The sequence below is a fragment of the Ailuropoda melanoleuca genome, chromosome 4 (genome assembly GCF_002007445.2).
Source record: "Ailuropoda melanoleuca isolate Jingjing chromosome 4, ASM200744v2, whole genome shotgun sequence".
Taxonomy (NCBI): domain Eukaryota; kingdom Metazoa; phylum Chordata; class Mammalia; order Carnivora; family Ursidae; genus Ailuropoda; species Ailuropoda melanoleuca.
Window position 1 is genome coordinate 52,782,772 of NC_048221.1, and position 252,061 is coordinate 53,034,832.

General features: G+C 44.6%; 5 protein-coding genes, 1 long non-coding RNA gene and 1 pseudogene across 11 annotated transcripts in view; 4 read left to right on the forward strand and 3 right to left on the reverse strand.

Moving 5' to 3' along the window:
- Positions 1-3,749, reverse strand: part of TMCC1 (transmembrane and coiled-coil domain family 1) — a 239,531-nt gene extending 235,782 nt beyond the window's left edge. Inside the window, exon 1 of one of the 3 annotated variants that reach the window (XM_034658806.1) lies at positions 3,625-3,749. The gene's annotated coding sequence lies outside the window, so the exon portion shown is untranslated. The remainder of the gene's footprint in view (positions 1-3,624) is intronic. The other 2 variants (XM_034658807.1, XM_034658808.1) reach the window with 2 other exon arrangements.
- A 59,451-nt stretch (positions 3,750-63,200) lies between these two features.
- On the forward strand, positions 63,201-66,523 carry TRH (thyrotropin releasing hormone). Its single transcript, XM_002921247.4, has 3 exons — positions 63,201-63,459; positions 64,478-64,699; positions 65,368-66,523. The coding sequence occupies exons 2-3, from the start codon at positions 64,486-64,488 to the stop codon at positions 65,880-65,882; spliced, it is 729 nt and encodes a 242-aa protein (XP_002921293.1). The 5' UTR covers positions 63,201-63,459; positions 64,478-64,485; the 3' UTR covers positions 65,883-66,523.
- A 29,291-nt stretch (positions 66,524-95,814) lies between these two features.
- Positions 95,815-123,636, forward strand: RBSN (rabenosyn, RAB effector). The gene is made up of 12 exons (XM_002921246.4): positions 95,815-95,979; positions 98,133-98,453; positions 102,575-102,715; positions 106,936-107,036; positions 107,982-108,027; positions 108,142-108,303; positions 110,163-110,404; positions 112,319-112,389; positions 116,636-116,722; positions 117,817-117,919; positions 118,953-119,057; positions 119,733-123,636. The coding sequence occupies exons 2-12, from the start codon at positions 98,306-98,308 to the stop codon at positions 120,876-120,878; spliced, it is 2,352 nt and encodes a 783-aa protein (XP_002921292.1). The 5' UTR covers positions 95,815-95,979; positions 98,133-98,305; the 3' UTR covers positions 120,879-123,636.
- On the reverse strand, positions 123,299-128,527 carry LOC117801933. The gene is made up of 2 exons (XR_004624779.1): positions 128,342-128,527; positions 123,299-123,590 (listed from the first exon to the last, which is right to left on the reverse strand). It is a non-coding gene; the product is annotated as an uncharacterized LOC117801933 (long non-coding RNA).
- Positions 128,528-128,633: 106 nt separating this feature from the next.
- On the forward strand, positions 128,634-139,756 carry MRPS25 (mitochondrial ribosomal protein S25). Its single transcript, XM_002921245.4, has 4 exons — positions 128,634-128,899; positions 132,204-132,310; positions 138,584-138,671; positions 139,404-139,756. The coding sequence occupies exons 1-4, from the start codon at positions 128,766-128,768 to the stop codon at positions 139,594-139,596; spliced, it is 522 nt and encodes a 173-aa protein (XP_002921291.1). The 5' UTR covers positions 128,634-128,765; the 3' UTR covers positions 139,597-139,756.
- A 2,054-nt stretch (positions 139,757-141,810) lies between these two features.
- NR2C2 (nuclear receptor subfamily 2 group C member 2) lies at positions 141,811-237,956 on the reverse strand. 4 transcript variants are annotated; one of them, XM_034658814.1, is made up of 14 exons: positions 237,465-237,956; positions 187,869-188,021; positions 168,698-168,898; positions 166,880-166,982; positions 164,249-164,428; positions 163,174-163,321; positions 162,352-162,445; positions 158,869-159,002; positions 157,698-157,875; positions 156,380-156,501; positions 155,419-155,558; positions 152,430-152,567; positions 151,186-151,291; positions 141,811-148,291 (listed from the first exon to the last, which is right to left on the reverse strand). In XM_034658814.1, the coding sequence occupies exons 1-14, from the start codon at positions 237,522-237,524 to the stop codon at positions 148,117-148,119; spliced, it is 1,932 nt and encodes a 643-aa protein (XP_034514705.1). In that variant the 5' UTR covers positions 237,525-237,956; the 3' UTR covers positions 141,811-148,116. The 4 variants fall into 4 exon arrangements, 2 of the variants coding, with proteins under 2 accessions (XP_034514705.1, XP_034514706.1); XM_034658815.1 differs by having other exon boundaries at positions 187,911-188,021; positions 237,465-237,548; XR_004624778.1 differs by having other exon boundaries at positions 148,158-148,291; positions 152,468-152,567; positions 187,911-188,021; positions 237,465-237,548.
- Positions 220,894-221,089, forward strand: LOC100477908 (annotated as a pseudogene).
- Positions 237,957-252,061: the final 14,105 nt, after the last annotated feature.

Sequence of the window (252,061 nt, forward strand, 5' to 3'; positions counted from 1 at the left end):
TAAAGCCACAACAGGAAATGCCAATTTGGAAAGACAGGAAGCAGGTGGCCAAGTTCTTCTCTGCAACTTTTCAAAGGACAGTATGCATATGAGCCCACTAAAGCAAAAATTTAAATCTAAATCTTGCAAACATTTATTGACCACTTACCATGTGCTTTCATACATATTATCTCATTTAATATCACAACACATTTATAAATGTTTATCATTGTAACAAAGGCTTAAAGTAAAAATACAATAAAATTAGCCCTGCCAGGAAGCAAAAACACATTAAAATTCTCCACCATCCACCACTCTCTGATAGGGATTTGACAGCTGTTTTAAAGAGCACAATTGTTTAAGGCCTACATACCTACATAGTAATTTATTTCCTCCTGCTCCTTCCTTTAGTAATGCTCAGTGGCTCTCAGTTTGCAAAGTGCATAAGAATTATTCATCATTATATATACAAAAACACGCACACATACTTTTTAAGCATTTTAAGGGATTTTTTTTTTTTTTTAAGTAGGCTCCACAACCAGCGTGGAGCCCAACACCAGCCAGGCTTAAACTCACAAGCCTGAGATCAAGACCTGAGCTGAGTTCAAGAGTCAGATGCTTAACGAAGCCAGCCAGGCGCCCACAATTTAAAGGATTTTCTTCATTTTATATGATTTTTGTTTCAAGTGCTGACTTTAGTTAGAACTGAATCCTGGGAATGAGGTGCAACTCCACTGCAGCATCAGGGAAAAAAGGAAGAAAGGGTGAATCCTATTACAACATGAAGTTCTAACAAATAGAGCTAACTAAAATTGGCATAGGCCACCTCAAAGTAATGAATTTACTGTCATCAAAGGTTTCAAACAGAAGCTAAAAAATCACTGAGCACATTTTACAAGAAAGAAATTGGGTAGGAAGTTAAGATCCCTTCCAAGTCTTAGATTCTATTATGGGTAGACTTTTAAAACCTGACAGGAAGAGGGTAACCTACTTAAGAACAAAATGAAAAAAAGACAAAGCCAAGAATGACATGGTATGTAAAGTTCAATGCTGCGGAACATAGGAGCAGCTCATTTTCACCTGCAGACCTTTGTACTTGCTGTTTCATTTGCCAGCAAAGTTCTTCCATCTTTTAGATCACAACTCAAATATCTCCTCCTTAGTGAGGCCTCTCCACGACCCCCACCAGTCACTCACTGGTTACATCATCTTATTTTCCTCATAGCTGATATCAAGAATCAGCAAACTTTTTCTATAAAGGGCCAGATTACAGCCTACAGGCCAAATTCAGCTTGTCCCATGCTTTAGTATGTCCAAAAAAAAAAATCAAGAATAATAATATTTTGTGACATGGGAAATGATATGAAATTCAAAAGTTTAATTAGAACATAGAAACACTTGTCTATGTACTACGTGTGGCTACTTTACACTAAACAACAGAGTAGCTGCAATAGAAACTGTATAGCCCATAAACCCTAAAATATTTACTTTTTGGTCTTCTACAAAAAAAAGTTTGCTAATTGCTGATTTACAGCATTACCTGGAATTTCATGTTTGCTTGCTATCCTCATTCTCATACACACAGAAAAAAGCTCAATAACAAGGACCTTGTCTATTTTGTTCCCCGCCATGGGGAAAATTTCAGAAAAATTCCTGGAACAAAATTAAGGACTCAATAAATATTTGATGAATAAATAAATGAGTGATCCGTAAATGTCATTCTGAGGAATTTAAACTTAAGCCCTCAGCCATTATAGGTTTTGTACACATATGACAGGCAGAAAAACTCTTGCACAAAAGGGGAAATATTCTAGTAGAAAGAAGTAGCAAACAGCTTAAAGAAATGGTGGTCACCAACTAGTCCAGGTCACTCGGTTTCTTCATCAAATCGTACAAGTTTTTTTGTGCTCATAAAAGATTCTCTCAACCACTGGAAGGTGTAACAACATTCTGTCAGCTGACTGCACTTCTATTTATCTTAAGATGCAAATACTCTGAGAAACCTAATTTCCTATACATAGTACACAGCACCTACACCATGCCAAATCCTAATGCTCATAATTATAACAGATCTGATCACGTGCTAATGAAATTTTAGTATCTAAATTTTTCCTATGCTGATCAGCAATCTATTCTGTAAGCAACTGAAAACTCTTTAGAAATTAAAAGGTTACCGCCCACAGACCAGAAGCAGCTTTTTAATCCTCCCATACTAGCCAGAGAGTGGGTGTGTGATTTCAAAAAAAAAAAAAAAATACAAGCCAACTCTGTTGGTAGAGGACGAGATATAGGTAAAATCCCACCTATAAGCATGGTTTGTTACAGGACACTAGTAAAACTACCACCTCCTCACAATTCCAGTCTCAGTGTTCTAATCTACAAATGGAGGAAAAAAACGTATCTAGCCCCTGGAAGAAATCTTGTCATTAACAGTTCCATAAGGTTCTTTCCTCCAGGCTTTGCAATAATTTCTACACACAGGTACTTCAAAGACAAGGATTTGGTTTAACCAATCACTCCCAAAATTTAACATACTGGTCAGAACACATGAATGTATCAAAGTTTTATTCTAAAGCAGCTACCTGCTTTTTAAGCCCTGAATTTTTTTTTTAAAGAATTAGCTAATTTAGGAATGCAGACCTTTCCTAGAGATGCTTATGAGTATGTAAGACTTACAGCAACCATTTTGGATTAGAGTGTGTGTTTTCATCTTCCTTTCCTCTGTGACAAGTCAGGATGAAAAGGCAGCCCGTAAAAGCTCTGACTAGAATCTACCAACACTCATATGCATGGTGTCACCAAAGAAAAGGGGGGAAAATAGCCAACAGCTCAAGTGGGCTGCTTCAAGAAACTCTGCTGCAGATTCACCTATCAATGTTGTTAAGGGATGAGCCAAACCAACAACTGGACCAACACTACACACACCTTTGCTTAGAATGAAAAAAAGCAGGGGGTTGCAAGCTATAAACGGATCTCTGACCCTTTAGAGAAGGGGCAACTGAGCCCCCTCTTCCCTTCCTAAAAGGATTAATAAAAGGCACTCTTAGACCAAGCCCAGCCAGCCTAGACTCACAACCCACCTTGCGGCACCTATTTTCCCCCGTTCCCAGTACAACGGGCTCCTTCCTCCCCTCAAACGACAAGTTCAAAATAAAAACAAAAGGTGAAAAACTGGTTTCAGGTGGCAATGGCTGAGCCCTGGTGGCCAACTTCTGGGGACGCCAGGACGAGCGAGGGCTCGTTGGACCCCAGACCTCCACTACAGTCTACTCCCAAACAGTCCCTCAGGCCCCGGCCCAACTCCTCACACGCCCCTCCCTTCCCTCGGCCTTGAAGATGGGCGCGCTGTAAAGGGGGCGAAGAGTGGGGGTGGGGAGAGAAGCCCCAGGGTCGAAATGACAGCGGAACAAGCTGGGAAGGAAAAAGGCCCGGCGGGATGCTGCAGGACGAGTCCTAGGCCCGGAGCTCCAGCCCCGAACGGGGGCGACCGAGGGTCCGAACCGCGCCAGGCCGCGAGCGGGAGGCCGGGCCAGCGTCGGCGGCGCCGCCTGGCCACGTTCCCCTCACGACTCTCCCCACCCGAGGAGGAGAGGCCGTGAGGGGCCGCGGCCGCCGCCAGCATCCGGGGCGGGGGCACTCACTCACCGGCGGGGAGGGGAGGAGCAGCCGGCGTCTCCGCCAGCGCCGTGGCTCGAGCTCAAGCGCCGGCTCCTGCCGCTGCGGCCGCCGCGCTCGGTCCATCCCCCCCAACCACCCCCCTCCCGGCCCTCNCACGCGTGAGGCGGCGGCGGGCGCGCGCACGCTTCAGGGGGCGGGAACGGCGCCTGAAGGCGTGGCCCCGCCCACCCACGCGGTGCCTGAGCTGCTGATACGGACAGCTGCAGGTGATGCTATGCTGCTCCGGTTGGGCTCCTCTTGGCGCTACCGCCGGAAACCAAGGCCTCCAGTCTGGCCCCTTTTTCTGGGGAGCGAGGCCCGGGAGCGGCGCAGGTTTGAGCGCACTTCTGGCCGTTGTGCGGGGTCACACACCTGTTTTCCCTACCTTGCTCGAAAGACCTGCCTTCTCCGATCTAGCAGGTTTTCTTCCGCTGCTGCGAGAACAACCGAGAGTGTTACTATTTACCGCCCAGTATTACCACTGAGGGGTCCACAAGCAGCCATCGGCCTATCTCTTTATTATCCCATTTTTCTAATTCAGTTATTCGTTCCTCGCTTACATATTGAGGCTTCTTGCGTGTGATAGGCCCTGTTCCACTTGCTGGGAGTACGTTATGGAAATAAAGACATCCCTAGCCTCATGAAGTTAAATCTGGTGGAGAAGGACAACGTTAAAGGGAGAAACACACAACATTAAAACCTATTATTAGTAAGATCTCTTCAGGGAGGTACATGGCTAAGAGAACTTGGGAGGGTGGGGTGGAGGTCTAGTCAAGGATATACCTGCTGGAATCCAAAGGACGACTTGAAAGGAGTTCACAAGGTCCAACAGATGAGTGTTTGGCGTGGCCAGGATGGCCCGCTGAAAGACCACTGAATGTGGGGTTGAGTGTGGGTAAAGGTAGGCAATAACTGAGGTAAGGATTTGAGATTATAATTTGAGAATCTGGGGAAGCCAGTGAGGATTTTTCATTACTTCTATTTTTAAACCATCATTTCGATAGCAGTAGGAAGAGTGATCTGGAGGGGGTTCAGAGTTGGTACAGAGGGGCCAGTAAGGAGGCAAGGTAAACTGGTGGTGGTAAAGAAGAGCACTTAGGGACAGGACTTGATAGACTGGATGAAGAGTGAAGTCTTGGGAGGTGGCAAGTTTGACTTTTAGATTTGAGGTTGATGGGTTTCATTAGTAGACCTTAGGAGCACTAGAGAAGGCCCCTGGGGAAACTAAAAATGGGTTATAAACATGAAAGCTAAAACTATAAATTTGGGGGTGCCTGGGTGGTTCAGTCAGTTGAGCATCTAACTCTTAAATTCAGCGCAAGTCTTGATCCTGGGGTCATGAGTTCAAGCCCCGGGGTTGGACTCCACACCGGGCACGGAGCCTACTTAAATAAATAAATAGATAGATAAACTAAAGTAAATTTCTAGAAGAAAACATGGAAAAAATCTTTAGTGATCTCGAGATAGGCAAGGATTTCTTAGGGCACAAAAAGAAATAGTTCATAAGTTGAACTTCATCAAAATTTAAAAATATTTATTCTTTGAAAGACACCATTAGGAAAATGAAAAGGCAAGCCACAGATGGGAGGGAGAATTCGCAATACAATATATCTGACAAAAGACTTGTATCCAGAATATATAAAGAACTTGAGTAATGAAAAGACAATAAACAAGCCAATAAAACAATGAGCACAGGTTTTAGTAAACATTTCACCAAAGAAAATAAAAATGGCCAATAAACAACAAAAAGATGCTCAACATCTTTAGTTGTCTAGGGATTTGCTAATTAAAACTACCATGATCTACCACTACACTCTCATTAGAATAGCTAGAATTTAAAAGTCTGATGACCCAGTAATCCCACTCCTATACTTAAATGTACTTAAGCTCCAAATAAAGACAATAACAAAGTCATACTTCCCCCTGATGTGATACAACTAACCTGCATACAACCAAAAACATATAACTTTCCCCAAAAGAGGATGCAAAGTCCTTAGGTGATGTTCCCTTTTTTGCTTTTGACATCCTGTCTTAATACTGCAATATAAAGTTAGCTATTATTAAGACGTCTCCATTGTGTAGTAGCAGTTAAATTTCTCCCTTGATAATCAGAATCAGCCACATGGCCAATACCGGAACTCCCTTCTTACATTAGTTTCAGGTGTAAAACACAGTGATTCGACAAGTCTATATTCTATGCTATGCTCACAAGTGTAGCTGTTATCTGTCACCATACAACACTATTTCAATTCCATTGACTATATTCCCTATGTGGTACCTTTCATCTCTGTGATTTATTCATTTCATAATGGGAAGCCTGTATCTTCCACTCCCCTTCACTCACTTTGCCCATCCCCCTGACACCCTTCCCTAAGGCAACCCAATTTATAGGTCTGTTCCTGCTGTTGTTTGTTAGTTTTTATTTTTTTTAGGTGCCACAGGAAAGTGAAATATATTTGTCTTTCTCTGTCTGACTTATTTCACTTAGCATAATAAGGAACTCCATTCTTTGCCTCTTGATTCAGAGGCAGGAGATACCCAAAGTGACCAGGTGACAGTCTCAACTAACAGTTCAAAAAAATTGTTATTGTGTCTTCTGGTGGAAGCATTCTTCCCTTTGGAACCAGGACCTCCAAACCAGAAAAGTTCTGGCCGTTTCTTTTTCCAGACAAAATGAGCAACCAGGTGCAGTGCTTGAAGTGCTGACAACTGGGAGGCTTTTCCTTGGCTATTGTTCTTCAAGACTCTCCCAGAAAGGAGCTGTAGTACAGCAGTCCATTCTCACCCAGTGCCTGCATATGGTGCAGAACCTTTGTACACAAGGCTGTAAACCAAAACTAAGTTTTCTCTTCCCCAGTCAACTGGTCTTCGGGAATGCCCCCAATGGATTGTACCTGTGCGCTGGAAGAGAAAAGATAATGTAGTAAGAGCAGGGGCCATGGACATTTGGGCCCCTTTAGTGCCTATCCAAGCCCAGGCTCATATATATAACACTTCATTGATAATGGAGTGTTGCCCTTTATGGACAACTTTATACCTGGTGGGTCAGATAACACCTAGTTCATGATAGGCAGCTCAGGTCACATGGAAACTTGATGGCCCATGATCAAGAATTCAGTCTCCACTAGGGCTCCGTAGCAAGCTAAAAGCTGTTTCTCAAAAGGAGGGCAGTTATCTGTAAGTGATGGCAGGGCTTTGCTTCAAAATCCTAAGGTTCTGCACTGTGATTCAGGGGACCTGCCACAGACTCTAAGCAGTGTCTCTATTGACCACTTGCAAAATAAGGCTCTGAGTTTGGTTTTCAGAAATCTTGGCCCTAAGGGTTTATTTCAAGGCAGATATGGAAGCTTTCAAGTCATCTCTGCATAAGCTGGGCTGGGGATTGAAGGCCTGAGCTCATCGTTTTCTTTCCCCATTTTCTTCAGTGCAGTTAGGAGCAACCAGCCAATGCCATTATATTCCTTAGTATGACTAAAATATTCTAAGGTAGAAAATATATAGTCACTCAGGACCTCCCTTTCTATAGGTATTTAACTAGGCATATCCAATGCCTCGTCATGCTATGGACTACCAGTACCCCCTTTACTGCAGAAAATAGTCATTAGTGCCTTTCGATTTAAACTAGGTTAGAGAACCAATTCAGAAAACTCATTCTTGAGATTCTGTTCCTCTAGAACAACCTCTAGGACCAAAATACGTATCAGTCAGGGTTCAGAGAAGCAGAATGAGTAGAAGATTAGAAATAAGGGATTTATTTGGAGAAACTGATTTATGCAATTAGAGGTGGGGAAAAGGGCTGGTTAAGCAAATTTGAAATTCATAGGGCAGGCTGTCAGGAAGGAACTCTCAGGCAAGGGCTGAAACTGCGGTCCCAAGGCAATATTTCTTCAGGAAAACTTAACTCTGTTTTTAAGGACTTTCCATGAATTGAATCAGGCCAAACCAGATTATCTAAGATACTCTCCCTTTCCTAAAGTCAACTGATTAAGGACTTTAGTCATATCTACAAAAATGCCTTCATAGCAACACTTTGATTACTGTCAAATAGTGTAAAATAACTGGAGACTATAGTACAACTAAGTGGACACCTAAAAAATATAAGTATTTACACAAGAAAAATGAAAACACATGTATGAGAATGTATTTATAGCAGCTCTACTCAGTGTATCAAAACACTGGAAACAACTCAAATACCCACCAACAGGTGAATGGATGCACAAATTATGGTAAATCTATACTACTCAGGCATTAAAAGGACTGAACTAGAGGTGCCTGGGTGGCTCTGCCTTCGGCTCAGGTCATGATCCCAGGGTCCTGGGATCAAGTCCCGCATCGGGCTCCCTGCTCAGCAAGAAGCCTGCTTCTCCCTCCCCCTCTGCCCCTCGTCCTTCCCCACTGCTCATTTTTTTTTCTCTCTCTCTCAATTAAATAAATCTTAAAAAAAATAAGGAATGAACTACCAAAACACTCAACTATGAGGATGAATCTCAAAATCATTATACTGAGCAACAGAAGCTAAAAACAAAAGAATACATATTATAGAGTTCCATATAAAATTCTAGAAAATGCAAACTAATCTACACTGACAGCATATCAGTGATTGCCTGGGACAGATATGGAAAGAGAGGTGAGAAGTAAAAGCACAAAGAAACTTTTGGAAGTGATGAGAACGATCTGAATCTTGATTACGGCAGTGGTTTCATGGGTACATACATATGTCAAAGTTCATCAAATTGTGCAGTTTATAAATAGGTGCAGTTTATTGTATGTATAATATGCCTTAATAAAATTGTTATTAAAAAGAATTCATGGGGCACCTAGGTGGTGCAGTCGGGTCAGTGTCTAACTCTTGGTTTTAGCTCAGGTCATGATCTGAGGATCCTGAGATCGAGCCCAGGATCCAGCTCTGCACTCAGCATGGAGTCTACTTAGGACTCTTTCCCTCTATCTCTCTCTTTCTCTCTCCCTTTTTCTCTCAAATAAATCTTTAAAAAAAAAAAAAAAAGGCTTCATTTAGGGGCACCTGGCTGGCTCAGTCAGTAGAGCACACAGCTCTTGATCTCAGGGTTGTAAATTCAAGCCCCATGTTGGGTGTAGAGATTACTTTAAAAATAAAAAATCTTAAAAAAAAAAAAAGAATTCGTTTGATGTAATTCATAGCAGAATAGAAACAGCAGAACAGAAGATTAGTGAACTGAAAGATAGACAACAGAAAGTATCCAGATTAAAGCACAGGAAGAGAAAAGAAGGGAAAACACTGAAAATAACATTGGAGATATATGGGACACGGTGAAAGGCAGTGCTCCAAAATAGGGACTGTATAAAATGGGAAAAGATATTGGTGTATTCCTGTTGAAAACATTATATACATGATTCTGCTCTTGGTGAGATAATATCTAGCACTCAGACACCCCGTTACTTTTAAGAGTGTGGAAATTGGACTATTATTCATTTGGCAACATTTGGTAACATTGTGAAAGAACATTTATGCAAAATCAAATAACACCAAAAAACTATTGCGTATTACTCGGGATAAATATAAAACCCACTTATTAAAATGTTAGCAGGTATTATAAAAGATATATTTTGGGGGGTGCCTGGGTGGCTCAGTCAGTTAAGCATCTGACTCATGGTTTCAGCTTGAGTCATGATCTCAGGGTCATGGGATTGAGCCCCACATTGGGCTCTGCACTCACTGGGAAGTCTGCTTAAGATTCTCTCTCTCCCTCTCCCTCTGCCCCTCCCCCCAAAATAAATAAATAAAATTCTTTTTTAAAAAAAGATTTATTTTGGAATAAGGCTTACCTTCTTAACATGCTAGACGTTAGTCATTATTTTAGATTCAATACCTAATATATGTATGTAGCACAGATAATAATTATGATTCAACTTGTAGATTTCTAAACTCAAATACTTTTTTTTTAAAGTAGGCTCCAGGGGGCACCTGGGTGGCTCAGCCATTAAGCATCTCCCTTTGGCTCAGGGAATGATCCCAGGGTCCTGGGATCAAACCCCGCATCGGGCTCCCTGCTTGGCGGGAAGCCTGCTTCTCCCTCTCCCACTCCCCTTGCTTGTGTTCCGCCTCTCGCTGTCTCTGTCAAATAAATAAATAAATAAAATCTTTAAAAAATAAAATAAAAGATTTATTTATTTATTAGTTTAGAGTGTGGGGGGGGGAGAAGCAGAGGGAGAGGGAGAGAGATAAACTCAAGCAGACTCCCAGCTGAGGGCAGAGCCCATTGCAGGGTTCAATCTCACAACCCTGAGATCAAGACCTGAGCTGAGATCAAGAGTTGGACACTGAACCAACTGAGCCACCCAGGTGCCCCTAAACTCAAATACTTGTATATGTGAACATTTTGGGGACTTTTTGTCACACTAAGGAAGGTTATTTAAATTTTTAAAAAATATTTATCTATTTCTTTATTTTAGAGAGAGCGAGGCAGCAGTGGGACAGGGACAGAGGGAGAGAGAGAGAAACTCAAGCAGACTCCCCACTGAGCATGGAACCTGACATGTGGCTTAATCCCACAACCCTAAAATCATGACCCCAGTGGAAACCAAAAGTCAGGGGCGCCTGAGTGGCTCAGTCGGTTAAGCATCTGCCTTCAACTCAGATCATGACCTCAGGGTCCTGGGATTGAGCCCTGCATCTGGCTCTCTACTCAGCGGGGAGTCTGTTTCTTCTTCTCACTCTCCCTCTGTATTCTCCCTCTCTCTCTCAAATAAATAAATAAAATCTTAAAAAAGAAGGAAAGAAAAAAAGAAAGAAAGAGAGAGGGGGAGGGAGAAACCAAGAGTCAGACCCTCAACTAACTGAGTCACCCAGGCACCCCAGTTATTTAAAATTTTTAATAAAATGCAGATGCTGAACTTGACAAAAATAATTTGAGAAGCCAGAAATATGACAATGGTACAACTATATGGGGGAAATGTAACATCGTAATAGAAGTTCTTTGAAAAAATTATACACCATTTTATAAATTTTTTAAGCATTCTTTAAACTTCATAGTGAACAATGCAGTCAAAATCTCCTTTAACATTACTGAATTTAAAAAATATCTTCCAAGAACTATATGACTGCTTTTCAGCTTCAGTTAAACATTTGGGTATATTGAAAAACATTGAATATGAATTTGAAACCACTGCTAAATATGTAATGGGAAAATTGAGTTGATACTATCACACCAATAAAACTCAATTACAAACAGTGTGCAATGATCTCTTTTATGATGATATTAATAATAAACACAGGTTCTAAAATACCAGCCAAAGCTCTACTTTCAAACATACCCAGGTTTAAATTTATTAGCTGAGTACTGACTTGGCAGATGCTTTCATAAAATGAATGGCTTAAATGAATGATACAGAAAATTCAATGTACAAAAAAAAGGGTTTTGTTTGTTTGTTTGTTTGTTTGTTTGTTTTTTGATGTACGTAGGCTCTCAAAAAACTCAAAGGGATTAAGAAGTTCTTGGAAGAAGGCCACTGGGTGTCTCACTCTATCGAGTGTCCGACTCTTGATTTTAGCTCAGGTCATATCTCAGGGTCATGAGATGGAGCCTGGTGTGGGACTCCACACTCAGCACGGAGTCTGCTTTAGATTTCTTCCAGTCCCTCTCCCTCTTCCTCTGCCCCTCCCCCTGCTTACACGGGCATGGCTCTCTCGCTCTCTCTCAAATAAATACATAAATAAAATCTTTTTTAAAAAATGCAGACAGAACGTCAGGGGTGCCTGGGTGGCTCAGTCGTTAAGCATCTGCCTTCGGCTCAGGTCATGATCCCAGGGTCCTAGGATCAGCTCCGCATAGGGCTCCCACCTCAGTGGGAAGCCTGCTTCTCCCTCCCCCACTCCCCCTGCTTGTGTTCCCTCTGTCGCTGTCTCTCTCTCTGTCAAATAAATAAATAAAGTCTTTTAAAAAAAAATGCAGAACCTCAGCCCTACTCCAGATCAACTTAGTCAAAGTCTTTATTTTAACAGGACCCCCAGGCAATCTCTATATCTATTACAGTTTGGAAAACACTGGTCTAAGTAACGTATGTAATTTGAAGAATGGCAGTGAACTTGAACTACAGCAACCGTTTAACAATTACAGTTAAAATTGACTTAGGAATATTAGTGATAGTATTGATGGGAAATGAATGCAGAGGCACTGAAAATCTTACATTGTTTGGTAAAATTTCACATAACTTCCATTGAAGTATTGCAATATCTTTGTAGCAATAATATCACATTTCCAAATATGTCTCTCAGGATGTGCTTAACTGTGCTACTAATATGGGTAAAGAATGTATCTTCACAAAATTAAAACTTAGTAAAAATCAGTTAAGGTCTAGAGTGGTCAAAAACAACGGTCACATCTAGTGGCCATGGTATATTAGAGCAAGTAAGGATTGAAACTCTCATAAGGAATTTTATTTCCATGAAAGCAAGCAAAGTTAACTGTTGTAATGACAAATTATCATATGCTAGTGACTCTGAATTTCTAATTCTTGTGCTAGTTTCTCTCTCTTACCTCAGGACCTTTGCTTGTGCTGTTTCCTGTACCTGGTACACCTTCTCTCAGACTCTGCTGACCTTTTAGGTCGCAGCTAAAATGTCATTTCCTTAGAGAGGACTTCCCTGACCCCACAGACAAGGTCAGCTTCTCCAAATACGCACCTAAACATCCTGAATTTCCTCCTTTAGAGCCCAACGTACACATAATTTCCCCTTAAACATCTGCTTTCCTTTCTGGAACTGAGCTCCATGAGGCAGAAACTTTGTCTCTATTGCTCTGAACCCACTGACCTTCCATGTCTATCTTTAAGTGCTCAATAAATGTTTATTGAATTAATAAATGAATGAATGGTGACTGTATTCATACTAAATTAAACATGGCCCTGCCTTATATTTGTACAACATATTCTTTTTAGCACATTTCTTTCTCTTTTTTTTTTTCAAGATTTTATTTATTTATTTGACAGAAAGAGAGATGAGATAGAGAGAAAGAGCACAAGCAGGGGGAACAGCAGAGGGAGAGGGAGAAGCAGGCTCTCTGCCAAGCAGGGAGCCCGATGTAGGGTTATGACCTGAGCCGAAGGTAGATGTTTACCCAACTGAGCCACCCAGGAGCCCCAGCACATTTATTTCTGTTACCCTAACTTGAGCCTCTAAAGACCCAGATCTACCTAGTTAGCCTCTCAGACCTAAAAATGTGTAGATTTCCTACCTCTTAGATATGAGCTTGGACTAGAGATGGAGTATCTGTCTTCCCGTTGCAACTCTGACGCATCAGACCCGTGTCTTGGGCAAGCTATCTCGCCTCTCTGTGCCCCAGTGGGCTTAACTGTACTTAACCCAGAGGTGTACTGTGAGCAGAAAATGAATATACCATAATATAGTTACCGAATTCAGTAATTTTAACAGTGATACAATACTTGCTAAACAACAGTCCATAATCCAGTGTTGCCAATTGCCTCAGTGTCCCTATAGCTTCTTTTCCACCCTTCAATATTGAGTCCAGTCTGGGATCAGCAATTACATTCAGTTATCATGTCTCTTCAGCCTCCTTTAGTCTGAATGATATCTTAGCCTTTCCTGATCTTCCATTATATTGTCGTTATAGAAGAATGCAGATCAATGTTTTATAAAAAGTCTCTCAATATGGGTTTTTTCTGGTGTTTCCTCATGACTGAGGTCAGGTAATGCATCCCTGACCAGTATATTCTATCAGGGCCATCGTGTCCTTCTGAGGGCATCACATATGGAGGCATGGAATATCTAAGTCTTACCAGTGATGTTTGTATTGATCACCCAGTCAATGCTGCGTCTGCTTTCTCCATTGATTGGTTTCTGTTTTTCCCTTTGCTTTAGCCAAGCTGTGGGAGACACTTTAAAAGCATATAAATGTCCCATTCCTCCTGGTTTTTCTTCCCGCAATGCAACACCAGGTGAGGATATTTACCCAATCAGCCTTCACAATGACTGCTGTAAAATGGTTATTTTCCAATTCCACCTCTTTCTCCACATTTATCAGTTGACTTTTTTTTTTAAGATTTTATTTTTAAGTAATTTCCACACCCAACATGGACTTGAACTCGCAACCCTGAGATCAAGAATCACATGCTTCACCAACTGAGCCAGCCAGGCACTCCTATCAGTTGACATTCTAATGTATTCCCCCCTATTTACTTATTTTCCGTTTGTTGTCAGTATGAACTCATTGATTCTGATTTCATGCAATGGGTTATAATCCATTACTGTCTATTTTTTATGTGGTAAAATACATATAACATAAAATTTACCATCTCAATATTTTTTTTAAAGATTTTATTTAGCTCTTTGAGGAAGACACGGTTGCAGCTACAGCGGAGCCTTGGATGCCCCACTCCTGCCCCTGACTCATCGCAGTTCCCTCAGGCGGAGGAATAAGTAGGTCAGGAATCCGCATGGCAGTCAAGGCTTTTAAAGACACTGGGAGGGGCGCCTGGGTGGCACAGCGGTTAAGCGTCTGCCTTCGGCTCAGGGCGTGGTCCCGGCGTTATGGGATTGAGCCCCAACATCAGGCTCTTCCTCTATGAGCCTGCTTCTTCCTCTCCCACTCCCCCTGCTTGTGTTCCCTCTCTCGCTGGCTGTCTCTCTCTCTGTCAAATAAATAAATAAAATCTTAAAAAAAAAACAACTGCCTTCCTTTTCAAAGCTGAATAACATTCCATTGTATGTATAGACCACACTTTGTTTATCCATTCATCTGTCTATGGTGACTTAGATTACTTCCATGTTTAAGGTCTTGTGAATAATGTTGCTATGAACATAGGTGCGCAAATATCTCTTTGAGATCCTGCTTTCGATTCTTTGGGGTATATACCCAGAAGTAGTGTTGCTGGATATGTGGTAATTCTGTGCTTTGTTTTTGAGGAACTGCCATACTGTTTTCCACAACAGCTGCACCATGTGACATTCCCACCAGCAATGAAACAAGGGTTTCAATTTCTCCACATCATCACCAACACTTGTTATTTTCTTTTTTCTTGTACTAGCTCTTCTAATGGATGTGAAGGTGCATTTCTCTAGTGACTAATAACGTTAAGAATTTTCTCATGTGTTTGTTGATCATCTGCGTATCTTCTTAGCCATGTGTCTATTCAATCCTTTGCCCATTTTTTAACTGGGTTGTTTTGTTGTTGTTTGTTGAGTTGTAGGTGGTCTTTCTATATTCTGGATATTAATCCCCTATTAGATATATGATTTGCAAATATGTTCTCCCATTCTATGACTTACCTTTTCACTTTTTGATAGTGTCTTTCGATGTATAAACATTTTAAGTTTTGATGAAGTCCAATTTACCTGTTTTTTGTTTGGTTGTGCTTTTGGTGTCATATCTGAGATATCATTACCAAACCCAATCCTGTACCCTTTTGACAAATCTCTATTATTTTTTCATTTTTCAGCCCCTTTTTTTAGTTAATGACACAACAGAATGAGTACCAGGTTTATCTTGTATCTACCTTGATCCAACTCTGGAATCTGCCGTTTCTCCAAAGACCCCAGTTTCTGTTTAGTGGGCAATGAAATACAGAAACCAAGATCCAGGTGTTAGATGTGTCCATTGCTGTGAAAATGTTATTGCTTGTAGGCCCTTTTAACAGATAAAGCTGGGAAATAGATAGATATAGATTAGAGGTATGTGTATGTGTGTGTGTGTACATGTATGCATGGGTGTGTAAATACATATACAATACAATCCCATGGGGTCCTTCCTTGACTTCACTCTTGGGGGAATATCTGAACCTCAATTTCCTCAGTTTTCCTGAAAAATGGTGATAATAATAGTATCTATCCTACAGAGTCATTGTAAGGCTTAAACTTATAAAGATAAGCCATTTTAAAAATATATTAGCCCAACTTGATCTACAGATACAATGCAATCCCAATCAAAATCCCAGCATATTTTGTGAATATCAACAAATTAATTCTGGTGTTTATATGGAGAGACAAAAGACCCAGAATAGTCAACACAATACTTAAGGAGAAGAATAAAGTTGGGGGACTGACACTACCTAAATTCAAGACTCACTATAAAGCTACAAGAAGCAAGACAACACGGTATTGGCAAAAGAATGGACAAACAGATCAATGGGATAGAATAGAAACCCTAGAAATAGGCCCACAAAATATAATTAACTTATCTTTGACAAAAGAGTAAAGGCAATGAAATGGAGAAAAAGATAGTCTTTTCAAGAAATGGTACTGGGGTCCACATATACAATGGAATATTACTCAGCCATCAGAAAGAAGGATTACCCAACATTTGCAGCAACATGGACGGGACTGGAGGTGATTATGCTAAGTGAAATAACTCAAGCAGAGAAAGACAATTATCATATGCTTTCACTCATTTATGGAACATAAGAAATAGCAGGGAGATCGGTAGGAGAAGGAAGGGAAGAATGAAGGGGGGGTAAACAGAAGGGGGAATGAACCATGAGAGACTGTGGACTCTGGGAAACAAACTGAGGGCTTCAGAGGGGAGGGGGGTGGGGGATTGGGAAAGGCCAGTGATGGGTATTAAGGAGGGCACATATTGCATGGAGCACTGGGTGTTATACGCACAATGAATCATGGAACACTACATCAAAAACTAAGGATGTACTGTATGGTGACTAACATAACATAATAAAAAAATATTATTAAAAAAAGGGAAGAAATGGCACTGGCACATTCACATGCGAAGAAGGAGAAGAAGAAGAAGGGGGAGGGGGAGGGGAAGGGGAAGAAGAAGAAAAGAGAAAAAAAGAAAGAAAAATAATCTAGATATGGACTTTATATCCTTCACAGAAATTAACTCAAAATGGATCATAGGCTTAAGTCTAAAACACAAAACTATAAAATTTTTAAAAGACAATACAGGAGAGGGGCATCTAACTGGCTCAGTCAGTATAGCATGTGACTCTTGATCTCAGGGTCTTGAGTTTGAGCCCCATGCTGGGCATAGTGATTACTTAAAAATAAAATCTTTAAAAAAAGAAAAAGATAACACAGGAGAAAATCCAGACAGCCTTGGGTATGGTGATGACTTTTGAGATACAATGCCAAAAGCATAACCCATGTATCTTAGTCTATTTGGGCTGCTATAGCAAAATACCACAAAGCAAGCAGCTTATTAACAACAGACATTTATTTCTCATAGTTCCAGAAGTTGAAGTCCAAGATTATGGCATCAGCATAGAAGGGCAAGGACCCTTTTCCAGGTTGCAGACTTCTTACCCTCACATGGCAGAAGGGACTAGGGAGTCTCTCTGGAGCCTCTTTTGTAAGACGCTAATTCCATTCGTGAGGACTCTACCCTCATGACTTAAGTACCTCCCAAAGTCCCCACCTCCTCACACCATCATCCTTGGGGATTAGGATCTCAACATTTTAATTGGGGCGGGCACATAAACATTCAAACCATAATACCATGAAAGAAATAACAGATAAGCTGGACTTAATTAAAATTAAAAACTTCCAATCTATGAAAGACTCTGTCAAGAGAATGAGAAAAGAAGCCACAGGCTAGTTGAAAATATTTGCAAAACACGTAACAGAAATATATGGAGAACCCTTGAAACTCAACAATAGGAAAACTAACAACCTGATTAAAAAATGAGCAAAGGATCTGGCTACCTCACCATACATGATACACAGATGGCAAATAGGTGTATGAAAAGATATTCCACAACATATGTCATTCGTGAAGTGCAAATTAAAGCAATAAGATACCACTATACACCTACTAGAATGGTCAAAATCCAGAACACTGACAACACCAAATACTGGTGAGAATATGGAGCTACAGGAACTCTCATCTATTGCTAGAGGGAATGCAAAATGGTAGAGCCACTTTGGAAGACAGTTTGGTAGTTGGTGGTTTCCTACAAAACTAAACATACTCTTACCATACAATCCAGCAATCACGCTCCTTGGTATTTACCCAAAGGAGTTGAAAACTTATGTCCACAAAAAAACCTACGCACAGATGTTAATAGCAGCCTTATTCACAATTGCCCAAACTTGGAAGCAGCCAAGATGTTCTTCTGTAAGTGAATGGATAAATAAACTGTGGTCCATCTAGACAATGGGATATTATTTAGCACTAAAAAGAAGTGAGCTATCAAGCCATGAGAAAATATGGAGGAACTTTGATTGCAAAAGTATAAGAAGCCAGTCTGGAAAGGCTATATTTTGTATGATTCCAACTATATTGCATTCTGGAAACAGTACAACTACAGAGACAGTAAAAGGATCAGTGCTTGTTGAGGGTTAGGGGTAGAGAGTGATGAACAGGCAGAGAGCACAGAGAATTTTTAGGGCAGTGAAAATACTTTGTATGATACTGTAATGGCGGATGTATATCATTATACATTTATCAAAACTCAGAGAATGTGCAACACCGAGAGTGAGCCCTAATGTAACTGTGGACTCTGGGTGACAATGATATGTCAACGTAGGTTTATCGGTTGCAACAAACATAGTACTCTGGAGGGGGTGCTGATTGCTGGGGAGGCTGTGCATGTGTGGGAGCAGGGGAAATACGGAAACTCTGTAACTTCCACTCAGTTTTGCTGTGAATGGAAAGTGCTTTAAAAAATAAAATCAGGGATGCCTGCCTGGGTGGCTCAGCTGGTTAAGTGTTTGCCTTTGGCTCAGGTCATGATCTCAGGGTCCTGGGACTGAGTCCCACATTGAGGGGAGAGAGGGGGAGAGTCCCTGCTCAGCAGGGAGTCTGCTTCTCCCTCTACCCCTTACCCCCACTCATGCTCTGTCTCTCTGCTCTCTCTTTTAAATAAATAAAATCTTTATTTAAAAAATCAATTTAAAAAAATAGATTAGCACGGTGACACGTAATAAGTATTCAGTAAGTGCTAGTTACTGTTATTTTAATTACTTAACATGTCCTATCCAGCTCTGACATGTAATGATCCTATGATAGTAAATGGGAGAGCATGATAAGAAAAAAACTCTAAAAATATGCCCCATTCCTATTCTAAATCACCAGGTTTAAATCCCCAAGCGCAGACTGACAGAGAAGGGGACACTCAGAAACAGATAATAAACATTTGTTAAATACTTACTATGTGCCAAGCAACTTTCCCTGTATTTACTCATAGTGCCCACACCACACCCACCAAGAGAGGGGCAATACAATCTCTCTGCAGTTGGACTGTGTGGTTTGAATACTGGCCTCACCACTTAGAAGATGTGTGTCCTTGGGCAAATTATTTAACCTCTCTGTGCTTCAGTTTCCTCATTTGTAAAAAAAAAAAAAAAGGTTTTTGTACAATCTCATAGGGATGTTGTGTGGATTAGATGAGTTGAGCACAACAGACAAGGGCTGGCACATAGCAGGTATTTTGTGTTTGCTGCTATTATTTTAGAGATGTGGAAACTGAAGCACAGAGAGATTAGGTCATTTGCTCAGGGTCACACAGTAGGATGTGGATTTTAAAATCAGGTCTTCTTGGATGACAGACAGGCAAGTGTACAGGCAATTACAAAGGTACTAACTGCTGTGATAAGAATTAGCTTGGGGGCGCCTGGGTGGCACAGCGGTTAAGCGTCTGCCTTCGGCTCAGGGCGTGATCCCGGCGTTATGGGATTGGAGCCCCACATCGGGCTCCTCTGTTATGAGCCTGCTTCTTCCTCTCCCACTCCCCCTGCTTGTGTTCCCTCTCTCGCTGGCTCTCTCTCTCTCTGTCGAATAAATAAATAAAATCTTTAAAAAAAAAAAAAAGAATTAGCTTGGAGACTATGGCAGCCCTGGGGAGGCCATTAGGCAGGTCTGGAGCAGGTCTGGAAGACTTGCAGGAGACTTGAACTGTGGCTTAAAGTTTGCCAGGAGGGCAGGTGAAGGAGGTGGGAGAGCAGGGATCACGCCCAGGAACCTAGGTGAGACAGACTGGGCAAAGGCTAGCAGTTCAGGGTGGATGGGTCACAGAGCGTTAGGTGGCCTGGGACAGCCCTTGAAGCTTATCACGGCTTATCATGGGAACCAGAAGGAACCTTCACACCCTCAAGAGCCCTCTGTTTTAGTAGGACTTGTTTTCAGACAAAACCTTATAATGCTTCCTAGAACAGAAAACAGGTGAAAGCAGAGGAGTGGGGTGACTGGGGATTGTTCCCTCACAGACTCCATCTCCCCCCAGCTTACCTGCTACCCTCCCCCCACATCTTTGCAGAACACCACAGGGCCACATCCCCCGATTGTACAGATGAAGGAACTGAGGCCAAGAGCCAAGGGAATGGCTGACCAGTCCTGGGCGACAAGAGCCAGAACTTTGGACTCCCAGCCCAGGGCCTTTCTCCTTCAGATCATTTGAAGCTTCTCGACCAGATAAGAACAGTTGAAGCTGGTTGGGAAGAAGGAGGGAGGGGAGCAGTGGAACTCAGAAAACCACATGGCTTCCCCTTCTAGGACTCAGCATTCCCATCTGCACAAAGGGGAGAGCTGGGAGAGACCACCCATCCCTGGATCCTGAGGCCATCGACCCCTCTTATGGGACCCCTATCCCTGAGCCCCAGATCTTAGTCTCTGTCCTTCCAGATCCCACCCCCAGTGTTGGTGGGGGAGTGATGGGGATACCCAAGAACCTCCAGTGAGTAAAGTGCAAGGGCGGAGTGCTGAGCAGAGGGACAGGCAGCCTGGCTGGCAGAGGCTGAAGTGATCCAACCCGGTGGCTCCCGGTATTTTTAGGCCTCTGTTCTCCTGCCTCTGGGCTGGAAGCAGATTAGAGAAAACCAAAAATGAAATGACCTCTGCTTGGCCTGACAACTCTACCAAAGGGAAGGAAAGACTTTGAGAAAAAGCTAAACAGCCTTTGATTTATATCTGTCCCCTCTTCTCTCAGCAGGTGGGAGCAAGGCCAGGGCTTGAAGGGGTTTGAGGGGCATTGGGAGGCCCCTTCACTCCTGCAAATATTTCATCTGGGACCAGGCATTTTTTCCCGTCTGCCCTCACCACCTTAGGCATCTGCTTATGTCAGTGTCCCTTTGCTCAGGGCCTTGGATGCCTCTTCAGTTTGACTTATGAAGGCCTCCGTAACCTGGCCACATGGCCCAAACTTACCCTAACTCATCGCCACGGACCGGACCAACTCAACGAACATTTACATTCCAGCTGTACTCCCAGCATGTTCCAATACCAGCTTGTTTAGTCCTCCAACAGCCTCACTTCCACAGAGGAGCAAAGCGAGGTCACAGAGAGAGGGATTGACCTGCCTGTGTCCATAAGAAGCAGAGTTGAGACTCAAACCCAGGTGGCCTGGCTCCAGAGAACCAACTCTTGACCTCTGCGCTACGCCACTTCTCCAAAGCCTGGCACCCTTCAGGCTGCAGGACACCAGGTTCCTGCCCTCTAAAGTATCCCTGAAAGCCCCTGCTCCCAGCCCCCCGTGACCACTAAGGTCACTAACGTACAGTAGAAGCCTGTTGACCCCCAGTAATTATTAATAGAGGAATCACTTGTCCACCACACTCCTCAGCTGCCTCTGACCTGCTGCTCCCAGCTGCTCTGTGGCAGCTCTGGAACCTTCTCACAGAGCTCCTCCCAAATTCCTCTGAGAAACCAGAGTTCAGGCTGAAATTCTCAGACAATTTTGCCGCAAGGCTGAAGGAGTGGAAGGAAAACCGAAACCCAGTCAGCAGATATCTCTGTACCAGCCACGTCTTTGCCCTGGAGAACCCTGCCCTGAGGGGCCCCTCTGGCTTCTTCTCTCCTTAGCCCTTTGCCTTGTACTTCAGGAGGAGGCCCTGCCCTCAGAATCCCTTATTGTCTTCCCAGAGTCTAGGAATCCTCACTTCCCTAGGCCGTGTCCCAGCTCGAACAAGCAAACCCAAGGAAGAGCTCTGCAATCTTTTCAAAGATGCCTCCTCCCTGCTCCCCCAGAACACGGCAATTAACATGTAGTTCCTTTGGGGCCAAGGGTTCTTCCTTCCAGAAGATGGCTGTCACTTTATCTTAGATAAGTGCTTTCCCAAATAGAGAAGCAATCTTTGTCCACAGGGTAACTCTAGTGATGGTCTTCTATTGTTAACAGCCTTTAAATGGGCATTCCCCGCAGTCCCTGCTGGAAACAGAGGTGAGCGCTGTAACGACCGAGCAATATACTCATGGGGCATAGTCACAAACGTTTATTTTGTCTCCCATTACCTCTGTAAAATGGATTAAGTGGAGGAAGCCTTCCCCATCCCTGGGTGCTGGGGACACTTCGATGGCTTTTCTGACTATTCCCACGTGTGTAGTTCACTGCCCAGATATTTGCTCAAACACTACTCTGGGTGTTTCTGTGAGGGTGTTTGGGGATGAGAGTAACATTTAAATCTGTGACTTTGAGTAAAGCAGATTGCCCTCCATAACATGGTAGGACTCACCCAGTCAACGGAAGGCCTGAATAGGACAAAAAGACCAACCACCCCCAGCAAGAAAAAGTTCTCCAGTGGACGGCCTGTGCCTTTGGACGCCGTCTGGAACATCATCAGCTCTTTCTGGTTCTGGTGGCCGGCTTTTGGACTGGAACTGGAACACAGGCTCTCCTGGGTCTCCCGCCCGCCAGCCCAGCTTGCAGACACACATAGGGACCGCCTGTTGCTTCTGGTCCTCTGGAGAACGCTGACAAATACCCCGAGTGAAGACACACCAACACTCTATAGTCATTGTAGGATCTTGAATACAGTCTCAGTTCAGAAGTTAGAATGTCGCGCCCGGGGAACAGCCAAAGCTTCCAACTTTTTGAAAAATTACGGATGGCCCCTTCCTTCATTAGAAGGTGGGTAAATCCTTGTTTCTCTTTTTCCCACCTTAAAGCCCCCTCATCCGTCTTGCTCAGGTGGTTTCTAACCCATGGCGGAGTGGGGGGAGTAGGGGGATGGTGGTGGGGATACTGGGGAGCAGGAAAGTCTTTCCTTGGCTGATCCTGCTATGGGATGGGTTTGTGCTGACCTGCGCATAAAGTTGAGCCCTCAACTTTCATAGATTCTAGGGACCCTTGAGAACATTCCATTTTACATTTTTGATGTGAGCAACACATCTACCTCCTGCTGGCAACTCTCCTCAGCTTCTGTTTCTATTCTCTCCGCACAACCTGGGGCACAAACCACACCGGATCTCTGTTGATGTGACATCACTCCCCCAGGTGCCCTCTGGGGCAGGATCAGTCCAGCTCTCCTGAGGGGCCCTCTTCTGATCCGTGGAGAATCCTCGTGTTTGCTCATTCCTCTAATAGCGTCTGGCGGTAAGGCTTCCCGCTGGGCCATCTCTCTGAGGCTCCTTCCTCTAGTCCTTTAGATTGCGGAGGTGAGAGTCAGAGACCAGGTCCAGTGTCCTCCATCCTACAAGGAGCCCCTGCTTAGCTTCCAAATAGTCCCCCTGTGACCCATCCCCTGGCTTCAGGTAAAGCACCTCAGTGCTCCCCCTGGGCGGGGCAGGGATGAGGGTGGAGCGAGTCAAGGTCCCAATCTCTCCAAAGAAGTGCTCACAAGTATCTTTAATCTCCAGTAACTGAGAGTTAGATCGTCAATGCAGGTAGACCTTTTAGGGTCTTATAAGGGGTTTCTGTTTATTTCCTTTAAACATTTTCATCTTGATCTAGAATGTCTTATTTATTTTATCTCAGCAACTCAGTGGAAAATTGCAATTTAATAGCCTGTTACACACACCAGTGTGCGCGCGCGCACACACACACAGACAACTACACAGGTAGAGAGATGAAGAACAGTTTATACACCTGAATTTTTGGTGGGAAGAGGTCTGCGTGTACCTAGACAGGGAGCAGACTGGAGAGCCGGCTTGGGGGTAGAAGTTGAGGGCTCTGGACTCATTCTGGTACCTTCCCCCCTTCCCACTCCACTTTTTCACAACTTCCCTTCCTCAGCACCCCGCCCCCCCCAACCACCCAGCTCCTAGGTCTGGTTAGAAAAGGCAAGACAGCTGCTCTGCATAATAGAGAATTTGAAGGTCAATGGTGGAGGCAGAAGAACAGAAACAAAGGAGAAAGTGCACTAAAACTGTTTCGCTATCCCCAAAGCCTGACAAAATTCTTCTAGAACTTCCAAGCAGGGTTCAGCCCTACCCCTGTGAGCAGATGCTGAGCCACTCCATCCCATCCCATCTGTGGGGCTGGGAGCTATCCAAAGACAGCGATGGCTGGGTCTGTCCTGCCCACTGCTGGATCCCTCAAAGTGGGTAATACGGTTTGATGATTGAATAGGGAGCCATGGCCATGCTCAGGCTCTGGGTGGGCTGGACTCCCAAGACTCCTATATGGTTTTGTTCCCTCCCCTTCTTTGTCCTACTATTGTCCAAATTACATCTTTATACATTATAAGCCTGTTATAAGGCCGATTTATCTCTCCCAGCCGCTAGCTCAGGAAACCAGTGGGTGAGCCCTGGCACGCTGCTGCGGGCAACTGGCTCTGCCCTGGGGAATCCCAAGGGGGAAAAATCGAAAGCATAGCTCCTGGCTGGGTTTGCCAATACTGTGGCCGAACAAACTCAGATAAACTTGTAGTAAGAGAAGCCAAGAACTCAAGAGACAGGAGTTTGGAAAAGAGAAAGGAAGAAACTTATTTTGAGAGCCAGCAGCTGAGGGAGGCGGCAGGCTCAAGCCTTAACAACTGACTTCCTACCAGCAAGATGGACAGAGGGAGATGTTGAGGGTGGGGTGCCTGGGTGGCTCAATCAGTTAAGCGTCTGCCTTCGGCTCAGGTGATGATCCCAGGGTCCTGGGATCAAGCCCCACTTCAGGCTTCCTGCTCAGTGGGGAATCCTCGCCCGTCTCCCTGCTTGTGCTCTCTCCCTCTCTCTCTCAAATAAATAAAATCTTAAAAAAAAAAAAAAAGGAGAAGTTGGGGTGGGTATGACGTGGGAAACAAAGGGAGAAGGAAATGTAGATAAAATTAAAAATTAAATGTCCTTATAACCTGCAGCCCATTGACAAATACTTGTGATAGGCAGAGCAGAACATTCCTCCGGAAAACTCCCAACTGCCTTAATGTTAATGCCTTGCTTGGCAATAGCCAGGCCTCCAGTCTCCTGAGACTTGTCTTCAGCATATGAAGGTACTAGACGCCTCCCTTTGTCCTTACTTCACCCAACTCCTAAGTATATAATCAGCCATTCCTCACCACCCGGGTGTAGCAGCTCTTTCTGCCCACGGTCCCGTCCCTGTGCTTGAATAAAAACACCTTTTTGCACCACAAATGTCTTAAGAATTCTTTCTTGGCCGTCGTCTCTGGACTCCAACAACACACTACTCCAAAACCACATCAGATATGTGCAAGAGAGCAGACAAAAGTGTGTGATCACAGGTTGGGAGTCAGTAAGTGTTTAGCCCGCGGTCATGGGCAGGGAAGCAGACTGTGGGGTGTGGTCTTCTAGACATTCTGTTGCTATCAGGACTTTTCTGGCCTGGCTGTTGGAATGTTCCGGTCTTTGTAAAACATCTTTGTCAATGCCTCAAGAAAGTGTGATAAGAAATAAGCACAATGGGTTTTAGTTAGAGCACGAGTTAAGCAGTCTGGGGTATTTCTGGTTTTAATTGTTGGGATCTATAATTGAACAAGAGGGCTGGCTGACAAGCCCATCAAATAACCTTATGATTGTTTTATGCAACTGTCTCTTAAATTAGGTAGAAGTAAAAAGTCACAAACAAAAACATTTGTGCTATCTTTTCTTTTTGTTTATGTAGTTACCTTTACTAGTGGATTTGAGTTACTCTCTAGTCCTTTCATTATAGCCTGAAGGGCCATTTGATGTAAACATTAAGTAAAAGCTCCCTACTGTACCCTCCTCCCAGCATCTGGTAACCCCTAAACTACTCTGTCTCAATAAATTCCACTACTCTAGGCACCTTATAAGTGGAATCATACAGGGTTTCTCCTTTTGTATCTGGCTTATTTCACTCAGCCTAATGTTACAAGGTTCATCAGTGTAGTAGCATGTATCCGAATGCCATTCCTTTTTATGGCTGAACAATATTCCATTGTACTTGGCGTAGTTTTGGAATGTTGGTGAGATCCAGAGCTGACAACCAAGAAAGAATTCTTGAGACCTCTTTGGTGCAAGAAGATGATTTAATTAAAGTGAGGGGACAGGACTGTGGGCAGAAAGAGAAACTACACTGGGTGGTGAGGAATGGCTGATTATATACTATGGGGTTGGGGGAGGTAAGGATTAAGGGAAGTGTCCAAATTTTTAAAAAAAGATTTTATTTATTTATTTGACACAGAGAGAGAGAGAGAGCACAAGCAGGCAGAGCAGCCAGAGGGTGGGCAGAGGGAGAGGAAGAAACAGGCTCCCAGTTGAGCAGAGAGCCCTGGGATCATGATCTGAGCCCAAGGCAGCCGCTTCACCAATTGAGCCACCCTGGTGCCCTGCAAAGGACTTTCATATGCTAAAGAAGACCCTCAGGATACTGGAGGCTGTGCTATTACCAAGTTAAGGTTGTTTTTCCCTCTATCAGGGCATTAACATTAAGATAGTTGGACGTTTCCTGGAGGAATGTCATACATCCCACCCAGAAGTGGGCGGTGGGGGTGGGGGGAGATTGCAGGGTGTCAGCTTGTGCTTTGTCCTCAGCTTGCCTTCTGCTCCCTCATCACGTGTATACCACATTTTATTTATCCATTCATCTGTTGATGGACATTTGGATCATTTTCACCCTTTGACTATTGCGAATAGTGCTGCAATGAATATTAGCATATGAGTGTCTGCTTGATGTACTTCACTTCTGAAGGATAGTTTTGCTAGATATAGAATTCTTGGTCTTTTTCTTTCAGCACTTTGAGGACATCACCCCACTGCCTTCTGGATTCCATGGTTTCTGATGCAAAATCATCTGTATGTGTTGGGGCATGCTTTTGATGTTACATCAGGCAGTTTACAACACTACCTTAACCTTCAATTTCTGCTTAAGCAGAACCTCAAGTCAACCCGAGGTGAGAGATTAGGGGCTTTCTCAGGTAGTTCCTGGGCAAGTGCCCGGCCTTGCACATGTGCATGGCCAATTTCTCTATGGGCATCTCATTCCCCAGCTTTTCTTGGAAATTTTTGGTTGGCTTCTTGTTTGTCCCATCTGTTATGACCGCCTCAGGCAGCTTCAATGTTAAACTATTGTTGCTGATTGTTTTTGACAAATGCCTCCAGAGAAAAAGCTGTTCACACTGATTGGTGAACAGGTCAGGTCAAATAAAGACAAACTCTGGTAGTGGGGATTCCTAAGGAATTTCCAGACAGGTCAAATAATGACAACTCTCTAGAGATAGGGCTTTTTAGCTAGCCCCAAACCCTTCTTCCCTTTTCAGTGACTGATAAGTAACTGGTTTTTATGGCAATCATGATTGTAAAGCTGTTGGTTTTCAAGTCTACTGCAGGACTGGGAAGAGGGGAATGGGACAGGATAAGTTAAAATGTCACAAAGCTCACTGTTTTGAGATTTTTTTTTAAATAACTGTTCCTTAGATTGCTGTAAGCCTTCAGTTAATTTCCAGGGCACTGGAAAAATTAATTGGTACTGTTTTTGCCAGTGTTCTTATTGTTCTTATGGAAGACTAGATTCTCAGAAGTCTTTACTCCACTCTTTTCCAAGTACTTTCTCTTTCCCCCAAAGACTTTGAAATTCAAAAATTTGAAATGCATAGCCCAAACGAAAGAGTCTATAGATTGGGATGGTCTGTGGGTCATCAGATTTGTGGTCTCTGGCCCCAAAAATAAGCCCTCTAAAAATATTAATTATTTGTACAAAGTTGTAACACTTGAGGGGGGATAAACAATGATTTCATAGAGTATGGTCTCAAGATTTTCTGTGATATTCTGTTTGTGATTTTCTCTCTTCCTACCTATCAGACCACATGACTGGCCCTTGGCTAAGATTCATGACCATCGCGGCCATTTCCAGTGGCCTGACATCTGCTCCAACCTCTAAACCCAGGGTTTTTCTCAAGGGTCCCTGAGATGAGCCATGAGGGGGTTCTCCCTAAGGAAAACACTGTTCCAGGGGAGATGCAGCCAGTACAGAGCCTGGCAGAATCCAAAACTCTTTCTTGGGTAGTTTCTCATCATTTTTTTTTAAAGATTTTATTTATTTATTCGACAGAGATAGAGACAGCCAGCGAGAGAGGGAACACAAGCAGGGGGAGTGGGAGAGGAAGAAGCAGGCTCATAGCGGAGGAGCCTGATGTGGGGCTTGATCCCACAACGCCGGGATCACGCCCTGAGCCGAAGGCAGAAACCCAACCACTGTGCCACCCAGGTGCCCCAGTTTCTCATCATTTGATCAGCACAGTAGCCCCATGACACAGGTGGCACAGAATGAACACAGAGGAGATGTTACTGATTGGTTAGGCAACTAGAGCCTTCTCCCTGACTTATAGTGAACATGTGACTGTATAAATGTTTGAGTGTGTGAACATGAATGTTTGTGTATAGAAACATATGAATGTGTTAATGTGAGTTTGAGTAAGTAAATGAGTGAGCATAAGTTTGTGAGTATGTGTAAGTATGTGAGTTTGAGTATGAGCCTGTGTGAGTATATATATGAACATTTGTGTGCATGTATGACTGTGTGAAATATATGTATGTAAGAGAATACACTATGGGTGTGTGAATGTGTGTGTAAGTATGAGTGTGAATGTGTCTGAGGTGTGTGAATATTTGAGTGTATGTGTAAGTGTATGAGTGTGTTAATTAAATGTATGAGTCAGTGTGCACAAATACATCAGCATGTGTGAATGTCTGAGTTTGTGTAAGTATCTGTGGATGAATATGGGGATACAAGAGTGGGAATGTGTAAATGCTTGTATATGTGTGTGAGCAGATATAAGCATGTCTGAGTGTGTGGCTGCATTTATAGGTATGAGTGTATATAACTATGTATGTGGATGAATGAATGACTTTAAGTGTCCGAGAATGGATGTAAATGAGTGTGTAAGGTATGAGCATGTATATGTGTGTCCGTGCATGAGTCTTGAGTGTACATGTATGAGCGTGTATGTGTGGAGGAAATCTGTAAGTCTCGAGAGGCAAATGAGTGGTCTATCATAGATGGAGAGAAAATTCTAGCTTTCCTGTGGGATGTGGAGGGCAGGTGTCCCCATGCAGGCAATATTAGGTCACATACACCCGAAGTTCACCAGCCCAGTGCCAGCACCTATATCGGGCCCAAAGGACCCTTGGCCTCCGGTTCCCTCGTCACTCACGCTCCTGAGGGGCAGGGCAAGGTTCGCAGGCAGTGGTCTCCTAGCTGTGGCCTCGTCTTCCCCTCAGAGTCAAGAAGGCTGGAGTTTACAGCTCACCTTTGCCCCCGTTTGCTATCTTAGTAATGGGAGCACATCTTATCGACACCAATGAACTTTCCCCATTTGCCTCATTGCAAAGCCCATGAGGCAGGAAGGGCAGGTGTTTCTGAAGGTTGCTTTTCAAACCCTGCTTCTTAGCGCCTTGCTGAGTCACTGTGCTGTACACCTGAAACTAGCGTAACACTGTGGGTCAGCTCTCCTTCAATTAGAATAAAAGAAACCAACAAAACCAGCTCCTGGTGGAGGAATCACAGACCTTTGCAAATCTTACTTACAGTCTTCCCCACAGCCATTTACGAGATTTAGACAGACCTGACTAACAGTGGTCCTGGGAGTGGTTAGCTGTGTGACCGCGGACACCGGGAGAGGGGGCCCCTCTCAATCCTGGCTACTCTTCTGGAAAGGGCTGCCGCGTTCCTCCTCTTCCAGGTCTTTACCCAAACCTCATCTCCTCACTTCATTCTCTCCCTCAGTTAAATGAATCTCTCCATCACATAATCCCGTTTCTTTCCTTGACAACATAATCTGTAACTATCGAATTCCCTTATTTGTTTGTTGATTTTTCTCCCACCCAACTGCTCTGAGGCAGGAGCTCAGTCAGTTCTCGTCGACCCAGCAAGCAACGCAGCTCGTGGCTCCTGACACCTCAGCAGTTGCTCCATGAATAACTGCTAACAAACTATGAATGAACTCATGTATATGCCACAGAGGTAAACAACTCTTGGAACCAGCTACCCACTGGGCCCTCCCCTTCCAAAGCTCAGGTGTGGCCTTTTCTGTCTTGAATTTTCCAATCCGTTGGTGGTAAGATTCTAGAACTGTACTTTTACAAAATTCAATTATTTGAAAACTCCCAATTCTTGGTCTTTTGGTCCACAGTCCAAGGAACCGGCGGGTTCTGGCTATTTCTGGCCCTATAGTGTCACCTACTGGTGACAGATGGATCTGCAGCCTTAGGAAGGGCCCCCTCCACGCTCAGGTCCCGAACCAGGAACCGGACTGGGGGACAGGGGATGCTACTTGATCAGGAATTGATAAAGTGAAGCTGTGACCAAAGAGGATTTTAAAAAATCAGCTTGGTGGCAAAATATAGAAAACCTCTTTTTTTCTCCTTCTACCCATTTTTTTTGAAGCATTAAAGGGGCTTCAATGCTCAGGTCCCAGGGTTGTCAGAATTCAGCCAAACTCTTCTCCCTCCCTAAGCCTGCTTCCCCTGAAGCCTTCCTCATCTCAGCAGTTGCTCACACGAAACACACAGGCGTCATTTGGAGAAGCCCTTGACTTTCCTTTCTTCCATGTAGCATGTCTAGTCCATCAGCAAACCCTGTCTGGTCCATTTTCCAAAGACATCTAAAATCTGACCACTTCACACTACATTTCCTGTCTTAACTTGGTCTGAGCCAACATCATCTTTCAACTGGAAAAGTCTCCTCCCTAGACATTTCTCCAAAAAAGATATACAAATGGCCAAGAAAAGATACTCAACATCATTAGTCACTAGGGACATCCACATCGAAACCACAATGAGATACCACTTTGCAGCCACTAGTGTGGCTATTATCAAACATCAACTAACAATAACAACAGAACACCAGTTGGGGAGGACGTGGAGAAATTGGAACCCTCATACGCTGCTGGTGGGAATGTGAAAATGTGCAGCCACTGCAGAAGACATTTTGGTGGTTCCTCAGAATATTAAATAAAGAACTATCATATGATCCAACAATTCCACTTCTGGGTATACACATGAAAGAACTGAAAACAGGGGGTTAAGCAGGTATTTACATCAGTCTTCATAGCAGCACTATTCACAATAGTTGAAAGATTAAAACAACCCAAACATCTATCAACAGATGCATGGATAGAATATGGAATACTACTCGGCCATAAAAAGGAATAAAGTGCTGATACACGCTATAGCATGGATGAACCTTGAAAACGTTACACTGAGTGAAATAAGGCAGATACAAAAGGACAAATATTGTATGATTGCACTGATATGAAATAATTAGAATAGGCAAATTCATAGAGACGGAACGCAAATCAGGAGAATTAGAGGTTACCAAGGACTAGGGGCAGGAGTTGTTGCTTCATGGGTACGGAGTTTTTGTTTGGGATGATGAAAGTTATGGAAATAGTGGTGATGGCTACACTACATGGTGAATACTTAATGCCATTTAGAAGTGGTTAAGATGGTAAATTTTATTTAAGATTTTATTTATTTATTTGAGAGAGAGAGCGAGCACAAGTGGGGGGGAGGAGCAGAGGGTGAGGGAGAAGCAGACTCCCTGCTGAGCAGGAAGCCAGACGCGGGGCTCCATCCCAAGACTTCCAGATCAACCTGAGCCCAAGGCAGACGTTTAACCAACTGAGCCACCCAGGCACCCTGGTAAAATTTATGTTATGTGTATTTTACCACAATTAAAAAGCAGTGGGGACAAAGGAGAAAAATAAGATTCTTCTTCAGTGTCCCAGTTTCTGCTCTCCCTTCGCTCCCTCCCCATAGAATCTACTCTCCAGGGGTGCCTGGGTGGCTCAGTTGATTAAGTGACTGCCTTCTGCTCAGGTCTTGATCTCGGAGTCCCAGGATCGAGTCCCATGTGGGGCTCCCTGCTCAGCACGGAGCCTGCTTTTCCTTCTGACCCTCCCCTCTCTCATGCTCTCCCTCTCACTCACTCTCTCTCTTAAATAAATAAAGTCTTAAAAAAAAAAAAAGAAGAATCTGCTCTCCGTGTAGTAGCAGGTATCCCTGTGAAACCATAAGTCAGGTCACCTCGGGCCTATGCTCAGAACTTCCCGTGTCCCCTCCCTCCCCAGAGTCAAAGCCAAAGCCCCTGTTACAGTCCTGAAACCCCCATGGGCCTGGCCCACAGTCATCTCCTCACTCCTTCTCCTGCCTCATTCCCCTCTCCACGCTGGCCTCCTCACTGCTTCTCTAACTTGTGAGGCATGCTCTCACCCAGGGCCTTTGCACGGCTGTTCCCTCTGCCAGGACCTTTCTTCTCCCCATACCCACACCGTTTGCTTGCTCGGCTCTTCGGCTCTTCGTTGCTCAATGCCCCCCCTTCAACGGGGCTGTCTCTGACCACCTCTGAACCAATGAGTTCGTCTCCACCCTGGCAACCCCAATCCCCTTCTGCTTTGTTTTTCTCTCACCGCCATCTACTATATGGCATCTTTCACTTACGCGCTTGTATCGTCTCCTCCCACATAATCTGAGCTTTATGACTTGGGGATCATCACCCTTGTCCGTTTAGTTTGCTGGCACTTAGGAGACAGTAAGTATTTGTTGAATACATGAATGCACAAATGTGTGCCTACAGATTGACGTGGGCGGGCTGTGGGGCTACAGAGAGTGCGGGGGGCGGGGTACGGGGGTCCCTGGAAAGCTCCAGTCCTTGTTAGCCATCTCCACTGGATTTTTGTTAACAGGAAAGCATCCCAGCATTGCCTGATTGTCTGATTATTCAAGGGAAGCTAGAAAATTGGATTTTTAACATTATATTCCCACTTTTTTTTAATCTTTAATTTTTGGGGGATTTGCTCTGGAGAAAATGGAAGCAAAAGCAGCTCACACGTGCAGTGCGAAGGCTCAAGCACTGGGTTAGGATCGCAGACACCTGGTGTCCAGCCCTAAAGTGCCACTTACCAGCCTGTGACCAAGCACCATATTTCTCTCTCTGGGTCAATTTCTTTTCTTTTCTTTTCTTTTCTTTTCTTTTCTTTTCTTTTCTTTTCTTTTTTTTAAGATTTTATTCATTCATTTGACAGAGAGAGAGACAGCCAGCGAGAGAGGGAACACAAGCAGGGGGAGTGGGAGAGGAAGAAGCAGGCTCACAGTGGAGGAGCCTGATGTGGGGCTCGATCCCAGAACGCTGGGATCACACCCTGAGCCCGAAGGCAGACGCTTAACGACTGTGCCACCCAGGCGCCCCTGGGCCTCAATTTCTTTGTCTACAAAACAGGAGAGGTAGCCCTAGAGGTCAGAAACTAGCTGCTGCTTTCCCGGGGAATCCGGCCTTCAGATGTGTTTTACTTGAGCTGCATCGTGATATATGAACTTTGAATTAGATGCCAACCTGTAGAATTCAGGAAATTTCATTTAAAACCAGATTTTTAGCCTCTTGAGAAGTGAGTCCCTTTTCTTTCATGGCTGTGGTTGACTGGGCACAGTTGTTGCCACCCCCTTTAGAGGTCTCCTGTCCTCACTGGGGCTCAGCCTATGTTGTTGCAAAGGCCTGTCTTAAAAATCTAAGCCTCTTTTTTTTTTAAAAGATTTTATTTATTTATTGACTGAGAGAAAGGGCACAAGTAGGGAGCGGCAGGCAGAGGGAGAGGGAGAAGCAGGCTCCCCACTGAGCAGAGAGCCAGGTTGCATCCCAGAACCCTGGGATGATGACCTGAGCCAAAGGCAGACGCTTAACCAACAAAGCCACCCAGCCTCCCCAAAATCTAAGCTTCTATTAAAGGGATCCCAGGAGGTGGGGTTAGGGTTGTCAGATTTAGCAAATAAAAGCACAGGAGGCTGGGTGTGTCAATCCCAGGTGAGACTGGGCATTTGCTCCACTGACTTTAAGAAGGGCGGCACGTTTAAGTGCAATCCCGATTGTCACCACCAGGGAGAAGCAGAGCTACAAAGTTGAACTGAGTTTTCCGGGCCTAGGGGTGCTTGGGGCTGGGAAGGGGCAGGAAGAGAGAGGAGGTGGAGGAGGGGCAGGGGACTGTGCCTGACCTAGAAGGGGACAGGTGGTAGTGTGTGTGATCAGAGAAGTCATCTGGAAAAGGAGACTCTTGCGCCAGGCCTTAAAGACAGGAAGTAAAGAAGGGACCTCTAAGAGGGAGGCATGACTAGAGCAAAGGCGCGGAGGGAAGAATTAGTTTGTACAGGGGTGTGGCCTAACTTGAGGCAGTATGATCATAACAGAAATTCTGAAATACCTCAAGCTATTGTTTTAGTCATGATTTATGAACATAAGTTACAAAAACCCACCTCAGATTGACTTGAGAAAAAAAAATTCTCTCACGTAACTAAAAAGTCCAGTAAAAGAAAACCTTCAGGCATGGCTGCCTCTAGGAACTCAAATGGCGTCATTGTGCTTCTGCCTATCTCTCTCTCTTGGCTCTGCCTCTCTCTGTGGAATTTCTGTTCTCAGGTAAGCTCCCTTCTTGTGGTGGCAAGATGGCTACCAGCTACTCAGGGCAGACCCTCTACAACATCCTAACTGCTGCCAGGCAAGGAGAGAACTCCATTTGCAGCAATTCCACCAGATGCCCTGGGGATGATTGTGATTGGCCTGGACTGTGTCATATGCCCATCCAGAGACTAGTTGCTGCAACTCTATTGACATGGTCTGAGTCACAGGCTGCCTCTGGTATGAGGGGTGGATCTGTCCATCCAACCCCCCTGGACTGATATTGGGGGAGGGTGTGGTCTCAGAAGATGGGACAATGAGTGCCAGGGAGACAAAAAGAAGAAGGCTCTCTGTACCAGGTTCCCACCTGAGGATGATACATCCGAAATTGTGGGGCAGAGAGGGGCATGAGGCTTTTCTTTTTTTTAATATTGTATTTATTTATTAGAGAGAGAGGGAGAGCACAAGCAGGGGAGGGGCAGAGGGAGAGGGAAAGCAGGCTCCACGCCAAGCAGAGAGACCAACGTGGGGCTCAATCCCAGGACCCTGGGATCATGACTTGAGCCAAAGGCAGACTCTTAACTGAGCCACCCAGGTGCCCCCATGAGGCTTCCTTTTGCTATTTCTTTGCTTTACTTACTAAATGTGAATGTATGAATGCTTGCTTTAAAGCCATGACTACAGCTAGCATCTTGGCCCAGACCTGCAGCGTGCCTTACCTAGCTAGCTGCAGCCTGACCTCATTCATTCAGTTCCCCGTTGGTGGCATCTGCATGTATCAGGTGCTATGCCAGAAGCTGAGGGCATAGCAATGAACAAAACCAATAAAGTCCATGACTTCCTGGAGTTTATAATCTGGTGGGAGACATGGATAAAAGTAAAGAGACAACTAAATATATAATGAGTCCAGAGGTGATTAAATGCCATGAAGAAAATTAAGCAGAGTAAAGGAAGTGTGATTGTGTGTGTGTGTGTGTGTGTGTGTGTGTGTGTGTAGAGACCTGAAGGTGGTGAGGAGTGAGCCAAGCAGATATCTGGGGATGAGCATTCCAGGCAGAGAGAACAGCAAGTGCAAAGGCCCTGAGGCAGAAACAAGGTGGTTGTTTTTAAGGAACAACAAAAGTCCTAATGGCTCTCAGTGAAGGAGAGTGTGATATGAGGAAAGGTCAGAGTAGTAGTGGAGACAGAGGCAGGTAGTGCAGGGCCTTATGAGCCACTGTAAAGACTTTGGCCATTACCCTCACGTGTGATCTGACTTTAGTTTTAAAAGAACTATCTGGGGGCGCCTGGGTGGCACAGCGGTTAAGCGTCTGCCTTCGGCTCAGGGCGTGATCCCGGCGTTATGGGATCGAGCCCCACATCAGGCTCCTCTGCTGGGAGCCTGCTTCTTCCTCTCCCACTCCCCCTGCTTGTGTTCCCTCTCTCGCTGGCTGTCTCTATCTCTGTCAAATAAATAAATAAAATCTTTAAAATAAATAAATAAAAGAACTATCTGGCAGTCAGGTAGGAAATAGATCACTGGGGGCAAGGGTGGAAACAGGGAGAGCAGCGGGCAGGCTGTTGCAGTTGACCGGGTTAGAGGCAGTGGTGGCTGGACCAGGGTGCTGGTGGGAAAAGGATAGGATTCTAAATATATTTTGAAGGATAAGCCAGTAGGATTTGCTGATGGGCTGGTCACTGGGTGTGAGAAAGTAAGGAGCCGAGAATGACCCCAAAGTTTTTTGCCTAACTGTTAGGATAGAGTTGCCTGCTCAGAGACAGAAAGACTACAAGAGGAGTGATCAGCAACTCTTTGAGAACCTACTATGTGCTAGGGGTTCTGTCTGTGCCTAAGCCAACCTTATCCTGAAGCTTGCCAAGACAGGCAGACAGTAACCGCCAAACAAGTGAGTCAACAAGAAGATACTAGCTGAAAGGAAGGGCCACATAGCACATTAGAGCAGGCTGGTGCGAGTCTGCATGTCACTCTAGGAGCAACCAGAAACCACTGGAAGGTCTTCAGCAGAGTGACAGGAGCTGCTTTACTCTATTGCACCACTCTGGGGCCATACAGAGAACAGACTGTTGGGGGCAGAGGAGAGAGGAGTCCTGCCAGGAGGCTAAAGGCGGCTGAGGAAGAAGGCCTCGAGGTGCGAGATGGTGGTGTTCATGTGGGAGAGCTCTGACACAGCAGTGGGGACTCGAACCCAACCTTTACTCCCTGTGACAGACTATTTTGGAGCTTGATGGCTTCACCGTCTCTTTCCAGGGGCTTGGACAGGCCCACCTGTGCCCAGGGGCTCTCCATCCCCTGCCACCATTTCGTGGGTGACTGTCACTTTCCCGAAGATCCCTGCATCACCCTTTCATTTGCCTACAATCAGCTCCATCTCCGGGTTTTTTCATTTCCTCCGGAGCCATCCTCACTCTTGCTCATATCCTGTTGATCCAGAGCTGTCACCTGCCAGTGCTGCCTGCCCCTCTGGTTATGACTTTCTGAAGCTTCTCCTGGGTTCTCAAGGAGGGGCTCCCACCCTCACCACACCTTGCAGCCTCATGTCTGGTTTTTGCCTCTCCATCCTCAAAAAACTCCTGGCCATCTCAATCCTTTTCCCTAGATCTTAGAGTCAAATCACACCCAATGTGTGCACAGTGCTTTACAGTTGGCACCATCCATCCTGCCCTTTCACAGTCCAGGAATGCAGCTCCTTCAGGTGAAGGTCCATCAGGGCAGAAACCTGGCTTCCCCACTTCCTAACTCTGTGACTCTGGGCAAGGCCTGTCACTATTCGGCACCTCAGTTTTCACAGCTGTGAAATGGGCATCACTATCACTGTGGCACATGTGAAGGGCCCAGCACAGTCCCTGGCACATAGAAGTTGTTAGGAGCTGAGAATTCCCTTTCCCACAGTGAGCAACCTGGGCGGGTTGATTATATCACTAGCCATTAGTAGGGTCCAGTATCTAGGTATTCAATGCATGCTTATTCTTCAGGATGAAGAAAGCAGTCAAGCTAGAACCAAGGAGTCCTGTTCATGGCCATAAACAATGCCAGCAATGAGAGATCCTTGTGATGAAAAACAAAGCTGGGTAAAGGTATAGCGAGTGATGGGGCTGCTATTTTAACTTGGATGGCCAAGGAAGGCCTCTCTGAGGTGGTGACATCTGACCCAAGGCTGGAGTAAACACAAGGAGCGAGCCATGAAGCTCTCCAGGGACCATCTGGCTGGAGAGAGAGCAGGTGCAGTGGTGCCGAGATGGGAGCGGGAGGCGGTGTGCTGGAGAAAAACCGGCGAGGAGCAAGAGGAGCCGCGACAGAGTCCCAGGGCTAGATTGTGTGGGCTCCTGTGAGCCTGCTAGAGACTTTGCCTTTTACTCTGGGGAAAATGGGGAGCCACTGAAGGAAGGCAGAGGAACCTACTGCTCAGAACCTGCTTTCTTACAGTAGCACGGAAGCCACCCACGCGCACCTCCAGGTTTGCTCCTGTCCACTGCAGAACTTCAGAGAGAGAAAAGGAAGTGGTTCCCGACAGTTTAATGGGTAGTCCTGAGGTTAAAGCTCATTGGATGGACTTGGGCCACGTGCTCATCCTTAAGCCAATCACTATGTGTGTGTGGGAGGGGGAGGTGTGGAGCGTTCCGATTGGCTAGGCCTGAGCCGTGTGCCCACCCTACTGCGAGGAAGTGCAGTCAGGCCTCCGGAAGTATAAGAGCTCACTAGCGGGAGGGGTCCCCCCACGGAGAACCAGAGTCCTTTTCTAGGGGCTGGGAGGTGCCAGGCACGGAGAGCAGTGGGCTCCCAGCAATGCCACCAGCCATTTTATCCTCTTTTCAGAGGCAGAGCATTGTGGTTCTCAAAAGCTTTGGCTCTCCAGCGGGACTGCTTGGGTTCAAATCCCAAATCTGCCGTTTGCCATTTAGGTGACCATGAGTCGTGTCAAGATTCCCAGAAGCAGAGCCTGAGTGGGGGATTCTTGAGCACATGACTTATTGAGAATGAGCTCTCTGGAGGAGTCTGCAAGGAATTGAGGGAAACAGGCTGGGGCAGTGGAAGAAGAGGGCAAAGCTGTGGGTATGATAGCAGTTTAGCTTAGTCTGGTCCTAGGGTAGGGGTGGGAGACACTCTGAAGCATGACCAACACCATGCAGTTGTCCCACCTTTTGACGAGGGTGTCCCAAAGGTGTTCCTTCCTTAGGACAGCCATAACAAAATGCCACAAACGGGTGGCTTAAGCAACAGAGGTTTATTGTCTCACAGTTGTGGAAGGCCAGAAGTCCTGGAGCAAGGTGTCAGCAGAGCCATGCTCCCTCCGAAACTTGGGTGTGTAGGGGGGAGGGGGGAGGGGATCCTTCCTCACCTCTTCTGGCTTCTGTTGGTGGCCGGCAGTCCTTAGCATTCCTTGCCTTGTAGACGCATCATTCCATTGTCACATGGCCATCTCCCTGTGTGTTTTCGTCTCTGGGTCTCTTTTCCTTTTTATAACGACACCAGTCATGTTGGATGAAGGGTGCACCCTATTCCACTATGGTTTCCTTTTAACTGATTACATCTGCAATGACCCTATTTCCAAATAAGGTCACATTCAGAGATACTGGGGCTTAGGACTTGAACATAATTTTTTAGGGGACACAGTTCAACACATAATAGGTTCCTTGTGGCAATGGGCCAGGCTTTTGTACCTATACTTCAGACAATCACTGCCCAAGGGTTGTCCCCTCTGGGGAGGACTTTTGGGGTGGTGGGACTCCCACTGGCCAAGGACAATGATCTGGAGAACTGGTAGCTGCGTTCTTTAGCAGTGAACACTCACAGCAGCTGGGGGATGGGTCCGTCAGCCAGTAAGGGGGAGCCGGGTGGGGCACCCACAGCATCTATACAGGCAAGTTGTTTGACCTCTCTATGCCTCAAATGAATTTCCTCACTTGGAAATTAGGAGTTGAGGGGGCCTACATCAGGGAGAGGTGAGGCTTAAAATAATTCATATTCCTAGAACAGTGCCTGACACATGGTGAGTGCTTCAGAAATGTTAGCTGTGGGCACTCGGGTGGTGCAGTTGGTTAAGCGTCTGCCTTCGGCTCAGGTCATGATCCCAGGGTCCTGGGATCGAGTCCTGCATCAGGCTCCCTGCTCAGCAGGGATCCTGCTTGTCCTTCTCCCTCTGCTGCTCCCCCTGCTTGTGCACTCTCTCTCTTTCTCTCTGTCAAATAAATAAATAAACAATCTTAAAAAAGAAAGAAACGCCAGCTTGTTATAAATGACTACTTGGGCCATGGTGGGTGTGATACTCTCTGAGGAGTAGCGAGGTTCATTCTCGGCTTGCAGATTGGCCCCTAATCATCCTTCTCAGCTGACTCCAAAAGCCCCCAGAAGAGTTAATTTACCACAAACAAAAATGCAGAATGAGCCCTTCAAGGCCATCCAACCCAGTCCCCATGATCATTTTGCAGATAGGGAAATTGAGGCCCAACAAAAAACTTACCCGACTAATAAATGGGAGGCAATATGGTGGCAGTGAAGAGAAAGATTTTGGAATCAGACAGACTTAGGCTTGAATTCAGCTGAGCGATCCTGGGTCAGCACCTCTGACTCTCTGGGTCTTAGTTTCCTTGTCTATAAAACAGGTCATCATTATAAGGATGGTTGAACAGTAAATGACACCCTCTAAAGGCTTATTAAAAGTCAGCTGCTGTGTTGTCCCAGCATTATCATGAAACGTGGCACTTGTGTGGCCATTCGGGAGGGAGGGGGACTTAGCCCAGTCCCCCGGGAAAACACTGGCTTGGGAGTTTTCAACCCCAGCTCCCTCCCCCTGGCTCTGGCCCTGCAGGCTGTCTTCCATCTCAGCAGAGGCCCCCCTGCCTGGCCTGGGCTGTGGTCCCACCAGGAAATCGATACCGGGTGCCTGTCATCCACTGCCTTAATTGTATGGATGCTGGTGCTGCCGCCAAGGCCTCGTTCGTCAGAGCAGTGTGGTTACAGCCGTGCTTGGCTGAGAGGTACATTCATTATGGAGACAGCTTTTATCAGGACTTCCAGAGGGACCGGGGATGAGGAGCAAAGCAAGCAGGCACGCTTCATCCCCGGGGTGCCGCAGGCTTCCAGTCCAAGCTGCTGCTGCTCACAGCCAACATTCGCTCAGGGCTCACTCTGTGCCAGGCACTGTCCTAAGAGCTTTACAAATATCAGCTCACAACAGCCTGATGAGGCAGCTATTGTAGGTATCAACCTCCTTTCCATTTTACAGGCGAGGCAACCGAGGTGCAGTATGGTGGGGGCTTGTCCAAGTTCACTCAGATAGAACATGAGCCCGTGATGCCAGGGCCTGGGTGTTTAGTCCCTGCCACGTGCGGCCTCTTGGTGATAACGATGTTGGTAAGTATGACGTCAGTGATAACAATAGCAGCTTCCGTGTATTGCAGCCTAGCAGGAGCCAGGTGCGGGGCTATGCACCCGTCTGCACCTCCTTTGTCTCACTCTCTCTGCCATAGCAATGAATAGCCCCATTTTATGAATAGGCCAATTGGGCGGTAGGGGGTAAAGGCACTTGTCCAAGGCCACACAGCTGATCAAGGAAACAGCTGTTTTTTTGAGTTTTTTTTGGGGGGGGGTTTGCTTGTTTTTGTTTTTGTTTTTTTTTAACAAGGACTCCTCTGGCTCCAAGCCAAGGCTCTTAACCAGCCCCACTCTGGTGTTTCTCACTTGTTTGCTGTGTGGCTTTGGGGAGGTCATTGCCTCTCTCTGGGCCTCAGTGCACTTTTAAAACATCAAGGAGTCTTTTCTGAGCTCCCACAACCTAGATTGAGGGTGGGGGCTGGGGCAGGTACAAAAGAGGGAGGGGATGCCTTTAGGGGGTCAGATACCTGCTTTTGGCCCCAAGGCAATGTTCTCCAGTAGTTCTGGTGGCTGGGGAGCTGGTTAGCAAGGCTGGGGCCAGCCCCAGAAATTCTGGTTCAGGAGGCCTAGGGTGGGGTCCATGAACCGCATTTAAAGAAACTCCCAGGGGATTCCAGGCATCTGCAGGCCGCATGGAATTAGGTTTTTGCACTCTGATCTTAATTCAAAAGTCTTATGAAGAGAATGTGTTCTTTTTTGTTTCTTTAAGATTTACTTGTTTATTTTAGAGAGAGATAGAGCATGAGAAGGAAGGGCAGAGGGAGAGGGAGAGAGAATCCCAAGCACACTCCACCCTGAACATGGAGCCCAACTCGGGGCTCGATCTCATGACCCTGAGATCAGGACCTGAGCCCAAACCAAGAGTCGGATGTTCAACTGCACGTGTCACCCAGGTGCCCCGAGAACATGTTCTTTATCCAAAGCCTCAAGGATGTTTTAGTCATTTAACAACAACAACAACAACAAAAATTAAACAAGTTTTTAAAATTGTAAAACCAATATGCGTTCACGTTCAAACATTCAAACAGTATGGGAGGGTGAGGTACTAATTTTCAGCTTCTCTCCCTCCCTCTCATTCTCCAAAGAAAACTATTCTTCAGATGCCTATTGATCACCCATTTGGAGCTGAACGCTGTGTTACAGGGCGCTAGGGACAGCAGGGGAGCACACAGCCACCATTCCTGTGGGGCCAACGGCAATGACCTTGGCTTTATTGAGTGTTTAAGGTGGCCAGGCCTGATCCAGATCCTTATAATGGTACTGTGGGGTGGTACTATGATTATTCCCCTTTATAAAAGGGGAATGGAGTTTATTGTCCAAATCATGATTTCCCAAAGTTTGTCTGAATTCAGCCTGTATTGGAAGCACCAGGACAAGCCATCGGAAATGCAGATTCCTGAGCTTCCAACCCTAGCTTCCCGGAGCAGGACCAGGAGCCTGCATTTTGACACACACACTCAGGTGCCTCTGACCCCTGCTAAATTTGAGAACAAACTGCTCCAGCTGTCCTGGGAGATGGAGGGATGAAGAGACAGTGGAGGTGGTGGGAATTTGAAGAGGAAGGGGAGCAGCCCTCCAAGGGAACAGCCAGGGCAAATGTGCAGAAGTGGGTGGATTCACCCTGCTGGGGTCCTCCCAGGTGGTGCTGCTGAGCCCTGGTCCACATCTAACCCCCCACCCCCACCCCAAGGTTGCTAGCCCCTAAAGGCTCACCTCCTCCTTCCCAAGATGGGCAATTATCCCAGCCCCCAGCCTCTGGGTGGTCCCAGCTGCTTCTGTTATAGCTTATTAGTAAAATGGAACATTAATTAAATGTGAGGATAATAGGCCCAGAGATGAAAAAAAAATTGTAAAGCCCAAAGAAGAAAAGACCCTTCCCAGGGCTCCGCTGGAAACCTTAATTGTGTGACAATAAGGAAGGCTGTCATCCTGATGCCTGCTAGGTGATACAGGCAGCAGGCCTTCAGATGTGTGTATGTGTTTGGGGGGGGAGGGGGTCATAGAGATGGTGAACGCAGGGAGCCAGGACCAACCAGGGTCACCGGGCCACCATGGGGTCGGTGAAGCAGGGGCGTGAGGCAGGCCATCACACCGAGATAAACCAGACCCTGTGGGAAAAGAAAGTCCAGACTGCCTCCCTCCACCTCCTCCTCACCCTCTGCCAACTTTGCCTGGCAAACTCCTATTCAGTCCTCAAGGCCCAGCCCCAAACCCTCCACCTCTGGGAAGCAGAGTTAATCCTTGCATTCCTCAGGCTGTGACAGCACTGTGACAGTGTTTAAGGAGTCTGTGTTTAAGGTGACAGTGTGTCGGAGTCTGCAAGTTCCTACTACCATGTCTGTTCCAAGCCACCCACAACCAGACCAGCACAGACCAGAGTCGCTTTGCCCACCTCAGGGTCCTCAGAATAAGGCGCAGTCCTGAGCAGGCGTTGATGAACGTTCATCTGAGGAACAAATGAGTTTTGCCAAATCAAACGCTGGGGCTGGTCAGCTCTGGCTTCAAACTCCTCCTTTCAAATTAAATCTTGCCCCCACTTCCAGCCAGTATAAAACAAGTAGACAAGAGCTGTTTGAACTTCTTTAAGTGGCACTCAAGGTCTTTTGTGACCTCACCCTAACCTACCTCTTCAGCAGGGTTTTTTTGAGTATATTCCTGGGAAACGTGCATCAGAATCACCTGGGGCCCATGCCAACCCACTGAGTCAGAATTTTGGGGAGTCTGAGGAGCCCCAGCCTGTAGACAGTGTGGAGGAGTGGGGGGAGGTAGTGATGGGTGGGCGGGGGGTGCACTGAGCCCAGAGGATGGGACTCTGATGGAACTCTAAATAGCCACACGTCTCACCAAGCCTCAGGCCTACAGTTTCCACCTTCGGTTATCTAACTTAAACACAGTGCTCCTAATGAAACAATGAGAGTTATTACACGCTCTACTACCTCCTGGCAAAGCCTCTAATTAACTCAGCTATCCTGGGAAGGCACTGAGCACATCCTATGTGGCCTACCCCCACCCTGCCAGGAGGGAAGGGGCTTCGAAGCTGGAAGATAGGTTGAAGCTGGAAGAGAGGCTGACTGCTTCATTTCACCAAGGTTCTAGAGCTGGGACTGCTGGGAGGTGGTCAGAGTGGACCTGTGCACAGAACGCGTTCTCCAGCCTGCCTTTCTACCGGCTTTGTGCTCACACATGCCACAATGGCTTGGCAGGTGGGGCCTTCCCAACTAGGCGTAGGCTGCAGGTGTGGGCCCCGCTCTGGCCCAGTTTCACAGCCCGCATGCTCTATCGACTCTCCCACCCCGACACCTTCTGCACTTTTAGTCGTCTGTCCCTAGATTGGCCCTCCTCTCATTTCCCCGGCTGGTAAAACCCAGCCTATGTCACCTCCTCCGTAAGACTTGCCCTACCTATAACTTACGATAATCATATGAACAGAAGCTAACATTCACTAAGCACTTCTATGTGCTGAGCCTTCTGTTTCCTGTCTGGATGCTCACTGCTCCAGGGCCCATGTCCCATTCTGTCCAGCCTGGTGCGGGAGTGGAAAAAATGGGGGGGGGTGGCTTTCTGAGGTGGCCTCGTGTGGTCCCTGGGTGCTCTGGGTTAGTGTGAGAAGCAGCAAAATGGTCCCTGTCTTCCAAGAGACATGAATGTGACCGAAGAGGCCCAGGCAAGGGGATCTTGCAGCGAGGGCCCAGGCGTCTCAGTGTAGACCAATGACTTCAGAGCAGGCAGGGGCCATATCAGCGCAGGGGAGAGATGGTGTGGCCGATTGTATTCTCAAGATGGCCACAAGCCTTCCCATCCCACAGCTCACGCTACAAGGAGATGCTGACACGCCTTTCACGGAGACGTGGGGCTTAGGTTCTACCCCCTTGAATGTGCCGTGTAGCTGTAGCACAAGTGTGCTCTGTAACTCCCGAGGCTGGCCTAAAAGGTGACACAACTTCCGCCTGATTTGCTTAGTCACTTGCTCTTGGAACCCAGCCGTGATGCTGTGAGCGGGGCCCAGGTGCCTTGGACAGTCCCCGTGTAGGTGTTCCAGGCCACAGCCAGCTTTAGCTGCTGACCGAGGGAGACTTTGATTACCTCCAGCCTCAGCCACTGCCTGAGGGCAAAGCACAGGAGACCCTGGGCAAGAACGACCTAGCTGGAGGCGCTTGGCTGGCTCAGTTGGTCAAGCGTCTTCCTTCTGCTCAGGTCATGATCTGAGTCCTGGCATCGAGCCGTGCATCGGACTCCCTGCTCAGCGGGGAGTCTATGCACTCGCTCTCCCTCAAATAAATAAAATCTTAAAAAAAAAAAAAGAAAGAGAGAGAGAACCAGCTAGCTGAGCAACTCCTTCAGAACAATCCAAGAGAAAAACAGATTGGTATTATTGTAAGTCATTGAATTCTGGGGTGATTCCTTATGCAACAATAGAAAACCAACCCAGATGGGGACCCCTGGGATTGAGTAGTAGGGGCAGGGAGACTCTGAAATGACCAAGATGAAGTTTCCACTTCTCGGCAGAAAGGGAGTTTGAGATAGAAATGAAGTTCTAATCTAGAAAGTCACAGTCTTTGTATATTTGCGTTTTAGACTAGAAGCCCTACCCTTTTTCCAGCTGTGTGAACTCGGGCAAGTCACCTGTGAGCTTCCATCTGGACAAGGGTGAGAATCCTCCAAAGTGGGATGGTCCTAAGGATTCAGGGAGAGGCGGAATGCCTGGAACTTGCCTGGTGTTCCTTGCGTGCTAACCCTGCCCTTCCTCACACTCAACACAGACGGTGGGAGCTCCTGGCCCTCTCCCTCGCTACCTCTCCATTTCCACTCCAGGGTCATGCTGACATCTGGACACTTGTATACAGCTCCTGGGGACACGTGTGCTCCCCGCCCCTCCTCCCTTGCTGCAGGAGGGAGCCGGGAGCCAAGAGCCAGATGATCAGTGGCCAGCCATGCCTGGATGAGCTCTCCGCTCATTAGGAGTGCCCGCCGTTTCCATCCCCCTCCTCTCTAAGGACAGCTCAGCAGGTACCTAATTCAGAAAAGGTCTGAAACAACCAGAGATCTGCTGCTCATCCCCACCCCCAATCTTCCCCGAGCCAGGGACCTGGCTGCTCATACTGCCTCCTTTGACAGGGCAGGGCATGGAGGAAGATCTAGACCTTCTCCCCATGGAGGTTTTGAGGCTTCTGGCCAGTCATCCCTGCTGCTGGTCAGTTAGCCTAAATAGTTACTGTTAGTCCAGATAACAATGACCCATTTATTGAGCGCTGGGGTGATGACGAGGCATTTGACAGGTCTATCTCAATCAATCCCCACCCAATCCCCATGGTAGGCACTGCAGTAAGGTCAGTTTGATAGACAAGAAACTGAGGAACAGATGAATCACTTTTCCTGGGTCCTAGTTCGGCTAGAATCCCAGGCTCCCTACATTCAGGGGCAATCAAAATAGCCTCCAAATTCAAGCACCATGTTGTCCAGTGTTTGACAGAAGAAATGCGTGGTTCTGATGAAGAGATAGGGGAACAGACTTAACTCATTCACTGAGCACCCATGACGTACCTGGCTCTGCTTCAGGTAAAGGGCTGGAGCAATATGCAAAAGGAAGTCCCTGCCCTCACAGAGTTTATCATCTAGTGGCCCAGGGAGGTGATGTCACTTGCTGTGGTCACACAGCCAATAAGTAGCCATATCTGTGGGCCAACCAGAAGCAGAGGGGGGTGGTCATGGGGGAGGTTCCATCTGATAACCCAGGCTCAGACCAGCCAAGGCCGGGAGAGCAGGGACTACTTTGGCAACAGACTGGCCAGCATTCCAATCCCACCACTACCATCTGTCACCTTGCAGCCCTAGGCAAGTAACTTTGCCCTGGGCAAAGCCTCTGCTACCTTCAGGGTGAATGGGGATGGTGAGGCCCGTGGTGAGCTATTTGGGAGGCTAAAGGAGATCTGGCAAGTGCTAGGTATTGGCTCTTCGTCTCCCCCTTCCAGTGAGGGTTTCGGGGTTTCTTCCACTTCCTCCGCATGGGCCACCTAGGCCAGGGTCAACCCTAATGAACTGGGAAGACTTTGGGCATACCTTAGCCAGATCAGTCACTTCTGCGTTCTGTACTCTCATCAGTTCATTCCCGAGTCTCCAGGAGAGGAGCAGCAAGGCTTTGGTGGAGGTAGGCAGATTGATGGTAAAAGGTTACAGCACACACAGAACGAATTACAAAAGAAAAGATTAAAAGGCTAACTCTGGCAGTGGGTGGAGCGATCAGAGGTGTGTCTCTCTGTCGTGTCAGCCGCAATAATGCAGCATAACACCCCCCCAAACTCAGTAGCTTAAAATGATGGTCATTTATTCTTATAGGTCTGCGGCTGGGGTGGCTCTGCTGCCCTTGCTTCTCATCCTTCCTCTACCAGCAGTGTGAGAGTGGAGGCACGTTCTCACGGCAGTGGCCGAGGCAGAGGCCTAGAGAACAAGTCTCAGGCTTGAACTGGCCCACTTCTGCTCTCTTCCGTTGGCCAAAGCAAGCCAATGGCCCAGACCGAAGTTAAAGACCAGGGAAATCCATTCTGTGCGTGATGAGGCTTGGCAAATATATGGCTGCAGGAAGGGGTGAGAATTGGGACCAATTGTCAATATACCACGAGAGGAAGTGGGGAGGCCTCTGTAGCCTTCCAGGTGAGCAATAATGATGGCATGGACAAAAGTGGTAGCAGCGAAAGGGATGAGAAATATCTATTGGGTGTCTGAACGCTCATACAAGCTGCTATGGATGTTTTTGTCTGCCGCCCCCCCCCCTCAAATTCGTATGTTGGAACCCTAATGCCCAAGGTAATAGTATTAGAAGGTAGAGCCTTTGGGAGGTGATTGGGTCATGAAGGTGGAGCCCTCATGAATGGGATTCCTGCTCTTATAAAAGAGACCCCACAGAGCAACCTGTTCCCTTCCACAATGCGAGGACATGGAGAAGTCTGCAGTCTGGAAGAGGGCCCTCTCCTGACCAGGCCGGCACCCTGATCTCAGGCTTCCAGCCTCAGCAACTGTGAGAAATAAATTTCTGTTGTTTAAAAACCACCCAGTCTGTGGTGTTTTGTTTTAGCAGCCCGACCAGACTAGGACACATTTGACCATTAATTTCACTCCTGAGAAGTCACGCTGAATACATAACCTAAAACGTACAAATGTACATTGCAGTATTCCTTATACTAATGAAGGGCTGGAAACGACTTCAATGTGCATGAAATATAACCCCTGATCTCTAGGGCCTAAGGGAGCGTAGCAAAAAGAGACTAGGGCTTTGGATTTCAATAGGACTGAGTTCAAATCCCTCTACCGCTTGTGAGATATGTGACCCTGGGCAAGTCACTTCACCTCTCTGAGTCTCAGCTGTGAATGAAGGAAAGGAAAAGTCATAATTTTATGGAGCAGGGCACAGGTCACTGGTGTCAGGAACGGCTTCCTAGTTAAGTAAGACTCAAGCAGGGGAAGGAGGGAAATGATTTGCAGATGCAGAGGGAGAAATTAGACCCCCTCGATGGAAGGGATGGCATGGCTCAAGGCTTGGAGGCAGGAGAAACATGGCCCGTCGGGGCAAGTGGGGAAACTGTAGGGTTGGGGCCGGAATATTGGGAAGAGTGGTGGAGATGAGGAAGGGTAGGGTTGGGAGCTGGACCACAAAGCCTCTGAATTCTGGTCGTGGAGTCAGAGTAGTGGGGGTGGGGTCAGGAGTTGTAAGTGTGGCTCTCCTTTGGGCTTGACCATTGCTTTATGGGCCACAATCCAACAAGTGCTTGCCCTAGGATAGTCCTTTTTGGGCCAGCAGACTTTTCGTTGTTGTTGTTTAAAATATAGTCCATTTTCCAACGGATTTTCCTTCCTTTTTGGTTTTAGGGAACCAGCATACATTTGGTGCCCTGCTATTAAACGCCTTACTTGGCTCTTGGCGTCATTGTCCCGTTCAGTCCTCACAGCAGCGGTGTGGTAGGGGTTATGACTCCCATTTTCTAGATGGGGTCACTGCAGCTCAGAGAGATTAACGAAGAGTCTTGTCTGAGGTTACACAGCTCCTACCCCTTCCAGCAGGGGCTCTCTGCCTTCTCTGAGAGCCCCTCCAGACGGGTGTGTGTGTGTGTGTGTGTGTGTGTGTGTGTGTGTGTGTGTGTGTTACGCCTGTGTCCGTGACGCTGTTATTCTGTATATTGGGGCATATCTGGGGTTTTTATGTGCCCCTCTGTGTGTCTTTGGGGTTTTTATGTGCCCCTCTGTGTGTCTTTGTGTATAAGTAACTCAGTGTGTGTCCCTATTGTGTGTTACTGTGGGTCTGTGTGTATTTGTATCTTCATATAAGTCCCTGTGAGTGTCTGGGTCCCCGTGTGTGTCTCTGAATGTATTTATCTCTGTATCTAGGACTCTGTGTGTCCCTGTATCCTTGTCGTGTGTTCCTATTGTCTGTCTTATATCTCTGTATGTCCCCATGTGTTCTCTGTGTGTCTTTGGTGTCCTTCTATGTATCCCCGTGTGTATTTGTCTGGTTCTCTGACGAATGTGATAACTCTGTGTGTCTGTGTGTGTTCCTGTTGAATGCCCCCGTGTATCTTTCTTTATGTCTCTGTGTGTCCTTCAGTGTGTCTGAGTCCCTTTGCTAGCCTCCGTGTGTGTCTGTCCGTGTGTGCTGAGTGCGTGACATCTTCTCCATCCCCTTCCCCGCACTCCCCTTCCTTGCTCATTCCATCCCATCTGAGGAGAGGCCGACCCTGGCCTCTGTGCCCAGCGTGGATTAGCCTGGTTGCTGCGACCTGGCCAAGGCAGCTAAGCACTCAGCCCTCCATCCCCAGCCCAGAGCAGAAGTGTCAGGGGTGGGTAAACAGTACTGGACACCCGAGCCCCCATCATCCTGACAGCTGCAGTGAATCCATTCGTGACTTCTCTGCCTACGAACTGAAAAATGACTGTCAGTAATAGCATGGGGAAGGTTTCTCTCTCTGCAGGATGCCAGCCAGAATTTATTAAACTTTCTTTTTTTAATTTCTTTTAATTTCCCCACTCGTTGGACTTGAGTGGCTCATCAATCACGGGTCGCCTCCGGCGTGAAGCCCATCGTTAGTGCTGCCGCGCGACATCCGGCCAGGCCATGCCCCTCCCCTCAGAGCAATCAGTGCTCCAATGTCCTGTACCCACCCTCAGGCTGCGTCCCGGAAAGGGCCAAGCCTATCCTTCATCAGAACGTTGTCATGCTGCGTTCCTCTCTGCACTACGGGACGCTGGCTGTCATTGCAAATGGCTATGCCTAGATTGTGGAAGAGGGGAGCTTACGAACATGTTTATGAGGGGGTCTCCAAGTTTATTGTCAACAGGATGCTTAGAAACCCTTGTGCCGGATCTCTCTATTCGATCCTCCAGATCCACTCTGCAACCTTCCCACCCTGCTCAAGGCCTGGGAGGCCAGCCTTTACCAATGGCTCCCTGGGCCCCTGGTCTCCTTAGGTTTGGCCGATGGTAAGTCCCAGAGATCGGAAGGTGGGAGAAGAAAGAGGTTGCGGTATTTAACCCCTGGCTCCCCCTCTTGTGGGGTCCCTCAACTGAAGGTAATAGCTCCTGTCAAGACCCTCTCTATCCAGTCCCCCTTTCTCTGGACTCTGGCAACTGCTGCCTGCTCTTGCCCCTTTAAGCTTAAAAGTGCTAGTGGGTCTTCTCTCACCTTCCATGGGGACTGCACTATCCCTTGTGCGCTCTGCCCATATAAATAAATAGTCCTTTCATTAAATTATCCTCAAACTAGCCAATGTGAGAATGCTACCTATTTCCTAACCAACACAGCCTGTCTTCCCAGACCATAAGCAGACACACTTTTGTTATTTTAAATTAAAAACAAATGAACTACAATGGTTTCTTTTTTAAAATTTATTTATTTATTTATTTATTTATTTGAGAGAGAGCAAGGGCAGGGGGAGGGGGAGGAGGAGGGGCAGGGGCAGAGGGGAAGGGAGAGGGAGAAGCCAACTCCCTGTTGAGTGCAGAGCCTGAGGGGCTCCATCCCAAGTCAGATGCTCAATGCTCAACCAACTAAGCCAGCCAGCTGGGTGCCCCACTGTCTTTGTTTCTGATGGCAAAAGTGTCTGTGGCTGTTTGGGGGGGGGGTGGCGGTTCAGTCAGTTGAGTAGCTGCCCCCTGCTCAGCAGGGAATGTGCTTTTCCCTCTGCCTCTGCCCCTCCCCCTGCTTGTGCTCTCTCTCTCTCTCTCTCAAATAAATAAAATCTTTAAAAAAAGCTATTGGGGAAAAAATAAAAAATAAAGAACTGTCATTTACCAAGTTACCTGCTCTGTTTCAGGCAAGCATGATGCCAGGCACATTCCATGTTTCCTCAAAACATCCCGGGGAAGTACATTTTACTAGCCTTGCTGGATACAGATAGGGAACCACCGGGGCTTAGAGCAGTGAAATTACTTGCGCACCGCCACATAGCAAGGGAGGGTCAGCTTAGGAGTGACAACCAGGTCTATGAGATTCCAGAGGCCTTTCTGTGGCCCTGCCCCCTCCTCAGAAGCCCTTGCTTATCTGAGCATCCTTTGAGACTGTCCTGAATTGCTCTCTAACCCCAAAATCAATACAAGAAAATTAATTTGCTACAGCCGGCTGGGCCCTCAGAGTAGCCCTGGAGATGTACCTGGTCTCAGCCTTTGGCATGACCAGACCCAGGATGCTTGTGATGGATGGCATTGGCCTACCTCCCACTGTAGCTGTGGGCTAGAGTTCGGAGCTGCCCTTCCTTGTGATTTTTCCCCTTAGAATCTGTGTCCTAGATCTATGCCCACCAAGTGACTCCTGGCTAAATGCGGATAAATGCATCAGAAACGGTGAGGGCTAGGGCCTGGTGGGTCTGCGGGAAGGGAGCAAGTTTCTTGCACTTGGCCGGCTCCACTCCTCCCCTTGTACAAGGGGGCCCTACCTACTGAATGCCTGCCCCCTCTTCTCCAGCTTTTCTCATATAGCCCCAATCAACCCCACTTCACAGTTCAAATTTGGTTAGGCATCTCCAGGCCGTAGAGACATGTTCCCACATGGCACATCATTGATGCTGTGTGTCTTGGCACGTAATTGTTCTCTAGTTGTTTTTACTGTTTCTGTCTTGTCACTCAGCTACCCTGGGAGCACCTCATTCCCTCCCTGGGAGCTACNTGTCTTGGCACGTAATTGTTCTCTAGTTGTTTTTACTGTTTCTGTCTTGTCACTCAGCTACCCTGGGAGCACTCATTCCCTCCCTGGGAGCTACCCTCACTCCCTTACTCATTCACAGATTTACCGACTTACTTATCCACTCCTTGATTGATTGACTCATTCATTCACTCAATCACCTAAACCACTATTACCCTTAAAAGTTTTCTGGCCTCCCTTTGGCCACATATGGATGAGACCAGGGGAAATGACCCATGTTTTGGAAGCTCAGGTCAGATGTCCACAGGGCCAGTCTCCATCCCATGACCCTGACCCTGTGAATGGCCTTGACCTTGCTTTGCCTTTTCAGAGACTCGCGAGACTTTGGGTGATTTCCCTAAAGAAACACCACTCAAGTAGAATTGGAGCCCCCTATGAGGTGCAGACTAGGCCAGAAAGTGTCTGGGTGCTTGGTGAACCAGCAGGCAGGACAAAGCTCCCTGCACCCTGTCGTCCCCTGCTGGCCAGCTACATTTTCAGCACCTGAGAGGTTGTGCAAGGGTTTGAGTCAAAGACTTGGTCTTCCACTTGGTGACCTTGAGCAAGTTCCCTAACCATTTGGGTCTCACTTTCTCATCTATAAAATGGGAATAACAATAATGATTACATTATTCACCTTTTATGAGGATTTAATGTAATAATGCTGGAAAGCACTTTGCACAAAGACTAGCATGTAGTAACCAATTAGTTGGCTGAACATTTTAGATTATTATTACCTTCACTGTATAGAAGAGAAAACTGAGTCCTCGAGATGTTAAGTGACACACCTAAGGCCCCCCTCTGAATTAGTAGCAGAATTGACACTTGCACACAGGCCTTCAGAGTTTGGGGCAGAGGCTAAGGCCAGGGAAATTGCTTTGGTGCCCTGGCCCTTCTCCCCTGCCCTAGCATGGGACAAACCATAGCCCAGCCGTGGGATACCTTTGCTTCTTTGAGTTTTATCTATTAATCAATTAGGTTGCAAGTGACAGAAAGGGCAGCCCAAACTGACTTAAACAAAAGAAGAATTTGGCCTGTCATGAACAACCAGTGACTTTTTTACTTTCTGGTTCAACTAGCTTTATGGTGGCATCATTCACAAGTAGAATCTTCCTGCAAAGTGGCAAAAATGGACCCCAGCAGTGGTGGGCTTACATCCCACAACCCCAGCACAAAAAGAACACTTCTTTGCAAAATAATTTCAGTGAAAGTCTCAAGTTTGAATCTCATTGGCCTGGCTTGACCATACTGCTGTCCTTTCACCAATCCCTATGACTGGGTAGGCTCATGCCTTGATTGGCCAGTCCTTGGTCATGTGGGTCCCAGGGTGGTGTCAGCCCTACACAAACCAATAAGCGCCAGGGCAGAGGAGAGTGGTTCTCCTTTGTAAACCTGGGGTCCTATCCTAAGAAGAAAGGGCACTGGAGGCTGACCAGACAAAAATAATAGCTGCCTACACAAATGGGAATAAGGAGACTTTCTTTCAAGTTTTTTGGTGAAAATTATTCATGATCACATAGAGGATATTTCTGGCACACCTTTGGGCCTCTGTGTGGGATTCCTTTTTTTCTTATTGTCCTTGATATCCATTTGACCCGACTGTATCCCCTTACCCTTCCCAGTTGTCAGCATTCCTCTTCCAACCCCTTCTCTCCCTCCACCTCTCCTTCCTGAAATCACAGCCAGGATTTGGATCTATGACTCTAGATTCTAGTGAGATCCCAGTACAGAGGAGGAGGCCTTATCAGTCAGGATTGCCAAGAATAGAGCCCAACTTTAGTTAAATTAGCTGTAAAGGGAGATTTATTACTCAACGGGAAGACCAAAGCGTCAGGCTTGAGGCTAAAAGGGGTTCCTGCAAGGGTTCAGGCAGCAGAGACTTTTCCACCATCTTATTCTAGTACCGTTGCGGCAGCTGGCATGTCTCTCCCCAACCCCCCCGCCCCAACAACTCTGGTATCTCTCTACCCACGAGTCTGAGTCTCAGGAGAGAGTTTCCATAGGCTGAGAGCCCTGGCCCTGGGAATGGGGCAGTGTGGCTGGTATCCCATCAAGGCTGCATTGGATGGGGATCAGGCAATTCCCCAGAAAGAAAGGGGTCCTTTTGCTAACTGGAGGTCAAAGGATGGATACAGGTGGCCAAAGCACCCTGGAATCCACTCTAGACTCACAAGTGGGTCCACGGAACAATGAAAAGGAATACTCGGACTTTCAGGAGGGACAGTGGCATCTTGTTGGGCCAAACTGAAAGTCTCAGTCAGGACCCTCTAGGCCTCTCCTCCTCCGCCTGTTGCCACCCTGACTCATGGCCACCGTTAATAGCTGGTTAATACCCACTCCTCCACTTGCAAAACTTGGAATGAAAACTCCATGTATTCCGAGGACAAACTCTAATTAGCCCGCAACACCAAGATAGAGCCTGCCGAGGCTGACAGCAAGATAAATATACCTAAATGGTCCAGGTGATTTGGAGTTGGTTTTCATTTTTCTCTTATAATAAGAGAAGCGATGGCAGAAGTGGGGGCTTGTTATCTCTGGCGGGCCTGATGGATGACAAGGTGTCTGATCCTCCAGCGACTGTGGCTCTCGGGCAGCAGGCCATCTATCACCCGTCCCCACCCTGACCCACCCAAAGCACTTCCCTCCTCCTCAGAATTAGCATATATCCTCTTGAGATGATTTAAAGATAAGCTCAATATTACTTCAAAAGTCAGAGTCTCACTCTTTCTCTGTTATGGGCTTTGAGACATCAGATTCTGAATTGAAGGATGACTTTAGGTATTTCTTCCTTTAAAATACTTTCTATTAAAAATAAAATGTCCTTTAACTTAGTGAGAAGATGTAATCAAAACATTAAAGACAATGTAGCAAAAGGAAAAAAATCTTCGTATTCATCCCCATCCTAACACATTAGCTATTTTCATCTGGGTATATTCCCTCCCAGTGGGGTAGAGTGGAAAAAGCTTTGGTATAACTCAGACCTGAGTTCAAATTCAAGCTCCTGGCTGTGTGACTCTGAACAAATCACTTCACTTTTCAGAGCCTTGGTTTCTTTTTTCTTTTTCTTTCTTTCTTTCTTTCTTTCTTTCTTTCTTTCTTTCTTCTTTTCTTTCTTTTTTCTTTCTTTCTNCTTTCTTTCTTTCTTTCTTTCTTTCTTTCTTTCTTTCAAGATTTTACTCATTTGTCTCAGAGAGAGATTGAGAACACAAGTAGGGGGAGCTGCAGGCAGAGGGAGAACCAGGTTCCCCACTGAGCAAGGAGCCCAATGCAGGATTTGATCCCAGGACTCTGGGATCACGACCTGAGCCGAAGGCAGATGCTAAATAGACTAAGCCACCCAGGCATCCCTGAGCCTTGGTTTCTTTGAACAGGCAGAGTAATTCTGATCTCATAGAGTTGTATGAATTGTGTGAATTAAACAAGAAAATGTATTCAGGGTACCCAGGAGTTGGTACCCATCCTCTCAATTCTTATCTGTCATCCTTCTGTGGCATTTACCTTTTCCTCAGCACCCAGCCTACACCAAGCACATGGGAAATGATCACAGACTCTGTCCTCAAGGAGATTCTGTTCTATTGACTCATGGTAATTTACCAGACTGGCTAGCAGAGAACAGAGAATGGAGGAGTAAACAGACAAGTTTTGAAGAGGATTGTGAGAATGTCCTATTCACGGGTAGAACATTTGATCTAGGGCCATGTTCTCTTAGCAGATGGGGTCACTGGTGACCAACCGGGCCCTAGGATGACCACTAGGCCCTGCCCCAAACTGAGCCACAGATACATGTGCCACACGTGTACACATTGACCTGTACTCCCGGGCACAAGCACAGATGCCCACGTGCACACCATACAGACACGGACCCACACAATTGTGTACGTACATGTGCACATGTACCCCCCCACACAAGGCAAAGGTGTACACCGTACACAGAACACTCATGCGTCTACACATACACAGAAGGCAAAAGTGTCTACGAATGTGTGCATACCATATAGACATGGGCCACATATATATATGTGCCCATGTGCTCACAGAGACATGTGTAGCAGATGCAAAGACATGTGCACAAGCAGAGGCACCCACACATAGGTGCGCATGCTCTGTGTCAGCTAAGTGCATCAGACAACACTCCCCCGAAATCACACCTCTGTATCGAGCTCCATGCCAGCCCTGAGCATTAGCGGTGTTCCTGCAGCCCCTGGTGCCCTCCCTGTGCACAGGCTCCACTCAGCAAACTCCAGCTGGGCAGAAAATGGCTCTTTGGAAACAATCTGGACCACACAGACCTGCAGCTGGCCTCTCAGCATGGCTATAAGACCTCATAGGGGGGCACAGGGCCCTGGATTGGTGAGGCCTCATGGCTTCAGCTTGTCAGTCTAGACTGTAAGTGTGGAAGCCTGGCCTGGCCCTGGGCCCAGACAGGGTAGACTCTGCCCAGTGTGTCAGAGCGAGTGGTCAGCCTCAACAATCCCTGGACAGTATCCACCTCTGGACCATGCTGCTCTGGGGGAGGGGAGACGGGGATGAAGAGTCTGTGCTCAAGAAGGGGAGAGGAAGCAGGTCCACAAAGAACTCGTGCTCATCTGCTTCCGATTCTGCTTGTCCTGACTCTCCCTATCCTTCAGGGCCTGGCTTTTGTCCCTCTACCTCCAGGAAGCTTTCTCTGATTGCTCTGGCCTTTGGGTCTCTCCTTGTGCACTTCCAAGCCTGCTCCCCTGTTGTCTGCTCTTTCTTCTGATAAACATGCTGACTACGTCTTGTGTGGTGATGGAGGGAGGCTGCCCTTTTGCCCTCTCAGCCACAAAGACACGGCCAGGGAGCTTGTGCTCATTCACTCTGGGATGAATGCATCCATTCTTGTAGTCATTCATGAAAACATGCTTTACTGAGTGCCAGCTATGTGCCAGGAACTTGAAAAATAGCAGGGAACAAGAAGCTGTCCTCGTGAACCAAGGTTCTGGTGTGGAAGTCGAATAATAAACAAGGAATAAGGAAAGAAATACCAATTGAACCCAATGATAAAACCTGGGAAGGAAGAGAGAGTGTGAAGGGCACCTTTCAGCCAGGGTGATCAGAGAAAGCCTCCTGGCATGTCCTTACATCCGATGTAACTCCAAGACTTGTCCAACAAGCCATCCCTGCCCCCACAGGCTGATTCTGTCCCCCCTCCTGGGCTTTTGAGCACATGGTACGCTGTAATGCCACTTATGAGGGACATGTTCTCCCCTCCCAGACTGCTAACATCTTCAGAACAATGTTCCCATCTTGACCTTCTCAGTGACCCTAACACTCAACACATGACCTGCTCAGGGTCATGTTTATGTTCATTTAAGTTGATTAAATTAACAAAAGAACAGATGAATGAATGAATGAATGAATGGGCATTTGCAATAGGCTCTAAAGAATGAGTAAGTGGCTCACAGTGGCAGGTGGCAAGGAGAGGAGCAAAAACATGAAGGTGTGAGATGAGACAACAGGTTTGTAAAATGGGTTGATGTTGGGGGGGACTGGACATGGAGTAAGGGGAGAGCTGGCAGGAGAGGCACCTAGATGGTGCCCACATCATAAAGGGTCTTGAATGCCAGGCTAGGGATTTGATCCTATGAGCAACGGGGAACCATGCAAGGTTTACCCTCCTCTGTATTCCTTGGCACCTATCATATTGCCCAGATGGAGTTGGCACTCCATAAATGTGCATGGAACAGAAGGGTACTGGAGGGAATGGACTGAGCTAGCACTTCTTTGCCAACAGCTGGGCAGTGACCAAGGGTGGCTAAACGGAATCAGAGTAGTCAGCTGCTGGGAGTCCTCTTGGCACCCAAATTGCACTCTTCCCATCGGGGTTGGAGACCCCTGCATTAGAGAGTCATTTATTAGGGGCTTGATGTTATTTAGAGGTAAGCCTCCCTAGACTTTCCAGAAAAGACAGTACTCTCCTGATGGCAATTTACTGCCCAACAAGACTAGAACAAGGTCCTGGGGTGGGGATGGGGCATGGAGTGTAAGGCAGAGCCCAGCGTGCCAGCCAGAGTTTGGCCACTTCCAGTTTCTCTAGAGAAAACCCTGGCCCCGGCAGTGTGAAGGACAGACGGGGGTGGGGCAGTGGTCTTGAGGTTGTTGATGATTCAGTGAGGGACTCAAGCAACCCTTTCCCCTCTCTGAGTCTTGGTTTCCTCATCTGTGCAATGGGGATGTAGGGGACCTGTGTTGTTTTACCTGCTCATGATTCAGCTCCCCCTCTTTAGTAGGTGAACCCCAATATGCCTTTGGAAGATCCCCTCAGTCCATGCTGTCAGATGGGGCTGACCCCATTCCCTAGCCCCAAGGTTGGCCAATCTGAATCATAGTGATCTCTTCAGGAATGCAGATGTGACCCAGCCTGGGCCAATGAGAACTGACCCTTGGACTTTGGGGAATGAGAAGGGCTTTTTTGCTTTTACGGCAACTCAGCTGGGACAACGTGATCCCAGGGATGCCTATGACTACTTCTTCACCTTTGAGGACAGACAGCCTGAGAATGAAGCCATCTAGAAGAAAGTGGAGATAACAAATGGAAAAAAGGGACAGATTCCCAGCGACCTCATTTGAGCCTCTGGAATCTGCCATACCTGAAGCTCGTTCTAAGTCTTTGTGTTCTTGGTTACATCCACCCGTACTTTCCCTTTTATTTTGCCTGAGCCAGTTGGGCTGTGTTGTCTCTTGCTTGCAGCAGCTAGTAAGGAGGACCACCCAGGAGAGGATCACCCTGGGAGGGGCTCCTTCTTCCTGATGCCCACATCATTTCCTGTGGACAAGCTGATTTGGGAGGTGCCAGCACGTGGCCAGGTGAAGCGAAGGAGATGAGGAAGACCAGGGATAGGATGGTGCATGGGGTAAGAGCACACACACCCGGGGCCCAATGGAGCACACTCATTCCAGAGGCAAGCAGAGCAGAAGGAGAGCCGGAAAGGAGGAGTGAACAAATAGGATGAGAGAGGCAAAGAGTTTCATGAAGGTTCCTCCCTGACTTGGCTGCTGCCCCCTCGCCCCCTCTGTAGGCTCATAATTCACCAAGCAGCCAGACTGATGGTTAGAGAATAAATCAGGTCACATCTCTCCCCTGCTTTAAACCCTCTATTTCCCCACTGCCTTGAGAATACATTCCAATCTTCTTACTCTCCACAGCCAACAGAGCCCCAGGAGATCTTACTGCTTCCCACCTTTCTCTTATCTCGTACATCCTCCATCCCCATCTGCACCCATCGTGTGCTCTGGGGCCTAGAACCATGCTTAACACCTGTGCACATACTGGGACTATTTGTTGAGTAAAGAAATAAATCAGTGATTGAAATGAGAACTGAAAAGTTTCCAGGGGATTCATCATTAAGGAATTGTTGCTCAACTGGATCAAAAATCTCCAATGGAAAGGGTAAGGGGAAATCCGGATTAGAAAGATTTCTGGGGGGGGCGCCTGGGTGGCACAGCAGTTAAGCGTCTGCCTTCAGCTCAGGGCGTGATCCCAGTATTATGGGATCGAGCCCCACATCAGGCTCCTCCACTATGAGCCTGCTTCTTCCTCTCCCACTCCCCCTGCTTGTGTTCCCTCTCTCACTGGCTGTCTCTATCTCTGTCAAATAAATAAATAAAATCTTAAAAAAAAAAAAAAGATTTCTGGGGNAAAAAAGATTTCTGGGAAGCACCTGGGTAGCACAGTCGTTAAGCGTCTGCCTTCAGCTCAGGGCGTGATCCTCTGCTGGGAGCCTGCTTCTTCCTCTCCCACTCGCCCTGCTTGTGTTCCCTCTCTCACTGGCTGTCTGTCAAATAAATAAGTAAAATCTTANGTTCCCTCTCTCACTGGCTGTCTCTATCTCTGTCAAATAAATAAATAAAATCTTTAAAAAAAAAAAAGATTTCTGGGAAGCACCTGGGTAGCACAGTCGTTAAGCGTCTGCCTTCAGCTCAGGGCGTGATCCTCTGCTGGGAGCCTGCTTCTTCCTCTCCCACTCCCCCTGCTTGTGTTCCCTCTCTCACTGGCTGTCTGTCAAATAAATAAGTAAAATCTTAAAAAAAAATAGAAAGGTTTCTGGAATGAGTTTCTATGGAGAAAAAGCAGATACGAAATGGATTTTTCTTCCTGGAATTTTTATCATCTTGAGGAAAAGAAGTCCTTCATTATTTTGACAGCAGAGACAGAATATAAAGGAAAGAACTGAGTATATAAAGGTACCATTTTCTGTAATTAAAAAGCCACCATATCCTAGATTCTCAAACCTACATGTGTGATAAAACTGCATAGAACTGTGTGCACACAGACACAACGCCGACAAGTAAAACCAGGGAACTCTGACTAAGACCAGCGGATCGTAGCAGAGTCGGTACCCTGGCTGGGGTCTTGTACTATAGTTTACAACACGTAACCATTAAGAGACGCTGCGTCAGGGTACCCGCATCCTCTTTGTATTATTTCTTAGAACTGCATGTGACTCTACAATTATCTTCAAATAAAAAGTTTAATTTAAAAAACCACCATGAGAAAAATTGAAATGTAATTTGAGTGGGGCTACTTCAAGCCCTTCTGCAGCTCAGGGTTGAAAAAGACCCTAAAACATCCTGGAGACATCTCTGAACAGGGAGCAGAGAGATTTTGAGAAAGAAGACAGGGGAAATCAGGGAAGGCAGAGACTGGAAAATTAGGATCCACTCTGAGACCTCCGGCAGGAAGGGGTGTGTGCGTGTGTGGGGGGGGATGGGCAGGCACCGGGAATTAGAAATTAGTGTACAAACTCACCGTTAAATTATCCCATTATTCATTTTCAAAAGCACAGCTTTATTAAATTGATAAGCAACGACAGTATTGAGAATCAAGCACATTTGTATCATCAGAGGAAAATACATGCGACATAATGACTTGACTCTCCGCTCCATGAGAGACCAGAGCAGGATCCTGACTTGTTCTGCTGGATCCCTGGTTTAAAACCTACATTTTGAATAATTTCAGTGGCTCTGGGGCTTAGGGACTGTCCCTAGCTGTCTGGTACCTGGCTTTGGGTGATGAGGGCTGGGAGGAGACAGTAGCCCAGAGTGTTGTGGGGAAGTGGGCTCTGGATTGGTTAGGTGGCATATGAAAGGTGAGTCCTTTATGACCTCTAAGAATTGGCTAACCCTGGGAGAGGCAGTGTCTCCAGAGTCAGCCAGATCCCCAGAGATCAAAGCATCAGAAATACAGGGCAATACAGTGCCCAAGGTCTAGAACAGGTCCTGGTACTTTCTAGGGGCTCAGTGAATATTTGCTGAGGGAAGGAAGGTAGAGAGGGAAGGTGGGAGAGAGAGAGCCTCAGATGCCTGTCCCATCCCCTCTGGGCCCTTGGGCAATGGGAGAACTCTCCTTTCCCCTCCCCAGCCCTCCAGGAATTGTCCTCCAAACCGGCAACTCAAATCCCTGATTATAGAAACTCATCCAATGGTCTCACCAGGGGGCGATGTTCCAGCCATCTCACCCCACCAGGCAGCTTTTCTCGCCGTCCAGGCTCCTCACTCCTCTTCTGCCTCGGGCTCCGATGAGATTTCATTGTTACTTTGTTTTGTTGGTGCTGCTTGTTGGTTTGTAGCCAGGTAATGCTGCAAAGAGGGAACAATCAGAGGGCACTAAGGGCTGAGAGTGAACAGCAAGCCCCCCACCACTGGCCTCCCCTTCCCCAGCTGCCCAGCTCTCTCTCTGCACTGGACTCCTGCATCCCTCTGGGGAAGTCTCTGCTGAAGAGTATAACCCAGCTCTCGTGCATACACACAGTGTACACATTATTCTGCGCTCGGCTTCTTTCACATAACAATATATCCTGAAGCTTTACTCCACATCCATACACGGGGAAACTCCTCATGCTTCAAAGTCAGAACAGTACCCATAGTTTTGGATGGGACCTCTTTGATTTAAGCAGATCCCTCATGCCAGAGAGACATCCAGGCTGTTTCCAATTCTGGCTTCTACAAACCACGCGGCACCCCGATACCCTGTGTGTACATCCTGGAGCACAGAGGCAGCTATCTGCAGGAGGTCTTGCGGAAGGTATGCATGTGTTGAATTTTCAGCTTGCCACCCACAGAGATTCTATCAATTTACAACTTTTCCTGGTATATGAAAGAAAACAGGTCTGACCGTCTGTCCGATTTAATGCCCAGTTAGGATGGCAATTCTTGAAATCCTGGAGTCCGACTGGGAGATCAAGCCTGGGGCTTCAGGTCTGCAACCTACCCCAGCCAACTTTCTGACCCCGGGGGGTGCCTGGGACTCAGGAAGCAGGTCAGGTCATCTCTACCGGCCTTAGCTTCCTCATCTAAAAATGAGGAGAGGACTCTAGCTGGTGATCTGAAAGTTCTCTTCCATCTCCAACTTTCAAAGTCCTTCTGCTTCCCCAAGCCTCTGTGTCTCTATTTATGAAGTGGGACTAATAGTCTCTACCTTGTTTATTTTGCCAGGTGACGTGAAGATGCAGTGCTATGGTAGAAAGGAGTGACAATTAAACACTTTTGGAATCCCTTGCTAGACCACTGCATGGCCTGGGGCATTCAAAAGGTGCTCTGCTAAAACGGGAGGTTGAAGATGTACCGAAAGGGGAGACAGACTACTGTTGAGACTGTCCTCAGGTAGGAGATGCCTTCCCGGATGTCCTTCCCTCCACCTAAAATGTGGCTCCCTAAGTGGGCCTGGCTAACTTCTGTGTCTCTAGGACTGACCAAGGAGCCTGGCACACTGTGGGTGCCCCTTAAACATTTCAGGGTGGAGGCCGTGCTCAAGACTGGATGTGGCCAAGTTCTCTTCCAATGTGATTTTTGGGGACTGATTGAGGGACAAGCTCCTTATCTATGCTTTTCTCCTCCCTGCATCTCCTCTCCTCTGCCTGGATGGGGTAGGTCCCAACAGACTTCTGGTCCAAGGGCCACAAAATCCAATGACCCGCCTTGGTGCCTGGGGCAACCACACTCAGCTCCAGCTGGCTGTTGTAGGGAGGAAATGCAGATCCACTCTTTTTCATCAGATATTCAAGAGAAGCCATAAATCCAAATTTTTCCTGAGTTCCCCTGATGTTTAAATGTTAAGTTATTCAATTTTTTTTTTTTTCAAATCACCATGGGACTCAAACAGAACCATCTGTGACTTAGTGGTGGCCCCAGGCTACCAGTTTTGGAATTCTGAAAATTGTCCCTGTCTCCCACTGTACAGACGAGAAAATTGAGGCCCAGGGAGCGGGAGGCATTTGCTGGAGGTGACATGGTCAGGATCAGAGGTCAGGTCCCATTTGTCCCCTACTTTTCTCCTCTGTCCTCTCCCCCTCCTCTTTCTCCTTCTCTCTCTGTCTCTCCTCTATCTCTGGGTACCTCTTTCAGTCTTTGTCTCTATCTCCTATTCTTTCCTGTGTGTCTCTTTTAACTGTGTAGTTCTCTCAGTATCTCTCTGCTTCTCTCTGTCCCCTCCAGGAACGTTCTCAGACAACAAACCTTCCAAGCTGGGTGCAGAGGCGACCTGGCGTCAGCACTCGCCCCCACCCTCCCAGCCTCGGGCTCGCGCCCCGCCGCCCCCGCCACCCCCGCCCCAGATTTCCGGCGGAGCTGGCAGGCTGCGGATGGGGTACCCACGGGGCTGGCTGCCGTCAGCTCCCCTTCCCGGCGGCCGCGACCCCTCCCCGCTGACCTCACCGGTGCCGCCGCCCCGCGCAGATATAAGCAGCGGCCCCGCGGAGAAGCGGACAGCCGACGCCCGGGTCCTGGGAGCGCTCCCGGCCTCCTGACCCGCAGACTCTGGACTCCCAAACTCCGAACTCGGAACCCCAGCATCCCGGACCCGTCCCGCGGAGCTCTCGCCGGGCAGGTAACCACCTCCGTCCCCTCTCCCCACGCAGGGGGCGTCCTGGAGTCCTGGGAAGGGGACCCTCCCCGCCCGCTACCGGCTGAGCCCCCTGGAGAAGCCGCGGCTTTTGTCCCCCGAGCGTCTCCCGGAGCGTGGCGTCCGCGCACAGGCGGGGCGCTGCGCTCGTCCCCCCGGGTCTTCCGCGGCGCGGGCCGGGGACTTGACCGGGCAACTGGTGGCGCGGGCACATGGTGGCGTTCGCCCCTGTGCGCTCAAGTCCCGGCGTCTGGAGCTGCTCGGCGCCGAACGTCGGTAGGATGGAGCCCTGCCTGGACGGCCGCTGTAGGTCCGCGCCGGGACGCTGGGGCAGAACTGGGCGGTGAGGGCGTCCGGCCTTAGAGCCTGAGAGTTAGAATCCAAATCCAGATGTTAGAAACGGATTTTCGCGTTGGACTTGAATCTTAGCCTTAGAGTTTCAGGCTCACCTTAGAAACCATTTTACCGTTGAAATTGGGGGTTTTAAAGGTGGAACTGGCTTCCTAGTTGGCCATAGAATCTTAGCATTAGAAATGGAATCTTAGCTTTGGAATCGGAACATTGACATTAGAATTAGAACGTTGGAAAGGAGCGTTGGACCGAGAATGTGGCGCAGGGAAGAGTCGCAGCCTGAGACGGGGCAGTTAGCATTGTGGCCCTCGGGCCGGGCGCTCTGGGTGATTACACCCCTGGCGAGCCAGCCCTGCGCTCAGTGACACTGAGGAGTAGCGGTGACGATGGGGTTCCCACGGCTTCCAGGCTGGCTCGGCAGAACTGGGCCGGCGGCTAGTCACTCCAAGCATCTCAATGGGTGAGGACAATCAAAGCCCGAGGCTGCCGCCACCCCACCCTAAGGTGGCAGGTGGTCCTGCCTACGGGAGGATGTTTGAATGGTTTGTTACCCAGCTTGGGGACCCGCTGGGACAGGAAAGGGGGGAAGGTGGTGCGGGCTGGGAGAGGGGTGCGGCGCGCTTATGCTCTCTCTCTGTCCTCCCAATTCCAGACGCCGAGATGCCCGGCCCTTGGCTGCAGCTCGCCATGGCCTTGACCTTGACCGTGGCTGGTATTCCAGGAGGTCGCGCACAGCCCGAGGTGGCCCAGCAGGAGGCAGCGATGGCCCCCGAGCGCGCAGGTCTGGACGACCTCCTGCGCCAGGCCCAGCGCCTCCTATTTCTCCGCGAAGACCTCCAGCGGCTGCGAGGGAACCAGGGCGATCTGGAATCAGGTGAGGGGCGGGTGTGCCCCTCCCATCAGAGGCCCTGAAGAGGGCTGGGGGAAACCTAGACGCAGAAGTGGAGAGCGAGTTGGTCATCCAAACGCTTGCCTTCCAGAAGCTTAGAAATTCTTGACTCCACCTTAGCAGGATCATGAGTTGACCCTTTCCTGAGACCAGATCTCTCTCTCCATTCCCAGGTCTTGGGAATGTTTCACGGAGAGCAGACTTTCAGTGGGGAAGATTCTGTGCAAGGGAGAGAGAAAAAGTCTCTGCATGTGACAGTTTTAATTACTACTTACTGGGTGCATATATGCAGGGCACTGTTCTAAGCACATCAAACACCTTATCACACTATTTGATCTTCCTAACAAGCTCTTAGATCCATACTGTTATTACCCCTCATTTTGCACAGAAGAAAACTGAGGCTCAGAGAAATTAAGTGAGTTGCTTATGGTCACACAGCTAGGGAGTGGCAGAGCTGGGACTGGAACCAGAGGTCATGCTTTTGACCATCTGTGCATGTGTACGTGTGTGTGGCTGCAATTTCTGAGAGGCTGTGATTTCTGCAAGACTGTGACTCTGGATGAGTGCTGCAGGGAATGTACCTTAACTAGGAGCAAGGCTGGAGGGGATGCTCAGGGGCAGAGGGTCCCTCACTGGTCTCTTTCCTTCCTCAGAGGCTCAGATCCTTCAACCCGACTGGCTCTCCAAGCGTCAACATCCAGGCAAAAGGGAGGGGGAGGCAGAAGAAGGGGTTGAAGAGGAGGAGGAAGAAGGTGGGGCTGTGGGCCCCCACAAACGGCAGCATCCTGGCCGGCAGGAGGATGTGGCTGCATGGTCCGATGTAACCCTGCAGAAGCGGCAGCATCCTGGCAGGCGTGCCCCCTTGCTGGGGTACGCTTTCACCAAGAGGCAGCACCCAGGTAGACGGCTGGTGGATTCCAAGGCCCAGAGGAGCTGGGAGGCAGAAGAGGAGGACGGGGAGGAGGAGGGGGGGGAGCCCATGCCTGAGAAACGCCAGCATCCCGGCAAGAGGGCCCTGGGAAGCCCATGTGGGCCTGGGGCAGCTTGTGGTCAAGCCAGCCTCCTGCTGGGGCTCCTGGATGACCTGAGCAGGGGTCAGGGGGCTGAGGAGAAGCGGCAGCATCCTGGGCGGCGGGCAGCCTGGGCCAGGGAGCCACTGGAGGAGTGAACCCATTTTCCTATGAGGTTTAGGGTCTAAGAATGTCTTAAGACCTTGTGGGCCCCATTCCTTTGTGAACCCCCTCTTCCCTTCCTCCTTCGATCCCTGACCATACACCTGAGCCCCACCCCTTATATACAACACCCAACTCCCTGGCCTTGTCTCCCCTCCCCCTTCAGGGACATGAGAAAGCGAGCCTTTGAGTTAAAACCCCATATTACCCCACTTTCCACTGTTGGCAAGGGGGAGATCCCAGAGTCACCCCCTCAGGCTGATCCCCTTCCTTAGCTCTGGCTAAAATGACCCTTCTGTGTCCTCTGAGGGATCCCTGGAGAGAAGCAGGGTAACTCCGGGTCCAGCAGCCAGTGAGGTCAGGGTGGGATTGAAGATGTGATATCCAAATCCAATTTCGATCCTTCCCTTCTCGGGCATCCTTTTGTGGGTGGGCAGAGCCCTGTCCCATGGCTGTGCTCTGCTTGGGCGAAGCATTGCAGGGAGGGGCATCCTGTGCTGTGCTGTGTGGTGGCCGTGGGAATAAATATGTACAGGCATATGGAAACAGCCTTGAAAGCTGAACTTGTATATAAAGCTCTAGAGTCTTCCCCTGTCCGTGATAACCATCCGAATGATAATAAAACATTCATCTGCATAATCTTGGAGCTCTGTGGTTGCAGTTTTCTCTCAGCTGGTGTGGGGTTTCTCTTTTTAACATTGAGTGGGACAGGATTAGAGCTCCCCAATTCTATTGAGAAAGGGCATCAGGGACTCTGGGTTTGTAATCCTCATGGTTCGATGGCAGGAATCAGCAGCCTATGTTATCCAGCAGCCACAATGAGAACAAAGGACCAGGCTGTAGCTGGGGACTCAAACCAGGGGCCTTCTAGGCCTGGGCAGGGAGGCAAGATGGGTGCAGGACAAGAGGGGGTGGTGGGGACTGGGGCAAAATGAAGAGGCCAGCTAAGTGAAGACACTTAAATCCAAAAACTTTAACATTGTGTGAATCAAATAATAATAACAGCAATACATACACAATACTTATTATGTGTCAGGCACTGTCCTGAGCACTTTACATATCACCTTTTTATTTTTTTTTTAAGATTTTATTTTTTTAAGTAATCTCTACACCCAACATGGGGCTCAAACTCACAACCCCAAGACCAAGAGTCACAAGCTCCGTGGACAGCCAGCTGGGTGTCCCTATATTAATTCTTTTAATCCTCACAACAGTCCTTCTAGGTATTACTATTATTATGCCCATTTTCCTGATAAGGAAACCAACAGAATGGTCAAGTTAACTTGCCTGAGGCTGAATTTGGCCTACTCATTGCCAGTTTGCAACCTCTGATTAGCCTGAACTTCCAAATTCCTAGGCCTTACCCTGAATTAGACCACCATTTGTTTGGTGGATGGAGGAGCTATTCGGTTTTTCTGCAGACAGCTTGTGGTCACCTTCTTGGGCAGTGGAAGGAGGGGCTGGAAGGGTGTCTGAACCCTCGCTCCTCTCCTTGGGGAGCTCGCGGTTCAGGTGTGGTCAGGACAAAGGAAGGCTTGGGCTTTGTAAGATGCATTTACACCCATATTTTCAATATATTCCCCCAAGCCCTCTGAAATATTAAGCAGTTGATGGATTTGCTGGTTTTTCTCACTTTCAGATGAGAGAACCAACACAGAGACTAGGGCCTTGCCCCAGGGTGCATGAAGCATGTAGGGCTGGCCTTCTACACCTGACTTTCCACCCCACTTGGCTGCCTTGAAACACCCATTGTTGCCATCAGGGCAAGTGCGGCCCTAATAACATTCCCTCTACTCACAGTTCCCCTCGGAAGGTGAGTGAGTGTCACTCCCCAGGTGAGGCAGTTAGAGCCATGTCTCCCTTACCCCTTTCTTCCTGCCTTGGAAGCCTGGGAGGCCACATGTTGAGATGGCAGAACGCATGATGGAGGGAATCTGGACCCCAGAGTCACCAGATGGATGTTAGACACTGTGCACCCACATCAGACTTCTCATGTGTATTAAGTCACTTGTATTGAGTGTATTAATACAAGTAAACTTGTATTAAGTCACTGAGATTTCGGGGTTTATTTGTTACCACAGCAAACTTAGCCAATTCTGACTAATACAGATGCCTTCTCCCTGGGTCTCTCTCCACTGAAATCCTTCCCATCTTTCCCTTCTCATATGTATCTGCCTTCATCAAAGCTGCTTAGATCAGAGCCCAGCATGAAGTAGGTGTTCAATGAGTATTAACTGAGTAGCTGTGGAAAGCTTTAGGTCACTTCTATTTGAGTTCCCCAACCTGACTTCCTGGGGGTCCTTGCCCTTAAGGGGCTCCCTGTCCAGTGGGGAGACAGACAAGCAAACAGAGGATGGTCAGTTAGTATGAGAAGTGTTGATTTTGGTGAGCAAGGCATGCAAGGAGAGTGCAGACGAGGGGTCCTTGGGTGAAGCAGCCTTCCCAGAGGGGAAGCATCCAAGCGGAGTCAAAGGATTAATCAAAGGAAAGACATTTCAGGCAGAAGAGAAGAGCATTAACAAAGGTCTAGTGGGAAGAAAATGTTCTTGGAGTTGCTAACCTTTAAAATCCGAGGTATTTGGGGCCCTCCTTTTCCTCCCTCACCCTACCCTCTAGCCCTGAAGGGGATGTACCTGGGCCTTGTGCCTTATCCAGTCCTCCCTCTCTCCCTGCCCTGGTTCAGTCCAGTCCCCACACGGGGACTCAGACTGCCATGGCTTAGATGTGTGAGATAGCAGGGTGGTTTGGGGTGGAATCGGGGAAGCCTTCATGGGGGAAGGGGCACTTAAGCAGAGCTTTGAAGGATGAAAGAAAAAAAATTTTCCTGAGCACTTCCTCTGGGGCCAGACATCAGGAAAAGCACTTTTATATCTACTGTTGGACACACAATAGGTGATCTGTAAATATCTGTTGAATGAATGAATTACCCATCGTAGTCATACCCCGGTTTAGAGAAAAGGAAACCAAGAGAGAAGTAAGGTGACTTCTCTAAGTTCATGAGTCTGAAACTTGGGGGCTGTCTTTATGCTTCCCCTCACCCATCACCCACATAAAATTTTTTACCATGTTCTGTAGATTTTATCTCCTAGACGAGTCTCAAATCCACTACTTCCTTCTAGCTCCTGGGCCATGGCCAGGCATGACCAGGCATACTCCGACACTGGCCACCATCATCCTTGGCCATCATCATCTGGAGACTTCAGTGGCCTCCTCACTAGTCTTTGGCTTCCACTCTTGTCCCCCAAACCTACTCTCCCCACACAGCCAGAAGGACCTTCTCGAAGTGCAAATCTGATCTCGGCAACCACCTTGCTTAAGACCTATCAGTGGCTTCCATTTCACCTAGGATAAAATCCAAGTTCCTTACCACAGCCACGATGGCCTGCCCAGTTGTCCTCTATTGTGTTACCTGCACACAACTCAGGGCCTTTGTTCATGGTATTCCCTCTGTGTAGAGCCCTCTTTTCTCCTACTCTTGAGATTACCTGTGTTCCCTTCTGTGTGTCTTCCTGCATTGTGGAGGTTGGAAAGCAAAGACTACATTTCCCAGACTCCTTTGCAGCTAGAGTCTCGGATGTGTAGTAAGTTCTCCACATGGATGCTCTCATGTGAGATTCGGAAGGCTGCTTTAACCATTCTTGCTGAAAAGCAGGGCTATAGCGAGGTGTGATATTCCTGCAAAAGCTTTCTGGTGTCCAGACTCCAGCTTTTGGAAGTATCTAGAGTCAGTGGTTGGTAGCCGCTTTCAGGCCAGCTGTTCTTTTCTTTTTAAACAATTTTATTAGGTGTATATTTTATGTATCATAGAATTTAACCATTGCAGGCAAACAGTTCAATGATTTTTAGTAAATTTTGACCATTTTCGGACCCCCATGATAGTACTGTTTACAATGACTCTCTCTATACTGTCAGCTCCAGGCAACCATGTAATCTACTTTTTCTCCATCAATCTGCCTTTTCTAGGCACTTTATACATATAGAATCATACAATATGTGGTTTCTTGTGCCTGGCTTCTACCCATTAGCACCTTTTTGAAGTTCATCCACGATGCAGCATGTTTTAGTAGTTTGTTCCTTTTTATTGCTGACTGGTGCTCCGAGTAATGAATTCTCGAACGCCGTAATCCCAGTGGTGGCCTCCGCATTTCCCACCTTCCTGACTGGAAACAGAGGAAACAGCTTCCCTGGCAGGTTGCTTCTGTGGTATCGCTCTGCAAGCCTGCTCCTCCCGCCCTTGACAATTTCATAAACACCTAACTCCAAGAGTGAGCCTCAAAATATTCAGTAACTACAGGGGCGCCTGGGTGACTCAGTCAGCTGAGCATCTGCCTTGGACTCAGGTCATGATCCCAGGTCCTGGGATCGAGCCCCACATCGGGCTTCCTGCTCCACGGGGAGCCTGCTTCTCCCCTCCCTCTGCCTTCCGCTCCCCCTGCTTGTGCTCATGTGCTCCTTTGCGCTTTCTCTCTCTCTGTCAAATGGATAAATAAAATCTTTTAAAAAAATATTCAACAACTGGTCCAAGACAGGCATCAGCCAATCAGGACACAGGTCCAATTGCAGTGGATGGATTCAGATACACCTGTGAGGCCACAGCAGCGCCAGGAGCTCAATGCCAGCCCTGCTGTGTTCACTCTTTCCGCTTAGCATTTCCAGAATGGTTTCTGTTTGTTCGGCTGAATCCTGATGATTCACACTAGGTAACCGCTTCTCCTCCTTAACTGTCACTTCTGACAACACTTTGTCAGGATGTGACACTGCATCCCTCCTGCCCCCCTCTTACAGTATCACAGTTTGTAATTATATCTGTCTTTGGCTGGGTGCCCCCAGCACCAGACCCCTAGACAAGGACTTGAGTCCAAGTGGTTTCCTTGGAGGATGATCCCAGGAAGTGGTCTGGGAGTTGGGGAGTGGCTGGGAAAAGGGAGGGAAGTGCGTGTGGAATGCATTGGTGAGCCGGTTTTCCTTGGGAAACTGCAGAACAGGCCTCAGAGTTGTCCCACTGGATGGGGTGAGGAAGGTGGAGATTTCCCGATGATTCCCTTTGATCAGGGGCTGAGGGCTGCTCCTGGGGATGTTAACTCCCTAGTGCTTCTAGCTTGCCCTATGTGCCGGCCCCAAGAAGGAGGCCATTGTGTAAAGACTCTCAGGATGCCATTATGTGTCCAGCAAAGGTGAGAGCTGAGGGGACGAGGTGAGGTTCCAGGAGCATCTGCTACAGCCTTCTTCTTTTTTTTTTTTTAATTTATTTTATTTTATTTATTTATTTTTTATTTTTTTTGATTTATTTTTTTTAATTTTATTTTTTTAATTTTATTTTATTATATTATGTTAATCACCATACAGTACATCCCCAGATTCCGATGTAAAGTTTGATGCTTCATTAGTTGCGTATAACACCCAGTGCACCATGCAATACGTGCCCTCCTTACTACCCATCACCAGTCTATCCCATTCCCCCACCCCCTCCCCTCTGAAGTCTTCAGTTTGTTTCTCATAGTCCATAGTCTCTCATGTTTCATTCCCCCTTCTGATTACCCCCCTTTTCTTTATCCCTTTCTTCCCCTACCGATCATCCTAGTTCTTATGTTCCATAGATGAGAGAAATCATATGATAATTGTCTTTCTCTGCTTGACTTATTTCACTTAGCATTATCTCCTCCAGTGCCGTCCATGTTGCAGCAAATGTTGAGAATTCGTTCTTTCTGATAGCTGAGTAATATTCCATTGTATATATGGACCACAGCTTCTTAATCCAGTCATCTGTTGAAGGGCATCTCGGCTCCTTCCATGATTTGGCTATTGTGGACAATGCAGCTATGAACATTGGGGTGCATATGGCCCTTCTCTTTACTACGTCTGTATCTTTGGGGTAAACACCCAGTAGTGCAATGGCTGGGTCATAGGGTAGTTCAATTTTTAACTTTTTAAGGGACCTCCACACTGTTTTCCAGAGTGGCTGTACCAACTTGCATTCCCACCAACAATGTAGGAGGGATCCCCTTTCTCCACATCCTCTCCAACAATTGTTGTTTCTTGCCTTGTCTATCTTTGCCATTCTAACTGGCGTAAGGTGGTATCTCAGTGTGGTTTTGATTTGAATTTCCCTGATGGCTAATGATTTTGAACTTTTTCATGTGTCTGTTAGCCATTTGTATGTCTTCATTGGAAAAGTGTCTGTTCATATCTTCTGCCCATTTTATGCTACAGTCTTCTTGATGATTTTTTTCGTAAGAGGCTCCTCCTTCCCCAAACTCTGTGCTCCGTGAAGCAGGGACCACGGCAGCACCCCCAGCACCTAGGACAGTGCCTGGTGCACAGCGAGCTCTCAGCAAACATTTGCTGGATATGAACGAAGGCCACATGTGCAAAGGTGGATCTGGGGTTTGAGACAGGTCTGCCTGATTCCCCAGCCCAAGAACAAGGTGGGGAGGCAAACCCAAATGTTGTAGGATGCTGTGCAGTCACTACAAACCCACGAACCCGGTCCCTAGGGGGGCCATGGAGCTGAGAGCCTATGTTGCAACCTGGTGTGACATCTACCCAATTACTCTACCTTTTAAAGATTTTATTTATTTATTTGACAGAGACAGCCAGTGAGAGAGGGAACACAAGCAGGGGGAGTGGGAGAGGAAGAAGCAGGCTCCCAGCAGAGGAGCCCGATGTGGGACTCGACCCCGGAACGCTGGGATTAGGCCCTGAGCCGAAGGCAGACGCTTAACGACTGTGCCACCCAGGTGCCCCAATTACTCTACCTTTTAAACCACTTTGGAGAACACAAAAGGGTCCTCCGTGCTGTGCCACCAAGATCCTACTATGTGCAGGGCCCTGTGGAAGGCACATTCCACCCACCGTTTCTGCCCCCACTTTATGGATAAGAAACACCTGGCTCAGGGGGCAGCGACTTGCCCAGGCCACACATCTTACGTGGATGGGACCGGGCTCACCCCCGTTCTGTAAGACTGCAAGTCCAGCAGTCCTTCCTCTCCCCCTGCTGTTGCTAGCTCAGGCAGCTTTGAAAAGCTGGGGACTGTTTCTTCAAGGAGCTGCCTCATGAATTCAGCGAAGCTGCCTGTCCTGCTTTGCTGGGAAACATCTTAATATCATGACTTCCTCTAGTATGTTCTTAAATTAATTCTTTCTTCGAACCTTATTTTGATTAATTAAATGCAATCAGAGGACTGGTTTGCCAAGAGACTCAGTTCCTGCTCGGGCCTCTTGGGTGGCAAGAGGACATGTGGAGCTTCTTACCTGAAGGATGTTGGCAATTAGAGCCCATTTTGATTGCCCGAGTGCGAGCCGACTGCCTCGGAGAACATCAATTAGCTCAGTGGCTAAATTGTGCTGAGTTACAGGTTACCAAGGGGACCCATGGTCAATGCCAGGATTTAAGTGGCTCTAGTCTTTGGGGATCATCTTTCCTGAATTGCAGCCATGTTCTGGGCCTGGTAATTATCAGCAGGCTGATTAGGTCTTGTCCATTATGGAGAGTGACTTCCTAATTGCCAGCTGCTGGGGAGGAGAGCCTCCCGGCACCAACACGGGTACAACCAGTCCAACGTGCCAGAGGCTGGCAGGCACACGTGGGGGAGGCTGCTTTGAGCCTGTGGCCAAAGAGATGGCAAAGGCACGTGCTGGGCTTGGCGGGATCTCCCGGGGGAGGGGCACAGCGTCTCAGAGTAGTCCTGGAGAACATGGAAGTCCAGGCCATTCTTGAGAGGTTGAACATGATCTTGGAGGGGATACCCAGCCAGGGCAAAAAGGGGAGCCCCTAGTAGTGCCAGGCTCTGAGCTAGAAATAACAGTTAGTGATTACTACGTGCCAAGCACTGCTCAAACCACTCCACAGGAAACAAGTTATTTAACCCTCTCTAGGAAGAAACTGAGTCACAGAGGTCGGGTGATTTGCCCACTTATCTGAGATTGACATGCAGACAGACCGCTTCCAAGTTGAACAGCTATAGAGATTGACTCTCATGCATCATATACAGAAGCTCTGAAGTCCCCTAGGGCCCTGAGACCCTTTCAGGGGATGTACGAGGCTGTCACTTTCCTAACTACATATCTGCGTGGGGCCAGATTATCTTCTTATACTTCAACCAAAATTTAATCTGTTGATTAAATGCAGGAGCAGATAAGAGAATCTGGATGTTGTCTATTAAGTCAGACATTTAAAAATTTTATGTGTTTACATGGTTTACATAAAAATGTAAACCAATGCCACTCTTCTCAGTAAATTGTTCTTTATTTGAAAACTGTATTTTCCATAAACGTGTTATTTATGTTAACACATAATGGATTTTTAGGTATTTTTAAATGAGCAAATACACATTTAAAAATTCTTAATTTAATTTCTAATATGAGAAATATCAGTAGATATAAACCACATAATCAAAAGTTCTTTGGGGGTCCTCAATACTTTTTTTTTCTTTTTTAGAGGGAGAGAGAGAGAGCAAGCATGAGCCTTCCTTTCTCCCACCCTACCTCCTGCCAACTACTTCCCTGGGTCACTGCCCAGGTTAGAGAGGAATGTTGGGGACAGCTCCAATTCCCATCTTGTATAGTTTCTCTATCACCCCTCCTTTCAAAATCATAACCGTTCTTGTCAACATTCCCGACCAACATTTCTTAAGGCCCAGTAGGGCCCTATTCTACCCTTGGCTGTCGCTTGGTGAACTCCAGGTACCAACTCCCTTGTCCTTTGTGTTATCACCTGTTTGCACTCCCTACCCCTTCTCTGCCCCGGCCGGTCCAGCCGGCTGATCTCTGCAGACTGCTGCACAGGGGTTCCCTCTCCCTCCAGATTCTGGTGTGGTTCAGGAAGTCCGAAGGAGGGACAGGGGGAGGTTGGGGTACTTCTGCTCCTCTCCTTCCCGCTGAAGTTTTGCCTTCATTCCTACTGTGGCCACAGCTTCCGTGGGCAGCCCGCCCCGACTGCTCCTGCTCTCCAGGGGTTCTGGCCACACCGTCCTCCGCTTGCTGCTGCAGGCCGCAGGGTGGTAACGACGCCCCACTGTCGCTCACCTTGGGGTGCTGCACTATCTTGTGTGTTTCACCCTGCCCTCCCCGTGATAAACAGTCCCCTCATTTATCTCTCTCTCACCGTGGGCGGCTGTTCCCTGCCAGGGCCCTGATGGATGCAGCCTTACTAGTAGTCACAGTGTTAGTACCACGGTGGGACAGAAGCCAGCCTGGCTTACAGAATCATGGGCTATCACATGGAATCCCCACAATGATTTTATCAGGTAAATTCTGCTATTATTCTCATTTTACAGGTGAGGAAACTGAGATTCAGAGAAGAGAAGACCCTTGCCAAGGATCACATAGCTAGTGAGTTGCTAAGCCAAGATGAAAAGTTCTGTATGACCTCAAAACTCAGGCTTTTCACTGCCATGCTATAGATTGTGTTGACAAGAGTCCAGAATCGAATTTCCATTTGAGATTTACATTCTACCTCCATCTTGCCCTCCCAGCAGCCTTCTCTGCCCTCACTAGGCATTGAGTCGCAGCACAGCCTTCCCCCCAACCGCTCCGGCTCCTGCACTGTGTGAGCCTCTCAAACCCAAGCCCAGAGCAACCTCTGGCAGGAGACAGGTCTCCTCCTCATGGCCCTTCCCTTCCTCTTGCAGCCACAGCTGAAAGTGGGAGCCAGACAGAGGGCCTGACTTGCCTTCTCAATGAGAGGTGGCGCTTAAATTAACCACGATAATAGAAGTAGCTTACGTTTATCGATCACTTGTAATGCCAAGTGCCACACTAAACACCTCACATGTATTGCCTCATTTCATCCTAACAAACAGCTTTGCAATACAGGTAGTACAGTTACCCCATTTTACAGATGGGGAAACTGAGGCTCAGGGGCATTAAGTAACTTGCCCAAGGTCAGGTAAGCAGCCATGGATGGCCTATGACTCCTGTCTTCTTAACACCATGTGCTTAACTTCTAGGAGATTCTATCACTGTGGAGACACAGTTTCTTAATGAGTCACACCTGAGGGAGAAAGTTCCTAGAAGTATAGTCAGCAAGAATGGGCTGTCTCTCTTTATGTGGCTCATGAGGTCTTGTGGTGTGTTTGAAGTCCTATCTAAAGGGCTTTGTGGAGAAGGTCAGGCACCAGGCTAAAATCAGTATTAACTCTCAAGCTCATTTTGAAAGATAGCGTGGATGCTTCTCTGTTCAGAGCTTAGGTATCTGCTTCCTTCTGACACAGTAATTCCTGTTGATTCTATATTTTAAATATCTCAGGAGATTTCTGGTTGAAGACAGGTGATTGGGTACACATGGTTAGCTCCTCTCCTTCCTGAATGATCCAGGATGATCTAAATACTTCAGGAGAACTTGCAACCTACCCAAGAGACCAAGATAAACAAAACAAACAAAACAAAACAGAAAAAATGACCCCAGAGAAAACAGAGATAATTCTTACAACAGAAAACGATGTTAAAAAGAGAGAGAGAAAAAGAAAAGAACCTTCTAATTGGTATCCTCAGGGAGATAAGATAAAATACATCATCCATAAAACAGGTATAAGATGATATAGAAAATGGAACAGTCAGGGAACAAGGAAAAACTTGGAAATTAAAAATACGATTGCCAAACATCTTAGAAATGCATCTTCTCCTCAATCTAGGGCAGCTTTTCTCCTCTTTTACTTGGTCTGTTGCTGTTGCTATTTCCTCATTGCTTCTCCTGACTTCTGAACATCCATCTTTTTGGCCGCCAGGGTGATCTTTTAAAAACAAGAACTTCATTATATCTCCCAGCTTAAAACCCCTGATGACTCTTCATTTCCTTCACAATAAAGGCTTTTTATGTCCAGAATCTGTGGCAGACACTGTTAGTTGCCTTTCCAACAGACATTTCTTCTATTTCTTCCTGGTTGTATTCAGGTATCATGCAGCCACACGTCTCCCAAGAGGCGAATCTTTTTTTTTTTTTTTTTTAAAGATTTTATTTTTATTTATTCGACAGAGATAGAGACAGCCAGCGAGAGAGGGAACACAAGCAGGGGGAGTGGGAGAGGAAGAAGCAGGCTCATAGCAGAGGAGCCTGATGTGGGGCTCGATCCCGTAACGCCGGGATCACGCCCTGAGCCGAAGGCAGACGCTTAACCGCTGTGCCACCCAGGTGCCCCCCAAGAGGCGAATCTTGATGGATCTAAGCTAGTAGTGGACATTACCTTCTCTTGCCAGTGATCTGTTTAGGGATGTCTGTGTCACTCAGTGAAATATGGAATGTCAAGGGGGAAAGGTGAGGGCCTTGAGGAAAGGTTTCCTTGCTGATAAACGGAGACACTGTGGGAAAAAAAAATCCTTCTTTTTCTACTTAATGTCATGACAGTCTCAAGTGATACCTGGAACTCTGGTAGCCATTTTGTGACCATGAGGGCACAAGCCTGAGATGGAAGCCTACCCACAGGAGATGGCAGAGCTGAAAGAGAGATCTGAGTCCTTGACAATGTCGAGCCATGCAGAATTAACCAACCCTGGAGCCACCCCACCTCTGGACATCTTACTATGTGGGGTAATAAAATTGACTCATTGTTTAAGCCACTTTTGGTTGGGGTTTCCATTACTTGTGGCCAAAGCACCAAAGCTGCAGGATGTAACATTTCAGCCTCATCATCGGCCATCTCCTAACTCTCATGCTCCCCGACCCCCCCGCTTTGCAGTCACTTCCCTTAAGTGCTCACTGTCCCCAAACATGCCACATTATTCCCTGCCTCTACATCTTTGCACCCACTATTCTGTCTGCCAAGAAAGCCCTTACCCACTTATCATTTAATACTCTGTGGCTTAACAACATGACTGCCTTTGGGATGTCCTTCCTAACACCCCTGGTTGTGTCAACTGACCTTCCTCTATGCTTCCAGCTCCCCCTTCCTACCTCTGATCACTAGGGAGCATGTCTATCCCCCACTAAACTGTGAGATCATTGGGGTGAGTGGAATTTTGTCCCTAGCACTCAGGAAGGATGCTTCTCAGGATCTTTGTGGCCTTATCATGTCCTGAAATTGCCTCCGGTTATGCTAGTATATATGTATGGTAGAATGAGCTGGTTAAAAGCCAAGCTTTGGAGTCAGACAGACCTGGGTCTGAGTCTGAATTCAACCACTAACTTAGCTGTGTGGCCTCCAACACCTGACATCCTCTCTGTATCTTAATTCCCCCACCCACTAAGTGGAGATGGCAAAACCTCGGCTATCACGAAGGTTAAACAAGAGAGAACGCATGTAAACCATTTAACTCAGTGCCTGGCACACAGTGAGTTACTCGTAAATGCCAGCTCTTGGGATGATCACTTCATTCGTTTGCATTTAATTTTTGTTAGGGGAAGAGTTTCGAGCTTTCGTCAAATTCTCAAAGGGGGCTGTGATCCAGGAGGGTCAAGAACCAGTGTTTGGGAGTAAAAGGAGCTGGGGCGGGGAAATCATGGTAATGCACACATCTCGCCTTCATAAGGCCCGCTGGGGGGAGTACTGTGTAATTGCTTCTTCCGGGGGGTCAGGGTGGCTGCTACCTGATCTTGCCAGGTTGAGTTCCCCCTTTATCATCTCTCCCCCAAGGCCCTGGGTCTCTGTGACCTCTGGGCTCTCCAGACACCTCTTTAGCGTCTGCTGAGAGCAGAGCCAGCAAGTGGGGCCTGTGCAGTGTCACCTGTGCGGAGAATGCTTTTCATTCCAGCAGAGCTGAGGGAAGTGGCAGTTGGGGGGGTGGGGGGCGTGGCACAGGGCTACTGCTCCTTTGTGTCTGAGCCTGATGACTCAGGGAGCATCGCACTTCTGAGGATGTCATTGTCAGGACAAAGCAGCGATTTCGGCCATGTGGGCTGACACCAACCCTCCCACCCACCCTCATGATTCCCTAGCCCAGACTCCAGCCCTTTTCTTTAGCTGCCATTGTACCACCATTAAAGCTGTATTTACAATAAACTTGGTTTTTACCCATTGTTCCTCCCAGCTACTGAGAGAAGGCGGATTCGAACATGAGGTCCCAGTGAGCTGGGGGTGGAACCGGGATCAGTGCCCCCCCCCACCCGCCCGCTCTCCCTGGTCCAAACCCATGCTGGGTGGTAGGCAGAAGAGCCCATTTGGTGTCAGGCAAACCTCTAGCTTTGGAGCCAGGTGTCAGGCAAATCATTTTTACTCTCTGCACCCAGGTTCCTCATGATAAGAAGGAGGTAAATAATCATAGCTGACCCACCACTCCCCTACCTTGCAGAGAAATCATTTCAAAACTCAGCTTTGGGGGCGCCTGGGTGGCACAGCGGTTAAGCGTCTGCCTTCAGCTCAGGGAGTGATCCCGGCGTTATGGGATCGAGCCCCACATCAGGCTCCTCCGCTATGAGCCTGCTTCTTCCTCTCCCACTCCCCCTGCTTGTGTTCCCTCTCTCGCTGGCTGTCTCTATCTCTGTTGAATAAATAAATGAAATCTTTAAAAAAAAACAAAAACTCAGCTTTGGTCACATCATTCTCTTGCTCACATCCGTTAGCAATTTTCCCTGGCCTGTTGCGATCCGGAAGTGGCCCAGTGCTCCTGTCTTGGCTCCTTTCTCCTGCCCCCATCTAGTCACAATGTATGGACTTTTCTTTTCTTAGTCTGCACAATACTATTTTGCCTGGAATTCTTCCTGCCTGTCCTTTTGACTTCGAAAATCTCAGCATCAAACTCAACTCAACTCAGTACTTGTTCCTCCAGGAAGACTTCTGTGATTTCCTTCCACACTGCATCAGGCAGCTCCTCTGAGCTCACACCCACCAGAGCTGGATGGTCCTGGTCCCAGAATCCCGGGGTTCTGTAGAGCAATGCGTCTCAAAGTGTGGTCCAGCATCATCTGGAAACTTGTGAGAAACGTAGATTCTCGGACCCTACCTCCAAACCTACAAAATCAAAAACTCTGGGAGGGGGGCCCAGCACTTGCGTTACAGAAAGCCCTCCAGGGAATGCTGACGCTCCCGTTTGAAAACCCCTAGTCTGACCCAGTCGTCTGACACCGTGCAAGGTTTCTGCGCTTGAAGCACCTTGTTACATTATTAACTGCCACATGGCCCCAACTCCAGCACGTGCTGCAGAGGGGAGAGGCATGGGCCGAGTGGCTGTCTCCCCAGGGTGCCTCCAGCTAATGGAGTTGTTACAGATGAGAATTTTCCCCATCACATCCCCTTCTCCCCCTTCCCGGAGACACTTGCCCAATTTCAAATTTCTTTTATTGGCAAAGAAGAAATCTCGGCGCTTGTCTCATTTACTTCTCATCAGCCTCTCTTCCATCCAGTCCTGCCAGCCTGGGGCCTGCTGAGCTGGGGGATCACACTACTGGTCATCTGCTTCCTCAGGAATATAATGTAAATTGCATGTGGCTTCTTGCAGACACACGAAATGTTGCCTGGAAAAATACTTCTTTTTTCTCTTCTCTTGGCCAACACCCCACCAGGCTCAGAAAGCCGTGTAGGTCTTAGGAGTCCAAATGTTTTCTGAATTAGTTTCTCCTCCTGCTAGAAAAGTGGTTTCCCTCAATCCTCCTCCCTCTACTTCTAGAATCCAGTCATCATTCATTCCGGGAAGTTCTTCTTGGTGTCTAACCCAACTCTTTCTTGCTGTCACTGGCTCCAAACCAGCCTGTGACATATAAAGGACAGGTATTTTTACCTCTATTTTACAGCTCTGGAAACTAGCGCAGGGTCAGGCACACAGTAGGCACTCAATAAATGTTAGTTTAGAAAATGAATGAATGGGGGGATTAGTAATGACAAAATCTGATGACTGAAAAAGAACATTTTTTGAGGATTATGTTAAGGGTCTCAGATATATTCAAACAGCAGACAACTTTCTGAGACGGATACTACTTTATTCCCATTTTAAATATAAGGAAACTGAGGCTCAAGGAGATTTAGCAATTTGCCCAAGATCACACAGCAATTCCGTGATAGAACCAGTAGGTGCACCCAGGATTTGAACGAATTGTATGACTGGGGGCTCGCTTCCTGGATAGTCCCTTGCGTGCTGCTTTTCTGAGCAGGCAGCTAGCTGTCCGAGAAGCATCTAGCCCCTGGAGATTCTGACCGAGTGGGGGCAGGGCAGGGGCAGAGACAAAGGAGCCCCGTACTTGTCCTTCCATGAAAGGCTCCTGAAGACTGCTGGGGAGGAGGAGGAGGAGGAAGGCGTTGGGAGTTGAGTGCACTGGAAGAGGCGCTGGAATCAAAGACGAGTGCCCACACGTCTGTGAGTAAGAGGCCCCTTCCCCGCCACCGCCACCGCCACCAGGCTGCGGCTTCTCTTAGAGCAAAGCTTCAAATCTCATGACAAGACAGCAAAAGACAGCACTTGCCTCCCCCTGCTGCCAACACACACAGTTGCTGACTTAACATGCCTCTTTTCCCCCACAAGCCTATCATTTTTAATATTTTATTTTTTAAAGTTCTTTGAAGATTTCATTTATTTTTGCGAGAGAGAGAGAGAGACAGCGAGCGAGATGCACAAGTGGGGGGGGCAGAGGGAGAAGCAGACACCCCGCTGAGCAGGGAGTCCCACGCGGGACTCGATTCCAGGACCCTGGGATCATGACCTGAGCCAAGTCAGACAGGCCTCACCGACGGAGCCACCCAGGCGCCCCATTTTTAATATTTGAGATTTACTGAAGTAATACATTAATATGTCATTTAAGAAATCATGCAATATACAGATAAATAGAGCAAAAATCGGAGTCTCCTTTTATAACTCCGTACCCCTCAGCACCCCTCTGGGGAGGTGCCACGGTTCACAGTTTGTAGGTGGATGGCCCAGGGCATTGCCAGCAAGGATGAGGAAAGATGCAGGGGAGCTAATGAGAAGGTGTGTTGATGGCAGTGTGGCCACGGCTTCATGAAAATCCTTGCGGGCTGCTCGTGGGGTACGTCCATTCCACACAGAAGCTCTCAGGATGGACCGCACCCGAGGAGGAAGCTGGACTTCCAGTTTCCCACACCCCATACATGAGAGGTGCTGTTTCCATACGGAAGTGAGGGAATGCTTTAAAATGTAGATTGTAAGGGTGCCTGGGTGGCTCAGTCGTTACTGCCTTTGGCTTGGGTCATGATCTCAGGGTCCTGGGATCGAGCCCCACATCAGGCTCCCTGCTCAGTGGAGAGCCTGCTTCTCTCTCTCTCTGCTCCTTCTCCTGTTTGTGTGCGCTCACTCGCTCTCTCTGTGTCAAATAAATAAATCTTTTTTAAAAAAATTAAAAAAGTAAAAAAGTAAAATGTAGATTCAGGTATGGCGAAGCCAACAGAGAGAGAGAGGACTGCCATTGAAAAGATGGTTTGCGGGGCACCCGGGGGGCTCAGTTGGTTAAGCGTCTGGCTCTTGATCTCAGGTCTTGATCTCAGGGTAGTGAGTTCGAGCCCTGTGTTGGGCTCCACTGGGTGTGGCACCTACTTAAAAGAGAGAAAAAGATAGCGTGTTACTCACAGCTCTCCCAAGAGGAAGGGGCTCGCAAAGCCTCACAGGGCTGTGTGGTAACCACCTGAGTCTATCAGGAGGCAAGGAGCAGGAGAACGTGGGCAGGAGACTTTATGCGGTTTCCGTGGAAAGGAACTGGAGAAGGCAGGGTAAGCCCGTTTAGGATTGGCTGGTTTGAATAATTCCAGCAGGCTCTGGGAACGTAGGGGCTGTCTCCAGTTGGGTGGTACCTGCCCTGGGGGGATTAGGGCAGAGGGCTAGTGGCCAAGCGTATAAGAGCCCAGAGACAAAGGAGGTGGTAGTGATGTGGGAAACAAAGGCAAAAGAAAGAATTACATTTCCTTGAAACAGGCAGAGTGACCTTCCTCTAGGAACTCAGCTGCCTCCACGTTAATACTTTACTAAGGGCAAAAGGCAGTCTTAGCTTAACATTGTCCTGACCTCCAGGATCCTGTGAGTCTTCTCTAACATATAAAAATTCCTTTGGCAGGGCGCTCTGGGTGGCTCAGTCGGTTAAGTGTTGGACTCTTGATTTTGGCTCAGGTCATGACCTCAGGGTTGTGAGACTGAGCCCTGCATCGGGCTCTGTGCTCCATGTGGAGTCAACTTCAGATTCTTTCTGTTTTCTCCCTCCCCCTCTGCCCCTCCCTGCTCTCTGTCTCTCTCTCTCTAAAATAAATACATGAAATCTGTAAAAAAAAATTCTTTGGAAACTTCCTTTATCTCTATCCCACCAAGATATATGTTGACAATCACCCCCCAAGCATATGGAGCACTGATATACATCTGAAGGGTCTCATGGCTAAGGTTTTACTAGACAATCATAAGTGACCTTAACAACAGCGAGCAAGGGTCAGACCTGCGTCATGGTCTGGTGACTCAGTTGTGGGCCGGTGAGGCACTGGATGCCCAGTTACATTTACACCATCTGGCAAACGATGAATACTCTTTAAATCTAAGTATGCATCACATATATTGCATATGAAATACTTATTCTAGAAAAGTGTTCTTTGTGTATCTGACTTTCGAATTAGAATGAACTAGATGTCCTGTATTTTTGTCTATTAAATCTGGTGATCTTATTCTGGTTCCTTCCCTGTTTTCCTTCACAGGTATTTCCCCCCCAAAATCTCTTTCATGCTTAATGTCACATGGGTGCCTCTTTCTCAAAGAACCCCGCTAATACATGGTGAGAATTAAATGAGAGAAAAAACGGAAAGATCACAGAACAGTGCCTGGTCCCCAGGAAGTAAACATTTGCTCTTAGCAGACAGGCACAGTCAAATACTACCAGCTGACTCGTGGACTCAGGCCCAACTCCCCTGTCTGTGCTCCCCCACCTCACAGCCCCCACCCCTACACTTAGTTGGTGCTCAAACACGTTTCATGAGAGATGTGTGCATTTGTTTGCATGTTTTTGACTAGTCATAGAGGACGCCAGGATTGGTGGCTGCTCCAGAGAGCAAGTATGAAAGGGAGATTCACTTTTCACTGTATGACCTTGCCTATTATTTTAAACCTATCAAAAAAACTAAAAAATTCAAAAAATTATTTCGAATTGAACTAAATTCACTGCAGTTTTATATCTTGGAGGCCAAACTGGGCGGGAAGCCTGAGCTGGAGGCCACTGTCCCGCCTGAGGCCCCACATTGCTCTGAGAGGCACTAGCTTGGAGGTTGCTAGGGCTCTCACCATCTCCTCTGTTCCTGAAGGTACTCTTCCATGGCCCAACTTCTTAGGTCAGTGCCAAACAATGACCTTTGCTCCTGGAAGACCCTGAGGAACTCCCCAGTCATCCTATCACAGTGCTCCAACCTTCTCTTACATTTTGCCTGCCAGAGAAAGAGAAGGCAGGGCTCATGTGAGGGTGATGGAATCCTGGAAGCTCAGCATTCAAAGAGCCTTAAAGATCAGAGAAGGTAGGAAAATTCTCCCCAACCTCCCTGACACATGTTTCTTCAGTCCATGCTTGCATACCTCCAGTGATGGGAACCTCACTTCCTCAAGAGCAACTTCCCTAACCAGCACAACTCTGCTGGGAAGAAGCGTTTGCTCTCTTCACTGAGACCTGGTACTATGTGACTGCTCCCTGAAGTCTCTGTGGGTCCTTGCTCTGTCCTCTGGGCCCCCAGCCCCTGTGAGCTTCTGCAGGGGACCCCTCAGGGTGCTTCCTCCAGATCACTGAGTCTGGTGCCTTCTCGGCCTGCTACTTGCCCTGGGCACACTCAGCCTGGCTCTCTTGTACGGTCCGGCACCTAGGAATGGGATGGAGAGCCAACATGTCTTCAGAGAGCACCTGCTGAGTCAAAACTCAGAAAAAACTTGTTTTTTGGGCCCACCTTGGATGAAGCCTGAGAAAACCGAAGTGTCTTACACAGAGGGCAGCAGGTCTCCAGGGACCAGAATACCAGGGGCCACTTCCCCAACTCTGTGCCTCTCCTGCCTGGACAGCACTGGACATTCTCAGCCAAAGTTAGAGTCTGGTGCTGGCATCTCTATCTGGGACACTTCCTTCTGTTAACCCATTCTTTCTCTTTAAAAAAAAAAATGTGGGCTCCTGGGTGGCTCAGTCAGTTGAGCTTCTGCCTTGGGCTTGGGTTGTGATCCCAGGGTTCTGAGATAGAGTCCTGCATCGGGCTCCCTGCTTGGTGGGGAGTCTGTTTCTCCCTCCCCCTCTGCCCCTCCCCCACTGCTTGTGCTCTCTCTCACTCTCAAATAAATAAATAAAATATTTTTAAAAGATAAAATAAAAAATAAATAAAATGATTTCTTTTTTAAAGTTAAAAAAAAAAAGTCCAGAAGAACCAGAGGTAACTACTTTTACTAGTTTCTCATAGGTTCCCCTGGAGATATTCTAAGCATCTTCGGCATACTTGTGCCGTCCTTGACTTGGGAGTTATCCCCTCGCCTTCCCTGATGGGCAGCCCTGGAAGGCGCCTCTATTCCCTGATCCCACATACGCTTGGGTGGCCCCTCCCTGCTCCCTCCCAGCCCTGGCTCTGCACAAAATGATTTTGTGTGGCATATGGGTTTAAGTTTTAACAGTTTGACTCCTTATTTAAGTGTGTGTTAAAGAGACTAGTACATCCAATCCATTACTTTACATCTTCTTAGAATGGGGTTAAAATTTAAAAGCAAGTAGTATCCAAAGTAATTCACAGGCACTTTGTAGACAGGGCAAAATTGCATAGAAGGGAACTGCTACTCAGAAGCCTGGAAATGTTGCTGTCGCTTATAAAAAGGGGGTGGGGTTCAGGAAAGTGAGACCCCTGCTTAATGCCGGGAAAGAGCCCACCCAGTGGTTGGCAGAGGAAGGCAGAGGCTCTGGGGCTATGGTCCTCAATCTTGCTGACCATCAGAATCACACGGAGAGTGTTAAAGATCCTGATGTCCAGGCTGCGTTCCAGATCAATCGGAGGATGCGAGACAAGCATTTGAATTCTTTAAGTGCCACCAGGGACAGGTGAGTGGTTCCCAGAGCTCCCCTGAGCCTCTGCCACCTCTCTCCCAAGAAGAACAATGTTTCAGGACCCCGTTGGCGGGAGAAGCCCACGTGCTTCTGCTCTGGCAAGATTTGCAGATTCAGGGGCTCAGCTATGTTGGGGGGAGATGTTGGTCAGCTTACATAAGCTCTGCTCCAGCCTTTATATTAACAGTTAGCAAGGGGAAGCTATTTAAAGCAGGCGGCTGGGAGGCATGTGGGAGGCCACTGGGTCTGGCACATGGGCTCAGGACGCACGCAGAAGACGATGCCCCAAATTCTGATCCTCAAAGTGCCACCCAGGCTATACAAAAATAGGAGTGGAAAACAGTGGCCAGACAGCACGGGGGTGTGGAGGAGGCTCTAATTAAAATGCTTAAGGCTCTTGGTGATATTCTATTTCTCTCTCATCCCTACGCACTCGCTTCTGCTCGTGAAGTTGAAGGTCATTCATAATTCATTAATTCAGCAAATAACTCCTGGGCAGGTCCTAGTCAGGGCACTGGGGGATAATAACACAAATAATAATAGCTCACATTTACTGAATACCGACTTTGCGCCAGATTCTCTTCTATGTGCTCGGCGTAGAGGAACTCACTGGGTCCTCACACAATTTACAGGTGAACACACTCGTGCACAGAGGGGTTAAAGAACTCGCTCAAGTTCTCACAAGTAGAGTGTGGCTGGTACATGAGTAAGACAGCTCTCCTTCCTTTGAGAAGCTCACAGTCCAGTGGAGCGGCAGGCTTGGGAACCGTGATTGGGGACTACAAGGGATGAAGTGTCACCTCTGTCGGGGGAGGGAGGGGGCAGAGCCTTGAAATGGGTTCTTTTTTTCTTTTTTAAAATTTTACTTGGGACGCCTGGGTGGTTCAGTAGGTTAAGCATCTGCCTTCAGCTCAGGTCATGATCCCAGGGTCCTGGGATGGAGCCCCGCATGGGTCTCCCTGCTCAGCGGGGAGTCTGCTTCTCCCTGTCCCTCGATCCCTCCCTACTGCTCGTGCTTGCTCTATACCAAATAAATAAATAAATAAATAGTCTTAATAATATTTTACTTTTCTATTTGACAGAGAGAGAGACAGAGAGAGAGAGAGAGCAAGAGCTGGGGTGGGGGGAGGAAGGGCAGAGGGAGAGGGTGAAGGAGGGAGCAGGGAGCCTGACACCAGGACTTAGAGATCATGACCTGAGCTGAAGGCAGACGTTTAACTGACTGAGCCACCCAGGCTCCCTGAAATGGGTTCTAAAGATTGACTAGGAGTTAGCCAGGCTTAGAAGGGGTAGGAGAAAAGGGAAGGGCACTTCAGGCAAGGGAATGGCATGTGCAAAGGTGACAAGACGAGAAAACAGCACAGCTTTTGCCATTAGTAAAAAGCAGTCTGATAGCAACGTGGGAAAGATACTATTCACTGCTTTAAACCTATGTCTAGAACACACCAGGAATGGCACCCCACAGGAGGCTGGGAAGTGTGCCTGCTTGAGGTGTGTGTGACAGTCCTGAGCTTCAGGAGACCCAGCTTACTTCTGCTCATTAGCTTTCTGGGAACAGCCTGGCCTGGCCTGCTGGAAGCTGGGAGACCCCATGGAGCAGAACTCATTTCTCCCGGTCACAGCTGTTATAGATCAGTCGATCCCCAAACACGTGACAGAGGCCTGCTAAGATCAGCAGGCCTGCAGACCTGGGGCAGTGGCTGGTCCCAGACGTATGAGAGGGCCCAAGCAAGACCAGAAGCTCTGGCCGGCTGATAGGCAGGCTGATAACAAAAATAAGTGCTCATGTCACTGAGTGTAGTGGTGGCTTTAAGCCACTGAGTTCAGGAGTGTTTGTTACACAGCAATAGCTGACTGGCAGAGCTTCTATCACAAGGGAGTTCCCTCTGCAAACCAGCCTCTCAGCTCTCAGTCCGTGTGGGCCAGTGCCTGGCCAGAGGCAGCCTGTCTTTTTACAGAAGATCCTTGTGCACCACTGGTTTTGAGGGGCTTCCCAGATGTCGACACAGGGCCTTTAGGGAAGGAAGACTCAGCTGAGGCGAGAGGCCAGTGGGAGTGTGAGAGGCTGGTCCGGGCGGGGGGTGGGGGAGGCTGGATTTTAAGGCTCACATGAAAATCCTGGATTCATAGACTGAGGCAGGGGAGGGTGGTTCCCCCAAGGAATGGAGATGTTACCAGCAGGAAGGGGGTGTATGCCAGCCAGGAAAGCGCAGCGGGTGTCCGCTCCGCAGTGATAATGATGATGATGTCGAGAGGAGACAAAGGTGAGGACTGGGGAGATTTGGCTATGCACAGAGTCAGGGGGAGTCAGGGGGAAAAGAGCCCTGAACGTGTAGGGGAAGCCTTGGCCTGTCCCAGACTCTTTTCTATTTTTTTCCCCAATATTTTTGGGGTCTTCTGCTCCTCACAAGTTCACTGTGATTGGCCATGCTGGGTTGTGCGATCTGCTGGACGGAAGAGAGCCAGCCAGAAGACAGCTGGGACAAGCTGTGTCCTCATGATTCAGAGAGAGAGAGAGAGAGAGAGAGCCTGAGGCCATGAGATTTCCACTGCTATCTTTTCCAATCCAGGGAATCACTGCCCTGGCCTGGGGTGCACACAGTTGATACCTGGAGTGGTCTCTCACACCAGCCCAGCAAAGCTGGTGACTTGATAGCCTGGCAGAGGCTCAAGCCTGAGGCTTTCAGGGAGTGTAGACCTGGTCTGAGAAACTCTGAGGCAGAAAGGGCGAGCTGTCCACCAGAGATGGGTGCCTTTCTACCATGGTGGGCAGCTGCTGGCATGTAGCTGCTCGGCCCAGCCCACAGTTCCCAGCCCTCCATGCAGCTGGGAGGGGCTCTGTGACTGGTCCTTGCTGACCTTTATTGACCGCCCACTGTACGTCAGAAACCACATGACGAGCGGATGAGCGTTGGGTGCGCAATCTCAGTCCTCACCACAGCTGGGGGGTGGGGTTGGGCTCCTATCATCTCCGTTTTACAGACACGCAAAGGGCGGCCGAGAGGGACTTAGCAGCCTGCCCAAGATACACATTTGTTCACTGAGTCCTTCAACAAACATTTACCAGGGACCTGTTACGGGCCAGCAGGGTTTGAGGCTGGGGATACAGCAGTAAATGAGACAAAATTCCTACCCTCCTAGGGGGCATCCCAGGAGGAGGAAGGCAATCAGTCCGCTCTGGCACATATTCTTAAGTGAGAAAGAAAACAAATGCAGAGTAGGGACACAGAGAGTAAAGGATAAGAACGCTGGTGAAGAGGCAGGAACGGGGGAGGCGAGTAAGTTTCCCAGAGTACAAAAAGGCACGGTCCTGGGAGCGAGGGCCCCTTAAATTCTGCATCCTGGGTGCTTTGCCTCTCCTGCTCCCAGCTCTGGCCTGGGATGTGCTGTTTTGATAGCGTGGTCAGGGAAGAAGTGACATGTGTGTGGGGGTGAGGGAGAAAGGCATTTAAGAATCTGGGAGAGGCACCTGGGTGGCTCAGTCTGTTAGGCATGACTCTTGGTTTCAGCTCACGTCGTGATCTCAGAGTCATGGGATCGAGCCCCAAGTCGGTCTCTGAACTGAGAGTGGTGTCTGCTTCAGATTTTCTCTCCCTCTCTCCCTCTCCCTCCCCCTCTGTTCCTCCCCCTGCTCACTGGTGCGTGCGCTCTTAAATAAATAAATAAAATCTTAAAAAAAAGAAAATCTTGTTAAAGGATGTGGGAGAGGAGTGTTTCAGGCACAGGACCAGCAAGAGCAGATGCCAAGAGGTGGGGCGGCCTCTGTCTGGGAGCAGCAGCGCGAGGCGGTCCCAGGAAACGCACACCGCGGGCGGGGAGGGCGGCCAGCGAGGAGTCTGAGGGGCCCTGGGGCCCAGGTCGTGTAGGGCCCTGTGGACCACTGTGAGGACTTCGGTGGGTGCCCCGGGAGGGTGCTGAGCAGAGGAGGGACGTGACTTTGGTCCAGTAGGACCCCCCCGCCCCGCCGCCGTCTGCATGGGGAGCAGAGGCTGCAGGGTAGGGCGGGGTGAGAGCAGGGGCGGGGCGTCGGGGAGGAGGCTTCTGCGGTCATCCAGGTGAGAGATGCTTGGGTGGTGGCAAAGTGGGCAGAGGGGGCATATGTTAGATACATTTCAGAGCAGAAGCTGACAGGATTTGCTGATGGATTAGAAGTGAGACAGAGAGGGGTCAGTGATGACCTCAAGGTTTTTGACCGGAGCACCTGGCTGAACGCAGGCACCGTTTACTGTAATGAAAAGGTTGTGGAAAGAGCAGGTTTGGGCTGGGGTTCCCCAAGAGAAAAGAACCCATGAGCTCTGTGGAAGGCCCAAGGCCAGTCCAGAACACGGCTTTGTGCAGTGCCATCTGAGCTCCACGCTGTCGTCAGCTGCTTAGTCGTGCCCCTGCAAGAAAAAAGGGGCCTCGAATTCCGCAGTGCAGGAGCTTGACGGGGAAACTGACTCTACCACCCCACAGTGCCAGGCAGGAGCGAGACGCTGGAAAGCCTTGGGCGGAAACCAGAGGAACGACCTTGGCGGTGAAAACCTGGACCGTCCGCGGCTCTCACGCGGTCCTGTGGCGCCCCCTGGTGGCTGGCTCGTCTCCTCACAGCCCTCCGCCCCCGCCTACTGCAGAGCCCTCCACTTCCAGCTCGCCTTCCCAGAGGCAACTACTGCTGGAATTTGTGCTTCCTTTCCGAGACTTGGTATGAACGCTTGCAGCTGATACTTGTCAAGAGTTCAATATGTGCCAAGCACACTTGGCATTTTGCCGTCTGCTTCTCTTCTCAGTACGGAAGCCAGAGGTCGGATCCTGTCCCTCCCCTACTCCAAACCTTGCCTTGGCCCCCACCCCACTCAGAGTAAAGGCCCTGAGATAGCTATGACCTGCCCTCTCCTCTTGAGCTCTCGGAACTAATTCCTCTAAGTCTCTGTTCCAGCCCCCTCTGTTCCAGCCGTGTTGGCCTCATTAATTTTTTTAAATTGTGGTAAAATACACATAATATTTATCATTTTTAACTATTCATAAGTGTATAGTTAAGTGGCATTAAATACATTCACAGTGTAGTGTAACTAGCAGCACTATCTATACCCAAAACCTTTCCATCATCCCCAGTAAGAGCTCCATACCCATGAATCAGCAACCCCCCGCCCCCCAGCCCCTGGTAACCTCTGTCCAACTTTCCGTCTCTACAAATTTGCTTATTCTAAGGATCTCATATAAATGGAACCACACAGTATTTGTCCTTCTGCATCTGGCTCGTTTCACTAAGCATAACAGAAAATGTCCCTATGGCTGGTGGTGGCCCTACTTTGTCAAAGGAGATGCCAGCACGCAACCTATGGATTGGGTGGCCTCGCAGCTCACGTGCCCTCAAGCCAAGAGATCCACATGGATCCTACTTTTCAGGTCTGTGAGGGTGCCGCTGCGACCCTCCACTTCCCTTCTTGGATCGGTGAAAGTAGTTATTACTTGATTCTCTTCTGCGTTCCCATCTGGCAGGGCCATGACTCTCAGAGATGTTTCCATGACGCCAGACGGGCTCCTCATGCCTCCTATGACACTGCCTGACTGGGCGTGACACAACTGCCAAGGCATTTGAATGACAGCTCCCCTCCTTTTTCTTTATTTAACAAACATTTACATGGTCCTGCCTATGTGCCAGGCACTGTTCTAGCACTTTCCAAATAGTAACCGATTTAATCCTCCAACCTAGGAAGGAGGCACTATTATCCCAGTTCATCGATGAGGAAACTAAAGCTCAGAGAATTTAAGTGGCTTGCCTGGGATCACATCGCTACAGGACTGGGATTAAAACATGGGGGCTGTGCTTATACCCACCATGCTTTGCTACCTCTGGCTTTTTTCTTGTCCCTCTCTTTCCCTACTTGCTTCCCTCTCTTCCTTCCTCTTCCTTCCCTCGTTCCCTCTTTTTGTTCCTCTGTTCTCTGCTTCCTCCCTTACTGACCCTAAGCAGGAGCTGCCTATTCCCCTTGGACGCTGCCCAACGTGGCACACCCTGCGCCAATTCTGCAGGCCAGGCCCTGCCTCCCATGGCCCTGCCAGTTCTTGCCTCATTACCCTCGTCTCCCTGTGCCGGCGGACGGGGCGTGCCAGCCTGCCCCCTTCCACACGCCTGCTCACCACCACAGTGCCAGCTGGCAGAGGCCAGCAGAACTGGGGCCTGGGCCAGGCTGGAGAGAAGATCTGGGGAGCTGCGTGACGTGCTGCACACGTTCCCCTGACGTATGCTTACAGCATCGTGAGTTCCTTTTCCTGCTCAGGGGTTTCAATGTGGTGCCAAGACGCCTGGTGCTGTTTGGGGTAGACTTCGACGATAAGGGGCCAGAAAGAGAGAGGTGGAGAGAGAGCTAGAGAGAGAGAGCCATAAGGTGGAAGGCAAAGGTGAAGAGTTCCAGATTTCTCCCTCAGAAGCATCTCCCTATGGTGTTGGGAACCACGCTCTAAGCATGAATGAACTTTTCTAAGTTGCTCAAAGGACACATGTTCTTCCCCATGTGATCATGCCTTTGCATACGCTGTTCCCCTAGCCTGGAAGGCTCTTCATGGCCATCTTTCCCTGGGGGCTTTGCTCGCGTGTTGCTGCCTCTGGGAACGTGCCCTGAATTCCCATGGGGGATTTCATCAGCCTCCCCTTTGATGCCACATGTGCACACTCCTCTCTCTCTCTCCATATATATTTGAAACTAACTGCTGTGTGTTTGTATTCTCTGCCAGCTACGGCCTCCTCCAAGACTGAGAGACCATCCTGCCTTATACTCCTCACATCCTTTATCTCTATGCCTGGTATGTGGTTGGTGCCTGGAAGATGCTGAGAGACGCAGGAAGGCTCAGAGACCAGGCCTTCACAGAGGAAGAAAAAGTGGAGGTTGTCACCTAATCTCTCTGTGCCTCAGATTCCTCACTTTATTTTATTTTTAAAAAAGATTTTATTTCTTTATTTGTCAGAGAGATAGAGACAGAGACAGAGAGAGCATGAGCAGGGGAAGCGGCAGGCAGAGGGAGAGGGAGAAGCAGACTCCCTGCTGAGCAGGGAACCCCATGTGGGGCTCGATCCCAGGACCCTGAGATCATGACTGAGCTGAAGGCAGACGTTTAACTGACTGAGCCACCCAGGCATGCCAGATTCCTCACTTTAAAAATGGGAATGATATTAGTTGGTACCACATAGAATTGTATGAGAATTAAACAAATCCCCGCACGTAAAGTGCACGGAGCAATGACTGGCACCTGTGAATCACTCAGTAAATATTAGCCACTGTTATTATTGAAATGGGATAAAGAGAGAGCACAGGCAGGGGGAGCAGCAGGCAGAGGGAGAAGCAGGTTGAGCAGGGAGCCCAATGTGGGGCTCAACCCCAGGACCCTGGGATCATGACCTGAGCCGAAGGCAGACGCTTAACCGACTGAGCCACGCAGGCGCCCCTACTCAAAGGATATAAATAATGAAAATGGTTTTGATCAACTGTAAAGCATACAAGAAGTTCTTTACCATCATCACCCTTAAAAATAGCAACAGAACAGCAGTGGCTGATCCATCATGATTTCCAGAATTAATTCACAAGCTGCAGGCCACATTGCCACTGCTTTTTTGAGCAAGTGAAATGGTGAATGTAACACTGCCTTTTGTACATGGTAGAATGACAGGCAAAATCATAATAGTTTAATAAAAGGTGCATCACCTGACCCCAAACATAGTCTTGCCTATAAGAGTGGCCTGTTCTGAGACTTATCTGGTCCCAGACTCTTAATCGGGTATTTTCACTCCCCAAGACAAAAGCTAGCAATAGAGAGGCAGAGCTTGGTCTCCTGTTTTACTTCTGAGAGGTTGGCAAGTTCTCTTCCTTGTCTGTGCCAATGCCCAAAAGGAAACCACTGTCCATTCCTGCCAACCCTGTAAAGTTCAAAAAATTGGTCATTAGGTTGATAAAAGTAGAAGAGCTTGCAAGTCTTTGGAATTCATTTTATCTATACAGGTGAAAAAACTGAGACCAAGAGAGGGGAAGGGAACTGTTCAAAGTCATAAAGTAAGGTGTGGCCAGGGCTAGAACCCAGGCCTCTGGACCCCTAGCTCCCTGCCTGTTCACTGGGCACTGCCTTCTACTCAATGCTCTCCCTACTGGGAGCCCTGTGTCCTTAAATGGAAAGTGTTGGAGGCCCAGTGCTAATTGCAGAAGCAGTGCTCTTGTCCAGAGCCAGAGCTAGTGTTAAAGGCGTACACACACACACACACACACACACACACACACACACACACACTCACTGCCACATACACATACCTCACTCAATATTCATAGCCCCATGAAGTGGAAACTATGATTTTCATCCCACTTTACAGATGGTGCTACCAGGAGGCAAAGGAGGCAAGTAACACTTCTGAAACATGAACTGAGGTCACCTCCTGACCCCAAAGCTCAGAATCTTCCCATCATGCTCTGCAGCTCTTCTTCTGGAGCCCAGGACATTGCTGGATGCCAGCTCCTGTGCAGGGTACAAAGCAAATAGCTTCCCAGGACGGGGATGAAGTTTTGTGCCTATATACCCCATGTTAACCAGCACAATACAGGGCACAGAGTCAGTGCTGAGTGATCATCCTGTACTTTTTAAAAAATTGAGGTATAATTGACATATATGTCATTATATATACATTATGTATATATTATATACATTTCATGCACAACAAAATGATTTGAGTTTGCATATATTGTAAAATGATCATCACAATAAGTCTATTTAACAAATGTCACCATATATAGTTATAACATTTTTTCTTGTGACGAGAACTGTTAAGATCTACTCTTTTCAGCAATTTCAAATATGCAATATAATATTATAAACTATAGACACCATGCTGTACATTATATCCCCATGATTCATTTTATAACTAGAAGTTCGTACCTTCTGACTCCCTTCACCCATTTCACCCCCCTCACACACACACACACACACACACACACACACACACACACACACACACACTTCTGGCAACCACCGATCTCTTCTCTTTATCTATGAGCTTGGTTTTGGTTTTTGTGTTTTTAGATTCTATATATAAGTGAGGTCATACGGTATTTGTCTTTCTCTGACTTATTTCACTTAGCATAATGCCTTCAAGGTCTATCCATGCTGTTGCAAATGGCAAGCTTTTATTCTTTCTTATGGGTGAATAATATTCCATATATCCTTTATTCATCCATCGATGGACACTTAGGTTGTTTCTGTATCTTGGCTATTGTAAATAATGCTGCAAAAAACATGGTGGAAACAGTGATGGTGGTGCATATACCTTTTCAAGTTAGTGTTTTCACTTGGCTAAACACCCAGAAGTGGACTTGCTGGATGGGGGTAGTTCTATTTTTAATTTTTCAAGGACCCTCCATACTCTTTTCCATAGTGCCTGCATCAATTTACTTTCCTACCCACAGTGCACAAGCGCTCACTTTTCTCTATATCCTCACCCACACGTCATTTCTTGTGTTTTCAATAAGAGCTATTCTAACAGGTGTCAGGTAATAGCTCATTGCGGTTTTGATTTGCATTTGAAAATGCCAGAGGTTTCCCACAGATTTGCCCATGCTATATACCCTCCAGATGGATACTCCACTTCGTTCCATGTCCCCAGTCTTATGTGATGCTATTCTGGCTCTTTCCACATCCTCCAAGTCTCCTGAATATTCCTGTTATCCCTAGCTCTCAGGAACTTTAATTGACCCAAATTAATTCAGAACCGTAGTTGGGAGTCGGCGAGGAAGTGTTAAAAATCCCCCCCACCCCCGCCCCCTCACCCATCGCACACGTTGGCTAAAAGCTAAAGGATCTCAGGCTTTGGTTTTCCCACCGCTACAACGAGCTGGAGAGCAAGGGACTGACTTTTTGCTCGTAAGCACCCGGGGCAGGATAACCTTGCAAAATTACCGAGACCCACCCCGTTGGTTCTTACAGCGCCTGCGCAGAAGCCACTGGCCGCCTTGCACTGTTGGAACCCACCTCGGCCCCTTCGCGCCCTCGGAGATTCGGCGCTCGACAGGCGTCTGTCAGCCTGCTTTCCGGTTTCGGTGCCGCGCAGGCGCGCCTGCCGAGCGTCGAGCAGCCGATGGAGATGGCCGTCGCTGCTGAGTGAGGGACCGCAAAGGCCCAGAGCCCGGGCCGGAGGACCCGACAGGCCTGCGTACTAGTGGGAGCGCAGCCGGGTACAGAGGGCCGGGCAGGGCCTGAGGGTTCGGAGCGCGGCTCCCGTGAGGAGCGGAGACGGGCGGGCCATGCGGGTGTGGGATGTGTGTGGTTGTGGTGGGTGTGACGTGCTTGGTGGGAGAAGTGGCTTTCGGGCCGCGAGTTTCGCCTGTGTGTGCTTGCGACGATTGGGCTCCGTTTGGTTGTGTGGTTAGGCGGGGCGTGCATAATTGTGTTTCGTTATGGGGCTGAGTCTGGGTGGGCGGTTGTCTCCTGAGTGTTAGTGTTTGGTTCCCTGATTGTGTGAGGTTGAGGCGTTTGGGTTCCCAGTTTGTGTGGAGTTGTCTGTAGCGTTTGGTGTGGCGTCTGTGCGATGTGAAGTGGTCATGTCTGCTCTGTGGGGTCGAGTCTTTCATGTTGTGTGTTTTTATGCGACGTGTGCATCATCCTATTGAATTATGTGGCGGGTGTTGTGTGCGGTCGAGACGGTGATGAGTGCGACTGTGGGCTGTGTAGTGTATGCGGCATGTAGCCGGGTAGCATTCATGCTGGGTGTGTAATTTCAGGATATGTAGGTTTTATGTTTATTTTTTACGTGGTGTAGGATGTGAGGGGCTTGCATGTGTTATAGTTGTGGGGTCTCGCTTGGTGGTCTGTAGTAGATTTCTTTGGTTTGTGTTGTGTTTGGTTATGTGGTTTTAGAGTTTGTTCATGCATTCATTCATTCTTGAGGCTTTATTGCGTTTCTTCGTGGTAGGTGCCAGGGACTGTGCTAGACCCTAGGGATAAGGTGGTGGGAAAAACGCACATAGTCTCTGCCCTTACAGAGCTTAGAGTCTTACGTTCTTAGTTATTTTATGTACTTGTGATTATAAATTGATTTAAGTGCCTTCCTGAAGGAAGTGCAGGAGCTGTCCCGTGGTAGAATGCTTCAAGTAAGAGGCATTTTCTTGAGGAAGTAAGGTTGGGTTGAGATGTGAAGGGTGTGTGTGTGTGTGTGTGTGTGTGTGTGTGTGTGTGTGTGTTTGTTAGGGTGAATGCATCGGAAGGAAGGGGGCTTTCAGAGTCAGGGCATCTGATGAACCAATGGCTGGGGTGGGAACTGGAGCTATTTCAGTGACTGTCTGAAAGAGGGACTGAGATCTGTGTTCTTAAAGGAAAAGAAAACAGGGTCCCGGTGTTTCATTTGTTTATTTTCTGGGTTGCAGCTACCCTTCAGCTTTGAGGAGCAGGCAGTCCCTCACAGGCCTGCTAAGCAGCTCCATCCAAAGCTGAGGGTCATGTATTTCCTCTTACTCTCTCCTGTGGTTTGTGACCTCAGGATCTTGGGGAGAAATTTCTCTGCTTTTTTGGAATGGTTTTGTCGGATTCTCCCTATGATTGGGAGTTTTTCTGTGGCGACACTGGAAGTGACTTTGCGATGGCCCAATAAAAGTGAAGATGTAACTTACTAAGACCTGAATTGTTTAAGCACCGAATCCTTTTATTTTTGAAGCAGTGAGAACATTAGGCTTGCTGTTCAACTGTCATTTATTGGCTTATAAAATCCAGTAAACTCATTTTAGAGAAAGTAGTCTACAAATATACAACACAAAGTAGATTTTTATTTTTACCACTGGGTTTCTAATGCTCTTCCTTAGACTAAGGTTGGGATTTTTGTTTGGTTTGGTTTTAGTTTTACTTTTGTTTGTTTTTCAGGGCAGACACTATCTCTTTTTCTGTTTGCATTTTTGACATAGGTGTAAGAGCTCAGTATGTGTGGTTGAATAAATGACCAAGGTAAAGAGTCAAAAATTTCTGTAGGTTGGTAAGTACTTGAGACATTTCCCCAATGGCTAAAATGGCATACAGATTATGAAGTTGGACCGGTTGGAGTAAAGAGAACTGCCTTGCTATTATTTGCTTTTGAGGTTGAATTTTCTTATCTTCAGGAATCTGTGCTCCCTACTTCACTGAGTTGCCATTGTCCACTGATGTTCTCAAATCTTTAAAGGTTTTGTGTTTTGCTGTAAGGATTTGAGAAAGCAGTTTTGTGTTTTCAAGCCTGTACTGAACAAACATTAAGTAATCTTGTTGAACTGTGAAAAGAACAAAGAAAATTCTCAATTGCTGCTAATTGCCTGAATTGGCTATTTTTTTTTTCTCCCCCCACCCTTCTTCTTTCCTGTTTCAGAGCTTCTCCTACTCCAAAGAGGAAACCTCATCCAGGGCCATGATACCACTTCCCCATCATCTGTGTGCTGCTTGGTTAAGCTAATGCTGTGAGAGCCCTGGTCCCTTGTGGAGGAATCAAGCTGACTCTTGGCATGAGGCCTCTGCCTTGCAGGGGCTGAGAGGGACACTGCTATGGCTTCCCTGGATGACCCTGGGGAAGTGAGGGAGGGCTTCCTTTGCCCTTTGTGCCTGAAGAACCTGCAGTCTTTCTATCAGCTTCAGTCACATTATGAGGAAGAGCACTCTGGGGAAGACCGGGATGTCAAAGGGCAAATTAAAAGTAAGAGGCGAGAATTTTTTGCTTATCCTATTCCGTCAGTGGGAGCATTAACTCATGGGATGGTTTCATTAACTTCCATGATGCCGCCAGAACACGATAAACAATAGAAAATAATAATAGCAGTGACCATTTATCTTATGCTTACCTTGTGCCAGGCATTGTTCAAAGTCTTCCCATGAATGAACTTCATTTAATTCTCGCAATAACTATTGGACTGTGAGACCCATTTTACTCATGAGGGTACTAGTCATGGAGAAATTAGATAAGTTGCCTGAAGTCACATAGTGAGGCAGGGCCTGGCTTTGAACCTAGTAATTGTAATTCTTATGCTGTGCTGTCTCATGCTACACTGAATTATCTAATCGCCAGCCTGTGAGGAATTTGGAGTGGAACTCCTTTCCTTTGCTCTGAAAGTGGAGGCACATTGTACACCCATTTCCCTGTCACAAATTCAAGCGTGCCTGCCATTCTTCCTTCTTCACTTATACCTTTTTCTCTGCAGCCCAGAAAAAGGAAGGTCATAGTTGAAGAGCAAGGAGAAAAAACCCAAAAGGTTAAACTTGTTTTTGGGCTTCCCAGTCCTCAGGTCGTAGAGAGTTGCAGAAAGAATTTTTTCAAAGCAATTTTAACTATACATAGTGTTCATTTCCAGAACTTCAGATTCTAACTCCTAAATAGGATGCCACTGCTCCGGAACTCACTGTCAGCTGCTTCTTCCAGCTGGCAGCATTTCCGAAGGCAGTGAGATTAAAAAGGTCTGGATGTATATTCACAATTCTGTGTTGGGTGAGAGAGAAGGGGAGGATCATGTATTTCTAAGTGGTATTTGGCCTCCACACACGTGAGTCACATGCCCCCTGTAATCAAATAGTCCCATTCCATGTTTCACTTTTCAGAAAAAATTGTTGAAATCATTAACATTTTATAACCTCTGTCCAAAAACACAACAAAGTCAGATATTTTCAAAATCCTGAGGGCTGTGATAAATAAGATGGCTTCTGTCTGTAGAGGCTCGAGGAGAGCCATAACTATTAGAAGGCCCCCCAAAAGTGTTTTGCATTTTATAGTTTCCAGAGTTCTTTCATAAACATTATTTCTTTTGATTCTCATAGCAACTCTGCAAGAAGGTGGTTGGTTTCATTCTGCAGAGAAAAAGTGAAGCTCAGAGATGTTGAGTGATTTATCCAAGGCCACATAGGAATTGGCAGAGCTAGGCCTTGACCCCAGGTCTTCTGAGTCTACTGCTGCTCTTTCCACTTGGCATCACTGATGATACCAGATTCTGTGTTCCAATCACAGCTTGTCCTGCAGCTAGAATGCAAACAAACTGATCATCTAGGTTTCCTTGGACAGCTGAAGGGCCTCCGTGATTTTTAATTAGCATCCAGCCTGAGTATCAGCTGACCTGAGTCCTATACTGTGATGTCATGACGACTTAGATGCTAGTGGGTACAGAGGTTAGACAATGTCTTCAGCTTCCCGTGGTGACCTATTTATTAGAGGAAAAATGTTTAAGGTTACTTAGGGAATAACAGATGTGGGAATCCACTTAAAGAATAATAGAGTAGGAATTTTATGAGTTGTGAAAAAAAATTTGATAGAATTCTCTTGTGTTTTTCCCTCGGTTTCCCCACCTGTACCTCAGAAGAACTAAGAAATTGAGTTAAGCATTCCTTTAGTCTAATGATCATTTGTTTAGTCAGGAAGGGAATCTTGCTTGTGTGGGAGTTTTCTGTGTTTCAGAATCAGGAAAGTTTTAAAGATTGACATCAAAGATTTTTGAAAAGTCCTTTAAAGAGCAGGTCATGTCTTCATGTGGTCTTTTGCTTCTCACAAATTTTATGACATTGCTGATTTTGTCAAGTGAAATGTTAAAGCCAAAAGAGCAAACCTTGGTATCAGGTTTTGGAGGCAGTTTAAGAAAGAAAATATAAATTTGTCATTACTAGAAGGTGGTCAGTGAGTTTGGGCTCCAGCCCTGATTCAGCTTCGGTTTAGCACTCGTACAGTAAATATAAGAAAGGGTGGTTGAAAATTAACTGACTTTTGCTTTATGTTTTTTTTTTGTTGTTGTTACTTTTTTTTTTCCTGCTTTGTGTTTTTAAAAACATATGGGCTTGTTCTTAATTGGCCCCCTCTTGAAGTACTACACCTAGGAAGGCTGCCAAAGGGTTCTTCTGTCCTCGTAAAGTGGATAAATGGCATGGACTGCCTGTTTAATAACCCAACGCAGTTTAGTCTTGTTTGCAGAAATAAATTAGTGAATGCTAACTCCAGTTTCCTGTTTGCTAACCCTTTGTTTAGATCAGACAGTTTTCTCTCCCATGTTGTTAGGAGAGATTACTTGAATGCATTTTAGATGGTGTCCTTTAGTTCTGGTGGACCTTATTTTTTCCAGTGGGAGAAAACCATCTCAGAGTAGCCAATAGCTTGACTGTCTCGCAAAGACATATCTATAAGCTTAACAGTTTCCCCCTCTGCCTGTCAGCCCCTCCATGTCTGCATTTCCCTAGGTTTTTGAAAAGCTGTGGTAGTGTTTTTAATGTTACTCAGGTGACAGAGCACTTCAAAATTGTGGGAACCCCATGAAGTATTGATCTATTAAATCTAAAAGAATTGTATTTTGTATTAAATCTCATATTTTAGGGGTGCCTGGGTGGCTCAGTTGGTTAAGCATCTGCCATTGGGTCAGGTCATGATCCCAGGGTCCTGCAAGCGGGGAGCCTGCTTCTCCCTCTCCCTCTGCTGCTCCCCCTGCTTGTGCTCTCTTTCTGTCAAATAAATAAATAAAATCTTTTAAAAAGTAAATAAAAATAAATCTATTATTTTCTACTAGATTTTAGGGATAGAAAGGGATAATTACCCCAAATTTAAGAACCTTAATAGAATCAAGAATTTTTTCCCCACAAGTTGACTGCTGTTCCTTTTTAACAAGCAGCAGGTCCTCTCACTTAGCAGAGGTGGCAAAAGCCCTGTTCTGCAGAGGCATAGTTTTTGAATCACACTCGCTGGGGAGAGCTGGGGTTCTCATTTCAAACAGATGAGGTTTCCACTTGCAGCTTTGCTGCCTTATAAGCTCTGTGATCTGGGGTGCAGCAAGTGTTCCCCCACTTTATGTCACATCCTCATTTATAAGGAGGGATACCACCTGCCTCATAATGTTGTGAGCATGCATTGGCCTGATTTTTAGAAAGCACTTTGTTTTGTGCCTGGTACATGCAAAGAATCAATCCAGGAAGCGTTCGTTAGTCTGGTTCACTTTGTGTTACGTTAGAGGTGTTACGCCTGTTTCTTGAAGCTTTTTGTCAACATCCTCACGCATGCATTCAGACGTGAGTGGGGGAAGAAGAACTCTGTGTAGAGCTAAGCATTATGGGGAACACTAGCCCAGAAATGTTGGTTTGGTAAAATCCCATCCTGGAAGTAAACAAAAAGTGTTTACTCATGACTTCATAGAGTAAATAATAACATAGAATTTAATTTTTTTTCAAGATTTTATTTATTTATTTGACACAGAGAGAGAGCCAGAGAGTACAAGCGGAGGGAATAGCAGAGGCAGAGGGAGAAGCAGGCTCCCCACTGAGGAGGGAGCCCGATGTAGGGCTCAATCCCAGGACCCATCATGACCTGAGCCGAAGGTGCCCCCGTAGAATTTAATTTTTAAAAAGTTTAAAAAACTTTATTTTAATTAAGATATAGTTTATTTTAATTAAGATATAGTTTACACATAAGTTTTTAGGTGTACAATTCAGTGAGTTTTGAAAAATGTATATATCCGTATAACCACCTCCCCAGTTAAGATCTAGAAAAAAAAATTTCCATTGCCTTGATCCCCTCATTGAATTTGATTTTAATACTTTAACTGGGCTCTTAAATTTGCCTGTGAGTAGTAATTTAGCTGTATATTGGCTACGTAAACCAACTTACTGCTAATACTAACTAGTGAATGAATGCTCTGTGGTATTTGTAATACAGTGGTTGTGGGCTTATTATTCCAATTTATTTGGGATCCAAAATTTTTTAAAGTATAGTCATTTCATCAGTCTTGTGTTTTGAGATATCCCTTGACTTTTTACTAGATGTTTATGGATTCATTTATGGTGTTTGTTTCATTTTTCAAGGTCTTGTCCAGAAGGCTAAGAAAGCCAAGAACAGGCTGTTGAAACGAGAAGGAGATGACCGAGCAGAATCAGGGACACAAGGATATGAGTCTTTCAGTTATGGAGGGGTCGACCCTTACATGTGGGAACCCCAGGAACTAGGTAAGAAATTTTGTTCATTCATTCAGCAAATGTTTGGACACCTATATCTTCTAGGTGCTGTTTTAAGAGTTAGCTGAGAAAAAAAAGGTGGGCGGGGGGGGAACCTGGATGGTTTAGTCAGTTACTTGTCCGACTCTTGGGTTTCGGCTCAGGTCATGATCTCACACAGGTCGTGAGATTGAGCCCTGTGTCTGGGCTCCGCGCTCAGTGGGAGTTTGCTTGAAGATCCTCTCTCTCTGCCTTTCCCCCCACTCGCATGCTCGCTTTGTTTCTCTAAATAAATAAATCTTTAAAAAAGAAAAAGTCAGCCAAGGAGGCATCAGTAAACCAGAATGGTCTAAGCTCATGGACCTTATGTCCCAGAGGGGGGCAAAAATGGATCAAAATGAGCTGAACACCTGCTTTGTGTTAGGCACTGCATTAAATGCTTTACGTGTATACTCATTTAATCCTCACTGTACTGGGTGGGGACCTGCCCAGAGTCAAACAGCTAAGAAACTACAGAACTGAGGTAGGAATTCAGGTGTTTGACATCAGCCCAGGCAGAGACTCCATTGACTGGGCTGTCTCTTCTCACGTAGGATGTACCTGCCTAGCAAGAGGCACTCACTGATTTATTTGTGCAACTGAATTTTCTGAAACACATAATTATGGTACCATCTACTGACTTTCAAAGTAGTCACCCTAGGGTGCCTGGGTGGCTCAGTCAGTTAAGCATGTGCCCTTGGCTCAGGTCATGATCTCAGGGTCCTGGGATTGAGCCCCACGTTGGGCTCTCTGCTCAGCAGGGAGTCTGCTTCTTCGTCTCACTCTCCTTCTGTGCTTTCCCTCTCTCTCTCTCAAATAAATAAATAAAATCTTTAAAAAAAAATCATCTTTTTTGGGTGGTGAAAATGTTCTAAAATTTATTTTGGTGATGTTTGTATGACTCTGAATATGCTAAAAGCCATGGAATTTGTATGCTTAGATGGTGGGTTGTGTGAATAATATCTCAACGGAGCTGTTACCAAAAATGTGTATGAAGTTGAACTAGCTAATTTTACATGTCCTTTAACTGTTGTATGATAACAAAACAATATATTTTCTATCCATGCAATGTATAATGATTTCCTTCTAAGGCTTTATTATACTTTCATATTCACTGTCTTTTGCATCTTTCACAAAAGCTTCATGAGGTAGAATGGCTCATGATGCTCATTCCCATTTATAGATGAGGAAACAGACTCTAAGGAGGGAATTGATATTTACCCAGAGTCATCTACCATATTCTTCTTATGGGGCCACAGTGGAATGTGTCTTTTTGGATGAGGAAAATCTTAGAACTGCACTGTCTGATAGGATAACCACTAACTATATATGGCTATTTAAGTTTAAATAAATTAAAATTAAATAAAATTTAAAGTAATTTCCTCAGTCATACACTAGACAAATTTCAAGTGCTCAGTCTACACTAGTGGCTACCATATTGGAGAGTGGAAACATTTTCATCATGGCAGAAGAAAATGGCTTTAAAAATAACACTATGGGGGGCACCTGGGTGGTTCAGTCGTTAAGTGTCTGCCTTCGGCTCAGGGTGTGATCCTAGGGTCCTGGGATCGAGCCCCGCATGGGGCTCCCTGCTCCCCTGGGAGCCTGCTTTTTCCTCTCCCACTCCCCCTGCTTGTGTTCCCTCTCTCGATGGCCGTCTCTCTCTCTGTCAAATCAATAAATAAAATCTTTAAAAATAATAATAATAGTAACACTATAGAGATGCCTGGGTGGCTCAGTTGGTTAAGCATCTGCCTTTGGCTCAGGTCATGATCTCGGGGTCCTGGGATTGAGCCTTGCATCAGGCTCTCTGCTCAGTGGGGAGTCTGCTTCTCCCTGTCACTCTCCTTCTGTGCTCCCCCCCCAGATAAATAAAGAAAATCTTTTTTTAAAAACTCATCCTTTTGGGGTGGTGAAATGTTCTAAAATTTATTTTGGTGATAGTTGTACAACTCTGAATATGCTAAAAACCATGGAATTTGTATGCTTTAAATGGTGAATTGTGTGAATAATATCTCAAATATTATAAATCTTAAAAAATAATAAAAAATAAAAATAACACTATATAATGTAACATTGTTAATTACACTTTAGTAAAAAAATAAAAAAATAAAATCTAAGAAATATTCAAATCAGGGGCTCCTGGCTAGCTCAGTCGAAAGAGTGTGTGACTCATGACCTCAGGATTGTGAGTTTGAACCTTGTGATGGGTAGAGAGATTACTTAAAATTTAAAAAAAAGAATTAAAAAATTTTTTTTCAAATCAATATGTTGTACACCTGAAACTAATAAAACGTGATAGTATACCTATAATAATGAGTTACATATGAAAGTCAATTTGAAACATGAAGGAGAAATTTCAGGCATGTGGATTCTTACTAGCTTTTTGATAGCCTGTTTCATGATGGCCAATGTTAAGTTATCAGAGCAATTTTCTGATTAACTTGCTGGTTTCAACAACTGGAGGAAGTCACAATTGTGGAAGGTCAAGTGAATGCCAAATTCTAAAAGTTAAGATCTGTGGTCATGCCGGGGCACCTGGGTAGCTCAGTCAGTTAAGCATCTGCCTTCAGCTCAGGTCATGATCTGGCGTCCTGGGATTGAGCCCCATGTCGGGCTCTCTGCTCAGCAGGGAGTCTGCTTCTCCCTCTGCCTGCCTCTCCGCCTGTTTGTGCGCTCTCACGCTCTGTCTCTGCCAAATAAATAAGTAAAATCTTAAAAGATTTCTGATCACAGCTAAGAATTTGAAACTAAAATTTAATTCGATGTTAGAGAGTATGGTTAGGGGAGAAGAGAGCAAGGATGGTGCAGAGTATAGTATGTGAGAAGCTCCAGGTGGGGCACAACTTACAAGTGAATAGGCCGTGGTTGGGAAGAGGAAGTGGACTGGGTGCTGGGGTGGGGGCAGCTGGGGTGAGTTGGTGTTTTGGAAGAGAAGATATTTCAGATATGCTATAACAACAAACTACTTGGTTCCATTTGTGTGAGAAGGTTTTCCTGGATCTTTGCCGCTGGACTGATCAAGGTATCAGTTTAACTAGCTCTTCCAGTGACATCTGTTAGCATTTACATTTTGGGGACTATTTTGAGAGGGACTGTTTTTATTCTGATGAAAACCCATAGTGTACCAACTTTGGAAAGCACAGAAAAGTATGAGGGATTTTTAAAAATCGCCTATGATGTTACTGTCCTTTTTACTTAACAAAAATTCATGTGCCAGACAGTGTTCTAAGGACTTAATAAATTTTAACTTTTAATCCTAACAACCTTGCAGAGTAAGTCCTACTGTTATCCCCATTTTATAGATGAGTACTCCCAAGTTACACAGACATCAAGGGACTTGTTGGAGGTCACTTTGTGCAGCTGGGGTGAGTTGGTGTTTTGGAAGAGAAGATATTTCAGATATGCTAAAACAACAAACTACTTGGTTCCATTTGTGTGAGAAATTGTTTGAAATTGAAATTTGAGCGCAGGCAGGCTCCAGTCTCCCCCACCATACTCTGAGGTCTCTTATATTGTGCTTTGTGGCCTCCAAGGTAACTAGTTAACAGTTTAGCAAATTTGTTCCCATTTGCTTGTCTTTGAATTTTTAGTAAGACTCTAAACTCCTTGAATTTCTGCTTGTGTTTAAAATTCATTGAAGGGGTGCCTAACTGGCTCAGTCAGTTGGGCGTCTGCCTTCAGCTCAGGTTGTGATCTCAGGGTCCTGGGATCAAGCCCCATGTCAGGCTCCCTGCTTGGCGGAGAGCCTGCTTCTCCCTCTCCTCCCCACTTGTGCTCTCTCTCGCTAATTCTGTCTCTCTCTCTCAAATAAATGAAATCTTAAAAAAAAATGAAATAAAATTCATTGAGGATAGGGGCACCTGGGTGCCTCAGCTGGTTAAGCATCTGACTCTTATTTTCAGCTCAGGTCATGATCTCAGGGTCCTGGGATTGAGCTCCGTGTTGGGCTCTGTGCTCAGCACAAAGTCGGCTTGGGATTCTGTCTCCCTCTCCCTCTGCTCCTCCCCACACTCGTGCTCTCTGTCTCTTTCTCAAATAAATAAATAAATAAATAAATAAATAAATAAATAAATAAATACAGTCTTAAACAATACAAAGTCATCTTTAAAAAAATAAAATAAAATTCATTGAGGATAAGCAGCTCTCTCAGAGAAGTGACATGTTATTTATCTCCCTATTTCCTGTCCTAGGTGCTGTGAGAAGCCATCTTTCTGACTTCAAAAAACACCGAGCTGCCAGAATTGACCACTATGTTGTTGAAGTTAATAAATTAATAATCAGGTTAGAGAAGGTAAATTTTATTGTTTTAAAACATTTTTTTCCGCAAGTATAAGTTTTCTGGGAGGAAAAAAATTATATTTCTGCAGTGTGTATCATGTATGTTGTATATATTTGATGCTGGCAGAGAAATGCCCCACCTCGAACCCACCTAGAGGGGCACAGAGGACATGGTAGACAGTTCTAGCCTGGGCTGGTTTTACTGTAGGAGATGGCCCAGGTTGACAGACTTGCACGTATCCAGCTTTCCTTTTCCTTCCTCTGAAACCCACTTGGCTGCTCGAAAACCTTTCTACCTTCTAATTATTTCCTCTTCTGGGTGTCCAAAGTACAATCATGCAGTGGGACATAGTATGTGATACTCGATAACAGACAGAAGATGGTGACAAGGTCTGTGAGGAGTACTCAGCTAGGGCCAGCATTCAGTGTGGGAACATCGGGACTGGGCCTTCTCGTCCTACGGTACCAGAGTGTGTCTTCAGCACCCACAGTCACTCTGTTCTACTTTGACCCTAGAAATGCTTGTTGTGTAAACCTGGATTATATGGTGGGCATGGTAGCAACCGCAGGTATAGTTCTTGATGTGTACATTGTAGGGCAGAAATGTGTGTACTTTGTAGGCCAGTTTCATTGTCCAGGAGGACCGTGGAGAATCAGGAGTTCCCCATTGCTTTCAGTAGCCACACCGACCATATCCTTGCCTACCCCTGGTTATTGCTTAAACAGAGAACTGACAATAAAGAGATTGGAATCTGGTCACGGGGAAGAGAGCTGTCTTCTAGATGCAAAGCTAATACTCTGTCCAATGTGAAGTTGCTTTTGTGACTTTGTGGGGTTGGGGTTGACAGATGAGACTTGAGAAATGAAGATGTGTGAATTCCTGCTTAATGCCTCTTGCCTGTGGAAAGTATGTACATCACCTGTTTAATTCCATTTGGCACTGTTTTCTTCTTGTCAGCTCACTGCGTTTGACAGAACGAATACTGAGTCCGCTAAGATACGAGGTAACTCTAGAATTTTGCTCACATTCATTCTGTTTATCTTTCTCGCTGACCAAACCTCTTTTTAAAATGGCTAGCTTTTCTGTTTTTTTGATTTTTGTTTTGTTCTTCCCAAAGCAATAGAAAAGTCCGTGGTGCCTTGGGTCAACGACCAGGATGTCCCTTTCTGTCCAGACTGTGGGAATAAGTTCAGCATTCGTAACCGCCGCCACCACTGCCGCCTCTGCGGGTCTATTATGTGCAAGAAGTGTATGGAGCTCATCAGCCTCTCTTTTGCAAGTAGGTAACTTGGAGGCGGGGCCCTGGACCCTGATCTTCTTGTGACTAGTTTGTTTGCTGATCACTAGTGGGTGATTTTTTGAACGTTTTTGTTTAAGTGAATGTCCCATGGGGTCTTCATCCGTTCATTTATTGATTCCATGAAGCCTGCTATAGGCTGGGCACAATGCTAGGGTCCAGGGATACAGTGGTGAATAACAAGGGCTGGCAGACTTTTTCTGTAAAAGATCAGAGAGTAAATATTTTAAGCTTTGTGGGCTACAGATGGTCTCTGTGACATTTCTTCTTCTTTTTTTAAACAACCTTTTAAAAATGTTTTTTAAAAAACCTTTTTAAAACACCTTTTAAAAAAGGTTTTAAACAACCTTTTAAAAAACCTTATTTAGCTCAAGGGCCATACAAAAGCAGGCTGGACTTGGTTTACAGGTCATGTTTGCCCACCTGTGGTTTGTAAGGCATTGTCCCTTCCCACAAAGGGTCTAGCATTTAGCAGAGGCTATAGACTTACAAATAATTGCTTTATAAAGTGATAAGTACTATGAGGGAAGTTGCATCAGACACCAGGAGAGCTGACCACATCATCGTCAGCTCTGCTTGGAAGTGGCAGCTGAGGCTTTGAGAGGAGACTGTAAGAGAGGGTCTTTAAAAATGAGCAGCAGGCTAGTCCTTTCCTTTGAGATAAAAGTCACAGTTTATTGTCATAGAACAGACTGTAACATCATAATATGAGAGACACTGAGTGCTGGAGGGATCAAGAGCATGGATGCCCAGGGTTGGGAGGTGATGTTTGAGAAGAGCTTAAAAGACAGCCAGGATTGCACAGAGATAGGGCACAAGGGATCCTGGTAGAGTGCAGAGCAGGAGCAAAGCTGTGGAAGGGCCCCGGGGGAAGGTTAGGAGATGAACAAATAGAATAGTTGGGGGAGTGTAGAGGACGTGTTTGAGAATTATGGGGATGGTGGCTGCAAGGTTAGGTGGAACCAGAGGGTCTAGAACTTTGAGTCTCGGCTGGTTAAAAGTTGCTAAAGATGATCTCCTGGGCTTTGGGCCAATTCTGGAACATTTGGTGTGGTTTTGCAACCCTGGGGTGTTCCGCTAACTCTGCATGTGCTGTTGGCTATGGAGCATCTGGACAACGTGGAACAGAAGCAGATGCTTCCTCTGTCCAGTTCTGACATCCAGCAGGCACACATTACCTTGATACCTTCCCTTTCTCCCTGAGACTGACTTTTCATAAGCTATGCTTTTGAGGCACTATTTACCTTTCTTGTCTTGTGCTAATTAACATTTACTGGGCAGCTGCTGTGGGGTATCCTTGTTGGATATATTGGGGTACAGGTATGAATAAGACAGTTCCTGCCCTCCCAGAGTCACAGATTCATAGAGCAGCTCTGGGTATACATAGAACTGTCATACAGGGAGAAAAGTGGAAAGCCCTCCAAGCGGGGTGACATGGTAGGACCTAATAGGAAGGGCATGTTGTTTTTTCCTCAAGGGATAGAGTAGGGCTTCCGAAAGGATGTACCACGTGAGCCGAGCTTTGGAAGCGGTAGGAGTGAGATGTTTGGGAGTGGGGAAGTCTGTCAGGACAGTCTGGGGAGAATGTGGATTGTGTTGGGTCAGGTTAAGAATGGGCCTCAGACCCTCAAAGAGAGACCTTCCCAGGCTGGCTGGCTGTTTCCTGGCTGACAGTGGGAGTCGCTCCGCCACAGAGCCTGACCCCAGGAGGGCAAAGGTGTGGTGCTTCTTGCCCATAGACAGAGCCTGCATCAGCACCTGTGGCCTCCTCTCTGTTGTGAGCAGTGGGGTGATTGGAGGCTGCGGGCTCACTGCTGCCTGTCCTGTGCTGTGCTTTACAGACAAGCTCACCAGTGCCAGCAAAGATTCCCTGAGCACGCACACCAGCCCCAGCCAGTCACCCAACAGTGTCCACGGCTCGCGCCGGGGCAGTATCAGCAGCGTGAGCAGCGTAAGCTCCGTCCTGGACGAGAAGGATGACGACCGGATCCGCTGCTGCACGCACTGCAAGGACACGCTGCTCAAGAGAGAGCAGCAGATTGACGAGAAGGAGCACACCCCCGACATCGTAAAGCTCTATGAGGTGACTCAGCGTGTGTGGTCCTGGGTCTGACTAGAGATGCAGATTTGGCTGTTGATTACGTACACGCCTGCATATTTTGGAGAATGCTTTGGGAAGTTGTTCCTTTGAATCATTTTTAGTTCCTGCTAAAGGGCCATGGTATGGTTTCCCCGCTAGGGCCCTGGGTAATTCACAGAGTCATCCTGGGTGTGTTGCAACAACCTTGTTCCCTCACCCCTCCTTGCCCGCTTGAAAGCAGGAGGTTGGAGACTTTGGTGGCCCAGGGGCAAGAGGAGGAAGGATGGTTGCCATGCGGTGTGGACAGGATTTGCGGGTGAGGGGTAGTGGAGGTGGAGCAGGTATGAACAGTGGGCCAGAAAAGTCCTGGGAAACTCGGGAGCTTCAGGCTTTCCAGGTTTGAGTGACTGCCCGTGGGCATAGAGCTTCCCTTTTAAGTCCATTCAGATGCCTCAGCTGTCATTACCACCAGCAATCCCAGAGCGCATTCAGTAGATGCACGCTTCGAGAGGAACATAGTGTCACGCAAAAACGGGATCCAGAGTCAGATGGGGAGTGAGTCTGCCTCAGTCTCCCAATGGCTGGGTGGGGGCGGGGGGTACCTACAGCCTGAGAAGCATTAGCCAGGTGGAGGTTTCATAGGCAGGGGATGGGAGATGGGAAGGGGAGATCAGCCTGGTGGAGGTAGTAGCTCGTGCAGAACCCTGAGCAGAAGAGCGCCCAGGCCTTCCTCCACTTACAGTGGGACTACGTCCTGATAAAGCCATCTCGAGTTGAAAATATTGTTAAATCAAAAGCGCCTTTAATACACCAAACATACCGAACACCATGGGGTAGTAGCCTGGCCTACCCTAACTGTGCTGGGAACACTGACGTGAGCCTGCAGTTGGGCACAATCCTCTCACACAAAGCTGTTTGATAATAAAGTGCTGAGTGTATCACGTAACTTACTGGATACTGTGCTGAAAGTGAAAAACGGAAAGTTGTATGAGTACAGGATGGTTGTGAGGGGAACAGTGGCTCATCCTGTGATCACGTGGTTGGCCTGGGGCTGCCACTGCCCAGCATCACGGGAGAGTGTCGTACTGCATGTCGCTAGTCTGGGGAAAGATACAAATTCAAAGTTCCAAGTACAGTTTCTACAGAATGCCTATCACTTTTGCACCATTGTAAAGTTGAAAAATCATGAAGTCTAACCATTGTAAGTCGGTGACTTACAATCTGTATATTTGCTGATCACTGAATGGTCACTGTTAGCAGATCTGTGGCTCATAATGGCTGCATTTCTGGAATCACCACAAGAATACTTAGACTACTAGAAATGGTGTTAATGAAACCCTGCCCTAAGCAGCAGCTGTAGCCATCAACCATCCTATGTATGGAGTTCATGACCTAATAACTCATTTTTGTAAATAGCCACCATGCTTTTTTCCTTCCTTGATTTTTGAAGTGAGCCCTGGCAATGCCTTTTGCAAGTAGCTTCCATCACCTGGCAGAGGAAGAATGTAGCCACCAATTCCTTTCCTCTGCCTTGGTAAACTCATTGGCTTGTGTCCTGGAAGGCCTTGCTCCCTGCAAAAACATCCTGTCAGAAGTTCTGCCCTCACTTTCTTTCCTTCCTGCAAGATTTACTGCTTGTAAGGAGGTCTGTAAACTAGGAAATTGATAACAACAATAAAAACAAACAAAAAACCACTCTGCATATTTCCATCTGTGCATTGAAAAAAAAATTTTTTTAAGTAGGCTCCACACCCAATGTGGGGCTTGAACTCACAACCCTGAGATTAAGGGTCGCATGCTCTACCGACTGAGCCAGCCAGGCACCCCGGAAAGTGTACATTTTAAATACATCACTGTTGATACAGCATAACTCTTGTACCTTGAGAGCACCACTCACCTCTTTTGTTTTGTTCTTAGAAATTACGACTTTGCATGGAGAAGGTTGACCAGAAAGCTCCTGAATACATCAGGATGGCAGCATCATTAAAGTAAGCTATTCCTCTGTTTTTCTAATTCAGTGATGACTGTTTGTTGGCACTTCAGCCCAGCTCCTCAGTGGCTGAAAATGAAAATCTTAATTCTGGCTGTGCTTTTCTTCTGTGACCAGCTGTGGAGAATCTTTGTCATGTCTGTATTTCTGTGTGGCACGTGTTACAGTCCTCAGTAACCATGTTCAAGGGAGCCCAGTTCTGATGGGGGAGGTTCGGGAAGGGCCTCAGATGGTAGGCACCGCTGCCGAGTGCGGCATCTGGAGGTGAGCAAGGACGGTGTGGCTCATGTGCCTGCTGGGGTGGGGGGTGCTGCTTCAGGCCGGCACTGAGGCGTCAGGGCTTAGAGCAAGCGTTTCCTTTAGAGCAGGGGTTGGCACACCTCAGCCCACGGGCCAAATCTAGTCTGCCATCTGTTTCTTTTTTTAACTAAGATACAATTTACACACCAAAAAATTAATAATTAATAATTTACACACCCTTTTAATGTGTACAGGTCAGTGGTTCTTCACAGAGTCATACAACCGTCATCACTCTTAATTCCAAACCATTTTTATCATCCAGGGAAACCCCACCCCCATTAGTAGTCACTGCGTATTTCCCCTCTCCCTGGCCACCATTGGGCTGCTTTCTGTCTATGGATTTGCCTGTTTGGGATATTTCATATAAATACATGATCCTTTGTGTCTGGCTTCTTTCACACAGTGTAGTGTTTTCAAGATTCACCCTCGCGGCGGCACATGTTAGTGTTCCGTTCCACTTGGGCAAATGCATTGCATGGATAGACCACATTTTGTGTACCCATTAGTCCGTTGATGAACATTTGGGTTTTTCCACTTCTATTATGAATAAAGCTTCAGTGAATATTCATGTAGAAGTTTTTTTGTGGACATAGAATTTTTATTTCTTTTGGGTTTATACCTAGGTGTGGAGTTGCTGGGTCATATGGTAACTCTAGGTTTTAAACTTTTTGAGGCACTGCCAGACTGTTTTCCAAAATGACTGCACCGCTTTGCATTTCCTCCAGCAGTGAGTGTGTTTCAGTTTCTCCACATCCTTGCCAATGCTTGTTATTGCCATTTTTTTAATGAATAAAATTTTATTGGTGCAGAGCCATGCCCATTTGTTTGATTGTAACTGCAAACTACAACTACAACAGCAGAGTTGAATAGTTGTGACAGAGGCTGTCTGGCCTCCAAAGCTAAAAATATTTATTATCTGGTCCTTTATGGAAAAAATATGCTGACACTCTCTTAAGAGCTGAGGACTTCGGCGGGGGATGGGTTAGACTGGTGATGGGTAGTTAGGAGGGCACGTATTGCATGGTGCACTGGGTGTTATACGCAAGTAATGAATCATGCAACTTTACATCAAAAACTAGGGATGTACTGTATGGTGACTAACATAATATAATAAAAAATATTATTAAAAAAAAAAGCATTGCTCCTTCTGCAGGTTAGTGATAGGTGAGCTCGAATTTGAAGTGCTACCACTAGAATCAGATCACAGCAAGTCTTTTCCCAACCTGCAGAAAAACAGTTATGGGATCCAGAGCTCTCTATGTGAGGATTATCTACCTTTGTCTTAAGCCTGCATTGCCCACCTGCCCCCTTTGTAGTGATGCATGTGGAATTAAATGTGCCTTGTTTAGAACAAACCTGTGTTTTTATTTGCCCATTTACCGTGGTAGTGTGTTATATTGTCTCCACAAAACAAAGCTTCGGGTGCCCGGCTGGCTCAGTCAGTAGAGCATGTGACTCTCAGTTTCAGGGTTGTGAGTTCAAGCCCCATGTTGGGCATGGAGCCTACTTAAAAACAAACAAAAAACACAAAGCTTGGCTTTTCCTTCATGGTGTCAGTGACCACATTCTAAGTCTGTCGTGCGAATCTCACATGAAAAGAAAATGAACTTTTTCATTTACATGATCCTTAAGGAGTTTTCTACTTACGAGCCTGTAAATGTCTGACTTACAAAATATGAACAGCTAAACCCAGTTGGTTTGTGGCTAAGACACCTCTTCTCTTGCATGTCTCCCTGCCTCTACTCTTGCTCTGGGGCTCTTCTTCCAGTTCCTGTTCCCTCCCCCAGTGTGTGCCAGCCCATGGAGAGGGGAAGGAGGTGGGAAGAGAACAGAAAAGAGGTAGGGAAATCATTGTAGACCACCCCCGTTTCCTCCAGTCCTAGCAACTGGGTGTCTGCAGCCCCTGGCAGCAGACAGTAGAAGGGGAGGACACCCTGTTTCTCCAGCCCTCTCAGCCACCATGGTCCTAGGGCCTCTCTTCCCTTATATTTGCTCTTTCTATACCCCATTCTTCCTCTTTTTTTTTCATTCCAAGAGCACTGGTTCTGAAGAACAGGAGGAAAGGACACATTTTCTTTTCTTCCTGCAGTTCACTGAGCAATAATTTCAATCAGTGGAGCATATAGCCTCCCTATGAGTAGGTGGGGAGAAGCAGCTCAAGTGATTCTGATATCTACCTCCCCTAAATGGAGAATCCTTGGGTTGGAGCACCTGTCTCATGCTCTTTTCCTACCTGGAACTTACTGGAATCAACACCCCTCCTCCCACCTTTGCCCATTGGTTTGAAATTAGAGCAGGACTATCTTCTTCCTGGATGTCAGCAAGGAGAACTGTGTTCCTGGCAGTCTGAGCTGGCACTCAACTTTCCCTCATGACCTCGTTACCCAGAGGGCTCCTTCCCTGAGTCTGTTTTTGTTGCTTTGTGCCTCAGATGCAGCTGTGGGTCACTGGGCCTCCCCATCCAGCTGGGAAACTACTATTGCTGAGTACATTTCCAGATGCCTAACTCCTACTCATTCTCCAAGAACTGGTTCTAAAGGGCTTTAAGCACATTTTACTTCCTCATTCATTCAATGGATATTTATTGAACACTTGTTATGTGCCAAGTACTATTTTAGGTCCTGGGGCTGTAGCAATGAGCGGTGAAGACTGTGTCTGCGGCCCTGGAGCTTCATTACCTGGGGGCACAGGCCATAACCGAGTGAACAAATCATGAGCAAGATAACTGCAGACGTGATAGGTGCTCTGTGGGGAATACATTCGGTTGACGTGACTGAGACCAGGCGGGCGGGGTAGGGGTGCTTTCAGATTTGAGCCAACCTTGTTATTTTCCATGTGACTTGGAGATACCAAGACAAAAGTTTGAGATTTTGAAACCACCTTATTGGATCCTCCAATTACAGCACACACCAAGGTTTTTCCAGCTAGGGCTGTCTTGTAGACAGGAAACCAGTTCAGCGCAGCAATCCTTCCTGCTTATTTAACTTAAATTGCTGCTGCCTCAGGAAGGGAGCCGAGTGGCTGTTGCTGAGGCTGCATTAACAGCTGCAAGATCTTCTGAAGTGGTTTTCTCTTCAGGGAGTACTGACGAAGCTTGGGCATCCACTAGTTACTGTGGATAGAAATGATAAGCCACTGTCATTGCGCTTGCATTGCAGGCCTGATGGGTGACACACTTGTAAATGAACAGTTCTAAGATCACATAATAACTGCTGTTGTTCCTCGGAGTTAAGTGGCGTGAAGCTGCCTCTGGCCTTCCCTGCAGTCCCCTGCTCCACCCGGGGCAGTTATCCCCTGTCTTCTCCCTGCTTAATTTGGTGTCAAAGTGCTTTTCTCATGGAGGGAGCAAGTGTTCCTGAGGCTTGGGAGCACGTGGCGATCGATATCATGCTGTGCTGGGCATCGCTAGGTGTTGGGGATTCCTTGGTCAGCTTTCTCGTTGTTCCTGTTCTCCCTGGTGGTAGTCTTCGAGGGAGAAAAGCCAGCTGCTTTCTCCTCGGATGTAGGGTAACCAGCTTATTTCGTAAAGCACTTCATATGCCTTACTAGGTATAGTGAAATTGTTTAGGGAGAGTGGGCTTACTAGGTATAGTGAAATTGTTTAGGGAGAGTGGGCTTACTAGGTATAGTGAAATTGTTTAGGGAGAGTGGGCCGAAGTAGATTCATTTGCATTTATTTTGGGGATGAGCTAGTCCTTAAAGGCTGAGGCACAAATCTGTTCCTGTGGCATCTGCAAATTAAAAGCAGCTTCCAGTTAATTAGCACTTACGTTTAGAAAAGGAATGAGCCCTACATTACATACAAGAGTGTAAAATAATTCCACTTGGAGAGAATTAGCTGTGTCGCCCTTTGTAAGACCCTAAACCCTCAGAGGCCTTTTCCACACCACTCTCCAGTCAGCACGGTGAAACTTGAATCAAACATTTTCGTGATTTTTCCTTAGTGCTGGGGAGACAACCTATAGTCTGGAACATGCCGGTGACCTTCGAGTGGAAGTGCAGAAAGTGTACGAGCTCATAGATGCTTTAAGGTAAGGCCGGTGAGGTGATGTCTGACTTGCTGCCTTGTGTGGGGGAGGTGCTGTTTCAGTGAGGCGGTGGGCGGCTGGCAGGCCCGCGTTTACCCAGAGTCCTAGTGACAGGGAGTTATGTGTGAGGAGCAGGCTGAGGTGGGTGCCAGCTCCGGCACTCAACACAACTCAGTAACTTGGTTAAGATTTCTAAGGTTCATTATTATTAAAGAAACAGGAACTGACTATTGACACCATCTTTGTACCAGCCATTGGTTGTATCCCCATCTCATTTATCAACCAAAGTCAGCCAGTATGGTAGGGATTAATACCCTTACTTTGTAGGTGAGAAGATGCAACACAGCTAGCAAAGTGGTGCAGCCAGGATAGAAACCCAGATTCTTTCTTCAAGTCAGCAGCCGCTTTTTAACCATGCACTGGCTGTTGGGGTTAAATCAGCCCTTTGAGGAGTAGAAAGTGTAGTGATTCAGTGGGAGAGCTGAGATGAGGAAGCCTTGTCCATCTGTCCATGTGGGACTGACTATGTAATTTATGGGGCCCAGTGCAAAATGAAAAGGCAAGTCCCTGGTCAGGATTATTAAGAATTTTAAGATACGGGTCTTGGAGTGGCGATAGCCTCCTGCTGCCCAGTGTTGCCCCCAGCACGGTCCACAAACCCCTGGCCCAGTTTCTGCTTGTGTACCAGCCTGGCAAAGCCAGTTTCTCCCTGCCTCCCCCACCTCAGCCCACTCCAGGGGTCCAGGAAGTCCCTCACTGGCCCCCTAGGCCCTGCTCCCATTAAAAAAAAAAAAGAATTTTAAGACAGTGACACCAGAATATTAAACCAGGCACAGGTCACTCACCCGTGAAGTTGGCCTTGCATATGTGGTCAGTTCCTCGATGGCAGAGTGTTGGTTAGACACCCTGTGCTGTGTCAGGGGCCTTGGATACAACCAGAGGGTAAGGAATGGGCTTTGCCTTCAGGGACATTCTGTGGAGCTTTAACCCGCTTCTCCACGGATGGTCCTGGCACAAAAGCCTGGCAACTTGGAGATTTCAGCCTTGTTTCTGGGGCTGGCTGCACCTGTTACATTGCTGTGTTTGTTCCAATTCAGTAAGAAGATCTTAACCTTGGGCTTGAACCAGGACCCTCCGCCACATCCAAACACTGTGCGGCTGCAGAGGATGGTCAGATACTCAGCTACACTGTTTGTGCAGGTAAAGCCATCCTGTGGTGGCCGAAATAGCTCACTTGCCTCCCCTGCTTTCCTGCCTCTCAGAAGGCAGATCATGCCAATGATTTGTTCTTTATTTGTACATTTATTACTTTTTAAAATTGTGAATATAGTTATGCCACATTTAGAGAAAAATCTGGATTATAGAGAAAAGTAAAAACTTCTTAATCCTATGTCCCCAATACCATCACACATCATTCTAGTATATTTTCCTCTGTTTTTCATTTGCATTCGTTATACCAACTAGTTACGATTAGTGCATATTTGCAAATTTTTGTCTTTTCTTTTTAACGCTGAATTTTATATCATAAAGCACTTTTTACATAGTGTTTGTTTAACCAGTTTCTGTTTGAATGGCTGTAGAATACGACTTTCTGTGCACCATCCTTTAATTATTCCCCTTTCACTGGGCATCTGATAGATTCCTGCTTTTTGCTAGTGTGAGTACAGCCTGACAGACATGCTGTTACATGCCATTTCTTCTTCAATATAAGGTCCTAAGGGACTCTTCTTGGGCCACTGCTTGGGAGGGAACAGCTGACTGTTCACGGGTGGATTAACCCTGGCTGGTTAGAGCTGAGTTGCTTCTGCCTAGAACACCCCTTGGGAGAGCCACAGTGAACATCTGTGGGGCTCAGTGACAGAGCCCTGTTGGGTTAGTTTTCCAACACCGTATTTCAGAGAATTAGGCCCCTTCTCCTTTTGACTAGTGCTGTGTTCAGCAGTCACTTGGTGAGTGCCTACTGTGTACCAGGCAATGTGCTAGATATCACGTATCCTACCACAAGCAGAAAGACATTCCTGTTCTCATAAAGCTTTTTTTCTGGAGGGAGGTAGACAAGAAACAAGTACAATAGATAGTTTATAAGTTGGTGAGAAGTGCTGTGGGGAAATGTAGAGCGGGGAAGGGGTAGGCAGGGGTGTGGGACTTGGATGGAATCTTACAAATGGATTTCACTGGGCTCATTTTCTTCCTAAAAGGATTTAAATACAAAATTGTCCGTGACTCCCTACAGGAAAAGTTGCTGGGTTTGATGTCACTGCCAACCAGAGAACAGTTTGAGGAACTAAAAAGGAAAAGGAAGCAGGAGATGGAGAAGAAGAGGATCCTGGAGAGACAGGTGAGTGAAACACAGGGATGCTGGCGGCCTCTTGAGCCCAGAGGCCGCCCCAGGCTCCCAAGCGGCCGTCTGTGAGATTGTGTTAAATCAGAACTTCTCACTGCTGTCCAGTTTGCATCTGTCTTCTGTTCTTTTCCGGCCTTTCCTCTGTAGACTCAGAATAGTTGTTTTTCTTCCCAGGTCAGACCTGTTTGTCTTTCAGAGATTCTGCTGATTTTCTTTCATCCAGAATACCATGGAGGCTGCCGGTTCTCCCTGTAGCGCAGGTTGCAGAGGACGCAGACACCAGGGAGCTCTTTGTAGAATGCTTTGGAACGTGCTTTACTAAACAAAATAATGTGTGCGTTTAATATTGTGCGAGATTCTAGTGTAGATGGGTGACACTAGACCTCAGAGATTTAAGACTAGCATACGGCCAGTGAATCTAAGATGGAGAAAATCTTATCTCTTAACTTACTGTCATTAATTTATTTTTGAAAATCAGGCTCTGTCCCTTCTCTCCCCTGAAAAACAAAAAGCGTGATTTGACTTAGCAGTTGGAGGGTGCCTTAGTCTTGAGGTGGGCATTTGGATCTCATCAGCACAGGGACAGCAGGACTGTAGGGGTGGCTGATGGTGTGGCTGCTGTTGGCCTGGTGACTGTGTTTCTTCTCTTTGGCTTTGGTGTCTCCCCAGGTTGTTCTGGAATCCCAGCGACGGTTTGAGGAAAGGCGGAGTGACCTGGCGTCTCGTGCGGCCAACGGGGAGGCGATTCCCCTTCGAGGGGGACCTGCCCCCCTGAGAAAGGCTGAGGGCTGGCTCCCGCTGTCAGGAAGTCAGGGGCAGAGCGAAGACTCGGACCCGCTCCTCCAGCAGATCCACAACATCACATCATTTATCAGGCAGGCCAAGGCTGCCGGGCGGACGGATGAAGTGCGCACGCTGCAGGAGAACCTGCGGCAGTTGCAGGACGAGTATGACCAGCAACAGACGGAGAAGGCCCTTGAGCTGTCCCGGAGGCAGGCCGAGGAGGAGGACCTGCAGCGGGAGCAGCTGCAGAGGCTTTGTGAACGGGAGTGGGAACGAGAGAGGGAGCAGTTCCGGGCCGCATCCCTACATACGCGGACTCGGTCCCTGGACTTCCGAGAAATTAGGCCTTTTCAGCTGGAGCCTAGCAGGGAGCCTCGTACCCACCTTGCTTATGCTTTGGATCTAGGCTCTTCCTCAGTTCAGAGCAGTGTGGCTGCGGACACCCCTTCGCCCGTCTCAGCTCTCGAGCCAGCCAGAGTGTGGTCCGGGCCCCCAGCCCTCGGCCAGGAATCCTTCCCCCAGAGCATCATGTCACAGCAAAATGAGCCGGCCTCCCTAAACCCCTTCGATGAGGAAGAGCCCTCCAGCCCCACAGCAGAAGGCACTACGAGCCCTCCTGCTGCAGAGCCTTACTTTGGCCCTCCAGCTCGCATCCTCAAAGAATACAACCCTTTTGAGGAAGAAGAGGAGGGGGCTGTAGCAGGGAATCCCTTCACTAACCCAGACAGTCCAGCGCCCAACCCCTTCGATGAGGAAGACGAGCATCCCCACCAGAGGCCCTCAAGCCCTCCTGTTCCTGGCAACCCCTTTGATGAAGCCACCTGTACCAACCCCTTTGAGATGGATAGTGATGGTGGGCCGGAGGGCGAGGAGCCCATCGAGGAGGAGCTCCTCCTCCAGCAGATTGATAACATCAAGGCATACATCTTTGATGCCAAGCAGTGTGGCCGCCTGGACGAGGTGGAAGTGCTGACGGAGAACCTGAGGGAGCTGAAGCGTACCCTGGCCAAACAGAAGGGGGGCACTGACTGACCCCACTGACTATGGGCAGGGCGTCTGGGGGCCCAGGGCCTGGCAGGAGCCTGTGGAGCAGGACGGGGCTGGCGGGCCGGATGGGGAAGGAGGAAGGGGGGCAGCTAAGATGCACACAGGTTAGGGCAGGCAATCTGCTGTTGCGTGCTGTGCACTTGGAGGTTTTTCCACTACAGTTGAATAATAAAGTGGAAACCAGAACAGGAAGAATCAGCATTCATTTGCTGTATTTCCTGGGTTTTTAATTTTTTAATTTTTTTTTGGTTTTTTTGAATTGGGTTTTTCCCTTTAGAAGGGATTTTAAATTTTCATTACTTGAGTATAACTAAATGCAGTTCTGTTGGGCAGCCCTTGTGGGTCCATTTGCTCCTGCCTAGTCTTTGGTCTTTATGCAGTATTATAGGGCACTTTCTTTAGCCAAGACAGACAAGATGGGTATCTTGAAACCTTACTCTGGTCTGACGGAAGTCTCTCGCCCTTAGGCTGTGGGTTCTTTCACCTGGGGCTTCCTCTGCCCTGCCGGGTACATCCCACCTGTGCCACAGAAGGGGGAGGTATTGCCATGAAGACAGTTTAGACCGAGGAGAGCACAGCACCTCTTTTAAGAGGTTTTACCAGGGCATTTCCCTGTCAGTTTAAGTCCTCGTTTGTCTCTTTCAGGAAGTTAAACTTCAGTGCAGGGGTAGAAAATAGGGGTGGTGAACTTTTTGGGTGATGGAGGCAGTAGTATTTGGGAGAAGACTGTCTACCCAAATGTTGCTCTGAATGACTGATGGAACAATTGTCTGTCCCTGGAGAAACCTTCCTCTAGAACTTTGGTGAAATTACTCTGACTTGGGCTTTTTCAGAAGGCCCAGTCTGTAATTTAGGATTGGTAATCAGGAAGCTTTTGTGGAACATTGCTGGGAGAGTGGAAGCTTCCCTTTTTATCAGAAGATAAATTAAAATGATTTTCAGGGCTAGTTGATCAGCCTTCTTCCCTTTTGGCTCATCCTGTCCTGACCTGGGGCATCAGTGAGGGATTTTCCTACCAATGTTTAGTATTAAGAAGCGGAAGTGTTTGAAGAGGCACAACCCAGGATCATTCCAGTAGCACCACAGTACTTGAACTCTTCATCAGTTAAGGGCAAAAAGGGAAATTGTTAATTTAGCTCTGGTGCTTTGGTTTACATAATCCTTAACTGATGTCTGACATCATGATACTCAAGTGTGCTCAGCTCTAGGTAGAGTTCCTGCAATTATGCTTTTTGATTAAAGAACAATAACTGACCACTAGTCACTTTATACCCCTTAACTAACTATATGGGTCATACTTTCACTGATCACTGGTGTGAGAGCTGAGACTCATTTTGTTACCTTCTGGGAAGACCCCTGTTGGTCTTGAGAATGTTTGAGGAACTGTGGTGTAAAGGTAGTCTGTATTTGTGCTGACACTATTCACATTTCTTTGGCATCTGTTGGATCTTTGGGGTGGATGAAAAGATCCTGCATAGGGGTGCAGGAATGGGTTGTGGGTGGAGGGTGTGTGGAGGACCCTTCATGTTGGGGTTCTGTTCACAAAAGAATATGAGTGGATTACTAATGTCAGCCAAGTTCCCAGCCTTGCTGATCGTTGTGGTTGGGAAGTTAGCAACCAGGTATCCAAAGTGTTGCCTGGTACAGGATCTTTCTTCCTTCTCCTGCCCTTCCTGCTGTCGTTATGGAGGGTTTCATGGCTGGCTGGCATGCTTCCTACTGCTAGTCTTGTCATTGCTCTCTGATTGGAGAGGACGACACTCTGCGCCAAAAAGCAGGTCGTTCCGGAAGCTAAATGCTGCTTTCCATCATAATTACTTTTCTTATGAGAGTATATCTCTTTGTTAGCTAGTGATTTCAATTCAGACTAGTTGACTGAACATACCCTTTTCCTGAAATCAACCCAGGTAGCAATCTGTAAGTAACTAAGAGCATTAAGAACCACACATATAAGAAACGTTATTTTTAAACTTAAGGGAAAAAAACACTGACTATACTAAACCAAACTAAAACCTTCTGATGTGATTGAATTCCTTGTGGGTGTATTCTTCCATGAATTCTTCCATTTAATTCTTCCACGGCTATATTCTCCTCTTATCATAGACCTGACAAAAATTAGAATTCTCTATCCCTAACATTTCCCAGAATTCACACAGGCACAAAGTTGGATTTACAGAGATGGGTTTTCGTCAGGGTAGATAAAGATGGCCTATGAATTGCAGCCACAGCTTCAAGTGCTTACCTCATGTGAATATTTCATTCTTCCTGCAGTCCTTCAAGGCAAACAGCTCCATCTCATGGGAAAATGAGCAAGTTCTTGATGCGGCATCGGCAGATCTCCCTAGATCGAGATCATGTATGGAAGAGACTCTGGGAATTCAGGAATCAAATGAAGTTGGCTTTTCTTTTTTACACCTTGTTTGTATTTTTCCACGTCTAATACACTAAGGACACTTACTCATTGTTCTTGCAGCTCAATGTGTCTTTGCCGTTCGGATACAGAAGTGTACTTCTGAGTCATCATGAGCCAGGTGGTAGGTTGGACATGCGTTGGCATAATTGGGCCTTGGTACTCGAAGAGAGAAGCTGGTCTCTTTACCAGGTCACAGACTGTGGTAGCAGATTGTACTGGCCATCGACAATGACAGCTTGAGGGTCATTGTTTGCATGCACTATTCTGGGGCCTTGTATTGGAACCTTTTTAAAAAAATAAACTAACAGATGTTAGTTGGGTGTGTGTGTGTGTATGCGCACGTGTGTTGGAAGTGAGAACTACCAGATAACCTCTCTGCCCCCGCCCCTTTCTTGATCATCACCTGAATATCTGAAGACAGCCCCAGCTCCTATGTTAACTGTGTGGTTAAGGCCTCTGGACAAAAGGTCAGTGGGCTCTTAATGGGGTAAATGTGGGCTCCACTTCCGCCCTTATCCCCAGTTATTCCTGCAGTGTTGATCAAATGAATTGTTTCACACAAGAATAGTGCAAGACCTTTTACAATCCTATCAACCTCATTTCATGCTAGAAGAAACGGAGGCTCAGAGAGGTTGAGGAACCTTATGGCTGCCATTTGTGCCAGGTACTGTGCTACCTTTTCACATAGTCCCCCTTTAGCTCTACCAGCAGGCCTGTGTGGTAGTTACTCAGGTATTTATCTGGCAGATAAACAGGTTGAAAGAGGTTAGCCTGGCAGGGGGGTCACACAGCCAATCAGTGGAAGAATAAGGATTTAAAGCCTGGGCTGCGTGAGTCACTTTGCCCTAAGTAGCAAGAAGGGTTCCACGAGGGTCAGGCACAGTGGGCATGCCCAAGCCCTGTGGCCTGTGTTGTATATGGACACATGTTTCTAATGTGCGAAGGGACATTTCATCCATAGGAAGTGCCTTCTGTGGACTTTAAGACCAAAACCTCTTCTTCCTGAAACTCTTCAGCAGCCTAGTACAGTTTTTAAAATACTTCAGAAAAGGGGAAATAAACACTCCACTTCAGAAAGGACTTCTGGTTTCAGCTCAGGCACACAAAGAGTTCTGAAGTTGTCACTCCTGCCCTTACAACAAGAGAAAGCTGGACAAACAAAATCAGTGACTGTCCTTGGACGCATCAGAGAGCTGAGTGCAGGGCAAACTGCTGCCCTGAAATCTGGAGAATCACCTGGAGCAGAAGCCACTGGAGCCACAGCTGGTAGGGACACTGATGGAATGTGGGAGTCTGAGCGTGGACTAGCATGGGAGTAAGGAACTCTCGGGGGCCACAGCCAAAGGGACACCACCCACCTTTACAGTTTTACCTCCAGGAACCCCAGCTGGTTTCCATAGCTAATTGCTGAGAAAGTTTCCCTCGTGGCTCTGGCAGGGGCAGGGGAAGGGGAAGGGGAAGGGTAATCTTTGAAAAATAAACTCTTGAGCATTCCTCAGGGGAAAAGACTGTACCAGAGTCTAATCCTACCCAGGAAGGGCATTTCTCCCACTCCCACCCCCTCTAGCCTTTCCATCTCATCTAAGTGGGAGAAAAGTAAAAGAAAACTTGTTTTTCTATGCATTCCATGACTCAACTTTTTAAAAAAGATTTATTTTAGGTGGCTGAGGGAGAGGGAGTCTTAAGCAGACTCTGCACTGAGCATGGAGCCCGATGTGGGGTTCAATCTCACAACCCTGAGATCACGACCTGAGCTGAAACCAAGAGTGGGGTGCTTAACTGCACTGCCCAGGTGCCCCAACTCACACACATTGACACTAAATGTGTTTTGAGGGGGGGTGGTTCCCACACCAACCAATCTTTTGACACCAGCTGGGTATCCTACAAATTCAACTCTGTTCTGACACAGTGTATCTGGAGTTAGCATCTGACCCCACATTAAGGGCTCAGCCCCACAAGACTGCCCCCTACTTCAGATACCAATGACAAGTGTAAGTCTCTGGTACTTCTGGCTGACAGGGTCAGAAGTCAGGGTTCCCACAAGCCTCTCCTTGAGTTTGATAATTTGCAATAATGGCTTGCTAGATTACTGGTTAATAATTAAAAAAGTACAATTTAGGAACAACCAGATGGAAGAGATGCATAGGGCAAGATACGGAATAAGGGGCATAGAGCTTCCATGCCCTGTGGGCACACCACTCTCCCTGCACTATCACTGATGTGTTCATCCTCCTAGAAGCTCCCAACCCCTTTGTTTAGGGTATTTTTTAATGGAGGCTTCATTACATAGGCATGGTTGATTAAAACTATTGGCCATTAGTCATTAACTCAACTTCCAGCCCCTTTCCCCTCCCCAGAGGTTAGGGGGCTGGGGCTGAAAATTCCAACTAGCCATCTGTGGCAACCAATCCCCATACTTAGGGGGTTTCCAAAAGCCCCCTCATTTGCATTAACTTTGTGGCTAAAAGGGGCTTATGATAACGAAAGATGCTCCTTTCATCTTTATCTCTCCAGAGCTATTTCAGGAACAGGGACAGAACACAGATATTATGATAAAAGATGCTCCAGGGAGCACCTGGCTAGCTCAGTCAGTGGAGGATGTGACTCTTGGTCTTGGGGTTGGGAGCTTCAGCCCCACACTGGGTATAGAGATTACTTAAAAATAAAATCTTTAAAAAAAGGGGGGGTGCTCCTGGCTGGCTCAGTCGTTAAGCGTCTGCCTTTGGCTGAGGGCGTGATCCCAGGGTCCTGGGATCGAGCCCCGCATCAGACTCCCTGCTCTGCTGGGAGCCTGCTTCCCCCTCTACCACTCCCCCTGCTTGTGTTCCCTCTTTCGCTGGCTGTCTCTCTCTCTGTCAAATAAATAAAACCTTTAAATCTCCTTTTAATCTCCTATATTATCATTAGGGAAATTACAAGGGTTTCAGGAGCTCTGGCCAGGAGTCAGGAACAAAGACCAAATATATATATTTATTATAATATCACAGAGTTAGAGTAAGAAATACTTGTGAAGGTCACAGCCCAAAGACACAGGCCCACTAAATACTGAGATTTCATCAGAAGATTATGGAATGCCCCCCACCCACCCAATACACCTTACCACCACACCAACAGAGCTCCAGTGTAACAGTGGATTACAGCTGGAAGAGCTTCAAGACACACCCTCTCTAAGGAGTAACATCTAGGGAAGACCAAAGTCAAGAGGTGAGGCAAAAAGACACTAGAGGAATTTGAAGCCTCTGGACCTACAGCCACAGCACACATTAAACACAACTCAACGCCTAGCCAGATTAACAGAAATCCTCATTCTAGAGGCTCATTTACCTACGTTCCTGTTATCCAATACAGCCAATATTGTCTGGCCTTCAGGAAAAATTACAAGCATGCTAAAAGGCAAGAAAAAAACACAGTTCGATGAAACACAGCAAGCATCAGACTTCTGTGACACAGATGTTGAACTTATCAGAAAGGAAATTTAAAATAACTGATCAATATGTTAAGAAGGAGTCTAATGATAAAATTATATAGTATGAAAGAACATATGGGTAATGTAAGCAAAGATAAGAAAACTCTTAGAAATAGTCAACAGGAAATGTCAGCAAATCAAAAACACCGTAACAAATGAATACCTTTAAAGGGCTCATCAGCAGACTGTACACAATTGCGGAAAGAATCAGTGAGCTTGACCATAGGTCAATAGAAACTTCCCTAACTGAAATGCTGAGAGAAAAAAGAATGAAAAACAAACCCAGAACAAAATATCCAAAAACAATGTAACAAATTTCAGAAGATGTAATATATGTAACTGGAACACCAGAAGAAAAAAAGAATGAATGGAGAAAAAATATTTGAGGTAATGATGGCTGAGAACCTTCCAAAATTAATGACAGATCCAGGAAGCTCAGAGTAGGATCAATATCAGGTAGGATAATGTCTATACATTATGTCTACATAGATATATATATATATTTTTAAAGATTATTTATTTGAGGAGCGTCTGGGTGGCTCAGTCTTTAAGCGTCTGCCTTTGGCTCAGGTCATGATCCCAGCGTCCTCCAATCCAGCCCCACATCCAGCTCCCTGCTCGGTGGGAAGCCTGCTTCTCTCGCTCCCACTCCCCCTGCTTGTGCTCCCTCTATCACTGTCTCTCTCTCTGTCAAGTAAATAAATAAAATCTTTACTTAAGGGGCGCCTGGGTGGCACAGCGGTTAAGCGTCTGCCTTTGGCTCAGGGCGTGATCCCGGCGTTCTGGGATCGAGCCCCACATCAGGCTCCTCCGCTATGAGCCTGCTGCTTCCTCTCCCACTCCCCCTGCTTGTGCTCCCTCTCTCGCTGGCTGTCTCTCTCTCTGTCGAATAAATAAAATCTTTAAAAAAAAAATCTTTACTTAAAAAAAAATTTATTTATTTGAGAGAAAGTTTGGTGGGGAGGGGCAAGGGAAGAGGGAGAATCTCAGGCAGACTCCCCGCTGAGCACCAAGCCCCACTCAGGGCTGGATCTCAGGCCCCTGAGATCGTGACCTCAGCTGAAACCAAGAGGCTGAGGCTTAACCTTCCCCGTCACCCAGGCACCCTATCTGTATGTAGGTATATCTTACTCAAACGACACACACCAAATACAAAATCTTGAAAGAAGCCGGAAGAAAAAATCTTACAGAGAAAACAAAGAATTATAGCTAATTACTCCTCAGGCACATGCAAGAAGAGTGGAGTAAAACGTCTGAAGTATTGAAAGAAAACCCCCAACCACCTAGAATTCTATATCTGGCAAAACTATCCTTCAAAAGTGAAGGAGAAGTAAAAACTTTCTCAGATCAGTAAGCCTACTTCAGAAATGCATCTCATCCCCTTTTTGCTTATGAACAAATTGTGGTCCAGAGCTGTTAAGTGGGTGAACAAGGAAGGGGTGTTTCCAAACTCGCCTTTTTTTTGTTTTTCCCTTTTGCAAATCAGTTTTTGTAGTAAATGTTAGAAATTGAGCACTTGGAACACTTCATTTAGAGTTCGGAGAAGTTGAGAGAGAAAAGCTGACTTACTTGAGATTGAAGAGCAAGTTAGTAGCCCATTTGGCATCTGAACGCAGCCCTCCTGATTTATTTCCAACTGTAATTCTGTTGTCTGAGTTTGAGCCTATTTAAAAATATTTTCCCTTGCGGGGTGGGGGTGGGGAGAGGCTAATTTACAGTGTGAAAAGCAAACGTTCCAGGAGGGTGTTCTAAAGCGAAGAGGTACAAGCCGGATCGCCGCCCCAAACCCTAAGCCAACTCTAGCCAGGACTACAAGTTCCAAGCTGCTCCGCGGCGTGCGCGCGCTGCCCGCCGGGAGGCGTCTCCGGTGCGTCTGCGCGGGAAGTGGAAACCAGCGAGGAGGCGAAGCTGTGTGAGGTCCGCGGGGCTGGCAGCGTATGCCGCCTTGGGTGTCTTCTCGCTGCGAAGCCCGCTGCCCGACGCCTCCGCCGCCATGCTCATGAAGGGCCGCTTCTCGATTCGCCGCACCCTCCAGTACCTGGGCCAGGGGGACGTGGTGTTTAAGGACTCAGTGAAGGTCATGACGGTGAACTACAACACGCACGGGGAGCTGGGCGAGGGCGCCAGGTCAGTCGGAGCCCTTCGAGGCCGCCCCCAGGCCGCGCGGACGTACCCTGCTCACTGTAATGACGCGCTAGTGACTCTGAGACCTGGAGCTGCTCTGGGTGCCACTTAATCCCGAGGCTGGCCTCCTGAACTGGGTGCCGTTGGTCCCATTTTATAGACGAGGAGACTGAGGAGCAAGCAGCTTGCTCCAGGTTCCACAGCGAGAAGAGGACAGCAGGGCCACGCTGTGCCAGCTGCAGTCGTGACTGAGGTTGGGGAGCGGACGACAAGGGCCCCTACTCCTCACCCTGCCTCCCCGGTGGACTAGGCTAACCCGGGGAGGCTGGAGCCTCCTGAACTGCCTGTGCCTGGCAGGCGAGCGGTGCGGAGCAGCGGCGCACGTTCTGCTCTGGATGGAGCCGGGCCCAGAGGCCACAGACTCTGTTGGGTCCCAGCTCTAACAACTCGGTTTTGGGCGAGTTGCTCCTTCTCATTGTCCCAGACTGGCAGGATACCTATGTCCAGGGCCGCTGTGGGGATGTACTGAAAGAAGTAACAGCTGCTAGCACTTACTGAGCCCGTCTGTGCGCAGCGTGGTTCTGAATGTTAGCCATGCATTGTCTCATTTGATGTTTACGGAAGCCCCGTGGTTATCCCTATTCTAGGGATGCAGAAACGCAGAGATGTTAGGTAACTTGCTTGCCCACGCTACCACGCTGGCTAGTGAGTGGTTGTGATTCGTAGCTGCGAGCGTGCTTCTCGTCACCCTCATAATTGATTATGTCAGCTGTGTAGCCCCAGGCTCCATGTCCCCCCCCCCCCAAACTCCTTGAGGTGATTTTTCAGCCTGGAGCAGAGTGAGATCTCCTTAAATGGAAGCTTAGAAAAGAAATGTTTCACTTGAACCTTGAGGCAGTAGCGGTGCTTCGGGCTTTTTAGGTATTAAGTATAAATTTACTGAGTGCCTACTGAATGCTTGGCCCCATGCTGTGAGCTGGGAATTCAACAGTGCCTAAGACGACAGTCTAGTCCTTTGGAAGCTTTGGGACTGGGTGTATGGGGTGGATCAAAATGGGACAGGGGAAGTGCTCCCAGTAGGGTATGGCCCCCCATGGTGAGGGGCCTTTGCTGCACAGTTGTTTAGGATAGCCGGAAGCCACCTCCTAGCCATTTGTTGTCCACAGGTGAAGCCAAAAACTTGTACCTGCTTGCATGGGATCAGGTGGGCTGATGGCTTCTGGAATACCTGGTTCTAGGGGTGAATGGGCACCCAGATACTCCTTCGTGACTCACTGTGCATCCCATCCATCCATGCTAGGAGTCAGCAGGGATGGGGCAGTACCAAAAAGGAGGGCAGCAGTCTACAGGGGCCCCTCAGATTGGGAAAATGTGCCCTGTCACAAGGGGCCATGCGCTGCTTGGCTGCGGCTTAGCCATGTGGGCCCCATGGAGAATTTCTGACTTGTCAGGAAGCCAGAAATACAGATTTTTATATAAATCTCTGGTTTTTTTAAATGATCAGTCTATCAGAATAGGGCTTCAGGCCTTATACTTGCAGTTCAAGTATTTGAAATCTTTTTTTTTTTTTAATTTGAAGGTTTTATTTATTTATTTGACAGAGCCAGCCAGCGAGAGAGGGAACATAGGCAGGGGGAGTGGGAGAGGAAGAAACAGGCTCCCAGCAGAGGAGCCTGATATGGCGGGGGGGGGGGGGGGGGGGGGGGGGGGGGGGGGGGGGCTCGATCCCAGAACGCCGGGATCACACCCTGAGCCGAAGGCCGACGCTTAACGACTGTGCCACTCAAGCGCCCCATGCAGTTCAACTATTTTAATACCCTTTAGGTAAATAAGAGCCAAACAGCCATTCTGTGCTTCCTATTTCTGAATGGTAAAGGCTTGCCTGTCCCACCTGTGTATGCCCTTGTGGATTTCGTGCCCTTGGGTTGAGTCTACCAGACTTGCCCTTTCCAGCGCCACCGGCCTTTGCTTATTCATGTACCCTTAGCATTTCAGCTGTCCCTCCCTGGATCAGTTCCATTCCAAGTCCACCTGTGTACGTCCCCAGGCCAGCCATAGTCTTGGGTGTCTACTGGGTGTGTGGGGAGCTGCCTTAGAGTCTGAGCGCTAAGTCCCTGCTCACCTCTGCCAGATGTTCTTGCCTTTCAGGTGCAATAAGAAAAGTAACAGCTGCTAGCATTTATTGAGTTCTGTGTCCAGCCTGAGCCTCAATATCTAGGTGAATTTGGTAATTTGAAGGTGACAGAAGAGTGGTTGAAGTCCAGCCGCGCACAGCCCTCTTCTTTCATTTACTGGTTGTGTGACCTAGGGCAGTTTACTTAACTTTTCTGACCTGTTTGCTTAGTTATAAAACCCCACCTTGCAGGGTCATTGTGAGGATTCAAGTCTTACAAATGCCTAAGGTTTCTGGCTTGTACAGCAGGAGCTCAGCTAAAGGTTACTTACCATTACCAACTCTGTGCCCGGGTTTCAGGAACCATTTACAGTTTCCTGTCGAGGGGTGCCTGGGTGGCTCATTTGGTTAAACATCTGACTCTTGTTTACACACATTTTTCTTTTGGTTTGGCGAATGTTGATTTTGTTTCTGGTAAATTTGGCCATATAAAAGTTTTAAGGTGGTCCTATTTATCTGTGTTTTTTTTTTTTTTTTTTAAGATTTTATTTATTTATTTGACAGAGATAGAGACAGCCAATGAGAGAGGGAACACAAGCAGGGGGAGTGGAAGAGGAAGAAGCAGGCTCATAGCGGAGGAGCCTGACGTGGGGCTCTCTCGATCCCATAACACTGGGATCACGCCCTGAGCCAAAGGCAGATGCTTAACCGCTCTGCCACCCAGGCGCCCCTATCTGTGTTTTAAACCTAAGTTTAAAGGTCTCCCCGCTCTTAGATTGCGAACGTATTTTCCATGTTTGCTTTCATTGATTTTTAAATTATGGTACAATTTACATGAAGTATACAGCTTGATGAGCTCTGCTTAGGAATGAATATACCCGTCTAACCAGCACCCAAGGTCTGGGACATTTCATAGTTTTATGTTTACATTTATTCTTCTGCTCAGTGAGTTTTAGTTTAGTGTGCGGTGTAAGGTAGGGATGCAGATGTCTTCCCTCAAATAACAAGCCACAAGTCCTGACACCCACTGTTCAGAGAATATACTAATACATCCTGCTTTTCTCAGCCTTTTTGTGAGGCAGGGTCTCCTGAGAATTGGATGAACGTTCTGGACTATCTCCCTCAAAAAATACACAGGTGCACAGCGTTTCAAGTTAACTCTGTTTCACAGGTTTCATTTCTTCCCTTTTGCAGGAAGTTTGTGTTTTTCAACATACCTCAGATCCAGTACAAAAACCCTTGGGTACAGATCATGCTGTTTAAGAACATGACGCCGTCCCCCTTCCTGCGCTTCTATCTGGGTGAGTGTGGCCGCTGCCGAGGCCGGGAGGGTCTTTCCTCCCATCCCTTTCTCCCACCAGAGTGCTTGGGGGATTTGAGATACGAGGTCTTGTAAATGTCCCTTCCGTCATGGGCTTTGGACCGTGGCACACAGTGGCCACTGAGGTCTGGACTCTTCCCCTGTTTCTCCAACCTCATCTCCTGTTGCCCCCATGTCTTTCTACATGCCTTACAGCAAACGGCTGGTTTTTCCAAATTCCCTTGCCACACCTGGCCTTTGCTCGTGTCGTTCCCTCTGCCAGAAAATGCCTTGCTGTTTTGCTCATTGATTTATTTTTAGAATCTTTCTGAGACTCCACTTGGGCACCACTTCTTCCAGGAAGCTCTTCCTGCACCCTATGTCATCCTTCCCTGTCTCTCCCAGCTGTGTGCTCAGTGCCGGCCATGTCCTCCTGAGCGGGTCGTGGGTCTGTGTGTGTCCTCTCCAGACCGCACGCTTACACGATGCTGTCCTTTCCCATGAGGCACAGAGGGAATGTTTGGTTCTACTGGACTCAGTGCCTGGAAGTCAGACCAGATGCTTGGCCCCGCTCTCTACTCAGTCAGACCCTGAGCGAGTTCTGTTCCCATTGCTTTGTTTCTCAGGCGAATGTCCAGCATCTGCCTTACGTGGTTACGAGAACCAACTGAAGTGTGCTTTGGGAAATGCTTCAGGAAGCAGAATGATGCTGTTCTTAAATGTATTCAGCAAATACGTACGGAGTGGCCGCTGGGCCCCGGCACGTGCCTGAGGTGTCAGGGAGCCGCAGAGACAGAGGTCTCTACCCTTGTAGAGACGATATCCTATTAGGAGCAGACAGAAAGGACAGGGAGCTTACCCGGACAGCCAGGGCATAAGTGCCATGACAGAAAACTAGGGCGAGGTCAGGTGAAGAGAATGGTGGTGTGGTAGCAGTTTTGTGTATGTATTTTGTGTTTGTGTTTTAAAAAATTAATTTCATTGAGGTACAACTTACCTGTAACAAAACACACGGGTCTTCTGTACATAAATTGATGAGTTCTGACAATTGTTACGTAGCTGTGTTCCCACTCTCCAAGAGATGACACGGAGCATCTCTGTGACTCCAGAAAGTCCCTGCGTGTGGCTTTCCAGGGACATCCCCCTTCTTCCAGAGGCAGCCCCCGTTCGGACTTTTCCATAGACCAGTGTTGTTTCCGAAGGTCCTGTGAGTGTTTCACGGTGCGTCCTCTGCTGCGTCGGGCTTTCACTCATCATGCTGAGATCGTCTGCCACATGTTGTCAGTAATTGATTCATTTTCAGTGTCAAGTGGTGACCCACCGTAGGAATATACCAGTTTATTTGTCCATCCCCCGTATGACATGGGGGTTTTTGTTAAATGCCGAGACAGAGTTAGATTTATTGGTGATGAGGGGAGGGAGAGGGCAGGGAAAGTCTTCGATGGCAGAGCAGGTCGGACATCTCTGGAAGGAGAGGAAGGAGGAGGGAGGTCTGGCGGGAGGCAGCTCAGAGGGTGGCTCAGGCCTGAGCAGGTCGGGGGCCACCCAGCAGGAAGTCCCTGCCCGCGCTGGGCCGGAATGGCCAGGTCCCCGAGAGCTGGGCTGTGGGCCGGCTGCCCCTCCCAGGAGGCCCCCGTGGCTGTCGAGGGCCGTTTCTAGTTTCTGGCTCCTCGGAGATGGCGCGCCTCTGCACCTTCCCGCGCAGGCTGTCCTGTGGACGTCGGCGCTCTGTTCCCCTGGGCAGTGCCTTGGGGTGGGGTTGCCGGGCCCCAGGATCGGTATGTAACGTTTTCAGTGCTGAACTGCTTTCTCGAACGAGTGTGGGTCTCAGCCCGCCGTCAGCAGGGCGCAGGAGCCCCGGTGGCTTCCCATCCTCACCTCCCGTTACCTGTGTCCCCTGTGGCTGCTGGAACAAGTCGCCGCAGACTTGGCAGCCTACGGCAACACACACTTCTGCAGAAGGCCAACATGGACAACAATCGGCGTGTCGGCAGAGCCTTCCTTTCTGGAGGCTCAGGGGGCAAATTTGTTTACGTGGCTTTTCCAGCTCCTAGAGGCCACCCCTATTCTTTGGCTTGTGGCCCCTTCCTCCATCTTCAAGGACAGCAACGAGTCCTGTCTGGCCGTTCTTCCATAGTCACGCACCCCTCGGACCACCGCCTGCATAGGTCCTCCGATTTTAAGGGCCGTGTGATTCATTTAGGCTATGATCTGGGAGAATGATCTGGGCGAATGGGCCCACCCCGAGATCATGACCTGAGCCGAAACCAAGAATTGGACGCTTAACACCCAGGCGCCCCATAAATATTTTAAATTTTAGCTTTTCAGGGTTCGTCAGAGTTTTAATTTGCATTTTCCTGTATCTTTTCATGTGCTTACTGGCCGTTCATAGATTTCTTTCATAAAGAGTCTATTTGAATCTTTTGTCCATTAAACGAAACCCGGGCTCTTCGTTTTCTCACTGAATTCTCTCTCTCTTCTGGACGCAGTTGTTTGGTCAGGTCGGTGCACTGTGACTTCTCTCAGCCTTCGGCTTGCTGTTCGTAATGGGGTCTTCAGGAGAGCACGAGTTTCATCTGGAAGAACTCTAGCTCGCCAGTTGTTTTCCTTCTAGGCTCGTGCTTTCTGTGTCTGTCCAGGAGTCTCCATCTACTCCGGGGTGGCGACAATTTTCTCCTGTTTCCTCAGGAAGCGCTATAGTTCTAGGTTTCGTATTTGGGTCTCTGCTGCAGGCTGAGTTCTTTGTGTATCAAGTGTGCCAGGGACTGAGGCTCGTTTTTCATTTTAGGCTTGGGATACTCAGGTGTTCTGGCACCATGTGGTGAACGACCCGTCCTTTCCCTAATTTAGTTTCCTTGGCATTTTTATCAAAACTCAGTTGACTGAATGGATAAGCAAAACTTGATGTATCTCCATTCACTGGAATATTACTCAGCCATGAAGAGGCACAAAGTACTGACAAATGCTACAAGCCAGGTGAAACTTGAAAACATAAGCCAAGTGAGAGAAGGCAGACACAGAAGGCCACAGACGATATAATTCCGTTTATAGATAAAATGTCTGGAATGGGCAATTCCATAGGGACAAAAAGTGGTTGTCAGGGGCTGGGGTGGTGTGAATAGGAAGGAACAGCTTAATGGGTGCAGGGTTTCTATTTGGGGTGATGAGAAAGTTCTGGAACTAGATAATGGTGATAGCTGCACAACATTGAAAGGAATAAAAACCACAGAATTACACACTTTAAAATGGTTAAAATGGTTAATTTTTGTTATGTGTATTTTACCACACAAAAATATCACTTGACTTTATATTTCTGACTTCATCCTCTTACTGTGTGTCTGTCCTTAGGCTCATACCACACTGTCTGGGTTTGTGGCTTTATCGTAAGTCTTTAAGATCAGGTAGTTTTTAAATCTAACTTTGTTCTTTTTTTTTTTTCCCTTTTTTCCAAAATTACTTTGGCTATTGTATGTTCTTTATATTAACTTTTTTTTTTAAAGATTTTTTATTTATTTATTTGACAGAGAGAGACAGCCAGCGAGAGAGGGAACACAAGCAGGGGGAGTGGGAGAGGAAGAAGCAGGCTCCCAGTGGAGGAGCCTGATGTGGGGCTCGATCCCAGAACACTGGGATCACGCCCTGAGCCGAAGGCAGACGCTTAACCGCTGTGCCACCCAGGCGCCCCACTTTATATGAACTTTTTAACAAAGATCCATTTATTTATTAGAGTGTGTGCGAGCGGGTGGGAGGGGCAGAGGGAGAGAGAGAGAATCCCAAGACTCCGCTCTGAGCATGGAGCCCAGTGCAGGGCTCGACCTCATGACCCTGAGATCATGACCTGAGGTAAAATCAAGAATTGGATGCTTAACTGACTGTGGCAGCTGGGCATCCTGCATTTATATATGAACTTTAAAACCTGCCTGTCAGTTTCTAGAAAAAAGCTTGCTGGGACTTTTTTATTTTTTAATTTTTAGTAGGCTCTATGCTCAGTGTGGGGTTTGAACTCATGACCCTAAAGTTGAGGGTCACCTGCTTTTACTGACTGAGCCAGCCAGGTGCCCCCACTTGCTGGGATTTTGATTGGAGTTACATTATAGATCATTTTGAGGAGAAATAGACATTTTAACAATGTTGAGTATGTTTTGTGACTACTGTGAAAAGTATTTAAAGAACAATACATTTTCCAGTTGTTTGGTTACAACTTTATAGAAGCCCAGTTGATTTTTGTCTTGCAACCTTGCTAATGAATTCACTTATTTCTAGTAGGTTTTCTTTTCTTTCTTTTTTTTTTTTTTTTAAAGATTTTATTTATTTGACAGAGAACGAGAGTACAAGTAGGGGGAGTGGTAGGCAGAGGGAGAAGCAGGGAGAAGGGAGCCTGATGCTGGACTTGAGGCATGACCTGAGCCGAAGGCAGCTGCTTAACCAACTGAGCCCCCCAGGCGCCCCTAGTAGGTTTTATTTTCTAAGTTCCTTCGGATTTTCAACATACACGATCATTCCATCTGCAAATACAGTTTTACTTCCTTTCCAATCTTTTTTCCTTTTTCTGTGTCTTCACTGGCTAAAGTGGCTGTAATATTTTGCATTTCCACCAGCCATGTGGGGCAATTCCAGTCCCTCTGTATTCTCACTGACACTTGCATTACCCATTTAAAAAATTCTGAGCCACTCCAGCATCTCCCTGTGGTTTTAATTTGCATTTTCTTAATGACTAATGATGGATGAAGATTATCTTTTTATGTGCATATTATTAACTTGTTACTAATTTCTTTTTTTTTTTTTTTTAAAGATTTTATTTATTCAACAGAGATAGAGACAGCCAGCAAGAAGAGGGAACACAAGCAGGAGGAGTGGGAGAGGAAGAAGCAGGCTCATAGCGGAAGAGCCTGATGTGGGGCCCGATCCCACAACGCCGGGATCACGCCCTGAGCCGAAGGCAGACACTCAACCGCTGTGCCACCCAGGCGCCCCTTGTTACTAATTTCTGTTGTCAAATGTTTATTTTTTATTTTTAGTTGGATAGTCTTAAGGATTCTTTATATAGTCGGGATACAAGTCCTTTATCAGGTGTATGTGTTATGAATAGTTTCTCCCAGTCTATGGCTTTTAGTATCTTTTTTTTTTTTTTTAAGTTTAAGTCATCTCTTCACCCAATGTGGGGCCCGAACTCTGATCACTCTGAGATCCAGAGCCGCACATTCCACCGACTGAGCCAGCCAGGCGCCCCAGCTTTTAGTATCTTTTGAAACACAAGTTTTGAACTTCGATGAATTTCAATTTATCAGATTACTTCCTTAATGGACCATGTTTTTGATGTCGTGCCTAAACATCTTTGCCTAGAAGGCTATGAAGACTCCCTATGTTCTCTTCTAAAAGTTCTGTAGAAGTTTTAACTCATACATTTAGGTTGCTGATCCATTTTCAGGTTTTTTTCTTTCTTTTTTTAATGCTGTGAAGTGAAGGTATAAATTAATTTATTCCCTTGTCGAATTGTGTTGGTGTCTTTGCTGACTGTTGGGCAAAAGTATGCGTTTACTTCTGCTCTCGGTTCTGCCCCATTGCCCTGTAGTGTGTTCTTAACGCTAATACCACACTGTCTTGGTTACTGTAGCTAATGGTAGATTTGAAACTGCAACATGAACATCCTCTCATTTTCTTGTTTTTCAAAATTGTTTTGGCTGCTTTGGGTCCTTTGCATGAATCTGAGGCTCGACTTGTCAGTTTCTACAAAAACATCTGCTAGGATTTTGATGGAGATTGCAATGAATCCATGACCTGGTTTGGGGAGAATTGCTATTTTAATGATATTGACTATTCTACCCATGAGCATGGAAATGGAAAATTGCTTTCCATTTAAAATAGTGTGCTTAGGGGGCACGTGGGTGGCTCAGTCGGTTAAGGGTCTTGCCTTCAGCTCAGGTCATGGTCTCAGGGTCCTGGGCTCCAGCCCAGTGGTGGGGGTGGGAGAGATCCCTGCTTAGCAGGGAGTCTGCTTCTCCCTCTCCCTCTGCCCCTCCCTGCTTGTGCGCATGCGCACTCTCTCTCTCTCTGTCTCCCTTCCTCTCAAATAAATAAAAGTAAGTAACTGTTATGCTTTTGCTCATGTTGAACGAAATATGGAAAAAGAAGAGTAGCATTACGGGTTATGTAGACAGCCATACTTATTGTTAAAGTGCTTCACCACTAAAAGCAGACCCGTCGCCGCGACTTGAGGCTGAGGAGCGTGCTGCCCAGTCCTTAGCACTTTGTCCCCTTTGCTTCCCATTTCCAGACTCCGGGGAGCAGGTCCTTGTGGATGTGGAGACCAGGAGCAATAAGGAGATCATGGAGCACATCAGGAAAATCTTGGGGAAGAACAAGTGAGTTGCTGGGGTTGATCTGGAGGGGAGCAAATGTCTCAGCATGGAGTGAGGGAGGTAAAGGGGCGTCAGGAGGGCGCACACCAGCCAGGGCGCGCGGGCTGCAGAGGCCGTTCCTTCGGGCTTTGCCGCTGCCCGGATCCCCAGCCCTGTGGCTGTAAGTCACTGAGCCTATGTGGGCTCCCCCTCCCTCCGCTGTGAGGTGGGGTCAGAGACCCCCCCCCCACCTCTTCGGCTCCACGGGAAGCTGAGGTGCTGTGGAAACACTTGCCTGGGCCGTCGCAGCCACCTGCCCTTGAGAATCTCTCCTTGGAGCTGGGGGTGTCTAACCCCGGGATGTGTTGGCATCCGCCATTTCTCTTTACATGGATGGAAAGAGGAAAAGGGAGGGAAGCCAAGAAACCACATCTCGGAGGACGCACAGAGGCCTTTGCAGACCCCTTCCTCCTGACCTCGTGCTGACTCAGAGCTGGGGCTGCTTCTAGGCTGGAGGGAGGCTGACCACTGCTGTGTGGGCCTGGACCTGTGGGCCAGTGTGCTTCTCGGGTGGCCTGGGAGGCCTGTGGGGGAGGGGCGACAGACTCCGGGGTCGAGGAACAGGTTGAGAGGCACAGGAGAGCCGGGTGTCCCGGGCCGGCCGCTGGTGGGACACACTTGGCCAACAAGTCCCACGCTGCCTCGAGGCTCAGAGTGCTGTTCCCACACCTCGTTGCTGTCTGTGCTCTTCGGCAGGGAAACCCTGGAGAAGGAGGAGCAGGAGAAAAAGGAGCTTTCTCACCCAGCCCACTTTGGGCCCCGAAAGTACTGCCTGCGGGAGTGTATCTGCGAGGTGGAAGGGCAGGTCCCCTGCCCGGGTCTGGTGCCGTTACCCAAGGAGCTGACAGGGAAGTACAAAGCAATGCTGAAAGCCAGCACCCAGGACTGAGGCCCCAGGCCATACCCAGGGAAGCCCCTGGTTCTGGTTAGTCCATTTCCATGTTCATGGATAGAATAGTCCCCTGGTTCACACCTGTGTGAAAGGACATGGGAGGGTCGGGGGAGTGTATCTGCGCTCTCAGGTTAATAAAATGCTTCCTGGTCTCCAGCATGGTGTGTGTGTAGTCCCCTGGGCACAGGAGAGAGGCCTGCGTGGGGACAGGGAAGGTCGAAGGCCACAGCTGCTGACATCCCTGTGTTGGTCCTGCCACCCTTTCCTTGTCTCTCTTGGCTTCGATTCTTTTTCTGGGCCCTGCCCTGGAGAGTTAGGGGCTGCTGGGGTGGGATCTGGTAGCATCTAGCTGGAGCTGGGTGGTTGGCAGTGTGGAAGTCCCCTCTGCTCAGGCTCTTCGGGCTCTTTCAGAAATCCCAGGGCAAGCCTTGCGTAAGCGTTCATCTTTTAAACTGAAGCCAACCCGCTTTCCTCCGGAGAGGTCTGGCTGCAGGCGTGCCAGCAGTGCACGGGGCCCTGTGACGGGCACAGACCAGCCACCCTCCGGTATGTGCCGTGGCGAGGCGGCCTCTGGCAGTGCCTCTCCCCGGCGCTAGGGCCCGTTCACAGGTAGGTTTGCAGACCATGAGGCGGGACAGGGGTGGGGCTGGCTGGCTGAGACTCTGGGGCTCTGCTCTGAGGGCCGGTGCTGGAGGCTGCCCCTCCGTCTGCCCTCTTGCTCATTCAGGCCTTACTTTGTAAGGTTTGGAAGACAGGGTGAGGGCTTACCGAGGGTCCACCTAGTTCTTTCCTCACAGGACCCGGGTACTGCGGTCACTGAGTGATGCCGGTTTCAGCCCTCAAGGGCCACCTTAAGGTTTAGCTGGTCAGAAGTGAAGGACCAGCTGGCCCGGGGAGCGGTGGAGGCGGACACGGAGACTCTGCCCTGCAGGAAGCAGCCAGCCAGCGGGGCTGAAAGGAGCAAGGGGAGGTCAGGACGTAGACTGCCACGGGAAAAGATGTGAAACCAGAACGTTTTAGATAAATGTGGGGGTCAGCCCGTTACATTGAGAGGGATTTAGCCTGTTTCACATTTGATGCTCAGATTGTGGTTTAACTGTGATTTTGCACCAGACTGGTGTTCAGGGGAATGGCTGGTGGGGCTGGGCAGGGTCGTGGCCGCAGGGTCACCAAGGTTGTGTCTAATTGCAGGTCCGCACCACAGGGCACCCTGCCCCCTTTGCCATTCTGGAGGGTGATCTGCCCTCCATTCTGATCCTTCTGTCTTGTTTCTATAACCGCGCCCAGCCGACCGCAGCTGTGGTCTTCCCGCCAGCTGCAGGGGCTTTTCCGAAAGAGGAGTCTGTTCCCTTTGGTCTGTCTGCACAGCAAGTGAGCCAGTATTAGGAAAGTGCCCCTTCCATCCACAGCCCACAGGGGGCCCAGAAAGGTTGCTGACCTGGAAACAAGATAGCGAGTCCTTGAGTCCTCGTGTCTGGTGCCTGTTGGGACAGTGCTGCTCTTCTCTTTACAGGGACTTGAAATAAGCACCACTAGGGGGCACAGTTATCTCTTTAAACCTTTGTCTTCCATTTCCTCCTCGGTTTAGTAGTGATAAAAGATGACTTAAAAATTTATTTAAGTGGGAGGAAAAAATCGCTATGACAAGTTGGTATCTGTTTCTTTCTTTGCACAAATGATGTTCATATGGTTTTAGACGTTGTTCTTCTGAAGTGACTGATTTTCATTTTGAGTACGACCTGGCAGGGTCATTTAAAGCTATCTGGCTGCCAGTGGAATCTGACTTTGGACCTCAGAATCCTTGTAAAATGAGAGGTCACATGACATACTGAGCAAGTTCTTTCCAACTTCTTTTATTCTGGATAGTCATTACCCTTACAGGGTGTGTGTGCTGGTTTGAGGCCTGTGTGGTCTGGCAGCCAGGGGTGCTCCGCTCTGGAACCAGCTGCCTGGCTTTTTGACCTCCACCCTGAGGAGCGGCCCCACTGGAAAAGGCCACACCTTGCCCAGTAAAGGTGTTTACAAGTGCAGGGGGCCAGCACGTGGACTCTGACAGCTTTGTCCCCGCTGGCTGAGGCTAAGGTGAGGTGAAAGCTGTAGGGCTCTGACCACAGGGTGCTTCCTCACCACCTACCTGGGGTGAGACAGCGCAGCGCCTCTGGGGATCAGGCATTACTGCTATTACTATTAGAAGAAATGAGAAGATGCACATTTAGTCTTTAATTCACTTTTTTAATAGTATAAACCTTATTTAGGTAGTAGTATTAAGCCACAACAATAATGCCACATTGAAACAGCATTTAATAAAATGCATAAAGCTAATTCATGCACTGCAATACTCTATATACAAACACAACAATGCAAATTCTTCTTCAAGACTGAAGACATTGATTAGATATAAAATTCAGTTTAAAAAGAACATGCTATTTTTTAAATGCCATCACATAAACAAAGCTGACTTCAAGCTACAGCTTTCAACAGGTTTTGAACCTGGAATTAAAATGTAATGGCATAAACAGTATTTTCTATATTGTGAAGGGCAGAAGTTACAGAAACGGTCCCAAGAAATCGAACACCCGAATTTTCCTTTAACAGATGTCTTTTAAAAGGGCTGGTAATGCAGCTACATTTTAACAGGTCCAAACTACAGGTAAAAACTATGGTTTTTACTATGAAAAATGTGCAGCTTTTCAGTTATAAAACTAGTTGAACACTGGTTTACAAGAGAATGGGGAGAACAGAGACTGTAGAAAAATATTCCAGCACTTGAGCTGTGTGCGGCGGCAGCACTGGAGTCCGTGGATGCTCTGGTCGGTAAAATGGTAGTTGAGTGTACGTGCCTAAAGACAACATTTGTAACATAAAAGTCTACTATTTCCAAATATTAAGCTTATCACAGTCTGTCAGCTGATAAATGTTGCCGAACATTTTTTCCCCAATGTTTTACAGCATTTTTTTCTATGCCATACGTATAAATATTGAGACACTGGATTATTGGCTTCTGAACTGAAGGTCTAGTTGGGCCTTAAAAATATCTCAGGCATTCCCCACCCCTAAGATATTCTTTTTAAGTTCAAAGTTTAATTATTAGATTGCTGTTAAAATACCCTCCCCAAATGAAAATTTTTATTTTGAAGATTCATTTTGAGACTGTCAAGCTTCCTCCTGTATTTTAACTGGAAAGCCACCTTTAATAGTGTGATTGTCAGGACAGGCAAGGACAGGGGCAAGGGTCAGATAAACACTGTTGCAGGAGGCCAGCGAAGTAGGGTTTTTTTTTTTTTTTTTTACATCCAATAGTGGGGAAGCTGAAGGCTAAATGACCCACCGTCTCACAAAAGGCACTGAGTACTATGGTCTCAAAGAAGTGTTTTCAAACATTTCAGTAGCTTATTAAAAAACAAAACAAAACCCAACAACAGAAAACCAGAAAACCTGTGGATTATGTGAGTTTTTGCAGTTCTCCAGGGACTCCCTTCAGCGGGCCAGCTTGCAGCCCTCGGCCAGGCAGGCCCCGCTTTCCAGGTCTGTAAGCAGCTCTGCTGGACTGGGCCCTGGCTCCTGAGTGCCGTGTCTCAGTTTAAAGCCCAGTTAAGGGGGAAAATAAATCAGAAGAGACCTGGACAAGGAAAATTTGGCATCTGCAGCTTTAAGGGCACAAATAGCCATATTAAAATGCCATTTTTATTTGAAAATTTTAAATCAATTTACAGAAAGGATTTATGTCAGTGGATTTTATTCACATGCTAGTTAGAGAAGTAATTTAAAATTTGTAACTTCTATGCTGTTAGTTATATTATTCATGCTTATTTTAAAAGACTACTTGGTAGGTTTTTTTCAACTGGCATTAGAGATGGGAATCTCTTGAGTCACAGGGCAGTGCCTGCTGTCTGCTAAGTCCAGAGTGAGCACAGACCTGGGAGGCAGCCCCAGCACACAGACCATTCTGAATTTGTGACCACGAAGCTGATTTCCGGACCACATGACAGAGTGAGTACCTGGGAAGGCCGACAGCTCCAACCGCCAAGTTCCTTCCATCAGGCCACGAACAGGCATGCGGCAGCCAGGTGAAAGATCCCCACCTAGTTTTTGACATTAGGATAAACTGTCTTCTAGCTTTCTGGCCGCTATCTGAATCCAGAGAATATACAATATACAGAGACGTCCTGCTGTCAGGACCTTTTCTGTCTGGAACTTTCCCTGGTATAGGGCGGAGATTCTGCCTGTATGGGCGTTCCCAGCCAGGCTCACCCAAAGGAAAATGGAGTTAAAATATCAGCAAATGCATCCTGCTGAGGGACCTTGGAACACCCACATCAATTTAGCAACTCTATCATAGACTCTCTTCAAAACATAAGGGAACTTTGGATACATGGCTACATGTCTGTATACATAATATACATCTATGTACACATACACACACTATATACACTGTACATATAGAGAAGATATAAACACATGTACATTCAGTCAGTCATACAAGCCTATAAATCTGTACACGCACGATGCCGCTGAAGGGACCCCAGGGCTGGACATGCACAAGTGTGCGCCGGCAGGAGGCACGCGTGAGGATGTCCAGAACCCTGTGTACAAAAGACCCAAACCCAGTCTATCACGATTAGGGCTTGGCTTTACAAATTTACATCAAAGTTAAGACATTTCAAAGAGCCGTACAATCTCGAGACTGGAAGTGGGACAGAGGAAGCGTGTGGGCATCTGCCCGGCCTGCTCCAACCTTTCCAGGATCTAAAGGGCACTACCCCCCACCATAGCCGGATAAAAGTGAGTGTCAGAAGACAACTTTTCATGGCCTAGACTCAGAGAGGAGTTGAAATGTCATCTACAGCCCCACTGCACGAGGCCCTTTCCACTGACAAGTGGGCGACAAGCTTCTGGACTCCGATCTGATCAGGTCTTGGAACTTGGATCCCCAGCCCAGGGCTGCGCGTCAGGCAGAGGGCAGGCTGGGGGCAAGACTGCTCTACTGGAAATTCCCCCAGAGGATTAGGGGGTGGTTTTTTCCCAGAATCCAAGCACTAGATACACCCCTTCCGATTCTTAGCCCCCTACCGCGGCTATCCCCAACACAAGCAAAACCGAGTAAGTCTGTACTACGGCTGCAGCCACGTCCTCCAGCAAGTGCGTGGCCCCTGCATCAGGGAGCCGAGTAGGCACGTCCATCACTCTCACCGTGGCTGGTGGCGACTGCCTCAGAACAGAGTTCACATTTAATACTGACAAGCTAGAAAACAGTCCCTCTTGAGGGCATTTACATAACATCTTACAACAAGTGACTATACCTGAAATTAAATATAAAACCCAAACAACAAAGAACCCCAACCACAGCCTCATGGCAGAAGTCAGATAATAAATAATGGTAGCCCCCCAACAGACACGTACAAATCTCAAATTAAAAGGGTGGAATAACCTGGAAAGTATCATTTGCTTGCGTAATTTGGACTTTTTCTAGGTCTCTTCCTGTCCTGTTGTTTTATGATTCTATGTAATGACCTCCACAATTCTAACACATAACTGCCTAGCATTATTGAGATACCACTGGAAAATGGCCCATTTCACTGAGAAGTACTGATGTATATTGTCACCTCCTCTCGCCAGTGGACCACTCCTCACAAGGGAGGAACGGCCAGAAGGGACACATGGGTAGGCTGTGTGGTGAAGAATCGGTTCCTGGCTTATTTCACTCAGAGACTCAATGGGTAGAGGGCTGGCCTTACTAAACTAAACCTAGACTTTCGCAGACTACTAACAAGGGGTTAAAAAAAAAAAAAAGCCTTGTGAAAGCTGAACCGCACTATTTGCTTGGGATCCCTTTAAGTTCTTGACTTTGGGCTTCTCTTAACAAATCTGACAACATGGGACAAATGATTTGGGGCAGCAAGAAGTCAGCTTGTGTGAACATGATCTTTAGGGGAAAGGCTACTTCAAAGTAAGGCCAAGAGGATCTGGGAAACTAATGAGTGTTCAAGGCCCAAAATGGTCCACTGCAATCAGCCACCATCAGCGAAGGGGCAGGACCAGGTCAGAATCAACAACCCTCTAAGCCAAACTGACTTTTCCCCAGGGCTGTCCTGCCAGGGTGCAGCACTCACTCGCCCAAATGTTTTTCTGCTAGTTATCACCTCTACCCCCAAATCCTCCAGCAGTGGCATTGTCAGGACCTCAGTCAAGGTCTTGGCTAAGCTGTCCCAGTATCTGAAGGCAACCTGAGTCTACAAGCCGAATGGACACAGGACTCCCAGGACCGCCCCCAGGAAGGGAAGTGGGCCTCTTCCCCAACATCGAGAATCAGATCTGGGAGATTTGACGTAGCATGTAATCCCAGAGAACTGCTATGTGACCAACGGACATGTTTACATTAAAAAAATCAGAAGAACAGAAAAGAGGCAACTTGCTGTGTAAGATGCATAAACACGGTTGAAAATACCCTCTGTTAAAAATCCTTCATGAGCAGAAATGAAACAGACCTGCCCTAACTCCACTCTCTTGGCTAGTTTTTTTCCCCTTAATTTTGAAATTTAAATCACTTCAAAGTTAGAAAACCAGAACTTTAAGCTGGTGAAATTAAATTCTTTCCATCATTTTATAACGGGCACCCCTACTGTCTCCAAAATTTGGTTCCAAGACATGAACTATAAATAATATACATAAATCCAAACAGGAATTTAGAAGCTGGAGATACTGTCCCCACTTAATTCCCACCAGTGACTCACAAAGTGCTGCTAACGCTTCCGCACACAGCATTCTGTTTTGTCTTAAGGCAGCGGCTGGCGGGCTGGGCACCTACACAGCACACGAGGCCTGACCTCGATGAGGGCCTGAGCCAGGCCGGGGAGTGCCTGTGGGGCAGGGGAAGTGCGCTAGGATCTTTCTGGATACAAGCTGATCAAAAGATCTGGGAGATGCAAATTTAACTTGAGCTGTTTTCTTAATCTGGGCTATACAGAAAGGAAATGCAGAGTACCTGACCGGGTCTGGGACATGGCACTTTTCCCAAGCAGGAAATGCCCACTGCTTGCATCCATGGGAATTTATGGGTGCTCCTCTCTAGACAGAACTTCCTTATAACTGCATTCTTTTCTTGTAAACGATGTTGCTATAACTTAAGAGAAAGAAGATAACTTTGGGAGTTAAGGTTGTTTTGTTTTTGTTTTTAAGAGCAGGTAGCTTGCTTCTGCATCCATCACCTAAAATGCTCCAGGGTTCTTTGCTGGCGCACACCTGGGGGAATCAAAGTGCATGGTGTACCAGTACCATTCAAAGAACTGCCAACAGAAATGCTGAGTCTGGAGACACTTTGGAAAACCCTGATATTTAAGGTCAACAGACAAACCTTCCATTCAGCCGCACCACCACCACCACCCTGGCCAGGCAGCAGAATCCTCACCTCCCCACTCCCTGGCCCCGAATTCCCTCAGAGTTCTGAGTGAACTGCAGGAATACAGCCCTTCTCAAGGGGATGTTTGGAATGGAAACCCCGTGAGAAGGGAACCTTCGTACTCCTCTGTCTGAACAACGAGCAACCACCCCAGACTGCATCCAGGAATTACTGTCGGGTTCAAAATGCCCACCTTGCACTTTTTGGTCAGAAGGCTCTGTCTGCTGGGAGCGGTGGAGGTCATGTGAGGATGTTTTTAGTTGCTGCAGGAATTGGCAGTTAATGTCTGACTGGTTGTAATCCAATTCTGAGAACCAGTCATCAGAAGAGAGCCCCAGGTTTGGAGGAGCCTGCAGATGCCAGTCACAGACCAGAACCAGAGGTCAGGGAAGCTGACAACTGAACAGCTGAGGAAGCTTCCGGTCTGGGTCCCCACCGACTCTGCCTCCACACTCCCACTTACTGCAGGATACAGATGAGCCGCATTTTCATTCGTTCATAGGAATTTAGTTCAACACCACCAATGTGTGCATACAATTAGGAATGATGCCATCTTTTCTTAAACATAAATGATTGTCTCCTGTACCCTAGTGCGTTTTCACAGAAATTATTAGCATTTCGGCAAAAGACATATACAGTTTTCCATTTGTCCTGCCCACGGGCAAGATGTTGCTAACATTACGCATTGATAAGAAGTGCTTAGAAAGTGCTAATATTATTACCCTGGTAATTAGTAGCTATTAATTCCAAGGACATTTTTTTAATATATATACACACATACTGTTCTCTTAGGTTCTTTTAGTTTTGTTTAATACTAGTCTCTGACATTATAAAACTCTTTGTTTTTTGCCCTTTGAGAATTTCTAAATACAAATTGGGTTAAAAGATTGTTCCAAAATCTGCTTCATCAAAAGGCATTAAAACATTTCTTATGGCAGGAAAGGATCCTACTAGTCTTTTAGTTGCTATTGTCTGGGATTAACAGATAAGAAGAAACCAGGTAGGAAATGGCTAACATACTGGAAATATTTGCACATACCAAAATACCACTACTTTATTTTCTCTGTGTCTGAGCGGTCCTGGAAGGATCCTTTTGCTTCTCGGCAGGCGGGTGGCGCGCACTATAGGCTGGCCCCGGTGATCTGGCCGTTATATTCCGCTGTCTCCATCTTGAGGATGTAGGGGATTATGCTGTCTATCGACACATTGCCAATGAGACCAGTAAAAAAAAGTTCTTCTGTTATGTTGGAGCTCATCAGCCTGAGTGCTGGCAGGCGAACGAGAATCCGGGCCAATCTGTAAAAGGGAGGGTCCTTAGAGAAAGGGAATTCACTGCCCTTCAGACCTCTCCCTGGGCAGGCTCCTGGGACCCTGTCTGCACTGCTTGGAATTAAACCAAACAAACAGACCTATGATCTACCCCCTGTATTTCAAATTTCAACAGTTCCTCTTGTAGGAATTTACCATGAGGGGGAAAAAGAAAATCAAAACTAAGTACAAAGACGTCTGTACAATGTTTCCTTCACTTTTAACAATTCTCCCCACCCCCACCAAAAAAGAAAAATGTGGAAATCAATAAAGGATAGGTTAAAATAAAGTATGGTGTGTCTGCATATAAAAGATCACTATATACCCACTAAAAAGTACAAAAAAGATCCCTATCACTGGTAAGGAAAGAAGTCCACGATGTATAGATGAATAAAAGCAGACTGGGAAGCAGCAAGTACAACAGTCTCCCTGCTGTAGGTTTATTTGTGTGACACGCATACGAAAGTATTCGGAAGGATGTTCCCCAAAATGTGAATGGTTGGCCTCTGGGTTTGGGGATTTGGAGTTCTTTTTACTTATTAAAACTTCTTCTGTATTCCTGTATTTCCCTAATTCCCAGTGTTCGTATAGCATTATAATTAAAAATAAAGCAATAAAATTGTCTTCATTCTGAAAACACCCTGGGTGGGAGGGCACACCGTGACCCTGTCAAAGCGGGCCACTGACACTGTATCTGAAGCACGTGACTGGTGTTCCTCGGCCACTGCACAGAGCCACGTGTGCAACGATGCTCACTGCGGGGCCAGCCTGGTCTGGAAACAACCTAGATTTTCATCAGTGGGAAAGTGTCAAAGAAATTACAGCATTTTCTTAGCCACAAAAGATGAACTATGCTCATTTGAGCATTAAATGAAAAAAGAAGGGTTATAAAACCTTACTTTGTATTTTATGATTCCAAGTACACAAATATAAAAAATTTCTGAAAGGAAATGCATAAAACAGTAACAGGTATCTACGAATGGTGATATTTATAAGGACATTTTCATTTTACCTTCCAGAATGTTCAGTTTTTTTCTACAGTGAACACTGTTATTTTAAAAAAGAGAATATATATAATGCAAGCAGCATTCCAGCACCATCCTCCATTTTGTCCAGCCACCATGAGTCCTGCAGGACACACAAAGGTGTAGGGGGACACCAGCACAGACCACGAGAGAATGACAGGCTGAAGGGTCTTGGAAAGTCAGCAAAGGTAAATCAGGGAGGACTTCTTTGGGGCGGGGCGGGGGGCGTGGGGGAGGCAGGGCAGTGTGAGAGAGATCAGCTGGGCTTTAGAGGCTGGCTGAGGTTTCTCTCAGCAGAGACGTAAAGCAGAGACGTAAACAGTGGGGAGGAACGCGAGGGTATTTCGGGAGGAGCAAACATTACGAGAAAAGGCTTAAAGTGGGAAAAAGTAAAATAATGAATGCAGAAAGAGATGTCAACCACCCTAGGGCTTTTTTTGGGGAACTGTCTTTGAGTGAGCTTCTGAGTCCCACAAGAAGGTCTCCTTTCTCTCATTTTTGGTCCCAAATCACATGGCTGGCCATCTCCTCTATCCCTGGGTCCCTGACTGGATTTTTTCAGAAGCACCTACTTTCAAAGGGCACAGAGTCGCTGTTGACAAGAGGACTCTAGTGTGCCGTGGCTCTGGCAGCAGCCCCCCAGAGGGACATTTCCAGGCCCTTCTGACCATGGGCACTGGGTGGGAGTAGGCCCGCGGCTTCCTCGGGTGACAGCTTGCCTGCACAGCTGGCTCGGTGTATGAACTCTGGGTGTGGGTGCCTCACCGGGCAGTCCTATTCCCTATGTACTGAGGCTGCAATCACTCAAGAGGCATGGTGAGGTTTTCAGCGATTCCAGGAGAAAATGGATCCCGCTCCGGCAAAAGGAGTGTCTGGGTCATGGAGTTGTGTCTAAAGCGGAGGAGGTTCCCTGCCACCGGCCCCCTCAGTCACACCACAGAAATGGTCTTCCTAGGGCCTGGGGCATATTCATCCCACGGGGCACCTATGGACTGAGGTCTTTGAAGGCGACACAAATTGAGGAAGGTGGGCCATGTATCCTCCTGGTCAGTTTTGATCAAGTGTTTACTTTGAGGGGACAGGGCAGGGAAGGAAGTATTAGTTCACCTGATGTGACCTCAGGAATTCACATAGTTTCTAGTGGGTTGGAAGTCAAAGAGCTCCTCTGCTGGAAAGCCAGCCAGGCCTTCTGCCGTAATTAAGAACAACTCTCCTGTTCAGATTTGCATGAGAAAGGCGCGCGCGCGCGCGCGTGTGTGTGTGTGTGTGTGTGTGTACATATGTATGTATATGCACACATGTATTTGCTGCCCAACCATTACAAATAATACAAATTAACTTTTTTACTCAAATAAAGGGACTTAAAAATTTTTAACAGTTTATCTAATGGCAAAATTAGTATTTTCTATAACTCACTCACTCCTTTGCAGAGGTCAGGTTTGGTTTTTGTCAATGAAAACTTTTCTATCAAGTATGCTGGCTCTCTGTCTTCAGCGGATGTGGGCCGAGGGGCAGGGTGCTCCTCTGGGCGAGGGGAGAACTGCCGCTTCAGCCACCACATTAGCCCCAGAGGAAATCACAGAGCAATGATCCCAGCCCCTCATTCCGTTACAGCAGAGCAACCCAAGGTCTCGTTCACAGTTCACCCAGCAACACTGGAACGACCCAGGATTCCAGACCCTCCCACCTAGCACTTTCCACAGTTACCACCCATGAAAGGCAGGAATTAAAGGGGGCTCAAAAGGAGGCTCTACCAGGCTGCCAGGGGCGGGAAGGCTGACAATTTCTATCTGCGACTACGGCTGCAGCTGTGCTCCTTCCTGCCCCACAGCCAGAGTGTGTATCTGGGTGCCTCACCGGTACGTGTCTTCCGAGTAGGTTTTCTGAACATAATCCTGCAATTCCATCTGTGCCTTTTCCTGGAATTTTTCAATCTGGCTTGTGCTGGTCAAACCTGGATGATCTGCAAAGAGAACAGTGCCCCAAATTGCCCTGTGTATTTGGAAAGCCTCACTTGGCAGACTTCTTATTTTTAAACCTCTGACAAATTTCTCAAGTATAAGATAGATTGAACCCTGAAGGAGGGTCTGGTTTGTATATTACTGCTAAAGCATTGGCTTTTGCTGTACTCTGCCAAGGCCTGAAGGTTCCCAGGAGGGGGCTGGGCTCCTGAGTGGTCACACCAGCCTCAGCAGCCCCACCTGGCTTGGTTCTTGACATCTGGCTTCCTACCGTTGTAGAAAACAGAGATTTTAGAACCATCACCTGAGATCAGAAATTATTTATCTCCTATGTATTTAATCACATAACTTCTCCCATTTATATCAGCTATTTTGTTGTTCATGAGTGGATGGCTGGGGAGGAAGGGAGGGTTAAGCTGTGTCCAATCCCTGCTATCGAGGACAGCAGTCAGGACAACAGTCAGCCAGAGTGACCTCTGGAGGATCAGAGAGAGCAGCTGACAGGGGAGCAGCGAGGTCAGCCAGACAGTCCTGCTGTCTCTTCTTCACTGACTGCCCTACAGGGACAGGTAAGCTTGTGCACTTTCAGTCTATACTGAAGTACATATGCGAACACAACCTGAAAACTGGCAAAAAGGAAAGCAAAGGAAATCAAAATTAAAAAAAAGACATCGAGGGGGTGCCTGGGTGGCTCAGACGGTTGGGCATCTGCCTTCAGTTTAGGTCATCTCAGGGTCCTGGGATCAAATCCCACATGGGACTCCCTGCTCAGCGGGGAGCCTACTTTTCCCTCTCCCTCTGCCTCTCTCCCCTGCTCATATTCTCTGTTTGAAATTAATTTAAAAAAAAAAAAGGGATATCGGACGGTAGTATACTCTATTTTGTATGCCCAAGTCTTATTTAGCCAATAGTTTAAATTAGGATACAGAATAAATCTTTTCAACATACGAAGTCACCAAGCACCATGGCATATGTCTTTGGGACTGTAAAGGCAACAATTTAAAAGAATGTATGTGTTTATGTTAGCTAGCAAAGCACACCTATTAGGAGAACATTCGGCCACATACAACAGGTTCATGTTCAGAAATATCCGTAGACACAGGTGGAAAACTGTTGCTGAGTCCCCACCACATATCTTACCAGGGCTAAAGAGAACTATAGCTTTAAGGTATGCATACTCATAGCCGTCTATATCCAGCTTCGCCATACTGTTACAGAACTCCTGAAGCTTCCAGATGTGCTCCATGACTTGTTTTATCCGGTCTCCAGAAAGTTTATCTAGAAATGAACATCACGGGTCACCTGAGAAAGGCTGGTAAGAACAGGAACGTGAGCTTCTTTGAAGAGCCACAGATTGAATGAGAAGATAATTTCACTTTTTAATGGAAACCAGTTACCTTAAAGTGGTTAAGAGCCTCATTTTCTAGGTGACGGTGAAGTGACAATAAGTACACCCAAATGCCACTCTGCTATATATTCTAAGTAACAAACCCCTAGATCATTGATTCTCTCTGGCCCTACCTTGGGCAGGGCCTGTAGGTGCAAACTGGTAATTCCTTTCATTCTGTGCTTAAGACCCATAAGTCAATTCTTACCAGTGGTCAGGCTCTCTAAGTCTCTGCAGGCATTTAATAGAAGTTTATGGACCTGATCATTAAATGCTGACATTTTTTAGTTGTGAAAACAATTTTATATGTTATCTGTTTTAATTTTCCTGACAGTATTTGCTGAAGGTATTAGTATTATCACATGCAATTAAAAATAAAGGATAATTAAGAGGCGCTTGGGTGGCTCAGTCAGTTAAGCGTCAGACTCTTGTTTTTTGGCTCAGGTCATGATTTCAGGGGTGTGAGATCAAGCCCTGCTTAAGATTCTCTCTCTCTCCTCGGAAACAAACTGAGGGCTTTAGAGGGGAGGGGGGTGGGGGACTGGGATAGGCCAGTGGTGGGTATTAAGGAGGGCACATACTGCATGGTGCACTGGGTGTTAGACGCAAATAATGAATCATGGAACTTTACATCAAAAACTGGGGATGTGGGGTGCCTGGGTGGCACAGCGGTTGGGCGTCTGCCTTCGGCTCAGGGCGTGGTCCCAGCGTTGTGGGATCGAGCCCCACATTGGGCTCCTCCGCTGTAAGCCTGCTTCTTCCTCTCCCACTCCCCCTGCTTGTGTTCCCTCTCTCCCTGGCTGTCTCTATCTCTGTCAAATAAATAAAATCTTTGAAAAAAAAAAAAAACTGGGGATGTACTGTATGGTGACTAACGTAACATAATAAAAAATTATTAAAAAAAAAAAAGATTCTCTGCCCCTCCCCCCTCTCACTTTCTCTCAAAATAAATAAATTAAATAAATAATAACTAATCCTCATCTGTGAACAAATCTAACTTAAATGCAACAAAACGCTATAGGGTTTTAAAAAATCAGTTTGATATTACTATTCCGAAGGAGTAACTAGACAAAGTCGTAACTAGGTCACTCAATTCCTAAATAATCATACATCTCGAATGCCTAATTAAAAGTGCAGCTCAACTGCAATTCAGCATCAAATGTAGATTTTCAGCACGAGTCCTAAAGCCTGGGCCTGCTCCCTTGAGACCGTGTCTTCGGCGCACTCTGGACTCAGAGCGTGTGGAGACTGCACTGGCTATCTCCTGGTCCGGATGTGGCTGGGACGAGGCCACCCGACGTTAGATGGTTGCCATAAATCTTTCTACAAGACAGTCACTTGTTAACATTCACAAGAACAAGTAGGTGAGGCAACTGTGTCCTAAGGGTCTACATGGCCCAGGTTTGTGCCCAGCTCTTCTACTTGCTGTTTCACTTGGGGGAAACCAGGGACCTGACTGCAATCACAGTCCCTCTAGTGCTGTGAGAATTTGTTACACAGGAAAGGGTAACCCACTGTGAGAGAACAGAAACTACGTATGCTGGTCTCTGCCCCCGGCTCCTGGCCCAGAGCTCTGGAAGCCCTCGTAATTTCTAAGTGGTAGGAGCGTTAGCAGCATCTGTTGGTCTAATATTCGTTTTTGAACTGATCCTTGACAAAGAGCTTCGAAAACCCTTGAAAATTCTTATGTGTTAACAGCGCTAGGAGAATCTTTTGTTCCACTGAGGTGACTCTGGGTGGGACCCCTAATGGCCCCTGGAAAGACTAAAGCATGTTCAGAAGCTTGGAATTTCCAGCCCCATCCCTCATGCTCCAGAGAGGGGAGAGGGCTAGAAATGGAGTTAATAACTGATCACGCCTACATGAGGAAGTATCCATAAAAATCCCAAAAATATGGGGTTCAGAGAGGTTCCAGGTTGGTGAACACACGCACACTGGAAGGTGAAGCACCCCAAGTCACGGGGACAGAAGCTCTTGTACTTGACTCTCCTAGACCTCACACCATATATCTCTTCCTCTGGCTGTTCATTTTTATCCTCCATCCTTGAGTTCTGTGAGCTACGCTAGCGAATAAATCCAACCCGAGGGTTGCTACAATCTCCAATCTACACAGCAGGTTGGTCAGAAGCACAGATGATAGCCTGGACTTGTGCGTGTGTGCATACGTGCATGTGTATACATGTTGGGGGGGGTGGGTCTTGTGGGACTGAACCCTTAACCTGTGGGATCCGACACTATGTCTGTGTCAGAATTGAGTTAAATTGTAGGACACCCAGCTGGTGTCTCAGAGAATTGCCTGTTGTGGGGAAAACACCCCCCAAATTGGTGACCGCACGTGTCAGAAGGGTTCTGTGTGAGGAGTAAAGGAGACACTCAGGAAAGAGAAACACAGTAGGGAAGAACCAGGTTTTTCTTTCACCCACACAAGTGAAAAAACTACAGTTTCTTCCATTTATACCTGTCAATCAAGATGAAAGTGTAAGCTCTGATTGTTCTGAAAACATCACTACCTATGTTATCAGGAAGCTTGCAACGTTTTCAATTATCTTTTTTTTTCCTTTCATATTCCTTACATGAAAAGAAGACAGTCAGGTGGAAATTCAAATGTTCTCACTGGTAAAGGCCCCAGGACTTAAAAGTTAAGCAACTCTCAGCCTGTGGAAGCTGTGGGACACCGCAGCCGGCCAGTTTGCAAGGGGCTGGCCTGAACCGAGACACACTCTCCCACAGCCCCAGCCCTACCTTCCTGGATGCTGTTCTGCAGGTGGTTGACAATGGCTGCCAGGATAGTGGAGAGACTCATGACCTGGGCACACTGGGCCAGGCCGAGGGTGAAGAGCTCGTTCCAGCAGGCCCGCACCAGGCTGGTGTTGCAGTCCTGCCTGGGAACACAGAGGTTGGGGTGGGTGTGGGTACATGCCAATAGTCTCCAGGCCCCAGTTTGCCCCAAACAAGAAGATTCAACAAGTACTTCTTGAAGGTCTATGGTATGTCCAGGATCATTTTCCAAAAACACCAGTTCGTGAATCTCTTAACTGAAGTCCCTCTGAGGATAAACTATTTTTTTAACAACGACGCTTTAGACGTCGGTAATGAGAAATCGAAATGGGTATGACTGAAGTGTCATCTCCTAAAGCCTTCTAAACCCACAGCAGCCCAGGCGCCGCTGTCAGGAGACGCTGCAGTAACCCAAAGGCTAGGGACGGAGTGTGCGGAGACTCACCCTGCACCTGTGCTCGAGAGCAGAGGGCCTGCAGACCCTACAGGGAAGGAGCGGCACTGGAGCATAGAGGAAGGGGCCAGTCACGTCAGCTTTCAGCCCTGCCTTGGAGGATTCACACTCAATGGCATGGCTGGTGCACCGCAAACGGTATGACCTTATCTGAGAAGCCCCCAGGTGCAGCCTCACTCTACTTTCTCAAGATTTCAGATGACTCCTGCCTTCTGTTCCACTCCATCCCGGGCTCTTAGCACCAAGTCCTCAGCATATGGAGAAGGCCTGAGAGAAGTCTGAGGAACACTGAAGCACCGGCAACCATGATCCTCTGCTCCTAGTCCACGGAGTGTATTTAATAAGAAAATCAGGGTCACTGGAGCAAGATCATAGGTACAAACTAGAAGGGCCCTGAGACATCTCCCAGGCCATTTCTAACGAGGGGAAGGCTCTTGCTGAAGGCCACACACAGAGAAAAAGGCCACTTACCCAAGTGCCTGAAAGGCTGGGATTGACCTGGCCCAGTGCATGGAGAGGAAAAGCAGGCGGGATGCTGACTCGCAGATGTAGTGCACATTGAGGTACTCTGGCATCGGGCTGGGCATCGTGAGCTAGAGAAGAGGAGGCACACAGCACAGGAGGTGACGGAGAGACAGGGCATGGCTTTGTCTGTCAGCATGAGCTGCTGTCACGTCTCAACAACTGCGAAAGCCTGAGTTGCGATGATCTCTGATGCTGAGTTCCTGTGCAGACCCATCCTTACGAAGCCTGTGTCCTCTGCGGCGGAGGGCTGGCACCGATACCCCCTGGTCTCTTGCCCGGTGAACTAGGCTCTGTTGGCCCTTGAAACGTGGTCAATGACGGCCACCTCCCAGCTCACTCACACAAAGACATATGTTTCAACTCTTGCCTCAGCTAAATTGGTATTTCTTCTAAGGCAATTCCATTTTGAGCCATAGGTTAAAATCTAAATTAAATCAGGGAACAGGAGTCAACTTCATGGCTAGCAGGCATTTGGTAGGTGGCCTCAGCGTAGCAGTGAGTGACAGGTGAGCAGAAGCCTATGTGGTGGGAGGATGAGATCCCACCACCAGAATGTTCAGGACTGGGCTCTAGAGCTCCACTGTCCAGAAGGGAAATTAATGCCTTTGATGCCGGAATCCGACTGGTGACCTATATTCTTGGCACTGGTGGGCAACTATGAACAGGGACCCAGTCTTCCTAAGCGACTGGTCAGGCCTCTCTAGTAAAGAACACTGGGGGAACAGGAAGACACGGTCTGTAGCCCTAGAAACTGAGAGGGCTTCAGGGAACCTGGGAGTGTCTTTCAGAAGTGAGGCCAGCGAAGAAGCATGTGGGGAAGACTAACAGCCTTCTTCAAGGAGATAGGAGGTCTATTTTCTGTGGCTCGAGACAGCAAGGAGCCGTGACCAGCGGTTAGGAATGGGGGCTGGCTGCCTGCGTGCTGGAGCAGACAAAGGAGCCTGACTGAGCCTATGCTGGAGCCAGGCCGTCCCGGAAAGCAGAAGAGGCAGAGCAGTACACTAAAAGCCCTCTCTGGGCAGCATCACGTCAGCCCCTCCTGGCAAGGACAGACCACACCTGCTTCAGGGTGAGTTACCTTCAGAGCCAAAACACTGTGAGCAAAACACAAATGATAGTTCTTTCTTATGAGAATACTGTTCTGGAACACAGGGTCCAAATCCAAACAAAAGCCAACAATATGAAAATGAGCTCACCGCAAGATTTTAGCTTCAAACTGCAGGCTGGAGAGGCTGGGGCATGTGGTTAGGCTGAATGCACTCACCTTAAATGTGACATGAGTGTCTGAAAGGAGGGGCCCTTCGACCTCGATGATGGGTGTGGACTGGTCTCTGCTGATGACGTGGATACCCCCTCCTCCACTGGCGTCTATCCCATCTGCTAGGCTTGGAGGTGAGGAGCTGTCTGTGGTATTAAGTGCTTTAGCTAAGGTATCAAATGCCCTGCGAGCAAAAATGAAGCAGGCAGTGTTGTGAATCCACAGCTTTTAGGTCTAGCTGAGACCTAATCTAGAAAAACAATGCGATGGGGAAAAGATCATTCAGGTCTACCCGCTGGGGGAAGGGGTAAGGAGAGCTTCTGTGTGCAGTCTATACAACATCATCAGCACTAAGCAACGCAATATATTATTTACTTTCACACATAATTTCTATTTTTCATGACTAGTCCCCAAGGTAGAACCCTCTCCATTTTACAGATGTGAAAGCTGAGGCTTAGAGATGTTAAATAACTTTTCCAAGATCAACCACCCAGTGAGCAGTGGAACCAGAACTCTACCCAACTCGAATCCCATTCTCTTTCCATTGGATCTAGATCTTAATTTTGCTATCAGACCGGAAGAGAACATGAGGACCAGGGTGCTCATGTGGCCTCCGGCTGTGCATCTGCTCGGCCTGGCAAGGCGGGCAGGAGTGGCCAGTCCAACAGGGAAGAAGCAAACACGAGAGCTGGGCTGTGGGGAAGAAATGCCTTCCGCAGCCAGTTACGGGTGTCTGGGGCCAGCTAATGCTATCTGTCGGTAGCACCCTGATGGACTGAATGAAGCTCTAGACTACTTGGAAAAAAATATACACGAGAAAAATGAGCTAAGACAGAAGTAGGAACGGGGATGAACTACTAATATTTAGTCAAAATAAAGACTGATATAAGTAACACCTATCTACTGAAGGGTTTTCCCTGCTTCCACTGAGTCACTCCATTTCCTTTTTCATTGTTTGGAATGAAAAGCAGTTTTGATTATTTTATATCATGTAATACACAAGGGTCCATGTTCCCATAGTTAAAATGTGAAAGAAGATAGACGTGCAGGAACACTGTGATGATTTTACAGGCCCTGGCTGAATACAGGGTGGGTGTCAAAATGCTCCCAGCGCCCTGACGCAGCAACAACTGAGTGTGCACATCACGGGGGGGCCTCCACACTCATGGCATCATACCGAGTAATCTCACTTGCAGACTGGTCCTCCGGCTGCATTTCTGAAGCGTCACCATTGTTCAGGGATTCACTTAAGTTGGCAAGGGAGGTAACTACATTTGCCAGTGTGCCCAGAGCTCCCTGGCTTGTTTCAGCCTATTAAACACAAAATAAGAACATTAAAGATGAACACAAACACACAAAAGGTTCTCAGGCCAGTGAAGGTAAAATGTTTGTTTAAAAACAGCTTCTATGGGGTGTGACCTCAACAGGCCACAGGGTGGAGATCTTTTTGGTGATGGAAGAGTTCTACATCGTGATTGTGGTGGTAGTTACACAAATATACAAGTAATAAGGTAACGGAACAAAAACAAACTGGACACCACCAAAATTTAAACTTTTGTGCTTCAAAATATATTAAGAAAGTTAAATGGGGCGCCTGGCTGGCTCAGTTGGTGAAACGTGCGACTCTTGATCTCGGGGTTGTGAGTTTGAGCCCCCTGTTGGGTGGAGAGATGGCTTAAAAATAAAATCTTAAAGAAAAAAAAAAGTTATTAAGAAAGTAAAAAGGCAACCTCCCGCCCCTGCCACACAAAAGATAACCCACAGAATGGGAGGAGGTATTTGCAAATCATACATCTTAATACTGGTTTAGTAGCCAGTAACTCTTACAGCTCAATAATAAAAAGACAAATGAGTTAAAAAAAAAAATGGGTCAAGTGATTTAAACAGACATTTCTTCAAAGAGCATATACAAGTGGCCAATAAGCACATGAAAGGATGCTGTTCAGCATCACTGGAAACGCAAATCAAAACAACGAGCTACCACCTCACGCCCAACAGGATGGTTATAATAAAAAAGACCTAATAACAGGTGCTGGGAGGATATGGAGAAACTGGACCCTCACACACTGCTGGTGGGAACGTGGAATGGTGCAGCCACTATGGAAAACAGTCTGGCAGCTCCTCAAAAAGCTTAAACACAGAGTTACCACATGACCAGCCATTCCACTCCTAGGTACACATATAAGAGAAATCGACACGTAGGTCTACAAAAAAAAAACCTTGTACCCAAATGTTGGTAGCAGCACTATTCATAATAAACAAAAAGTAGACACAACCCGAGTGCTCGTCAGCTGATGAACGGATAAATAAAATGTGGTCCAGCCATTCAACGGCTTAGTACCTGGCAATAAAAAGGAATGAAGTGCTGACACATGCCACAACATGGATGAACCTCAAAAACATTACGTCAGGAGAAAGACGCCAATCACGAAAAGCCATATACTGTAAGATTCCCTTTATGTGAAATGTCCAGGATTGAAAAACCATAGCCAGAAAGTAGAGTAGCAGTTGGTGGGGGCTGGAGTAGGGGGAGGGGGAAGTGATGGCTTAGTGGGTGCAGTGCTTCTTTCCGGGGTGATGAAAATGTTCTGGGATCAGGTAGTGGTGATGGTCGTACAGCCTTACGAATGTACTAAAACCACTGCACTACACACTAAAAGTGTGAGTTTTCTGGTACATGAATTATAACTCAATTTAAAAAAAAAGAGGAAAGCCAAAGACATATGAAAACAAATAAACCAAGACAAATAAACCACAACAAATGTCTGTTGTGTCTGGATCATGAAAGTGAAAAACTAGAACACAGTGGAAAAGATCCTAAGCCGAGCACCGCTTCATAAATCACAGAACCACCACATAGCGGAATACTGTGCAGCCGCTGAAAGATGCGGGCCGCCATGACGGAGAGACACGTGGCGGGAACGGGAGTGCAGTGACAGGACAGAGAGCCCAGCCGGCCGGCACCGCCTGGGTGTCTCCTGGTTTTCGTGCTGTGCTGCAGGCTGTTGCATAAACGGCCGGGGGTGCCTGGGATCTCCGTAAGAGCTCTGTATTTAGTCAAAGTACACGGTTTTGAATTTTAATTATTTCAAAGTAGAAGGTTTAAAAAACAGATTCTGAAAAGAACTACCTTTAGGTGCTTTGTCTATACCCTATTATTCATGGCCAACTCCTGGGGTATGGTCACTTCCATGGCACACAGGAAGGAACAGGTGGAAGCAGGAACAGGTGCGTCCGACTCTGCAGCTCTTCCTCTTCACTACTACTTACATACCACACAGTGTGTGTTGCCCCTTCTCTTCCATCCAGTGACCACGACTCACTCACTTACTGAGTGCTCACTGTATGCTGCAGGCTTTATAAAAGTAACTTACTCAAGTTGCCCAGCACCCGCCACGTGGCGGTACTGAGGGAAGCAGAGATATAGGGAAGAGGGCGCATGGCTACCAAGAGTGACTCGGCGCTGGGCTCTGGACCCAGGACCAGCCGACTCCGGAGCCTCTTGGTTCTTAGCCTCAGTCTCTGCGTGGACAGCACAACAGAACAGTTGCTGTGAAATCCTTTGGTAATCGGGTCTTAAGGTTATTCGGGCCTTACTTTCAGGCTTCTGGTTTCTCTCCACCCCATTATGCACCCATCACTGTCCTGAGTGTCTACTTGATGGCAGCAAGCCAGGTGTGATGGCCATGCCTCACGCAGCACCTGGTCCCAAACAGAGAAAGCTCAAGGGACAGCCTCAGGACCACAGGATGGAGGGCCACTTTTGGTGCCAGTCAATAGCTCTCACTGTTGCCTTTCTTTCCCAAGAGATGATGTTCCTCATGTACTGAGTGGGCACAGCAATGTGCACGTGAATGGACGAGAAGGAAGCCTGCAGGGAGCGCCACTCTGGCTCTCGGGGCAGTAGCTCCGCCAGCACTCTGTTACCAAGTTCCTCCTTTCAGAGAAGGAAAACTGGAACTCAGCCATGGCTTGCTGCTACTTCATCATCATTGGGTCACATCAGGAATGAGATGACAAATATAATCAATTTTCTTGCCTGGATAAAACCCTTCCACTTAGTTATCTTCATGGGGGTTAGCCAGCTATCTCTCTCCTGGATTGACATACACCTCTGTTCACAACACGTTAAATTCCCTATGGCTGATTTGCTCTTAGTAGTTCTGCAATCGTCAGAATCCTGCCTGAACTTCCTCCTGCAGATCATCTAATTAAAAAGAATGGGGTGGTAGTGGATAATGTAACACTGTGTGTCAACCATACTTCAATTAAAAAAAAAAAAAAAGGAACTAGGGGCTTCTGCAAAAGGCCATTTGAGGATAAGCAGCCATTTCCCCAGCACACCGGTAGTTTGCCAATGTGTGTACTGGGGTGTGGTGGGGGTGGTTATTGAGATGAGAGCCACTGAATTTTCACCAAACTGAACTCTAGACCCTGACATGTAATAACGATTAACCAGCCGGCTCCGAGTTTCTGGAGAGCTGTCAACATCCCTAAAGCAAATCATAGGATGGCTGTATAAGAAGAAAGAAACTGAGATGCAGAAGGCCATGCTGTCAAGGTAGTCTCAGAAGGCCAAGAAGGTGGGTGCACACATTCAGAGAAGCAGACTGCACTGCAACATAAAGGTGGAGGAGAAGGCGTAAGTAGAGAGCATCACCTTGGAATCCGTGGCCAGGAGAACTGTACCATCCTCACGTATCAAAGGCTGTTGGATGTTCACAAGCATCCCTGGATCAAGAAGACCTGTTTGTCTATTTAAGACATAAAGAAACCCAGAGTAGCTTCCAACATGAAACAGTACCATCATGCTGCAGTGCCCTGTCCCTCCTCCATCTGCAAAGCTGCCTGAACAGCAGAAACACTCTGACTAGACTCAGCCATGGAGTGACTGAACCACCCCCCTTCTCTCTAGAATGAGATGAGCACAAAGCTGGGACTATAGCCTGAGACAGGATACCACACAGATACACATCCCCTTGGCTTCCATGCTGACTGCAGACCATGGCTGCTTTGTTAAATAAAGTTAACTTGATCTTCAGAATATCACCAAGGAATTCTCAACTCTAGTTCTCGCTAGGATACAGTTTGGATTTCTTGTTTTCCCTTTCTGTTCCTTTTAAATGAAGTTCAACAGATTACATGGAAAAAAAAAAAAGACACGTAAGTTAACTTGTGTTAACTCTTCGCACTATTTGGGACTACCCTGGGACTTAAGCCTTTTGTCTATACTGCAGAAAAACCCCATCTTGAATTGCAGAGCAATGTATGACTAACTATAACCTGAAACCCCAAGGCAGGAGAAAAACCCCATCTTAAATCAGCCATCCTCAGGTCTGTTCACGAGTGACTAGAGCAGCTCCAAAAAGGGTGGGATGAGGCAAGACAAGGCTGAAGGCTGTGGCAGCGGGGGAGCCACATAAGCTCCCTCTAAGGAACATCCATGCCTCCTCTAATCAGCTCGAAGGCTGATGGGACTGACCTTGCTCCATCTTTATCTGCCACAAACGTGGGAGTGGCTATCAGAGGACTTCTCAGGTCCTTCCGGATATAGATTTTCTCAGTTGAAGCAGCACAATTGCTTGGTTTCTCCCGCTGTACATCAAAAGGCTTCCGTTCACTCTGCACAGCTTAAATCACAACATAAACATTCACGTTTAGATAAAGGAGTCACGACATTAAAAACTACATCCTTCATAGTAAAGTTAGGGGTCTTCCTCAGTAAGTCCGCTACTACAGGGATAAGGTCGGTGCGAGACACATCCAGCTCAATTTTCAGAGCACTTTTCAGCCAAAGAAAAGAAAAGCTCAAAGCCAAACAACGCCATCCCAAGTCTAAAGAGCTCAAGCTCACTGCCTGCTAAGAAACTTCAGCAGGGCATTTGGATGGCCTTGGGGGGCCCACACTGAGCCCTCTGGGTTTTCACTTTTTGCGGCTCACAAAAGGCACGCTCCAGGAAGAGAAACACCCATCTTAACAGAGAGCCTGTCCAACGCACGTATCATAGAGAAACGTTCTGATGTCCAACTCAAGCCTGAATGACTTCTGCAAACTGCTTAATGGGGTGTCAGTATTCTAGAACACTAGCAGTCTCTCCCTTCAGGAATCTGGTCTGAGAATCTGGTATACGGGCCAGAAACAACTGAAGGAAATAAAGATCTTCTTAAAAGAAAGAAAGGATGAATCCCAGATCCAATATGTGAGAAAGGTAAGGGGTCCTATTTAGACGAGGACCCTGTGTCTGAGAGAGGTGCCATGTCTTCCCCAGGCCTTACAGCTCCGAAGTGGCAGAGCTGGGGTTTGATACTCCAAAGCCTGTGTTCACCCCACTGCGCTGTGCTGCATGCCGAGTTATGTGGAGGGGGTTTTCACACACACACCGCGGGGAATGACCGATTGCAGCAGTGTGGGTGCTGGATCACTTAGCTGACCCAGAGGGGAAACAAAAGGAAGCCTCAGTGGATATTTTCCTCTTAGAGTATTTTAAAGCCAGGTACAGAAATCTCACTTTCTCCCAACTTGCTAACTCAAATGGCTTGTTCACACAGTTACTCACATTCCATTTTCATGCCCATCTCTAAACATTTTTTCAGCCGGCAAAACTGACAGCGGTTCCGGTGGTGCTTATTAATGATACAGTCTTGGTTGCTCCGGCAGCTGTAGGTCAGATTTTTCCTTACACTCCTTTTGAAGAAACCTTTGCAACCTTCACAACTGACAGCCCCATAGTGACGGCCTAAAAGGAGAAAGAGTGTGTGAAGCAAATCACCAAGAGAAGAGATGATCCGTCCCAGGCCCTGTTTCTAAGGTAAGGCTATCAGAGTGACTGGTGCACGGTATCCGGTGCCGGCAGCCATGGTACTACCACAAGCCTGAGCATGAAGCCTGGCACTTGGGTTCTTCCCATAATTTTCCTATAATCTTTAAAGTAGCCCTGTGATGTCACGCTAGAAAAACAAGCTCAGAGAAGTAATGTGACAGCTGGTAAATGGCATGACCTTAACGCTTTAATACACAAAGGACCCAACATGCAGCAGGAGCTCACGGAGGATGGCTGAACCATGCTGCCCACGGTGGACACCGGCTCCTGGCTCTGCAGAGCCAGGCTTGTGAAGCCACCCAGTGCTCCTGTCCTGCCAACAGTGGCACGTAGCAGAAGCATGCATGTGCTGTTTTAGCACACAGGGTCCTACTCCTCCCTTTACTACTCGGTGTGTGTCATGTCCTGGGCCCTACAGCTACCCTGGGGGAAGTGCAGGGGCTGTGGCTATGTAGGCCCAAGGTGAGGGAAGAGTGCATGCTGTGTGGCTTACTTGGGTTAGGTGTTCAGACTCTTTTGGAAACGCAGTTCTAGAAATACATTTACTGCATACAGTTCTTTTTTTTCTCATCTTGTTTACTTTGCTGTCTCTAACTGCTAATGACCAATAACATTAAAAAGAGCCCCCCACCTCAGTTTACCCTTTCAAATACACCAAGTGCTTCCACACGCATCACACCTCATTTGTTCCCAGCTGGCACAGACCATGGATAAGGTCTCCTGGTTTGATCTTCTGTAACCCAGTATCATAGCTACACTGCTGAGAAGAAATATTTCACAGGATCATCACTGATGGCAGCTAATGAGTGTCCCACTGTCGTGAGCTTGAGCATGCAGAGCCATTCCCAAGTGTGTACTTGGAGGGTCTCAGTTTTGTACTAAAATTGTTGCGTAGACATCGTTTTTCCTTCCTTGCAGTGTATTTCCTTAGCCTCTCTAGATCTTACAGTGACCTCTAATACCTGGAGACTGCAGCACTGCAAGCCTATGACTAGGCCATTCCTTTAAGCCCAGAAGGGGATGACAAATGGGGAAGCCAAGCAGATTCTGTGGTCTCTTTGTTATGTCCATGCTTCATTCATTTATTTAAAAGTCTGCAGAGTGCCTCTCCTGGCTGAGCAAGAAGATAGGATATAGAGATGGAGGGGTCAGACATGGTTCTTGCTCTAACAAAAAGAGCCCATTCTGGTGTGGAAGATAGGCCTGTAATAATCAATTATAAGAGAATGTAACAAATGCCAGAGCAGTCTACACAAAAGGATGACGAGGACACAGGCAGCGCTGGCTTCGGAGAAGGGGTGGGATGGCTAGGTTTGGCCTTGTTCAAGATAAGGAGTGGGAACAGAGGCAGGGCACCCTGGCACAGCAAACAGTACCATGAGCTAGGAGGGGACTGACTGGAGCTTCTGACCTCTGTGGATGTTTGTCTGGGCTGTCTTCCTAAGATGCTTGGTCCAACCTTTTTTGTTTGTTTGTTTGTTTGTTTTAACCAGGACCACAAAGCGTCCAAAGTTCCTGGGAATTCTGTGACTACAGAATAAAGTGGAACCAATCACAAAACTCAGGCCTGTGCCCGTAGCACAGCTGGAAGAGTATCTTATTAAATCCTTCTCCATCCTGTGCTCACTTCGGTAGCACATATAACTAAATACCTCTCCATCCTTCCTGCCCACCTCATCTTCTACAGCTCCCCCACATTAGCAGGCTGAAGTCTGAACTTTTGGGCTGGATATCTTCTCCAGTCTCCTTTTACCCACATCCTAACCACAGAAGTCCAGGAGCTTTTCCCTAAAGACACCATGGGTGTGGACAGTAAATTCACTGGGCCCTGGCTCCACCAGCCTGAATGCCCTTCTGCTTTACCCAACACACACACAATCAAGCTCCAAGCCTCACAGAATCTGACTGCCCCTGGGGGACCTTGCCTGACCCTGTGGCTCCAGCCAGAATCGCATGCTCCTTCCTCCTTCGTTATAGTAACTACCACACTGGGTTATAGTGAGGATGACAGAGAGAGTTAGGATGAAGAAGAAACAGATAACACATCTTGTGAAACAGCAAAGCACTGTGCTAATACTACCCAGATTAAAGAAATGATTCCTTTTTTGGTAGGGTAGTACGTAAATATTTGACACACAGCCAAGATGTGTCAGTCACAGAAACAGTGTCTTGACTCCTCCTTTTGATTCTAATAATCTGACAAATGGTTTGCTTATTTATATCACTACCCCACTCAGAAAAGTGGAGTTCATGTTTTGAAACCTATAAACCTACAGAAAATGTTCTCTTTCCAATAATCTTCCAACCGCCATTTGGTTCATGATGTTGGACCACGATATGTGCCCAGCATAACCTAGGGTTACTTACCAGAGGCTTTGTCGCCACAGACCACACAGTACTCTACCACCTGCGGCCGCTGGACGTCAGCCTTACCCAGCAAGCGCTCCACAGAAGCAGAGTCCGTGACGATCTAAGAAGAATCAGGAAACAAGCAAAGTGCTGATTAAAAACCAGATCGTTAAAACAAACTAATGTTTAACTATAAATTCCTAATCTTGGGTTTCTAAGCAGGAAAACCCTGGGTAGCACTGGGAAAATCCCACCTGACAACTTAGCCTGACATCAAGAATGGCCCTGTTGCTCACCTAGACTGCGCCCCTTCAGCGGGGATGGTAGTGGGGGGGGGGTTGTCCAAGGTCAGGCACTGGTTTTCACTCACACACTCTTCCATCTGGCTAGCATAACCACCCAGGATGGGGGGCCGTGGGGAATCACATGCGGATGCTCTGACGTGAATATACCGCAGGTCTTTCTGGCTCCTCTATTCCCACGGAACAGCTTGGAATGTAGGCAGAGAGGTATATTCGGCAGAGAAATAATCAAGCTTTATTAATTAAATAACTAGGCCTCTCCTTAAGGCAGCTAGGAGTAGGGCTAGAACAGGCGACCTCTGAAACCTGTTATTTCTCCTTCACTTGCAGGTGACTTACTAGGTGACAGTATTACTCATCTGGAAGAATACTGTAACTGACACCAATATGAGGAAGTGAAAAATAGCTGTTATTAAATAAGGTACCAACAATAACCCTTACAATTATTTCTATATGGTAGGAATATATATAGAAATCACTATGTAGAATAACTTCTTATAATACATCCAACAAAATCAACAGCCACCTCCTCATGAACAAGGAGTAGTCTAAAAAAGCAGGGAGGAATTTTAATTTCAGTTGCTCAGAATGTACTCTGAGAAAGGAGGCAGTATTCACTAACCGCACTATGAGGAGTCTCAAATGTGCAGTTCTGAAAGCTAAACAATACTTGTGCTCTGAGCCCAGTTCTATCAGAAGAAAAAAAATCCTTTCTTTTCTTTATTTTTCTCCATAGAAAGTCCCTCCCCACTCAAAACACATGGATTCTTAGCAGCTTTATTCACAAGAGCCAAAAGATAGAAGCAGCCCAAACATCCAACAACAGATGACTATATAAATAAAGTGTGGTCTATACCTACGGTGGAATATTATTCAGCCTTAAAAAGGAAATCCTGAATAGACTACAACTTGGATGAAGCTTGAGGACATTATGCTCAGTGAAATAAACCAATGGCAAAGAAAAAATACTATAGGATTCCACTTATGTGAAGTACCTAGAATAGCCAAAATCATAAAGACAGAAAGTAGGATGACGGTTGTGAGGGCTGGGGGAGAGGAGAGATCAAGAGGCACCAGTTCACAGCAGCAAGTAAGGACCGAATCAAGAGCTGGACTAGGCCTAATGACCTGGAAAAGGATGAAGTGAGATTTAGGAACAAGCCAGTCCTTATCTGGCTATGGTCAGCCCTAGGTGGGGCCCCTAAATTATCGGGCCAAGAACTGCCACTGTGCGGCCTTAGATTAGTTAAGAACAATTCTCTACTGGCCTTAGTACCAGCTTGTTCATGCTAGTCTCCTGTGGGCCACTGACTGTCCTGGCTGAACTTCCATCCCATCTGAGCACTGCAGCTGGCTGCCTCCTGGGCCTTGCCACTCGCTTGCTGTTTTTTTACTCTAGCCAAAGTAGCAACCTGCCATACCTGCAGTCCTCAAAGGACTTTCTAGAGATGGATTTGGCCTTTAAGGCAGAGGAAGAGTCAGAAACAAGTTTGGTAGCAGAAGTGATGAAACAAATGCCTGTCCACAGCCTTACCTGGATCCTGCCAGGGACGAGGTTGTCCGAGGTGGTGAATATGAGCTGCTTGGCACTGGATGTCTCCGGGGAAGCCAGGATCACCTTCCCAGTTCCAGCTCCATCTGGGCTGGTCAGGATGAACTGCTGCTTGGGGGATCCGGAGGCGTCCACTGCGGTGACTATCTGGATCTTCTGTCCTGTCTGCTGGTCTGTCACAATCTACAAGACACAACATGGAGGCTGCTCTCACGGAGTATCATGCGACTTGTGTACTTGCAGGTGGTGCTCAAAGTGCTGACTGCCCAATGCCGTCCTGGAGTCAATGCTGGTCCAAGATGCAGTTTCACCAGTGCGTGGTGAAATGAGAAAAATAAAACACAACCGTGAGCTTTTCAGAAAGCTTTTTGTGGAGCTTATTTTATTTTAGGATATCATTCCTACTATTTTTAATTAAAATGTCCTTTGGGGTGGTGGTGGGATACTAGATGAAGGTGGTCAAGAGATACAAACTTCCGGTTTTAAGATAAAAAAAAGTACTGGGATGTGATGTACGGCATGGTGACTGTAGCTAACTCTGCTGTATGGTGCATCTGAAAGTTAAGGAGGCAGATCCTAAGAGCTCTTCTCATCACAAGGAACAAGCCATTTTTTCTTTCTTTTTTTTTTGTATCTATATGAGATGATGGATGTTAACTAAACTTATAGTGGCCATCATTTCATAATATAGGTAAGTCAGGTAATTACACTGTATACCTTGAACTTATACAGTGCCGTGTGTCAATTATATCTCAATAAAATTGGAAAAAGAAAATCCCTTTCTTTTATGAAATGAAGATAATAATAGATGATAAGTTTAACTTAAAATAAAAAAAAGGCCTTGTCCTAGGCATAATAAAGTCCAGAGAAGTCCTGACCCTCACTCCTCCAGAGGCTCCCACCATTCACCGTTCAGGGGGCCAGCTGTAGGAGTCTGTCTTTTTCCAGAGTCCCTGCCTAACTGCCTCAGTTACGATTGAAATAGTTGCTACAGCAAGAGGGACTTGTCATTCCTGCTCATGAAATTCTCTGAATCTGTTCTACTCCCTCTCCTGCCTTCCTCGAGGCCGAGTGCCCAGCTTTGGAGCACTACCTGCTCTCTCCCTGGGGCACCAGCAGGCCCTTGGACAAGGGGAGGGGTACTACATCTCTGGCTGGAACCCCCTTCCATCTACCACATTTATGGGCAGGTCTGGCATCCAAGCTACATCTTGATAGATGCTGACTTGTGAAACAGTGTTCCAAAGTTCAGACAGCAAACTCACAAAGAATCTAGCACAAGAGCTTTGCCAACTATCCAATATGGAAAATCAGACAGTGCTGGTTGGTTCAAAAGAAAATGACAAAGATCCAATCAATTATGTTCATTGACTGTCCACTATACGTCAAGCTCTGTTCTTTGTACTAAGGATAGGGACATGAACACAAGAGAGCTCCTACCTTGTGGAGTTAACCTTATATGGGTGAAATAGACCATGAACACAGATACTGTAGAATATTAGTCATGGTAGGTATCATAAAGAAAACTAAAAAGCAGAGTAAATGGACAAAGCATGTCAAGGGGAAGGAGGCCAGGGGGCTGCTTTAAAAAGAAAGATCTCTCTGATGGGGGTGGTGTTGAGTAAAAACCTGAATGAAGCAAGAGAGGAAGCCATGCAAATATGTGGCAAAGTATGTTATAGGCTGAGGGCACAGCAAGTTCAAGACCAGAAGAAGAGGAAACTAGGACAGAAGATGCACGAACAAATCCTTAGTTGATGGTAGGGCATGAATCCCAGCATACCAGCATTTGCTACTGAAAGGTCAAAAGATCTTGAAGGCTGAAGAAGAACAGATTTAGAAAATGAAAGAAAGTGCCTTTCATTGTTACAACCTGTGGCATACAAATTCTCTTAAACTTTCCTACCCAATGCTGAACTGGGAGACTGCAGACAGAATGGATGACACACACTTCTCTCAGCTGCCACGGAAGGGACTCCTACCTTAGTTAAAAAGTAACAAGAACTGGCCTTTGGAAGGTCCTGATAACCTTGAGATCTGGGAGTAAAATGTTTGACTTTCTTTTCATGTCTATCAAAACTTACCTCCTTCCTAAATTACTATCCCTGTTAAGAAATGAAACAGTCATGTGATTGAGAGGGCTCTTCCATCACCAGCTATAACCAAGGCAAGGCTGGTAGAAGTCCTTCACGTGTTCAGAGGTGACACACTCTGCACCCAAGTCACACAGTCACTAGCATGTCACCACCTTTGACGCTATTCCCCAGGCCTCCTGGTTGAGGCACTGACAGGTATGGGGCTGGGGCAGGGGTGGGAGGTGGGCATGACTGGGTCTAGACAGGGACAGCTACTTCTGATGGCTATATGTAACATATCTCAAAGCTCATATTATTCTTTTCTTTTTTCCCTTAAAGATTCCGGCTCACAGAACCCCAGGGTGACAAATATCAGCAGGCAGATACCTGTTTAATGAGACCAAGGAAACATCAAATTGAGGATGTATCCAGACTTATTAAATCTCCCATGGAGGGGTGGAGAAGAGGTGTTGTTGGTAGAATCATGTCCCCCCAAAAGAGATGGTTATATCCTAACCCCCAGGGCCTGTGAATGTGACCTTATTTGGAAATAGGACCTTTGCAAGTGTGATCAAGTTAAAATGAGTCCATACTGCATGAGGGTGGGCCCCATATCCAGCGACTGTGGTGTCCTTACTAGCAGGCCTGTGACAACAGAGGCAGAGACTGGAGTGCTGCAGTTGCAGGCAAAGAACACTGAGGACTTCCAGTCACTACCGGAAGTTAGGAAGGCAATGCTTCCCTAGAAACTTACAGACAGCATGCCCCTAGCAAATACCTAGATTTTGGGCTTCTGGGCTCCAGAATTGCAGGAAAATAAATTTCTGTTGTTTTAAGGCACCAAGTTTGTGGTAATTTGTTATGGGAGCCCTAGGAAATGAACGTAAGAGGCAAACTATTTAATCTCTTCACTTGGAACAAATGTTCATACTCCCTGCTTGCAAACAGTAACAAATGGGGGGAGGGGAGGAACCTAAGGAGGAATGTCTTTTCTCTGTGACTTTTTTTTTTTTTTTTTTGAGACAGTGAGTGAGTAGGGAGGAGGAGCAGAAGGAGAGGCAGAGAGAGAACCTTAAGCAGGCTCCATGTTCAGCACAGAGCCTGACATAGGGCTTGATCCCACGACCCTGAGATCATGACCTGAGCTGAGAACTGGACGTTTAACTGACTGAGCCACCCAGGTGCCCCTCTGTGACTCTTAAGGCCTTCCAAGCCTGGCTACACACTTAGTACTGCTACAACTCTTGTTTTGAAAAGGTACATTTGTTGCAATGTGACTGATATTTTAGGGAATATTCTGTGCATAATGTAAATCTTGTGTTTATGCATGATTTCTGAGAAACAGTATACATACAGAAAATGACCCCCAGGTGAAGTGAGCGGTATGGGAATAGCCAGCTCACTGCATGTGGTGTTGCAGCTTTCCCTGATTTCAGATCACCCCACTCACAACTCAGGAGCTACAATTCTCCCACATCCCTTCCACAGGCCAGCTTCAGGTCTCTTTCAAGGAAAAGTGCCATATTTATTGTCGTTATTATGTATTTCTTAACCATTTAATGTATGTCAAACTGCAATTTAAATCAAATTAAATTCATACCTGCTTCTTAACGTGTCACCAACAATTTCTGAATGTTATGCCACTAACCCCATAGACCCCCACAAGCCCTATGGTTTCCACTGCAGAATTTTGCACAGTATGGTAATTTTTAGGAACACATACATCACATTATGGCACAGATGACTACATACTCTACTGGGCCAAGGCCCTCTCTACTTCTATCCCAAAAGGACCTCAATGTGACCTGACTTACTGCCATTCTCCTTTAGTTACCCACTCTCTGTTCCAGCCAAGCTGGGCTCATCATTCATGTTGTAAAGAAGAGTCTGCAAATGGACAGCCTGAAGGCAAACAGCCACTGGATAACTTCTGCTTGACCTCCCAGAGTTTAAAATTTAAAACACTGGTTGCCAATACCTGAGGACAGAGTATTTACCATAAAAATCAGATTTACAGTTCTTGTGACAAGCTGGAACCTGTCCCCATCCTGGCCCCAAGTTCCCCTGTGGTTATCAACTGGCCGTGGCTGCGCCTTTGGATGGGGCACAAGCTCTCTGTTTGGCCCTAATTCCCACCCTGCCCACCTTCTCCACTGCCACCTGGTCCTGTAAACACAGGTTTGTGATCCTGAAATAGGGCTTTGCAGCTAGAGCCACGAATGTAATGTTCATTCTACTGCTTCCCAACTGGGTCACTGTGGAACAGTTACATGAGCTTTCTGAGCCCCTGTTTACGTATCTACAAAAAAAGGATTACTAGGAAAGTGAAACGATATGTCTGAAGAAGTTGATACGAGCCCCAGAACATAAGAGGACCTTGATAAAAATATTTCCTGCTCTAAGCTCTCACATACTTCTCTACTCATTGGGAAGCCTCGTCTTACCCCTTTCATCTCATTGAATCTCTCCCTCTGACTTCGGCTCACTCACTCACTCAATCATTCCTCAAATGCTTACAAAGGGTCTACTCGATGCTGGGCACTTTGCCAGACAACAGGCATTATGGAGATGGCTCCTGCTCTTGTGAAGCTTCTAGTTACGTGGAAAAGTGGCAAAAAACAAGTAAATAGAACAGACAATGAACAGTTTGTGTTAAATGTTATGTGGGAAAAGATCTGGCTAGAGTAGGAAAGAGTAACACAGGCACTTAACTTTTTAGAAGAGAGGTCAAGGAAGGCTTCTGTGTCAAAGTGGCATTTACCACAAGATTCAAGGCTAAGAAGGGAGTTAGATAAAGGTTTAGGGAAAAGTGTGTTCCAAGCAATGGGAAATGTTCTGGCATATGGAAAGCCCTAACAGGAAGGAACTCTTAGTACTGACATCAGGGCTATGGACAATGAAGAGTGGGAGAAGCCTAGGGAGGGAGGTGGGCTGGCCCTGGCCCTGGTGGAAGTCAGGATTTCATTCCAAGTACAACGGGAGTCATGCAGGGGTTTTGGCCTCCCAAATCAGGGTCTTCCAGTTTCTTATGTTATTTTATATCTATCTTATATACTATTCTAGACAAACACATACATTTTAAAATATATAAATATATATAAAATTAGACTGTTACAAGTCAGGGTATATTAAAGCATAACAAAGGATAATAGAAAATTAAAAGTAAAGGCAAAAAAAATCTGTTAAAAAATTTCTTTTGGCCTATGCAAAAAGGCACACAAATCTTTTACTCAAATATAAATTTTAACTCATGAGTAGTTAGTGCTGCTCACAGGCAAAGATCAAACGAATACATTCTCCACAAATATATTCTCCATTCAGCCTAATTCAATCCCTACAATGTTTATGTAGATAAAATATTTGACAAAGCTTTCCTCCCCGAATAACACAAAACAGTGTTTTCTAAATACATTCAGGACTTGAAGTGAGGGAATGACGGACTTTAAAATTTTAAACAGATATTTCTGGATGTTGGATGGAAAAAATATAGAACAAAAAAAGTAGAAGCCGAGAAACTCTTTGGATGTCCCTGGAGGAGCCCAGGTGGGAGCTGAAGATAGGGGCTCTGGGTAGGAGAGCAGAGGACCACTGCAGGATGTATGCTGGAGGAAGAAGCAACAGTGCATGGAGGTGGGTAGAGATGTGAGGACTGGAGAATGAAGAGGCAGGTTTCTAGCCTGGACAATGAATGGCATGGTGGAGGGAGCAAGGGTTGGTAAGAATTCACAAGTCTGTTTTTGGCCTGCCAAATATGAGATGCCTAAGTAGACACATCAAGTAAAATACCAGATAGGTGAGTCTGGATGGAGCTCAAAGTACATCTCTGGTTTCAACTTCAGTGTAAAGAGCTCAGAAGTCACCATTTCATCTTCACAACAAAAAAAAGCAAGATAAACTGAAAATCAATGACTTTCCTTGGACTTATCAGAGAATGTGAGTGTGCAAATCCATTCCTAATCTGGAGAGGTACATTCACAAAATCTGAGATCTGCTTAGGTGGAGAAGCCAACCTGGAGGAACATTTAAAAGTTAATTACAATGAATTGCTGGAGACTTAGCACAGACTAGGATGGGAGTAAGAAACTCCTGGGGGTCACAGTTTTAGGAGGGTCAGGGGTTTTAGATCTAGGAATCCCACGTGGTTCTCAAGGTGAAGAGATGAGAAAGATTTCCTGGTGGCTCTGGTAGGGGAAGGGAAAGAATTTTTGTAAAATGAACTCAAAGGTTTCTTCTGTAAAATAAACACATGCTTATTCCCCAGGTGAAAACACTTTACTTTAGTCTTATCCCACCTGGGGAAAGGGCATTTCTCCAACTCCAGGCCCCTCGGAGCTTTCTATCTTAGATAAGGGGGTGGGCAGTAAGGGAAATTAATACACACTTGTGAAGGTTACAGCCTGCAATATGATTTATAAGAAATATATATTTGGTCATTCAGATGACAAAAATGTTATTTTTCAGATATCTGTGATCTTCACCCACAGTTCCTAAAAATGCTTTAGAGCCATAAAAGTGAAACGAGTGTCTTGTTATTAATGAAGGTGACTTTTGGGACCCCTACCCAGGCCAGGAACTGCTTGCCAGAAGGATCAACCATGTGATTAAAAGGTTGGAACTTTCAGTACCCCCCCACCCCCAGGTGGTAGGGGTGTGGGGGAGGGGCTGGAGGTTGAATCAGCCAGCGGTCAATTACTTAATCAATCATGCCTATGTAATAAAGCCTCCATAAAACCCCAAGAGAACAGCTTTTTGGCCCTTTACAGAGAACTTCCACGCATGGAGAACCAGAACACTTCCATGTGTCACCAAGCTGGCCCCAAGCTTCACGAGGACAGAAGCTCCCTTGTTTGGCACCTTGCCCAAGGTATCTTCATCTGGCTGGTGATCCGTCTCCTTTAACAAACTGGTAAACATGAGTAAATGCTTCCCTGAGTTCTGTGAGCTGCTCTTGCAAATTAATTGAACCTAAGAAGGTCACAGGAACCTCCAATCTGCAACTGGTTGGTCAGAAGCTCAGCTAATAGCCTGGGACTTGTGACTGGTGTCTGAGGTGAGAGTAGGGATCATTCTTACAGGGCTGAATCATTAGTCTGTAGAATCTGATGCTATCTCTGCACTGATAGTGTCAGAACTGCTTGGTGTTGTGTATGCAGGACCCCTACAACCTGACGCCAAAGTTGGAACTGGGTCCTGGAACTCTTATAGGTAACCCAGGGACACAGGCCCACTAAATACTGAGATTTCATCATAAGATGACAGAATGCTTCCCCTTCCCGACACCTTACCACCCCACCAAGAGGGCTCTAGTGTAAGTGGATTACAGCTGGAAGAGCTTCAAGACACTCTCTGAGGAGGAATATCCAAGGAAGCCCAAAGTTAAAAGGAGAGACTAAGACAAAGACACTAGAGGAATCTGAAGCCTCTGGACCTACAGCCACAGCAAACATCACACACAGTTCAACATGAGCCAGATTAACATAAATCCTCATAGCAGGCTTAAATTTACCTCAGTTCTTATTACCTAACAGCAGATATTGTCTGGTTTTAAAAAGAATACATACAAGGCATGTCAAAAGGCAAGAAAAACACAACTGGAAGAGATAAAACAAGCATCAGAATCAGACTCCAAAAGGACAAAAATCTTGGAATGACCAAACAAGAAACTTAAAATAGAAAGATCAATATGTTAAGGTCTCTAGAGGAAAAAGTAGGCAACATGCAAGAACAGATGAGAAATATAAGAAGATGAAAATTCTCAGAAAGCAGGAAATGCTAGAAATCAAAAACAGTAACAGAAATGAAGAATACTTTGATGGGCTCATCAGTACACTGGATACAACCAAGGAAAGAACCAGTAAGCTTAAAGACAGGTCAACAGAAACATCCCTAACTGAAATGCAAAGGGAAAAAAACAATGAGGAAAAACAAAACAAAAAAACCAGAACAGAGTATCCAAGAACTATGGAACAATTTCAAGATCTAACATATGCATAACTGGAATACCAGAAGGAGAATGAAGAAATATTTGAAGTAATAGTGGCTGAAAACTTTTAAAAAATTAATGACAAACACCAAAGCACAAATGTAGAAAGCTCAGAAAACACCAAGCGGATTAAATACTAAAATACTACATCTAGACATATCCTACTTGTAAGACCAAATACAAATTAAAGATATGAGGCTTAATTCTCCCCGTCAAAAATAAAGGAAGAAACTTCCTTCCCTCTCCCTTTCCTTTTAGAACTCTTTCTCTGTCTTCTTCATATGTATGTAAATCTTTATAATGGTTACATAAGCCTCTGGCCAGTCTCAAAACTCAGGAATGTTTTCTCAAGGATCTGAGAGCCATTATTTTGAAGTGTAAACTTCAAGAGAGATAGCTCCTTTACCTCTTAGGCCTCTGGGAGAGTAAGGGCCTAACTCGGCACCCTGCCCCTATTTGCAAACTACCTCCCATCATAAGGATTTAAGAAAACTACCCCCCACCATCCCCAATAAAGCCAACTAACTAGCACAGGTGGGTCTCCACAATTTCCATGATTAAGTTAGGATCTTGAAAACATGTATGATGTAATGGGTTGTACCTGCTTGGCTATATAAACAAGTCAAATTCCTTTCTGTCTTTGCAATTTCTTAGAAGACTGCCTGTAATGCACATCACATTCTGATTTAATGCTTAAAGAAAAGAAAAGAAAAGAAAAGAAAAGAAAAGAAAAGAAAAGAAAAGAAAAGAAAGAGGTACTTGGCTGGCTCAGTCAGTGGAGCATGTAACTCTTGATCTTGGGGTTGTGAGTCTGAGCCTCCATTAGGTATAGAGATTACTTAAAAATTAAATCTTAAAAAGAAGCAATGCAAAGAAAGAAACCTGTTTTCTGTCTCTTCTGCCTTTATGGAGAGGTTTTCTGGGTTGGGGGAAGATTTTGTTTCTTTGAATTATATTTCCTTAACATATTCAAACCACAGAAAACCAAAGACAAAGAGAAAATATTGAAAGAAGCTGGGGTGTGACGGTGGGGGAAAGAGAAAGACCTCACCTATAGAGAAACAAGGGTAAGATTCATAGCAGATTTCTTATCAGAAACCACATAAGCCAGAAGATAGCAGAATGAAACAGTTTAAATGCTGAAAGAAAGAAACCACCAAAGTAGAATTGTATATTTGACAGAAGTAGCCCTCAAAAGTGAAGCAGAGTCCATCAGTGGATGATGACTGGATAAATTGTGGTATATCCATACAATGGGGTATTATTCAGCCACGAAAAGGAATGAAGTACTGATTCATGTGACGTCATAGATAAATGAACATTATATGCTAAGTGAAAGAAGCTAGACACAAATGTCATACATTATATGTATATGAAATGTCCAAAACTGGTAAGTCCATAGAGACAGAATGTAGACTGGTGGTTGCCAGGGGCTAGGGGGAAGGGAAACAGGGAGAAGGAACAGGGAGAAATTGCTTAATGGATAAGGGGTTTTATGCTGGACTGATGTAAATAGATAAAGGTGGTGGCTGTACAACACTGTACATCTACTAAATGCCACTGAACTGTTCACTTTAAAATGGTTAATTTTTTTTTATAAAGATTTCATTTCTTTATTTGAGAGAGGGAGCGAGAGAGAAAGAGAGTATGAGTAGGGGGGAGGAGCAGAGGGAGAGGGACAGGCAGAATCCCCACTGAGCAGGGAGCCTGATGTTGGGCTCAATCCAAGGACTCTGGGATCATGACCTGGGACAAAGGCAGACACTTAACTGACTGAGCCACCCAGATGCCCCTAAAATGGTTAATTTTACATCCTATGAATTTCGCTGAAAATAATTTAAAAACAACAACAGAAAAGTCAAGGAGAAATACTTTCTCAGACAAACAAAAACTAAGAAAAGTCATCACCTGCAAACCTGCCCTGTAAAAAATGTTAAAGGCTTTTCTTCAGTTAGTAAATGATACAGGTTAAAACTTGGATGTACATAAAGAATGGAAGAACATTGTAGGAATAAGTAAAAGTCAAATAAATCATATTTTCTTATTCCTAATTGATCTAAAAAATAATTGTTTGAGTTAGTAATAGTAACAATATACTGGGTGATTACAGCATGTGGGTAAGTGAAATGAATGACAGCAATGTCACAAAGGATGGGAATTGGGAACACTGTTAACAAGGAACCTGTATTACATGTGAAACAGAATAGTATCATTTGAAGGTAGGCTTATAAAATAATTACTGCAAATTTAAGCAACAACTGAAAACATTTGTAAAGATGTAGATTTGATACATTAAGAGATAAAATGGATCATATAAGTTGCTCAATCAGAACCAGATAAAGCAGAAAAAGGAGCCTCTGGCAACAAAGAGAAAACAGTTACGCACATGGTTGGTATTAATCCAAATATATCCATAACCTTTAAGACTCATTTGGTTAAAAAAAGAAGACCCAACTATAAATTGTCAACAGGAAACCCTAGACACAGATCAAAAGTAAAGGCATGGAGTAAGACACCATGCTATCATTAATCAAAAGACAACTGGAGTAACAGAATTGAATTTAAAGACAAAGAAGACTTCAGAACAAGGAAAATATCAGGCATAAAGAGGGGCATTACATGATGATAAATGGGTTGATTCCCCAAAATACATAACAATCCTAAACATGTATGCACCTAACAACCGAGCTTCAAAATCCATGAGGCAAAAACTAGTAAAACTGCCAAGGAGAAATACAGAAATCAAATATTATAGTTGTAGATATCACTGTTTCCCTGTCAGCAAGGTAGATTAAGCAGGCAGAAAAATCAATAAGGATATAGTTCACTTGGACAGCACTATCAATCAACCTGATATAACTGACATTTGTAAAATAATATTTCTAACAACAGTAGGGTACACATCCTTCTCAAGCTTGCATGGAACATTCAGTAAGACAGATCACATTCTGGGCCACAGAATATACCTTAAGATAAAATAGGAATCCGAAAGTACATTCTTAGACCACAATGGAATTAAAATAGAAATCAATAACAGAAAAATAGTTTTTAAAAATCCCCACATATTTAGAAATTAAACAACACAGAAGAAGTCTCAAAAAAATTTAAAATATTTTGAAACAAATGGAGTCCAAAGCAGAGGTCCGGGCCATAAATCTCTATTTGGGAATTACTAGTATAAAATGACATTTAAGCCACGGGCTCAGAGAAAATACAGAGAAGAGATAGCCTAGAATGGAGTCCTGAGGGATTTCAACATCTAGCAGTCTGGCAGAGAAGGTGCAGCAAAGAACTACAGCCAATACTATAACAGCCCAGAATCATTTCCTATTTTATATATTTCCTATTTTTATAAGTTATTTCCCGTAAGCTTTCCAAATATTCCTCCTATTAAACAGATAACTTAGCTGGTTGACTGATCTTGGATATTTCAGTGCAGTGGTTCTAGAAAAGCCTAATATTTTAAGGTATCTATTTACACTTGGATCATAAAGTACATTTAATGTAAAAAATAATCATAATAAAATTAGATATAACTTTCAAAAGCCTATTGGTTGAAAAGTAAAGGGGGTAGAGTTATGGCAAAAGATGGGGAAAAAAGTACTTTCTTATTTATGATTATATAAAATTTAAGTATCAGCTTGGATACTCAAAAACAGAGTAATTTTTATTACATATTTATGGATGAATAAGTAACAGAAATGCAAAACTTATACAGCAGTGATATTTCACCTACAGAACTAAAAAAGACTAAACAGTATATACAGCCTAACACATAGTCAAGTGTGCAGGGAAATGGGCACCCTCATATTGGGCTAGTGGGAATATAAGTTGGCACAACCTCATTGGAAGGCAGTCTGTCAGTGACTGTCAAAATTACACATGGACAACTCAGCTAACATCACACTCAATGGTGAAAAGCTAAAAGCTTTTCCTCCAATATCAGGAATAAGACAAAGATGCCTACTGTTGCTGCTCTTATTCAACATAGTACTAGAAGTCCTAGTCAGTGCAATTAGGCAAGAAAATAAGTAAAAGGCATCCAAATTGAAAAGGAAGAGGTAAAACTGTCAATATTTGCAGATGCCATGATATTATGCATAGAAAATCATAAAGACAAGGGGCCCTGGGTGGCTCAGTCAGTTAAGTGCCTGACACTTGATCTCAGCTCAGGTCTTGATCTCAGGGTTGTGAAGAGTAGAGAAGAGAAGGGGAGGGGAGGGGATCCTAAAGACTTCACCAAAAAACTGTTAGAACAGGCAAATTTGGCAAAGCTGCAGGATACAAAATCAAACTACAAAAATCTGTTGTGTAGGGACTCCTGGGTGGCTCAGTTGGTTGGGTGTCTGTCTTCAGCTCAGGTCATGATCCCAGAGTACTGGGATCAAGCCCTGCATCAGGCTCCTTGCTCGGTAGGGAGCCTGCTTCTCCCTCTCCTTCTGCCTGTTGCTCTCCCTGCTTGTGCTCTCTCTCTCTCTCAGTCAAATAAATGGATAAAATCTTAAAAAAAAATTAAAAAATAAAAATTATTAAAAAAATCTGTTGTGTTTCTATAATACACTAATAAGAAACTATCACAAAGAGAAATTAAGAAAACAATCTTATGGGGCTCCTGGGTGGCTCAGTCGTTAAGCATCTGCCTTCAGCTCAGGTCATGATCCCAGGGTCCTGGGATTGAGCCCCGAGTCAGGCTCCCTGCTCAGCGGGAAGCCTGCTTCTCCCTCTCCCTCTGCTTGTGCTCCCTCTCTTGCTGTGTCTCTGTCAAGTAAATAAAATCTTAAAAAAAAGAAAAAGAAAAAGAAAAGAAAACAATCTTATTTACAATTGCATCAAAAAGAATAAAATACCAGGAATAAATTTAACCAAGAAGGTAAAAGACTTGCACACTAAAAGCTGTAAGACATTAATAAAAGAAACCAAAAACACAAATAAATAGAAAAATATTCTGTGCTCATAAATTGGAAGAGTTAATACTGTCAAAATGTCTACACTACCCAAAGCAAACAGATTCAATGCAATTCCTATCAAAATTCCAATGGCATTTTTCACAGAAATAGAACAAAGCAATCCTAAAATTTGCATGGAACCACAAAAGACCAATAGCCAAAGCAACCTTGAGAATAAAAGAACAAAGCTGGAGGCATCACATTCTGATTTCAAAATTTCAAAATAGCTATATTAAAAGCTATAGTAATCAAAACAGTATAGTACTGGCATAAAAACAGATATGTAGATGAATGGCAAAGAAGAGCGAGCCCAGAAATAAACACACACATATATGGTGAGTTAAGTTATGACAAAGGAGTCAAGAATATACCACGGGGAAAGGACAAACTCTTCAGTAAGTGGAATGATATCGGGAAAACTGGACAGCCAAATACAGAAGAATGAAACAGGACTACTATTCTACACCATAAACAAAGATCAACTCAAAATCAAAGGAAGACTCGGGGTGCCTGGGTGCTCAGTCGGTTGGTTAAGTGTCTGTCTCTTGATTTTGGCTCAGGTCATGATCTCAGGGTCGTGAGACTGAGCCCCACATCAGGCTCCCTGCTCAGCACAGAGTCTGTGTGGCATTCTCTCTCCCTCTCCCTCTGTGCCCACCCCCAACTCACATTCTCTCTCTCTCAAATAAAGTCTTAAAAAAAAAAATCAAGGGAAGATTTAAGACCTGAAACCATAAAACTCCTAGAAGAAAACATAAAAGACAGTAAACTCGACATCCGTTTTGGTGATTTGACACCAAAACCAAAAATAAACAAGTGAAACCTATATAAGACTAAAAAGCTTCTGCACAGCAGAGGAAACCATCAACAAAATGAAAAAACCTACTGAATGGGAGAAAATATCTGTAAATTATATATCTGTTAAGGGATTAGTATCCAAATTATATAAAAAACTCAACTACCTCAACAGCAAAAAACAAACTGATTAAAAAATGGGCAGAGGATCTGAATAGATGCTTTCTAAAAGAAGACAAAGTTGGACAACAGGGACTGAAAAGATGCTCAACATCACTAATCATTAGGGAAATGCAAATCGAAACCACAATGAGATATCACTTCGCACCTGTCAGAATGGCTAGTATCAAATAATAAAAAAGGCAACACGTGTAGGCAAGGATGTGGAGAAAAAGGGGCCCTCATGCACAGCTGGTAGGAATATAAATTGGTGCAACCACTAAGGAAAACAGTGGCTTTAATTTTTTTAAAAATTAAAAATAGAACTATCATATAATTCAGCAATTCCACTTCTGGGTATTTATCCAAGGAAAACAAAAACACTAGCTCAAAAAGATATATGCATCTCAATGCTCACTGCAGCATTATTTACAATTGCCAACATATGGAAACAATATAAGTGTCTATAGATGGATGAGTAGATGAAGAAAATGTAGTATGGATGTACGTGTGTGTGTATTTATTGATATACAATTGCGTATTATATTATACAGCCATAAAAAAGAGCATAATTTTGCCATCTGCGACTACATGGACAGCCCTTGAGAGCAGTATGCTAAGTGAAATAAGTCAAAGAAAGACAAAGACAAATACTATATGATCTCACATGTGGAATCTTTAAAAAAAAAAAAAAAAAAAAGAGCTCATAGATACAGAGCACAGATTGGTGGCTCCCTGAAGTGGGGAGGTAAGGAGGGGGGTCAAATTGGGCAAAGGAGGTTAAAAGGTACATATTTCCAGTTATAAAATAAATGTCATGGGGATGTAATATACAGCAAGTTAACTATAGTTAATAATACTGTGTTGCATACTTGAAAATTGCTAAGACAGCAAATCTTTAAAAAGTTTTTAGTATGAGAAAAAAAAATGTCTAACCGCGTATGGTGATGGATGGTAACCAGACTTACTGTTGGTGATGATTTCACAATATATACAAATATCAAACCATTACATTGGGATGCCTGGGTGGCTCAGTCTGTTGGGTGTCTGCCTTCTGCTCAGGTCATGATCCCAGGGTCCTGGGATCAAGTCCCACATTGGGCTCCCTGCTCAGCAGGGAGTCGGCTTCTCCCTCTCCCCCTCCCCCCTGCTTGAGCTCTCTCTTGCGCACACTCACACATACTCTCTCTCAAATAAATAAATAAAATCTTAAAAAAAAATCATTATGTTGTATACCTGAAGCTAAATATGATGTGATAGGTCAATTACACCTCAAAAAAAAATTATACATGGATACATCCTTTCTCCCAGCAATCCTGGTTTGAGGAACTGATTCTACAGATGTGCTAAATTAAACAGGTAAAAGGTATTCACTGCAGCATCCATGGGATATCACGATTGCCATTCAAGAGAAAGAAGAAGCTATTTCTACTACACAGGAACTACCTCTAAGAAATGTTAAAACAAAAGAGTAAGGTGTAGAACAGTACAGAAAAATGTCCACATGCATGAAAAATATGCTGTACATATTTACATGTATGCTTTTGGTCTCTATGTACAGCCTGTCTCTGAAAAAACAAATAAGCAATACGGTAATAGTGGCTACCTCCTGGGAGCAACCTGGGTGACTTGGTGAAGAGGAGGAAGGGAGATGCATCATTTACTCTGTACCCTGTTTGGTGTGGTGTGATTTTGTTACAACAATGAGTACCTGAGGGGGGCCAGGAGAACATCGGAGCAAGAAAGGAAACGTCAGATGGCTGAGGACATGGAAAGGACAGAAAACAAGTACTGGCATTCAAAAAGGGATGTACCGGAATAAAGAGCTAGTAGAAGAGAGAAATAGGGAAGGAAGTACTTTAAGAACCCAAGTAAAGATTTCAAACTCTTAAAAAATACATAATGGCAGAAGTCCTTCCTAGTAAAATGTGAAACTTCAATATATAAAGTAGATAAAACAAGTATTTTATCACATATTTTATAAATTCAAATTCGAACATTTCCTTAGGTCAAACACTGAACACAATGATGCTCTCAAAACACAAACTTGAAATGGGGAGTATAGGAGTATCTCAGGAAAACCTTAAAATACACAGAAACAGCAAGAGAAGCTTTATACCAAGGTCTGCCCTCAACTACGAACATGGCAGTACAGGTGAGCACACCAGTGATCTCCAGCATGTCAAATTTGGTATATGACATGTTCAAGTATGTTTTTCTTTTAATCTATCTTGATTACTTTAAAAGCCAGATTAAAAAAAAAATTGAACCTAATGTTTGTCACGTGGGGAGCAATAAAGACAAAATTTGCAAACCACTGGCCTGGAAACACTGCATTATGATGAAAACCTATAAGATTTATTGAGAAGCTACCTTGTGATTGGATGGGTTTAATTAAGCCTCATTCTCAGACAAGTGGGTGCTCTCCTATGGCTCTTTTTATCTCCTTATCTCCTTCCACAGCCCCCACCCTAGACCTCTGTGTCCCCAAACAATGGCTCTCAACTCCAGCCACTAGAGGCTACTTCCCCCAGCCTTCCCGCTTGGCCCCAGAGCCCTCTGCAGCCATTAGGATGACAAGATACTGATAGATACAAGTCTATGTTCTAGATCACTCTCCGCTGACCTGTATAACTAGATATGTTGGTCTTGTGTTGACTGTCACCTTATTATCATTATTAAAAACAATAACATGAATTCTGGAATGGGAAAAAACAGCTACAAAGGACTTAACTAGGACAACTGATGACATTTTAGAATATGACTATGGATGAGATAATGGCATGTTTCAATATTAAATTCCCTGATTTTGATAACTGTATTGAGATTACATAAGAAAAGGTCATTGTTCTTAGAAAATACATACTGAAATATTAAGGGCAAAGAGGTGTGATACCTCTATTCTCAAATGATTCAGAAAAAATATATGTACATTCACTTAGAATGTTAACAGCACACAACTGGTGAATCTGGATAGATATACAGGATTTCCATGTACTATTTTCTGTAAGTTTGAAATTATATGAAAACAAAACTTAAAAAATTGTAACTCAGTTGCTAACATTGGTATTTGCTTCCTGTAAGTCTGCAAGCATTTAATCCTTTTAAAATCCTACTAAATAGGTACTATTATCATTGTCATTTTATAGCTATAGAGGTTACAGAAACTTTCTCCAGAGTCACACAGCTGAGTGACAACAAGATTTGATCCTAAGTCTGTTCCATTCAGAGCCAAAGCTCTTAAATGTCACCTAGCCCTATCACCCTTACTGTATAATCTTTCCCTCCCAAGTTTATCACAGAAGCCAACATTTGGGTTCTAAGCATTGTTATTCATGAAAACATCATACCACTTATTTTCTGCCCAGGCCTCAGGGCTTGGAGATTCATCACTGAAATCAGGGCTAGAAATGAAAACTTAACTGAAGCCATCACCACCAACATCAAGAACCAAAAAATCATCCTATAGCCCTAATTTTTCTTAAAAACAAAAAACAAAACAGAAACAAACCAAACCTTGAAATATAGTCAGTTCAGCTGCACTTAGGGTATGTCCAATTTTATTCAAAATGAAAAGATTTCAACTATATTTACTATATATAGAACTTATGCCAAAGAGTTATCTTCCCCAGAGAGACTAGAAGCTCAAAACCAAGCATCTATTCTACAGGACCTCTGCTCAAGGCACCATACTGCATTCCAGCCAGGACAGCAGTGTCACCATGGGCCAAGCACCATGGCATGGGGATAGCCCACTGTAAGGAATGGGATACTAGAACTGCCCTAAGGAAAAGATATTCTTCTCATACCGATATGAGGGTAAAGGTATACTCTCTTGATACATACATTAGCTACCAACAGTCTCCTAGGGAACTTTCTATGTTCTCATCTGCCCTCAAATGGTTGTGAGCCCGTGATGTATAGGCCATGATTAAATGCAGATAGCTCCTTTCCCAGAGTTAGGAGAGCTTGTAGGCGGAATCCTAACGCATACTCCACAGAACTATAAAGGACCCATTTTCAAGTCATAATGAGCAAATAAGAACAAAGTAAAAGAGGAAAAATAATCTGGCTATAGAGTTTCTAATTCTGAGGAATAGTAAAACCTTGTTAATGCTGGGCCTATTACTTCTGAATTTCCAAACACTCAGATACGTGTTTCCTACTGGTGTGAAGTTAAGATGACTTATGTGAGCTTCCGTGTTTATGATAAAATATTATGCAATACATACATAATGGAAATATAATCTTTAATGTCTTTCATTTTACTTATTAGAACTCTTCTATGTTTAGTTTATAATAGTCCATAAAATCACTTTAAAGAGTGGGTAAACATTATAGAAATTATCTAGTTATGATACCATCCTGTTCACTTATACTGAGCTTGGAATAAACTGTGAATGAAGCAATCCTTTTACTTATTCACTCAAATTACCTGTCCACCCTGGTATTCTCTCAAACTCATGTTATGTAACTAATATTTTTTCTGTCATTCATCTTTTTTTTTTTTGGTTTGGCTTTTTGATTCAGCTTGTTGAGGTAAATTTGAATCTTTAATCTGTGTACCATCAACACATTATCCCTTCCTCCCAACTTGTTGACCATGATTTCAATACACACATCTTCTCTTTGTTCAATGGGCCAGAGGCAGGTTCAGAGCCCTGGGGAAGACTAAACCTATCATAAGTGAATGCCAATTAGTTAATAACAATAATACTAGCAATAATTATTGCACATAGATAATTAGTACATATTGAACATTAGTATGGGCCAGTCACTGTTCTAAGCACTTTATAAGCAATATCCCATTGATTCCTCACACTAACCTTATGAAGTTTATGTACATTTTCTAAATGAAAAAAAGTGAGGCACTGAAAAGTTAATTTTCAAGATCAAAATAGCTAAAAAATGGGGCACTGAATTTGACTCCAAGTGGGGGCCCATACACTTAACTACTAGGACATACTGCCTCTCAATTTGGAAGCACGTAAGTATGTAAATGGTACATTGATCCCAATAGTGTCAAACAAGAGTTTAGACTTTTGCATTAAAGGTAAGTTAGTTCAATCAATGTAAACTTTTTCTTTTTTAAAGAATAAATGAGGTTGTATTGTACTTGATGCCCAAGAAGCACAACTCCTTAGTGAAATCCCAAGGCAGGTTTGTTCTGGAAAGGATTCAGAAGGCAGGACTACCTTGGGCAGGTGGCTGGAACCAAGAGGGACTGGTGCAGGTACCTGAATTCGCTGAGGTGAAGCTACTGCAGAGTCGGTGGAGATTATCTGGATGCGCGGGGAGGGGCTGGTCATCCCTGGAGATTCCGGCCGAGAGGTCTGTGTCCGCGGTACCTATAGGGGAGAAGCGGACTGGATCACAAGGGAGCTCAGAAAAATGCCCAGTGGTGTCTCGGGACCATGCCTCTTGCTTTCACTGTGGTTTTGAGAAATAAACTTGAGTAGTTCTGGTGTTGTACACGGAATGACAAATGACAAAACTAATGAGATATTGCCACAAGATGGCTGTAAAAAAATACAATCTTAAAAGAGCTATTTCTAATGTTGAAAATGCAAAAACAAATAACCACCCCCACCATAAAACAAAAAAATTCCCACAAAAAACACAGAGGAAATTCAAATCTGCTCTATATAACTTTAATAAATAAATAGCTGCTAGAGTAACTTTTTAGAAATGACCTTTGAATATTTTCATGGTCTCCAAAACCAGCTGTAAAACACTCCTTTACGATGACAGTTTCCAGAAGAAAGGCTCTCATAACACCACAGAGGATGGCAAAAAGAAACAGCACTACACTGAAAAACTACTTGTGAAAGAGTCCTGGTAATCCTCAAGTCCCACTGGGATGGGGCTGGGAAAAGCCTATCAATTATACAAAGGTCTGGAATTTAGTCAAAAGATAAGGTTCAGGGAAGGAGTCCAAGATGGTGGAGGAGCAGGAGGCTTAAATTTCGTCTGCTCCCAGGAATGCAGCTAGAGAGCTGTCAGACCATTCTGAACACCTGCAAACTCAACTGGAGAATGAAGAAAAGAATAGCAGCAACTCTAAGAACAGAATAGCCACCACTTTCTGCAAGGAGCCCCAGATTAAAACAGGAGTTGAGCTCCAGCTCGGCGTTCCAAGATGGCGGAAGAGCAGGAGACCTAAAGTTTGTCTGGTCCCAGGAATTCAGCGAGAGAGCTACCAAACCATTCCGAATACCTATGAATGCAACTGGAGAATGAAGAAAACAGTAGCAGAAACTCTATGAACAGAAAGGCAACCACTTTCTGAAAGGAGGAGAAAAGATGGAGGAGGAGGAGGCGACCCTTTCTCAGCTGGTCTGAGTCGAGCTGGATATCTACCAGACCATTCTGAACACCCACAGAATCAGCCTGAGACGCAGGAAGATACATCTGGATCTCTACAAATGAACATCTCCAGCGCTGAGTATTGAGGGTTTCCTGAATATCAGCACGGCAGGCCCCTCGCCCAGAAGGCAGGCTGAAAAATCAGGAAGCCGACATCCCTAAGGTCCCTATAAAACAAGTGCAAACTGCCTGTGACCCGCACCCTCGAGACAGCAGACTGAGACTGTGAGCCGGGGGCGCACTACCAGACTTCTCACGGAGCTCCGGAACTCCGGTGTGCTCACTGGATCCAGACTGAGACCGGGAGCTCCAGGAGCGTGCGTGGGGCGGCTGGCAGGGTTAGAAACACAAAGGAGAGAGACGCGCTGGCCCTGGAAGTGAGGGCTGGGACACCGGGTGTGGGGCGCACAGCCCAGGCTGCTGCAGGGTTGAGCAGCACCAACAGAAACAGAGTTAAAGTGGACAGAACATCAGTGGAGAACGGGCCGCAATCCCTCTGTTCTGTGACAGAGGCTGAATTTCGGTCGCTACTGCTCTGGCTCTCAGAAGAGGCACAGCAGACCGCCAGGGAAAGCCGCCAGAGAACAAAAGCCTGGAAATACCGGCTCACAGGGTGCCCATCCCCATCCCCCCTCGCAGGGGACACGGAGATTCTACCCAAACAGGGTTTCCTGAGTATCGGCGCGGCAGGCCCCTCCCCCAGAAGGCAGGCTGAAAAATCAAGAAGCCCACAACCCAGGGCGCCTGAGTGGCACAGTCATTAAGTGCCTGTCTTCGGATTAGGGTGTGATCACAGCGTTCCGGAAAGGAGTCCCTCATCGGGCTTCTCCACTGGGAGCCTGCTTCTTCCTCTCCCACTCCCCTGCTTGGGTTCCCTTTCTTGCTGACTGTCTGTCTCTCTCTCTCAAATAAATAAATAAAATCTTTAAAGAAGTAGCCCACATCCCTAAGATCTCTATAAAACAAGGGCGCACGGCCTGGGTCCCAGTCAATAATTTGGGCTCTGGACAACCCCTCAATCTCTCCTCATCAGAATGATGAGAAGGAGAAGTCCCCCCCAGCAAAGAAAAGATAATGAGTCTGTGGCCTCTGCCACAGAAATAATAGATTTGGATGTATCCAAATTATCAGAAACGGAATTCAGAGCAACAATGGTCAAGACGATGAGTAGACTTGAAAAAATTAACGAAAATGTTACTGAGAATATAGAATCCCTAAGGGCAGAAATGAGAGTGAATCTAACAGAAATTAAAAATTCTATGAGCCAAATGCAGTCAAAACTAGAGGCTCTGACGGCCAGGGTCACCGAGGCAGAGGAACGCGTTAGCGAATTGGAGGATGGGTTAGTAGAAGAAAAAACGAAAATAGAAGCTGGTCTTAAAAAAATCCACGCCCACGAATGTAGATTACGGGAGATTACTGACTCTATGAAACGATCCAATGTCAGAATCATCGGCATCCCTGAAGGGGTGGAGAAAAACAGAGGTCTAGAAGAGATATTTGAACAAATTGTAGCTGAAAACTTCCCTAATCTAGCAAGGGAAACAAGCATTCGTGTCCAAGAGGCAGAGAGGACCCCATCCAAGCTCAACCAGGACAAACCTACGCCACGGCATGTCATAGTGCAATTCGCAAATATTAGATCCAAGGATACAGTATTGAAAGCGGCCAGGGCAAAGAAATTTCTCACGTACCAAGGCAAAGGTATCAGGATTACGTCAGACCTGTCTACAGAGACCTGGAATGAGAGAAAGGCTTGGGGGGGCATTTTTAAAGCTCTTTCAGAGAAAAACATGCAGCCAAGGATCCTTTATCCAGCAAAGCTGTCATTCAGAATTGATGGAGAAATAAAGACGTTCCAAAATCGCCAATCATTAACCAATTTCGTAACCACGAAACCAGCCCTACAGGAGATATTAAGGGGGGCTCTATAAAGGTAAAAAGGCCCCAAGAGTGATACAGAGCAGCAAGTCACAACCGATACAAAGACTTTAAAGAGAAATGGCATCATTAAAATCATATCTGTCAATAATCTCTATCAATCTAAATGGCTTAAACTCTCCCATAAAACGCCACAGGGTTGCAGATTGGATAAAAAGACATGACCCATCCATTTGCTGTCTACAAGAGACTCATTTTGAACCCAAAGATGCATTCAGACTTAGAGTAAGGGGATGGAGTACCATCTTCCACGCAAATGGACCTCAAAAGAAAGCTGGAGTAGCAATTCTCATATCAGATAGACTGGATTTTAAACTAGAGGCCATAGAGAGAGATACAGAAGGGCACTATATTATTCTTAAAGGAAGTATTCAACAAGTGGATATGACAATTATTAATATATATGCCCCCAACAGGGGAGCAGCAAGATACACAAGCCAACTCTTAACCAAAATAAAGAGACATATAGATAAGAACACAGTAATAGTAGGGGACCTCAACACCCCACTATCAGAAATAGACAGAACACCCTGGCAAAAACTAAGCAAAGAATCAAAGGCTTTGAATGCCATACTCGACGAGTTGGACCTCATAGATATATATAGAACACTACACCCCAGAACCAAAGAATACTCATTCTATTCAAATGCCCATGGAACATTCTCAAGAATAGATCATGCTCTGGGACACAAAACAGGTCTCAGCCAATACCAAAAGATTGAAATTATCCCCTGCATATTCTCAGACCACAACGCTCTGAAATTGGAACTCAACCACAAGGAAAAACCTGGAAGAAACTCAAACACTTGGAGGCTAAGAACCATCCTGCTCAAGAATGACTCGATAAACCAGGAAATCAAAAAACAAATTAAACAATTTATGGAGACCAACGAGAATGAATACACAACGGTCCAAAACCTATGGGATACTGCAAAGGCAGTCCTAAGGGGGAAATACATAGCCATCCAAGCCTCACTCAAAAGAATAGAAAAATCTAAAATGCAGTTTCTATATTCTCACCTCAAGAAACTGGAACAGCAACAGAGGGACAGGCCTAACCCACTGACAAGGAAGGAGTTGACCAAGATTAGAGCAGAAATCAATGAATTAGAAACCAGAAGCACAGTAGAGCAGATCAACAGGACTAGAAGCTGGTTCTTTGAGAGAATCCATAAAATTGATAGACCACTGGCAAAACTTGTCCAAAAACAAAGAGAAAGGACTGAGATTATTAAAATTATGACTGAAAAGGGAGAGGTCACGACCAGCACCATTGAAATTGCAAGGATTATTAGAAACTTTTATCAACAGCTATATGCCAAAAAACTAAACAATCTGGAAGAGATGGAGGCCTTCCTGGAAACCTATAAACTACCAAGACTGAAACAGGAAGAAATAGATTTCTTAAATAGGCCAATTAACTATGAAGAAATTGAGTCAGTGATAAACAACCTTCCAAATAATAAAACTCCAGGCCCAGACGGTTTTCCTGGGGAATTCTACCAAACATTCAAAGAAGAAATAATACCTATTCTCCTAAAGCTATTTCAAAAAATAGAAACAGAAGGAAAGCTACCAAACTCATTCTATGAGGCTAATATTACCTTGATCCCCAAACCAGGCAAAGACCCCCTCAAAAAGGAGAATTACAGACCGATTTCTCTAATGAATATGGATGCCAAAATCCTCAACAAGATCCTTGCTAATAGAATCCAACAGTACATTAAAAGGATTATCCATCATGACCAAGTGGGATTCATACCTGGGATGCAAGCATGGTTCAACACTCGCAAATCAATCAATGTGATACATCATATCAACAAGAAAAGACTCAAGAACCATATGATCCTCTCAATTGATGCAGAAAAAGCATTTGACAAAATACAGCATCCTTTCCTGATTAAAACCCTTCAGAGTGTAGGAATAGAGGGTACATTTCTCAATCTCATAAAAGCCATCTATGAAAAGCCTACTGCAAGCATTATTCTCAATGGGGAAAAGCTGGAAGCCTTTCCCTTAAGATCAGGAACACGACAAGGATGCCCACTCTCGCCACTATTATTCAACATAGTACTAGAAGTCCTTGCAACAGCAATCAGAAGACAAAAAGGGATCAAAGGTATCCAAATCGGCAAAGAAGAAGTCAAACTGTCTCTCTTTGCAGATGACATGATACTCTATATGGAAAACCCAAAGGAATCCACTCCCAAACTATTAGAAGTTATAGAACAATTCAGTAAGGTGGCAGGATACAAAATCAATGCCCAGAAATCAGTTGCATTTCTATACACGAATAACGAGACTGAAGAAAGAGAAATTAGGGAATCCATCCCATTTACAATAACACCAAAAACCATACGTTACCTTGGAATTAACTTAACCAGAGACGTAAAGGACCTATATCCTAGAAACTATAGATCACTTTTGAAAGATATTGAGGAAGACATAAAAAGATGGAAAAATATTCCATGCTCATGGATTGGAAGAATTAACATAGTTAAAATGTCCATACTACCCAGAGCAATCTACACTTTCAATGCTATCCCGATCAAAATACCGAGGACATTTTTCAAAGAACTGGAACAAATAGTCCTTAAATTTGTATGGAACCAGAAAAGGCCCCGAATCTCCAAGGAACTGTTGAAAAGGAAAAACAAAGCTGGGGGCATCACAATGCCGGATTTCGAGCTGTACTACAAAGCTGTGATCACAAAGACAGCATGGTACTGGCACAAAAACAGACACATCGACCAATGGAACAGAATAGAGAACCCAGAAATGGACCCTCGGCTCTTTGGGCAACTAATCTTTGATAAAGCAGGAAAAAACATCCGGTGGAAAAAAGACAGTCTCTTCAATAAATGGTGCTGGGAAAATTGGACAGCTACATGCAAAAGAATGAAACTTGACCACTCTCTCACACCATACACAAAAATAAACTCCAAATGGATGAAAGACCTCAATGTGAGACAGGAATCCATCAAAATTCTAGAGGAGAACATAGGCAACAACTTCTATGACATCGGCCAGAGCAACCTTTTTCACGACACATCGCCAAAGGCAAGAGAAATAAAAGATAAAATGAACTTATGGGACTTTATCAGGATAAAGAGCTTCTGCACAGCCAAGGAAACAGTCAAAAAAACTAAGAGACAGCCCACGGAATGGGAGAATATATTTGCAAAGGACACCACAGATAAAGGACTGGTATCCAAGATCTACAAAGAACTTCTCAAACTCAATACACGAGAAACAAATAAACAAATCATAAAATGGGCAGAAGATATGAACAGACACTTTTCCAATGAAGACATACAAATGGCTAACAGACACATGAAAAAATGTTCAAAATCATTAGCCATCAGGGAAATTCAAATCAAAACCACACTGAGATACCACCTTACGCCAGTTAGAATGGCAAAGATAGACAAGGCAAGAAACAACAATTGTTGGAGAGGATGTGGAGAAAGGGGATCCCTCCTACATTGTTGGTGGGAATGCAAGTTGGTACAGCCACTCTGGAAAACAGTGTGGAGGTCCCTTAAAAAGTTAAAAATTGAACTACCCTATGACCCAGCCATTGCACTACTGGGTGTTTACCCCAAAGATACAGACGTAGTAAAGAGAAGGGCCATATGCACCCCAATGTTCATAGCTGCATTGTCCACAATAGCCAAATCATGGAAGGAGCCGAGATGCCCTTCAACAGATGACTGGATTAAGAAGCTGTGGTCCATATATACAATGGAATATTACTCAGCTATCAGAAAGAACGAATTCTCAACATTTGCTGCAACATGGACGGCACTGGAGGAGATAATGCTAAGTGAAATAAGTCAAGCAGAGAAAGACAATTATCATATGATTTCTCTCATCTATGGAACATAAGAACTAGGATGATCGGTAGGGGAAGAAAGGGATAAAGAAAGGGGGGGTAATCAGAAGGGGGAATGAAGCATGAGAGACTATGGACTCTGGGAAACAAACTGAGGACTTCAGAGGGGAGGGGGGTGGGGGAATGGGATAGACTGGTGATAGGTGGTAAGGAGGGCACGTATTGCATGGTACACTGGGTGTTATACACAACTAATGAAGCATCGAACTTTACATCGGAATCCGGGGATGTACTGTATGGTGACTAACATAATATAATAAAAAATCATTAAAAAAAAAATAAGGTTCAAGGTTCTGAGTGGTCATCTGGGCACCTGAAGTGGGCAGTTATTATTTTTCCTTGAATAAAAGTATACCATGGGGTGACTGGGTGGCTCAGGTGGTTAAGTGACTGACTCTTGATTTTGGCTCAGGTCATGATCTCAGGGTCATGAGATCAAGCCCCATGTCGGCTCCACACTGGGCATGGAGCCTGCTTAAGATTTTCTCTTAAGAGGTTCCTGGGTGGCTCAGTCAGTTAAGTGTCTGCCTCCGGCTAAGGTCATGATCCCAGGGTCCTGGGATCGAGCCCCACATAGGGCTCCCTGCTCAGCAGGGAGCCTGCTTCTCCCTCTCCTCCCCACTCATGCTCTCTCAAATAAATAAATAAATAAAATAAAATTAAAAAAAAGTTCCCTTTTAAGATTCTCCCTCTCCCTCTGCCCCTCCCCGTTTGCACATGCTTGCTCTTAAAAAAAAAAAAGTATATCATGAATGAATGGTTTATAAACTTCCAAACAACAGGAGAGGGAACACTTCTCAATTCATTCTATGTAACCAAAACTAGGCAAAGACATCACAAGAAAAGAAAAACACAGACCAATATTCTTATGAATATAGGTGTAACAATCCTCAGTAAAACATTAGCAAACTGAATCCAGAGGCATATAAAAAATTATACACCATGAGGGCACTTGGGAGGCTCAGGTTAAGTTGGTTGGTTAAGCAGCTGCCTTTGGCTTAGGTCATGAACTTGGGGAGCCCTGCATTGGCTTCCCTGCTCAGTGGGGAGTCTGTTTCTCCCTCTCCCTCTGCCCCCTCCCCCTTCTCATGTGCACGTGCTCTCTCTCTCGCTAATAAATCTTAAAAAAAAATTATATACCATGACCATGTAGGGATTTACCCCAGAAATACAAGCTTGGCTCACCATATGTATATAATGTAATATACTGTATAATAGAGGATAAAAGCCTCAACATCTCAATTGACACAGAAAAACCATTTGACAACACCATTTCACAACAAAAGCATTCAACTAACTAGAAACAAAGTTCTCAATCTGGGGCCCCTGGGTGGCTCAGCTGGTTAAGCATCTGCCTTCAGCTCAGGTCTGATCTCAGGTCCTGGGAAGGAGCCCTGCGTTGGCCTCCCTGCTCAGTGGGGAGTGTATCCCCCCCCATCTCATTTTCTTTCTCTCTCTCAAGTAAATAAATAAAATCTTTAAAAAAAAGGAGAAAGTTCTCAATCTGATAAAAGAGTATCTATAAAATATAGCTAACACAATACTTAATGGTAAAAGACTGATAGCTTTCTTAAAAAAAATATTTATTTATTTGAGAGAGAGAGAGCATGTTCAAGAGCGGGGGTGCGGTGAAGGGGGGTTGGGAGGAGGGGCAGAGTGAGAGAGAGAATCTTAAGTAGGCTCCATGCCCGGCACAGAGCCTCACGGGACGCAATCTCATGACCCTAAGATCATGACCTGAGTTGACACCAAGAGTTAGTTGCTCAACCATTTGTGTCACCCAGGCACCCCCAGACTACCAGGTTTCTTCCTAAGATCAGGAACCAGACAAAGATGTCTGCCTTTGCCACATGTACTCAACACTGTATTGGAGGTTCTAGTGAAGGCAATTAGGGAAGAAAAAGAAAAGCATTCAGACTTGGAAAGGAAGAAGGAATACTCTCGATTTAGATGATAAAATCATGACATAACATGATCATACAAAAAATCCTAAAAAATATTAAAAAAAACTATTAGAGCTAATACATAAGTCCCAAGGTTGAAGGATACAAGATCAACAGAACAATCAACTGTATTTCTATACAGCTGCAAAGAAAAACCAGAAAATGAAATTAAAGAAATATTCCCATTTACCATAGCATTGAAAATAGGAATAAATACATCAAAAGAAGTGTTAAGACTTATACTCTGAAGACTATACATCACTGAAAGAAATTAAAGGACTAAATAAATGTAAAGATGTCTGTGTTCATGGATCAGAACATTAATACTGTTAAGCTCTCAATACTACTCAATCTGCTCTACAGATTTAGCATAACTGCTATCAAAATTCCAGCTGCTTTTATTGCATAAATGGACAAGCTGATCCTAAAATTTATATGAATATCCAAGGGATCCAAAATAGCCAAAACAATCTCTACCTGTTTTGAGTTAGAGGACTCACACTTTCTGATATAAAAACTTATTATAAAGCTAGAGTAACCAAAACGGTGTGGCACTGGCATAAAAACAGATATTTAGACCAATAAAACAGAATAAAGAGCCCAAAAATAAACTCTCACATACATGGTCAAATGATTTTCCATAAAAGTGCCATGACAATTCAATGGGGAAAAGAGAGTCTTTTCAAAAAATGGTGATGAAGCATCTGAACACAACACACATAAGAATGACACTGGACCCCTCCCTCATACTACACAGGAAAAAATTAATTTGAGAGAGGACTCTGGGAAGATGGCAGAGTAGGAAGCACCAGGAATCTGTCTCCCCACCTAAACCTTAACTGCACTGGTGGACTCTGTCTGATGTAACCATTTTGGGACTTGGGAATCTATTTGATATTGAAGGCTTGCAACCTTAGGGGAAGGTTTGGACAATAAATTATAGTTAATTTCTGTCAATTTCAGCTCTTAGCACAGTAGCAGCTGCCCAGCCTCCACCTCTGCTCTGAAGCTAGCATCTGTGCACATGTTCCTGAAACAGCTTGACACAGCTTATGCAAGCCTATGTGGGCAAAAAGGACCTTTGACCTCCATATATTGGGGATGTATGCTCCAGTCACTGGTGGTTCTGATCATAGAGGTACAGAAAAGAGGGGGCAGCCACTGCTGCTGTTCTTCCTCTTCCTGTTCCAAGCCCCTCCATCTCTAGCTTAAGCAATTCCAAGGGTTGGATTATTTCTCCCTATGCCCTCATTTTTCTTTTTCCTCTTTTGGGATCCCAACATTAAAGACAAGGACATTGCGGGGCGCCTGGGTGGCACAGTGGTTGGGCGTCTGCCTTCGGCTCAGGGTGTGATCCCGGCGTTATGGGATTGAGCCCCACATCAGGCTCCTCCTCTAGGAGCCTGCTTCTTCCTCTCCCACTCCCCCTGCTTGTGTTCCCTCTCTCGCTGGCTGTCTCTATCTCTGTCAAATAAATAAATAAAATCTTTAAAAAAAAAAAATAAAGACAAGGACATTGGAAAGCAAATGCATATACAGGGAAAATTACAAAGTGACTGTACATGTCCAGGGAAAGGTACATGTCCAGAGAAAAGACTTTAAAAGACTTTAAGTTTACACATCAGGATGATTCTTGGCACTGAGACAGACTACAACATTAAAAGCAAACAAAAAAAGAAAAACCCCATAACAAAACCCTGCAAATCCTAGGAAGGGGGGAGAATCTGATTTTCAGAGCTACCACGTTATTAGATTCAAATACCCAGTTTTCAACAACAACAACAAATCACAAGGCATACAAAGAAACAGGAAGGTATGGGCCATTTAAAAGAAAAAATAAATCAACAGAAACGATCCCTTAAAAAGGTCTGACATCAGGTCTACTGGACAAAGACTTTAAAACAACTGTCTAAAAGTTACTCAAAGAACTAAAGGAAAATGTGGCAGAAGTCAGAACCAATAAAGAGATGAAAAAACCTGAAGAGAAACTAAAAACATTCTGGAGCTGAAAAGTACAATAACCTAAATGAAAAATTCACTAGTGGGATTCAAAGTTGGATTTGAGCAAGCAGAAGAATAAAAAACCTTGAAGATAGAACAATGGAAATTAGAATTAAAACAAACAAACAAACAAAAAACCAGCAACAAAAACACTGAAGAAAAGTGACCAGAGTGTTAAGGGGCCTATGGACATCAACAAATAGACCAACATATGCACTGCAGGAGTCCATAAGGAGCAGAGAGAGAATGGGGTAGTGAGAATATTTGAAGAAATAATGGCCCAAAAGTCCCCCAAATCTGAAGAAAGACATAAATATAAAAAAGAAGCTCAATGAACTTTAAGAGGAACTCAAAGACATTATAATCAAACTTCCAAAAAACAAAGACAAAGAATCTTGAAAGCAGCAAGAGAGAAGCTAATTCCCACACACAAGGGAACCTGAATTATATTACTTGCAGATTTCTCATCAGAAACTGTGGAGGTCAGAAGACAACGGGCTGATATATTCAAAGCGTTCAAAACAACAACAACAACAACAACAAAAAACTGTCAGCCAAGAATCTTATACTTGGCAAAACTGTCCATCAAAAGTGAGGAAGAAATGAAGATATTTCCAGATAAACAAAAACATGATCACTAGACCCACCCTGCAAGAAATGCCCAAGGGAGTTCTGCACAGTGAAATGAAAGGTCACTAGACAGCAATATGAAGCTAATTGGAGAAATAAAGATCTCAAAAAAGGTAAATATCTGGGTAATTATAAAAGCTTGTACTATTTTAACAATGGTTTGTAATGTGCTTTTTGTTTCCTACATGATTTAAGAGATTAGTACATTTAAAGAAAAAAAAACCTATTAGTGTATTATCATAGCTAGTATTATCATAAGTTTGGTTGGAAACTCCAAATCTTGCTTTCAACATAATTTAGAAAACTAATGCATTTGAAAGAATTATTAGCTTATATTTGGAGGCACACAATGTATAAAGATGTAATTTTGTGACATCAACAACCAAAAGGGATACGAACAGAGCTTAAAGGAGGAAAGTTTTTGTATGTCACTGAAGTTAAGCTGGTACAAATTCAAACTGAAAATGAAGGGAAGGAAAAAGATATTCCATACAAATAGTAACCAAGAGAGCACAAATGGCTGCACTAGTATCAAACAAGATAGACTAAATTTTTAAAGGTTACAAGAGACAAAGGACACTATATATTAGCAAAAGGTTCAACATAGCAAGAAGGTGTAACTGTTTCCCTTCTTAAGGGAGAAACAGTTCCGCAACTGGAGACTTCAATAACCTAATCTCAATAATGGACAGAACAATCAGAATATACGTAAGGATATAGAAGACTTAACACAATAAACCAACCATATCTAACATACTATACAGAACACTCTACCCAGGGACGCCTGGGTGGCTCAGTCAGTTAAGTGTCTGCCTTTGGCTCAGGTTCTGATCTCAGGGTCCTGGGATTGAGTCCTGCATTGGGTTCCTTGCTTAGCGGGGAGGCTGCTTCTCCCTCAGACTGCTGCTCTCCCTGCTCGTGCTCTCTCTCTGTGCTCCTGCCAAAAAATAAATACATAAAATCTTAAAAACAACACAAAACAAAAACACTCTTCCAAGAAAACAAGAAATACCCAGAAAAATCTCTCAGGTGCATATGGGACATTCTCTAGGACAGACCATGTGGGTCCTTAAGTTAAGCTTCAACGGATTTTAAAGAACAGATAACATACAAAATATTTTCTCTGACTAGAGGGGAATGAAGTTAGAAATCATCAAGAGAGGGAACCAGGAAAAGTTTCAAATATGTGGAAATTAAACAACACATTCTGATCAAAGAGGAAATTATAAGGGAAATTTGAAAAAGCTTACAGGTAGATGAAAACAAAAAAACTTATGGGACAATGTGAAAGCAGTGTTAAGGGGTACATTTATAAGCTATAAATGCTTTGGTTAAAAAACAAGAAAGATCTAGGGGCGCCTGGGTGGCACAGTGGTTAAGCGTCTGCCTTCGGCTCAGGGTGTGGTCCTGGCGTTATGGGATCGAGCCCCACATCAGGCTCCTCTGCTGTAAGCCTGCTTCTTCCTCTCCCACTCCCCCTGCTTGTGTTCCCTCTCTCACTGGCTGTCTCTATCTCTGTGGAATAAATAAATAAAATTAAAAAAAAACAAGAAAGATCTCAAACGAACAACCTAACTTTACAACTTAATGAATTAGAAAAAGAATAAACTTAACCCAAAACTAGTGAGAGGAAAGAATAAAAATTATAAAATATAAAAATTATAGCAGAGACAAAATACAGAAAAACAACAGAAAAATCAATTAAACCAGAAGCTGGTTCTTTGACAAGATCAACAAAATTGATAAACCTATAGCTAGATAGGCTAAAGAAAAAAAAAAAAGAGAAAAGACTCCAATTACTAAAACCAGAAATGAAAGTGAGGACATTACTATCAATTCTACAGAACTGTAAGGATTACAAGAGAATACTATGAACAACTGTATGCCAACAAACTGGATAACCTAGATGAGATGGACAAAGACCAAGAAACATAAAACCTACCGTGACTAAATCATGAAGAAGCAGAAAATACAAATAGATCTATAACAATGAAGGAGACTGAATCATTTGTCAAAAATTTCCCCACAAAGAGAACCCCTGGAGACCTGATGGCTTCGCTGGTGATTTCTACTAAACCTTTAAAGAAAAACTAAGAGTAAGCCTTCTCAAACTTGACCAAAAAACTGAACAGGAACACTTACTTCTTTACTCATTCAATGAGGCTGATAACAAAGCCAGACAAAGACACCGCAAGAAAACTATAGACCAGTATCTCTTATGAGCCAATGTAAAAATCCTCAACAAAATATCAGCAAACAGAATTCAGCAACATACTAAAAGAATTATACACCATGACATCAAGTAGGATTTACTTCTATAACGCAAGGATGCTTCAAAATACAAAATCAGGGGCGCCTGGGTGGCACAGCGGTTAAGCGTCTGCCTTCGGCTCAGGGCGTGATCCCGGCGTTGTGGGTTCGAGCCCCACATCAGGCTCCGCTGCTGTGAGCCTGCTTCTTCCTCTCCCACTCCCCCTGCTTGTGTTCCCTCTCTCGCTGGCTGTCTCTATCTCTGTCAAATAAATAAATAAATAAATAAAATCTTTAAAAAAAAAAATACAAAATCAATGTGATACACCACATTAACAGAATTAAGGGGGGAAAAATCACACAATCACCTCAATAGCTGGAGAAAAAGCATTTGACAAAATTCAACACCCTTTCATGATAAAAACACTAGGAATAGAAGGAAAGTACCTCCACATTTTAAAAATCATGTATGAAAACCTCACAGTGAATATCACATTCAGTGGTGAAAGACTGGAAGTTTTTCCTCTAAGATCAGAACAAGGCAAAGATGCCTGCTTTCACCACTTCTAATCAATCTAGTACTGGAAGTTCTAGCCAGAGCAATTAGGGAAGAAAAGGAAAGAAAAGGCATCCAAATTTGAAAGGAAGAAGTAAAATGATCTGCTTGCAAATGATATGATAAAAGATTCCCCCCTCCCTCCCAAAAAGTCTGTTAGAATAAATAAATTCAGCAAAGCAGCAGGATACTAAGTCAACACAGAAAAATCAGTAGCATTTCTATACACAATGAACAATCTAAAAAGGAAATTACAAAAAAAAAATTCCATCGTGATAGCATCAAAAAGAATCAATTACTTAGCAATTAAGTTAACCAAAGAGGTAAAAAAGACTTCTACAATAAAATCTACAAAACACTGCTAAAAGAAATTAAAGACATAAGTAAATGGAAACATATTCTGTTCATGGATTGAAAGACTGAATATTGCTAAGATGTCAATACTACAAAGTGATCTACAGATTTAATGCAACACCTGTCAAAAGCCCAATGATGTTTTTTGCAGAAACAGAAAAATCCATTCCAAAATTCATATGGAATCTCAAGGGACTCTAAACAGGTAGCTAAAACTACCTTGAAAAACAAGAAAGCAGGAGAACTCACACTTCCTGGTTTTGCTACAAAGTGAAAATAATCAAAACAGTGAGATTTTGGTATAAAGACAGACATACAGACCAAAGGAATAGAACAGAGATCCCAGAAATAAACCCTGACATATAATGGTTAAATGATTTTTGACAGGGGTGTCAAGATCACTTATTGGGGGAAAGGACAGTCTTTTCAAAAAATGGTGCTAGAAAACTGTCTATCCACACGCAAAAGAATGAAGTTGTACCTTTATCTAACACCATATACAAAAATTTACTCAAAATGGATCAAAAATCTAAATTTAAGACCTAAAACTGCAATACCCAGAATATATAAAGAACTCCTAAAATTTGATGACATAAAAAACCTAACCCAAATAAAAAATGAGTAAGTACTTGAATAGACATTTCTCCACAGAAGATACACAAACAGCCAATAAGCACATGAAAATCTACTCAACATCACTACTGATCATTACAGAAATAAAAATCAAAATTACATCGAAATGCCATCTCATACACACCAGGATGGTTACTATCTGAAAAGCCAGAAAATAACAAATGTTATTCTGATGAGGATGTGAAGAAACTGGAACTCTCATACACTGCTGGCAGGAACATAGAATGGTACAGCCTCTTTGGAAAACAGTCTCACCAATCCTCAAAAGTTAAATATGAACCAACCATTTCACTCCTAGGAGAAAAGCAAACACATGTCCACACAAAAATTTGTATAGCAATGCTTAGCATTATCCGTAATAGCTCAAAAGTAGAAACCACCCAAATGACTATCAACTGATGAATAGGTTAAAAAAAAAAAAGTGGGGGGCGTCTGGGTAGCGCAGTCGTTAAGCGTCTGCCTTCGGCTCAGGGCGTGATCCCAGCGTTCTGGGATCGAGCCCCGCATCAGGCTCCTCCGCTGAGAGCCTCCTTCTTCCTCTCTCCCACTCCCCCTGCTTGTGTTCCCTCTCTCGCTGGCTCTCTGTCAAATAAATAAATAAAATCTTTAAAAAAAAAAAAGTGGTATATCCATGCTATGGAATATTATTTAGTCATAAGAAATAAACTACTGATACATGCTGCAACATGGATGAAATCAGTCATAAAAAACCACATATTATATGATTCCATTCATATAAAATATTTGTAATAGGCAAATCCATAGCTAAAGAAAGTAGATTAGTGGTTCCCAGAACTGAGGGGATGAAGGAAGGGGTAATAACTGCTAATAGGTATGGAGTTTCTTTGGGAGATGATGAAAATGTTCTGGAATTAGTGGCGTTGGCTGTATAACATTGCAAATGTATCAAAACCCATTCAACTATATACTTTTTTTTTAAAATAGGCTCTATGCCCAATGTGGAGCTTGAACTCACAACCTGAGATCAAAAGTCACATGCTCTACCAACTCAGCCAGCCAGGTACCCCAAAACTATATACTTTTAAAGGGTGAATTTTTTTTTAAAGATTTTATTTATTTATTCGACAGAGATAGAGACAACCAGCGAGGGAGGGAACACAAGCAGGGGGAGTGGGAGAGGAAGAAGCAGGCTCCTAGCAGAGGAGCCTGATGTGGGGCTCAATCCCATAACGCCGGGATCACGCCCTGAGCCGAAGGCAGACGCTCAACCGCTGTGCCACCCAGGGGCCCCTAAAGGGTGAATTTTATGGTAAGTGAAACAGATCTCAGTTTTATAAAGCATATCACAATTGATGAATTTCTGGGGGGTAGTTATGAAAAGATTTTTTCTTTTATAGCATTAATTTTACCAACCAAAAAGATCACATTATAAAGACAACAGAATACAATATTCTCATAATGATTTTTAGTTTACAAAATGCTTCATATAAATTACTTCTGAGCTAAGATATAGGCAGGATAGGCAAATTCTACAATATACATCTCCCAGTATCCATGTACACATATGTGCTAGCTCTGTTTATTTGTAATTATGAAGAAAAGGCCAGCCAGTCACTTTAACAGAGCACATTTATTAAATCCTTCTTTAGTAATGAACATTTAGAATTTTGGTTGAATCTATTATTACCCTGCAAGTTAATCTTACCAATTTCAGATATATGGAATTCTTTTTTTTTTTTTTAAAGATTTTATTTATTTATTTGACAGAGATAGAGACAGCCAGCGAGAGAGGGAACACAAGCAGGGGGAGTGGGAGAGGAAGAAGCAGGCTCATAGCGGAAGAGCCTGATGTGGCTCGATCCCATAACGCCGGGATCACGCCCTGAGCCGAAGGCAGACGCTTAACCACTGTGCCACCCAGGCGCCCCCAGATATATGGAATTCTTAACTGATAGAATAATATGTTGACTTTCTGATTTAGATACTTTACCTGTAAGACATTTTAAAGCAATCAACATAATATGAGTACCACAGGCTATGGAATCACCAGACCTGGGCTCTGAAATATGTACTGTCGCGCTGAGCAAGTGACTTAAACCCTCTAAACTTCAGTTTCCTCGAATTTAACATGGACACATTATGACTACTTTTGAGACTGATGTGAAGGTTAATGAATAATATGTTAAGTATTAATTCCATTCAACACACAGTAACTATTACTACTATCACAAACTTCCTGAAAATTTTTCTAAAGCCTGAGTTATAAACAGTGTATAAATATTGTTGTTACATATGATAAAACTGTAATAGTGAAGCTCTCCTTAGACAGAAAATTCTTTTTTCTTATTATAAAAAAAATACAAGGGGCACCAGGATGGCTCAGCAGGTTAAGCATCCGACTTGTGATTTTGACTCAGGTCATGATCTCAGGGTCATGGGACTGGGCCACCAGGCTCTGTGCTTGGTGGGGAATCTGCTTGAGATTCTCTCCCTCTGTCCCTCCCCAACTCAGGCTCATGCTCTCTTTCAAATAAATCTTTAAAAAAAATTCAACCCTACATCATATATAAAAATTAGAAAACTTGGCGTAGAGCTTCTTAACCCTCAATTAGGCAATAATTTCTTACTATTACACATAAAGCACAATAAACAAGATAAATATACACAAAATGGACTTTGTCAAAATGAAAGGCTTTTGTGCTTCAAAGGGCACTATATAGAAAAGGAAAAGTAACCCAAAGAATGGGAGAAAATATATGCAAATCACATACCTGATAAGGGATTTGTATCAAGAACATATAAAGAAGTCTTATAATCAGTAATAAGAATACCAAGAAACAATTTAGAAATGGGCAAAAGAAGCTGAACAAACATTTCTCCAAAGAAAATATTCAAATGACCAATAAGCCCACGAAAATTGCTTGACATCATTAGTCATTAGGGAAAGGCAAATCAAAACCACATGAAGATACCACTTCCCACCCATCAGGATGGTTACAATAAAAAAGAAAGAAAATTAGAGTTGGCAAGGATGTGGAGAAACTAAAACTCTCATACACTGCTGGGGAGAATACAGAATGGTATGGACACTTTGGAAAAAGTTATCAGTTCTGCAAATGGTTAAACGTAAGAGCTGTCATACTATTTGGCAATTCTACTTCTAGGTATATACACCAGAGAAATAAAAACATCTGCCTACACAAAAACTTGTACATAAATGTTCATTGCAGCATTATTCATAATAGTCAAAAAATGGAAACAACCCAATGTCTATCAAGTGATAAATAAAACGTGGTATCATACGATGAACATTATCCAGCCATAAAAAGGAATGAAGTAGGATGCGTGGGTGGCTCAGTTGGTTAAGCATCTGCCTTTGGCTCAGGTCCTGATCCTGGGATCCTGGGATCAAGTCCCACATCAGGCTCCTTGCTCAATGGGGAGCGGCTTCTCCCTCTGCCTGCCACTCCCCCTTGCTTGTGCTCTCTTACTCTCCCCCACCCCCTGCCACCACTGGCAAATAAATAAATAAAATCTTAAAAAAAAAAAAAAAGAATGAAGTACTGAGTCAAACTACATTGTGGATGAACCTTGAAAACATGCTGAGTGAGAGGTCATACATAAAAGACCACAGACTGTCTGATTTCATTTCTACGAAATGTCCAGAATAGGCAAGTTAAAAAAAAACCCAAACAGCCCAGAAAGTAAATAGTGATTGCCTATGGCTGGGGAATAAGGAAATTGGGGGTAAGTGGGTGACACCTAAAGGGTTTAGTTTCTTGTTGTGATAATGAAAAATGTTCTGCAACTGGATAGTGGTGATGGCTACACAACCTTATGAATATAATAAAAGCCACAGAATTATACACTTTAGGTAAATTGTATGATACATGAATTATATCTTAACAGAGCTCTTACTTTTTTTTTAATGAATAAAATCAACAAATAGAAATTATTTAAGGAGTCAGGATAAAGCGTCACCATTAGGGAGAAGAGACGGGCAGTAATTGGAAGGAGGAAGGAAATTCTAGTCTGCTTTTTTTTTTTTTTTAAATAATCTGTATGCCCAACATGGGGCTCGACTCATGAGCCAGCCAGGCACCCCTCTATTCTGCTCTTAACCTGAGCAGTGTTTACATGGACATGTCCTCTGTGTGATAATTCATTGTGTCACACACTTATGAATTGTGAACTTATGTACACTACAATAAAGTTTATTTAAAAGAATAATAGTATTCAGAAGTATTTCATAAGATCTCAAAGAAGCTTTCTATATCAGTAAGCCAAAAGAGACTGTTGTCCATGCTTCAGTTGATCCTGCTATGCAGTAACCCTCTGCTACCCTAGAGCTTGCTGCATGCTGGGTGTGCAGAGCAATCAAAAGTGGTTCTGCCTTAAGAGTATCTGCTGGGGAAGACGGACGGCTATAGTGGAAGCAGCACAGACTGGGTGCTAAGACTGATTTTTGCCAACTTCTGTGTGAGCTACAGTTTAAACTCCTTAGACCCTGGTTCCCTCACCTGTTAAAGGATATGCTTATAAATTTTATAATTCCTTTTGTATGAGAAGCCCAAGGGCCTCTACAAATTTGCCTGGGAGGGGTATGGGTCATGTTGGCAATGGGCTCCCAGTAGCTCAGTAACAAATGTAGATTAGATGAACAACCCAAAATATCCCTTGAATTTAGCAGAGGAATCCTTAACTCTGGAGGTGACAGGTTAATGGGAAAATATTTAGGATCCCCTGTGACCTTTAGGGAGGTGTGTTCTAGTGGCACCAGGGGCAGTTTGATATGATCTGGCTTGAAGGCGAAGTGATGCCACAATGGGACTGCTCAGAAATTCTTGCAGCTGTATGAATTCAGAGCCTGATATTTTAAGTACACATCTAGGTGAGGAATCTACTTTTTTCCAGAAGCATATTGCTGAATATCATTTACCATGGCCAATTTAGAAATAGGACATAAAAATATTGATGCAAAATAACTAGTGGGAGCATCTCCTTTCCATCCTTTCCTGCCTACCATTCCAGTACCTGATGTCAGTCTTGGGCCCTCAGCCTTAGTCTACTTTCTCCTCCTTCAATCCACTCAAGTTGCAAAGGACAAGATCATTAGTTCATACTGAAGTATAAACGCCCGGCAACACCCAGGTGCGCCTTATACCCTGGCCAGAACACCTGCATTTTAACAGGAAAATGGCTATTCCTAAAGGACTCAAACCATGAACAAGCAGGATGTGAAAGTATGTTTGGAATGACCTTCCAGGGCATGGTCTCTGACTCACTCATACCTAAAGGGTAAAATCAGCTGTTCTATTTTGCATCTTTTCTAAAGTAAACCATGCTAAGCATCTGCCTTCCAGCTCAGGTCTTGATCCCAGGGTCCTGGGATAGAGTCCTGCATCAGGCTCCCTGCTCAGCGGGAAGCCTACTTCTCTCTCCCTCACCCTCTGCGGCTCCCCCTGCTTGTGCACATGCTCGCTTGCTCTTTCTGTCAAACAAACAAACAAATAAAATCTTGAAAAAAGTTGTATGCCCGACACACAAATGTTTACTGTCTAAAGAGTTTAATAAAAGCCTTGCTCCACAAGCCAGCCTTTCCTGATCCCCCAAGTTTAGATAATACAGGTCCTGTTCTGGGCGCCCAGAGCTCCTGCATCTTAGCACTCTCCACAAGGCACCTCCTGTAACTGCCTGGTTAAGTCTACCTCAGAGGGCAGTATGAAACGTTTTCTATTTCTCCTTTTACTCCCAAGGCCAGGTTCATTTTAGGGTCACAATGACTGCTTAGTGAATGAACATTTATTAACTTCAGGAATGAGTAAGAAGTCTGTTTTATGGTCCTTGATCCTGGAACTCTGCCTAGACCTTTTCTTCTACTCTCATGCCTGTCTGCTAATCAGACATCCTGCAGATACTGCACGACATCTGCTTTGGCAGTTTATTACATAAACCCAAGGAGCACAGGCTTTTACTGACACACCTGGGTTTATGAGGCTGCTAGGAAAGTTCATACATTTTTACCCTGGAGTGAGAACCTTCTCTATTCCATCATAAGATGACATTGCTTTGGTAGCATTTTTTAAAGGAAAAAGTTCTTAGGAAGAATTTCTGTGGTTTACATGCTAAAAGATGGACATCTAGGTTGAAGAGAATGCCCACAGCATTGAGCTAAGGAGCAAATATTTAGAATTCCTAAATCCATAATTTATTCTGAGTTTTGGCTGCAACATTCCCATGGGTTACTAATAGGGCAACCAAGTTCACACCCTGTGGGGAAAAAAAAAAGATCATGCAGACCTAATACGTTACAAATTTCAACCACAAACTTCTGACTTCTAAACATTCCCAGCGAAATAATGAACAATGTAAATACCTAAGTAGGGTAAAGGGTTTCAGCCATGGGATACCTTCAGCCTGAACTAAAATGTACCACATCCTCCTTTTATTCTTATTTCAAAGGACCATTAAGTAGTAAGTGTAGTGAAGGGTCAATGGGCAAAGAGTTAAGCCCTCTTTGTGCTGCAACTTGTGCATAGAGAGAGGAATCCACAGGAGGCTGCCGGTCTTGAAAGGGCTCATCCCTCCCCTCATACAAAGGATTAGGACCTTACAATGCCAGAGTGCTGTGTTCCTAAAAAATAAATTTTCCTGATGACTGGTAAATCAGACTCTTTTTTATACTGGAGTCAATGAAGGATTTAAACCTGAACATTACAAGTCAGCCTCATTTATATCAGAACTGATTAATCAGTTTTTAAATCTTCCAGTTGATAATATGTTTAAAAATATAAAATCACAGCCCTATATTTCTTGGCATGAAAACAAAGATCCAAACAGTCAACAATCACTAGCCACATTATGTAAAAACAGTAAGGTGTTTAAGAGCCCCTCCCTGTTCACAAGAAGGTTAACCTGTTGAAAACAACAAATAAGCAAGCAGCTTTTGCCCCACCTGAATTTACCCAGCATACTCAAATACAAGTTCCTATGAAGGCATAATTTGCTAGGTGCTAAGCACAGCAACATACACTAAATTGAATTCCTTCAAAATACATAATAGGTGTCTAAATCCACTGCTATTTTACCAGTTGCTCTAAAAACAAGTACCTATGAAATACACTGCATTACAAGGAGGCTTCTCCCAGAAACAGAGAATGAAAACAAAATTGCAGTCTTGTTTTTTTAGGACACTTAGACTTACCATGCCAATGGCTCCCTGAAGCTTTATTTACATTTTTCCTCAGCAACCTCCCCGGCCAGAGAGCCCAACCAAAAGGGCCAAGGGTTGGTTGGGGGAAACTCAAGCATTTGCTTTCAAACTGCCAGTACAGGTTCCATTCACCCAAACCAGACAGAGCTGTTTAAAGATGCCCTCTCTATGACCCTGCTTGTTGAAGGTCAAGTACACTATCACTCCCTGTAACCAAGGAAGCAAAATTGACATGTTCCTGCCGTTTCCCCAGCTGCTGAGGCAGTTTGTCTAATAATATGATTAATTGCTTCTAAGGAAGGTGTACTTTGCTTTACAAAGTTCTCCCTTCACCTAGATTGTTGCCTTTGCTAAATGCACCATCCCCCCCATCCCATCCTCACCAGCTTCCCCTTAAAGACCACCTTTCCAGAGCTCCTGAGCATGTTACCATGGAATCCAACCAACTCAAAACAGTTTTAAAACTATAAAGAGTGGAGGGAAGATTTGGAGAATTCAGATACACCGTATTCTGCATATAGCATTTTGAACTTCACAGTACATCAAGACATCATTTTTGAAGATACAGGGTCTTTGCAAGTTACTAGTCTATTCAAAAGAAAAGCAATGTAACAATCTACATTACATACAAAACAATTATAAGAAAAACAGCACCCGGCTCATTTAACAAATATTTTACTACACCCACCCAACATGTGCCAGGCATGTGAATTCAGGTCAGAGTTCTTGCCTCTGCAGCCTCCCATTCTGGCAGGAAGGTGAGCACATATAGTCCTTGCAAATGAGGGCGCGATAATTGGCCACTCAAACTGCTTCAAGTCCCAGTCTCAGCCTCCCCCAAGGCCATAGAGGAAAGAGAGCTCCTGAGGTCACAGTTGAGGTGGGGCTATAACTAATACTCAGAGCACCTGTCTCTAAGCCTTCTGTTTGACAAGGGACTCACTACCTGTTTTAGTACCTGGACAAAGAACTAATTTGAAGTGAATGCTGGCCAATCACCAAAAACAAAACAAATGAAAGCCTGAGCCTGGTGGTAAGAAGAGGCTTTATGGATATTAACTTTAATACAGGATGAGAAGGGGGAACCGAGAAGAATGAAATTAAAAAAAAAAAAGTTCAGTGTTATAAATGATGAATTTCTACTCCACAAGTTTGTATATGTACTAACTTAAAACAATCTAAGTTAAAGGCTTATGCCACCTATTTTTCAGATTCTAGCATAAACCTAGGCGCCTGAACCCAAAAGGGAAAAATTAATCTGGGGGGGGGGGAAGGATTCTCCTTTATAAAAAGGGAGACTAAAAGTCCCTCCAACTCAACAACTATTTAAAGCTCTAAGAAAGATAACATTTAGCAAAGCCAATAAATGATGTGTAAAAGGAAAGATTAACATAAGGAAGAAAAAACTCCAAGGCCCAACTGTAAGCCAACAAGTCTACTCTTCTCATCATAAAAATCTGTTCATGCCCTCTAACCTGGTGATTCTACTTCTGGGAATCCACCTTATCCTAAATATAGAAATCCAAATTATCGTATATACAGAAATGGCTTTATCAGTGCATGCTCCTAAATTATTTTTCTAAGGAATATAGAAATTCCCTCTCTCAAAAGTCCCAATGAAGTAGAGCCCACCTACAACTGTAGAAGCAGAAAATGCCAGATACCTGCAGGCCTAGCTTCCCTTGGTGGGCAGGGGTTCAATCAGATGTTTAAGCCGAAAACTCTGCACTGGCAACAGAAAAAGCCCCGTGGCCAACCTGGCAGTGTTGTGCCATGCAGTCACAGCTTCACCGAACTGGCTCTTTAGCGGGATCTGTGTGCAGTTCCTAGCTGCAAAGCTACTTTTTCTAGCCTTCCTGGTAACTTTGTCAAGTTAATCCAATCCATCCATCCATCTATCCTCAGACATATTTTAACTCAATGTTTTTCAAGAAGCCCATTTTTGTTTAAGTCGGCAATAGCTGTTTCATTTTGTTTTGTTTTTTGAAGCTTATCTATTTGACAGAGCAAGTGAGAGAGCACAAGAAGGGGGAGCGGCAGACCCCCCACCCATCAGGGAGCCTGACCTGGGGCTCAATCCCAGGATCCTAGGATCACGACCCGAGCCTAAGGCAGACACCCAACTGACTGAGCCACCCAGGTGTCCCAGCAACAGCTGGTTTTGTTCTTATTTGCTTTGGGCCCCTTGACTGGTAAAGAATGGATATATTTAACCCAAAGGTCAGAAGCAACTGAAATGTCTCAAATTAGGAGATGGGTTATGTTATGCTCCCTTGATACAATATTATGTAGCCATGATACAATATTATGTAGCTATGAAAAATGTTCATCATGCAGGCTATGTAGCAACCTGTGGAAAGGATATTTACATTTATTCTGTGAAATCACACTACAAAGTTGTGTGCACGCTGTGATTACAAATGGATGACATGCATGAGAAAAAAAGACCAAAAAAAATTTTATTCATTCAATAAAAGAAATTTTTAAAAAGATTTATTTATTTATTTGAGAGAGGGAGAGAGAGAGCACGCACACACATGCATGCAAGGGGAGGGGCAAAGGGAGAGAGAGAAACTCCCAAGCAGACTCCCTGCTAAGCGTGAAGCCCGATGCAGGGCTCGATCTCATGACCCTGAGATCATGACCTGACCCAAAATTCAGAGTCAAGATGCTTAACTGACCGAGCCACCCAGGCACCCAATAAAGAAATCTTAGTACTAAGTGCTTACTGTGTTCTACACACTGGAAAGTGTTTTAAACACTGGGAAGACAACAGCAAATGAAACAAAGTTCCTGCCTTTCTGCACTTTACGTTCTATTGTGACAAAGAAGTTTCTATGTAGGTCAGATAATGATGAGCACTTTGGAGAAAAGTAACAGTAAGAAGGATAAAGAGTGACAGAGGTAGAATGGTCATACAAGGAAGGGATAAAGTAATAAAATGATAGTGAGAGATGTGTAAAATTGTAGAAATATGGCTTCCTTCTCTCCTTTTCAAATTTTCCAGACTGTTTTACCACTTTTATAATCAATTAAAAAAAACCCCTATTTCCAAAAAAGTTACCTTTTAAAACCAGCAAATATTGTTAGAATTTGGTATTATGAACGATCTTATTTTTCCACCCCAAAGCTGAAATAATGAGTGTTCTCCATAATCTTCATTTTAAAAAGAAAAAACTCCTTTTCTATACATTCAAGAAAATCTTTTTTTCATAAGATGATATATAAAATTGTACTGTGAGAAGGAATTCTCCTTGCCTACTGAAGATATTTTAAAACTAGGCTGTATTTCTGCAATCACAAATCTAAACTGAATCATCCTGGTAGGCAGCTAGTTACACTTAGAACACTAGCTCCTGTCTGGGTGGCTTTGAATAAATCCCTTAATTTTTCAAAGCCTTTGTTTACTCATTTGTAAATTTGATGTTGATATCTCTTAATTCACAGGATAATGGGAGGATTAAAATGAGGCAATAAAGTACAATGCATTATATAAATACAGAGCATTCCTATTATAATTTTGGAGGAAATCAAATGAGTAGAGCTAAACCTATCACCCTAAGATGTTATGTCCTCCTATAGCACATGTTCATTGTTTGTTTATAGACAAAATGGTTTCATTTCTAATCCCCCATTTCCTGTGACCAATAAAAGGATACAATCTCCAGAGTCTTTCTAAAGTATCAGACACTAAAGGTACACATCTCAAATGCAGTGAGATTTTACGAAAGGAGATGTTTTCTAAGATAGAACGTTACTATTCTGTCCTAAGACATACATACTGCAGGAAATTATTTTGGCACAATACTTCCACATAAGGTCCATCATAGTTCTTCATTTTCTCGTTTTCAACAACTCCATTTGTCAACTCTTTTTCTCTTACCACACTACAAGTCAGTTTAGTCTTATTCACTGTAACACTAATTTTATTCTAAATCCGCACGATCTGTATTTCATTTACAAAATAACTTCATCTTCTTACTACTCTTAAGTCATAATTTATTTAAGTACGTGGAACTATCAGAATCCTCCAATACATCTTCTATGATAGCTGTGACTGAGCATTTACATGAAATACATATTACTTTATAATAAACTGCTTCTTTTGAAAATAGTTATTGTACTATACTGTCTTTTTAAAAAGTTATTTCTGTATGAATGGGTATATTTAATATGAATATCATTTTGGCATAGTAAAAGGGTCATTAAGAAATACTGCAATAAAAAGGGGGTACTGCGCCTGAAGGAAGTGAAAACCTCCAAGAGGAAGGGTCACAAAGTATGTACTCCATGAGTGCTTACTGAATTAACAACTAAGCTGATCAGGGGCCCAGCTACTTCTTGTATATAAGGTTATGTGACAGCTGTCAATAACAAAAACACACCTTAGAAGGTAACATTCCACCCAGAAAGATTTTGATTCAGTCATTCTACTTCTAGTCTAGGGAAATATACCCACATGAGCTCAAGGAAATATCACACACAAAGATGTTTGTTGCAGCACTATTTAGGTCGAGAAAATTTGGAAACAACTCAAAAATGTGCTTCTACAGTGGAGTGGCTAAATAAACAGAGCTCTAATTTATGTAATACTTATGATAGCAAAAAGAATTATATAGATTTGCACAACGGACTCTTGTACACTGCTGGTAAGAATATAAAATGGTAAATCTACTTTGGAAATCAATCACTATATTTGAGACAAAGTGAAAAAAGGCACCTTGCAGAACATCTTATCTAGTGTGATTCCATTTATGTTAAATTTAAAAACCTATATACAGTTGACCCTTGAAAACCATGGGTTTGAACTGCGTCAGTATACTTACATGTGAATTTTTTTCAATAAGTGCAGTGTGGTACTGTAAATATATTTTCTTTTCCTTATGATTGTCTTTCTTTCCCCCTGCTTTTTTCCCCAAATAAGTCTCAGTTTTAATAAGATTCTCTACACATTTGCTACTGAAAATTTAAATAGCACATCAAAAAATTTTTATTATAATTTTTGAAAACCAGAAAATCTAGCATATGCATCCTGCCCTAATTATGCTCTAACCAAACCACCCGAAGTTTTCTGTGTAGTCCTTCTGTACAAGTTACTTGGCTTCCAATCTGATGTTAGGTTTTATCTTAATGACTTCAGGTGTCTCAAACACACAGGCAACACTCAAACCTGTTGTTTCCTTAGGTCAAATAAAAAAGTGGAAGTATACTGAAGTCATTCAAATGTAAACTACAGGATTCCTCACAAATTACTGGTATCAAGGTGGAAAAGATACAAAAAAGGCAGCTTATATCATAGATTATCAAAATATTGTACAGTTTGTCCTAACAGAGAGCAGCTTTCCCAAGCTGCTGCATAATGATCCTAAAATTACTAGCAAGAAGAAACAGTACAAGAAAAAAGTATGTTTATATTGGCTGCATGTCATACTTATTCTCCATGCTGGTATCCTCAGAAAGATCTCTATGATACAGGCAATAATGACAGCTACATCTAAATCTTCCCACTCTTGATTCACCCTCAATTTCCTTCTGTAAGATCTTTTTTGAAGCATGGACCGCTGGTTGAGGTAGCGCTGGTATTGCATCAATTGCATCATCCTTTCCATCCTTTCTTTCCCAGCAGTTAGGAAAGTCCATACTCCACCTCCCGTCCTGCTGCTGAGAATGCAGTCAAGGAGCCCCTGTGGTTTCTTCTCTCTATCCTGTTGCTGGGGAGGATATTCTGGTAAAGGCGAAGGAGTCTGATACTAGGGTTGAGAGTCAATTTAGTAAGGTTCTTTATTAACACTTCGGAGATAATTTGAGAGGCAGCTGAGCCTTCCTGGGAATTCTCTTCACCGGGTATCTGAGATGATCCCAGGATCCAAGTTGGGTAAACCTGCTTCGGCGAATCCACTGAAAGCCTCTCTCTCTCTTTTTTTAAAAAAGATTTATTTATTTACTAGAGAGAGAGAGAAAGCACGAGCAGGGGGAAGATGAGAGGGAGAGAAACTGAAGCAGACTCCTCACTGAGCATGGAGCCCAACATGTGTTCCCAAGATCCTGAAATCATGACCTAAGCAGAAAACAAACGTTGGACGCTCTATTGGCTGAGTCACCCAGGCAGCCCCCCCTTATGATTTTCTTTTTTAAAGATTTTATTTATTTATTAGAGAGAGAGAGAGAGAGAGAGCGCACACATGCAGGGGCAGAGGGGCAGAGGAAGAAGCAAACTCCCTGCTGAGCAGGGAGCCTGGTGCCGGGCTTGATCCTGTAACTCTGCGATCATGACCTGAGCTGAGGGCAGATGCTTAACCAACTGAGCCACCCAGGCGCCCCTCCTTATGATTTTCTTAATAGCATTTTCTTTTCTCTAAATTACTTTCTTGTAAGAATATGATATATAATATATATAACACACAAAGTATGTATGAATGAACTATTTTATGTTACCAATAAGGCTTCCAGTTAATAGTAGGTTATTAGTAGTTGTTTTTGGGGAGTCAAAAATTATACATGGACTTTCAACTGTGTGGAGGTCAGTGCGGCACCCATAGCCCCCATGTTGTTTAAGGGCCAAATATATTTCTGTAGCTATATATACGTGAACATAAATACTTAAGAAAAAAGCCTGGAAGGTAACACACCAAGCTAAAACAAATTTCAAGAACTGCTATCATACAACTAGATTTTCTGGTTATATTAAGTTAAAAAAAAAAGTTACGGGGTGCCTGGGTGGCTCAGATGGTTAAGCTCAGGTCATGATCTCTGGGTCCTGGGATCAAGCCCCACATCAAGCTCCTGGCTCAGTGGGGAGCCTGCTTCTCCTTCTCCCTCTGCCTCTCCCCTGACTCGTACTTGCTTACACTCTCTCGCGCGCGTGAATAAATAAGTCTTTTTAAAAAAATTACAAAAAGATAATTATAAAAGTAAAACCTAGAACTACAAAATTGCTAGAGAAAACACAGGAGAAAATCTTTGTGACCTTGAGTTAGGTAAAGATTTTGATACATCAAAAGCATAATTCATAAAATAAAAAAATTGATAAACCATGTATCTGATAAAGGACATACACCCAGAATACATAAAGAACTCTCAAAATTTAATAAGAAAGTAAACAACTCAAAAAAATTGGCAGAAGATTTCAACAGATGAAAAATAATACACAGATGGAAAAATACACAGATGAAAGATACTTAACATTAATCATTAGAGAAATGCAAAGCAAAACCACAATGAGGAACCAGTAGACATCTACCAGAATGCCTAACAATAACAAGACTGACCATACCAAGTGTTGGCAAAGTTGTTGAGCAACTAGAACTCATATACAGCTGGGAGGAATATAAAATGGTACACCTGCTTTGGAAATCAATTTCTTAAAAATTACCAGATATGACCAGGCAAGTACACTCCTAGCTATCTATCCAAGAGAAAAGAAAGTGAACAGCTCAAATGTCTATCCAGTTAGGATAAAAGTGTTTATTGGGCGTGCCTGGGTGGCTCAGTTAAGTGTCCGCCTCTTGATTTTGGCTAAGGTCATGATCTCAGGGTTGTGAGACTGAACCCTGTGCCAGGCTTCATGCTCAGTGGGGAGTATGCTTGAGATTCTCTCCCTCTTCCTCTCCCTCTGTCCATCTACCACTTGTGCAAACATGCGTGTGTACACTTTCTCTCTCAAATAAATTAATAAATCTTAAAAAAAAAAAAGATGTTTATCCATTCAGGATAAAAAAAACACCTTGCAGTATTTCCATATAATGGATACACCATAAAAAAAATGAATAAACTACTGATACATATAAAACATGGATGAGTCTGAAACTAATTATGCAGAATGAAAGAAGCCAGAAAATAAAGGGTACATACTGTATGATTTTTTTCAGAGAAAATTCTAGAAAGTGCAAATCAATCTAAAAGAAGTATTAGATAATCACTGGCTGCCTGGAAGTGGATATGGCTAGAGTTCTACTCAGAAGATAGCAGATAGCTCAATGCCTATATTAGGAAAGAAGAGAGGTTGAGAAATCGGTAAGCTAAGATCCATCCTAAGAATTTAGGAAAAGAGGGGCGCCTGGGTGGCACAGCGGTTAAGCGTTTGCCTTCGGCTCAGGGCGTGATCCCAGCGTTATGGGATTGAGCCCCACATCGGGCTCCTCCCACTATGAGCCTGCTTCTTCCTCTCCCACTCCCCCTGCTTGTGTTCCCTCTCTCGCTGGCTGTCTCTATCTCTGTTGAATAAATAAAATCTTAAAAAAAAAAAAAAGAATTTAGGAAAAGAATATCAAAGTAAGTGTCAAAAAGCAGAAGGAAGAAAATAATAAAGACATACGTTAATTAGAGATAAAATAATTCTCTCGTGAAACCAATCAAGGAAAAAAGAGATGACACAAATAATGAAAAGGGACTATAATTAGAGTTGACTCAAATATTAAAATATAAAAAGTTATTTTGAATAATGGTATGCCAATAAACTTGAAAACCTAAGAAAAAGACAAATTCTTAGAAAACGGTACAACTTATTAAAACTAAGTCAATTACAAATAACAAAACTGAATAGTCCTTTAATTCTAAAGAAATTAAGTAGTTAAAAATCTTTCCACGCCCTAATTGTTTTACTGGTGCATTCTACAGGCATTCAAGATCCAAAAAAATTTCAATTTTACATAAATTATCACAAAAAGTAGAAAAGGAGGTGACTTACTCCCAATTCCCTTTATAAGCCTATGCTAACCTTGATACCAAAATATAAGAAAAATTTAAAGTCAATCCTCCTTATGAGCACAGTTGGAAAATTCCTAAACAGAATGTTAGCAAAATGAGTCTACAATGTGTGTATGTAAATCATGTTTGACATTAACCTCAGAATCAAGATGGGCTTAACATTACAAATCAATCTAATTCACTATAGTAACTGATCAAAAGAGAAATCATATGATCATCTTAGTAGGGGGAAAAAAAAAAAAAAAAAAAAAAAAAAAAAAAGGTGATACTGGGAACAGAAGAGAATGCCCTTAACTGACAGAGTAAAGGTTCATACAAACATCATATCTAATGATGAATTGTTGAAAGCATTCCTTTTAAGATGAGGAACAGGCAATGCCACCTGTTACTTCCATTCAACACTGTACTGGAGATCCTAGCCAGGATAGTAAGGCAAGACAAAAACATAAGGATTAGAAAGAAAAAACAAAATCCAGTGAGCGTACAGAGAAATTATTAGAATAAGAGAAAGACTGCTCAAAGACTGCTCAATTAAAAAAAAATTATAAACAAAATCACTTGCATTTCTATATGCCAGCAAGAGTTGGAAAATAAAAAATTTTAATATATTTGCAAATAGCATCATAGAACATAAAGTAGTAGGAAGCAAATCAAATAAAAAATGTGCTATACCTTTGTGAAAAAATAAAGAAAACAAGTAAATGGAAAGATTTGCCCTGTTCATGGAAGTAAGAGAGTAATCCAAGGTCAAGTTATAAGATCATAAAGGGTCAGGGCTTGATTTGATGCCATGTATAAGCCCAAATTGTTGGGGAACATAGAAAAAGCTAGTCCTTGAAGAACTGGTAGAAAATGACTAGACTCTCAGAACATACCAAAGAAGAGTGATCATGTGACCCCAGAAGGAGCTGGAAAGAGATGCTACCTGACAGCTCTCCAGTTCCCATGTAGCCTGGTCGTACATCCTGAGATTCAATTCCGTGAGTATCCTTCCAACAAATCTCCTTTTTCACTTTAAGCAAGTTTGAGTGTCACTGGTGCCTAGCATGCTCCCCTCTTTCTTGCCTGGAATTCACCCCACACCCAGATAATCTCAAGGATCATTCTTACTTCATTTGGGTCTCCATTTATTTTATTTTTTTTTAATGATTTTTTTTATTATATTATGTTAATCACCATACAGTACATCCCCGGATGGGTCTCCATTTAAATGTCACCTTCACTCTTCACTTTCTATCTTTTCACTTTTCTTTAGAGCACTTACTGCTCCCTTGACATTTTACTTCTGTTTAGGTTCATGTTCAGTTTCCAAGAGAAGCTTCACGTGAGCAGAACGTTTATCTCAAAAATCAGAACAATGCCTAGCACAGCACACTGTAATCACTCCTTAACTACTTGCTGAATGGATAAATGAATATTTCTGGAACACCTATCAATCAGTGAACAATTACAGTTTGCTTTACTAGTAGTACTTTCCCTGCTTTTTTAACTTCCAGTTAAATACAGCAAATACTCACATGCATTTATCATCTCTATTCCTTTACCAAATCACATTTAAGTTACGAGTAAGGGATAAAAAATGTACAGACCCACAAGGACAAAAAGGATAGTCAAGAAGGTAACAGCGGATCACAAGTACTAACAAACTTCAGGAAGATGGAAAGCAGAAGGTGGAATGGAAACCAACTCAGTGAGAGCAGGACTTGGTGTGGTGCTGCCCATGTCTTCCATCTTGGGTCTCTGCACCTTTTGCTAAACTTCCAAAAGCACTATGTTGGGATAGAGTACTCGGAGGTTCACAACTTCTGTAGTCTGCAGGAGCCACTATGAGGAGGGCCCTGGGAAGAATTTGCCATTTTCAGGGGAAAACATGTGGCGGTTACTAATTATGATGACTGTGTACTTTGGATCTGGATTTGTTGTACCTTTCTTTTTTTATAGTAAGACATCAACTACTTAAGAAATAAGGATGTTTTAATTAATCCATTGAACAGATGTGAAAAGGAGCATTTTAAAAGGTGCAATTTCTTTGAAAAATGGATCAAACTTTCGAATTCAATATACTCAGTATGTTTATAAATAAACTTATGGCACGAATCCTTAATGCCGCTTCTGTGAACATGGAATATAATAATTGTGCTTACATTTTCATTTGGGAAACATTCTAACATTTGCTTGGTTGAAATATGTGTGCAATTTAGCCTGTTTCTTGGTTTTAAATTTTGAGATTTTATTTAATTTTTGATTACTAGGTCAGGACCTTGTTGGTAATTTATGCTATAAAAAATGCAAACTTGACCTTTGTCCCATAGTAATTTTAACTGAAAAAGAGGAAGAAGGTGCTTTTAGTCTTCTTTACTTTGAAGCAGTAAAACTGTTACTCTTCATGAGTGATAATTAATCATGAAGAAAACCAATAGTGTATATAGAATGAAGTCCAAGAGCTTTTTTTTCCCCTCCAGACCTGTAATCTAAAACTAAAATTTTTGCCTTGATAAATTTGCTATTATTGACCAAAACTAGTCTTGTTTAAATTGAATGGAAGTAGAACATTTGAAATGAAATGTAATAGCATGTAAGACAGAATATAGGAAATATTCCAAGTTCATTCTGGAACTTTAGTAGAAATGGACTATAACACAGCTCTGATTAGTAATTGTATCAGTGAATCAGAGAGTGAAATGCTGCTAGACTACTTAAAATGTAATGACTTAGTCCCTAGGGCTTTGTATTGGGGCAGGAAAAAGGTAGTTGCTGAATGTTTTAATCCTAGTTTGGTCACTTTTGGAATACCACAGGTGTTAGAAGAATGCTGTAAATGGGTGGTGGTCCATTTGAGCACTAGACTTTTGGGTAATTGTGGGAGCTGCAGTTTTTAAACCAATATTTAAAAACCAGAAGAGTCACAAGAAAGTCTCTATTTATGGATTCTTGAAAAATTGCTCTGGGTGATTCTACATCCCTTCATGCAACAAAACAATAGCTGCCTAAATTCGTTCTCACCAGAACATTAGACTTCTATGTACCCCTAATGTTAAACTACTGATTTGCTGGAATCGTAAAAAAAACTTTTTTCTCTCAGTTTATGTGACAGGGCCTATCTTTACACTCTTCAATAACCATGTAACAACTACTTAAATATGGATACAGTTAAATCTGTGATTTTGCCCAGCTTAAAGAAAAAAAAAGAAAGGAAGGAAGGAAGGAAGAAAGAGAAGCAACTGACTCAGCAGAATGAACAAAGGTGAATTCCAGGCACTACAGAGGAGCTAGAAACAAACTAATTCTTACCCTGGAAAGGCTCAGTACTAGTCCCATAGAAAGCTGGACTGAGAAACAGGCTAAAATCTAGAGGACTGGCTGTCTGTGGTGCAGCCAGGAACTCACCACCATAATGACCATCTCCTCATTCACCGCAGAATGAAGAAATAAAGTCTACAGGTAAGTTGAACCAAAGAGGCCCCAGACCCAGGGACATCAAACACCGTTTCACAGCGAAGGAAGGAGCCCTGTCTTCTGTTTTCAAAGAGGTAGATTAAGTCAAAGTATTGAAAGGTAAACCTCCAAACCTCCTTCCTTGTGCCACAGCTTTAAAACAACCACCAGAACAACAGGCGTATATCCCTCAGACAGAAAACTGAAGAATTCTTTTTTATTTTTAAAACATTTTTATTTATTTATTTGCCAGAGAGAGAGAGAGAGAGCTTGAGAGCACAAGAAGGGGGAGCAGCAGGCAGAGGAAGAAGCAGGCCAACCTCCAAACCTCCAAACCTCCTTCCTTGTGCCACAGCTTTAAAACAACCACCAGAACAACAGGCGTATATCCCTCAGACAGAAAACTGAAGAATTCTTTTTTATTTTTAAAACATTTTTATTTATTTATTTGCCAGAGAGAGAGAGAGAGAGCTTGAGAGCACAAGAAGGGGGAGCAGCAGGCAGAGGAAGAAGCAGGCCAACCTCCAAACCTCCAAACCTCCTTCCTTGTGCCACAGCTTTAAAACAACCACCAGAACAACAGGCGTATATCCCTCAGACAGAAAACTGAAGAATTCTTTTTTATTTTTAAAACATTTTTATTTATTTATTTGCCAGAGAGAGAGAGAGAGAGCTTGAGAGCACAAGAAGGGGGAGCAGCAGGCAGAGGAAGAAGCAGGCCAACCTCCAAACCTCCAAACCTCCTTCCTTGTGCCACAGCTTTAAAACAACCACCAGAACAACAGGCGTATATCCCTCAGACAGAAAACTGAAGAATTCTTTTTTATTTTTAAAACATTTTTATTTATTTATTTGCCAGAGAGAGAGAGAGAGAGCTTGAGAGCACAAGAAGGGGGAGCAGCAGGCAGAGGAAGAAGCAGGCTCCCTAATGAGCAGGGAGCCCAATGTGGGGCTCAATCCCAGGGAGCTGGGATCACGACCTGAGGTGAAGGCAGTCAGCTTAACCAACTGAGTCACCAAGGCATCCCTCTTTTTTTTTTTTTTTTAAAGAGAGAGAGAGAAAGAGAGAGGGAGCACAAGCAGGGGCAGTGGCAGACAGAGGGGGAAGGAGGCTCCCCGCGGAGCCAGGAGCCCATGTGGGACTTGATCCCAGGACCCTGAGATCATGACCTGAGCGGAAGGCAGACACTTAACTGACTGAGCCCCCCAGGCATCCCCAAAATGAAGAATTCTTGACAAGAAAAAGTGAATGTCTTCAGTAGAGAAACCTACAGATAGTGATATCCGGGACAACCTCCAAACAAAATGTGTGGGTGACTATCTAATCACCCCAAAGTAAAATCAAACCAAACTAGTTGACAAGCAGCACACACAAAACACTTTTTTTTGTTTTCAGTTTTAAGTGCTTCATTCTCAAATGTGAACCAAAAATAAGGATCATTAACCGTTTGAGGAAAGCTTTCATATGAAAGAAACTAAGAGACAAAAGAACTTAGATAAAATAGCAACCATGTAAGAAGCAAAGGAAAACTAAAAAGAGCAAAAAACTGCAATTAACACCCTCACAGAAACAGGACAATCTATTGCATCCATGAAACAACAAAAAGCTGCCATATAGTTCCATCCGGTTCTACCCCCACCCCCGCAGTGGGTTACAGCCACTCTAGTGGCCCAGCCTAGCAAAGGCTCTGTGTGGCTTGCCCCTGCCCGCCAGGAAGCCCAAAGGAAGACGGTCAGCTCCTCTGAAGGGGTGGAGTCAGGGGAGCCCAGGAGATGCAGGAGGTTGTCAGCTAAACCTGCAGTGGAATGGAAGCCAAAAGGGCAGGAAAGCATAAATCTTCAGACGAGAAAAGTGCACAAAGGGGGAAAGGCAAGCAAAGAGAGTAGTTTACCAGGAAACTAAAGACGGTTTTCCCGTAGAAGACAGAGAAACTAAGAATGAGGAGAGTCCAGCCTCTGATGAAGCAGGAGAGAAAGAGGCCAAGTTTGATTACTATCCTATAACCCGTCTTATCATGGGCCTGTCTCCTTCTTGTACAACCCAGAGGAATATTTTTATCAACTATTTTGTAGACACAAGTGTTTTCAGTAGCTCTAGTAATGCTTTTAAGAAAGGAATCCCACCTCATCCCATTTTTAAGGTGTAAATGACTTTTTTTTTTTCAGGTAAAATCATTTGCTGGTTGTTATTTATTTATTTTTTTGGTACAGCCAGAAAGCAGTGAGATATTTAATGCGCAGCAACGCTTTACCTGAAGTGTCAGCTTAACATTCCACAGATGGGAGGTAGTTTTTATATACTATTATACAAAACACAATAAATGGCAATTTGGAGTCACACCTGTACATTTACTACGCCTTGAACATTTTAACTTACTTCTGTTCCCGTGTTGTTTTTAGTAGAATTGGTTTCTAAAGAACAGTTCTTGATCTTGGCTGTCCCTGTCAGAACTGCTTGCACTCTGAGACATCTTTGGGTAGTGCTAGTCCAGTTTTCCTGGTAACTTTGTTAATGCATTGTGAAAGATTGAAAATGTATCTATATGACATTAAACTGTGAATGAGTGGGACTTATGATGTAACAGCTTATCAACATTTGAAGATATTGGTAATTGATAACTTTTAAGGAAAATTTACTTTCAAATTTTAAGCTGGAATAACTACTCAGAAAAGAATCACAACTACCTGGCTTTTTAGATATTCAGTACATATCTTAAGAATTGTGTACAAATTGAAATGTCTGAGTACTGATGCTCAAAACAAAATGAAAAAAAGAGCTGAAGGAACAAGTACAACAACAGCAGAAGCAGGAGTTGGGGTGTTTACTCTTTGCCACAATATATTATTAGCAAATAATGTATTTTAGCAAATAATTTTTAATTATTTAATTTCTACTTAATTAAAATATTTAGCAAATAATTTATTATAGCTACGTGCCATGCTTTATATGCATTAACTCATTTAATTCTCACAGTGATCCTCTATAAAGTAAATATAAACATTAACCCCATTTGACAAGTGGAGAAATTGGCACAGCAAGATTAAATGATATAATCACGCAATTGGTAAATGCTGAAGACAGATATAAATCAGGAACTATCCCTGAAGTAGACAGAGTTGGAAATAGGAGAGAAAAGATGAGCAATTGAAAAGGTTAGTTCAAGAGATCCAAAATCCTTGGGGCGCCTGGGTGGTACAGTGGTTAAGCATCTGCCTTCGGCTCAGGGCGTGATCCCGGCGTTATGGGATCGAGCCCCACATCAGGCTCTTCCGCTATGAGCCTGCTTCTTCCTCTCCCACTCCCCCTGCTTGTGTTCCCTCTCTCGCTGGCTGTCTCTATCTCTGTCAAATAAATAAATAAAATCTTTAAAAAAAAAAAAAAAAAAGAGATCCAAAATCCAATTAATTAGTTCTGGAAAGAGACTAGAAAAATACTGAGGGAAGAAATTATCAGAGAACTAATATACAACAATTTCCTAGATTGAAAGGATTTTCTGAGTACCGGTACAATATATGAAAGAATAACTATCCCAAGAGATAATGTGAAATTTTGGAACAACGGGGATGAAGAAAAAAATCTCTAACAACAGGGGTGGAGGGGAGTATAAAAGTAAGGGAGAATGAGAGAAAAGGAGGGAGAGAAAGAGGGAAGGTCACCTACAAGGATCAAGAGCACAAACAGCCTTCCCAAAACCAACACTGCACACTGAAAGACAATAAAATGATGTCTCAAATTCTGAGGTAAAATTATTTTCTAAAAACTTAGATTTCTATTCTTAGTCAAACTATCAAGCATGTGGATGTAAATAAAGACATGTTTAGATAAACAGTTGACCCTTGCACACATGGGAGTAAGGGGTATCAACTCCACGCATAGTTGAAAATCTACATATAACTTTGACTCTCCCAAAACTTAACTACTAAAATAGCCTATGGCTGACCCAAAGCCTCACTGATAACGTAAACAGTTGATTAACACATATTTTTAAAAAGATTTTTATTTGAGAAAGAGAGAAAGAGAGAGAGAGCAGGGGGAAGGTCAGAGGGAGAGGGAGAAGCAGACTCCCCACTGAGCAGGGAGCCCAATAAGGTGATCAACACGGGGACTGATCCCGGGATGCCAGGATCATGACCTAAGCTGAAGGCAGATGCTTAACCAACTGAGCCACCTAGAAAAAAGAACATTTTATTAAGAAAATCATACAGAAGAGGGTGCCTGGCTGGTTCAGCTGGAAGAGCATGTGACTCTTGATTCCTGAGTAGGGAGTTTGAGCCCCATGCTGGATGTAGAGATTACTTAAAAAACAAAACAAAAACTTAAAAATAAAAAATCAATCAGAGAAAATACATTTACAATACTGTATTTACTGAAAAAATCTGCATATGAGTGGACCTAAGGAGTTCAAAACCATGTTGTTCAAGGGTCAACTGTATAAGATCTAAAAAGAATTCACCTCTGATGCACCCTATCCTAGGAAGCTATTGGAGCATGTTACTTCCATTTTTTTTTTTTTTTGAAAGAAAAAAACATGGACTCAAGTAAACAAAGACTCCAAAATGAGAGAGAAGTCAAGAATGACAGCTGTGCAGCAGGCCCAAAAAGCAATCAGTAAGGACTGGAGCAGGAGGTCAGGAAGCTTTAGAAGGAAATGTTTTCGTGGGGGAAAAAAAAAAAGGAAACTGAAAAATTCCTCTGATGTATTTGTATGGAAAATAGGGTTTTACAATTTATTGGAGACACTAGGAAGTATTTGTATGAAGTGTCATAATTGGGTAACAGAACACTAAATAATGCGAAGAGGATATAATTTAATGAGAGAATGAAGGGAGAAGAGATGGGAATGGCAGGTGCTGAAGGAAAACTAAAATTTCTTCATCTATAATAGTGAGTCAAAAATATCTAATCCTGGAAATAAAATTGTAAATGAGTACTATGAATAACTGCATGCCAACAAACTGGGCAACCTGGATGAAATGGACAAATTCCTACAACCATACAAGCCTATCAACTTTGAATCATGAAGAAACAGAAAATCTGAACAGACCTATAACTAATTAGAAGAACGAATCATTAATCAACACCCCTCTCAATAAATAAATAAATAAAATAAGTAAAATAAAAAAGCCCTGGACCAGTCCTGGTGAGCTCCAGCAAACATTAAAAGTAGAATTAACAACAATCCTTCTCAAAGTCTTCTAAAAAACTGAAGAGGAAAGACTACTCCCAAACTCATTCTATGAGGCTAGCATTAGACACTACAAGAGAAGAAAACTACAGCTCAGTATCCCTTATGCATACCAATGCAAAATTCCTCAACAAAACAGTAGCAAATGGATATCACCAGCATGGTAAAAATACTGCACATCATGACCAAATGAGATTTATTTCTGCAATGCAAGGATGGTTTGATACACAAAAATTAATCGATGCAATATACTACATTAACAGAATGAAAGGGAAAAGCACAAGATAATCTCAATTAATGGAGAAAATGCATTTGACAAAATTCAACACTCCTTCACAATAAAAACATTGAGCAAAGCAGGAATAGAAGGAAACTATCTTAACATAATAAAGGTCAAATGTGAAAAAAACCCACAGCCAATATAATATTCTGTGATAAAAAGCTGAAAATTTTTCCTCTAAGGTCAGGAAGACAAGGATGCCCTCACTTCTAAATTATATTCGAAGTTCTGGCCAGAGCAGTTAGGCAAGAAAAACAAGCACAAGGTGCTCACACTGGAAAAAAATAAGTAAAATTATCTCTAGTCACAGATGATATGATCTTCCATATAGAAAATCGTAAAGATTACACACACACACAGTTAGAACTAATAAACAATTCATTAAAGTTGCAAGTTACAAAATCAACACATAAAAATCAGCTGCATTTCTATACACTAACAATGAACATGATAAAAGGAAATTAAGAAGACAATTCCATTTACAATACCACAAAAAGAATAAAATGCTTAAAAATAAACTTACCCAAAGGAAGTCAAAGACTTAAATACTGAAAACTACAAAATACAGCTGAAAGAAATTAAATACATGAATAAAAGGAAGACACACTATGTTCATGTATTAGAAGATTTAATATTTTTAAGATGCCAATACTACCCAAACCCATCTACAGATTCAACGTAATCCCTAGGGATTCAAATCCCAACAGTGTTTTTTTTTTATAGAAATAGAAAAATCCAACCTAACTTTCATATGGAATGTCAAGGGACCCAAATAGCTAAAACAACCTTGAAAAATTAGAACAAAGTTTGATGTCTCACACTTCCTGATTTCAAAACTTACTGCACAGCTACAGCAATCAAATCTGTATCGTAGTGGGATAAAAACAAACATACAGACTAGTGGAATAGAATAGAGAGTTCAGAACCTTGAGGACATTATGCTAAAACTAAGCCAGTCACAAAAAGATAAGTTCTTTACGATTTCACTCACATAAAGTATAAAAAGTAGCCAGATTCATAAAAGAATGATGGTTGCCAGGGGCTGGGAAGAGGGGAAAATGGGAGTTGTTATTTAGTGGATATAGAGTTTAAGTTTTACGAAATAAAAAAATTGTGGAGAGCCACTGCACAACAACGTGAATGTACGTAACACTACTATGTATACTTAAAAATGGTTAAGATTGTAAATTTTATGTTATATAGTGTTTATAGTAATTAAATAAAAATAGAGAACACAGAAAAAAATCCTTGCATATATGTCAAATGATTTTCAAAAAGGATGCTACTAAGACCTTCCCCCTCAATGGGGGAAAGGACAGGTTTTTCAATAAACGGCGCCAAGAAGACTAGGATATCCACCTGCAAAAGAATGAAGTTGGCCCCTACGCTATTCCATATACAAATGGATCATAAGCCTAGACGTAAGAGCCAAAACTATGAAACTCTTAGAAGAAAATATAGGGGAAAAGCATGACATTGAATTTGGCAATAATTTCATGGATAGGACAACAAAGGCACAGGTAACAAAAGAAAAAAATGAATAAACTGAACTTCATCAAAACTAAAACTTTTTTTTTTTGCATCAAAGGGCACTATCAAGAGAGTGAAAACACAACCCACAAAATGGGAGAAAATATTTGTAAAGCTTATCTCTCTGATGGGCTTTACTATTCAGAATATGTAAAGAACTCCTACAACTTAATAAGAATAAAACAACTCAATTAAAAAATGGGCAAAAGTCTTGAACAAAGAGGATCTCTAAAGTTGATATACAAATGGCCAATAAGCACATGAAAAACCGTTCAATATCACTGATTATTTGGGAAATGTAAATCAAAACCAAAATCAAATATCATTTCATACTCATTAGGGTGGCAATTATAAAAAAGAAAGCAGAAAATAGCAAGTGTTTGGGAGAATGGAGACAAATTGGAACCTTTTTTTTTTAAAGATTTTATTTATTTGACAGAGAGAGAGAGAGAGAGCCAGCGAGAGAGGAACACAAGCACGGGGAGTGGGAGAGGAAGAAGCAGGCTCCCAGCAGAGGAGCCTCATGTGGGGCTCGATCCCAGAATGCCAGGATCACGCCCTGAGCCGAAGGCAGACGCTTAACGACTGAGCCACCCAGGTGCCCCCAAACTGGAACTCTTGTGCACTGCTGATAGAAATACAAAATGGTACAGCTGCTAAGGAAAATAGTATGGTGGTTCTTCAACAAATTAAACATAGAATTACCATATGATTCAGCAATTCCATTTCTGGGTATATACCCCCAAAAATGAAATCATGGATTTGAAGAGGTATCTGTACACCAATATTCATAGCTGCATTATTCATAGTATCCTAGAGGTGGAAGCAAACCAAGTGTCCATGGATGGATGAACTGATAAACAAAATGTAACATATACAAAATGGAATACTTTTTAGCCTTTTAAAAAAAAAAAAGGAAGGTAATTTTTTTTTAAAGTAAGCTCTATGCCCAATATAGGGCTTGAACTTACAGCCCTGAAATTAAGAGATGCATGCTCTACCAACTGAGCCATTTAGGCATCCCTAAAAAGGAGGAAAATTTTAATATATGCTACAGCATGAACAAACCTTGAGGATATTATACTAAATGAAATAAGCCTATCAAAAAGGACTGATGTTATATGATTCCACTTATATGAGGTACCTAAGTAGTCCAATTCATAGAGAAAAAATGGTGGTTGCTGGGGCAGAGGGGAGGAGGAATGGCAGCTAATGTTAGAGTACAGAATCTCAGTTTGGAAAGATGAAAAAGTTCTGGAGATGGATGGTAGTGATAGCTGATGAATAATGTGAATGTGAACTTAAGGCCACAGAACCAGACACTTAAAAATGGTTATAATGGTGAATTTGATATTTTACTACAAAACACAACACTCCTTCCCCAAAAAGGAATAATATTTAACACTGATTTAAGAAACAAAAGGGCAGGGGAAGGTTATTTTTAGAAACAAGGAGTTAAATACCAGAAGAAATAAAATTTAGAGAGGGAGACTTGAGGATAAGGAAGGTGTAGGGGTGGTTCAGGAACTTGCTGTTTTCTATTTCAAGCCAAACATAGTATTGGCCAACTTTCAAATCCATGTATATGTACTACACTTTGACAAGAACATTAAAACTTAAATGTCCAGTTTGTACGAGGGCAGAATAACAGAATTTACTGTAATGAGTTGGTCTTCTGAGGACACTGGAAACCTGAAACCTGAGCAATGACTTTGCTTTTTCCCACTTGAGGATGCAGCTTTGCCAATACAGAGTTTTGTTCAAGAACCGGGAGAGCGGTATGTTTTTAAACATTCCCTTACATGGAAGAGTTGTTTTCTTCAATGGTGATGCAAGCCCTGCTAATAAAAAGAATAATGGGGTCGTAAGAATTTGGCCATTTTCTCTGTGGTGACAAGACCTTCCTATTCAAAGAGCATCTGATGGCTGAGAGCCCCTTAGACAGCCCAGGGCCCAAAAAAAGGCCTTGCCAAGATCTGTGAAGCCACCTCCCTGCCACTGTGTAAATACACACTCAACTTACAGTTTGGGTGCATGAATGGTCTCCTTCTGCCAACGAGTAAGTAACTCAAAATGCTCCAACAAGTTAACTCCTAAATTTCTGTGACTCAAAACATTGAGTTAAAAAATGTTTTTATTTCATGTAGGCAATATGAAGAAACACTAAGTCTGGGTGTTCGTGTGTTTTATTATTTCCAGCTACAGAGGGAAATCTTAAATACTTAAAAAATACTGAAGCCCTTTCAAAAATCCATTTTTTCATAAATGAAAAGCAAAAGTATTGCTACTATCAGCTATGATTCAATCTTCTGCTGCTATGGTTACAAATTCTCAACTATCCCTTGGCGCCTGGATGGCTCAGGTGGTTGAGCATCTGACCCTTGATTTCAGCTCAGGTCTTAATCCCAGGGTTGTGGGATCAGGCCCCCAAGTCAGGCTCTGCGCTCAGTGTGGAGTCTGCTTGTCCCTCTTCCTCTGCTTCATCCCCTCCACTTACACTCTATCTCTAAGATAAATAAATACAATAGTAAAAAAACTAACCGTATTGTTCTTTATCAAGTTTCATAGTCAACTCCGTAGTGCAAAGATTTTGCAGAAGCTTGAATTTAGCTACGCTTCTGATACTCTGACCATGGAAAGAATCAATAATTTGCTGAATTGTTTAAGTGAGAGTGTTACAATTAAAACTTGGAAAATGAAGGTATAAAGACAATCGTCCATAACCTGGAAAACTAAAAACACTGTTAGTATTCAGAATACTTTTTTTTTTTTTTAAGATTTTATTTATTTATTCGACAGAGATCGAGACAGCCAGCGAGAGAGGCAACACAAGCAGGGGGAGTGGGAGAGGAAGAAGCAGGCTCATAGCAGAGGAGCCTGATGTGGGGCTCTATCCCATAACGCTGGGATCACGCCCTGAGCCGAAGGCAGATGCTTAACCGCTGTGCCACCCAGGCGCCCCAGTATTTAGAATACTTTAAAAAATGAACTTATTGGATAGTGATTAAAGGCCTGCGTTCTGATGTCACTCACATATGAGTTTAAAACCTGGAAAAGTAATCTCATCTCTCTCTCAGTTTCCTCTTATTTAAAGTGGGGAAAGTAACACTTTCCTTGTAGTGTTAATGGAAGTATTAAATGAGATAAGCTTAGCATAATACCCAGCACACTGTATTACATAAGAGGATATATAACTATAAATATTTGGTATATTTACAAAACTGGACTCAAACTGTATATATGGTTGTTTTTTTGATGCATAGTTCATTGTATATATAAATCATCCTTTACTACTTTGGGAAGTATGTAATTCTAATTAGTAAGTGAAAGTTGTCACAAATCCCTTTAGGTTTCTGTCCCCCATTTCTTTTTATTCTTTTATCTTGGAAAATACGTTCTAATTTTGGCAGTGGCATCTGGCTGCTTATGTACTATTTTTTAAAAAACAGTTTTAGTATTATTATTTTTAAAAGATTTTATTTATTTATTTGAGAGAAAGAGAGCAAGCATGAGCTGGGGTAAGGGGAGAGGAAGAGGGAGAAGCAGACTCCCTGCTGAGCAGGGAGCCCGATGTGGGGCTTGATTCTAGGACCCTGGGATCATAACCTGAGCTGAAGGCAGATGCTTAACTGACTAAGCCACCCAGGTGCCCCTAAAAACAGTTTTATTGAGATATAATTCACCTACCATATAATCTACACACACGAAGTATACAATTAAGTAGTCTTTAGTATATTCACAGAAATATGCAATCATCACCAATCTTATAACATTTCATCACCTCAAAAAGAAACCTCTTGGGGTGCCTGGGTGGCTCGGTCAGTGAAGCGTCTGCCTTTGGCTCAGGTCATGATCCCGGGGTCCTGGGATTGAGCCCAGCTCGACAAGGAGTCTGCTTCTCCCTCTCCCTCTGTGTGTGCACGCATGCTCTCTCTCTCTCTCTCTCTCTCTCAAATAAATAAATAAATCTTAAAAAAAAAAGAAACCTCTTTAGGTATCACCCCCGAATACATAGTCCTAACCAACCACTAATCTACTTTCTACCTCTGTAGATTTCCCTATTCTGGACAATTCATAAAAATGGAAAAATATAATATGTGGTCTTTCGTGAATTGCTTCTTCACTTAGTATAATGTCCAGGTTCACCCATGCCCTAGCATGTAACAGTACCTCATTAGTTTTTATGGTTGAATAATATTCTATCGTATGTATATATCACACTTTGTTAACCATTTGTTAGTTGATGGACATTGGCTGTTTTTACCTTTTGGCTATTTTTAATAATGCTGCTATAAATACTCACCTAAAAGTTTTTGTGTGGACATGTTCTCATTTCTCTTGGGTATATAGTTGACCCTTGAACAGCACAGGTTCGAACTGCATGGTTCACTAACGCACAGATTTTTTTCCATAAATACTTTGGAAAATTTTTTGGATATTTGTGACAATTTGAAAAAACTCGCAGATGAAATGAATAGTCTAGAAATACTGAAAAAAGAAAAAGTCAGGTACTACTGTAAACATATGGTATATAATACATATAGCATAAAAAATATGTTAACTGACTGTGTTGTTGGTAAGGCTTCTGGTCAACAGCAGGCTATGAGTAGTTGAGTTCCAGAGAGTCAAAGTTATACATAGATTTTTGGTTGTAAGGTGGTTGGCACCCCAACCCCGGTGTTGCTCAAGGGTCAACAGTATACCTAAGAATGGAATTGCTGGGTCATGTGGTAACTCTATGCTTAACTTTTTGAGGAACTGCCAGACTGTTTTCCAAAGTGGCTAACCATTTCACATTCCCATCAATAATGTAAGAAGTTTCCAATTTTTCCACATCCTCGCCAGCAGTTGTTATCTGACTTTTTATTTCTAGTCATTCTAGTGGATGCAAAATGGCATCTCATTAGGGGGGTTTACTTGGAGTGGAAATTAGTGAATGGACAATACAAAAACAATTGAGAAAATCAATGAAACCAAAAGATGGTTCTTCAAAAAGATCATCAAATTGACATACCTTAAGGTAGACTGACCAAGAAAAAGAAAGATTAAAAATTACTAGAATCAGAAATGAATGAAAAGAAATTGCTACTGAACTTAGAGAAATAAAAAGGATTATAAAGGAATACTGTAAACAATTGTATGCCAACATATTAGATAAGTAAAATGAATAAAATTCTCAAAAAGACACAAACTACTGAAATTGAATTGAGAAGAAAGAAACAGACAATAATGAATAGACCTACAACAAATGAAAAAGGCTGAATTAGTAACCAAAAAACTACCTGCAAAGAAAAGCCCAAGCCCATATGGCATCACTGCTGAATTCTACCAGACATTTAAAAAAAAATTAACACTAATTCTTCATAAACAATTTCAAAAAGCAGAGCGGTCACACAGTTTTCAGGCAAATCTAGACCATCTGACTCTACAGTCTAGTCTTGACCACTATATTAAACTGTCTCTCTGAATAAATGAATGAATTTGAGAACATCATAAGCCATCAAACTGTTACTTTGTATTGTCCAACTTTTGTAGTTTACCTTGGTATTTATGACTTATCTGGTTTAGAGAGAAAAAGGTTGATCTGGGGACCTGAGAGAAAATCATTTACATGATTGACAATGTTGCTGTATCATTCATGGAGCAAAAGCATGGCACCTACTAAAGCTCTTCATACATTTTTATTTCAATGACTTCTCACAACAATGCCATGAGATAGGTACTATTATTACTCCCATTTTCTAGATGAGGAAACTGAGAAGCAAGGCGGTCACCCAGATAGCAAATGGCAGAGCCTGAATTTAAATCCCAATTTGTCTGGTCCCTGCAGATCTTCTTTTCTATTCACTCCTCTAGCATAGCCCATCTCATGCTTCACCCCACCTTGATAGAAAGCTCTTGGTAAGCAGACACCCCAGCCTATTATTTACCTGTGTGCCCTTGCTGGTCAAAAGGCAGAGAAGGGGTGTGTTCCTGTCTGCTGACAGAATAAAACAACTATCCAAAAGTGACTGTTAATAACTCCTCAATTTAGATACTTCATTTCCACTCGATTACTACTTAGCATTGAAATGATGAACTGTAGGCTCTCCTACTCTTTTAGCTCATCTAATATTATATAGTTATTACTTACAGTTTAAAGTTATTAAACTCAAAATTTCAAAAAACAAACACACTTCAAAGAACACACACACATACTTATCCCTTGAACTAAAAGCGAGGAAGTCTAGAGAATATTTTAAATAAGATTGCTTTTGCACTCCAAATTAAGAATGCCCTCCATTAATTTAGAAGTCTCCTAAAAATGCATTTTTTTGGTCATAGGAAACAAGAGCTGCACTAAGTTAATATATGAAATTCCATTTCCTGAAGGAAATAAGACATCTGACAGCAAATTTTAGCTAGCAAATTTTCTGATTGCATACACAAAACTTAGATTAGCCTGTAAGTTGCTACAGGTTACTATTTTAAGTTCCTATACTAATCTCTTCCCCTAAAGAATTAATGACCTCTTTGGCAGTGATCCATACATCAGTCTCCAAGTCAGCTTCAACTGGACACTGTATCAAATGCAAAATAACCTTAATTCTTTGAAAAACCAACAATGATTTCCAATGTAATTATTCCTACCACAAACTAAAGCAACAAAGAAACACAAGGACTTTAAACTTAATACTTTCACAGCTCTGATAACCTTTTCAAAAATGCAATATTAAAAATTTATGAAATCTACCTGCTTTCATCTTCAGTTAATATTAAATATTTGCTGGGGGAAGGAGGTGATTAAACTATTGCCTTAAAATGAATGGTTGATCCAAAATTTGGAAAATCTGCTCACCATTTTTATTGGTTTAAACTGGCATGTGTGTTCTTACCTATCTTTTAAAATTCTTTAAATGCTTTTTTGGGGGGGGTTAAATTTGCATCTTTCCCTTAGAAATACGAGTATTTTGGTTCAAAAGTGCAAATGTGAACACTTCTTATGGTCCCTGGTTACAGTATGATGCATGTTACTGGAGGAAATTTGGAAGAAGTGGAACAGAACTAGGTCAGTGTACCCTTGGCCAATTACTTCTTTGAGCCTTGGTTTCCTCATCTATAAAATGGGAATAATGATCATACCAACTTCAAATGTTGTGAGGACTAAAGCCCTTGCATAGGCCTGGTACAGAGTGAAAAGATCTGGCCCTACTACTTCCCTCCTTTACACCTGAAGGTGCCTGAACATACTAGCCATTTCATACCTCTGTCCTGACCTTACATAGGTTTCTGACTTAGGGTGCCCTCGCCAGCATCAGCTGCAGAATTCCTTACTCCACTTCTTTGGGTCTGTCTGACAAATGCTTACTTGTTATTCAAAACCCTCTCCAGGATCATGTTCCTCACATGGAGCTACACTTCTCATCCCGATTTATAATTACTCCTTAACTAGGCTCTGAGACCGCTAAAGGAGGTCCAACGGCTCATTTACCTCTAGATTTCTCAGTACTATCCAAATCCCTAGGCACATGGTAGTTGGTCAATAATGACTGCAAAATGTACAGAACTGCACTTTCCACCATACGATAGTATTAACAAAGTAGCAAATGTGCAAGAAACTAAGACAGAGCCTTGGAGTTAAAATTATAACCACCAGTTTGATAAGCATTGGACTCTTTTAGTTTTAGGTTTAAGGTGAACTTTTTAAAAGTCACCCTGCTGTAATGCAGCTAGGCCACCCTACTCATGCAAGGAAACATAAGGAGTAAATGTTCTTGTCATTTTTATTTTTTCTTCCATGGCAGCATCCTGCTTTGGATTTGGATCACATGGTCACTTCATTGGGACTATTTTCAAACAACAGAGCACACTAATGTACTTTTCCTTTCAAAAGCAAGGGTGCCAGCTATTGTGCTAGCCCCTGTCACTCACCTCAGCCACCTGCTGGGTCCCCACTCTGTGCTGAACCAGCCCCTCCATATTTGTAGCCATGGTGAAGCAAGATCATTAGAGAACCTGTTTGGAAAGATGCAGCAACTTCTATCAGGTGGGGAGAAACCAGGCTACTTGAAAAATATCAGAAATCAAAATTCATCTTTGGTACTGTCTTGTGCAGATTCTGCCCTCTATAGAAGACACAGCTACAAAGCTAAGCATATCTGGATTTGCTGCACCAGCTTCTTCAATTACAGGTACCAAAATTAATTAGCAGAAACATTTCAACTTGGACAAAAGTCTTCCCCTAGTAAACATAGACAAAGATGAATTCAGAACTTTAATTATCAGGTCTCTTGGGTTGTAACAGCTTGGTTCACCTCTCAGGGAGGTGGGAATCACACTTTTTTGGATAGCTCCCTGTCACAGTATGCTGAAAAAGAAGGTGGCTATCTGAGAAAGGTGTGAGATCAACGTTAGATACAGAGCACTAGATTGCTATCAACAACTATACTTCTGTTACCAGTGGCAATGTGAGAAGCAAAACCCTGTCCAGGTGCTAACACACCTCACTCAGTTTGAAAGGCAACCACCAGCACTAACCAAGAAAAGTAAGGAGACTGCATTACTAAAGTACTAAAACGTGGGCTAAAAATGTGGTACCCATAAATTCATCAATTTGTACTTTAAAGTCCTCATTAAATTAGAAAACCAGATAATTCAGCTTTCTATTAATAGAAAAAATAGTGCCATCATTTGTAAAAATTAAGAAAAATCATCTAAAAATCAAAAAGTGTGCTAGTCCCCTGGGGAGGACCCCTTGAATGCAAGCACTGTTAATGCAACAGACCCCATCTCTTCAGGTCTAAAGATACAGCTCCACTGAATGAATAGTCCCTAACCCCATTCCAATAACTCTTCCACAAAAAATCCAGGAAAAAGAGATTCTACTTTGGACCCAATTCCTGGACAAATCAGAAAGACTACATTACTGATGACACTGGTCCCACGGTGAATATGAGGAAAAAAGCTCTGGTATAATTTATTTCCAGCAATACATATAAAACTATACAGTACTACCAACTATATAGTACTACATAAATGCATACACAGTTCATTTGCTTGGCCCTCCCTCAACCATAAACTAGACAATGCAATTTTACAAAACACTTTCCTGTAGTTCTTACTTCAAGTATTATACTTGTAAGCACTGAACTCTATGAAACTTTTTCACTCTCTGGAAACTTTCCAATGATTCTATCTACTATTAAATAGCCATATCTAGTAACATAATTCCCCTTCAGATTATTTTATTGCCAAAACAGCAATGAGAGAGAAATGGTGGAATGAAACTATGACTGACAAATATAAAAAAACTGGCCCCTGCCTCCAAGGAGTGAATATCCTGTAAGAGCAGTACTGTACCACCTGCTACGATGAAACCAGGTCACCAGGGTCAGTGATTCAGAAAAACACTCTCGTCTTTTTTCCCAGTTGAGGTTTGGTTCCAACTAACAAATGGAAGAAAAAAGCATCACTTCACGGGTACCAGGAAAGTCTACTGAAAGTTATTAAAAACATAATTATCGGGGTGCCTGGGTGGCTCAGTCGTTAAGTGTCTGCCTTTGGCTCAGGTCATGATCCCAGCATTCTGGGATCGAGCCCCACATCAGGCTCCCTGCTCAGTGGGAAGCCTGCTTCTCCCTCTCCCACTCCCCCTGGTTGTGTTCCCTCTCTCACTGCCTCTCTGCCAAATAAATAAAAAAAAAAACTTAAAAAACAAAACCAAACATAATTATCGCATGTTAAAAGTCTAGAGTTCTAATCTTTTTTCTCAAAATAGTAAATAAGAAGTCTCTAAGAAATCAAATGGGTAGATAGCTAATAGGTATTTTATATTAAGAAATAAAATCCAAACATTCGGCTGCAACTATTAATTAATTTTATCACTTTTAGCTCTTGTTAGTATTTCTGTTGCTGTTACTAACTGCAGTTTGCTGCAAGAAATGAATTTTAATATTACAGAAATATTCTTAGGGAAATATTATTGAGTAGTAGAGAAATAACTAGAAAGGTGTATCTTTCTATTGGGTTTCCCTAAGAACAGGTGGCTTGATTCCTTCAACTTTTGAGCTGAAGCACATTTTACAGATGAATGCCTGACAGAGACTTTGTAACTCTGAAAACTTTCTGTTATGACTCCTTTAACATTAAATTTGCAGGACCAATCAGCCTCAGATAAGGCTGAGGGGAGGGCTGTCCCAAGATACTGCTAATGACCAGTGATTATAGATACTAGGTCATAGAGAAGTAGTAGTTAGCTTGTTTAGCTTAGAAAAGCTAAATATTCTGGATATTCTAAGTATTAAGCTAAATACCTTCTCCTACCCTGTGGTTCATTTGTTTACTTTCTTTATGGTGTCTTTTGATGAATAGAAGTTCTTAAATTTACTAAGGCTGTATTTACAACATATATTTTACAGGCTGTACTTTTTTGTTTTATTTATGAAAATTCTTTCCTACCCCAGGGTCATAAGTATAATTTTATGTATTTCTTATAAATGTTTAAGAGCTCTGTCTCTGTCTCTCACATTTAAGGCCTCAATCTATGTGCAAATTGATTGTTGAGTTTGATGAGGAGTAAGGATCCAATTAATTTTCTTCCTGTGTGGATAATCAATTTTCCAGCACCATTTTTGCACAATCTATCCTTTTCCCTACTAATCTGTAATGCCACTTCTATCCTATTTCAGGCTTCCCTGTATGTGTGGCTATAATTCTAAGTTCTCTATTCTGTTCCACTATTGTTCTACTTATCTTTCTCCATGCCACTAGCATTATCTTATTACTGCAACTTTATAAGAAGTGGTGCTCTCTGTTAGGGCAAGTGCGCCCCCCCCCCCCGGCCCCAAACTTGCTCTCATCTCCACATACCAACTTCCTGGACCATCTCAAGCACTCAAAACCAGAACGGCAACCTTTCTTTATCTATTTGAATTCTTATAATTCCTGATCTCACTGTTGGTTTTCTTCCTCCAAAGCAACTTCAGGCATCATCAACAGCAACTTTCAAAGGTGCTTAAAAATGAATGGGGAGGAATGTGCACCTTCTGGAAAAATAAGCAGAGACAGAGTGAGAATAAGAGTGGGAGAGAGAAAATGAAAGAGAAACTATGAAAAGCAAGTGCTTTCAATAAAGATTTAAATTCAGTGAGAGCAGGTGAGAGGGTTATTTCAGAAAATTATTTTCCATTTCATCATTTTTGAAAATATGTTGTCACAAACCATATCCTATCCTCACATATAAATAAGAAAGACAGAGGCTTCTTCTAGGATATCACAATATAAGAAGCAAAACAAAATCCTCAGGCAATGTCAAGAAGTGAGGGAAAACATTTAACTCAAGTACACCCAAGAAAAAGAAAGATAATGTCAGAGGGTAAGACTCTCACCTGAGAGTTTCTCTTACTCCTACTGCAGCCAGAGGCAGTCCTAGAGACAGCAAGATCACAGTGAGAAGGAAGGGTAGAGAGTTTTGGAAAGGGTACTGGGCAATGGTTGTCAATTAGGGGGTGTCTCCCTAGAAGGAGAAGCTCCAGGGGACAGGTGGTTGTGCCTACATGTAGTTGGAAAAACCGTATTCACAGGGGCGCCTGGGTGGCACAGCGGTTAAGCGTCTGCCTTCGGCTCAGGGCGTGATCCTGGCGTTATGGGATCGAGCCCCACATCAGGCTCCTCCGCTGTGAGCCTGCTTTTTCCTCTCCCACTTCCCCTGCTTGTGTTCCCTGTCTCGCTGGCTGTCTCTATCTCTGTCACATAAATAAATAAATAAAATCTTTAAAAAAAAAAAAAGAAAAACCATATTCACTAGCACAATATAATTTTGCATTTGATCTGAAAAAAAAGAATAATCTATTGTGTTTTTTTTAAAAGATTTTATTTATTTAGTTGACAGAGATAGAGACAGCCAGCGAGAGAGGGAACACAGCAGGGGGAGTGGGAGAGGAAGAAGCAGGCTCACAGCGGAGGAGCCTGATGTGGGGCTCGATCCCATAACGCAGGGATCACGCCCTGAGCTGAAGGCAGATGCTTAACGCTGTGCCACCCTGGCGCCCCATAGAATAATCTATTGTTTTGATACTACAAATTAGATAAAGCATTAACGATTCTTGGCTGGTGGAACTAATAGTAAGCATAATACTGACAGTAACTAACACTGAGTGGTTACTATAATCCAGGCACTGTAGGAATAACCACTGTGGACAAAACACTAAAGTAGCCTTGGTACAGAAACCTGAGGTCTTCAAAGGCTGGTGGATGACCCACTTAGCTCCTTAACCCTTGAAGATTGCCCACATGCACAATAATGCTTCTGAGAAAGAGCCTGACTAGTTGCCAAAAGAGCTGTAAGACCAAGTATCTTAAGTAAAAAAAGCTACTACAGAATATTTTCCTATGGTGGTTTTAAACTAATCAAATTCAAGACCACCAAGCCTTTTAAAGCAACTCCTGTGAACTAGGCAGTGATAGGAGGAGGAGGAGACGACAACGACAACGACGAAGAGAAGAAAGTCCTTGTCCCTGAAGAACTTAAGAAGGAACCTGTAACAGCTACGCAATGTAAACGACACAATGAGTATCCGAAGAAAAAGCTTCTCCCTCTGCCTGTGGGAGCCAATGACAGTTTCATAGGAGAAGAGCCATTTAAACTGGGTCTTGAAGGAAGAATGGGATGACAGGGAGAGAGTCCGAGGCAGAGGGGACAACTCATACAAACTGGAGGTATGAAGGAGAATGGCATATTCGAAGGACAGCAGACAGCAGCAGGTGGGAAACTGCTGGAGAGGTCGGGGGATAGAGAGGCTGACACTGTTGACAATAGAGTACTACCAGAGAAATGAAGCAATCACATCTGAATCTTCAAAAAAAAAAAAAAACCCCAAAACAAACAACAACAACAAAAAACCCTTTGGGTAGCAGTGTGGAGAGATGGAAAAGGGGAGACTTATGTGGGAAGGCAGTTAGAAAGTGGTGGCTTGAAAGACTAGAAATGCCGGCAGAGTCTTAAACTTAACTTGAACTAGTGAGTTTTTCTTGTACAGCACACAAACGACAACAGGGCACAGCATGTAAAACTGTGATACAGACCACAGAATGATGGAAGTAAAACTATTATCGCTTGGCCTTATGTGGTGGTAGGTTTTGTACTATAAATGCTTTCAAATACAAATACAGCAATATCACTCTTCGAACAAAAAAGCAGAGAACACAATGGTGACTCTGAATCAACTTTTCTAGGCTCACAGAAAGTGTACAGTTGACCAAATTTTGCAACCAGGGTTTTTTAGTCAAGAAGGGCTACAGACCCCACTGTAGCGAAAACTGGGCTCCAACTGGGAACACCTGAATCCCCAGGTCAGTTGCCAGGATAGACAAGCTATGCTCTCCACAGGGGCAGGTTTAGGAGCCAGCGTCTCAAATAACAATAAACAAGTCCTGGGACAAGGAAACTCTGTCTTCACTGACAGGAATGAGCGAGCTTGCCTTGCCCTTCACAATAACTGATTCACATCATCCATATTTATGTAATGCGTGGCCCATGATTATATAACATTGAAAATATCTAGCCTTAATATTTCCCCATATAAACAAATATATTGGGTTTTTGAGGCTCTGACACTAAGCTGATCTGATACCATATTGCATGAGATTATTGTGAAGGTTGAAGATTAGATCTTAAATATATATTTCAAGAGCCTAACACTGTGCCTGGCACAAAGCAGACATGCAATACATGGTAGCTACTATTGGTATAAGGATATGCTGACACTTATGTTCTCAAAGAAATTTGAAAGCAAAAATTCAAATTGTATAATGTGTATTATAACTAGGAAGAGGTCTCTCACTTTGACATAAGATTCACATGAAATAAAAAAATATATGCTCACATAGCATTTGTAATTCATGGTTAAATTATTCAACTGGGCAAAATGAAAGGTCTGAATTAGGATAAATCTCACAAATATTTAAAAATAAGGTAAGGGGCGCCTGGGTGGCACAGCGGTTAAGCGTCTGCCTTCGGCTCAGGGCGTGATCCCAGCATTATGGGATCGAGCCCCACATCAGGCTCCTCCGCTATGAGCCTGCTTCTTCCTCTCCCACTCCCCCTGCTTCTGTTCCCTCTCTCGCTGGCTGTCCTTATCTCTGTCGAATAAATAAATAAAATCTTAAAAAAAAATAAGGTAATAACTATTTGCAAACTACTACTGGGTATAGAACTTCTTGATAGGTACGAGGTATCTGGTCTCAGTTTTATTATGCTGTGACTGTCAGAAGTCTTTTTATACTCATGGAAAAATAAAAATTGAAGAATCTGAGAGAGAATTAAAAAACAAGAAATACATAGGTGAAAACCTGAAATCCTAGATCAAGACTTGAAATCAGGAAAAGGAAATCAAGTGGCATATTGAGTATAATATAAATGTTCATCAATAGAAAACATGTTCACTGGGATGCCTCAAGTTCAGATATGCATACTTTTTTTTCTTTTTAAGACATATTTATTTGAAATCGAGAGAGTGAGTGGACGTGGGGAGGGAGGAGGGAAGAGTAGAGGGAAAGAGAGTCTTAAGCAGACTCCGCACTGAGCGAGGAGCCCAAACCAGGTTGGATCTCATGACTCTGAGATCAGGACCTGAGCTGAAACCAAGAGTCGGACGCCTAACCACTTCGCCACCCAGAAGCCCCCAGGTGGATATGGATATGGATATATATATATATATATATATATATCTCCTTTTACAAGAAACCCCGACATTAGACTCAAAGATTATTTAGCTTCTAGGTCGATGACTTCCTGCCCTTCATAGGAAACCTATTTGTTCCATATTACAAGTCTGGACTATAAGGGAGGGGCATCAATGGTATATATGTGATGCAGAGAGGAGGGGAGGTGAAGAATGAATGAATAGTGGGGAAGAGAAAGGACTCTTATCTACATGGAGCTCCTATTCTATGGGAGCACCACTACAATTTTGCGTATGCAACTGCCCCTAAAAAACCATGTACACTGTGAGTGATTTCCTCCCTTACCAAGGGCCCAAGTGTAAAGGTTACATGCACCTTCTTTGTTTCTATTAGTCTGAACCATGGATAGAAGGATGGAAGGAAAGCAGGACAGATTTCCTGAGCATCTACTATGTGCCTTATATCAAACTAGGCATCATTTAATCCTTAACATACCTTCTAAGTATTAGTAGCTCCACCATTACAGACAGAAGAAACAGACTGAGAATTTTAATCAACTCGTTTCAAGTCATCCAGTTATTAAGAGATGGACTTAGGATTCTAAGGCCTCTTTGCCTCTAAAATCACAACATTCCCTCTATACCACAGTGCCCTTCAAAATAGTTTCCCAGAAAACAGAAGAGGAGGGACTTTTAAAAAGTGACAGGAGACCAGTTAATTATCTAAGGGAACAAATTGCTTGTATCAATAAGCTAGATCACTTAATAACTCATTTATACCACTGATTCCAAAATATGTGATTTAGGCTCATTATTGCTCACAGAAATTTCTTTCTTTCTTTTTTTTAAAGATTTTATTTATTTATTTGACAGAGAGACAGCCAGTGAGAGAGGGAACACAAGCAGGGGGAGTGGGAGAGGAAGAAGCAGGCTGTTAGAGGAGGAGCCTGATGTGGAGCTCGATCCCCGAACACTGGGATCATGCCCTGGGCCAAACGCAGACGCTTAACGACTGACCCAGCCAGGCGCCCCATGCTCATAGAAATTTCTGATCTAGCTCCACTCAGACAGTAAGTAACATGACAGTTCTTTTGGAACTTGAACAGACTTTTCCCTTAAAATTTTACCTATCTAATAATCACACTGATGAAAATAATGAGGATAATTTTTTTAAAAGATTTATTTATTTATTTGACAGAGATNACAGAGATAGAGACAGCCAGCGAGAGAGGGAACACAAGCAGGGGGAGTGGGAGAGGAAGAAGCAGGCTCATAGCAGAGGAGCCCGATGTGGGGCTCGATCCCATAACGCCGGGATCACGCCCTGAGCCGAAGGCAGCTGTGCCACCCAGGAGTCCCATGAGGATAATTTTATCACCTCTTTTTAAAACAAAAATTTTTACTAAAGTACAATATGCAAATAAAAAGTGCACAACTCATAAATGAAACCACTCAGTGAATCTTCACCAAGTGAACACACATGTATGCACCACTCAGATCTGAAAACAAAACATTGCCAGCACCCCCCAAAAGTTTCCTTTGTGCCCTCTCATCGTCATTTAGTTCCCTTCTCTATCCTGACTTCTATTAGCATGGATTCATTTTGCTTTTGAGCTATAACACATTTTTTGTGTCCGGCTTCTTTGCTCATTATGTTTGTGATAAACATCAACAGTTAATCCATTCTCATTGTTGTATAGTATTCCAATATATGACTATGCCATAATTTATGTATCCATTGTATAGCTGATGAACATTCAGACTGTTTCTAGTTTGGAGCTCTTACAACTAGTGTTCCTATGAATATTCTTGTACACACCTTTTGATACAATGCTATCTTTTCTTCATTTGAAAATTTTCCTATTTTAAAAAATTGACTATCTTTTCCTTCTTCAGAGAAGAAACATATTATAAATTTAAAATTTCAAGAATCTGTATTATATTAAATAAGTCAACAAATACATTCTACTTTTTTTTTTTTTTTTTAAAGGCGGCTTCATGGGGCGCCTGGGTGGCGCAGTCGTTAAGCGTCTGCCTTCGGCTCAGGGCGTGATCCCAGCGTTCTGGTATCAAGCCCCACGTTGGGCTCCTCCACTAGGAGCCTGCTTCTTCCTCTCCCACTCCCCCTGCTTGTGTTCCCTCTCTCGCTGGCTGTCTCTGTCAAATAAATAAATAAAAAATCTTAAAAAAAAAAATTATAAAGTAGGCTTCATGCCCAGCTTGGAGCCCAACATGGGGCTTGAACTCACACCCCTAAGATCAAGACCTGAGCTGAAGCCAAGAGTTGGATGCTTAACTGATTGAGATACCCAGGCACACCAACAAATATATTCTTTTTTTTTTTTTTTAAGATTTTATTTACTTATTTGACAGAGACAGTGAGAAAGGGAATACAAGCAGGGGGGGCCTGGAAAGGGAGAAGCAGGCTCCCTGCTGAGCAGGGAGCCCAATGCGGGGCTCGATTCCAAGACACTGGGATCATGGAGCCCGAGGCAGATGCTTTACAACTGAGCCACCCAGGTGCCCCCCAACAAATATATTCTAATTTACCAGTCTTTTCAGGCAAGCGCTGGCACATACTTTGCAATATGTGCTTTTAACCTTGGTAAAAGGTGATTTTTCAATAATTCTAGGCTACTCACTTAATCAACCTAGTAAAAAGATGCATTATTACAGATGCAATGGAGTAGGGGGAGAGAAAAAGAATGAGGACAATACAAATGGCATTTCTGAAATGTTTCAAAAGTAATACAATAATTAGATTTAAGTTCAATAAATACTACCAGGGCAAATGCATCATGAAGCCTACCAGCACTGTGTGACTTCCCAAGAGCCATCCACTCTTTGTTGTGTATCTTTCTCAGCCAAGACCTGCTTGCCACACTGAGGCAGGCAGTTATTAGAGTTCTTGAGGTTGCATGTGTGAGCAGCCAGGTAAGAAACTATTATCATTTTTCTCTTTTTTTTTGCATAGCTTCTAATAATACATGATCAAAAAAGGCAAATAAAGTGGGATGCATGTGTGGCTCAGTTGGCTGAATGTGCGACTCTTGGTTTCAGCTCAGGTCATGATCTCAGGGTCCTGGGACAGAGTCCCATGTTGGGCTCTGGGCTCAGCATAGTCTGCTTGTCCCTTTCCCTCTGCTCCTCCCCGTTCCCCTGGGTCACTCAAGCCTGTGCACATGTGCAGTCTCTCTCTAAAATAAATAAATAAATAAATAAATAAATAAATAAATAAATAAATAAATAAAATCTTTAAGAAATAATAATAATAGGGTGCTTGGGCGGCTCAGTCAGTTAAGTATCTGCCTTCGGCCCTCCTGGGATAGAGTCCCGCATCTGGCTCCCTGCTCAGAGCGGAGTCTGCTCCTCCCCCTCCCTCTGCCCTTCCCCTCTGCTGGTGCTCTCCCTCCCTCTCAAATAAGTAAAATCTTCAAATAAATAAATAAAAGCAAATAAGGTGGCTTCCAATAAAACCATGAAGCCTTCAAGTTTGAGTCTGCTCCCACAAGCCTCTCATTTCTCCCACTCACTTTAATTTTTAGGCCCCAATACCTCTTTTACCTCCTACTATTACTCCAAACAGGAGAGAGTGATATCCTTGTTTATCCTTGGAATGAAACTTCTCTCTACAACAATATTAACATTTCCAGGAATTAGAATCTTTGGAGTTACTGTCAATAGTTAAGGAATGAAAGGTTTAACTTATTAAGACTTCAGGCCTCTTATTATAGTGGAGGAGGTAATTTTTACTGTCTCTAAATATCACACCGTGCACCTGAGGTTGGCTTTCATCCTTATGGGCTACCCGGAGTCTAGGGGTAAATCAGAAAGGACAGCTAAGTGTCTGAGCTAGCCTATTCCTTTCCCATCTTAAACAGTCACCTCCCATCCTTCTACTCTAGGATTCCCAGATGCCAGGGGCATGAATGAATCTGCTCATACTGTTCTCCTAACAACGCCCCATGCCAGTGCCTTGATATGGGCTTTCACCTTCTCTGTTCAGTCCCCCCATCATCACTATAAGCTATGCTAGCTGAATTGTTCCCAGGCAGTCCTGCCTTTTAGCACAGAGCTCCTGCTGTTCAAACTCTCTAGCACTCAGGGCACTGAAGAGAGCATGGGAAGCAGGTGGCAGCAGTGTGACAAGTGATATGCGGAAGAAATGGCAGGATGGAGGGAATTATAAAATGAATCTCAGCCACTAGTCATGTCAGGTTGAAGGCAAGTCAAACTCCAACATACAAGGAAGAACATATTTTTTACAATGTGTGACAGGAGCACAAATGTGTCTACCAAATTAAAGGTGGTAATCATACGTGGAGGGAAAGAGTCAACACTATTTAAGCTCCTCACAACCATCAGTGAAGTAAAAAGAGATGAACTAACTCTGGCTGGGGAGCTTTGCATCAGGTGTGAGGCTGGACTTGATGAGTTGTAAGATGGATTTCTTCATAGATTCTCCCTAAGTGGTCCTGATTAAAGGGGACCAGTGTCTGCTTTAGGGGTGCTTTGGACTAAAGGAGCATTTGGCACATAGGTAAGAGAAGTCAAAAATAAAAATCCCAAATGAGAGCCCTCAATAGGTCACACTCAGACAGCTAGATACATGAGGCCAGTGGTTCAGTGCTATGACTGAGTGAGGTGCTATTCTACACAGGCCCACCTACCTTGTTCTCAAAGTCATCTGGACAACTGGCCCCTACTCCTGGCCCCTATCTCAGTGTTGGCTCACCCCTCCCTATATGACAAGTGGGGAATGTATAAGCCTCTAAGAGGCTACCCACTCAAGGTTCCAGACACAGATGCTGCACTGTCACTTAACTCCTTGGAAACAAATCTTAAAATTTCCCAAATCTTAAAATTTCCCACAAGTCCTCATCAAGTAAGGTTATTACACAGTGTTTTTCTTCTTTCTATAAAGGCATGTTCCAAAAAAACTTCAAGATTACCATAAATACAACTGTTGAAGGCAATAAATAATTTAATGATCTAAAACAACATATAGCTTTTTCATTAAACTATGTTATTTGCTTACCCTAAGTAATTAGTTCAAGGAATCAAAAGTGTTGAACTGAATAAGTGATACCAAAAAATCCTTGAAAAGGACAGAAAAGAAACATCCAAAAATAAAGAATTAAATAAAAATGTTACCAAAACGTCCTATTTACCAGACTTTCCAGTAGAAGGTTAACATGTACTTCGCAAAAATATGCTTTTAAACTCAGTAAAGCAATTAAAAGGTGATTTTCAGTAACTCCACTGCATGAATCAAATTATTGTTGGAAAGATAAATATTTGAAATTAATGGCTACAGAGACTTTCAACTCCCAACTTCCTGCAAAACCACCAAAGTCTTCTTTTCTGTTCTTTGATCCTCTGTGATAGAGAAACAAAGACCATCATTTTTAATTTCAAGAAAATCACACAGATGCTTTGTTTCTTCACTTAAAATAAATGACGTGATTATACTTGGGCTATTTATTAATGAGCTTCATGTGAACTAAATTTAACTTGTAATTCAATCAATTATTAAAGTACCTATTTCTTGTCTTAACAAAACCACAAATCAACATGTAAGTGGGTAAAGAGAGATTAATCTGGGTTCTCCTATTCATATGTCTGTCTCCAGGCAGAGCCATATCTGTGAGGGACCAATTCCTAAATTCAACGAGATCTTGGAAAAGACATTTTATTGCAGGCACAGTTATCTGAATCGCCAAGCAAGCCCGGATAAAACGGCACCATTAAAGAGTAGCAACGTAGTGATCAGTGATATCCTAAGTTATCAACAATTAATTCACTCAACAAATAGTACCAGACACTCTGCTAAGTATGGAAATATAATGGTGAATGAAATGATTCCTGCTCTCACAAAGCTTACAGTAATGATAAGGGGAACAGATATCAATCATATAATGGAGTGTAATTAAAAAGTGAAATAAAGCTTACAAGGAAAAAGAACACAACGTAAAGTAAGAGAATCTGATCTGGACAAACACTGGGCATCAAAGAGGGCTTCCCTGAGAAAGTGATGCTTGAGCTGAAAGCTGCAGGACTGGAGTATGTGGGGAGTTCTGTGGGGGAAAGGGCAGGCATACGAGGATTTCAGGCCAAGGAAAGAGCATATGGAAGGGCCCGGGGTAAAGGTAAGCTGCACCCTCAAGGAAGTCAAAGGCAGGCCACCGTGTTTAGAGCACAGGGAAGTAGGGGTACAGGGATAAGAAAATGGTAAGTGTTACAAAAGTCTTAAAATAGGAAGCAGGCAAATGGCCTCTACTAGTGGGGCTTGAACAAAATAATGCCTGTAAAAGAATTTTGTAAATTGTAAAGCACCCTTACTTTCATTAGTATTATTTATTTCCACTACTTTGTTTTCTAAATAAACTTTTGGCCTGGATGCCAAGTGACAAGCCAAAAGCAGAAGAGCTAAAACTAGAACGCCAGTGTTCTAAATCCAGTCTTTTGCCCCTATACCACACTGCCTAAAAATTTCCCTGTATATATCACTTAACTAGTCCAATGTCTTTACCAGACAGCTAGTGCTTCATAATGACAACTCCAATCACGAGTACGTGGAAGGCAATTTTCTAAGCTCTTTATTTACATTAACTCATTTAATCCTCAATTCTAGAAAAAAAGGTTCTCTTGTCCAGATGAAAACACTGAGGCTCAAAAAAGTTAAGAAAATTATTCAAAGTCACACAGCTGGTAAATGTTGACATTGTTAACCACAACACCATTAAGCTTCTGCTCAAAACATTTTATGTGTGTGTATGTACATATGAGGGGGTGGAGAACAGAACTCACCTGTATAAAACCACACTCACATAACTGAGGACACGGATCAGTGTCACCTAGTGCCTGGGGTATTAGTGGGGCTTGGCAAATACTTAATGAACTGAAGACGGATATAAGGGACTAACAAAAGACTTGAATCTAGTCACGTATCCATCAGCAATTCATCTGATAGTTGTATTTTCCTTGTCTCTCTACTTTTTTATCATAAAATTGAAGATTTACTCTCGGCTACCTTTGTCACCTTCACAGACCTTAGCCTGGAGGTAGAGTGGGATTATGGGAAAAGAACAATGAACTAGTTCCAACCACTCTCTAGCCACAACTGGCCTGTTCTCAATCACTCCAGACAGTCTCCCTCCTAGGCCTTTACACTTGCTGTTCTCTCTCCAGAACACTATTCCTTCCTTGGGTTCGTTCCTCCGTTCAAACATCACCACCACCTGGAGACCTTCCCCGAACACCCAATCTAAATTAGTCTCCTCAGGCCTTTCATGAAACTGACCACTCTTTAATCATCTCTTTAGTATCTATTCACCCCAACTCCCAATTCTAGGAGAGCAGGGGCTTTGTCTAGGTGGTTCTCTGGATGTATCCCCCAGTACCCCCAACTAGGCAAATATGCATTTAATCAACGAACGGTAATTACCTCAGATTAACCTCCGTTTTGTCAAGCCTTCAATACCCTTAAGCTTTCCACTCCTGGTGGCTCTACACCCCATTTTCAACAAGAACACCATTTCTACATTACTTTGAGGTTCACAGAGTAGCCTGGACTCCATTTTCTGAGCAGAGCCCCTAAAACGATCTTGAGAAAGGAGGTCCGGCCTGGCAAGAACCACCACTCTCCCCATTTTACAGTCCAGGAAATTGAGCCTCGGAAGGGATTCGTCCGCAGCCATGCCGAAAACAGGCGGGAGCCCCAAAGGATGTCCAGGTTCCGAAAAGCCCTTCCCACGAGCAGGCGCCGTGGATTCAAGATGCTTCATCACCTTTATTACTATTGTTCTACCGTACTCATTCTGGACGCGTTCCTGGACAAGGGAAGCC

Excerpts from the sequence above, each read along its gene's own strand:
- TRH (XM_002921247.4), top strand. The coding sequence starts at position 64,486 with ATGCCCGGCCCTTGGCTGCAGCTCGCCATGGCCTTGACCTTGACCGTG. Across the intron at positions 64,700-65,367 it reads CCAGGGCGATCTGGAATCAG|AGGCTCAGATCCTTCAACCC; the intron begins GTGAGGGGCGGG and ends TTCCTTCCTCAG.
- RBSN (XM_002921246.4), top strand. The coding sequence starts at position 98,306 with ATGGCTTCCCTGGATGACCCTGGGGAAGTGAGGGAGGGCTTCCTTTGC. Across the intron at positions 116,723-117,816 it reads GAGCTCATAGATGCTTTAAG|TAAGAAGATCTTAACCTTGG; the intron begins GTAAGGCCGGTG and ends GTTCCAATTCAG. Across the intron at positions 119,058-119,732 it reads AGAGGATCCTGGAGAGACAG|GTTGTTCTGGAATCCCAGCG; the intron begins GTGAGTGAAACA and ends GTGTCTCCCCAG.
- MRPS25 (XM_002921245.4), top strand. The coding sequence starts at position 128,766 with ATGCTCATGAAGGGCCGCTTCTCGATTCGCCGCACCCTCCAGTACCTG. Across the intron at positions 132,311-138,583 it reads CTTCCTGCGCTTCTATCTGG|ACTCCGGGGAGCAGGTCCTT; the intron begins GTGAGTGTGGCC and ends TCCCATTTCCAG. Across the intron at positions 138,672-139,403 it reads AAAATCTTGGGGAAGAACAA|GGAAACCCTGGAGAAGGAGG; the intron begins GTGAGTTGCTGG and ends GCTCTTCGGCAG.
- NR2C2 (XM_034658814.1), bottom strand. The coding sequence starts at position 237,524 with ATGGCTACAAATATGGAGGGGCTGGTTCAGCACAGAGTGGGGACCCAG. Across the intron at positions 188,022-237,464 it reads GGACCCAGCAGGTGGCTGAG|GTACCGCGGACACAGACCTC; the intron begins GTGAGTGACAGG and ends TCTCCCCTATAG. Across the intron at positions 148,292-151,185 it reads TACTCGGAAGACACGTACCG|ATTGGCCCGGATTCTCGTTC; the intron begins GTGAGGCACCCA and ends TCCCTTTTACAG.